We start from the raw sequence: 209,349 nt of genomic DNA, 5'->3' as shown, positions 1-209,349 counted from the left end.
AGCTGATTTCTAAATTACTCCATTTGACTTGCAGGGCTTTAAATGAGTGAGCTCCCCACTACATCTCCAATCTTGTGATGTAGGCTACCTACACACCTACAGTATATGCCACAATGCTGGTTATTCAACTGTTCCTGTATTACAGAAAAACGTAGCTTTCTATGTTATGAACCTTATAGTAAACATTCAGTAGATTTCAACTTTGACATAGAAGCTTAAAGCAGTAGTTCAACATTTTTAGAAAATTAGAAATTTAGAAAATGCTTTCTTGCCACGTTAGTTGAAAAGAAAAGACAGTTAGCTTAGCTAAGCAGTAAGACTGGAAACAAGGAGAAACCGTTAGCCTGGTTTTGTCCAAAAATAACAAAACCCACTCACTTATTAACATGTTGAATCTTGTTTGTTCAATTCTTACAAAAGACGAAGTGTAAAAACGACCAGTTGCAGTTTATTGGCGTTATGTGCGGGACTTTTTCTTGACTGGGAGCTGTGACTTCCTCAAGTTTTCACTGCTTGACACCCTGTAAATCACATAAACCACAACTTGTCATTTTTACGCTTTTTTTTTTGTTGGTACTATTATACAAACCACATGCACGTATGTTAATTAATGAGCTTCAGAGGTGCTGGTAGGCGGATGTTTTTACCTTCAAACAGAGCCAGGCCGTTCTAGTCTGAGCTGACCAGCTTTTATAGTTGGAGCCAGTCTGCATTAACACAGCCTGCGTCGGCCACCAGACGGTGTGGCAAAAACGAAGGTATTTCCATTAATTTTGAATGGGGGTAGTGCGTTTAGGCAGCGGCGGGGGTTGTCGCAGGGGGGAAACGTTATCCCCACATTTAAACAATGTCTCTTCTCATCCTTCTCCGTTAAGACTGCTTTTTCACCCCACGTTTGAGTGTGGCCACTCAGTACAACCAGAGCCCGTCTACGGGTCTACTTACTAGAAATTCTCTGGTACAACTACAGTGGCACTCATGAGTTTATGAACCCATGCTAAAGTTGACTGAAAATAGGAATACAAAAATCATCTTTTGGAAATTGATCTTAATGCCTTAATTTAAAGAAAGAGGAAAAATCCAACCTTTAAGGACACCAATTTTCTTTGTGAATGAATAATGTATCATAAATAAATGTTCTTCCTTAAAATACAGGGGGCATAAGTAAGTACACCCCTATGTTAAATTCCCATAGAGGCAGGCAGATTTGTATTTTTAAAGGCCAGTTATTTCATGGATCCAGGATACTATGCATCCTGGTAAAGTTCACTTGGCCTTTGGAATTAAAATAGCCCCACATCATCACATACCCTTCACCATACCTAGAGATTGGCATGGTTTTATTTCAGTTAAACTAATAGCTGGTTTGATATGTATTCAGAGATGATTTTATGGAAAGTACCCCATACCAATCTCTAGGTATGGTGAAGGGTATGTGATGATGTGGCGCCATTTTAATTGGAAGGTTTCCAAAATTCCCCAGCTAAACTTTCCATGGAAAGTTCCTGGAAATTTACCAGAAAATTTCCACCCCTTTGCAACTCCGATGTTTATATTTTAAATCTGTAAAATGTACAGAGAATCTTTTGCGTGATGTGCACTATACAGTTGAAGTTGCTCTGCGCGTGGCTGAACTACCAACCAGACAAAGTGGGCAACTGCCCCAAAGCACCAGAAGCCCCACCTTCACTGTACTGTGTGGCAAGTAGTTTGTGGTAATTTGATTAAATTGTCATTTTCATTGGGGAGAAAACCTAAAGCACAGCTAAAGAGACCCTATGTAATTTCACCAGATAGTGTTATACAGTGCATAATCCATGTATTTAATGACATTATCACACAGTAAACCTAAGGCTATATAATGTATTCCAGCAAAAGAATACTGAACATATTGCACAGTGGGGGTTAATGAGGCTGCTCTTTTTTGTCTCAGGGCCCCCAACCAAGTTAATCTGACTATGTATGTACGATGAAACCTGGGTGGAAATATTCTGAAGTTCCCAATACCGATGTGTTGTACCTCTCTCATGGAACACTAGTTATATGCAAAACCTGCAGGTATCTTGCTCAAACATTTATTGCTGTATGTTCCACATAAAGTGCAGCAAAGCAAGTCAGACGGAGTCTCAATTATGCTCAGTCCACAAGGCCCAAGTGTTCATGTAAACAATACTGCGTCCAACTTTTTGTGCAAGTGCCACTTCCTGCTGTGAAACCAAGTGGCTGCAAGCTTAGGAACACACACACACCTTTTTACATGGTCCTTTAAAGAGCTTTTATTGGTGGTTTAACAAGTGATGTCTGAGGCCTGAAAAAATGGAGGAGATATGTTCAGTATAGAAAAGTGATGGTGTATTTTTACATGAGCTTAACACATTAGTACTGCTTACCAGATCATCATCATCTAAACCAACTTTAATCGTCTTCCATGTTGTAACTGAAAATGGATCAGTCTTGATAAATAATTCAAAACCCTCCTCATTACTAAATTATTGCCCTGCTGTCATGTGGAACTGCAGCTACTACTGGCTCTCAGGCTGTTTTCACTTGTAATGGGGCTTATTCATGGGTGTTTTCATTCTTCCAAAGTTCAAAACGGCGTGGTGTGATTTGAGAACAGAGTGCACTTTTTTCTTACCGTCACTGGCCAAAGCATCCCTCGACACAAGGCCCATCCTTTGGCGAGCAGATTTCAGTTGAACACATGAAGTAGATCTAAGAGGAAGGCAAAAGTAGAAGAGGGTTGGATGTAGTGTCCAGGCTCAAGAGTGTGCAGCGTACTATGAATAACAGCTGCTGCCAATTGAGATTTGGACAGAATTATCAGTATACAAAATGGCCTCTCCACAAGTCCTCGTAATGAATGCTGACTTAAGAGATTTATAGATACAGCTGTCAATGGTTTCATTTTCCATGGACTATATGCACATGTTAAATAAAATAAACTGTTTCGATTTCCACTAAGATAACAACATTTACATTACTTACTTTTTTTTTATATTTACAAAAAGTAAGACTGAGTCTAAAGAACAAAGTCCAATGCCAAGAGCCACTCTAAGATAAGACTTGATTATATTCCCGAGGGGCAAATTCACAGGCACTCTAGACAGACAGCTGCACGTTTTACATTTCTTTCCTTGCTGCAAAGCATAAAAACTAAAGGGGAAGCATGTTTAAAGCAACAGTGAGAGATTTTGAATTAGTTTTCTTGACAAAAGTTAGATGAGAAGATTGATACCGCTCTCAAATATGAGATTGGTACCAATCCTCTCATGTTACTGTCGGAATGTAAGCGAATAAACGTATTTCCTAAAATGTCGAACTATTCATTTAAATATTTCTTCCCCAAATTTCCCTAAGGGGATGAATAAAGTCATTTAAAGTAAATCTAAATATTGCCACAAATGGTTTTCAATGCCATGTCCTGATGCAACCCTTTAACTTGACTTCTAGTTCAGAGTCTGAACACCAAGATAGAAATTAATACTCCTACAAAATCTCAAAAAAGAAAAAAAATCATGAAAAATACACAATACAGTTAGATGTCTATAATGTCCCCCCATCGTTATTCATAAAACTCAAGGGTCTCTGCTTATCCTTACCTCCTCATCCGGGTCCTTCAACTCACTATCAGGAAGGAACTGGAAGGTGCTGATGGTGAAGCGGCGGGTCTGAGCCAGTGGAGAGGGCGGTCGAGGATCAGATAGCACAGCCTGCTGCAGGGCTGGGTCCAAGGGGTTGGGACATCTAGGGAGTAACTCTAAATTAGTAAGCAAATTAGATAACAGGACAATAGGTATAAAAAACTATACTTCCCTTCAATTTCCCTGTTATCTCCTCTCAGTGAAAATGTGATATTTATGTGAAGTAAAGCTCCATTTTAAAGCTTCCATCCTTCCGCAGTAACCCCCTCCTCAATATTTTTGTTGTTGACGTTCTCTTCACATAGGAGATGTTTCAACGTACCCGTTGTAAAGCAGCTGCCACACAGCCTTTCCAGAGCGGGGGTAGGCCACACAGAAGTGCACCAACAGCACCAAACTGGGATCCGGGGCGTTGAGCAGCCGCACTTCCAGGTAGAGGGGTTTCCCAAGCAACATCTGCAGGGGCTGGTGATACTGAGGGTAGTAGCTGCTGTACTGGGCGTCTGAGGTGTGTTGGAATAGAAAGAGGTTATTTCTTGAACCCATTTCACCCACTCAAAGCTAGTTCTCCTACAGCTGATCAGGATGTGTTTGAAGCATTCATACGGTGCTTAAACACTGGATATATTAAGATTTGTCATTAAATTATCATCAGTTTCCATCTTGATTGGCATACATTTGTGTCCAGAGACACAACAGCACAAAATTATAAGTTATTAATTATGCAAAGCAGTTGTTATTGTGTTCATTGAAATATCTACCTTTGGCAATCCTGAGCTGGACTCCAAACATCCCCTTGGTCTGAACTTCAGGTCCCAGGTTGGGAGTTTTAACCAAGTAGCTCACACTCAGAACATCACCTGGCAGAAACCTGCACTCCACCAACAACCTGAGAATGAGACAATGTTGTCATGCAAATCTATACAGGATGCTTTTGTTTTTTGTTGTTGCTTTATTCGATGGTTGAACAATAAAATGGGTAAAAGAAAGGCAGGTAGGATTCTCTGTGCTGGACTCAAACCAGGAACATTGCAATCATGGTACCATGGACCAGTGGAGTAGCTGGTGAACATAGAGCTTTTAGCAGCTAAAGAACCAGCATTCAGTCAAGATGAAACCCTTAAAGCTATAGTGCATAGTTTCTGTCTCCCCCATGAGGAATTCTAAGTAATAACACTGTCGGCACGTCCACATGATACAGCCTTCCGTGATCGCGCCTCCTCCATGCAGTTGCTAGTATGCAAGGACGACATGGATTAAAAAAAAACATGATGACTTTTCAGAAGAGGTAATTATGTTCACTCAAGCTTCTGCGCGGGAAAGTCACCAGACGACAATCTTCTGAGCATAGCCATACTGAGAAATACAGAGAGAGTTTTGTGGAGCTGATAGTCTTAATTAGCTTTGTAGCAACTCATTTGGCAATGGCTTGAATGTTCATTATCAAAAAGTTACGCAACAAAGCTTTAATCTGAACAGGTAGCTTTTTATCTGATAATAAAAAGCAACATGCTCTGACCTGACAGGAGAATCCCTTGTGATGGTGCCATAGTTGAGGCTGATTGACTGAACCTTGTTGATGACCTCCACCATGTAGATGACCGTTTTCCCCGCTGTCTGTCAGGACAGAATGCAACATACAATTTAGTATGTGGACACTAGTAAATACTAAATGGTCCAGGATCTGTGGTTGACTGGAACAGGTCAGTTGAGGCAACAAAAGGAAATACTCAGCCGATCAGTTCATTGTTTATTTTGGTATAACTTTAATATTTGTTTTCGTTCATTGCATTCATTGCAGTTTACCACTCTGTGTGTCCCACAGCCATCCATCGGGATCTTGAACAAGGCATAGTCGGAAGTCACTCTCTGAGGTTCGCAGGTGGAGTCGCCGGCAGTGACAAGCAGGGCAGGAAAAAGAGGGGGCTCCGTGAGGGAGGCCGGCACGGAGAAGACAAAGTGGCGGTCAATAGTGCACTCTGGAGTAGGACACAAACACACAGTTATGTAAAAGGTCAGATGAACAAAAGGTCAGACATATCAGGAGGAAATAATAGATAATGAGACCCAAGGTATTCTATACCCTTTTCTTGTTCTGTGAAACTGCTAGCTAGAATCATGCTGGTCCTGAATATGCCTCTTTACTCATCCAGTAGCTGTAGCGCTTACATTTCCGTAACCAAAACAGCTCAACTGTACTCAGCCAAGTGGCGTGAAAATGCCAATAGGGATGTAAACTGCAGCTCACCATCCATGGGGTAGTAGCAGGCAGGGGGTTGCTTGCTAAAGCAGCAACCCATGGAGAGGCACTGTGGCTGGGATACAGAGCCGGGTCTGCAGGGGAGACGCTGTTCGCTGGGAAGGTTGCACTCTGAGGGACAGCACGACAAATGTCAGCCACATCAGTTAAAATAACTCTGAATGGCCAGGAGAAAACACCCTTCAGCAAATTGAATAGTCTTTCAGAGGTGTAAACATAAAATCCATTTACCTTGTCCAGACCCTGGGATGACAACTGGACAGGATAACTGAGCCTCCCGTCCCCCACTTACTGTCATGTAGACGACAGTGATGATGTACATTTTACCCTTTTAGAAAAAAATTTTATACAAGAGTTAATGTGTACAGCAAATGGTCAATTATACAAAAGGTCATGTGCTCAGTGTGAAATCTAGGTCAATACTTGCCTGCACACTCATGTGGCAGCGCGAGTGCAACTGGAGCCGCAAACGAATTTTGCCCTCTTTGCCTTTTTTTGCAGAATACCCACAGTGCTCTGGGGCATCATGGAGGTTCATCTGGTTCCCTTTGATGTCTGAAAAAGTACATGTGGAAACATGCAACAAGTTATAGACTTTAATGGCACAATTTCAGCCCTCGGCATGGCAAGGCAGAGCTTAAGTGCGGCCCAGTAAAAAACCAATCCTACCTTTCCCCCACCCCCATTTAACTATATACCAGAACAGCCCCATGCGAAAATTCAACTTATGCAGAGCCACACACACACACACACACACACACACACACACACCTTTAACAACAATTCCAGAGATGGGACCAGAGGGGAGCTCCACAGTCATCTGATGGGAGGTACAGAAGACGTTAGGCTTTGGGACAACAGACAGGCTGACCTTGGCCTTAATGGTGCTGGGTGGGGTAGGGGACACTGATGGGTTAACTGGTGCAGGAGTTTCAGGGGTAGTTTGATACGGGCATTGCAGGTCCAGAGTCCTATACTGCGCCATGGAAAGGTCCCAAAACCTTAGAGCTAAGGAAATGGTCGTGGGAGTCTAAAGAGAAAGAGATCAATAAAGTCAGTATGAACCACCACGGATGGTTTCCAGCTAATGTGTTTAAAAATGAAGTCTGCAAGTTGAGCTCAACTCACAAAGACTCACCAGTTGGGTTGCACAGAACCTAAACTCCACCAGTACAGATGCATGCAGAGCAAATGCTGCATGTTGTCCATATGGGTTGAATCATAAAATATGAGCTGCTGACTGGGAAAAACTGCTCGTCTGTTCTATATACAAGCAGGACTGGTGTCAAATCGCTGTAGTGACAACCCAAGTGGTACAAATCACCAGCATCAGCAATCCAAAATAATTTTTTTTTACTTTGTGGTGGCATTGTATTGGACTGCATTAAGGCATATTGAGTATTTTATCAAACATAACACTTTACAATATAATGTAATCTAATAAAACTACAGACTCAAAAAATACCATACATCTCAAACACCATAAGTATCTATTTTTCTTCTTTATCATCATGAAAGTACTGATAAGTCACTGTAATGTAATGAGTCTATTGGTATTGACCATGTGTATATGTTTACATGGACCAAACTCCATAAACTTCAGTACTCAGACCCTCATTAAAAGGGCAGACACATCGTCAATAAAGTGATTACATGTGAAGGATCGTGTGGGGATTCCTTTTTCCTTCCAAGTCAAGCATTTTTGCTCATAAGTACCTGTCACTAAGACTTTACGGTGTCCTAGAACTTTTGTTGCTGTATATCCTGATATAAAAAGGCTCAGACAATGACCATTTCATGGGAACTTTAAATTTAAATGAGTGTTCCAACAAGTTCACCCTGTCATCGGATAACTAAACTACATCAAAGAAACACAATCTTATAATTTATTTAAGGGGGACACGATTAAAGTAAAGCAATTATATAAAGATGACACATTTGCAGGCAGTGACGAGGCATTATGGAGGATCTCACCCGTGACTGGCTGTGGCAGGCAGGCAGAGGAGAGTGAAGGATTACCCCAGAGCCCTCAGCCATCTGCAGCATGTACCCACACAGTGGAGACACACTGGGGATGAACAGCCATGTCATCATTTGGTCTGATGTTAGAAACAAGGATTGTTAGATCTTTGATATCTGCAACACAATTAATATCCTTTAATTTTAGAAGTAAAAGCTGATCTAGGCACAGTGAGAGACCTGGTACTTTGATCTGCTGTTGGAGGACCATGACTGTCTGTATAAAATTTCATCAGAATCCATCAATAGTTGAGATATGTATTTCAGTCTGGACCAAAGTGTTGGACAGACAGACTAACATTGCTCTCAGTAGAGCCATGCCGCAAATTATTTACATGGGGCGTTGAAGAGATGTTTTTGTCGAAGATGGATAATTGGCTCTCTTTGAAAATCATGAAGACACACATTTCTACACAAAGAGCCCTAATGTTTACCAAAACACTGACCTCTGACCTGGATGGAGTCTGGGTGAGCAAAAGGCAGAAAGACAACCATCTTCCCCATCAGACACTGGAGATGGGGAACCTGTGGAGTGGGTCCAGCTGTAGAACTTGTGGTGGTAGGTGGTGTAGTGGTTATTGTTGGTTGAGTCTCTGTATACTGGGGCACAGGGGGGTATGGTGGATGGTATTGTGGTAGGTGGAGAGAATGGTAATAGGGGTAAGGGTAGTAGCTACAAATGGTATGAGAGGGACAGGTGGCTGGTGAGGCCACTGGTTTCTGAGGTTCCTGGGGAGTAGTTTGAAATGTCTCTTTGGCAGGCAGTGGAGGGAAATAAATGGGTGTTTGGGGATAAAACTGGCTGAAGGGATAGATGGGACTGTGCAGCTGCTGGGGCCCAAAAGGACTGCCAGGAGTGGGCCAATAGGGCTGGTCAGGTTGTGAGCCAGGATAGGAGAACTGGGAAAGCTGGGGGTATTGGAATCCAGGATAGGGGTAGTCAGGAAGCTGAGCAATCTGCTCTTGGGATGGAGTTTGAGGAGGGAAAGGAAGGAATGTGGGTGCAGGGCTGACAGGATCTGAAGTATAGGGAAACTGGAGGTTACCAGGAGACAGAGGAGGAGAGGGGACGAAGGGAAACTGAGGATTGACTGGACAGGAGAGGATGTATTCCTGATCATCTAATTTAAGATGGAGAGGAAGATCATCCTGAAAAAAAGCATCACATGAAATATTATGGTACAAGCCAGCAGCCCACCATAGTAAGCCATTTAAGTTGGAAAACTTACGCCGCTAGTGATACAAGGAGCACCGTAGGAGATGAAGAAGGCAAGCTCCCCAGGATGTGAGGGGACGCGGGACGCACAGTCCTCAGATACAAACGCAGCCCAACCTCCATTCACTGTACAGCAGATTACACGTTTTTCTTAAGTCTCATTCAGTTGAAAAATTTGGGAATTTTAAGAACTTTAAGTGAGTTTACATACATTCTGCAGTTAAAAACATACATATTTTTATGCCGATTACATTAATTTTTTGGACTCAGGATTTTCAAATGTGACTACTTTTAGGCCAACAAAATAAATAAAGGATCAGGACCAATTTTATTCCTGGCAGTGTGGAGAGGGCTTTAAAACAGCATTCATGTTGGGAAATAAAAAGTAAATTTATTTTACCAGTTCATAATTTCCTAGAAGGTGCCCTGAAACAAACCGTATAATAGTACCACCTACAGGGAAAGAGTTTATAGTTCAGTTAAATGTTTTAGTAAACATTTCTTTAAATTAACTGCTCCGTTTAAATAAAACTTGCAGACAAAATAATTTAACTACTAACTGAATACAATTTAAAATATCAAATATTTATTTATGTTATAGACATTTGTGTGTATCCTGACATCATCTGGAAAAGGTACAAAATATAAACAATCTTAAAATGAAATAACTTCCTTTAGTACACATAGTATCAGATTACATACTATTTTCTTTCTAGGGAATGTCCTTAAAAAAAAAAAAAAAATGTATAAGGAAATCGTTCCACAATGTTTTTCCATAATGAAGATTCTAAGTGTTGTGCCAAAGCCCTCTCCATGCTGCCAGGAATATAATTCTGGTGGTGATATACTGAATTGTTTGTGTTGGCCTCAAAGTAGTCACATTTTAAAACACATATATATATTTTTTTTATTTAATTAAATAATTAATATATATATATATATATATTTAATTAAATAAATATATAAATATATATATATTTAATTAAATATATATATATATATATATATATATATATATATATATTTAATTAAATAAATATATATATATATATATATATATATATATATATATATATATATATATATATATATATATATATATTTTCAAAACAAACTGCAATAAAACTTCTTAAAAATTAAGATGCATCAATGAAGAAATGTATAACTGTAGAATTTGCATATTAGTTACACCCCTGGTATAATTTAAATCTAGACTTTAAATATTCTTCAGATAAATATGGATTTCCAAATACAAATGTATTTGGAACAAAATAATAAAAAGATTCATGTTGTGGATTCTATTACAAAAATTAAATATAGTACAAATAATTTTAGAAACAATTCGGCATTAATCCCCTAACAAAACAAAAGGTACCTATGACTCCCAGTATCTGCATGTCCTGCTCATGCCCATGTATCTGCACGGCCATGCCATAGGGGAGGCAGAAGACTGAGGGAACAGAGTGGGAATAAGAGGGGACAGGAGTGGACATCTGCACCGGACAGGAGAGATTCAGTGGGCTGCCCCACCACAAAAGGGACAGCACATACCTTCCATTCTGACAGAAAGAAAAAAAGGGGTGATGAACCGAGCAAACAGGAATAACTATGGGTGGGGATACAATGCAGGTGGCGCTGCTGCTGGTACCTCCCGTTTAATGTAACATGCATCATAAGGCATCATCATCTGAAGGTCACTCCATGACGTCCACACTGAGTAACCACAGTAAGGAGGTAACTGGAACAGGGAGATGGGAGAGGCTCCCTCTGTAAAGAGAAAATGTTCAGCTAATTTTAGTGCTGAGTCACATGATTAAAAAAAGGTCCCATGGCATGAAAATTTCACTTTATGGGAGGTTTTTTAACATTAATATGCATTCCCCCAGCCTGCCTATGGTCCCCCAGTGGCTAGAAATGGCGATAGGTGTAAACCGAGCCCTGGGTATCCTGCTCTGCCTTTGAGAAAATGAAAGCTCAGATGAGACGATCTGGAATCTTACCTCCCCTTTCTCTGCTTTGCCCGCCCAGAGAATTTGGCCCACCCATGAGAGAGAGAGAGAGACATCATGGCTTTCAAACAAGCAAAGTGGCAGTTGGTCAAGGCCACACCCCCACCCTCCACCTTGCTCCCCCCTCTCCTCCTCAATAGCTACAGACACAGAAATGGCACATACTAAGGAAAGCTCATTGTGGGACTGGCTCTATAGGCTGTAATTCTGCACCAAGGCTGAATTTCAGGAAAGAGACTTAAGATACAGTTTTAGGGGACCACTGAGGTCTATATAAACGCATCGAAAGAGCAGCATGTCGTGGGACCTTTAAACGATGAGTCAATCCACAGGACAATTTCAAACAATTTTGATAACTGATTGATGGTTTAAGCATTTATCAAGCTTAAATACCAAATATTATCTTCTAAAATGTGACGATTTGCTTATTTCTTAGTTTTAGATTACTGTATTTTGAATAATTGAGTTTTAGACTGCCAGATGCACAAAAACAGCAATTTTAGGGACTTTCATCTTGTGCTCTGGGAAATTGTGATGGGCATTTCTAATTTTCTGACATTTTACAGCATAAACAATCAATAAAAAATAAAAAAATTGGTTTAATAGAAAATAAGGGTTACTGCAGCCCAAGCTGATTTTTAAGAAAGTAAACTAAGTTTCCACCACAAAGTCTATTGTTTCAGGTACATTTTAAATTAACTGTATATAAAACCTTTTTCTGCTGCAGTAAACATGTTCTCCAGCATAAAATAGGGGGCAAAACAGGCTCATGCATGTTAAACCTTATGTACATATGCATGTCATTCACTCTCCTTGCCATGTAAAATGAAGGCCTTTAGTTTGCACTGAAACGGTGTGCTCATCACATATTTTTATTGCAAGAAAAAAAAGACACTGCAACAAGATGTCCTTCCCCTATTTGCATATTCCACCTGAGCCTGTTAAACAACATTCAAATAGCACCAGTTCAAACACTATTTCCAATAATAAGTATTACACATCTTACCTCTGTTCACAAACAGGTGTGTGAATCCTTCTCCAGAGGCAGTGAAGGTCATGACACTATCATCACACTGCACCAAGGGCCTCATAGCCAGCCACTCAGAGAAATGTGGACTGGAGTCAAATGATGGACCCATAATCTTTCCCTGGACTCCATGAAAACCTAAGGATATTTAAAAAAAAGCAAACAAAATAAGGTATTTGGTTGGTTAACCCTTTACTGTTCCATGTCAAAGCATTCCTGCACAGTGGTGAAAAAATATTAAAATAATTTACTTAAGTAAAATCAGCAATACCACAGTACAAAAATAGGCCTAACATTGCTCCAGAAAAGTACAGCTGTAGTTGGTCAGGTTGGAGCTAATTGTAACTACTTCATATACTTGTAGTTTAAGCTCTAACAATGGACTATATTTTATAAACTGATCATGTTTTGTATGTAAAATCTTATTCTGAAAAGTAACAATCTCTTAAAAAAAAAAAAAAGTCTAAATTGACCCACAATGCAACTCGACCACGGACAGTAGGGAGATTCTGGTGTGTTATGCTCTTCTTATATACGGCCTATGGTTATGCTAGTAAGCGGCTAATGTAGCCTCGAGCTGCTAGCCTCAACCAGAGATAACGCTACACAGAGGTCTTATAACGTCACTAATTTTTAACTCACACCAACAGATTATTTTTCATTTTCAGACTTTTAGTCTTCAGCTCCAACCGACGCTGACTCAAGTGACATCACTTGGGTAATTTATCAGCTTTCGCGCAGCTCCCTCTGGAGCCACAAAAGGTATTATAACGTACAAACAAACATAAGGTAGCCTAGCTCTAACCTGTAAAATCTGCTTGATATCCATCTTCAGAGTTTGAAGCCGAGTTACTTGATTCCGTTCTGATATTACCAACAGTCCAAGACAAGCTATCATCAAGTATCGGGGCACGATATGGTATTGGCTCGCCGGGAAAGGCAGCAGATTCCGGCCGAAGCTCCGCGAGCCCCCGCTGGGTAGATTTTCGCAGACTTGGGGCCTGGATAATCTGTTCAACGAGGCGCCAATGTACCTGCTGGGCGTCGTTGTCGTATTTAATCCTTTCCCACCCGGTAGCGGTTGCCTCTTGAACTTGATAGGCAGTTAAACCGTCCTCCCGTTGTCCTAAACTTACCGAATGGCTAACTTGAAACGTGTAATAATAAAAGGTTACAACTAATAAAAACAAAGTTATTTTATCTCTTCTCTGTTTGCAAGACATCGCTGGATTGTGCTCACATGCAGCACACGTGTCACCTGCAGATGAGGGCGATTAATTAGGAGTCATCAACAATTGACCAATGAAAAAGCTACACAGATGGTGAGTCTGAATGAAAAGTATTCAGATCCTTTACTTGAGTAAAAGTACTAATACTACACTGTGAAAATACTTTTACAAGTAAAAGTGAAAATTGTATGTTTATGTAAAAGTAAATGAACTTAAAGTATTCATGCATATTATATATTATATCATTAGATTGTTATTATTATTACTCATGCATTCTGCCAAATCTTGTGGGACCTATTGCTTTGTCAAGCTGGTATTGCTTACTTATACTGCTGTATGTTAATATGTCAGTAACACCATACTGTACATGCTCTGTAGTTTAGTCTAATGAACATATTCTATCATATATCTGATACCATGAATCCCAAGAAACAAACACAATTTTTTTTTATTTAAATCAGCATATACTTCTGAATCTGTCCTCTTTCATTCATAAACAATATCCGTTTGGTATTTTCCAAGTTGGTGAGAAGAGGTAAGATTATTCCAAATCCTTGACATCTTGGGGTTTGTACAAGGAGAAGGTGGCTGCTTGGATACAAAGTTTAGTCATAGGTCAATGGCTCCCAACCTTTGTAGCTTGTGACCCCTTAAACAAAGCAATGTCTACTTACGACCCCTCATCACCAGTCGCAGATGTCTACCAGTCGTGACTTGTGACCATTTCAATCAAAGAGTGAATCATTTTTAGGAGTCCTGATGAAATAAGATTATCGAGAAGTTCACACGAGAAAAGAAAAAAAGATTAGAGGTAAGTCTGAAAAATAAACATACATTTTTGTAGAAGAAAAACAAATTGTGCTTTCTTTTCCACATGCTTAAAACATTTAATAAAAGTGGCAGTTATAGACCAACATTTTGTATATGAGATAGAGGAATGAAAGGTGAAGGAATAGTTCATTCAGGTATGAGTCATGAGGTGGAGGGCAAATGTGACTGTGGTGTTTCTTAGTTATTGTGTCGCTGCATGCAGATTTGGAAAAGGCTGTATCAGGATGGACCGGCTGTAAGCCTGAGGGTCCAGAGGCAACAAGAGTCTCTGGAATTAATCTGAGAAGCTCAGACTTTTGGAACCTAAACCCTGCTGTGACGGCTGTGATAATTGATTGGATGTTATGGGAATGTGCACTGACAGTTCAAAAGGAATCGTGCAGAGGTGGGAGCTGGGGAGTGTAGGAGACAGGGATTTGTTGTGGGAAGATGTGTGCTGCGCAACAACTTCAGCACATAGGCTAGTTGCTGCATGTGGCCTCTGCAAGTGTACAGCCATGCTAGCGGCTTTGTGAAGCGGTTCTTTGAGCTAAATGCTATCATCATCGGTTTACATACTCACAATGACAATGTTGATGCCAAGCAGGTATACTTGTGTTTGAGCATGTTACCATTTGCTAATTAGCACTAACACCAAGTACAGCGGAGGCTGCTGCTGTCATTAAGTTTTGCAGGTCATGGTCATGAACCAAAGTATTGGACTAACTGAAATTTAGACAAGATGATGGCGCTCAGGGGCGTAGCACAAAATGTTGGACCCTGTAGAAAGGCATTCTCTACGGGCCCCTCCCCGCATCTTTTTGGGTACTCAGTCCCATTTCCACCCCCGGTCTGACACCCCTGATGGCACTAGATGAAAGTCAGAGGATCGGGAAAACATGAATGTCAGAACAAAATTTCATTGCAATCTGTCAGGTAGTTCATACATTATTCAGTACATTATTTAATCTGGACCAAAGTGGTGGACAAAAAAAACCTACATTGCCATCCCTAGAGCCAGGCCACTAGCATGGCAACAAATGTAATATAAGCCTCTTCAGGAAAGGTGTGAAAAATGTTGATTTTCATTTTACAGCCTGTAAAGAAACACAACAGTCAGAGTTATAAATGAGATTATTGTCAGCATTTATTCCTGAAAGATTTGACTAGTTTCAGGCCTTTGAAGCAGCAGCTACTTTTGTATAATGTCTTTCAAATGGACACCTACTGCACAATGGATGTTAGATTGTGCTTTCTGTGGAGGCCCACATGTTGTGATGGGAATAGAAAAACTCTAGTGACTCAGATGTGGCATATGAGGAGAACCAATACTATATAACAAGCACCCACTCACCATTCACTGTGAGGATATGACAAACCATCAGGGGTCAGATATAATGGTTTCAATTTTGATTTCTATTCAGAGTTACTGCCAGGAGAAAATACTTCCCCTCGTCCATTCCTACACCCAGAGACAATAATAGAGCTCTCAAAATGATTTCCATGTCAGCAATACTATAATAAAAACGGAGACTTACACTTATGGCTCAATCAGTGCCCAGTCAGAGAACTTGTGAGAAATGTATTCACTCTTAAAGAGATATTTGGTTTCAATGTTCTGATTCACAGATGCTAGACTTTAACTGAACCTAGCCACAGTTTGGGCCTCTCTCGTGTATTACAGCACCATTACATTCAAGTCACAAAGCTAAGCATCCAATTTTCTGAAAAATTATTACCAGGCAGTCTTTGAAACATGCACTGCTTTTCTGAAGGTATTTCCAGAATTCCAGAAGTCTTTTGACAAGTGGGGTAAAGAAATATTGTTTTTTTCCCCAAAAGTTGTGCCACTGTTGACCAATGGTGGAAAGTAGTGGATTTACTCAAGTGAAGTACATGCTCTTGAGTATTTCCATTTTGTGTTCTCATTTTGCTTCTATAGCAGATTAATCCATAATAAAAGTAATTATTAGTCACAGCTCTATATAAAGTAACTGGCTCCACCTTGAGCAGCTACAACAGTATAATTCTGCTTACACATTAATGCATCAGTATTAACAATCTAAAAATGTTATATATGTCAGTCACAAGGGACGTTTTACTGCATTTAGTACTTTTACTTTGATACATTTTGCTGATTATACTTACAAACTTTACTTAAGCAACATTTTGAATGCAGGACCTTTACTTTTAATAGAGTATTGCTACATTTACTTGAGTAAAGGATCTGAATACTTCTTCCACCATGGCTGTTACATAATCAAAAATCAAATATGGTAGCTGGAACTACATATCTCAACATGAACCATAATTTCAAAAAATATATATTATTAGTAATATTGTTATATATTGATGTCTTGTTCCAATATTAGATATGTTCATACACAATAATATGTTAATATTTTGCATGTGTTTTACAAAAAGAACAAAGACATTATGTTCTGGCTACCTGGATTAGAGTAGGAAGTTGAGGTAAAGGTTTAGTAGAGTGAGGATTCTGGAAATACCATCAGAACGGTGGTACGATGACCTGAGTGGGAACGTGTCAGTATAATTCCTAATCCTGATACGTTTCCAGGTTACTGAGTGAATATGTACTGTCAACAACTTAGGGAGTTGTTGGTAAAAGAGCAAATTAAGCTATTATGGTATCTATCCTCATCCACCACGAGGAGGATAAAGCAACCATTGTAGTACTGGGATCAGGAGTTCCTCCATCCATGTGGTCTTCACTGAGAGACCACAGTCTGAGGGAAGATAAGACAGAGGCAGACATGAGCTGAGGCCTTAAATGATACATAAAAATCTTTTACAGTTTTTATATACTGCGTCTTTGTAGAAATAAGAAGACCCATAACTGCTCGAGCTTTCTCCCATCTGAGGCTGGTGATAAAAGGCTTTCCTAGATATCCACTGCCAAGTCTGTCTGTCAAGTAACCCCCTAATAACATGGCATTATTTGACTGCAGCCAATAATAAAACCTATCTGACGGTATCTATTTAAAATATGACAGTTTGCGGATAAAATATGACTGTCTTTATCCATCCTGTTTCTGGTGACCACCATTGATAATGTAGATAATTTTTCTTATTCACTCCAACCCTTTTGTGTTCCCATTTAACAGAGGCCAGTCCACAGAGAAGAAACTAAATATCTTATAGTCACCTTATAAGTTTATAAATGACAGAAAAAGGTTCCTACATGTATTATATAAATTACTTTTCCAGTGGAAGCTCAGACCACTGGATGTGTTATTAAACCACTTGAAAAGTATTTCAATGTCAATACATATATATATTTTTGATATGTTGCCACCCAAAGTGTCACAGAATTGGATTATTAAGAGCTCATATAAAGGGCACAATGAATGGGTCTATCTACATTGGTATATACTGTAAATATGTATGTGTGTGCAATAAAAACAAAGTGGGGGAAAGACTAGTTTTAACATTTTACGGCACAGCAGATTTGCAAAACTTTTACTGAATATTTACATGTGATGCAACCACTTAATGTGAGTTAAAGTCCTTGATATCTGTTCATTTCCAACCTCTTTTGTGTGTGTATGTATTTTGTGTATGTCATTATATGTTTTGGATGTCTTGAACCCTGGGGGACTATTAGCTTTATCTGCAAAAATGGGTTTAAAAAAAAAAACTTGGCTGGACTTTGATTGTGAATGAGGTTTATTACTCTACAGTAGCTCAACATGGCTTTGGTTCAGAGTACCTCCACATTAGGCTGGTTACATTTGTAAACGCATATCTTTGTCCTCCATTTTAGCCCTCCTCTGGACTAAAATGGCATTTTTCTCCCCTGCAGAGTGGAGCTTTTCCAAAACAGCCTCCAAAGAGTGTGAATGTATAAACGTTGGCTTGGTGTTTCGGTGTGTAAATGGAGCTTTTCCAACATGGTGACGTAGGCCAGCCCAGTGAGGGTTTGAGGGATGGGTGGCAGTAAAGTAGGACAACGTCTTGTCACCTCTAACTTGTCTTTTTTTTTTTTTGTGAATTCAAAAGTTACATGTCTCAGTGACAATATTGTCCATGTCCTGTTGCATGATTTTGACTGTCATAGTATTGGACAGTTAAAACCACCTTGAATATCCCATCATGTTCCTGCACAGCTTCTTGTCGACTTAAATTATTATATTATATATCATGTGAAATCATATAAAATACAATTTCAGTGTCAGTTCCCTTCAATTACAATGTAATGCTGGTAACACCAATGACTGCGGTCTATGGGAAACACTCAACATGTGTCACTGCAATGAGAGCAGAATCAATATACTGTAGTCACAGTGAAAAATCTATTGAAGGTGTTTTTATTGGTTTTAATGTCACTCTCTGGCACCAATCGAAACTGCATCTACATGAGCCATTATTGAAATTCACATTTTTACTTGCTTCCAAACATGTTGCCATCAGAGTGTAACTGTTGGAAAGATGAAGACGTCCCTGGAGTCTGGGGCACTGCTGTCTATATCACTTCTTAATTTCCCATCTTTGAAAAAGTAATTTTATGAGCTTAATGAACCAGCAACTGTGTGAATGCATGTGTGTCCAAAATGTTATTGGAATTATATATAATATAGAATATATTGGAGTTATATTCAAAGGGAAAAAACACTGCAGCTGTAGTTGTGGCCAGTTTGTTACAGAGATAGGACACCCAGGTGAGAAGTTTCACTAAAATAAATCGGTTTGAAGCGGCATGTTTGGGAAGGAATTTGAGGAACAAAGGGAGGTGTTAAAAACCCCTTTGTAACAATGAATGATTTTGAAGACTCTACTCTTTACGCAGCGTTTGGAGTTGAAAGGGACAACCTGAAGCCGTTTGGTTCGTCTGGACATTTCATTGAGGGGACGAAAAAAACAAAAACTTTATGGGTGGGGCTTGGTGAGAGGAAAGCGAGGGAATTGAGAGCGAAAACAGGGTGATGTGTGTGCTGTGAATTCAAAGCTGGGTGGGTCTACACCGTTTCACATTCCCAAAAAAACTCCCGGTGCCGTGTGTTTTAAAGCACTTTCAGGTAACGTTTATTCACGTTGTTTACACTTTGTTAAGTTGTATTGTATGGACCATACGCTGTGGAACGCTCTTACGCATTTGTGTTTTTTTTGTTGTCGAGTAGAGAAAAAGAGAAAAGTTAACTCCAGGTTTCCACCAGCGCTTTGAAGAATTGTGCGGATATGACTGTGCGCATAAAAAGTATTTTAAAGAACACGCAACTCCACACTCTGTAGATGAGCATAGAGTGGAATAGTCAAGTGTTTATATTTATGTTTATGAGTTAGAGGTTTGTTTATTATTGGTTTCCGTATTCTCGCGCTCTTTCCAAAGTTGTTGACTATAGTGCCTGTGTGTGTAATGGAGCGGCCCCAATTTGGGAATGCCCTAACACCGCGGTCTAAACAAATGCGCCTTTCTTGTCGACGGAAACAGTGAAAATGAAAATGAGTCGTTAAGCAAACGGATAAGTGTTTCTGGGCGCAACAAATGGGTCGCAATTTATTTGAGCTGTCATAGAAAAAAAATGTTTTTAAAGAAAAACAAATGTTGAAACTGAAAGTGTGAAACTGGTTATGCGATGTGTGCGTGACAGCATATGTGTCATATTAAAAAATCTCTGCGAGACTTCTGGGGCGAGTTTGAGCTTGCATGCAACGGCTCTCTGTCAGTATTTCTTTGCGTTTGAGTAACAGTATTAATTTGGGACAGCTGTGGGAATTGATGCTTCCTAATGTACAAGCCTGTGTTTTCCGTGCGTGGAAAATAAATAATAGTGTGCATCCTTCCGCCTCTCCATTGTTATCAGTTTTCAGAAGGCCACGATGTTGATGCTGGCTGGAATCGTTGTTCTGCACATTGCCACCATCATCCTGCTTCTGGTGGCCGCCATTGATAATGTAAGTGGATGATTATTATCTTGTTTCTCATACGCCAAGTGATCAGTGTAAGAACATAAGGTTTTTTTATGAGCCAATAAATGCCAACCAAAAGTCTTATTCATGATTAGTTCAAACACCTAAAGCAATAGGTATTTCTGTATGGAAGCTCAGGGTAGCACATGTGTCATTAAACCACTTGGAATAGCCTGGATTCTAATGTTAAAAATTGTGTTTTTGGTATTTTGACACTTGCAGTGTTGCAAATCTACAGAGAAACGTTCACCAGCTCTTACAGAATATTAAAACAAGCAGCCAACTTAATAAGAGCTCATATAAAGGGACACTGAATAGGGAAAGACAAGTTTAAACATTTGACAGTAAATTTGCAAAAAGTGTACTAAATATTTCTTTGCATGTGTCGCAACCACTGTGTGTGCATTGATATTTTTTATATCTGTGTTTATTCTCATCTCCCTCTGTGTCTTCAGGCCTGGTGGATCAATGATACAGTGTCAACTGACTTATGGGGCAGGTGGGAGTTTACGAACTCAGCCTGGCATTACACCAACCTGAAAAACTATCCAGAGGGTAATGTTCATTCATTGACTTGATATGACTGGAGGTATAAAGTGTTAAGATGTACATTTCTACAGTATGTTCATACATGATCAGTAATTATTGTATGAATGTAAATAGTGGTAATGGAGCTGTTATAATGCACATAATTACACAGTGCTTCAAGGTGAACATTGCCTTCTATCTGTGTTGTGGATCCTTCACTGACTGTGTGTCTGTTTTGTCATCCTGCTGCTGCAGAATATCTCCAGGCGGTGCAGGCCACTTCAGTGCTGGCCTGTATTTTTGCCATTCTGGCCTTGTTTGTGTTTGTGGCTCAGCTGTTCACCCTGCCCAAAGGCCAGAGGTTCACCTTCACCGGCATTTTACAGTTAATCGCCTGTAAGTAACCCAGTCAAAATTCTGACCTGCAGCTGTAAGAAATAGATTTATTTTCTTGTATCCTGTAGCATATTAAAATGTGTTAACTTTCTCTCAGAGGAGGTGAGGAAGAGCAGAACAAAACAATAAGTGGATATGTTTTAATATAGATGCAATTGTGTGTTACAAGTAAAAGTCCTGCATTGAAAATGTTACTTAAGTAAAAGTATGTAAGCAGAGCTTAGCTGCAGAATGTACAGATGTGTTCAGTGTTAAAACAAACATGGATGCAGGTGCAGAAGGTCAGTGATTTTCACTCCTGTGTCATCCAGGTTCAAGAGTCTACATCAGCAGGTTTGACCTGTTAATCCGTAGAGTCTCAACGACACGATTGAAAATCACTGCAGTAGAGTACAACTGTACCAAAACAAAACAATATATTTTGAGGTGAGAGGCTGTTTGTAAAGTGGGGTGGAGAAGTGATTGTTCAAACATCTGTGAAGATAGAGGAGAGCAGAGATGTTCAACAGGGGGTCCGGGGCTCCAAGGGGGTCCTCAGAGTTACTGCAGGGGGGCCACCAAATTATTGTTAATTTTTGAAAGTTTTTTCAAAAATGAAAATGTCTTACCATGAATCTAACATATTATTAGCAAATATAAATCAGCCTATTTGTGAAAAAAAAAAAAAAACATTAATGATAGGCTAACTGTCCTATGGGTAAGGTAGTCACCAAGGTAGCCATCCACAGATCCAGTTCATCCAAAGGATTCACTCCGCCACATGTATGTTTAACAATAAAATAGTATAATTATAATTATATAATTTATTAAATGATGCCAACAATTATTTAATAGCTTAGTATTCTGTACACTAAAAAGGTATGTATAAAGGCTTTAAGCCGCCCACACGTTATTGTAGGCCCAGTTTAATATGTATTGTATTATTGTAATTTTATACAATATATGTAGTAGGGGGTCCCTGCTCTGTCTCTCTTTCAGTTAAGGGGTCCTTGCCTTAAAAAACATTGAAGACCCCTGGTCTGGAACTTAAATATACTAATAAGGGCTACAACTAACATTTTCACTATCAATAAATCTGATTATTTTCTTTTCATTTTACTCAACTAAACAAAACTATCAAATGTTCAGATTTCAGGAACTGGGACAAGGACATTTTTCCTTTCGATCAATTTCGGCAACAAGGGCAGAATATTGTGATAATTATCAAAGCCTTAAACTAGTCATTAAGTTATGATATTCACTTGAGTATTCAAAACCAAATGGTAAAGTTAAGCCACATTCATACCACTGAAATAGGTGTAGTAATCCTACATTTAAATTAAAGATCTCATGCTGTGACAGATTTTGGTAAAAGTGAACGTATTCATGTAGACAGACGTTCTGTGAACTACAGCAATCGCTGTCACGATACAATTAAGTAAAGATGGTCAATTATGGATTATCTTTAGCGCTGCTACTACATAAAAAAAACTTACAGAAAGTACAAAATGGGATTTTAACATGTACAGTATTGTCATGACTTGATATCATTGGGAAATTAACAAGGTGAAACTGTCATGTTTCTAATTTGATTGTGATTGCAGTGTAACCTTCTGCTACACCGTCCTCGTTAATGGGCCTTATCTCATAATAGGAGCAATAATTACTTCTTAATTGTGCCTCGTCTGGGTGTATGTGACAATATTCCCCTTTTCTCGCCTGCAGGCCTGTGTATAATGATAGCAGCCTCAATCTACACAGCCGAGCTTCACACCAATGAAACGGAGGGAGGATACGGACACTCCTATGTCCTGGCCTGGATCTCTTTTGTCTTCACCTTCATCTTAGCGATCACCTACCTCATCCTGCAAAAGAAGAGCGAGTGAGAGGATAAAAGGAATGAGGGCATGCCTAGGATTATGTTCCCAGTTTGAATTTGGGAAATTAAAGAATAGGAATAGTTTCAAAACTTTTGAGGGAAAAAAACTAGCTAGGAAAATGTGTATGTGTGTGTGTGTGTGTGTGTGTATACTTACAAGAGCCATTTGTTTATATTTTGAATATTATAAATTGAAATGGAAGTCATGCATGCAGTCATGAAGGGCTGAACTTAATCATTTTACTTGATAGATTTCTATTTAATTCAAGAGGTGTAGGGCAATACTTCATACTGTAAAGGAATAGACATTTTGAGAAATATATACGGTTTATTGCAGAGAGTTGGATGAGAGGATAGATGCCAGACTTATCTGTGCATAAGGTATGAAGCTACTGCCAGCAGACAGTTAGCTTAGCACAAAGACTGGAAACAGCTAGCCAAAAACTAAAGTGTAAAAATGACAAATCGTGGTTTAAGTTAGTGATCTCGAGAGTTGCTGGGTTGTGGATTTTCTTACCTTTTTGACAGAGCCAGGCTAGCGGTTTCCCTGATTCCAGTCTTTGTGCTAAGTTAACCGGAAGCTGGAGGTAGCTTCATGTTTACCATACATGACAGTGGTATCAATCTTTTCATCTAACTCTCTGCATGAAAGAAATTATTTTTTACCAAAATGTAAAATTATTTCTTTAGGAAGCTACCAAAGTTGATTATGTAGGAGGGAAAAAGCGTAAGCATAATAAGCCCTTTCTGAGATGACAGTACTTATCATCCTGTATAATCACGGCTGACAGTTACTACTGCAGGTTTCCAGAGTCGAGGAGTGAATAAATACTGTGTCTGTGAAGGTACGGCATGTTGGCAAAACTGCAACATTCCCGTTGCAGTACTTGAACAATCATGAAAGACAAGCCTTAATATACAGTACAAGTAGTTTTAATCATGTATCCTTATTTTACAACTGAAGTATAGTGTAGCCTTTTTAAATCTGTGTACATTGTAACCATTATATTTTTGTAACATTTTGTATTGAGTTCTTTTTTTAAAATCATGTTTGATTTTGTGTCTGTAGTTGGCTGCTATCATAAGAAAAGTACATGCAATTTGTACAAGTGAACATAAATTGAACCAGGGATGAACCAGACAGTGTTTCATTTCACCATAATTCCAAACTATGCAATAGGATTTGCTCGTAATTACATTGGAATTTAAGCCATATCATTTATTAATAAACGCATTATTACGCAAAGCCTTCATCTTTTATCTATTAAACTGCTGTAAATGCAACTAAAGTCACTGTTACATAATAAATATGTATGAATTGGTCCAGTTCTGTAGCCATCACTCGAGCACACAAGATTTCATTAAAATTAATAAAATTGTTGTCTTAAGTTAGCATCCTGACAAAAACAAGGACAACACAGTACTAGAAAATACTACTGAAATTTTCACTAATTTTTAAATCTGTGTGACTTTGCTTAATAAGGGCAAAGTTTTGTATTGCGAGCATTTCACTGAGTGCAAGTTACAACATTTAACACTTTTTTAGGTCTTACAACAGACCTAGTCAGAAACAGGAATGTTCCATTATATAAAGTATTGTTCCCAGAGGAAGGGAGTAAAAACTTGACTGAACTAAATGCCTTGGCCAGACGGTGTGATGCGCTCCTGAACCACCAGGTGGAGAAGATGATTCTGCTCTGCAGTCAGAAACGGCCTGACGGGAGAAAAACAAAAAACAAACACATAATCAATATGGAAAATTAGGATTGAGAAGCAATACAAATGCCATTCAGTTCCCATCACATGATGGAAATTATCACTTTTGAATGCTCACCATAGCTCAGTCTGAAGAGACTTGAGGGACTCTGTGTCCTTCTCCTGACATGCCATCTGCAAAACAGATTTGCTGTTATAGGCTGCACAAATAAAAAACATAACTGCAGATTCCGATGACCTTGACAAGTTCTCAGAGTCTTGTCAATGTTTATGCTCATTTATAACTATCTGTGGATATAGTCTGTTCATCCAGAACAAGTTGCTTTAAAGAATCTTTTATTTAAGTCATGAATAAACATTAATCAAGAACTGTGAATATTGATTGCCTCATATTAAGACAGGTAAAAGTCTACCAACACTGCAAATAAAAAAACAAATTCCATTGTCAAAGGAAGACAAACTCTAGCACATTTATCTCTGTCACGTGAAGGCCGTGAAGCCCATCCTGCCCCACGCAGGAAGGATCAGGAAATCCTGTGAACCCCAAATATGTGGATGATAAAACTCACAACTATGGACTGCAGGAGCAGGAAAACATTCTCAGGCAGGAAGGTCACTGAAAGAGAATACAAGATCCATGTTTACACTTCAAATAAATGTCACTCATAGGATTCATGATCTGCATTACTAGTGAAAAGACAGTGTCTATAATTCATAGATAATAGATAAATATTGAGGTGCATTTACCTTGGCTGTGAGGGTCAAAAGATTCCCATGCGTATCTCTCCAGGGTCTGGGCATGTTCTGGCAACAACTTCTGAGGTGGAGGCTGCACAGAAAACAGCAACATTAGACCAACAAAGTGCTGCTGCACCAGTACATAATGTAAAGATGTGGGATAAATAATTAATATAGTGTCATACAATATCAATACTCTTGGCATCAATAATGCAATATTTTTTGTTGTGTTGCTGATGTGGCGGTGTTTACTTCTTTTAATTCTAAAAATGTAACAGTTCTGTTTTCTGACAGTTCGCCCTTTGGCTAGTTTATGGCTATTTGACAAAGAATTGGCAAATGTACATCTTGCTGTGTATCTGGTAAATAAAAAAATGCTTTGCACTGGGTACACAGTGTTTCATTACAACTACTTTAAGTTACTTTATTGTCACATACACATACATGTAGTGAAATTCATTCTCTGCATTTAACCCATCCCTCAAGGGAGCAGTGGGCAGCCATTTACAGTGCCCGTGGACCAACTCCAGATCTGAGCCAGTGCCTTGATCAAGGGCACTGACTGGAGAACCTAGTGCATGTTTTTCGATGGTGGGGGAAACCCACGCAAACATGGGGAGAACATACAAACTCCACACAGAAAGGCCCGGAACGACCTGGATTCGAACCCAGAACCTTCTTGCTGTGAGGCCACAGTGCTAACAATTGGGCCACCATGCTGCCAAACTACTACTTATACTAGTATAAGTATTAGTTTAGTAAACTACTTTGTAAGTAGTATACTATACTACTTATAAAAACCCTGTTAAAATATAGCTTTCCATATGTTCAGTGAATTGCAGAACTGGATTGATTCATACATTCTAAAAATGATTTTCCCTCATTAAGGCAGTATTTTCCACTTCGGTTACACAGATATTGTGATATAGATGGTTTTCTTGCAATGTCTTGTCTTTTTATATAAAATAAACATGCCTACCTCAAGAAACATCAGCAGTAATACTCTGGAGATCTCACATTTTGCCACAATGTCCAGAAATGCACCTTTTTTCAGGAAAATGAAGATACACAAAAGAAATGAAGAGAGTTCAATATTTCACCACTTTCCAGTCAGTGTAATCACATAAAATGCAATGATATTAAAGCAGAAAGTGAGACACTGCCTTTGAAAACTGATCCTGGTGTCTTTGTTTAAACATCCAGCTGTTGATCTCAGCAATTCAACTTCTGTCACTGGGGATTCATTCATACCAGGTAGAGCCTGTAGATAAACGCAAAAGTCTCACCAACAGGGGTGTTGATGCCTGGTAGCTGCAGTCCTCTTTCCTGGCATATCAGCTGCATCTCAGTGAACACTGACAAAGCACCGTCGTAGTCACCTGCAAAAACGCAAGAGCTTAAACTGCAGAAAAATCATATGTGCACATAAAACACACACCAGCTACATATCAGATGTATCAGACGGTCTGACTGAACTCACGGGTGAGAATTTTACACGTGGCCATTTCTCCCATCGACAGCAGAACTTCAATTGGCGTCTGTGTCTGCAACTCAGCAGCCCTCTGGTAATGAACAATAGCCTCTCCTGGTCTGTTCATCTCCTATTGAAACCAGAGGAGTTGAGATTAACATGTCATTTGAATAACAGTATATCAAGTTAAAATCCAAGCAGGAAAATGTATCTTTTAGGACAGCTTGAAGATCTGATCCAAAGTTTAACCTTCAGCGCGTTGCCAAGTTCTAGACACAGGCTGGCTGCCATCACAGGCTGGTTCATCTCAATGTGCACCTGTAAGCCATTTGTACATCAGCATTATTATACAGTCTCTACAGAAATTTACTCTGTAATATATTCTGCAAACCCTTAATCTATATATATATATATATATATTCCACAAAAATTGCATACAGTATATATACTATAAATATTTGTGTATTTTGAAAAATATTTCACAGATGTGTTTAGAACTGTTGCTTTAACCACAAAAAAAACTAGGAATCATAATGTACCTTGATGGCAAAACTGTAGCAGTTGAGTGCAGCCTGAAGGTGCTCATCAAAGCCCGGGGCCTGCAGTGCCCGGTTCTCCTTCTCAGATGAGAGAAAGAGGCGGGCAGCATCGGTTAACGCCAGAGCCTCTCCGGGAGCGTTAAAAAGAGTCTGCTCACACCTGCAGTCAAGACATTCAGGATGTGTAAAAACAACAGTAAACATATAATCACTATGAATACATACAGGCTCTCTCTGGGCCAGACCAACATCTCTGTCACCCTGTGGTGGTTTATTGTATGGGACATGAATAACTAGAGAGGAGTCATCACTCACTGTACCTTTATGAGATGATCTGACTATTTAAAACATAATAGCAGAAATTCCAAAAGTTCCTAACAAACATGGTATGATTTGTATAACGTGGGTGGAGAACGGTAACGGTAATTAATGCACAGACAATGTAGTACATTTTTGATGGTTCCGTTCAAGCGTGTCACAAATGATTACATTTACATGCTTTTCAAAAAACAGCAGTTGCTTGAAGAATCTTTTATGATGTGAAGGGAGGACTTTAGGTACAGTACATGGCTGAAACTAACACCTGAACAATACACCCATATGTGACTGCTGAACATTTCTTTTCTACAGCCATAGGCATTAATAAGTTGCTATAACAGCCTCCACACGTCTGGGAAAGCTTTGCACAAAATTTGAAGCTTGGCTTGAGGGATTTTGCTCCTTATTAGCCAGAAGAACATTAACAAGGTCGCCCACTGATCTTGGGTAATAACGTCTGGCTCGCAGTTGGCACTGTCGCAAAGATGTTGGATGGGGCTAAGGTCAGTGCTCTGTTCAAGATACATTTACTAAAGCTCTTCCACACCAAACTGGAAAGCCATTTCTTTATGAACCTTGCTTTGTGCATGAGGGCAAACACAACAAAGGGCCTTTTCCAAATTGTTGCCACAAAGTTAGAAGTGGGCTATTGTGTAAAATATCACTTAATGTTGTCTATTGTGTTGTGTTAGACACTGAGGTGGTTCAGGTCAAGCTGGTGCAAAAGGTGTGAGAATACATAAGTGTCAACTCACCTAGCCATGGCCAGGTTACAGAAGGCAGCATACTGAAGGCAGTCCTGCTGCTTCAGCTCCTTGGCTAACTGACCTAACAGGTGAAAACAGCAAAATACATGCGAGGCAAACTGTGAAGAAACCGTTTGATGAAACATGTTCTCTACAACATGGAGGATAACAAGGAGAAAGGTTGAAGGTGGTGTCATGTCGTGCATACTGAAAAAATACTGTAATTTTGGCATTAACAGTGTAAAGGTAACGTTAGGTTACAACAGTTGTGCAGAGACTAGCTGGCACTTACCAAACTGCTCACTTGCCTCCGCTACATTGGGCTTCCGAAGAAAACGTCTGCGACAAAGACACAAGCATTTCAATTGTCTAAAATATCTCTATAGTAGCAAGCTATAGTAAAAGCACCTCAGTTAACTGTTCCGGTGCTAAACAGAAGAATGAATGCGCTAATGGATCTTTAAGGTCATTCAGAGGCTGTAGTGGGTTCCCTTTTAAAGCTATTTGTACAAATCGGGTTAAATTGTACTAATGGTACTATATGACACTAGACAACCTAAGTCCAGTGGTATCAACCATGTCATTCTAGCTTGTTGGGAAGGGTGATAAATAACACTCCAGATTTAGGCAAAATTTTGGCGAGGGAAACACTGGCTTGGCCCTTTTCAAAAGGGATCCCTTGACCTCTCACTTCAAGATATCTGAATTAAAATCTGTCTATGGGTACCCACAAGTCTCCCCTTTACAGACATGTCCACTTTATGATAATCCCATGCAGTTCGGGGCAGTACAGTATAAATGTGTTATATTTGCCTATTCTAAAGTTGTGTCTTTGAATATTTCTGCATACTGGGGTCCCTAAACAGTCTTGGAATTGCATAAATTGAGTATGACTGGAAAGGTGAGACTCTTGTGGATTCAATGAGCCCAATTGTACTGTCACTGTATCAAATGACCTGTTGTGATCTGTAGGATAATCACAGCCTTATGAAACTCCTGAAACTAGAGACCTAGGGCATTCAGAGGATGTATGGCTTTCCTAAGTGTATTGCAGTTAAAGCAGCCCAGAATATTATTGGATGGATTCAAATGTAGCAGATTTGTCAGCTAAACATTCATTGAGTGAACACTACTGCAGCATATTATAACAAAAATAGGTTTCAAGATTAGTAATAGCCAAATTGCTACCCTACCTATTCTATGCAACTTAAAAATAGTAAACACCAAACTAGTAAATGTCTCTCTTAAGGTGGCAGGAGTGAAACTCAACCAGTCATTCTCAACCTTTGTTGTGGTCTGGTTTCAGAATGATGAAGACAGCTGGGGTCCGTTTCAGAAAGCAGAGGCCTGTACTACGAATCAAGATCAGCCCTGGATTTCTTTCAGTTACCCGGCTTCACCTAACCTAACCACCGCGGTCCCGCATAACCTGTGTCACGACGGTGGTTAACAACTAGTTCAATCAACCCAGGGTTTCCCAATCCAGCGACGTGCACGTTCACATAAAAGGAGGCGGTGTTTGCACAACATGACCAATCACAAACATCTACCAGAGCCGCATATTTTACATAAGAAGAGCAAACTATAATTCTACATAAATATGAAGAACACAGACACGGTTTTACAGGCAAAACGCAATACAGTCGCTGCTTCCTAAAACAGGAAGGAAAGCCGGCAAAAAAATAGCCGACGCTTATCAATATCACTTCCCCATCAGTCAGGCACAAGATCACTTGTCCTTTCCATAAACTGCTGTTGCTTTAGCCTATTATTTCAGTTGCAACCCTGGCAGTGGGAAGTGAACTTGAGAGCAAATAAAAAAATATAATTCAAACCGATTTGCGCATTGGCTCAAGAAGCCGACAAATAGCCTATACGTAATTCCCTCCGCTGAAAATCTAGCCTATATCTTTCATAAAATTAACGGGGTTCTCTCTCTCTCTCTCTCTCTCTCTCTCTCTCTCTCTCTCTCTCTCTCTCTCTCTCCCCCTCCCCCCGCCAGTATAAGTAACCACGGCGATTGAACCCAGTAACAAGTGATCCACCGTCGTGATACAAAAAACCCTGGGTTGAACCTGAAGTTACCTCGTTAATGCCAAATCTTGCTTCGTAGTACAGGCCTCAGGTTTAGTGAAAACTCTGAGTTTGTTAACACTGAGATGAGGGAAACTCTGGGTTTTCTGTTTCAGAAAGGGAGGTTAATCAAACATGAGAGAGAGGGGTAACTCCAGCCCCTTTCAGAAAGAGAGGTAACTTAACCTCAGTCAGTTACTATGGTAACTGAGCCTGTGAACCTAACCTGGTCGGGAGCAGGTTTTCTTCAAGAAACCTTGAGTTTCTCTCAGTCTCCTCCCTCTGACACAGCGCTCTCTCATTTCCTCATTCATTCATTCAGTCTGTATCAGGTGCATTTTAGCGCAGTTTGTTATCTGCATGAATAAAAAACAGGGTTGATTTATTAACTGTGTAAGGCAGACAATAAAACGGTTTTTTTTCTTCTCAAAACATGGCATTTCCTTTTTTTGTTGACGATCCCGTTGATGAAGAAGCTGTATTACTTTTCAGGGAGTAAACATACGTCTGGAGACGATATTGAGGCCCAGAATATAGATAGATCATTTCATGACATAGATTATAGGTTGAATGCCATTTCACCAGTAATATTGTACTTATGATTAAATATAATATTAATACACTATATTGGAACTTACGCATTTACTCTAGCAGCAATTTTCTCCCACGCAAATTCTCTCTCTTTTGCAGCGGCCACTTTTTTAACGTAATACATGTTCAAACTGGCTCTATGTGCACGAGTATTTCCGCCGACCAGTTTGAAACTCAGAGTTTCCCATCTCAGGGTAAATCAACTCAGAGTTCAGGGTTAGACTCAGAGTTTGTTAAACCTCCTTCCTGAAACGGGCCCCTGGAGAATATTAGATACAAAATACAATGTAGGCTCTACAGGATTACTTGATGTCCTTGGCAACTAACGTGTTTTTACCAAATTATGTACAGATTTTCTGGCATTGTTTTATCAAATGGCTTGAAAAAAAGTGCATATAGCTGCCATTAATGACGATTAAAAAAAATCTGAAAAAAAGCTGTATGTTTACAACATCTAGCTCCGCACCTGGACAGGAGCTAGTTAAATTAACCAGTTAATTACTACTATTCATGAACCTAACTAAACCAATGAAATCTACCAACATGATATTGCATTAGAAACAGCATCACATGCACATACATTTAGGTTAGATAACGTAATATGACACGGACAGTAATGGCAATGGGCTACATATTAGCTTAACCTAGCTTACTAGCGCTAGCTGTATCACTTATCTTTAGCATTATTGTCAAGTAACGTTACGCTAATCCTGATATTCAGTTATCTTTCTATTTGAACTTATGTAACTCAACACCTTACTTTTTCAGTTTGTTTGACACGGCACGATATCTCGCCAGAAAATCGCCCTCTGCAGCCATGGTCAATGCAGAAAAACACAACAACCCAAACCAGGAAGTCAAACTGACAGGAGCGATGAGATTGGCTCGTAGAATCGAAACCTAGCAATTCCATTGGTCAGGGTGGCGCTTATCTGGAGAAGGAAATGCCCAAATAGATAGATAGATAGATAGATAGATAGATAGATAGATAGATAGATAGATAGATAGATAGATAGATAGATAGATAGGTAGATAGGTAGATAGATAGATAGGTAGATAGGTAGATAGGTAGGTAGGTAGGTAGGTAGGGAGGTACTTTATTGATATGTTACAGAAACACAGAACTCAGACGGAGACAGGTTTTTTTTTTCAATGTCATTTACTTATGCAGTTTTAAAATGTTACCCCGCTACACACTGTACTTTTTTGTTTGTTTTATTGTACATTTTACTCCTCTACATTTATTTGACAACCATAGTTTGCCTACTAGTTAATTTCAAATTCATATTTTGAACTCAAAATGCATTTTTATACAGTAAATTTGACTTCCCAACAGTAAATAAAATAGTAAATATTAGCTCCACTGCAGCCAGCTACAACATTACAATGTTAATGCATCCGTATGAATAATATAATACATTATAATGTAACACTAATAGAGGCCGTTGTGCCCGCGCAATGAGTAGGCCTACTTTTGTTCTTTGAGTATATTTTGCTGATAATACTTTGGTATTTAACAAATACAAAATAAAATAACAAATTTAGAAGATTCTTCACCTTGAAAGGGGTGATAGAATGATTATATAGGGTATTTCACACTGTTCCTTAAGGTCTCCTAATAGGGTATGTAACATTGGTTGGGCTGAAAATGGCCCGTGTGCTGTTCTATGCTGCCTAAAGCAACACTGTGAATTAGCTTTAGAATGAACGCGAGGTTTTCTGCCATATAAGGTATGCTCATGAATATTTAGATGAGCTGCATGCTGATTGGTTGAGCGAAGCACATACACATATAGAGCTCAACGGTGACCTCCCACTTTTTTTCGGCTCTGTCTCCGGAAGTGTTTTTCCCCATTCATTTGTTTCCTTGATGTTTGAAAATTGCTTATATATAGAGTTTTAAGTCTGGAACCAAGCCAACCAGCTATAACATGAATAGTGAGCATAACACATTTGATTTGGCGCAAAAAAACATTTTGAAAACGGCAAAAAAGGCAAAGGTACAAGACCGTGTACAGAAACTATCATAGACTTCAATGGCAGAAACTCGCTCTAGCCGTTTGCGGTTTCGCAGGTATGGTAAATGTTTCTATGGTAACAGCGAGTTGGACCAATCAGAGACGTTGCTGTTACACTTAGGATTGTGGGTAGCGTAGTTTTTCTCCATTAAATCGCGGATAAAACATGTTTTTCTTAAAACAAGGTTGATTTCATATGGACTTCTAAGCTTCTACAGGAGCAGAAACCTTCGTTTCACAACCCGTAGCTCGGGGTCAGTCTACCTCGGATGGTTTAGACATTATTATAATGACTGATATTCTAAATCCTTATGGAGAAAATCAATGGGATTTTTACTTCCGGAGTTGGCTGAGACTGAGACTTTTTTATGCGAGAAATCAACTATGTAGCGGGCAAATATGGGCCGTTTTACAAAAATGCATGTCTAATTGCAAATTTGTGTAACTGTGTGTCGGAGTTTAGTAGCTGCACAGGCTAACGTGACTGTGGCCAGTGCTGCCTGGGTTGCTGCCTCGTCGCTCAGCCTGTCCTTTCACAGACCCCGGGTACACTTTTGGCATAACTATAGTATATTTACACTTTGAATTTCATCACGGCATTCATATTACAGCTACCCTAAGGTGTTACAAAGCTAACACTTTTGTCCGATTTCAATTTAATGCATTTTTGTGAATTTAAGGGGTCTCTTTAGGAGGAGCTGCTAGCTAGCTGTTTCCCATTCAATCCTATGGGAAAAGATCGCTGCTACACTTTCGTCACAACTATAGTATATTTACTCATTAGGATTAGCTGCTAGCTCTCATTGATAGAGCTCCATCCAGCTCACCGCGGGCTCTATCAATGAGACTCGCGGACAAGAGGCGTTTATTTCCCCGACCGTTTGTTTAAATAACTCAACACACATATCCATTATAAGATTAACTGGAACCTGTGGTTTTTCAAAGTTATAATGCTCCACAAGAGATTGCGGGCGTAACAAGCTCGCTGACTGCGCTCTCACTCACACACACCGGCCATTTAGCAGGAAGAGGGGAGCTGCAGGCCCTGGAGCTCCGTCAGAGCATCGGCATTTGGTAGTCCAGTAACCCAGAAATGGTGACTTTGCGAGGGTATGGAGCGCAGCGGGCTGCCGGCCGTGACGGAGCTCCATCTAGCTCACAGCGAGCCAGGGTCTGTGAAGAAGGACAGGCTGGGCTGCAAGGCAGCAAACCAGGCAGCACTGGCCACTTTCACGTTAGCCTGCGGAGCTACTGAACTCCGACACGCTGTTGGACAAAATTTGCAATTAGCCATCAACTTTCGTAAAACTGCCCATATTTGACCTCTACATAGTTGATTTCTTGCATAAAAAAGTCTCAAAAGTGAATTTAGTGATGAAATAGCAGACGAATAATGTATACAATTTCTGAGATCTGCGTGACCTAGATTCACAAGACAAACTGGTCCCAGATCAGTCTGTGGCCTATGTAAATTTTGGGGCGTTACAAAGATAGAAGGTAGAGCCAAATAAGGTAGGAGTTGAGGAGTTGACGTCAACTTTTAGCTTTGTTGAGATTCGCCCGTTTTCAGCAGCAGTTTCAAATTGTGAGATTTGCAGAGGAAAGAGGTGTCAATGGGACTTTGAGGTTCTCTGTCTTTTTTACCCACCGAACTGTCGTAATTCAACTATGACAAGGTAAACTCAGTTTTGCATTCTATCACCCCTTTAAAGAATCTAAATACTTTCTCTACCACTGTTAACAGGTGACAACGACACAGCAAAGCAAGCTGAGATCATCTCAGCCACTGATCAAGATCACAAACTGGTGAAACAAGTTTATTTCAGATTCAAAAATTTTCATAGACAGACTCAAATACGCCTTCATGCTGGTCTTGTGTGGGTTGTGCCATCTGTGGAGGAAGTAAAAGACAGGTCACCAACTGATTTATTGTTTTCCATGATAACAAAATGTGACAAAGCACCTAAAGTTTACACTGACCATTTCTTTGAGTTCCCTTTTCTTGGGTTTAGCTTTGCTTTGGTCTGGCTCTATGTTGGCAGCTGAGTGATCCAGCACATCATAAATGGACCTGGGTCGAGTCTCTAGACTCTGAGAGAATTTCTCATATCAGTTTCCAACAATTATAAAAAATTAACACAGCAGGGAAGGTGGAGGACAAAATTAACGTGGTGCAATTTAATTTAAGTGAGATGTGTCTGTCTGTATATTTATGAGTAGAAAGATGCTTACAGCATAAAAAGACGTAGATGGAGCTGTTATTACATCCATGTTGTCTTCCTCCATCTCTGTCTCCATTTCTTCTCTGTTCTGCTTTCGTTTTCTATCGGTGCTGCCGCGTTCAGTTGGACATTTTTTCTAAATAATGTCAATTGAAATGCATTAAAGGGAAAATTAATAACAAAAACTGGATAACAAACAAACTAGACTAAAGCAGCTCCCTCTCTAGTTTTGTCTTTATTGTCAGTTAAGTATTTATTAACATCTTTCCATACACATTCAATCACAGTCTTTACACAGTATTCTTTTTAACAATAAAAGTGGCTGGACTCAGAGTTAATTAAATGCTTGAATTTAATTATTTGTACCCAATGATCTAGCTTTAGAACAGGATAGGTCAGTATTTAGACTTGAGCTATGAAACCCACACAGTCACTGACAGGATGAGGCAACAGTGAGTGTGTTTTTGTGTAAGAGTAAGTATTTTCTGTTCTGCAGATAGGACTCCAGTCCAGCCCAGATTTTAAGAAGTTACTTAGTTGCTGATACACTACAGTTTGTAAGTATGACTTTGGTTTATGGTTGCTTATCACACATGTATCTGCTCTATTTTAAAAAGTTGCTTGATGACAACTATCAAATAGTTGCCGATTTATTTTGTGTCGATCGACTAAATATAATTTGAACGTTAAAAAGACTCAACTTCCTCTGGAGCTTCTGAAACTCATATACATCACTGCCTGTTACAACAAAGCAACATTCTTCCATTGCAAAATGCTTTTTCTTAACATCTGCCATGAGCAGGACACATCTTACCCCATGTCCTCTGAAGACACACACTGAGCCAACCACACTGAAAACCAGCAGCACACCAGTGAAGACAGCGACTATGATGAATTCTGTGTAATCCAACATTACGAGATCCCTGTAGCCATCACCTGGAAAACACCACAATTCAATGTCAGTCTGTGCAGGAATGTTTCATAACTGGCTGAAGGATTCCTCATCTATCGAGCAAATAATCCACAGTCTAAAAATATTTAAGATCTATGGACTTTTGCATATTTCAATATAAACTGAATTCATTGTCAGCAGTATTTGTCAACTAATGGCTTTTGACATCCATACAGTGATTCCCAATCTGGGGGTCGGGACCCTCCAAGGGGTCCCAAGATAAATCTGAAGGGACACAAAACTCTAAATGTCCTTCAAATGAACCATCAGTTGGTTGAACTGTTCACAGCTCAAGTGCAATCAAACTACTTATTGGAAACAAACAAATCACACAACATTGCTAGCAAGTAGCTAGCTTTTTAGCAAACACTGTGTAAATAAGTGACCCCAACAAATGATGCGACTTTGTGCCAAACAGAACTTTGTTTTTGCCTGAATCTGTTGACACCTGAATAAATACATCTGCTAAAGACTGAACTTCCTGTCCCGCCACTACATTACTTTTTCTTTGTTGTTTTTCCAACAAATCACTACATATTCAACGGTTCTTCCTGAGGCACTGTCATTGAGTCCAGTGCTTAGCGCCGGCCAAGGCGATTGTGATTGGTTTAAAGAAATGGCAATAAACCAGAGCACGTTTTTCTCCCATCCCAGAATGCTGTGTGGACTAGCCAGACCCTCCCTCGCAGCGCTGTGGAGGAAGGTCTGGCAATGCGAGCCTGGGTTAAACTTGTCCGTTTGCTATTGTTTTGGTTACAACTGGTTGGCTTTACAGCAGTAGCGGCTGTTTGCTAATCTACAACCTAACATGAGCTAATATCGACTCTGCCATCATTAATCAGCAGAGACACTAGCAGAAGTGGCCGCTATGGCAATGCACGTCCATTAATCTGGGTGGCAGAGATTCTGAAGAGGGGGTTGAATTTGTTTGGCAGTTGAGTTCAATTACCAACAATTTTCGCGCAGCATCGCTTACTGCACCTTTAAGGCCATTAATGGAGTGACTACAAAGCTATCAGTGGGTGTAACCATTTTGGAATAATGCGCTCCCAAATTGGAATGTTGTTGAATGAACGTAGCAGGAGTTTCCAGGCAAATTTCTTTTCATTTGTACTAAGTTAAATATTTTCAACTGTCACCCCTACCCTATTGTTATGCCAATTCTCAGTCTCATATTGAGTCCTGTGCTATCCCACAGTGCTTTGAGACAGAAAATGAAGAGGAGCAAACTTGCGCCACATCCACTGGGTCTTCATCATTAGGCGAAGGAAAAGATTGAGGACAGTCTTTTACAGAGAGCTCACACCTTGTTATAACCTCCAGTTTAAAAATCTCATACAAAGACAGAACTGAAGAAATTTAATAAAATCTGGTAACTGCTTCTTTACTTCCCTAAACATCCATTTCATTTCACATCCACTTCTTTTCCTACTCACCTCTCACTCGAAGAAACCAGTACACCTTGGCTGTTTGATATTGGCAACTGTATTCTCCTGACATGTTCAGGTTTTTCAGCTCCAATATCAGTGTCCGGCCAGTTGTCTCAGAGATGTGACAGCTATAAATCACATTTTGGAGAGGATCGGAGCACGTCAAGCTGTCTCTGGTTTGGTTTGCTGGTATTGCCAACTTATAGGTAATGGTAATCTCTTCGCCTGCGAAGGCCACAAAGACTGTGCTTTCCAGGCTGAGTTCTGTGAGGGGACATAACATAGAGGTTAATATTTAAGCTGAAATGATTGGTCTATTAAGTCAATTATTAAGCAAAATGCTAAACACATCTAAACATCATTTGATCAAAATATAGTTTGGATGGCTTACTTAGTGTGTCCATTCCTGAGCATACAGAAAGGAAGAAAAAGACAAATATCCAGGTCGACATGAAAGAAAGATGCCAAACTTGTTGAGCTTCCATGTTGTGATCTTTAGAGATATTTCTAGTCTACTTCGTTGAGGTTATTTCACATATCTATTCAGTGTTTCAGTTTGTCTTGGTACATAAACTGCAGCGTTGGGTTTCCTGTTTCTGCCAAAAACTACTTCCTTAAAATGTCTATTTTTCTTGACACTGACTCATTTGGGACAATAAAGGGACCAGAGCACTGATTAAAAGAGCCTTTACAACTCTGTTTGATACATGATATTTAACATTAAAGCCTGAAAGCATTATACACCACGAGGATACATACAAAGAAATAAAAGTGGAAAGGTGGCCCCTAACTGGCTTTGTATGTGTTCTGGTTGCATTATTCTGTTACGTCAGCCTCTGTATGTGAAGTGAAGTGTAATGTTGGATTTCCTCCACAGTGAGACAGTGTTGGAGGAACAAAACTGTGAGCGCACACAAGGGAAGTTAGTAACTTAGTAACTTTGTAACTTAGGGTTCAACATTGAAGGGGTTGAGATCTCCACTTTTGAGCAAAATTGAAATTTGAAGTGTCAAACACTTCATTTTCTGAAAATTAATGGATTTTTCTGCACAAATTTATGGTTCAAATGTATTTTTTGAAGTTGGGGGGGGGTGTACTGGCTAGTTTGAATTATTGGGGTAAATTACTGTAAATTACGCGCACACCTCGTCATGTGTTTTTTAAAAGACAGATGAAGCAAAAGACTCAAGCAGTGAGAGTATAGTGTGTGTGTGTGTGTGTGTGTGTGTGTGTGTGTGTGTGTGTGTGTGTGTGTGAGGCTGGAATTCCTCTGAAGGTGACAAACTGCCTGTTGGTAATGCGAACCAGCTGTGGCTGATGGAAGTGACTTCTCCACAGCAGTAACTCTGTCAAAACGCTCTCTGAGGCTGCCAGAAGAGGCATGGAGATTTTCAAGTGCAGCGGTTATTATTATCATTTAACCCCATTTGTTTGTCTTTTTTTTCTTCCACCCCTGATACGCCTCTCCTCTCCTTCTCTCTTCTCTCTAAACATTTTTCACCATTTTCTCTCTTGGCGGCATTAGTGGCCAACTCTGACCTCATCTCAGCCACAGCATGAAAACAGACACAGAGAGCTAGAATAACATCTGGGTGCCAGTCAATAAAGAATAATTCATTCCATTTCATATCACGTCTCATAGACTCCTTATCTGCCCTATTACCTGGGGAGTTAAGCATACAAATCCTTTATACATTTAAAAAAACAAACATTGTAAGAACAGCACTTAAAGAAGCACAACATAGAAGAATAGTCCTCCTAAATGCACATACATATTTTAACATATTTCAACTCCACCACATTTCAGTGGGAAACATTGTACTTTTTACTCAACTACATTTATTTTACAGCTATAGTTCCTTGTTACTAAAAAAATATTATATACATGCATTGATATAAATTAAACTACACCAAAGTATATGAAGTAATTAAAAGTAGCATCACCTAAACCTGGTACAACATTGGGCTACAATTAATGATTATTTAATCAGCAATAATCTGCTGATTATTTTCTTGATTAATCAGTTGGACTAAAAAACAATCTTCAAATTTCTTGTTTTGTCAGACCAACAGTCCAACTCAATCTTATTTCATTCCTTTCAAAGTTTTGTGTGATCTGTGCAGAGAGGCATAGTAGCTTTTACATGCTAGGAGGAGCTCTTTTCACTGGGCTTTTTTTTAAATACATTTTTATTTTACTGCACATCCCATTGCCAAGTGTTTCTTAGAGAGCCTCTGAAGAGGCTGCATTATCAGTGACAAAGGATTAAGTATTTACGGGGCTTGACTTGAAGACAACCAACACAAAAGACTGTGTTTTTTCTTTGATTCTTTCTCTTCATCTTCTCCTCCATGTCACTTTATATCCCTCTGTTCTCTTTCTATTGCGTGTTCCATCTTTCTCCTCCACTTCTTGACTTTCATCTTTGCCCTTCCCCAATGAATTCCACCATCTCTTTTTCCTCTTGTCGTCCTCTGTCTTGTACTTGAGTCTAATCATTTTACTATGTTGTAAGAACATGGCCAGTCTAAAATTCCTACATTTGAGAACCTGAAACCATCAAATATTTGTCATTTTTGCTTGAAAAAAGGCATTAAAGGATTAATCAATGATCAAAACAGTCGGTCAACCAATCGATTAATCGACTAATTGTTTCAGCTCTATATATTTAAATTCAGCTTGTTAATGCATAAAAAATAATGATCCATCAAGAAAATTATAGCTCAGCGCTGGCTCCCCCCACCCAACTCGCTTTGTATAAAACAGTGGTTGGCGTATTTTCTGGACATAGTTATGCTTGAGCTCTCTACAGCAAGGATTAACAAAGCCAAATCATCGCCTATAGACCTGTGGAAAGGTGCAGCAGCACAAGTATCAGTCCTAATGACCTGTGGTTATAATGCTCCACAAGAGATTGCGGGCGTAACAAGCTCGCTGACTGCGCTCTCACTCACACACACCGGCCATTTAGCAGGAAGAGGGGAGCTGCAGGCCCTGGAGCTCCGTCAGAGCATCGGCATTTGGTAGTCCAGTAACCCAGAAACGGTGACTTTGCGCGGGTATGGAGCGCAGCGGGCTGCCGGCCGTGACGGAGCTCCATCTAGCTCACAGCGAGCCAGGGTCTGTGAAGAAGGACAGGCTGGGCGGCGAGGCAGCAAACCAGGCAGCACCGGCCACTTTCACGTTAGCCTGTGGAGCTACTGAACTCCAACACACTGTTGGACAAAATTTGCAATTAGCCATCAACTTTCGTAAAACCGCCCATATTTGACCTCTACATAGTTGATTTCTTGCATAAAAAAGTCTCAAAAGTGAATTTAGTGATGAAATAGCAGACGAATAATGTATAAAATTTCGGAGATCTGCGTGACCTAGATTCACAAGACAAACTGGTCCCAGATCAGTCAGTGGCCTATGTAAATTTTGGGGCGTTACAAAAATAGAAGGTAGAGCCAAATAAGGTAGGAATTGACGTCAACTTTTAGCTTTGTTGAGATTCGCCCGTTTTCAGCAGCAGTTTCAAATTGTGAGATTTGCAGAGGAAAGAGGTGTCAATGGGACTTTGAGGTTCTCTGTCTTTTTTACCCACCGAACTGTTGTAATTCAACTATGACAAGGTAATAGTTGAATTACAACTTGCTTTGTATAAAACAGTGGTTAGCGTATTTTCTAGACATAGTTATGCTTGAGCGCTCTACAGCAAGGATTAACAAAGCCAAATCATCGACTATAGACCTATGGAAAAGTGCAGCAGCACAAGTATCAGTCCTAATGACCTCAGCATCACAAGAAGTAGAGGAGAGTGATTAGGCAAGGTGTGATTTCTGTTTTTGTTTTTGTTTATCTGTTTGTTTTTTCTTTCTTTTCCTCGAGACCGCAGAGGGTGGGGGGGTGGGAGAGGGAGGTTGTTCTTGTTCAAGTGTGTTTGTCTGTTCTGTTGTTGTTGTTTGGAATGAAAAAATAAATAAAAAATTGATCTCAAAAAAAATAATGATCCACCAACATAATACTATAACACTGACAGATTGTGCATACTGACTACTTTACTTCTGATACTGTAAATACATTTTGTTGTCAATAATTCTGTACTTTCACCTAAGGAAGAATTTGAATCAGGACTTTTACTTGTAATGGAGTATATTATAATGTGTTACAGCAATGCTACTTTACTTGAATAGAGGATCTAAAAATGTCTTAAAGTCTTGAAAATGAAATACTCAAAAGCCCTTTTCAGGGTGTATATACTGTATATTTTGGCTCTGAGGTGTGTTAAGCCTGTGAGCTGCTTTTGTGAGGGTAAAGGGCAGACGGTGGGAAGCAGAGAGATGAAAAAGGTCTATAACTCTTGTTTTGAGGAGGAACTAGCAGCAGCAGAGTCAAATTACAGCGTCGGACACATATACCTGTCTGTTCCACAAAGGGGTGAAGAAGAGGAGACCAAAACGGGGTAAATAATGAGAGTTATCTGAAAGAAGAGGACGTGCCACACATCTGGCAGTAGCTGGATGTCATGGTGTGTGCCAGAGAAAGAGTAGGAGTTGGGCGTGTGTTGGGGTGTAAAGAGCTCTCCACAAATAAGGAGTTTTTAAACTCAGGACTGAACCTGCCACACTCTCCTCCTAATCATATTACAGCTGCGAGACGAGGGTGGAGAGAGCATAAGAGAAGAGAAGAGAGAGAGAGAGAGAGAGAGAGAGAGAGAGAGAGAGAGAGGGAAAGAGGGGAAGAAATAAGGAGAAAAGACTGGGGCAGTGGCAGAGTGGAGAGACGAGAGAAGCATCTGGTATTCAAGCTAGATCGGAGGACTTCCTGCTGAGAATTGACGCATCAACATAATTTTAAAGTTGTGAGTATTGGCTCATTGGCTCCTTTTTCCAGCCTGTGATGCTTATATCAGTGAACTGTTAGTCTGCAAAGTTAGGAAATGTAGTTATTTCAACACAAACCACATTCATGACAGTAAAGGGACACTGGTTTGAGGCTTGATTGTTGTGTTGTTGATGTGTTTGTCTAGATGTGACACAAGCTGTATCAGATTATAGTTCGGCTAATTTTCAATGCGCCTTTGATCGGCCTCCAAATTCATATTCCCTGAAAGCATTTATAGGGTAATACCTCAACAATGAGTCATCGGCTTATTATTGTCCGGTGTGATTCATAGACTTTGTCATATGGATGCAATCCTGATTTTTTTTTTTTCTCCTTGTCTCTGGGTCGCCTGCTTTCACCTTCTCCTTTGTTTTTCCTCTCACACCTGGAGTCATGGGATTAGGCCATTCTGCTCTCATAACAGACACACAGAACTGACTGCCACACAACAAAAAGGCTGCTTTCTTTAGGCTTCTTTTATGAATGGCTTTAAAATTGAAAGACTTGAAGGCACCTCACTGTGCATGGACAATCCAACAGAAGTAAAAGAAGAAAAAATACCAGAGTGTAAAATATACTTAAAGTATAGAAGTAATAGCAGCGAAATTTAGTATCAAAAATAAAAGTATTCACCATGAAGAATGGCCCCTGAGTGCCCCTGGCTCTAGAGTGTTATGTTATTGTATTTATTATATTATTGTATTAATTTACAAAGTTACAAAGTAACTGAAGTTGGCTCTAAATGTAAAAAGTAGAAGTAGGCCTATATCAAAACAGTACTGTAGCCTACTTACGTTATTTTCCACCACTGGATAGGACGTGTGCACATGAAAACGGTCTGTGTTTCACTTATTTTAGACCTAGCCTATTTATTTTCTTTAGTCTCTTCTGCATAAAAAAGAAATGTGTTTATCTGTTTATTTTCAACAGGCAACACATAAGGCTTGTTTTTCTCTTTAATTCTTATCTTTTTTTCTAAAGGGTGAAGTGTCTGTTTGTAATGGCCCCTCCTTCTTTGTTGATGCTGCTGATGGTGGTTGCCATGGCAACTGGGGCGGATTCAGTCAGCGAGGAGAATGAACTGGATTATGGATACTGGAATTACAGAGAGGGAGGTAAATCACGAGCCTCCGTTTGATCATTTGACGTTCTAGAGATACGAGGCTTGGAAATCACTGAGTGACTAGATGTTTGCAGTTGTAATTATAAAGTGAACTGAATGAAAAGCAGCAACTTAAGAAGAGATGAGAGGAACATTTGGATCTTAAAGTAATTAGAACATACGTGCCTATAATATTCATGAGTCCTTCAGGCAGTTTTTCTTTAAATCGAAGCCTGATGGTGTGATGGATGTTTTGGTTTCAGCTGATAGTGTCAATGTGGCCTCAGTGCGCAGTGTGACCAGAGTTTTAGACGCCTGGGGAAAACGCATCTTCCGTGAAATCAAGACTATGCTGCACTCTCAGCCCAGCACACTGCTGCCTGACTACTCCAGGTAACTTTAACACTCTCTCACTCCTAATATAGGCTGTCTGACTCTGAGCAGTTAGATTGGTTTATTCTTCTCCGTCACTTCTTCAGTAGGGTACATTAACTACGACTATCACCTGTCCCCATGTAGCCTACTACCAGAGCCTGTAGTCCCTTATGAGCAGCTTCTGTCAGCACAATCGTTTATGTTTTATTTCCATTCATTGACATCTTTTTTCCATTTATCCCTCCACATTGCCATATTTTATATCTGTCGCTGTATTGTTGTTTTATTTAGCCTAAAACATTTAGGCTACTTGGAACAAACAGTGGTCTTTCATGTTTTAGCATTTGTATTGTAAGTGATTTTATTTATAACATCCGGGGCTGCAGTTGCTACTGACAACACCAAAGTCATGTTCTTGGTATTTCAATTCAATTCAATTTATTTCAATTCAATTCAAATAGGCTACTTAATCGACCCTCATGCATGGGGCAATTTGAGGCAAGCAGGTATGCAAACATTAAAACACAGAAACAATTCACTCACACGCATAAAACAATCTAAAACACAAAATGTCATTACCTGAGGAATTGATCCCAATCTACAATTAATTACACAAACATTACACAACAATGGGTTATTGAAGGCTATTTCTGATTATTTTACATTTTAGTTTCTTTTTGGATTAAATATATTTAACTGTGAACAAAAGTATTATTTTTCCATCCAGAATTATATTCCTGGCAGCATATGGAGAAGTCTTTTGTGTAAATTTGATCTCCCTATCTGAGATACAAGTTCCTTCTTGACCGTGGAAACAGCAGTTGACAAAAAAATCTAAAAATCAATATATCACATTAGTTTTCATCAGCAGTTGTCATAGCATTGCATATTTTCAAATAAAAGTAGGCTATATATGATATTTTTGAAAGTATTAGAGGTTTCTCATTGTGTCTGGCAATCCTAGGTTTCTCATCGCGTCTGGCTATCCTAGGTTTCTTTATCACGTCTGGCCATCCTAGCATTCTCATCGAGTCTGGCCATCCTAGGTTTGTGATTGCTTCTGACCATCCTAGGTTTCTCATCACGTCGGGCCATCCCAGGTTTATCAAAGCGTCTGGCCATCCTAGGTTTCTCATCACATCTCTCTCTCTCTATCCTAGGTTTCTCATCGTGTCTGAACGTCCTAGGTATCTCATCACGTCTGGCCAGCCTAGGTTTCTCATCGCATCTAGCAATCCTAGGTTTCTCATCGTGTCTGGCCATCCTAGCTTTCTCATAGCGTCTCTCTATCCTAGGTTTCTCGTCGCATCTCTCTCTCCTAGGTTTCTCATCGCGTCTGGCCAGGTATCTCATTGCGTCTGGCCATCCTAGGTTTTTCATAGCGTCTGGCCATTCTAGGTTTCTCATCGCGTCTGGATATCCTAGGTTTCTCATCGCGTCTGGCCATCCTAAGTTTCTCATCGCGTCTGGCCATCCTAGGTTTCTCATCACGTCTGACCATCCTAGGTTTCTCATCACATCTGGCTATCCTAGGTTTCTCATCGCGTCTGGCTATGTTTCGCATCACGTCTGGCCATCCTAGATTTCTTATCACATCTCTCTATCCTACGATTCTCATCATGACTGGCCATCCTAGGTCTCTCATCGCGTCTGGCCATCCTAGGTTTCTCATCGCGTCTGGCCATCCTAGTTTCTCATTGCGTCTGGCAATCCTAGATTTCTCATTGTGTCTGGCCATCCTAGGTTTCTCATCGCGTCTGGCCATCCTACGTTTCTCATCGCGTCTGGCCAAACTATGTTTCTCATAATGTCTGGCTATCCTAGGTTTCTCATCATGTCTGGCCATCCTAGGTTTCTCATCACGTCTGTCCATCTTAGGTTTGTGATCACGTCTGGCCATCCTAGGTTTCTCATCGCGTCTGGCCATCCAAGGTTTCTCATTGCGTCTGGCTATCCTAGGTTTCGCATCGCGTCTGGCCATCCTAGGTTTCTCATCACGTCTGGCCATCCTAGGTTTTTCATCGCGTCTGGCCATCCTAGGTTTCTCGTCGCGTCTGGTCATCCTAGGAATCTCATCGCGTCTGGCTATTGTAGGCTTCTCATCGCGTCTGGCTATCCTAGGTTTCTCATTGCGTCTGGCCATCCTAGGTTTCTCATCGCGTCTGGCTATCCTAGGATTCTCATCACAGCTGGATGTCCTAGGTTTGTGATCGCGTCTGGCTATCCTAGGTTTCTCATCACGTCTGGCCATCCTAAGTTTCTCATCGTTTCTGGCCATCCTAGGTTTCTCATCGTGTCTCTCTATTCTAGGTTTCTCATCGCGTCTGGTCATCCTAAGTTTCTCATTGTGTCTCTCTAGCCTAGGTTTCTAATCGCGTCTGGCTATCCTAGGTTTCTCATCGCGTCTATCCATCCTAGAATTCTCATCGCGTCTGGCCATCCTAGGTTTCTCATCACGTCTGACGATCCTAGGTTTCTCATCGCATCTGGCCATCCTAGATTTCTCATCGCGTCTGGCCATTATAGGTTTGTGATCACATCTGGCCATCCTAGGTTTCTCATCACGTCTGGCCATCCTAGGTTTCTCATCACGTCAGGCCATCCTAAGTTTCTCATCGCGCATGGCCATCCTAGGTTTCTTATCGCGTCCGTCCATCCTAGGTTTCTCATCGCATCTGACCATCCTAGGTTTCTCATCACGTCAGGCCATCCTAGGTTTCTCATCACGTCTGGCCATCCTAGGTTTCTCATTATGTCTCTCTATCCTACGTTTCTCATTGCAACTAAAGGTTATCTGCTACTGTAGCAGAGCTGCAAGTTAACACTGAACTGAGCTGTGTGTTTTCAGTGTTAAACACTGCTGCAGGTATTCATGCACGACCGTTGTTGGTGATTTACAGAGGTGGAAGATTTCACGTATTGCAGTAAAAGTAGAAAAAACAGTGTTGTAGAGTTACAAATTACTTGTCAGTTACAAGTCCTGCATTCAACATCTTCCTTAAGTAATAGTACAAATGTATTATCAAAATATACTTAAAGTACCAAAAGTAAAAGTGCTCATTATGCAGTGTAATATATCTTATTTTATTGGATTATATTATAATCCAATAAATTGTATTAAATATGACTGATAATTTAAATAAAATGTTTTATTTAATTCAAGTAGCCTACTTGTACATCATTATTTTCTAGGGTTTAAAATGTATACAGATTGGACATTTTCCCCTCATACTTCTGTCGGAATGGGTACAAAGTTGGCATTGAATTTCCTTTAAAATGGTATTAAAACGGTCTTAAAAATGAATGAGAGTGCAGGTGTAGCACATGAGCATGCTGTAATTGATTAATTCTCTCATTATGATCAGCCACCCTGTCACAACAATTGTTGAGATATATTTTTGTATTGTATTTTATTCTGTCATTATATATTAGCCTATAGGCTATATTATATTTCATTATCTGTGAAGCCTCCTCTGTTCGTCCTGCAGGGTGCGCCCTCTGTCCGAGTCCGTCAACGACCTGTTCAGAGAAGTGTCCCTGTTGCGCAGGCGCATCACCGAACTCTCTCATCGCCTAGCAACCCTGGAACCGTTCCTCCGTCACCACGGCTACTGGGAGGTGGGGGAGGAGGAGGGAGACGGCCTGAGAGGAGAGGTGGCGAGCCTGGCTCGGTACAGCCCGAGGACCCCGGGGGGGGCGGGTCCACCGAGGGGGAGCCGGGTGGTGAGGAGGAGACGGGTGAGAGTCCTGAAGAAAGGGGGAGTAAAGCTGCTTCAGAGAGAGAGCTAGACAGTGACACACTGATGGAGGGAGGTGAAGTGTGGTGTGTGTGTGTGTGTGTGTGTGTGTGTGTGTGTGTGTGTGTGTGTGTGTGTGTGTGCGTGCTTTTGCAAATATTATATAATGTAAGAAATCCATTTTGTATAGATTTCATTTTTAAAAATAACAGCCTAGACATGACAATAAAATATAGACACTGCTTGAGATCAGAGATGGTGATTATGTTTTGTATATCTTTAATAAACTCTTTTTATGATTAGCACATTTTATTGTCTTAATGTAAGGACACACAGATAACACAGATCACAAACCTCCTTCCTCAACACTATAAATCTATATTATCATTATTAGGCCATATTACATCTTTAATCCATTTCAGTTCTGTTGTTATCACATGATGCTTTTTTACTTTTCACTTATAGGCACATGAACAAATAACTGTTAAGTAGCCTATTAAGCCGTTGAAACGTGACTTTATGAAATAAATGGTCATTTGGGAAAACAGCCACATTAAATAAAGAAAAATTTTAGAATTTTATTGTTTCACAACTGTATGGTTATATTATATATTTTGCCTGTATTAATTAATGATAATTTCATTATGTGCTATTTATTTAGTTAATATTGCACTTTGGTTCTCCATGACAGGAGATGTCAAGAGGCATGTACCTTAAAGGGGCACCCCACCTATTTTTTGCCTGAAGTTCAGGTTACTCGTCATGAGGACTACCCAGCCTGTAGAAACAGTTAATCCAAAGTAACTATAAACCACAAAACAAAAGAGGGAGAGAGAGATGAGAAAGAGAGAGGGAGGGGAAGAGAAGGTGGACTATTTATGCAATATTTCTGTAAGTTATAAATAACTTTGGCTACTCAAAACCCTGCTTTGTCACTTTTTGACCCGCCTGTGGGTCGACTCCTGCATGTAGTCTCGTCCAGTGTTTTTGAAGCTTGAACCACACACTACAAACTAAAAGACAGCAGTCAATGTATGCCTTAGCTTTACATTTGATTTCCCAGTAGCATCTCTCACCACCGTGCTTTGTTACTTTAACTCTACCTTAAACTCCAGTCATGAATGAAATGTACCTGTGCTACATACGGTATCCGGAGGGTGCCATGTTGTTGCCACATGGTGTTGGCGCTCTCCTGCTGCTGTAACCAGAATGTGACATTACAATTGATTCATGGAGGCATGATCTTTTGTGTTTTGCTCAGCTGAAGTCAGAATGGTCCTCATGGGCCCAGCAGGGGGTGCCTAGTATCTGCTAACATTATTATACTGTTTGTTTGCGGATGATCTCGTGTGTGTGTGTGTGTGTGTGTGTGTGTATGTATGTGTGTGTGTGTTGTGGGCACAGGCATCAAACTTTATGCCTTCATTAAAACTTTGCCAAGTGTTTCTACAGCAACCAGTTTCTCTCCTCTTCTTCTACAACTCCACTTGTCATCCACACCACATGCTGCAGCATGTTTCTCACTCTCTCATTTTCAACCTGCATCTGCACACTCACTGCTTGTCAGTTCCTCTTTTGTTTTCCTCTGCATGGGTTTCATCCCTCTATTTTTTCTCCAAACTGTAATCTGTACATCAACCACCCCTCCTCCTCTCCCTCCGTCTCTTCTTCTCTACACTGCTATGTGTGGGCGTTAAGCTCAGGCTGTACTTTCCATTTTGGTATTGTATTGTCAATGCATTGTTGCATGCAATCCAGTTAAGATGCTGTGGGAATACTATATAAATCTCTCTCTCTGTTTCTCTTTCCACACCTCCCTCCCCATCTCTGGAAAAAGATCCAGTTGCTAGGTAACAGTTAATTGTCAAGAAGTAGTTACATGTGTTGCAATACATCCTGAGGTTGTTGGGTTGGTGTAAGGAGTGAACAAGTAAGCAAGAATCGACAGAAAATAGAAAATATTTTTTTTAAGAAGCAGGAGATAAAAACTGATTAAAGGATTATTTCAAATGCCTCAGCATCCAGGGCCACAGATGTTAAAATTCTCCCACCAAATCTATACACACAAGGCATCGGTACATTTTCAAACCTGCAGGTTTCTTTAAATAACTCCTGTTGCTGGACAAGGCTTTCAGAGTAAAGAAAGCGTCTGAGGAGTGAGGGGGAGTGAGGTTTTTGGCGGGCTTTGATCTCCGCTGCTCGTTCAGTTTGCATCACTTCTTCCTTCCCTCAATATCTCTTGTTTTTCTTCTTCTGCCTCTCGCTCCACCTTTTTATTCCCAAACCTCATTTAGTTTCTCTTTGGTCTACAAAAAAAAAAAACGTATCCAACACGAGTAACATTAATCTCACATGATGAGAGTCCTGTTTTTGAGAAACAATAAAAGTAGGAAGGGGAGGAGCAGAAGATGACACTCAGCTGCAGCCATTATCTCAGGTCCACTGTGAACCGACAGTATGGGACATAATAACATGTACACAGCACATTTGATGGTTAAATATAAATAGGACCCAAATAAGACGTCCTGTTGCTCGCTGCCAACCTGTGGACACAACAAATGATGAAATACAAAGAAGACAAATACGTTTGAGATTTCTTTTTTTTAATACTCAACACTTTTATTCCAAAGAGACAGAAGAATAATATTTCTCAGCACTTATTTTCACATTGACTGTGTTTAATCTCATTTTCAATATTACTAAATATTCAATCAAATTTGAAATACTCTCTTCACACAAGTAATTTCTCTCCATACAAAAAATGCAAGGGTGAACTAGATTTTTGTACTATGTACATTTTTCACAATCTGTACAGCTCAGGGGTGGAGTTGTTTGATTCTTCTGTGGCAAAAACAAAAACAGAAGATTAGTTCAAGAGGAAAGAAAAGAGACTACCTCTGTAAAAATGCAATAAATAATCTATTGTGCTTTCTGTGTACCAATTAATGATGGTGCTTTGAGAACACAACCTTCTTAGCTGGTCTTTGACCAAAGCAAACAAGAAAATAAAAACACATCAACAAACCATGACTCATTAAATGTGCACACTGTGTAATAATAAACGATTACACATATCCTGGCCTGAAGTCGTTACAAAAGCAATTTTGCAAGGGGACCTACGAATCAAAGATTTATCCCAAATAGATCTATTCTCCGGTGTTTTTGCACAGTTTTTTCTTATCAAAAGTCCATGAGCGTGAGGTAAAGTATTTACATACAGTTTTATAGTACATGTACAATAAACAGTTATCTCTCACACACACTCTGTCTCTCTCCCATATGAGCACACAGAGGTAATCAAGCATATGGATTCAGGCACATACAATAACAGAAATAATGAAACGAGATATTCAAAAGGAAAATAATAGGAAAAGTAGTTGAAATGAAAAAAAAGGCTTCTTCAGTGACGATGAATGTATTAATCAAGACCTCAACCTTGTTTAAAAGCATTTACACAGAAAGAAAATTGATCTTTGTAGAAGACTAATAAAAGATGTTTTCTATCCTAGTAAAATCTTTAATCAATTTAGCCATATTTATTAAAGTATAACTGTAGTTTAGACTGTTAAGATTGGTGTCTTCTCTTGCAAAAACACACACACACACACACACACACCCCCCCCTCTACATGGATCAACAATGAAGTTAAGAAAATAATCCAAATATTGATCAAAAACACCCATTTATTCTGGGTGAAAAGTTAAGATTAAAAACAGAAATAAAGAAAAGTGTATACATGCAAGTCCTTACAAACAATAGAGATCCCCTATCATACATACTGACTTGTCAACCAAGAGAAGAAAAGTCTTCCAAAGTTTTGACTGGGATGTACAACAAACTAAATATATTCGACCCATTCAGTCTGCTTGTGCTTAGGTATCAACATTTGGTTTGGCAAAATGACTAAAAGTCAGGTTTAAGTGACAATAAATAACTGGAAATGGAAAATAGATGTCTTATAATAACATTTTAATGGTAGATAGCTGTAAATTATACTTCCGGACTTAAGGGAAAGTTGTTACCTTTATCAAAATCTCAGCATGTAAAACTGATTATAATCCAAAGTTTTGTTTTGTAAAAAAACTGATCTTGGGCAACATGGTGGGAGTAATGATGAATGGATTGTATTATCCAGGTTCTCTTGTTCCGAGTATAAGAAAATAGATTAAAGGAATAGTTTGGCATTTTGGGAATTACGCGAAATAGATGAGAAGATTGAAACCACTTTAACATCTGTATGTTAAATATGAAGCTAGAGCCAGTTAGTTTAACTTAGCACAAATACCAGAAATAGGTGGAAACAACAAGCCTGTCCAGAGGAAACTATATCCACCTTCCAGTACCTCTAAAAAGACACCAACACCTTATATCTCATTTGTTTTATTCTGGACAAGTGTAAAATAAGTTTTACAGTAACAACAAAAAAAGTCCTGTAGATAACCCTCCAACATGTATTTTACGCTTCGGTTTTTGTATTTACCAAAAGAATAATTACATGTTATTTAGTGAGCTTTAGCTTTTTGTACTCAAATGTGCCTAAGCTGCTGCTTCTGTCTGAGTGTGTGTGCAGGGGAGGGGGGGAGAGAGAGTTGAGTGGGCTGTTGGCGCTCCTGTTTTTTTGCTAGACTGCTTGTTTTTAATAACTATGGTCACCACGTCATCTGTAATCCTGTTAAATTTCTTTTTAAAATTATTATTTTTATAATCGTCATATTTGCCCAGGGACTACAGGTGGAAATTAGCAATTGTTGCTGTAACCTGACCCAAGACATTGTATTACAAGTTTAATGTTTATTTGTGCATTGTCCCTGTTTCAAATAAATACATTTCCATTCCATAGAGCAGTGGTTCCCAACCCGGAGTCTGGGGACCCCTCAAGGGGGCGGCAAAGATCACAGGGGGTGCGCAAGTCTTTATCTGGTTTGATGATGAGGTAAAAAAAAAAAAATATTTGCACGTTAAACAAATTATGATAATACACTAGAATATATAATGTATACAAAAGTCTGTATAAAAACTAAATATTTTTGTTCTCGCTTAAAATTGTAGGCAGGCTACTTAGTAGGCCAAACCCCCGGGACCTCTTAACCTGTGACCCTTGCTGTCATCAGGTCAGCTGCTAGCTGCTATCATCCTCGTTTCTCCTGCCGTCACGGCATCACTATTTTATGAATGAAACATAGCGGAGAAACGTAAAAGTGCTGATAACTCCTCTGTATCAAAAAAGAAAGTAAGGCTCTATCTCGAGAGTTACCTCAACTTCGGTTTCGGAGGGGGGGGGGGCTCAGCTTTTCTTAGACATAAGTAGGGGGGGCGCCAAGGAAAAAAGGTTGGGAACCACTGCCATAGAGGAGCTGGGAGGTGGATTTTGTTACTTTATACAGAGCCTGCTGTTTCCCTCTGTTTCAACCAAGTCTTTATGCTAAGCTAAGCTAAGCTTAATTACTGCTGGCTGTAGCTTCATATTCACCATACAAACCGTACAGAGTGGTATCAATCTTCTCATCTAAGGCTTGGCAAGGAAGCATTATATATTTCTCAAAATGTCAAACTATTCCTTTAAATCCCAGGGGAACACTTCAGTATCTGTATAGTGCCTTTTGTGAGCTAGAAACACTTGTCTTTTTAAGAAAAATAATGAAATTAAATGACATGCTATAAAGATGTAATTTATGAATAATTGCAAGACTAAGTAAAGAGATTATTTGGGATAGACTATGTATTAGAGCTTGCTGTGGTCCTTTAAACCAGCAGAGTGAAAATGTTCAACACTTGTTAACTGCACATCAGTCAAATGTGACCATCTAATACAGCAGGCAGGGCGTATAGCTGTAATCATGAAATAATGATCATTACTGCTGCTCATCACAGCAACAGAGGCCTCACTCTGTGAGTCCATTATGGCCCTGTCCTGAACAGCATAACTGTCACAGCCAATTGAGTCAGACCCAATGAAACATGATGAGAGCAACAAGCGGACATTAAATGGGATTTACATGTATTTAATGGATAGCTGGTTCCTGGGTCATCTGTAATGAACAGTGAGGTTTGAGGAGGTGAGGAGTGATAAAGCTTGTTAAACTTATTCATAAATGATTTCAAGGACTTGCAGTTAGAATAACTGTGGAGTTAATACCACAAGAAGCTGCTTCTATATTTTAGTTCTAAATGGTATTTCTTTACATACAGGGGCACGGCTCTGTCATAGCTGACTTTTGGGGGGGGAACAGGAATGTTTTGTTTATCATGGCACTGTGGTTTTAACCCTTGTTATCCTGCTATTGGTTCCTTTTTTTCTTGGGGATCTATGTAGGAATTTAAGCTTTCTCTATGGCAGGAAATGTTGCTGTGTAACATAATATCTGTTAAAAGCCTAAAAGTCTGTTATGCTCATGAAACTCTACCCTCGTATCAGACTTTGTCAGGTGTATTCTTAATCTCAAACCACTTAGACTAATTGTTTGCAGGTGATTGTGTGTGTAGAATATCAGTATTAATCCTTTAAGGCACATCCAGCTCAAAATGTGAGACTGCCACCATTTGGTACTGCGGAGCAGAAAAAAAGGAGAGGAAACGGAAAATCAGTATGATGATGTTGCTTCTGCAGCTGAAAAAAAGATACCTTTGCAAAAAAAGTACATAGAATGTACTCAGCAAGTCATGCCTTTCACATACACTTCACAGCACTCAAGAGTAAGAAAAGTAAAAAAAACAAAAAATCAAACATAAAGAATTAATAGCAAAGAAGAGTCCAAATTACAGGAACCCAAAAAAGATCTGACGACTGGTCTACCAGTCTCCTGTAATATTGGTAGGCTAAGAAAGAATTAACATCATACAAATATGTAACATGAACTATTTAAATCAATAAAATTGAAAAAACAATCCCAACCGATCATCAATAAACACTGGAATAATATTCAATAATATTATTAACATTATCAATACAATTATTATTAGTTTACCCTGTTACTTCAACAGAAGCGTTGATATCTCATTCATGATTGTATTTCCGTTGTTAAACAAAATGTTTGTTTTGGTGTTAAGGAACTGCAGGATGAAGGGAAAGACAATGAGCATGTGAAGAGAGCAGAGACTGGAGATTTTATTTCACTTCCCCCCCCCTCCCTTCCTTCCGATCTTTCTGAGCATCGGAGCAGCACCAGAATCCTCTCTTCTCATTAAAAACTTGTCTCCCGCCGGACTTCACAGCTTAGCCTGCAGTGGCCTCTGTGCATCGTCCAAATTCTTTCCATTCAGAGGAGTGAGAACAACACACACAGTATTGTGTCTCCGTATTCTCTTCACACAGAGAGGTCATCGGCATCTGTATGTTTTGCTCCCTCTTTTCTTCACCCACTTCATCTCCTCCCTCTCTTTCTTCCTCCGTCTTCCCCCTCAGACGTCTGACTCAATGCTGGAGAGCTTTTCATAGACGTGTCCATTGCTGGCCCCATTGAAGGGTCTCTGTCCCTGCCCCAAACCTAACGTGTCCCTGCCCACTGGCAGTAGCTTGCTGGCCCCGTGGTGGTTCCCCATGGGCCCTCCCACCCCGCCCAGACACAGCTCTTTGGGGAACCTGGGGGCCACATTGGACAGCACCCCAGCTGTGGCGGACGCGGGCAAATAGGAAGCTGCTCCCATGGAGCTGTGGAAGTCCCCTCCTCCTCGGCTGTTGTTGAGAAGTTGCTGCTGCTGCTGTTGCTGCGTCTGTGGCTTTTTGATGTAGTACGGTTTGGCGCCATGTAATAGACACTGGTCGTCGCCGAAGGTTGGGATGAAGGGGTTCTGGTTCACCTTATCTGGGTAGAGAGATTTAGACAAGGAGTAAGTCCCGGCCCCTCTGCTGCTACCACCACCACCACCGCCCCCACCTCCCATCATAGCTCTATCTCTGTCCCTCAGGTCTCTCTCCCCCACCGACCGCTGATGCAACCCACCTTCTCCTCCATGGAACACACTGAAGGAGGAGCCTCCCTTCACCCTATCCCCACCTATTCCTCCAAACATGGAAGACTCCCTTTCACCTGCATACCTCTCAAACATGTGTGCGTAAGGGCTGGGGCCCTCCATGAAGCGGTCTTTGTCTTTCAAGCTCACACTTCGGGGCTGGGGAAACTGCCCCCCAACGCCGCCGCCAGCCCCTCCCATGCGGCCTGCCCCCTCCCTCTGCAGATCCACAAATGTGTCATACGAGTGTTGCCTCCGTAACACCCTCCCACCTGGCCCTAGCTTCCTGCGCTGTGCCTGAGTTTGCATTTGGCTGGGTCCTATGCTACTCTTCACTCCAGCGAACACCATATCCTCGCTGATGTTGTAAAGGTTGCTTGGCGGGATCTTACAGGAGTCACAGCGTTTGCAGCTAGCGGAGCTGGGGCGACTGCTGCTACCCCCAACCCCGCTAGCTGGGCAAGCGCCGCCTCCTCCGTGGTGACACGCATTGTGGCTGTTACGACAATCCCAGTCACCCCCTGCTATGCCCCCCCCTCCTAGCCCAGAAACCCCCTTATCCCAGCAGGTGTGGGCCTGCTGCCCTGCCAACACTGAGCCAAGCCCACCTTTACACTCCGGCTTCTTGCCTTTACCTTTAAGGAAGTCTTCCACAGGTACTAAGCTTTTACAGATACCACCACCACTACCACCGCCCACACCACTTCCTCCATTTCCACCCTCTTGCTCCCACTTGGCCTTGCCCTCCTTGGAGCAGAACTGGTCCGCATAGAAATCCCTCAGGTTCTCTTTGTCTTTGCGGAATATGTAAGGTGAAGAATTACCCCCTCCTCCTCCCCTCTTCCGCTCCAGGGGAGGTGAGACCGTGCGGTGTGCCAGGGGCCCGTGGGGGAAGTGGTGGTGGACGGTGTGGTGGTGGGCTCTCCTCCTGAGGCCGCTCAGCTCTATCTCGTCCTGCTCCCGTCTGCACTTAGCCGAAGCTGGCCTCTTTTTCAGGCTGTCCCTGTACTGCTTACGCCGCTTGTTGTTGCCCTCCAGGTTGCCGTAGGTGACAGTGTGCGTAGAGATATCCGAAACATCCGAGCGAATGTTCCCATCATCCCCCCCTGAGCCTCCCCCGCCCCCACCACAGTACCTGTCATGACCCCCGATGAGCCCCGTGCTGGATGCGCCTCCTTTGAAAGAAAACCTCCCGTACACATTGTTTCCCTTGAACCCACCCTGGGTGGAATCCGCAGGGGTGTGGCCAGCAATCAGGTCAAATTTATTGGTATTCCTGTGAGTCATGGAGGGGCGGGGCTGGGTGGTGAAGATGGGCGCTACCCCTCCCCCTAAACTGTCGCAATCGAACATGCCGCCCTCCAACGAGCTAGTGCTGCCTAAGCTACGCGGCCTATTAGGCGGGGGGCCGGACATACCCAGAGCCGAAGCCGGGTGGTGGTGCAGGTAATGGTCCTGGTACAGGTTGTTGTCCTTCAGGGGCAAGTTGCCAAAAGTCCTCTCCACCTCACTAATGTAGTCACTGAACATGTTGTCCTCTGGCAGGTAGGGTGGCGCTGACTTGCAGTCGGCAGGGTGACCCACCAAGCTGCGCCGGTGCTCCTGGATGTCATAGATAGCCGAGTCACGGCCGCTGTGGCTGTACTCCAGGGCAGCGTGCGGAGAGCCGTTAATGCCCGGGACGGCAGTCATGTCCTTGGCAGTGCGAAGCAACCGCAGGATGTTGGAGTGGGTGTTGTTCATGTTCTTCTTCATGGTGGCCGAGGGTGAGTCTATGGTTGACTTGTTTTCCTCAATTTGTACCCCGTGGATGCAGCTGTAGATACCCTGGAGTGTGAAAATTAGAAGAAAAGGGAGGTGGAGAGAGAAAGAGAGGGTGAGACAGGCCATGGGACGAAGAATAAGAGTGAGAGTGGTAAGGTAGTAGCCCAAGTGAGAAGAAAAGAACAGTAAAATGTGTAAGGAATCAAGAACCAAAGGGGTTTAATGTTAAAGAGAGGGAGTCAAACAGAAGACACATAGAGAGAGAGAGAGAGAGAGAGAGAGACAGAGGCAGAGAGAGGTTAATGCATTGCCATGTTCTCTCTGACCACCCTCTTGTTTACACACTATTAAACAGTAACAGGGGCTGAGTTCATAAATGACTTTTCTCAGGGGAACAGCATGGACCCTCACAGCTGCTGCTCCGCCTCCGACACAAAGAACTGAGGGAGCAGATCAAAGCCTTGATTGATAACACACTGGGTGCACTAAGCTTATGGTTTTGACCACAAATCAATAGGTTTAATCAACGTCATTTAAATTTAGCTGACAGTGGTGATTGTTTTACTCTTTTTCCCTTTGTTTTGTCAAGGAAATGAATCCCTTTGTAAAAGTTTTTCTAACTTTCTATTACTATCAAGAGACACATGCATCAACAATCGTCTATTTAAAATGTTATCCATCAGTGTGTGTTTGGTTTGTGGGTAAGAGCAGGATCTTCAAGAGAGGGGAAAGCCTTTTGCGAGTGAAGTCAAACAAGCGTGTTAAATGGGGGGCTGAGGGAGTCTGTGGTCGAGGCAACAGCCAAATCCGAAAGGTCGAGGACACACTACCCACCAGCCAGCACGCGGGCCAGCATTCCTCAAAGGCGTCAACTTGTCAGAAACAGTTTCTGTCTGTCTCTTAGTCACTTTCCCGTCACAGAGCTACATTCATGACTCTGGATCGTCATCCCTCTTTTCTTTTATACCTCCATTCTCTCTTTGTGTCTGTTTTATCTCTGTTTACGGGCGCTCGGGTGAGCGGCAGCCGCTCCAATGGGATTGTCTGTCTTTATCGCTCTACATCTATAGCTACTACAGCTGCTGTGAAAGGTAATAGAACAGAGGTTCCTGGCACACTGCTGTGTCTATTCCTTTTTACTTTGCCTTTGTCCTGCTACCCGTTTTATTCTTTATCATTGACTCTCGCTAACTGATCTCTTTTTCCTCCTCTGTATTTTATTAGCCCTTTGTACTCTCATCACTTGTCCATTCTTACACTTTCTATATACTTTATATGAAATGCAGTTTTTTGAATGACGCACTTTCTTTAATATTTTTTCTTTCCTGGCCGCAACTTGAGTGTTAAACCAGGCATGGAAACGTAAAAAAGATATCTGGCTGTACAAGCACCTCTTAAAATGTGTATGCACTTAAAAGGGATGTTGTAATGCAACAAGTAAATTCAGTCTCGAGCATGTCAGAGCTCAGAGTAAATCATAAAGCTGTGCTTGTGTTTTGCATAAAAAATAGTAGTTTTGGAAGCTACAAAGACAGAAGGAGATTTCTGACAATTCAACAAAAAAAGAAAAGAGAGGGCTGTGTGTTTCTGAAGTGCTCAAGGCCAGATCTGTGTTTTAAGTTCTTTCAGGTTAGTCTGAGTAGGTGTAAACCAAATGACATTACAATTAGAAACACCAAACACATTAACACTGGTGTCCTTTTTTTCAGGAAAATAATAATTGAGACATTTGGCATGCAACAACAACCCCCACTTACATTTTTTTCTTAAAAGGTAACATTATGCAAATGAATTACACCTCGTGATTATTTATGCATCAATAACACTTAGACACCTTTTTAAGTGACCCATCTGAGCAGTCGTAACCACGCTGAGATGAGCTCTTCAACATCCACAAACACACCTTCAGGTCACCGGCTGAGGATGTGCAGCATAGTAAGTAGCTTTTATTTCAGCAACATTAAGGTGATAAACAGTGGCCTTTCTCAAAGACTACAGGCTTTGTTAATCCCTTCAGAGACTGAGGCTTCAGTGAAGATGCTGATGTTGGTTGGTCTCTCCAACAATTTTTTGCACTTTCCTAAATCAACAAAACCTGACAGCGATGCAGCAATTGGCCAGGTGTGAGGTGAGAAAGTTAGGAAAATAGGGTTAGACTCTTTTTTTTTCTTCTTCATTGTTAGCCAAATTACTTATTACTAACTCCATGTGTGAAAACGAGTGAACGCCTTTGAGGAAAGACTTTCTCAAAAATGCGTTTATAGCCCAAATTCAAACGATTATCACGTCTTGCATCCCTCTATCACTTGCCTCTTCATCCGGCCTTCGAGTGTGGCCGTTCGCAACAGCTATAAACACTAGGGTTGGGTGTTATCCAAATTTTGATACCGTCAAACCTCCTCCCTATTTTACCGCGGTATACGGTATTACAGTGACTAATTAAAAATGATGACGTAAGACTCCGACGGCGTCACCAAAATGTTGGCTTGTGCACCGTTCAGAAACTGAATACCAAACACTAATACTGAAACAATAATAACATAACAACTTACAAAAAACTACTTTCTCCGCCACACTGTCACGTGACCACACATAATTACATAAATTATATTTTGTGGAGTGCAAGCGGGGCAGACGTGTGCTGGGGGGGCAGCAGCGTGTGGACAAACTGCTACCGGTTGGCGAGGAAAATCCTGTCGGCCTCCACAGCCAGGAAACAGGAATGAGGGATCCGCCCAGCACAGCCAGCATCCTCTCCATTAACTCGGACGGCTTGCTGTCGCCAAGGCCGTTCAGAGACAGCAGGCGGTCTGCTTTCTCCAGCTCCGACAGTTCAAAGAGTTCCAACAGGAATGTTTTGAGTGCGTCGTACTCGCCATTAGCCGGAGGAGCCTCTAACAGCGCCATAGCCCTGGCTGTTGTTGAGGCATCTAAGGCCGATACCACGTGGAAATACTTTGTAACGTCCTGTGTTATTCCTCTCAGCTGGAACTGGGCCTCGATGTGCTGAAACTACGGCCATGGGTTGTGCTGCCAAAAGTCCGGTAACTTGATGGTGGCCGCGTAGATAGCACCGACATTAGCCGCGCCGCTAGCAGTGGCCGGCGCCGCTGCAGCAACAGCAGCATTTTCACCACCGTCGTTGTTTGACATAATTCAGCCGTTAACCCGGAACTCGTATATACCTTGGTGAATGTCTCTTTCAGTCTTACTTGTGGGTCACCACAATTTTATATTTGATCCTTGTCTCCTATATAAGTGCATTGCATTTTTTTTAATGATGGTATTGAAACTGATACCGTTGCTATTTTTAGACCCAGCGGTATACCGTATTACCGCCCAACCCTAATAAACACACTTTTTGATGTGGTCAGACAACACATTTTATGAACTTGTTTGTTTTGAGCATACTGACACCTTAAAGTACCAGTGTGTAGGATTTAGTGGCATCTTGCGATGGTTACAAATTGCAAACAACTGAAACTTCTCCTTTGTGCCAAGTGTGTTGGAGAACTATGGTGGCTGACGGGAAAATGCGAATGGCCCTATCTAGAGCCAGTGTTTGGTTTGTCCATTCTGGGCTACTGTAAAAACATGGAGATGCAACATGGAAGAGGACCCGCTCCGTATGTAGCTATAAACAGCTCATTCTAAGATAACGAAAATCCAACAATTCTTATTTTCAGGTAATTATACACTAATGGAAACATAGTACTAATATTATATTCCATTTTTGCCAATAGATTGACCTAAATCCTACTGTCTAGACCTTTAACTTTGAGTAAATGTTCAACTTTAACATTTATTTGTTATTAGTCTGCTGTAAGCCCGTACATGCAGTCAGTTACACCAAAAACCTCACAGATTTCACTGGTTATTTGTGTTAGTGTTCTGTAAAGAGCACTCATTTCAACACCTTCAGAATTCTGATGAAATAGATTTTGTTTTTTAGATTTTGTTTTTACATTAATGCAGTTTTTGGACTGGGTCTAATGAATTCTTATTTGTACTGCTAATGATATTACATTATTGTAATATTCTGCTCCCCTGATTTGCAGTGTGTTATAAAAACTGAAAATGTCGAATTGCAGTAGAATTAAGATAAGAGAAGCCCGCCTGGGCTAAAAAAGCCACAGGTTAAATCAGGTGAGTCATCATATCCCCCTGACTGACTCGATGCACCTCAACCACAGCCAGTGGTTGGAATACAACCACTCTTGTGATCTTTCTGTCAGGAGGACAAAGGTCAGACCTAAAATAAAACACAAGCACACTCACTCGGCTAATGGAGAAGGTGGCCCCGGGCTGTCCCGAGCACACGCCCATGAAGCAGAAGCGCAGCTGCCAGTAGAACCAATGTTCACAGATGAAGGTGATTAATGATAGAATCATGGCAGCCCCAAGCATGTAGAAGACCCCCGCCATGTTGTCTACGTCCAGCTGACTGCTCATCACCTCATTCTTTTCATTGTGGCAGATGCCTGTGAGCCACAGGGCCTCAAACTCCTCCATATCACCTGGAGGAAGGAGAGACACATATACACAGGTTACTGAATAGATGTGTTCGTGTTGATGTTCGTGTGCATGTTTGTGTGACCTGTGCACTTGGATGAGTTTGCCCATAGGTGTTTGAACATGTAAGTGTGAGTACAAAAAGAGAGGGCACACTTTTTGGATGGAGAGTTGATGCCAAAAACAGCTCAGGTCTCATGTACGTGCAACAAATGTCATGTTGCATTATTTTGACTAAACATCCCCCTGAGGATCATCCTAATTAAGGATTGCTTATACAAGGCTATCCCTTCCTTGTTGTGGGAAAAAAAAACTGCCTGCTGGGACTTGACAGTCCTTAAGGAGGAAGTGTGTGTGGTCATGTGACAAGCATTTCTGCTCGAAAATGTGTCCCCCTCAGTTCCATATCCCCGGAGGAAATGCTAAGGGGGGGAGGACACGTCCAGATAGATTTGTTTGATCTGCACCAATGGCCTGTTTTTGTGTGCGTCTGTGTGAGATCAAGGGGTATATAAATATTTTCCAATGCTTACATAACACTGTTTTGTGTGTGTGTGTGTGTGTGTGTGTGTGTGTGTGTGTGTACGTGTGTATATGTGTGTCCTGGGCAGCTGTTAACTAGTTTTCACAAAGATTTTTTTTACCTAAATGAACCTCAGTGAGAGAAAAGAAAGTGCAGTGTAAAGTGGCAGTCTTACGATGATCAGTTGCTATTATGCTGATGAGCACCAAACAGACAAAAACATATAAAATATTGAAGCAAGGGAAAAGTATGTAATTTGTTTAGTTCATGAAATAAATATTTCAACAATTTGCAAAATACACTCTTTCACTTTCTTTTTCTGAGTTGATTGAGAAGATCGATACCACTCTCCTGTCTGTGCATTAACTACAGAGTGGGAGCCAGGAGACAATTAGCTTAGCTTAGCATAAAAACTGGAAGCAGATGGAAACAACTAGCCTGGCTATGTCCACAGTTAAATCTCGTATAACTGTAAATTGTAAGCTAAAATATGTTTCTGAAAACATTCGAGGCAAGAAATAGGTAATGCAGAAACAGAATCTTGGTTAATATGTGATCAGCTCTGCCTAGTTTTACCATTTCACCTGAGTTTTTTATCCTCCGTTTTCGCAATACAGGAAACAGTATGGTACCCACTTCCTGTTAACAAAATCTTGTATTTCAGCCAAACAGTGCAACAAAATATGTTTCTGAAAACATATTAGGCGAGAAGTAGGCAATACAGCAACAGAATACTGATTGCCAAGTTTTACAGTTTAATCTGAGTTCGGTCTACGTTAGAGAGAGAGCGAGAGAGAGAGAGAGAGAGAGACACACACATAGAGAGGGGCAGCTCTCTCTCTCTCTCTATCGACATTTCAATTTGTAGTTCGAGCAGAAGGCCCTAGGTCCAGCGAAACTGGCAAGATTGAGGGAAGTTTACCATAGTTAATTTACACATACTACCCACATTGTTATGATACAAAGCCGGTTGAAAATCAGCAAAGTATCTCTTTAACATCTTTAGATCAGGGATAAAAACTGCAAATTGGTTCCTATTTAGAACTAGTGTCCTAACAGCAGATGACACTATTAATTCTTATCAGCCTGCATGTTTCAGACAATGACATAAGGGCAGGATAAATGCTCTCCTGGATTCACACTCTACACTCTATATGAGCCAAATTTGAATCACTATAGGAATTGATTAAGATCTGGATCAATAAGCAGACTCTATACTATAATTGAAATCTATATTATCATAATTATAATCCTCCCTCCATTCTTATCCATCATCTTTGCCATCCCTCTCCTCCCTCTTCCTCCTCCTCCTCTCTCCTTCCTCCTCCTCCTCCCTCTTCCTCCTCCTCCTCTGCTCTCCTTCCTCCTCCTCTTCCTCCTCCTCCCTTTTCCTCCTCCTCCTCCTCCAACATTTATTCCATTTCCCTCCTGATTTTGTATCTGTTCACATGAAGTGGCACTCATGTTAGTAGGCCATCGCTGAGCCTTTCCTTCTGCACATATGACTTATATCATGTTCATATCTGTACTCTAACAGGACGTGACAGATCTCTCTCAAAGCCTGATCTCTGAACCTGGACTAACATATGAGTGCTGACAGCAGAATAGTCTGCGTGAAGTAATGAGAGGTAATGTTTGACATAATGGCCTCGTGCACACAGTCGACACAACAATAAGACTTTACTTCCATTTGGTAAATTTGTGCATGATCTTTGGGGCACACAGACTCAAGCATACACACAGTCACATCCCATGTACACGTGCACAGACTGGCACTTTAGTGTACATCATTGAGCAGCGTATGTCGAGGTCTGAGTCAATTTGGCTCCTAAAGATCTGATCTGAGGTGAATGTTCTCTCTGCACTGACCCCTTCATCCATCACACAAACGGGGATGGAAATTGATTGCACATGGAAGACCACCATGTATGCGTGTGTGTCATTATGCTGTACAATGATGTGACAGGTGGTGAGGAGTATGGAGCACATACTATCTCTGGAGGTGGAGTGCAACTGTAGGTGTACTCTCCAGAGGCAACGATTCACATGAGGAACAATAATTTCTTTTACATAAAGCTTTTCAGTATCTTTTCATAAAGCACACACAAACACACTTCTGCGTCTGTTAAACTTGTGCGTCAGTTTGAGACGCAGGGGCAAATCGGTCGTTGCGAATGAGAACGCTGTTACACACCCACATGGGGCACCAAAGGCTCTTTGCTGACGCCCATAAACATCCCACACTCAAAAATAAGAAGAAAGGAGAAAATACAGGCCAAGGGCAGGGTCTTTGCAGATATAGAAACCACCACACATTTCTAGTGGGTCATACGTGATGATTGAGAGGGATTACTTTTGTATTAAATCAGATGGAGTTTGCACAGTTGTCATGGCAACAGTTTAGTTATTGTGGGATTTTAGTCACATAACAAATAAAGCTTTGGGAAAATTAAGGAAGTGTATCTTTTAATGAGAATTTCCAATATAAGTAAAACCTGCATCACAGATTCCGTTCCTCTCATCATGACAGAGTAGCAGCTCGAAACAGAGGTCCTCGTGGATCACTAAACTCGTCATTCTCTCTGAGTGACGCCAGACACCCTGCCATCTTCTTTCGGTCACTACCCAAAACACACAACAGCAGCTGGGGCTGAAAACAAACCCTGACCTCTAAATTTAGAGCATTGCTCTGTGGCACATACAGTATAGCAAGTGTTGCTTCCTACTTGATATACACTAATGGAATACAGACTCATGATTCAACCTCCTAACTGTATATAAATATTCACACGACATGGTGCTGGTGTAGTTAGCTGGTTTCACAGTGTTACAGTACTCATTTCTAAAAAGACACGTTCTGGTTATGATCACTATTCCTGTGCTCCTTGCACATCACTTATCAGCCACTGGAGGTGGTAAAGGATTACAATTATTTACGGAGTTTTTAAAATCGTAGACTGAGCTTTACAGCAAAAAACTATTTAAGAACATATTAAAATAACTATTAAAGAACATAATAGAATGCTACAGTAGTCTAAATCAGGGAGGGATTTTACTTCTAATATGTCAAGCTGGTACTGTAATTTGTGGACAAAGGGATTGTAAACATTAGCATATGGTTAATACCGGAAAGCTCTCAAACTCAAATCCTGTCATTGATAAATGTGAAAACCTTGTTAAGAGACTATAGTGTAGACGTAGCCAAAACAAATCAAAGTATATTTAAGGTTCCCCTGTTGAATGAATAAGTCCACCAGCCCATGTGACACTGAAGAAATATGTCAATTACAACAGTCCAACAACATCGACAGAGCTCCTTCTACCTATCTTCAGTTAAGGTCAATATTTCCCATCCCTGCCAAAACAGCCTTTGCAGTGTGCTGCCAAATCCTCCTAAGTTACCAAATAAACAAGCCACACTCAAACTTTCTCTTTTCCAACTGCAGCAGCCTTTCAGGCCTGATGGTACCTGACTGTTGATTAGAGACTGAACTGTGCCAGCCTAGCTCAGGAGGCCTCATCCTGCAGCTCAACAGCCTCATTGACTGCCAGGATCTACCAGCAGGTTCTTGGGTTATCAACAAAAAACAAACATTGACCACCTTCTGAGTCACAGCTCCTTTACAGCTACTTCGATGACTTCATGTCCCCAACCTACTGTGGCCGACAGGGGCAAACGCCCTGCAACTTCAGAAAACACACGCAAATAGACAAAACACAAGCAAATTAAGAAAATAACTTCATTAATTTGACAACACGTGCAGCATTCAGCAAACGCGCTGCAAATGCACACACCACAACCAAATACATAAACGCACTGCAAATACACACAACACAACCAAATACATAAACGCACTGCAAATATGAAACGATGCAAAAAGAAAAGCACACAAACCCAGAAAACAAATGCAACAAAAAAACGCAGCATCCAGATTACCCAACGGAAGTTCTCCAGACCTCTAGAGGGAGCAGCTAGTGGAACAGCTTGATTTTTGACCCCACGGGGAGAGAGAGAGAGAGAGAGAGAGAGAGAGAGAGAGAGAGAGAGAGAGAGAGAGCTGCAACGGCTGCATAGACTGTAAATATTAAGTCTATGTTTGAGATATGTTTTCTCTCGTTTGGTGGGTGTGTCTCGACTCAGGTCACAGGTGATACTCAATCAGCAGAGACGTCTGTAAACTTGTGGTAATAAAACATTTAAAACTGCATCAGTGTTTAATGTTGACGTTTGTTTAAGCCGTATTACATCAGAGGGTTTAATTTCCAGGTCCGAAAGGCGCATTACTGAAGTATAGGCCTCCTCAAGTGTAATATTGTGATTATACAACAACGGTTACCAACAAAATAAGTTGGTAACCGTTTATATGTATTCATATTGTGGAGCAATTCACTCTTGAAATACAAAAAAAAAGACAGGATTTACAGTCCGTCCTTGTTAAGTAAACCAGCCAATTTACCGTGGGATTTATCAATCTGAACTCTCTCTATTCTCTACTCCTTTAAATTATTTTATAACGATGGAGTCTAATCTCCAAAGACTCTGTACATGTTATATGATGCTTTTGTACAATAAATCTTTGCATATCTGCAACAAAGTAACTCCTGATTGAAATAGTGTTGTAACAACATTATACCTCCTAGACAGTGTAATGATATTAAGGCCCTATCTACGGGATATTCCCTGTCAGGATATTACAATACAAATAGGACACCATTTAAACCATTATCTCAAAAAACATATGCATATGATACTATTTGTGCGACTTCTACATTAAAGTGGCAAATAACAATAGTTAATTGCTTTTAGGAATATATATATATATAAACCTCTGATTTTCTGTTATTGAAATATTAAAAGCAACAGAGAAAAGCCATGATGACATTTCTAAGGCCTCTTCATTCAAATATTCATTCAAAAAAATTTTTTATTCAAGTTCCTTACCATCTCCAAAGAGCATGAGGATAGCCAGATCCACAGCTCGTTTCCAGCCGGAGTTTTTCTGGATGGCAATGCCGTAGCCGGTGGAGGCGAACACCTTGCCACTCCCGATCGTGACCAGCTTACAGCCCTCGTCTCTGCCCGCCATGTAGTTCAGCACTGCAGCGTCATAGATGAAGGCATCCAGTTTGCTACAGAGCGTGGAGTAAGGAAAGTTTGTTAAAAGAACATTTTTACATTGTGTTATGGAGCCTCTTGTACCTCCAATCATATAATGACGGTGAATGAATGTGTCCAAAATAACTCTCTCACCCACTCATTCATCACTACTCCCAATTAATATATATATATATATTTGTTTATAATAAATTGAGACTTTAGGATACTTATGACTCAACATAATTTGTGTCATTGCAGATTTAATTTACACATCTATTAACAGTGATGGATAACACTTCATTCTATTTGTTTGTTATTTCATTTCTGAAAGGTTTCCTGGAAATAACTACGTCATTTGGTACCATAGAGACAATTTAGACAGCTGTATTAGTTGGTTTAGGTAGCTATTAATCATTCATTTATTATTGGAGACTGCATTCTTCATTAATGTTGAATTGTATGCTCCCCTGTGCACGTGTGTGTTCAGACGACCTACTGTGCACTAAACTAAAACACTCTAGGAAACGCTGGCTTAGCATTTAATTGGAATTAATTGAAAATGTAACAATGGAACTCTCTCTCTATTTCAGCTATAATTAATGACAAATTGCACAGTTATTTCAGGGAAACTTACAAGGAAATTATTAGAAATGTATGGTCCATAAAATAAAGTGTTACCTGGTAAAGCATTGCATTCATGGATATTTAGGAAAAGGCAGTGTGCATGCTATGGACACTATGAGGGCACTAAATAGCACAGAGATATTCCAAATTTACTTTGTACACTATTTTATATATTATATGTCAGAAAGTAAATATAGGAAACCAGGAAGGGAGGGATTTGGATACAATCCCTGATCATTTAATTCTATTCTGTTTTATTCCTGGGTATCCCATAGTATTTTAAAGTGGACCACCTAGTCTGAAACAAAGATCTTTGCTAACATCTTAAAAACAAATGAACAAATTAACCTTCAAAGAGCAGCAGTGCTAATTCCCTATATACCTTATAACGTACACAAAACAATTCTCAATACAAGATCCAACCTGTTGTTTCTGAAGTTTTCAAACACATCTTGTGATCTTCCTCAGCAAATAGAGTTGCCCAGTTGTCATGGAGACAGTTCAGGTGTCATCATGTGGCCTTAGTATGGACTTTCGTAGTAAAACCTAAACCATCTCCATGACGGCTGAGTAAGGCCATGAGATGTGGTTGAAAGCTTTCGGAAACAACAAAGATCAAGAATTCATCTTTAATTAAGCTCAAGTATGACATTTCCCTGTGTTCTACTCTATTCTATCCAGACCAACCCTAACTGATTTGTTAGGTAAATTGACATGACAGTCTCCAGCCTGGTGACAAACTACCATCAAACGGTGCCTCTGGGCTCTACAGGCCTCTGTGGTCATTCAGCTCAAACTCTCACCAAACACCAGAGCTGTTTTGCATTCTTGATCCTTGAGCAGTGAATTAAAGAAAACAGAAGACAGGAAGAAGGAAAAGAGGGAAAGAGTGAATAGGAAAGGAAGAAATTAGCCTGTACTTCAGAGGCAGAGAGTGTGAATATTAGCTAGCTTTCACAACAACCACAGGCTGCTATTCTGGGTGCCAGTGGCAGGCTGATACACAGCTCCACTGGCTGCCCACCCACATTGCCCAGAATGCTCCCGCTTCCTCTGTCTCCCTTTTCTTATTCCTTCATCATCTTTTCTCTGTATTGCATCAGTACAGGACCTCACAGCTCCACCACATTGTCTCTTTTCTCCCTGCTGAGATTCTTTCAACTCCCTCCTTCCTCACATCCTCCCCTCTATGTCTCTCCTCCTCACCCGGTCTTCAGACTGTGCAGCGCTTCATCTACATTCTTCTGGTGGAAGCTGGTCATGTAAGTATGCATGTCCCGGTAGTTGTTGCGGATGTTGCGCTCTGTACTCCCATTGGGCACCGTGCCAAACCGGAATGGCGGCGAGAATTCGTTAGGCTTCTGGAACTGTGGCGGGTGTTTTCCGGAAAAGAAACCACACAGAGAAAGTGACAGAGGAGTGCTCGTTAGCATGGAAAAGGCACTGAGCTGCATCAGATTGCCTTTAATGCACTGTTGAGCAGGAGCACAGGACTATGCTTTTGGAAACTCAAAATTAACGAAATGCTTAGTGTTGTGCTCAATAGAAAGACATGGGAGAGTCCAGAACACACATTTAGACAAACATGTACTGTACACCAGATCAAGAAAAATATAAGAACCACCTTTCAGGTTGAGGGCAGCAACTGATGATTATTTTCATTACTGAATAATCAATTAAATTGCCTGATTAATCGATTGGTCTATTAAATATTAGAAAAATGTGACAAATGCCCATCATAATTTCCAAAACCCATTCAGTTTACGATCAGATAAGACAAAGAAAAGAAAAGCAGCAGATACTTACAATTAGTAACTGAGTAACATTTTGGCAAATCTGCTTGAAAATTATTTTAAATTGAATCTATAATCAAAATAGCAGCTGATAAATTTTCTGTTGACTAATTCTATAGACTAAATAGTTCAAATTAGTCTATAAATAAAGTTTAAGTTCAAATGTATTTATAGGGCCAAATTTTATAGAAAAACAATAAGTCAAGCTTAGTTTCCTTTGTTTTATATCTTTGTAAATTGAGGGCTTTGGCTTTTGGATTATCGTTTAGAAAAATGAAAACAATCGCCCTGGGCTTTAAGAACTTGGGAAGGGTATTTTTCACATTTTATTTTTTTACTTTTATGAACTAAACCAGTTATTCCCCACCTGTGGTACTTTTGCCCCAGGGGGTATATGAAAAGATTGTGGAATAGCTTACTTTAGTATATTATTGTCACAATAACCAATAAATTATGAGCTACAACAGGCCGACTGCACAGGACTTCCCAACCACCCCCCCAAAACCAGTTTGCTTTAGAAACACAAACAGTTGTCATACTGTACAAATTAATTTGTGACCAATCCTACCAAAACACTGATGATTTAACTATGATATAACATATTGTAACTTTTATATAACTAATACTGTTAAATAACACTTTCAAATCCATTTAAATGAACACATTTGAAACATGATGGGTGTTGTCACTCACAGGTCACTTAAGCTCATCTAATAGTGCTGTAGTGGTATGTCAGACAAAAAAGGTTGGGAACCACGGAACTAAACGATTAATCCCAAAAGTTATAGTTTTCTTTTCTGTTCTCTGTTAAACTCTTTACTCTGTAAAATAAAGGATACATGAAATAAAATAATAATCTTTAGTGGGAGCCCTTACCCCCTCATAGACTCTAATTTACTCACACAAACTACAAAAAGCCGTGTACACGTGGTCTGACAACACCCCACATTAAGTACTGCACACACCTGCTCCTCCGCCCCACAGCCCCTTACATTGCTTTGAATTCACACCTTTTTATCTGACAGGCCCGACACCTGGTCGACATACTCCTCCTGGATCATGAAGGCAGCCAGGTTGGCAGTGTAGGAGGCCAGGAAGATGACAGCGAAGAAGGCCCACACTGACACCATGATCTTACTGGTGGTACCTTTGGGATTCTGCACGGGGACAGAGTTGTTGAAAACCAGACCCCAAAGCAGCCAGATGGCCTTACCAATGGTGAAGGAGGGGCCGCCGGGCTCTGGGAGAAACAAAAGAGAAGGGTACAAAGAAAGATGATTGAGGGATGAGGAGGCAATAAATCAGTTTCACAGATCCCAGGTGCTACTTCACTTTATCTGCATTCACTCAAGACCGTTGTTGTGGGAGGCACTTGATGAATGGCAGCGACAAAGACTGGATTTATTCCCATCCTTTAGTTGGTCAGTGATCGCAGGATGTGCTGTACGGTCCACATCCGCTCTTCCAGACGCTGCAGTGACAACCCACTGTTACAGACTACCTCTGTTCCACCTACCTCTGTGGGAGTATGACAAGGTAGCAGGATGGAAACAATACCTACTGTAGCTCTGTGGCATCACAGACAGGGAGGAAGAGAGAGAAGGGGGAGGGGTAGATGGGCACACAGCAGGCTACAATTATGCTACAGCTGGAACACAGTATAGGACAACAGCTTCACATAACCTAGCGATTAAACCACACGCACCATATACTGTTGCTGTGACAGAAGACATTCAGAAAACCAACATAACTCCAAACCAAACACCATTACTCTTTTCCCCTCTGGTCCTTGATAAAAAAAAGAAGAAGCTGTGAGCAGCAATATGACAAGTCTCTGATTTTATCTGAGTGGCTGTCGTTGTGGCAGGCTAATGCAGTCCTGAGAGTTAAACAGAGATGGGTGTAAAAAACCTGGAGAAAAAAATAGATTGAATCTGAAACATTAATTTTGATAGGTAAATTGATTTGAATGGCCTGCTGGAACCAAATTTCATTCAACAGGGTGGTGTTGTTCCATACTGTCAGACACCATCAAACCTGACACACATTCTCAATGTATGGTAATAGATCTACTTAAGTGCACTCATCGGTTTTACAACCCTAGATGTGTCAGTGTAACAACGTTGTGTAATATTTGAGAATGGCAAAATAAAAAAAAGACGTAATGCAAGTCACAGTCTCACACAGTGATGCTAAGAATACTTAAGATTACCTATCTGGCTCTTGTCAATGATCCTTTTCATTAGTAAAAGAGCTTAAGTGACTGTAGATGGAGATAAGTACTCCACGATATCGAGCAGAAAGTCCCAGCGCTCAGGTCACACTCATTCAGAAGGGATTGTAATCAAAGTAATTTAGCACATGAGGAGCTCTCTTTGAATGGTGCATTCAAGGTAAAAAAACATACCAACTATGTCTTCATTTCAAGACATGAGATCACCTGAAAATGTACCTCATTGTCAACTTTTTGGAGCAAGCATTGACTGGGTCTGTCTGCTCTTGTGTGTGTCCGAGCATGTGTGTGTGTGTGTGTGTGTGTGTGTGTGTGCAATCCTCTCACCTCGCCCATCTGCCAGGCAGCGATTGTAACCCACCGGGCTGAAGTACTCAAACACAAACACAGCCACGGCTGACACCAACAGCAACATCACAAACATCATCACCCAGACATCAGCACTGAAGGGCTCTAAAACAGAGTGGGAGAGGGGGTGAGAGAGGGGAAAGGGGGGTTGGAAGGAGGAGAGGGTGCAGCAGAGGAAGTGGAAAGGGGAGGGAGGGAATGTTGTGGGAAGACAGAGAAAGGAAGTTAATTAAACCAAAATAAAGAAAATTATAAAAATCACCCTCTGGTATCAACATGATTATTTGTATTCAGACGTTATGTACTGTGTGCTCATTGTTATAAATTGATAGATTTTGTCTGCGTTTGTGTGAACACTAACAAGCACTTCTCAAGAGAGAAACTGAGACAAAGGTAGGTAGGTGTGAATGGACAGATGTACTCATTGAAATGGGCACATTTTCCACCACTTGCACTCTGCTTTGCAATTTCCACACACTGAACAATCTGTGATAAACACCATAGCACTGTAGTAAACAACAATCTCACTACAAGGTCCATTTAGTGCTCTGGAGCTTTTGATTGTATTACACAATCTTCATCAGCAGATGGTGTTGTTCTAAATGTTCCAATTTTAATAGTTAATAGTATCAATGCCAACTTTTGAAACAATTTATGATCAGCATTTTAATTATTTTATTTACAATTAGCTCTCTATATATTAGGTTTCATTGTTAGTGGCGGTGTTCGCGCTGGATTTAAATTGCCTTTACATGCACAAGGGATTCACAGGAAACAAAGCAGCATGTAATCCAGCATTACTGTTGGTAATTTCAGCTCTTTGGTAACTGTTCACTCACCTAGAGCCAGTAGGCAATTTGTAAATGTTTAACAGGGGAGACAGATTTGTTTCATTCACCCACGACTAGCGAACCGCCCCATGTACGAATCTTTTGGATCTGTATCTTTAAACTGACAGAAGGGCGGCACCACGGACAGCATCATGGATTTAATAATATAGAGTTAGGCTACTGATATTTCAGAGCCATGGTCAAGGCCATAGATTCTAACTTGCACAAACCAGGTCAGGTAAAGGATCAATGTATCAGGCAGATTAGATTTACATATTCAACTAAACAACCCCTCCACCTCTGCTAATAGAGAATGGAGCCCCCTCTCCATGGTGGCAGGTTAACAAGGGGCATGCATTTTAGTCATTTAGCTAAAAAGGGGGGTGGCAATCCCCCTCAAATCTACAGTCATATCAGAGCTCTATTAACTTACTACTAATGCAATTTTCAGCTGCATTTTATGTCACCATGTCACCAAACTGTTTTGTGCTGCTGGAACACATTGATCAACACAATTAAACAATGTCATTGTTTTGCAAAGAAACAGCTTGTACTCTATCAGTGATTGTGCATTTATTATGTGTGTGTGTGTGCGTGTGCATCTAAGTGCTCTCAATTGTGTTGTACATCTGCCAGAAGCACCAGGTGTGTTTCTCCTCACCAAGAAAGGCGGAGGGGGAAACGGTGCCGTTGCTACGAGAGACCATGACACTGATCCCCGTCTCGATGAAGGGCACAGAGAAGTCAATGACCTCTGACCTCTCCTCGTTGATGGTGAGGGAACCCACTGCCATGTGGGCATTCTTTAATACCACCTGAGGGACAACCACAGACAAACAGAGATACATGAGGGGAACATGGAAGGTCAGTGCTGAATATTCCCAGGATTGCGGTGAAAAGTTGAAAGTAATTCAGTGCTGCAGTTCATACACAAGCCACGTATTCAACACACTATTTCGGTTGAGTGGAAGCAGTAGGAGAAGGGGATCATTAGTACACTGGGTCAGTATTCGACTCCCCACCAACCCAGCGTTCCTCTGACTGTGTTCAGGTATATTTAGCCCTAAGTTTCTGAAGCCTCGGGCCATAAATAAAAATGGAGCGCAAAAAACTGTGTTAATAAGGCATATGCATGCCAGAGTGAGCAGGAATCCTACACACTCTTTTTTTCCTCTGTTTGTCACACTTTTTCATACTCTCTCTCTCTCTCTCGTCCTGTCCCTCCCCATTCAAATGAAATAATTAGCTACTTGCTTAGGCATTTCAGGGCATTGACTAAAGCATCAATTCATGCATGCACTGCACATTTGCATAGCCTTGCCCTAATGCTAATGTATATTTCAGGAATTGTATAAAAAGATCTACAGTAGGTGGGATACTTTGCCGATTTCCAATCAGCTTTGTATCGTAACAATGTGTGTAGTATGTGTAAATCAGCTATGGTAAACTTCCCTCCATCATGTCAGCGCCCAGATCTCTGTGCTCATCTCCCAGCTCAAAACCGCTGGATCACGCCTTTCATGTTATCCGGAGGGGGCTCGCTGGCTGTTGCTCGAGCTACAGATAGTTGTTACGCATACAGACACAAAGAGTATAGAAGTGGATCAAGAGAGAAACCCCTACAACCAGAATGCACTGGTCTGGTGAAGTGCAGTGCAGTCTGGTAGTTGTAGGTTTTCTACCTTTTGAGTGAAAGGGAATACCACAGCCCCTTTTCTCTGTTTTCTCTGGCCGTGTAGCACCAATTAAAAAGAACGTTGTGCCATTTTACTGCATAGACAGCCCAGTGTAATGAAAAGACCCTCTTTACAGTGGTAAAGTACTTCTTTAAGATACTGTAATTTTATATTATCCTGAAAATCTTAACTCAACTTTGTTCTTAAGATAATATTAAAGTCACTAGTTCTATGTCATAATCAATTAAGTTGGACATCACATTGATTTGTGCTGAATGTCTAATGTGTAATGTGTGCAGGAGAGAAGTGGTTCTTTCCCTAAGGCCGCTTTCTTCCTCTTGCCTTCTCTCTTCCAATTGCTTTCTCTTTCCTTTTCTTTCTCCATTTCTGATTAGGAGCTTCAGGAGGTTTTGTGGAGCTGATCACAGCTCCCCCTCAGGCAAGGTTGTGTGGAACAAGTAAAGCTTGATAACTGATAGAGACAGTGAGAAAGAGACATTCAGACAATATAATTAGCCCTATTATAAAAATAAAATCCTGTAGGTACATTTTTTTTTAAAGCAATTTAGTCTTTGCATTGTATTCATATTATTAAGAAAAGTGAATTACAAACTGCTGAAGAGCAGCAAAAGTGATGAGCAAAGAAAAAGAAAGTGAAATAACAAAATAAAAAACACATACATACATAGAATAAATAAGCATAAAGCATAATGACTAAATGGAAATGGATTTAATTTAAGACATATTGATCCATAGCTATTTTTCATCTAACAGTAGACTCAATTTTGGTGTGACCAAAAAACAAAGCACTGCATTTTAGTTTTAAATGCCACATTTGTGTAGCCTAATCACTAAGTGATTCATTTCACTTTCCAGTGTTACACATTTTAAAATGACCTCCATCAGGCTCCTTTAAACAAATGAAATGAGAAAGAGTAGCTTGGTAACCAAATTCTCAGCTATATGGAGAACTAAATTTAAACTTTTCTCACTCTACAAAATAGAGGATGTTAAATTCGCCACTTGAAGCAGATTTTTTCACTGTGTCATTATATTAGTGTTGCATGTCTTCAGGGAGGAATGCTGAATGCACTACGCTTTAAAGAAAATAGTGAAATAGCAGTAGGGATACTGTATGCCATCAGTGAAACACCACCCACAATGATGAGCTAAATGGATGCCAATTAATAAACAGACCTGCAGTCATAGCAAATGTACTGGTGAACTATACTTGGTTCTGATAGAAGTCAGATAAACACACTGAATATAATTAGATATTATGTACACTGCTGTTTAGTAACTTTGTAGGTTCAATAACGGTTGCATGGTGAGGTCTCCAGCATTGTGCTGCAGTGTTATGCCAGCTGTAAAATCCACAATCAGCTGATGTGCCAGCAGGTCTGTGTATTGTGGGTATTTTAAAGCTTTACAGTCGATGCAAAGCTGCTGCTTCCTTCTGATTTTCCTTATGCCAACAATATCCACCTTTCTTCTTCTGCACAACCGTATATGTAACTAAAAAAAAACGTTCAATAACAGATCAGTGAAACAGAATCAAAGCCAGAAACGTATCAAGAATGTGGAATAAACTGAGTGATTGTGTAAAATGCCCTCACCTCCCCAACCATGCCGTTCCATGTCCCATTAACCTTCTTGCCATGTTTGCCGTTGGTGACCAGGTAAAGGTCGTACGTGAACTTGACCGCCTTGGCGATCTTCTTTAGGATGTCAATACAAAAACCTTTGCAGCAGCGCTTGATGTAAATCCCTGAATCACCTGTCTGATTGCTGGTAGGTGGCACAGAGAGGAAGAGCAGGGAGAGAAAGTAAAGATAGGGCAACAGGAGTAAAAGTTTATTTGGGTTCATATACATAAATAGCAGCTTCAAAAGAGAGAGGACAGCAGCAAGGATGAGATGAAAGTAAAAACAACCAGATGACATGTGCACGCAGCTTTTCATTCCAGCCAAAAACTCCATCAGGTTGTTTCATTGATTAGCACACATTAAAAAAACAAGACACCAGGAACTGCTTAGTGAAACCACCTGCAGTCAGATGTATTAATGTTATACATTTTACATACATGCATGTTTTATTATAACATTGATTCATTTCTTTATTACCTTTGTATACATTCACAGTTTGCATAATATTCTGCTAAACTACCGATGCAGTTGTTGGTGTTTTATGTTTTTTTTACACTAGTGATTTGTTTGACTTGTTACACAGTATACCAGAAGTTTTAAATAAATCATTTTGCAGTCATATTGATGTATAAATCAATATGACTCACACTAAGTTTCATTAAGAAAACAGGGTTTTATTTTTAGCACTTGACTCCAAAATATTCATCCTGGATTCACACAGTAAAAACAAATCAGATTTTCTACCCCCATGAGACAAAGATGTATGTCTTTAGGAAAAAAGTAGCAAAAACCCCAACATTTTTCCTATGTCTAAATTCTCACCTCAGTTTGAGCTGTTTGCGGCACGGCACAGTGTTCCTCATGCAGGTCCCACTGAGCGGGTCCACGTCCTCTACAATGACAAACGGCGCCTCCTCCAGAGTCACGATGGACAGGTGGTCCTCCCGCTCCTCTGCTGCAGAGTACAGCTCAAAGCGAGGCCACACATGGTACCTCATCGTTAGAGAGCCTCTCTCCCACTTGCCAACCTGCATGAGTGAGTGGAAGGAGGGCTGTGTGATATACAGGCTAACTGTAACAGGTACTTCAAGTGGCAGGGAGACACTCCAAATGAAGAAGTGACAGACACATCACAGAGGGTGAAAAATACAAAGCAAGGAAAAAAGGCAGAAGATAGATTAGAGGAAAAGAGAAGGACAGCACAGGACACAGAAAGAGGTTGACAGCAGAAAAGGAAAAAAAAGAAGAGAGGAAAAGAAGAGAAAAGATAACAATAAAAGAACAGAAGAGAGGGGAAGAAGTGGACAGAGGAGAAGCAAGGAAGAGGAGAGAAAGATATTCACCCTGTCCCATTGTCTGTCCTTGTCTAGAAGAATGATGACCAGTTTGGGAAACATCTGGTGACCCTTTTCGCTAAATGACAGGTTTCGGCCTTCAAATGTCACATTCATGAGATACCTGAGAATGACAATTCAAGTCCGTGTCAGAAATATGATAGATCATGATCTGTCTTTTGGTCTGAAAGCAAAATGGGCAGAATTTAGACTTTAAACATTATTCTTACCCACAACCTTTTAAATACATAGAGGAAGTAAAACCCCCTCAACAAACTCATGATTGTGGTGAACCTGATACATGTTTTACAAAGGTGACATCAAGATGAACTGAAAATACTGTAGATTTCTTTACAACTGCATTAGTTGATTTTTCTTTGGTCTTGGGAGCAGCACACAGTACAACAATCTGTAAACATAACATTGACATTTTATAACTAAAGTTGAAGTGGCTATGTGTTAGCAAACAGCTGATTACACATCCAGCAGACACACATTAACATTCATATAGTCATCTTTCTGGTCACCTGGTGAATCGAAGTCCAATATTTACTCTCCTGTTAGCTCTGTTTTGCTCTCCACCAAGGCAAGGCAAGGCAGCTTTACTTGCATAGCACATTTCAGCAATAGGGCAATTCAAAGTGCTTTACATAAAACATTAAAGAGCATATAAAAACGATAAAAAAATAAATAAAAAACAGATAAAATAGGAGAATAAAAGTTACAGTGCAGTATACGGAATTATAATATATAGTATAAAACAATTATTTAAAGAAAGGCAACATAAAAAAGAAAGGTCTTCAGGCTTGATTTGAAAGAACTGAGAGTTGCGGCGGACCTGCAGTTTTCTGGGAGCTTGTTCCAGATATGTGGAGCATAAAAACTGAATGCTGCTTCCCCCTGTTTAGTTCTGACTCTGGGGACAGCAATCAGACCTGTCCCAGACGACCTGAGAGGTCTGGGGGGTTCATAGTGTAGTAGCAGATCAGGGGTCTCATTTATAAACGTGGCGTACGCACAAAACGGGGCTGAAAATGTGCGTACACCACTTCCCACGCAAAGGTTGTGATTTATAAAAAACTAACTTGACGGGAAAATGTGCGGTCTTCCACGCAAACTCTGACCCATGCGTACGCACATTTTGGAGACAAAATAGAAATTGGCGACGCAGATGGTGAGGTGGTGAACTGAAGTCAGACTGCAGAAAGTAAATGGGAATAACGATTACTCGTAATATTTTCAAGTAGTGATGCCTCACGGCACGCACATTTTTTCACTCCATATCATCCACGTTACCATGAATATTAAATCCAGCACTGTTATTTGTGCTTGTACTGAGTGATAATTGTTCCATAAACACCTCCAACTCAAATGTTAAATAAAAATTCGTTATTAACGTTTAATTGCCGCTGTCTCGCCGTCACATTGTCTGCTATGGAGCGCAAGAGGAGGAGATGGCCCGACTGCAGGAAATACAGGATAGCATCAAATACCATAGTATTAGATAACGGCAGAACACAGTGTAAATAACTAGATATATGTCTTTAATACTGTGCATATATCATCAAATGTCAAAGTCTGAAAATACAGCCGTTAAGCTCTCGCGCAATCGTTACACTTAATGTCCTCGTTATCAGTCCGAACTTTAATACTGTTTGTGACAAAACCTGCATGAAGAAAAGTGTGTTTGCCTATTAGACTTTCTTTCGTCTTCAAATTGTATCTCTTGTTGGCAAGGTGTTAACAATCAAAAATTGTTGTAAACATATAAATACTGCGGTGAACCCATGCGTAATGCTGCATGATGGCACTGCTGGCCCTGCAGGAGGACTACACTAATGGAAGAATCAGGATAAAAAGAGACTTCAAGGACCATGACGATGACTGGCTAATAGTGCCGATTTAGATTCCCTAAAGCTGAGCTCTTGGATCTATGTACTGAATTGGGTCTAGTAGAGAGGGCAACGCACCGGAACTGTGCTATCCCGGTCCAAATAGGCTACAGGTCCTCGCCACTCTGGGGGAAACCGGCTGTTTCCGGAGGGAAATGTCAGACAAGATGCCAAGACTTAGATGCTAAGTGTTTTTTTTTTTAATAAATATTATATATAATCTTCAATTTATCACTAAGGCTTGTTTGGATATAATATATAGTTCTGTTAAATCTTAATTATATACGTCTGGTATATCAAAGCTGTCCCTGAGTGCCGTAATGCCTGCCGTTTTGGACGTATAATTAGATCAGGTTTCCCTACACTGTGCAAGAATAGGCCGAAATTATAATTCAATTTGCAGCAACTCCTGAACGTCTGATGATTCGGTGTAACAACTGCCAGTGTCATTCATATACTGATCAGCATTCATGAGGTGCTTTGCATTGACTATTATGGTTAAAAATGGGCGTGTACAGGGCGGGATAAGAGGCTGATCCACGTACGCACACTTGTAGGTAATCTCTGATTTATAAAGGGAACATTGCTTACAGATGTGCTTACACATGGTTTTATAAATCTGACTTTTTTTTGCCGTACGCCATTTTGGGTTTTTGGGTGTACGTACACTTATAGTAAGGATCCTACACACAGTTTTATAAATGAGACCCCAGAAATGTATTTCGGCCCTAAACCGTTTAGTGATTTACCAGCAAAAATATTTTGAAATCAATTCTTTGAGGAACTGGAAGCCAGTGTAAAGACTTCAGAACTGGAGTGATGTGATCCATTTTCTTGGTCTTAGTGAGGACTCGAGCAGCAGCGTTCTGAATCAGCTGCAGCTGTCTGATTGATTTTTTAGGGAGACCTGTAAAGACACCATTACAGTAGTCAAGTCTACTGAACAGAAAAGCATGGACAAGTTTTTCCAAATCCTGCTGAGACATAAGTCCTTTAACCCTTGATATATTCTTAAAGCAACACTAGATAACTTTTCCTGCTTCGGTCCCCCTACAGGTTGGAAGCAGAATTGTCCATTACATTACATTGTCCAGTTCATTCAAACTACAGATCTGCTACCCAATCTGGCAAACTTGCATAATGTAATGTAATGGACAATTCTGCTTCCAACCTGTAGGGGGACCGAAGCGTGAAAAGTTCTCTAGTGTTGCTTTAATGTGATAATAGGCTGACTTTGTAAGTCTTAATGTGGCTGTTGAAATTCAGGTCTAAGTCCATGACTACACCAAGATTTTTGGCTTTGTCTGTTGTTTTTAACATTGTCGTTTGAAACTGAGCACTGACTATTAATCAACTCCTGAGGGAAATATCTTTAGCTGCTAAATGCTTCACTACAGTATGTTCACCAGCTAGTCGCTAACTGTGTCTGTCTGCTGTTTGGAGCAGAGCAGGTAGAGTTCAGTGCAGAGCTTTTCTGCTGCTGTGGTTCATGAGAGCCACAACAAGTATAATGCTGGTAACTTCTCTTGTCATAAGGCTAACATGCTCAGAGTTTAAACAGGGGTGGTGGGACAAAGCTCACACGTAAAATCAAGGACCCTATTTTATAAATATTCTCAAACTCTAGAACATTGAAATATTGAGCCAAAACATTTCAATCACAAAGCGCACACGGCTGGCAATTGTAATGACTCATTTGAGCTGTCAAATATTCAGCAGTGAAATACTCACAAAATGTTCTTTCGTGAAATGTGGTTCAGACCCACTGGTTTTACAGTATGCTTTTGTTCACATTTGCTTCGTTGATCTCTGATTATTCACACACACTGCTTCTAATGCTGCTGTTTTCCACCTAAATTGATTAAATATTGTAAAGGTTAAAGGTTGCTTAGTTAGCGTAAAATATGGCAAAGATGACCCAGTTTGAAGCTTGGTTAAACATATTGCACCTGATAGACAGAGAAAGATAAAGACGGAGTACAGGGAGGCTGTGAGAGTCAGTGAGAGCTGGGAGGGCGAACATAGCAACAAGAAACCATGAGTGAAAGGTGGAAGGGAGAGAAAGGAGTAGAGAGTGTATTAACTGCCTATATGAATACACATCAGCATATATGTGTGTCAACAAGTGTACAGCACTGGGAGATAAGCTGGAATCATCTCTCTCTTTCTCTGCCGTCTCCTTCCCTCACTCTTCCTCGTCCTGATCTGTGGGCTGCCATCACCATGGAGACGCTCTGTCTCTAAAACAATCCACCGGAGAAATAAATATCTTGTCTGAATGCAAGGAGTAAGGGGCTGTGTGTGTGTGTTTGTGTGTGTGTGTGTGTGTGTGAGCATGCAGACTTTTTAAAGGAGGTGCAGTGCACATTTTACCCACCATCATCTCCCAAGAAGTCAACAGTGTGAAAAAAGACAATAAATCTATTCACGAGTGAATAAAAAAGTACCTCCTACTAGAACATTCAGTACCTCTATCTGTAACGTCTTCGACTATATTTATATCCCACCTCTCTCTCACACACACACACACACGCACCTAAGTACGTAGGGTACATGCTTTGAGAAAGTCAATAATATGACTCAAGCCTCCATGAAATGCCTATTGCTGCATACTGGCTGGCTAGCATTGCTGTAATGTGCGTATAACATGGGATTAGCCTCCTAAACATAATCAGTTTGAATAGGCAACCAAAAAGATCAAAATGTTGTGGGGGAGGCTCAGGAGTTCCAACGTGTTGCCGCCCAGACACCATGGCGACCCATGAGACTAGTAGAGGCCTCTGTGTGTGTCATCATGACAGGGAGACATTGTAAGTGTGGTCAAAACCGCAAATAGGGATGCATGCAGGGAGGCTCTTAACGCCAGTATAATGTAATGTAATGTGTTGCCATGGCACCCACAACCACAGCAATTTTCATGCAATCAGCAAATGTGTTGCCATGGGAACAGTAATCTCACCCGAGAGAGGCTGGTTGAAAGAAGTATTTTTCAGTCTAAGTGTGTGTTTACCCACTTCCCCTCATGCTGTCTTTCACTATCAGATCAATCTCTCCATCTCACCTCTGAGCAGCGCATCGAATCACACATCAATAGGATTCATTTGCCCGTACATTAACCTGTGCCTTCACAAAGAGTGATGCATGCTGTGAATTTACAGCAGAGGAGGCTGCTATGTTTATCATTTTGTATCCCTGTACTATTGATGAAGCTTTAATGTGCCGTTTGATCCCTTCCCATGTCAGAATTCCCTTCTGTCTGCTGGAAGAAGATTCTTTTTTTTAAACTACTAGGATGAGCTACTAGCTGAGCCTCATGCGGTTACATCACAGCCATATGCAGCGCTTGTGTGCGCCTCGCTCGCCAACTGTTCCCCAACTAATCACTGGCTGTTAGAAGAATTTATCTTTTAGTTACAGAGACACTGAATCATCAATGGCATGGACACAATCCCCCTTTTTTTCCTCTAAAATGACTTAAAACTTATTTCAGAGCCATTTGATACAACTTCCCTTTATCTCTGAGTGAAGCTGTACACTGTATTATCTGAAATTTGTGACAATTTCTCTGTCGCTGCAATGCAGAGATGCAAAAATACATATCCCTGCTGTGCGCATGTGTGTAAGGAAGTCTGTGGTGCACATACACACACACACACACATGTACATACTGTATCAGGTTTGGGTGGATGACTCATATTGTAATCTGGGATGAATGCAGAAGACCCGCCTCTGAAGAGTTACCAGCTACTGATGAAATATACTGCACATTCCTGTTGGATATAGGCAGTGACTGTGTGAGGAGACTGCACAATGTACAACTATATATATATATATATATATATATATATATATATATATATATATATATATATATGTTAAACTATGGTAAGAGTATGGTGTAAAGGCTGTACCACTCAGGGTTTACTGCAGAACATATTAGAACGTTTTTCAATGGGGCCCTATGTGTGATTACATGCAATGAAAACCCATATCTTCAATTTACAGCAGGTACACATACGTGTTTAGCAGACAGTTATTTTACACAAAAGAAGAGAGCAAGGACATTGCCAACACAAAAATAACTTTACTAACAAACTACCACAGCAATTGTTAACTTCAGCTAAAACAAATGAATGTTGTCAAGTCATTAAAATCGCCCTACGATAAAAAAATAAAAAATGGTTTGTTTGTGCATCACTGTAACTGGGCATGACTTAGATCTTAATATTGGTAAATTCATTTGTATTTTATAATATTAAGTTCACATTTTTCAAAAATCTAGTTTTGTCCCCTAAAAAAGTTTTTTATTAATGACGGTTATCACGTGTGACTGCAGATATAATCAAACTGCAAATGAGCCCATCACAAAAGAGTCTTACAAGAAGAATATGAAGAATAATTTGCACAAGAAACCTATAGTTGTAAATAGTTTATTAACTTGAAATCCATCCATCCATCTTCGTCCGCTTATCGGGTCGCGGGGGGAGCACTTTAACTTTTAACTTGAAATAACTTGTCTTAATAACTTACATGATCAACATGATTGTGTCTCCAGCATGTGTCATAATTATTATTGTTTGGTAAGTATCTGCTTGTCTGCCAGCCAGTTTGATCAAATCTGCAGTCAACTGTCATTCCCAAGTGCTTCAAAGTTTACCTTACATAGCAGCTGGATTCTCGCAATATCATGAAATAACGCAAAATCCCATGAAAAACAACCATCTGGCTTGTCAGGTTAACTTGAAGTAGGCGCAAACCAAACTCTCTGCAAAATGAATTTGTGGCATTTACTTGAATTCCCCTTCCAATGCAACAATAACTTTAAAAATATTTTTATTGGGGCTGAAACTGAATTTTGATAAACTAAAAAAAAACTGGGGGGAAAAAAATCATTGTTTATTTATTGAGTCATTTATTGCTGGTGGCACCACTCTGACAGCAGAAATACAGAGTGATGTGGACTACACATAGGAAAGATGTAAGGCTCTGAGTCTCTTTGAGCTGCAGCCTTTAATAAGTGAGTCCACAGGAGCTTCATGTGATCTTGGTTCATGAGGACCCCTGCTGAGTGGGACACATCAGACAGCTACATGTGGAGTCTGGAGAGAGGGAGCACTGTATCAGAGGGAGCCCTCTCTCATTTAAAATGTGAGCAAGGGTTTAACAGGTGAGGACATTGACCTTTCACAGTCTGCAAACCACAAATACTGATTTTACTAGTGGTCGTCTCTAATCTCAGAAAGAATTTTCCCGATTTTAGTTTTTAAGGTAAAATGACATGAATATATCCTTAACAGTACTTTACTAAAATATATTTATAGAGCGAAGGTAATTTAGGACATGGTGAGACAAACACATCGTTCAAATAATGTATCTGATGATCTCATTTTATTTGTGGCAACTTGCAAAGGCATACTACTACACAAAAGATGGTAAAACTCCACACCTTCATTCCTTTACCCTCCTTTAATAACTCATTACAAGCGATAGTTTCTGATCACTACACCTGCTTTTCAATTCTCTTCTTTAGAACACAGTACATACATTTATATTGCTGTAAATACTGTATATATTGTTTTAATTTTGTCTGTTTTACTGCACTAGCTGCATCTATGTTTTAATGTATTGTATTGACTTACCTCCCGTCGCTGCCTCTTGGCCAGGTCATCAATAAAAGGTAAAATAAAATAAAATAAATACTTCAACTTGACAGGGAAACTCAAACTACATTTCTACTGATTGGCCATTGTTGATAGCCTGTTTAAGTCAGAATCAGGTTTATTGCCAAAGTTACACTAACAAGGAATTTGCCTTGGTGGTTGGTGCATACATAAACAAACATTCATTTTGAATCTGAAGAGCCACTTTTAATTATTTTTGTCAGTGTGTGGTCATCAATTTCTATAATGTTGGATTGTTTATCTCGGCTACACACCTGAAACCACCTCTTAAAAAAACCTGGATTCAAGAGAGCAAACCATTTCACGTTTGTCTAATTTCCAACAAGAGCCAAATGATTGACTGTTTGAAACTACTGTATGTGCCTTGTGGTACTACATAAGAAAGAACAAATACAAATTAGGGTTTGACTTAGCCTAAAAGGAGAAAATGTTGACTCAAAGTGGCTTAAAATGCGTAAATTAAATTAAGTTATTGGAAGTCCCTATCTTTTTTGTGAGTGTAACATAACACAATAAAACTAAGGCTATTATAAAAAAAGTTAATTTATATACATACAACTAATCAATGTAACACATATGTCACTGAACATGTAGTAACAGATGTGCATTCCAGTAAGTAAAAGGCTGTATGAAATATTGATTGGTTATATCTATGGCATTTAAATGTGCCTCACAGGAATTAGGGATAAGACACTGTTGGCAGAGTAAACGGAGCAAAATTGAATTAATTCATTCATATGCAAAAAAAAAAATAGGAACAACAGTTTTTGACAGAGGAAGAGAGAAAAGTAGTGGAGTTGGGGGGAGATGGGTGGGGGGGGATGGAAGAGAGCCATTGCATTGCTCTCTGATTCAGCGTTTTAGCTTCATTTGATTTTCAGTGAGAATGGACTTCTGTAGGAGCATCACAGAGCGAGAAAAGAAAAATAAAGAACAAAGGGGTGAAAAGCAGAGAATACTCAGGAACAAAAAGTCATGTATCCACGCAGTTCAGACAAGAGACCTCAGTGGAAATGAGGTTAACAAAAGAAAAGGAAAGGATCTATGAAAAGAGACGATCAGTTGTGCTCTAGGCCTGCTTGCCTTCTAATAAACAAAGCCAGAATTTATTAGAAAGCCACTTTTATTGAAAAGCAATAATACTGCTCTACTTTAAAGGTGAAATAGGATGAGAGTAACATGCTCGCCTTACATGCATGACAGGCAGCACGCGGGTCAATTGGCCTGCAGAAAAGGTTCTCCACTGAGCTCTACAAACGTCTCGTCAGATCACATAAAAGCAAACTCGCTACAAAATATTAATCATCTCTTACATCATATCTACCAGTGCGGCATTTCAATCAGCAGAGGGGAACATTTGCAGTCAAAAAAATATTAAAAAGCATCCCTTTCCCTGCAACATACACACACATACACAAATAAGCCCTTTAGCGCCTCATACAAAACCACTTGGTGCACATTTTCTCATTATCCAAGCATTCCTGTCCTTTCTGTCTGGCAGGAAAGAATGGATGGCCTCTAGAGCTCTGCGTGTGTGCTTCCTTATTTGTGTTGGAACTTGTGGGGTATGCATGTATTTATATGTGCGTGTTTGTGTGTGTCTGCCCCATAAGGTCAAGCAGCCCCTAAACAAATTTGAGAGCGTGACTCACTGGGGCCTCCCATCTCCGTCCATCAGTGCTGACAGGATGGCATGCCTATCCAGCATGCATGCAGCCCACTGTGGCCTGTAGATATATAGGACCACGCAGAGACATATGGTCTTAATTTTGCTTTTGTCTCTGGGGGTGAGGGGATGGAATAGGTGGAATTATGTGTGTGTGTAGTGTGTGTGTGTGTGTGTGTGTGTGTGTGTGTGTGTGTGTGTGGTTGTTTCTAGCCTCTGGGGTCCCCATCGAAATCCACAGATCCAAAGTCTCTACTTTTGCTCAGTCAAATGGAGAGAAATGGAATGGCTTGATGGAAAAAAAAAAAAAAAACACTCAACACACACACACACACACACACAGCATAGTAGCGTCCCAGGTGTGCGCCTTAAGGATGATTGAGAGCTAACCCTGTGTCTGATAGCGCCCTTTGGGGACTTAAATATTCATGGCTGTGGGGTTATTGTTATCTCAGTCGGTGGCGGAATCCTACACGGCAAGCATAAGTGCCTCTAATATTAAAAACAGAAACATGGGTGAAGGCAATACCAAAATTTACAGTAATACATCAACCTCAACCTGGAGATTAACGCAGCAGTGCCAGGGGAGGTTGCATAATGCTTCCCTAGTTCTTCACATTTCTCAAATTCAAACTGACAGTGAAACAAACTGACAAAATGTTAAATATTAGGAAAAAAAGGAGGATGAAAAGCAGACAGGCATGTGCATAGTTTTGTAAGGCTAAAATGCATCTAATAAGGAATGACATCAGTAATTCTAAGCTTTTATTAAGTAAGCCCTGAAGAGCAGTTAAATGTCATGCTATAACACGTGTGTGTGTGTGTGTTTATGTGTGCTAGTGCTAACCACAGTCTTGTTCTTTAGCTCTTTTTTCATTAATCCGGTTGTTCCCGAGCATTCAATTATCTGTGGAATCTCTGATCAATGTGAACTGTAAAAGCACGCCCTAACAAGTTAAATGAGGATTAATTATTGAACACCAATGCTTTTGTGTGTTCTGTAATGTGCCAAAAAGCAAAAACAAGGAGGTTCAGAGGAAGAGGAAAAGATCTTGTTAAAAGTCTGAGAGCTATCATCTTGTGTTTTAAGTTTTTCTTGGCTAATTAAACCAATTCTTGCTCTCCATAGGGAACGTGTCTTTATTTGTGTTTGTATTTGTAGTCCATGTTGTACTGCATGTGTGTCGTCGCACATTTGCTCAACCAGCTTCAGCAACAGAAAACCAAACCACTTTTTTTTTTTTTTCCCTGTGATTTTACCAGCCGGCTCCTTTGGCTTTGACTCATATAAATAAATAGTAAAAAATGTCATCTGTTTTTGCTCTGTGCATGACATCCTGCTCATTTTCTGTACCAAAATGCATTTCAAAGCTTATAAAAACTAGGTGAACATGGCTCATTGCTTTTTAATTTGCCATGTTTTTTTCAGCAAAGGATGATTGTCTCTCCTGGACCTGGGCTCAAACTCAAAACAATATTTAATCAGAAGCAAAGATTGTTTATTTGAAATTACAGCTCCCAAAGACAAATGATCTGTGTTGAAAATGTGATGTAAAATCAAACCTGTTCATTTTGAAGAGCAATTGGCAGCCAAAGCCTTGGACCCTTCCTTCACAAAGCCCACTTCACTTAGTTACTGTTGCTACATCTGGCAAGCTACCTGTTCTTGCACGCCACATAAGCAGTGTACAATAATTATGGCAGATTAACCATCAAAATTCCCAGTCATTTCTGAAACAATGGGTCCTTGATTTCACACTGTAGTGAACAAAAGCAGCTTCTCTGGAATTTGCTGGCTGAAATGACAACTGTCATGAGCAGATTTTATCAGATGTATTTAGATAGTGTAAGCTAATGCTAACACTTAAACCCTGTGGTTGGAAACTCAGTCGACAGCTGACTTTTTAATGTTTTGTTTTAAAAACAAGAACCCCGTAAAAGGGTCTTAAATATCACATGATGGCTACTTGATATCATACTAAAAGACAGAGGCTTTAACTACTTGTCCCAGACACAAATCTTGTCACCATATTATAATAAGGCACAGCATTGTTCACGTCTTGGAGGTTAGAGCCAGTAGTGCAGTATAAGAAATAAAGTGTAATTGAGATGTTATTTGTTCTAACATATTCTTGGGTGGTTTGGATGCTTATTATGTAAACATACTTGGAGATGAAGTAACACAGTGGATTTATGGCTTATTGTTCATATTTTCAAAACAGCAAGCTTCACTTTTACAAGAGAAAAGGATTTGAGGATGATGAATCACTAATGAGTTTGGCAAACACAACAATAGCTCAGGTGTAAAATCAAATAAAGAGCAGGACAGTGCTGTTATTGTTACACTAAACTCTCTCTCTATATATATATATATGGCTTCCGTGGCTCACACGGGGTGGATGTTCCAGCCCTGAACAGGTATTCCTCTAACGTAACATGTAACCTCACTAAATAACTCGGTTCCCTTTCCTTTGGAAATAACTCTACATTACTATCATAGATAGTAAGCTAGTTAGCAGGGCATGCTAACATTTGCAGCTCATGTTAGAGCAGATAAATACACAGTTTAATCCATTCCTTACACTTTTGCTCTTGTGTTTTTAGTTTTGTAAATGCTAAAAAGGCACCACTGTCCTAAAACCTGAGGATCACCTTTACTAGAGTACAACGCTTCAACATGTAGAGAAATCCAAAGTTTGACAGTCCTGCTGTGGCTAGTTACAGTTGGTAAACTATGACTGGACAAACCGGGCATGATTTTGCAAACACATTTTCAGTCTACATTACTAATATTTGTATTTGTGAGACAAATTTGTATTTGTGTATTTGCTTTCACCTGACCGCCCATCCCCCTAGCATTGACTCACTTCAGTATCTCCTTGGAGTGGCCGGTGTTGGAGCTCTTTTTGTCAGGTGTTCCGAGGCAGCTTGATTTTATTAGGGTATGTGGCCCCCGGTCCAGCATCATAGTGGAGGTCGCCGTGGCAATGACAGCCACTGCATCACGTACCCTGGCCTCGATGTTGTAGTCCCATTCATCATATGACACTGAGATAAGCCCTGGGAAAGAGAGAAAGATGGAGTTAGGTAAGAGGAAGGGATGTATGGAAAGTGGGAGGAAAAAGAAGAAGTAGAAAGAAATATGGAGAAAGATGAAAAGGAGGGGGAGAGAGACAGAAAAGTATGAAAAAGAGAGGGAGGAAAAGAAATACAAAAATGAAAACATTTTAGAAGAGATGCTGAAAAGTGGCAAAATCAAGACTGCAAATATACCTAAAATATCTTAATTTGGTACATGCCAGAGTACAGCTGTTTACTGTGTTACTCTGTATAAAAAATAAAAAAAAAAATAAAAAGCTACAGGTGGAAATCACAACCATGGTCATCCCTCAGCTCATTTTGTTATGCTTTGGCTTTCCAAGCATGAGGAACTGCTGGCTATCAGATGTCAGCATCTATTTCTTACACTAGTAAACTGCTCTTTCGGGTCATTTTCCATGGCTGGTTTGGGTAATGTGTTCACATTTGAAACCTGCATCGTAAATGTTTTGGAAAAAGGCAAACCTGCATTTTCAGGCAGCCTTGGTGTTGTTACTGGTTTCACACACATGAAAAATGTGGAACTACATGTCAATTCTTCAAGTAAACTGCTTCAAACAAGCTTGGTGACTAAGGGGAAAGGGGCAAGGGACAGCCACTGTAAAATCACAAAGGGGTGTCTTTCCTGCCTGACCCGATTCCATGGAGAAATATTTTCAAAACAACAACACTGGAAATTCTGTTAATGATGGACTCCATTGAGGTCAAAGCTCAGACTATTATTAGAACTGATGGCCACAATATAAAAGTAAAGCTAGTCAGTCCACATTTATCTCATATTTATGTGAGATATTGCACAATAAAATGACGCAAACTTAACAGATATGTCCAAATAAACTCCCAAACAAATTATAAACTGACTTACCTGAGGTAAACAGAAATCAGTATGCACCCTACAACTGACTGGCACAGTGTAGTGCAAATACACAGGAGAACATTTGCATATATGCAAACAAGCCCATCTGTCACTTGTGCCCACATTTTAACACAAAGCTTTTTTTAAACTTACCACATAATAATATAATACAGATTTCAGTGTTTTGCTCGCCAACACTAAAGCAGAGGAGTTGCTTAAATTAGTTTGAACCTGGCCCCTCAGGTTTTAACCCTCTGAGGTCTTAGCCATTTTTTCCAATCTTTGGTTCGCCTAGTTTCCTTAACCCTGTTATGCACAATCAAGTTAGATTTTGAGGACAACCTAGGCTATCAGAATATGTACAGTATGCTGCAGGGATGTTATATGAATGTATACATTGCTATATGACTATTAAATACAAAAGAAAAGCTAAAGCTGTTAGCTATCAAGCTTAAAACACAGAACCAGTCTGGGTTGAAGAGTCACGGAGATAATGGAGATTACGCAACTCGATTTCTGGATTCATATTTATTTATTTATTTTATAAAGATACTGTAATTCCATGATGGATTAAAAAGCTTCTGGATGGCCTACAATTGCATGGCGTATTTCACTTCTTCTAAAAGTAAGTCTGCACAGTATTTCCGTCGCCGCCTGGCAGGGTTTTAACGTCTGACCTATGAACCTCTGATTCCCTGTCTGTCAGTAAATTACATCAAGCAAAGGTGGGATACTTTATTAAGTTGTACATACTGTATATGCCTAAATTCAAAGTACCAACAAATTATATTCATATGAATCAATTATATAATATACTGATATGTTGACTGACAGTCTTATTGCACAATCAAGGCTACGGTATTCCCCAGGACTTCCAAAAATGTTATGATTCAGGAAGTGCGACAACATTTTTTAGGGATGCACTGATCCAACTTTTTCTCTCCCGATACTAAAACTCAGAGTCGACACCGAGTACTCGATACCAGCGCCCTTTTTTTAACCATATTCAAAATCTGTAAACCTGCTTGAAACTTTTTGGGATAACACTAAAAAATTAGTTGACAGCCCAAAGTGACTAAATGTGCACAACTGATAGCAGAAATACTGAATTTCATAACAACATTAAAGGTCCTGTGTGTAACGTGTTTAGTTGTTCATTATCAAAATCTGTGTTGCCCGTTCACAAACTTGTCCTTTTTCATGAATATTTACCACCACCATCAATTCCAAGTATTCCTTTTGGCTTGAAATTTTACATTTACATTTGCATGAACTGGGGTAGACACTCCATATTCATGCGCCATCTTGAAATACGTTAGCCGGTAAGGGACATGCTGGACATACTGCTCCGCCTTTCACGTTTTCGCTGTCACATGATAAACTCACAGGTGCTGCTAATGCTGCTAATGGGTATCGTAGCTTCCCGGTAGGGCTGGGCGATAGGGAGAAAATCAGATATCACGATATTCTTGACCAAATACCTCAATAACGATATTGCGGCGATATTCTAGGGTTGACTATTGGTGCTTTAACAAAATATCTTCACACTTAGATTTTAGATAAATAATCATCAGTAATGTGGACATGATGTCTAAGTGGGGAAAAGGCAAATAATAGAACAGCTAGAACAGTCTGGTAAGTTCAGAAAAGTCCATCACTTTACTGTAATGCAGCCTTTAAAACCAGGAAAAGACCACACTTATGTCATATCACGATATTACAATATCCAAAATCTAAGACGATATCTAGTCTCATATCACGATATTGATATAATATCGATATATTGCCCATCCCTACTTCCCGGCCCCGGCAAGTTTGAAGAAGGAAACATGGAGGACCACACGTATTCAAAATCCAAATTTCAGGAACATGAGTCTTTTTCTTTACCCAGAAAAATAAAAAGGATATTGAAAAGAGCAAGAAACTGGCTTTTTGAAGTGTTAAGGCTACCGTAGCTGTAATACGTACATTGAACTGCGTGGTGCGAGAGTGTTGATTGCGATATATGATTTCAACGCTAGATGGGAGAAATTCCTACACATTGGACCGTTAAGTGTCTTTCACTTGAGAAAGGACAGTAGGCGGTGAGATGAAATTAGGGCAGAGAGATTGGGAATCAAATGCAACAAAGGTCCCCAGCTGGAGTCCAACTGGTTGAGGTTCGTGAGATGTAATTCTGAGAGAAAAGTACTACTGTGAAAAAACAAGATCATCCCTGGCAGCATCTACATGACATTTTACATTGTTTGCCCTGGGTTGGACGTTAAATGGAACTGTTTGGATTGCTTTACAGTTAAAAAGAAAAATGCTTGATGGCACAAAGCTTCAAGAGTGCACCAAGGCTGCACATTATTAAAAGCTATACTGTATAACTGCAACTATAACAGCGCTCGAGACCTCGTCACTCCAGATAAGATCACTAAAGCTGTCAGGGTATGTTTATGGACAACGCCTGGACAAATCTGAGGATGTTGATCATTTCCAGTCAAGTGGTCTCAATTTTGAAAACTGTGATTAAGGGGAAGAGAGAGAGAGAGAGAGAGAGAGAGAGAGAGAGAGAGAGAGAGAGAGAGAGAGAGAGAGAGAGAGAGAGAGAGAGAGAGAGAGAGAGAGAGAGAGAGAGAGAGAGAGAGAGAGAGAGAGAGAGAGAGAGAGAGAGAGAGAGAGAGAGAGAGAGAGAGCGAGAGAGGTCTTTTGGTGTTATTGGTTTAGGTTATGATTAAAAACAAAGTATCATAACTAATTTGGCAATGGTGGCTTAATGTTTAAGATTTGACATGTGGCACTTAATGAGCTTTCTCTGCAAAACCTTAATTAGCTGCATTTTTATGTCAGCAACGGTATGATACTTTGAGCATGTGAGATCTCTATTTGAGCCCTGAAATGGTAAGACCACCATGTGTTTGGGTATACCTGTAGGGAAGACAGAGGGAACATGGTCTGCATCTCCAGCCACCAGTGAGGGCACGATCCAGGTGAAGCCATAACCTGTGAGGCCCACAGAATGGGCCACCTCGAAGATAGTGCTTGCCTCCTCCTTTGTGCAGTACAATAGAATTACAGGACTCTGCAGTTTCTTTAGCTGGTTTTGGATCTTGGAGTCTCCGTCGTCTACTGACATGTCCAGTAGGAAGACTTCTTCTAGCTCCCAGCCCACAAAGCTGTTATCGATGGTACTGCGGACCTAGATAGGAAAGGGAAATGTGATTTTCAAAAGGTGTAGGCTGCACACATACAGGTGTTAAGAAGAGACAAAGCTGTCTCCTCCTCCAGCTCCCATATTGCAAAACTGTTCAGTCTTTACACATCCCTTGGGAGTAGGATGCAGCAAGAGTGAGATTAGGTAATCTCTTTTCCCAAATCTTAAGGCTATATCCTCATACACACAGAGGAAACTCTCATGGAGATAGTGTCTATTTTATTTTTCCATGGGAACTTGTAAACCCAGAACACAACACCACAGGCTTAATTAGAGATTATGTGCAGCCAGCAATAAGTGATTTTAGGATTCTGGATTGTTAATTTATATGTAAGATATAAGATGAATGCATTTAGATGAAAGACATATTTTTGTTTTGTGTTCCAGAGGGAGAGAAGAAGTAATAGCCATATCTTAAGGGAATCAATCCAAAGGGAGTTATACCATACAGGTTGAGTAAAAGGCAGAACAAAGCATTTTGTGCGCAGCATATGCCATTACAACACTCATTTTCTTCTGTATTGAAAGAAGAAAAAGAAACCTTGAATCTTATAAGTGTGCTTGATATTTGCTTGCAAGAGACAGTAGGATTTAAAGCTTTAGTGCGTAGCTTTTTGGTATTAATGAACGTCCGTTACATTCAAGCCCTTGCCAAATGAGTTGCTACAAAACTAATTAAACACTCCACAAAACTCTCTCTGTATTTCTCAGTATGGCTATGTTCAGAAGATTGTGTCGTCCGGTGACTTTCCCGCTCAGAAGCTCGAGTGAAGATAATTACCTCTTCTGAAGAGTCCATCATGTTTTTTTGATCCTCTTGTCCTTGGCTACTAGCAACTGTGTGGAGGGGTGGGGGCGCGTGCGTGATCACGTAAGGCTTGTATCATGTGGATGTGCCACATTTTTGTTGTCATTACTTAGAATTCCTCATGGGGCGACAGAAACTATGCACTATAGCTTTATTATGCTGCTAATAACTGGTTTATGCTTTTCTAGCTGCTTAATTCATTAAGGCTTTGAGTAGTTTGTTTTCAAAATACCTTTAAACATTTTGCAGATATATAATAGGGACAGTACCAGCTGATATGAGACTCTTTACATTCAATATGAAGCTAATGGACCATAGGCACTAAATATTATTTTTCATGACCTCCATTTAGATGATTCATATATGATTTTAGTTATTTTAAACCAGATTGTTGCTTTAACTTTGTTCAAAAGGAAAGCCCCTGACATTGCTGCAATATTATTAAGAAATATGATTAGCTGACTTTCAATAATTTTTCAATCTTTTCAGATGTGTGTCTGAAGCCTCACTGAGTTGCTGCATTCAAAAGGAAAAAAAAAAAAGGAAGAAAAAAAAAAAGAAAGAAAGAAAAGTTTATTTAGGCTCTTTCACCAGAGGGGCAGCTAATCCAATCAGGGCAAACGGGCAGTTGTCCGGGCAACAATAACCCGTACCTGTGCACGTCCCTGGTTTGCACCTTGGTCAGTGAGGGCACTGACCTCGGAATCCGGTTGGTTTTATTCATGGATGTATTTTAAGACGGTTTTATTTCCTGTATGATGTGAAGAGATCCAGCCAAATAAATAAGATATGAACGAGTCTTACGCAGCCTGGCTGAGAACTAAACGACGCTGCGGAGAGAAATAGATGGCAACTATGATTTAAAAACGGGAATAATAAAAAGCAAACATATTCATTTTCACTTTTACCGGAGGCTGTATTACCGAGGGTCAGTGGCACTGCGCCCAGGCTCTGGAGCACCGGAGCCGCATTGGAAGCCGATGAAGGCTCCGCAGTGCCCCATATATATCTATGGCAACCAAACTTCACTTGTGAGACAAACGTATGACGGTCAGGAAGACATTTTGGCAGGGGGGAAAACTGATCAGAAAATGTAACGGAACGTTGTAGAAATGTAGTCTTGTAGAAAGTATAGATAATTGCTGCAAAATGTAATGAAGTAAAAGTCAAAAGTATGCACTATTGATTTTACTTAAGTAAAGTACAGATACGTGAAAAATGTACTTAAGTACAGTAACGAAGTATTTGTACTTCGTTACATTCCACCATTGCTTAAAACCAGACAATCAAGTCCTCAGAAATAGTGGCTTTTGTTAGGATCTTGTCATCAATTGTACATAGTCCTAGCTAAATAAACACCAAAATAAATGAAAACGTTAGATAAGACACACATCTCATCAAGGGATAAATAAAAAAATATGAAAATTACAGTATATAGGCCTCTTATAATGGGTTCCCGAAAGACAAAAGTAACAATACCTAATGTGCCTGGGACCCAGAGCAATAGTGAATCTCTCATTTGAATCCATGGTTGAAAAGATTTACGGCCTTTAGCTGTACACTATAATCAAAGGAATATATTTATCCTTGCAGATAATATTCTTTGTAATTTTAGTAGTAGTTTATACTGTATAAAGGTGCATACACACCTACTGGTATATGCTTATAAGCAGTAAACAATCTTTTACTGTATTAAAAAATACAGTACAAAAGAGTCGTTCATGGGGCGGTTCGCAAGTCACGGGTGAACGAACCATTCAACAAATTGTCTATTACATGTATGTCTTAATGTTTATGTTGTTTATTTACCTTGTTGACAAAGTCCTGATAGCCAGGGTAGTACGTCGTGACTATTGAGAAGATGTACCAGTCATACTCCTCCATGATGTTCAACATGACGGAGGCCTGCTGCTCGATGGACGGACCAAACTGGAAAAACATGGAGTGGTCGTCCTGAAAACCAGAGACAAGAAGCCAAACAGCAAACAAGGTCATGAGTCTCACAGCATGAGAGCAAAATGGAAGGTCGGGCACAGATGATTGTGGAGCGTTGTCCAGCTACTGCAAGCCTCAGGAAGTAATATAGTTCCGTTTATAGATAGGAGTTGTGCCTTTTCTGTGTATGCTCTTTAACTGGACTAAAGAATATGCAGCAATATGACATATTTATCTTCTGTATTTATGTTTAATCAGAGACTTTTACTTCTGTGCAAGGTCAAAGAAGGTTTTTCCACTAGTTATGAATATTCAAAACATAGACAAGGTGACTCATTTATTATCAAGGAGCCCTATCAAAGCTATGATAGCACATTTAGTATGCGGCAGAGAGCATGACAGGTAAGATGGCCACCTGGTTCAATGATATTTAATGTAGTGTACCAAATGTGTGGACCGACATCTCTGTCAAAACATTTGTCTCCAAGGAGAGAGAAAGAAGAGACAAAGTAAGAAGAGCTCTTGGCACTCCAGGACCTCGATGTCTGGTGCTATGGATTGTTCAAGGGCAGGTCGATCCCCCGTGTAAAACTGCCAAGCAACTCATCGGGAGAAGTCAAGACGGATTATTACGAGCGTTAGTGACCGGAGGCGACATGGCAGAGGCATCAACATCATGTCATGGGTTCTTTGTGTGTCCAGAGTGAAATATACTGTTGAAAGGTGACTGAGATGACTGGAGGTGTTGGTTCATGATTGAACATGGTCGTACTTCATTGTTAAATAGTCTAAATCGCTCAAGGAGTAAATGTTTACATTAACAGAATAGTTTACATTGACTGTACGCCTCCAGAATGCTGACGCGGGCAGGAAAGATTGTAGCCAATCCAGCTAATATTTACAACAAACTGTTTGAACATCTTCCCTCTGGCAGGAGGCTGCGGTCCATCAGGACCAAAACCTCACACCATAAAAATAGTTCCTTCCCCTCTGCAGTCAGCCTCATCTTCAGTTTCATCGACTTCAGTTTTGCTTTCATTAAAGCTTAAGAAATGTAATACCATCTAATGTCCTCGAGACATTTCAACAGTGGCTTTAAGGAGTTTGCATCTTTCCGTTTCAAAGGCAGGTAGATTTGAGTATCCAAAATGTGATGTGTGTCTAAAAAAAGACTGCAATTGTGTAAGAACAGCTTTTTCTAAAATGTTTGCAGAAACAGGAGTTTAAAAATAGGTTTAAAATTTGCAAGACCGATGTGTCCAGATTGGATTTTTTAATTAAAAAAAACAGACGTTGAGATATTTCAGTGTGGACCAAAGTGGTGGACCGACCGACCGAGCGACCGACCAACATTGCCATCCCTAGAGCCACGCCACTAGCATGACTAGAAATACACCTGATAACATCTCTAAAGTTTACCTATTTAAACAATGTATAATGTGTAAATATTAGAGGTGGCCAGCAGGCCTTCTCTGCTGGACTAGAGATTGTTGGAATCAAAAAAATAAATTTTCATAAATTATATACATATATGTTTTCATTAATGCTATATGTATTTTACAAAGTTGGTTCCCATTAGTCTATTAACATTATTTCATTGCTACTCTCTCCCTCAGGACCACATGACTTCAGACCCGTCGCCCTGACCTCTGTAGTTATGAAGTCCTTTGAGCGCCTTGTGCTTTCACACCTCAAAGACATCACCGACCCCCTCCTGACCCCCTGCAATTTGCCTACAGAGCCAATAGGTATGTAGACGATGCAGTCAACCTGGCCCTACACTACATCCTCCGGCACCTGGACTCCACAGGAACCTACGCCAGGATCCTGTTTGTGGACTTCAGCTCTGCCTTTAACACCATCATCCCAGCTCTGCTCCAGGAGAAACTCTCCCAGCTAGGCGTGCCTGACTCCACCTGCACGTGGATCACTGACTTCCTGTCTGACAGGAAGCAGCATGTGAAGCTGGGGAAACACGTCTCCGACTCACAGACCATCAGCACCGGATCGCCCCAGGGCTGTGTTCTTTCCCCCCTGCTCTTCTCCCTGTACACCAACACCTCCCTCATCGGACTCATCTCTGATGGTGACGAGTCCGCCTACAGGTGGGAGGCTGACCACCTGGTGACCTGGTGCAAGCTAAACAATCTAGAGCTCAAGGACAAGGGCAGACTGCAGCGTGTCATTCGGTCAGCAGAGAAGGTGATTGGCTACAATCTGCCGCCGCTCCAGGACCTATATACTACCAGAACTCTGAAGCGTGCTGGTAAGATTGTGGCCGACCCCTCCCACCCCAGACACAAACTCTTTGAGACACTCCCCTCTGGCAGGAGGCTGAGGTCCATCAGGACCAAAACCTCACGTCACATGAACAGCTTTTTCCATCCACCACTAGCCTTATTAACAAGGCCCGGAAACCACCCTGACACTCCACCTTCATGCCACTGTTCACTCTCTGCTGTAATGCTCTTTGCTCTTTATTTTTATTTATATCTTTATTTATTCTTTATTTTTAATTTAATACATACTGTGTACATATACTTATATTGTTTATACCTATACTTATATTGTTTAATATTCCATCTAGAGAATGTGTGACGTGCACCAACAACACCAAAACAAATTCCTTTGTATGTGTTAAAAAACGTACTTGGCAATAAAACCCTTTCTGATTCTGAGCTGCGCTGGTACCAGCGCAGCTCACTCTGTTGATGGACTTTGTCTTCAAATGATGAGCAGCTTTGGTAAGTTTAATGGATTTTTATGTAACTTTACCAGCTATTGATTATTGCTTGCTTTAGATCATTGCTGCTGGTGTAAATGATGTTCAGATGCAGTGGCCTGGCTGTGCCTTTGAGTGTGTGTGGTGGCATGTGCTTTTATGCCCAGCAGCTTGGCTACAATCTGTGGGGAAGCCTGTTGAATACTGATTGTGTTATTTGTGTTTTAAGGCATTTTTGCTTGCTTGGTGGTCGTACTGTATGAGTAAATGTGACTAGTTGTTGTGAGCTTGTCCTTGTTTCTTTGGTAATGACATTGATTTGGGCTATATGTGATATACTGTATATTTATGATGCAGCATCCTGTCATACTGCATAATAGTGGTACATCCTTGATTGTTAGGCCGGCCACAGACTGGATGCGTGGCGTGAGCGTGTCAGCTGCGTATCGTGTCCGTTTTTATTTCGGCTCCCATGTTAACAGGTTAGAGCGTGCAAACTGCCTGCGTGACATGCATGTCTCAGGGGCGGCTCAAGCCGCGCCGAAAACGCGTGCCTGCTAGAAATAGAACCGACGCCTATTTTTCACGCGACACGCAAGCGTGTTGGAAGCGTTTCCAGGTAAAATAGAATAGGAAAATATGTTTATATGTCATTTTGACACAAATACATATTAATTATTGACATTTTGATGTTTGATGTTTTTAAATTTTGACATAAATGCAGATATAAATGTAAAATAAAAAATTATCGATTTTCAAATGTCACACCTGTCAATACTGTAGCCTATTCGATGTCTTTGCTGTAATCAAATCAGTATATATTTATGTTTAACATGACGTATACTACTGCTTGAGTGCAGGGGGAATGGGAAACATACATGTGTACAGACAAGGCTAGCAGCAGCAGCACTGCGTCAGACACATTTCTGGTGTGCAAAGACAGAAAAATCCACGCAGCCACCACACAGCTGACACGCAACAGAAACGCCACGCTCACGCCACGCATCCAGTCTGTTGCCGGCCTTACAGTCATCATGTATTCATGTCTCTGCAATAAGTGTATTGTAACTCTCATAGGTTTTGAGCCTTGTGTTAAATCACTTTATTCCACTCGATAAAGGTTACTGTCACTGCTCATTATTTAATGCACTGACAGTATTATCAACATTCTCATCTAGCTCCCCTTTAAGTCCATCATCTTTGCTGTTTACGTACTCTGCAGTTTTGATACAGAATGTGATTCAAATCTAGGTGAAATCAAAACACGTCACAGCATGATTAGTGAGGACTACAGTACACGCTTTTTAATCAATTATTTCACTTCATTTGTCTTGAACTTAAATTAAAATTAAAGGCTAAAGTTTCTAGCATTCACTCTTCAGTGATTGTTTATATGTGCCCCCCAGAACATCTTACATTTGCATGCACTTCTACACTATATGTATACGTTTCATGTTCGTCTGCATTCATACACATGCAGACATACATAATCGGTCATGCACATTATTCATACAGGAGGCTGAGCACTCCTCGAGTTAGATGCGCTAACGCCACTCTAGATCAAAGCCCATCTCCCCCTTCCTCCACTTTTTTACCCACATGACAGAAATGGTAGGTTACCAACTTTTCACTGTAATGAGGTAATAACATCGCAGTGTCAAGTGAGGGTGGAGGGATTGGCAGTGGTGGAAACGAGGGGGGAAGGAGAGTGTGTGCGCACTCAGGCTGAAACCTGATGTTTTACCTACACTGACAGTAAATACACTCTGCTCTGTTCAAGAAGGTAATGAAGGTATTCTCACGCATGAACAACAGCTAATGCACTATTCAACCCTAACCTCACACTTCAACCATTGTTTGAGCATTTCAGCTTCAACGTGCTTTTAAATTAATTGCAAAGATGAGTGCTACATGTAATTTACACTGACATTATTAATCCATCTGTGGATCCAGTCATTTTCTATAACCATGTTCACAATCCTTCTGTTCACCATACAGACACATTTTCCTGTCTTTAAAGGATGAAGCTGGTGGTATTCTTCATTAGGGAAGGGGATTGTTATTTTTTTTATTGATATCATTTTCGAAATAATTTTTCTGGTTCGTGCACATATCTATTTTTTAGACATAACGTTATATGATCCACTAGTCTCGATAGCAGTATCGATAAGCTTGGACCTTATTGATTTTTGGGTTTTGAGAAATTTGGAACCGGGTCCTTAATAGAACCGGGTCTCAAGACCCATCCCTACTCTATACTTATTATCAACAAATCCCTTTAAAAGACCAAAACCAACAATGAGTTGATCTGAACAAGTATTGTGTAGTCAAAGCCTGACATAGCTTATTCCTCTGTGCCACAGACCTCAAAAGACATCAATGAGCCACACTGTTGAACTGGGTGACAAGCTCCTTCGTTATGATGAACATGGCCACTGTATCTTATTTTGAGTCAATCCCACATACCATTGTGTTGCTGTAAATACTCCGTAGAGCAGCCTGTGTATTAATCAGCAGCTGAGAATAGTCCCAAGAGTTGTGCTATTTATTTCTGCTTGAGTAACGTTTGCTAAAAACTACAGCGCCCAAATGTTTTGGGAAATTACTGAACCTTTTTAAAAAAAAAATAAACTAGATATTTATATTTATTTAAAGATTTGCATTCTCAGTGGGAACAAATTAGCTTTAGGATGGGTGCCACAGACAAGGTAGGTAAGAATAGACAAGTGGATGGTGGTTTTTGTCTTTTTATGGGATTTGTTAAAAGTATGAAAAATATAAAATAATGCCAGCCTCTCAGGACTAATTATAAAAAAATTCAACAGCAACATCTCTTCTCAGAAAAATGTCCTGGTTACTGTGAAAAGTTAGCATAAGAACTATTTTTTCTGCACAAGGCAATAGCCACAGTTGAAGACACTAAGGTAATTTCCTAAAAACCTATTTATTCATTTATTAATTTTGTGTGATTTTGTAGAGGTGACTTTACCATTTACAATTAAAAACTAACTCATGGTGGTTATTTTTATAAGCGTTTTTCTAGTATTCTTAGATTGAATATGTTTAACTTTAAAGACTTTAGGCATTTATTTATGCATTTAGCATTTTTCCACCAGTATTGCATTCCTGGTAATGAGGATGACGGACATCAAATACAACATTTAGACTATGTATATGATTGAACAGTTGGTTGATTGAATAAATAAAATCCAAGACAAAACATCCAAGTTATTTTGATAAAAGTTTAGACCTTTTTGGTTTCTGATCATTATTGTCTGAGGGAGGTTTTGTGCGTGTTGGGCCGATTCGTGACCTCAGTATTTCTGAAATCTTGGCTGCTTCTCTAAAAAGTACTTTCAATGAAAACTGTTCTGTGGATTATCCAGGCTAACCAGGACACTGTTTTTGGAAAGACCCATTGTTGATGAATTATGTTAATGCAATTTTCCAATGCTTTCCATCTCCCTTGTATTTGGGTGGCAGCAGAAATCTCAAAGACAAATATCGGATATTGGACAGATTTTAGACAACTAGAGGCAACTGATAAATACAATTTTTGTTATTTGGGTGAACTGAATTTTCTCAGCTTGACTTCATACTTTTTCTCTCCTCCTTTTTTATCACTGAGTTACTCTGTTGTTCTGATTTTGCTTTTTTCATTTCCTCTCGCTTACTTATTCACACAGTATCTATTTCTCATTCAACCCCCTAAACTCCCTCTTTGTCTTGTTATCACTCTCTCCTGATTCTTTCTTTCTAAAAGTAGGCTCAGACCGGTGTAATCACTTGTGAGACCAAACTTGCCATTCAGAGGGATCGTGAGGGCACTGCTTACTTAATTTTCTCCTCCTTAGATTACAGCTAATCATCATCTCATTCTACTTTCTCTTTCATATCACACCTATTTGGTTTCTGTCCTTTATTCACATGGCATTAGTGTCAGGCTTTTTCTCCCTCTCTCTTTCTCCTGACCCCCACCCTTGCCCGATATCTTTTTCCTCTCTGCCCTCTGTTTTTACATAATGTCCTGCAGCTCCATTAGTTCATATCACAGAGGTGTGAAGTGTACTGCAGGGCAAAGTCTGTGTGTGTGTCATTACCATAGCTGCCTGTTTCCCTTCCTGCTTGCTTTCTTGCTTGTCGTTTCACATCATACACTATGAGCCCAAGAAAGAGTTTTTTCACTTAATTTTCAAGCTCTGTTTTTGGGTCTTCTTGCTATAAGTTGCAAGTTACTGTCTGTGAGGTGGGATACATTTTGTAATTTGTGCTGTCAGGTTTGGTTAGGCAGTGTTGAAAATGACTGGAGGGACTGCAGGATAAACGGGTATGAGCGTGTCGCTCTAGTTGTTATATAAATAGAAAAGTGAATAACATCAAAAGCTAGACTCAGATGTGGTGAAGATGCATTTTACAATTCAAAACCTTTTGGTGTATTTAAGATTATGTCTGAGATCTAACTTTGTTAACTTGCTGTTCACTAAGCCCCTCCTTAGTTACTGTTGCTACCCTTCAGACTTTACATTCTAGCGTATGCCGTTAGCAATAATGGCGGCAGATTTCACAGTCAAAATGCTTAGTAATTTTTTTTAATAATGGGTCCTTGATTTGAGACAGTGGTAGACAAAAGCAGCTTTTGATTTTTTAATTAAGCTAACATTAGCTCCATAACAAGACTAAAAATGTCATCTTTGGCTTTTTGATGTTTCAAGCAGACTCGTTTTAGGACAAGAATCTTTTAAAAAGGTCTCAAACATGCACTTGATGGATACATACATAATATTATGCTTAAAGACGGTGTAAAGAGGGTAAAGCTGCATGTTCCAGTATTTAACATCCAAGTCAGGTCTCAAGTCATTTATCTTATGTCTAGTCAAGTTGCAAGTCATCAAAACAATGACTAGAGTCCACTTGAGTCCTAGTCACAGTGACTCGAGTCCACATCTCTGAAAAAATGTAAATATAAATATTTATAAGGTGCAAATCCAAATATGTACAATGCCAAAAAACATATAAACCTGACCAATACAAACCATCACCTGAGGCCCGCCCCCCCCACCTGCTCACCTGTACCAATTCTCCATCAGCCCAGTAGTACATATACTGGCCTATTTCCATTCACTGATCGCTAGATCGTCTGTTGAGCGTCTGCGTTATCGTTGTTTACCCAGGATAGCCTTTGCAGTCTGGAATAAATGTTTGAAGGGACCTTTTTTTTTTAAAGATAATTTTTTGGGGCATTTGAGGCCTTTAATTCCACAGGACAGATGAAGACATGAAAGGGGAGAGAGAAGGGGAATGAGCAGCAAAGGGCCGCAAGTCGGAGTTGAACCCGTGGCCGCTGCTTCGAGGAGTAAACCTCTATCTATGTGCACCTGCTCTACCAACTGAGCTAACCCAGCCACTAAAGGGACCTTTTTGACCTTGTGTTAAAGATATGCAGTTATGTTTGCTATCTGTCAATTTTTTATTTCATCAACAAACCCGTAGGCCTGTACCTCCGTCATAATTGGGTGGGTATTTTGATTGCTTTTTACCCCTTTTTTGCTTGATGCTTTGTTGCCTTTATTATATCAAGACAACAAGGTGCAGGTAAGTTACCCAAAGAGTTGTGTCGTGGGCATTTAAATAATAACGATGAAAAGAGTCTCATATTCCACTGATGTACTTTCAAATATTGTTTTTATTCAGTGGCAGGTCACAACCTAATAACATAGTATAGTATTTGTTGTCAGTTTAGTCTTTGTTTCTTTAATATCACTAATCACTCTTCCACTCCTGTATTTTCCCACTTTTTCGCCCTGAGTCACATCAAACACCACTTTGGTGTATGAGCCTCAACACAGGAATCTTAAAATAGTCTAGGTATACCGGCACTGAATCTGCAACAGTTAGTTGTGTGAATAACCCTCCTAAAATAGGCTGGTAGAGGAGTGAATCACTTGGGAGGCTTTATTCAACCCTTGTGCAGATATGACACCAGAGAGCTAGCTTAGTAACACAAACCTCTGTGTCTCATTCCCACTCCCTGAGGTACTGTTGTGCTGCCTATAACATGTGAGTACAACCTCCAGTTGAGATGGTGACTCCACACTCTCAGTGAACTCACTGGAGGCCCAGTGGATAACGGAAATACACAGTATGTTAATGCACACACTCATCTTTGTAAATAAAACCTTTTTCACAGATTGATCCCCACAGTGCTGACGTCTCTCTCTCTCAGTGTCATATTTAAATGACACATGTCTGCCAGCAAAGCATCAGGGGCGGCTGCATGATTTAAATCCATTAAGACAGGTAGTAATGGGTGTGTTTGATTTTGCTCAGATTATTACGGACACTTCCGTGGCCTGCCTCTGCGGCTGCAGCTGCTACGTCAGTGCGCAGTACTGTATGAGAGCTGAGGGGAGCGAGCCTAAAGCAGGAGGGCTGAAAGGATTTGGCAACTCATCTCTATGTCATGCCAATGAAAGCCTGTCTCCAATTAGATTTGCAGAGGAAGAGCGACATATCGGCCCACTGCTCAACAAGCCCTGGTGGGAGAGGATTGGAAGGAAGAGAGACCGAATGAGAGAGAGAGGCACACAAAGAAGGGGGCTGATAAGGGGGGGGCTGTTAAGGCTGAGAGATAGAGAGGAGTCTCGCTTGAGAAAACAGGCGACCCTCAGAACTCACAGCGACAGTGGTTCACAAACACACACATAAAAACACACACAAGAGTGGCAGTGTACACATTGTTCCCTCCAACACTCAGCTTTTTCCACTTCATCACACTCTTCTTTCTCCACCTTTCATCTACCGTCCTTCCTCTTTCTCTCCTGCTCACAGTCTAAGCGCCGCCACTGCTGCTGTCAATCCTCATCAGTTTGAGCCCAACATGCTTCATCATCATATTTCTAATCAAACACACACAGTTTGTTAATTCATCTCATATTCGGCTGTTTAATTATCAATGACCCTGTTTCGACGTCTCTCTCCCTGCTTCATTCAGTACACTGCATTTTAAACATCCCATAATGTTCTGATTGAATTACTCTTGCTAGTTTTGACGAGGAAATTATTTCAGACGCGCTAAAATATGATTCACTCCCACAGCAGCCAGTGGAGCGACGATGATGCCACTGCAACGCTTTCTATAAAGAACCGACTTTTGGATACAAGGGCGCTTTTGAAAACAAATATGGTGAGCAACAACAAAAACAGAATAGAAAGAAGATGTATTAAATAACAATCATTGACGATTGTTTTTAAATAGTATTATTTGTGGTAAAAATAATAGCAATACATAGGCCAGGAGGATAGGATGTCATTTACTAATTAAGTGATGTGTGTGTTAACATCCTAGATTAATTAAACCCAGCCAAGCAATACACATAATTGTAGTTGATGTTCTTGGTCTTTCATTAGTGCAGCCTGGATCTTTTTGAAATATTAGGGTCAAGATACAGAAGTAGCATTTAGATGTGAGTAAAGAAGGAAAATCTGTAAATAATTGTTCCAGCAATTTAGCTTCTAATTTCATCACAATTTCTATTTGTTTCAGTGATAAATCAACATTGCCAGTAAAGGTGACCTTAACATACAGACAAGCAATGTATTCAAGCAGAAATATCTTTGTTGCATTTACAGTATCTGTGCTTTTACCTCCAAACTGTTTGGGTACATTTACAGAAGAACCAGAAACTGCTTGGCAGCCACCCCGTGTGAGAAAACAATAGTCCAACCAAACAACCCAGGACACAAACTGCATCTCTGTATGATTTAACAGAGGCCACACAACACAGAGATTTCTAGGACTAGCTAAATCAGACACACATGCAAACGAGAAAAAAATCCAAAAGCAAATGCCTGTACACAGACGTCTACAGGAATATATTCATACAAAATGTATAATTTCAAATTTACAAATACGATCAAACACAGTCAGAACACACACACACACACAGTCGGGGGGAAGAAGTGAGTCCTCACGTCTGGGTCTGAGTCCTCAATGTCTGGGTCTGATTCTAAAAGTAATGGGACGATTTGGCCTAATTGATTATTGAAAAATTTAAAACATTATTTCTAGTGCCCTGCCTTTTCCACTTTGTCATTTCAGTAAAGTACTGTAAAACCTTTATTTACAATAATGGCCTGGAAAGCGTACCAAGACCTATACATATAATTATATGTTGATTCTCTGAGTAGTGACTGGAGGGCAGCTTTCTCACCTCCTCCCAACCTGGTGAGTAAAGCTCACAAATCAAATCATGTAATAGATGTCCTAGCTACTTATAGTAGGCTCACTACAACAGTTCACTCCAGAAAGCTGTTTAAAAACAGCATATTTCTGCCTAATGGTGCCAACTGCCTTAAAAATATTTGCACATTTACTTATATGACCATGTCTTAGTGGGATAAAGTGGAGACAAAACATGTTTAGGTTGGTGGTTTGGTGTTGGCCAGTCGGTCGGAGGTTCATATTACCCCACGATGATATTGACTGTCCTGAAACAGATGATTTAACGTCACCGCTCATTTTACACACAGTTTAGCAACAAAACTAAACGCTGAGGGAAGATTACTACGTTGCTATACATCCCCACTAACCTGGAAAGCGTGTCGGAGGAATACAGCGTCTCCTGCAGCGGGGATTCAGAGGCAGAGGGAGCGCAGCGTTCGCTAATGTTAGCTTCTTGTCTCATCTGGGGTCTGATAAACAGTAAATTTATCAAATTCAGTGTGCCCAACGCCTTTCCGATAAACTGTAGCTGTCATATTTTACGGGACCCGCGTAAGTGCGGTTTTCATGTTCCAGTTGTTCAGCCTCAGAGGGGAGAGAGAGAGCGGCTGACCGTTCGAACTGAGATCAGTAGAGCAGACGGCTCTGCCGTGTATAATTACGACTTAATGACATTTCATAAACAGCAGAAGGAGCGGCGGTGAGCCTCTGCTACATGCATATAGCGGAAACCCTGCGTGTGCATGTGTGATGCTTATGATGTAAATCATGCAGCGCCCGAGTGCATTTGACCAGCATAAAATCGGCATATGTAAGACTGACCGGCCGGTCGCAGGTCATGGCCGATCACGTGAAAATCGGCCAATTCCAGTCACCAGCCGGTCAATCGGTGCATCTCTATATAATAACAATACTTTTAATATGTTGTTCAACACACTTTCTTGTATTTCCATGATGTACAGTAGTAAATATTGCAACCTCTAGCAGGTCTTGTCTTGTTTAAATGTAAAATATCACTTTTTAAAATTTGGCTTTTTGACAACACTTAGCAGCAAGGCAGTTACAGTTTCTGTTACTCACAACCTATGTGACAGCTAGCAGCTAAGCCGCATGTTCACATGCTGTCTAGATGAGTCAACTTTATCCTGATAATCGAGTTGATCTGACACTTAGTAACCATGACATCATCTGCAAATCTCATACCAAGTAGGGAGAAATAGGCTCAGTCACTGGCTGAGGAAATGAACAAGGCAAAGTGCCACATAGCTTGGCCAAGCGAGCAATGTTAGCCCACTGCTGACAGACTCCGAGGAGGCGGCTTCATTCAGTCGTCACTCAGGGAATAAAAGTCCCTTGTGTTGCACTCTATCTTAATGTTTTACATTCTTGCTTCAAACTTCAAGTTGTCACTTCAAACACTAATTATTCAATCAATGCGTTCAATACCTCCATTTATTTTCTCCCTAATATGAAGTGCAAATATGTCTGGAGGCAGGCTGGAGCACTGAAAGGGACACCTGTGCTGTACATTTGTTTAATCACATTAATGCAGTCAAATACAATTGAAAAGTAACGCATGACAAACAGCTCTGGTAGGAATTTGTCACACACTAACAGGAACACATAACCATCCAACTACCAAAGACTTTTAATGATTTATTTTTAATCTCGTGAAATATTTCAGATATTAAGATTACAGATAATTTTATAATCCATGCATGCATATAAAGTTGCAACTATGTTCACTATCAGTTCATCTGTTCTGATCATTCTCTCAATTAATCACTCATGGTTGGGCGCCTGGTTAGCTCACCTGGTAGAGCAGGTGCCCATCTATAGAGGCTTACTCCTTGACACAATGGTTGCAAGTTCAACTCCAACCTGCAGCCCTTTGCTGCATGTCTTCCCCTTCTCTCTCCCATTTCAAGTCTAAACTAGCCTATACAAATAAATGCCTGAAAAAAGCCCAAAACAATAATTGTAATAAATAATAATCATTGGTTAAAAAATGTCCATCACAATTCACCAGACCCTAATGTATTCTTCAAATGTCCTGTTTTGTCTGACCAACAGTCAAAAACCCCCGAAATACTAAATTTACCATCATAGAAGACTAAGAAAATATTTACATTTAAGAAGCTGGAATCAGAGTTTTGGCCTATTTGCCTAAAAATATGATCCGTTACTGTAAGCCAGATGTGATGAAGCCAGCACTGTCACATCAGAATTCATTAAACCACCAGAGAGTTTCTATTATCTTCTCTAACAGACTCCATCATGTCTTCAATTCTGCACTGCTAGTTACTGAAATGTAATCATCAACTGAATGTCTAATCAGAACAAATGAATCTCTTTGTCTCACCAACACATTCTCACACACACACACACACACACACACACACACACACACACACACACACACACACAAAGCACAAGAAACTAGTGATTGCCTCAAGCTTTCTCCACCACTCCATTGCTATTGCCGCTGTGTGCACCACGAGGAAGATACAATTAATTGTCTAAATCAATCTCCCACTGTTACATCTGATGCTCCGGCAGCACTCACATCATGTCAGTCAAGCCCAAAGCCTTGTCCTAACACAGAGTGGCAGAGAGGAAGCAGATTAAATCAAGTTCGCAGAGCAACTGGTTAAGTTACAGATGTGAAACGGTTTAAAGTAATGAAAATAGCAGGAGAGGTAAGAATATAAATCTATTAAAAAACTAACACCAGAGGCCTGTAGCCTGTACTACGAATCAAGATCAACATGCCCTGGATTTATTTCAGTTACCCAGCTTCACCTAACATAACCACCGCGGTCCCACATAAGCTGTGTCACAACGGTGGTTAACAACTAGTTCAGTCAACCCAGGGTTTCCCAATCCAGCGACGCGCGCGTTCACATAAAGGAGGCGGTGTTTGCACAGCACGACCAATCACAAACATCTACCAGAGCCGCATGTTTTACATAAGAAGAGCAAACTATAATTCTACATAAATATGAAGAACACAGACACGGTTTTACAGGCAAAACGCAGGAAGGAAAGCTGGCAAAAAAACGCTTATCAATATAACTTTCCCATCAGTCAGGCACAAGATGTGACCATAATTACATTCAGTCATTGCTTTAGACTATTATATTATCAGTTGCAACCCTGGCAGTGGAAAGCGATCGTGAGAGAAAATAAAAAATATAAAAACATAATTTAAACTGATGTGTGCATTGGCACACACGGCTCAAGAAGCCGACAAATAGCCTATACGTGATTCCCTATATATTTTTCATAAAAATACCCATCGGGGAATGTTAACAGGGTTGTTGGTCTCTAAATGTTTTAACTTTTCTGAGCGCACCTTTCTCTCCGCGCACCACCTTAACCACCTTAACCTGCTCCCGAGCAGGTTAGGTGTTCAGCATAAGTTACCACGGCGATTTAACCCGGTAACAAGTGATCCACCGTCGTTATACACAAAACCCTGGGTTGAACCTGAAGTTAGCTCGTTAATGCCAAATATTGCTTCGTAGTACATGCCTAAGGAAACAGCAAGCCCGGTAAGACAATAAAGGAAGGTGGGGGGTAGAGAGGGAGTCAATTTAGTACCACCTTTGGCCCGGCAAGTTAATGGAAAGCTCCTTCACGAGGAGTTTATTAAGCTCGCTAGCACAGAAGAGAACACAGGTAATTAATCACTGACACATTGGAGCTTTGCATGCTGAGAGGGCCAGATCCCACCAATCCAAACGAGCCAGAGACCCAATTAGACCTGAGCACAGCTAACACATGGCCTGGCTAAACAACTGATGTGCTAACCTGTGTGTGTGTGTGTGTGTGTGTGTGTGTGTGTGTGTGTGTGTGTGTGTGTGTGTGTGTGTGTGGGGAGGTATAACCAAGTCTAGATATCGACAATTAGATTGAATATTGATGAAAACTCATTTTGCTTTCAGATTAATCCTTAAAGTAAACAAAGCTGCATTTTCTGTTGATTTTACACTTGGTTTAAATACTTCAATCTGTTTTCACCCTCTGGCCAGGGCCCTGTTATTGTACATGCTTGTTTACTGGAATGGCTAATTGGGATATGTAATGCAACTGTGACATTGTTATTGTTTTTAAAGTTGCACCTGTGCTTTTCCTGTAATGATGATTCAAAATGTCAGCAATGAAGAAAAGTCTAACACAATCTCGACCTCTACTTTGCTCTCACGACACTCGCACATTAAAGGTGAGGTTGTCAACAATGACCGGGCTGCAGTCACATGTGTTTGCTCCTCTCCAAGTGGTCTGATGATATTAAAATCAAACACATCTAAACTACTACTACTGAATAACAGTTACTCCCACAGAGTTAGCTAGCTAGTCTGCATGAAACACACACACACACACACACACACACACACACACACACACACACACCTTGCCCTGTAACTGTAGGTACTGTTAATTACCTGTATATAATAAACTTGTGCACTTTGATCATTTGGTGACGGATAAGTGCTCTGCCTTTGCATGCCGCCAGTGTTACACTGCATTCTGTGACCCATCAGATTCAGTGACCTGTAGCAGTGCAACAATGATTTCGCCTCCAGGTAACCTGCACAATGCATGCAGAAAAATCAGCCTTCTATTTAGTTGATATTTGCTGAATGATAAAGGTGAATTAATATCATTTCCACTGTGTTGTTTTAACTCTAGCTTCTGTAGCTTGAGCAGCTGTAGCACAGCCCTGCAGTGAGAAGCAAACACAATGAGTCAGGACAGGGTTAATAAATGTCACAGAGCAATGACACAATATGAGATCCTTTTAGTACAGTAGAATCTCTGTGGTTTAAGTATGATAATTATGATAGGTGGATTCAAAACTGCATTTGGATTAAATATAATGCTATCAAACCTCATACCTATTTGTAACGATCAGCGACTACCATACATTCTAAAAAAAACAAAAGCACTAATTTCAGCAACATAATGATGACTGTTACAAGGCTAAGCTTACAGGGCTCGTAACACAAAGGAGCACAGCTACTAAAGGCTAGCCGGTAAAATTAATGCCCCAGTCTCCTTTTTCCTGCGTGTTGCGTTAAACGTGAGAACGAGACTTAACTTGCCTGGATGAATGCATGTCTTTCCTACTTCTAGAGGGCTTGTGCTGTGTTAAACTGAGTGACCTAGACACTGCATGGTTTCGTGTCTGAAGATGGCTGCTTGCGCCGGTGACAACGCTGTCACTCATAACATGATATATTCACCACTCTGTTGTTCCAAGTTTCTCTTTTTAACCAATGTAAAGGTTTTCATTTCATCTCTAATTATTTCCAAGGTAGGTAGGTAGGTAGTCAACAAGGAAGGGGGTAAGACAACTTTCACCCACACTTTAGATTTTCTTTAGTACGTTTACATGCACACCAATATTCCACTATTATTCCAAATATGACAATATTCCGAATTTGACACGGGTCATGTAAACAGCATATTCCGGTTGGATATTCCAAATAAGGCCTTTTTCCAAATATAGCATTTTCCGATTAAGACGTGGGATATTCCGGTATTATTCTGGTTTTAAAGGCATTGTTTGGACATGTATACAGTGCATTCGGAATATGCTTCTCAATCGGGGTTTTCACCACAGGCTTGTGGTCAGCTCTGTGCGTTGCTATAGTTTCTGTACACAAACCAACCAGCCAACAGTTTGCAAGGCTGGAGACCCGATAAGAAGGAGAAACACAGCTACTTTTAAACGTTATCAAATACTTGGATATCAACAGGTTTTTGGATTTGCGCAAACATCGCTACGCCAAGCTTTTCAAGAAGCTGGTTGAAGGAATGAAAGGGGGATGCTGTGTTCACACGGTCCAACAAGTCTGCCGCCGCTGGTAAACTTTGCAAAAATCCTGTTTTGCACGGCTACATGTAAACGGGAATATTAGTGGAATACTCATTAGCCATGTAAACAGCTTAGTCGGAATATCATCTTTTACGGAATTAGGGCAAAAAACTAAATTTTATGTGCATGTAAACGTAGTCATTGTCAGTTAAAAAGGTAACTTTGTTTTTTTTTCAACCTGGACCATATTTTTTCTGTGTCGAAGTGACTAATGGGAACAACAATATCTGACATTGGTCCAGTATTGAGTAAGATCGCTTCAGTCGGCAGTCAGCGAAACAAGCTACAAGGTAAGTAAATGGGCAATTGCGCACCTTCAATTTACGTCAACAAAAGTGCTTGTTTTGCCACTGACATGCTCAGATTATTGTATGTGTCTGACAACATCATGGAAAGGATTCCTATGGAGGTCGACCTTTCTGTTAAAGAGTAAGATCCTTTCTTTAAAGGTCCAATGTGTAGGAATTTCTCCCATCTAGCGCTGAGATCATATATCGCAATCAACTCTCTCGCACCACGCCGTTCAAAGTACGTATTACAGCTACGGTAGCCTTCACGCTTCAAAAAGCCGGTCTCTTGCTCTTTTCAATATCCTTTTTGTTTTTCTGGGCGAAGACGAGGACTCCTGTTCCTGAAATTTGGATTTTGAATACGTGTGGTCCTCCATGTTTCCTTCTTCAAACTTGCCAGGGCCCGGAAGCTACGATACCCATTAGCAGCATTAGCAGCACCTATGAGTTTATCATGTGACAGCGAAAATGTGAAAGGCGGAGCAGTATGTCCAGTATATCCCTTACATATTTCAAGATGGCGCATGAATATGGAGCGTCTACCCCAGTTCATGCGAATGTAAATGTAAAATTTCAAAGCAAAAGGAATACTTGGAATTGATGGTGGTGGTAAATATTCATGAAAAAGGACAAGTTTGTGAATGGGCAACACAGATTTTGATAATGAACAACTACACACATTACACACTGGACCTTTAAACATAAAAACATTACCGAAGTTGCTATTGCTAAACTCACCACACTCCATGTAAATAAACAGTAATTTTAGCATCGTAAAATATACTATATTCAGAGTCGAAAGACACAAAATAAAACCATAAAAAGCTGCCTTGGTTTGGCTTTCTACTTTTCGTCTTCTACCATTCTAGTTTGGTCGAAATTAACACATACTTTGCCTCTATTGAATTTGCGGTGCATTGATGTGTGCCATGTGATCATTGTTGAAAATGTGAAGAAAGAAAAATAGGATTATGTATCAGCTCGGGCAGTAAAAGTGAATTAAGGATAAATGCTCTTCACTGTGTACTGCAGGACAGGACTATAGGAGCTTCATGTCTGCCTTTAACCGTGTCAAAATGCATGTTTGCCCTCTCTCCTCCCTCTTGCATCTACAGTATCTTCCCTACATCCATACACCCTGCCTTTTCAATTCTGCTTCTCTCTCTAACAAGCACACGGGGTGAGAGTGCAGGCTGGAGTCAAGCACAGCGTGGAATGAGAGACATGCGGTTCAAAACCTTGTCATGACGTGCTTTTCTTCTGCAAGTCTAGACTCTGTTTCCTTTTCTGTCTCCTCAGTCCCTCCACTTCCCTTGAAGCATTACTCTCATTCGCCCTCTTTTAGACATTCATCAGCACCTGGGGAATGAGAGTGATTTTCTCCATATTTTCATTTGTACACTCCATTCTCTTCTGGTTCTGTTTGCACTTTTTCTACCCTCTTTATCTCTGTATGCATGTATCTCTCTCTCTCTCTCTTTCCTTTATCGTGCATGCTGTTAAATCAGATAGGCTGGATAAGTGTGGCAGCATGGTTACACAGATACCAAAGGCATCAGAGAGCAAAAATCAATCACTTCTCCCCTTCCCTTTCATCAGCTAACTCTCTCGCTCTCTGTCTTTGCAGCCCTCCCTTTCCTTCTTCAATCTTCCCGCTCTTCTCTTCGCAGCATCCTCCTCGTCATCATTATCTTTTGAATGTCATTCAAAATTTCCTTCCTATTTCAATATGTTGCTTTTGATTAAAAACCAAGTCCCCCCCAATTTCTAAAAAAGATGCCCTCCCTCCTTATTTTTTTTTTCTTAGAGAGCACAGATTCCAACCCATCTTCCCTCCATTTCCTCCATTTGTGGTGCATGTCTCCTTCAACAGCACAACCCATTTCTGACTGACAGCAGCTGGCCTGTCAAAGTCGGGAAAGTCAGGAAGAAGACGACTAGGAAGCAGAAAGTGAAGGAGAGACACAGAGAAGGGAGGAGTGAAGGATAGAGAAAGACATTTCTAATTCAAAGAGACATGCAGTGTTTCCGTGGCAACTCGGTTCCCATAGAAACGGTCTTGCTAAAGATGCCATTAGTGTGAAAAAATATCCACTTACACTCTACTGCACTGCATGGACACAAATATAGGAACATGTGCATTCTTACGCGTTAAGAATGCATTTGAGGAGACGCATATGACCGCAGTCCTGCACAGAGTCGTAATCCGCTGACACACCTGAGGTCAATTATAATAGCTCAATTACAGGCCACTTATGTTGGAAGCTCAATTATAGGTCTGGCCCTTTGGGTAGAAGAAGTGACAAATTGTCTTGCTAATATTATTAACTGTACTTGTAGCTTTAGTGCTGAGGTTTGTTTTGACTTCACTCTTCAAATTACTTCCCTCAAATTAGGCTGCAGGGGCTAAATTCTCCATATATTGTCTCATTGACCATGACAGTCTTCAGGCTGGGACCGTCCACACACACACACACACACACACACACACACACACACACACACACACACAATATAACTATCATAAGCTAACAAGAGCTGACAGAAGTGAACTGTATATAAAGTCCTGCTTGCTGTATGTGCACATATGGGGGTTGGGGGATGGACTGATGAACTGTATGTGCGGGTCATGTGTGGATGTCCCTCTAATGTCTCTGCTGTTTTGTGGTACATGGCTGATGATTAAACATAATGAGGTCTCATCACAACAACAAACAGATATAGAGTTGTGTCGCTGCTTCATCATCAGAACAAAACGTTCCAGAACGCCACCACACCTTCCTCTTAGGCATAATAACATACTATGTAGGGCTGCAGCTAACGATCATTTTCATTAATCTGCCAATTGTTTTCTTGATTAATCATTTCAGTTTTGTCTATAAAATGTCAGAAAATAGTGGAAAATGCCTGTTACAGTTTCTTACAGTCCAAATAATTGACTAATCGTTACAGCTCTAAAATAAATATGTTGTCTTTTTGTAAGTCAACTAACAACAACCTGTGCTGCTGTGACGATCAAATCAACACTTTTCATGATTTTTGTGGTAATTTTTCTGTTTGTTTGCGTTCAATTTAAGATTTTTGCTTTTTAAATGTAAAAATATTCAGCTTCCACGTCTTCTGAAAAGCAATCTCCCTGTGATGTTTATCACCAACATTGCTGTTCAAATATTCAGCAGACATAAGCAGCCTCTTTTTTAATTTGCCAACCAATTGCACAGATCTACTTCCTATTTTGTAGTACTTGATGTAAAGGAGATCTGGCTTTGCAGAGCTACAGTTCAACTCTGAACTGTGTGTAAGATGAGAGAAAATGAAAGCATGCCGTATAATGGACAACAATTTCTTTTTTTAAACAATGTTTTTATATTTTTCATTCTAATACAATTTTCAACAACCCGACTGATTGGTTTTGCATAGAAGAAATAAAGTTTCTCACTTGAAAATATAAAAAAAAAAAAATGTTTCCTTGGAATGTCATACATCAGAGAGATTTCTTCGAAGGTCATTAGAATCCCTTCTTTAAAGAGGTCACCTACTTTACTTATTCCTTTCTTTGCCCATTTCTGGAATCCTGCATCTAGCTTGCCTGGTCAATTAAATATTGCCCCACACTGGGCTGTCAATTGTGACAGCGTCAGATATGTTCATATCTTTTACCTCATACCATACATTAACCATATTACGAGCTATAGGATGAGCAGTATGTGTTCTTAAGTACTTTAGCTTGGCTGAATACAGGTACAAATGCAATGGTACCTTAAAGGTGCTCTAAGCGATGTCACGTGTTTTTTAGGCTACAACATTTTTTGTCACATACAGCAAGCATCTCCTCACTATCCGCGAGCTGCCTGTCCCCTGACTGTAAAAAAACACGTTTTCTGTAGACAGCCCAGGCTCCACAAACGGCAACAAAAACAAACTGTGCCAACCTGCACCACCAAACATAAACAGTGTTCCAGCCAATAACCCGACAAGAGGATTAGGGGGTGGGGGTTGGGGGGTTAGTGCGCGGAAATGGAGGGGGAGGGGACGGGATAAGGAGAAGGGAGGGGCGAGTTAGCCTCGTTTTGTTTGACAATAGTCGAACGTCAACAAGAAGTGATGTTACCCAACATCGCTTAGAGCACCTTTAAAAAGGAGCCTGACTCTATGTCCATCCAAGACGGAGCATCTCCAGAAGAAAAATATAACATTATAGTTCTCAATTATGTTGCTAAATAGTACCAATAAAGATTTGGACATTTCAGCCCCCCAGCATCAAATGGAAGACACAGCAGAGATAAGCGGATTCGAGTAAATTTCTTAATCCATATAAATTTCCTGAAGAGTGCTGTGAGTTAAGGCCATTATATTGAGTTCTAAGTAGTAGCTGTTTGGAGATTTCATTTTCTCTACAGTTCCATTAAATATATTCAATTAAAATATGTCATTTTTTACAGCGGCTAACAATAGGAAAGCTGAAATAACCAAAATGATTTAAAAAAAAAAAAATGGTGACCCTCCTCTTTTAATTGTTTCATCATGTTTTGAGACTGCCAAGAAGGATAGAACAATAAGACATTAAGGTTAATGAATACAGTTGGTACCATAATAAACAGAGAGCGAATTCCCCTAACCCCAAACATGAACATGCCCAACTGGAACACACAGGCAGCCCTAACCCCTTCAAAATCTTCCTTTCACTGTTTGAAACAGGTCCACACCATAATGAGGAACCACTCTTCTGCATTTTCTTAAAATTCCTGTTCACGTTGCTCACTAAATTAAAATTAATCCACATCTTTACCTGAAATACCTAACGTTACAACTTGTGTCATACAGACAATATACGCCTTTTGTAACAGTTTTAAAAACTTTAACTAATGGCCTAAATCTTTCATTTTGCAGTATGGTGCAAACATAAAATACATTAAGTAACCTAAAATATGCCACGTGGCAGCTTTGAGTCCTTTTATGTATAAAGGCATCTTTAGTGGCTTTTTAACATTTCCTCCTGCTGTACTCCTGGTACCAGCTCCCCCGTCTCCCTGATGTACTTCTTCGCGTCCGCGGGTGTATTGAAGACAGCCGTGCGCTCCCTGTTGGTCAAAAGCAGTCTGGCGGAGAAGATGATCCGATGTTTCATGAGTCCCCTGTCACGCAGCTTCCTTCTCACGTCGTCATATTGCCTTTGCCGTTTATAAATATCTGCTGATAAGTCCGGGAGAAATCTTTAGTTTTTGTACATCACCACTTTCTTCGACCCATGCGGCTCTAAGGATGTGTTCTCTGTCTCTGTAGTTTAGGCACTTCACAATAAATGTTCTCAGAGCAGTATAGAGCTTTTGGCCCGTTGTGATTCGGTTGGCCCTCTCCAGAACAGGGGGTAATATTCCCAGAATGTCCGCCATCCACTTCTCCATGTAAGAGCAGAGGTTTGAGCCCTCCTCTCTCTCAGGCACACCCAGTATGCGAACGTTATTGCGCCAGCTTCTTCCCTCAGCTTTATCATTTAGGAGTTTTGCCATCCTTTCAAGTTTCTCCACAACTTGTTGCAACGTGTCAATCTTGTCCTCCGCCGTGGATATGCCTTGTTCAGCCTCAGCAATGCGGTTGCTACATTCTCTAATGTCGGTTTGAAAATTTGAATTGCTGTCAGTACACCATCCATCTCCGAGTGAAAATTTAGTTTGAATGACTGTGTAAGCCTTAATGTCCATTGTGGAGGGGTTCTCCATGATTTCAGTGCTGTCGGTACCTGACTCTGCAACGCATGCACCTCTTTCTTCGTCTGAATTCGGTCCCGCTGGCTCGTTTTTTTCATTATCCTCCAGTACTGCAGCTATTTTATATTTGTCATTGGTTACTTTTATATATATATATATATGCATATTAACATGCAGTACTGCTATTGTTTCAAATTGTGATGTTTTTACTCCAATTGGGAGTATTTGTATTAGGATTAGCAACAGAGCACGAGAATCCACGTCTGCTCACCGTGCCGCCATAACCGAAAGTCATCGGCCAACACAATTTTCAAGTATTGTGTCCACTAAGTCACATTCATATTATTCCCTTTTACATTTGCATTTTCTCTTAGCATGTGAAAAATGCAAAAAAATATCAAATGATTTCATTTGTCTTCACTTATACACAAGCAGTGGCTTTGAAGGGTGAGAATGTAAGCTTTGAGCCGGTGCTTGCCAAAGAGTGTTGGCTTACTTTGAAGCAGAACAGAAGAGGGGAAAAAAAGGGAAAGAGAGGTAGATTAGAGAGACAAGCCGAGAGAGAAAGATGTGGCATAAAGATAGAAAATAGATGGAGAGATGGTGAGGAATACACAGAAACACTAAGAAAATTAGAGAAAGACAGCTCAAAAGAAACAGGCACCCCCATATACATATACTGCACTGTAAAGCTAAACATGAGTCTGGCACTCCCCACCAGTGTGTGTTGGATAAACAGGACTTTGTGTGATGACACTCTGCAGGGGCTAACAGCTGCAGTGTCACATCACCTCTTGGCTTCGCCCTGGTATAATCAGCTTCAACTAGTGCACACTTAATGTGGGATTTATGGTTCCGCAGAGCTTTCACCGTAGGCTACGTAAGTGGCCTGAAGTTTATACTTGAGCGTTGGTGTCTGCGTCTTTTTAAGAGAATAGCAGGGCCGGCATGTGTGTATGCGTGGGGAGTGTGTGTAGAGCGAGTGAGAGAGTGACAGAGATTAGCTTCAGAGCGAGTACCGACTATAGAGGCACAGTGAGAGAAACAAAGTGTCTCCCCTGTGCTTTCTGACCACTGTCGGAAATCTGTAGCAGGAAAAGTTAACCTCCTCCTCTCCTTGATTTCATGTTGTTTATGGAGAAAAAGAACCCAGAAATTAGTAGGGGGAAATGCAACGCTACCGGGCCACAGCCAAGCGGACCAATCACAGTTACTGCTGTCTGCGTCGCCGCAGCGTGTAGTTACATTTTTTGAGAGGTGCACATCAGGCTATGACGTAGGGTCCTTATCTCCACGCACATACCCACGGCGTCGATTAAACGCAGAAGCATAAATTGGCCTTTATATGACAAGCTTCACAACTACAGCTCTCTCAAAAGGTGCTGTGTGATAAGATGTCAATTAAGATAAAATAAACACCATATTTCCTCTTTATCAGGTCCAAACAGGCACTAAACACTTAGTGTGTGTTAGCATACCTCTGCAGTAGCTGACACTAACTGTATTTCAGGCTTTCCGTGCACTTGCATTTCAAATCCCTTGTACTAAATATAGAAAGTAGCCCCCGGGGTTGAGAACCACTGATATTTAGTACATGAGGTATTAGGTGGGAAAATAATTTCATAACTCCATCACTGTTATTGTTTAGCTGTCTCAATGACAGTTTGGAGACTTAGTTCTCTGCACAGTGACAGCTTGATGGCTCCACGGCTGGCAACTGTGTATCAACAGTGTCCAGCTGAATGATGGAAGTTACCTCAAACACTCTCCACACACTATGTTTTACACCTTAGAGGAATCAAGCAAAGCGAAGTGTACACTCATGGTCGACGGATGTTAGTTGTAAACCACAGCAGGAGGCCTGAGTGTTGAGAATCAGGCCAAGGCTTATTAGAGAAGAGAGTGAGTGAATGCCAGTGAAGGTGCCACTCATTGGGTGTCATTTTCAACATAGATAAAAACCACTGAGGCGGATGTGTCATCCCTGCTATTGGAGGGACTTGCCAGCTGTCACCACCAACAGATATTACGTCCCGTTCTTCATCGCTGGGGCATACGATTACAAACACACATGGTCATTATGCACATTTCAAAAAATGTCGGCAAGATAAAATGAGAATCAGGGCATGTTTTCATCAACTACCTTTACATTCAAGATGTGACACAATTACATAATTATTAGGCGGTAGGCCGGTAGCTCAGGTGGTAGAGTTGGTTGGCCATTAATGGTTGGTAATTCAATCCCCGACATGTCCAAGTGTTCCAGAGAAAGACTTGAACACCAAATTTCCCCCAGAAAAGATTTCATTTTGGACAAAAGCATCTGCCAAATCAATGCAATGTAATGTTTTAGAACACTAGTAACTGGCATGTCATTGCTGCTTCCCAGCTAAGAATGAATTTCTTTCGGATCCACCTGTTAAGAGTTTTTAATAGCCACTATGGTAATAGAGGAGGGGGGGGGGGATGCAACATTGGCACCCATCTGAACATAAACAAAACATAAAAGAGACTGCAACAGAACTACTAAAGGACCAAACATGTATAACCGGATTAGCTTTGCAATAAACAACAACTCTTTTTTATCTACAAAATGGATCAACATGGCACTTTTTAACATAAGAGCACTGAGCAACAAATCTTTCTGTATAAATGACCTCATTATTGATTACAATCTGGACTGTCTATTCCTCACTAAGACTTGGCTGAGCACAGATGCACCTGCCACTTTGATTAAAGCCTGTCCACCCAGCTACACTTTCTCCTACTCACATAGAGAGGGGAGAAGGGTGGAGGCACCGCTGCAATATAATGCCACTTTTTTAAGCTCTCAGCCATGTTTCCTTGCAGTGACAGTATATAAATCACCAAAAATGATGATATGAATGATGATGATACTGAAGTAGCCACAACTCTCACATCACATATTGCAGGATACAATAAAAATGTTCTGCCGTTATCCTGTGAAGACTTAGTGAATGCTTTTAACCACAAAATGAAAACAGTGCTCAATACAGTCTCCTACTAAAATCAGGAAAATAACTTTGAAAAAGGCTGTGCCATGGAAAAATAATCAAACCACGGAACTAAAAAGAGAGTGCAGAACTGCTGAGTGCAGATGGCAGAAAACAAAACTAACTGTTCATCACAACATACTCGCTGAAAAACTCAAAATCTACAACAATGCTATTACAAAATCACAGCAATTCTCACACCTGATAAATACTAACATTCACAATTCCATAATTCTTTTTAGTACAATAAATTCACTTTATCATCCCACAACTAACTACAATATCAAGCTTCTTGGCTCTAAATGTGAAGCGTTGGCTGGCTACTTCAGGGACAAAATAACCAACATTAGAGCTGGTCTGTCAGCAGAACATGCACACTGCACACTTTTACCAGCAACCTGTTCACAATGTGATGTAAAGATGGAATGTTTTGACCTGGTTGATGCTGAAAGTCCTCCACGTGTTCCCTTGATCCAATTCCAACTTCCCTTTTTAGAACAATTTTTACTTCTGTATCTAAAGATATACTTGCCATAGTTAATGACTCCCTACGGCTTGGTGTCTTCCCCACTGATTTTAAAACTGCTTTAGTAAAACCCCTGCTAAAGAAAGGGAACATGGACATTTTAACACCAAACCATTATAGAACAATTTCAATCCTCCCATTTTTGTAAATGATGAGTAAATGATATTGGAACAAACCTAGACAAAAACAAGCATTCAGTTCTGATGCTACTTGACCCGAGTGCTGATTTTGATACTGTGGGCCACCAGATCTTGTTGGCCTGTCTGGAATAGTTTTTTTTGCATCATATCTTTGTGGAAGAAAAATCTTTGTATCCATTGATGATCACACTTCCCAACAATATGACGTTACCTGTGGGGTACCGCAAGGATCAATTTTAGGGCCATTACTTTTACCATTTGTACATGCTGTCCCTGGGCAGTGTCATTTCAGTGGCATTTTTTTTCACAGTTATGCTGATGATGCTTAGCTTTATGTTGCCGTCTCTGATGACTTTGGACCAACTGACTTACTTTTTAACTGTATTTTAGAAATTTGTTTATTTAAAATTTCCTTTTTTAAATGCCAACTTTTCACCTCAGTCAAGCACACAAAATGCTGTTTTTGATATTTTGCTTCTTTTTTCATTTCTGGCATTTCTACTTTCTGTCAGCTTTTTATTAAAGCTAGACTGATATATCAGACGGGCCAAGATATCAGTTCATATATGAGAGCTGATAAGTAACAACAAAATGTAGTACAGAAATGACAAAATATGTTTTAGGTAATTTAGAAACATCACTGTTACATAGTTAGTTCACCAGGGAGTACTGAGAAGTTAAAGTCCTGTTGAGTACATATCATGGTCACATTTTTTTTTAAACATAATTTAGGGGACCGTCATCAACATTTGTCAATGTTATGTGCTAATGTAAAAATTGACTATGGGCTAGAAACTCTAAAAAATGCAATATCAAAAACGTGCATGAGAACAGGTGGATAGAAACATAGACACATTCTAGAGGACTGGGATTGTGTTGATACAAGAACAAAACTTTACTTCTGCAACAAAATTTGTCTTTCCCTTGCTCCACAGTTGCACCTCTCTCTCTCTTTCCTTATCTCAGTCACAACAAATGGAGGCTCACTGATGAATGTAAATGACTGCCTTCCCCAGCTCCATGCAATTAGAACAAACTCAACCTTTCTGCCTGTTTGGGATTAAATACCCACAAGTCAGCCGGCTCTCTCCCAGATTTAAAATCCCTTCCTCACCCTGATGCAAAACCATGAAAACCACCACCGGCTCTTATCATTGTATCTTTTATCTCTCGCTGACTGTTTTTCCTCTCTGTATTCCCTAAACATAAAAACCACTACACAATGGTATAAGAGTTTCCTCTAATATGTACAGCTTCAGAAAAACTAAATTTAATACATTGAGAGTTTGTTTTCAAGTTTGAACCCCTAATGACACTGAATGGTGGGTCATCTTGAACTTTTTGAGGCACTGCCTTGAGGATGGGGCTTTGGAAGCTGTGACAAATTAAATAGCAGAAAGTATTATTAATGGTGTGTATTGTGTACTATGTATTAGCTATGGCCTTTAGTATACTGCTGCTTGGTATTAATACAAGATTCAGACTTTCTTTACTGTAAAACAGCTTTAATATTGAGCACCTAGGCTTCACTGGATAAATGCTCTATGATATCATAACTGAGACATCTGTCAGCGTTAATATGTTCAATCCCACTGGCAAACACAGACAGCTGCTGTGATTGGCACATAAACAGAATAACACAGAACACAACAATCCATTACTCAATCTGATCAATGCTTGTTTTTCAGAGGTTGTGGGAACAAATTCTTTTTCAGTCAACAAATCCTCTAAACTTAAGAACAAAATATGTTGTTTGTCATTGCCTTCCAAAACAACACATTTGAGCATTTCCTAATCTGAGCCCAATGGCATCATTTGAACGTACCTTACAAAAGAAATGAACGTTTAAAAAAAAAAAAAGATTTATGGGGCTAACTCTAGCTCACCCGGTAGAGTGTGCGCCCAATATAGGCTGAGTCCTTGGCAGCGGCCGGGTTTGAATCCAACCTGCAGCCCTTTGCTGCGTGTCATCCCCTCTCTCTCCCTCCTTTCCGGTCTGTCACTATCACTATCTAATAAAATAAAAAATTGAAAAAAGCCCAAAATGATTCATATAACCATTTTCTGATTTCCCACTTTTGACAGTGAGTCAACTATGTATAATGTGAAAGCTTGTGACAAACTTATCGCCAAACTCTTCAGTTTGATTCAGTTTCCCCTCATAGTGTTTTGAGACCTTGTTTTGGTTTTGCGGCCAGCAACTTACTGTTTGACTCAGTCTAACCGCTCTCATGAACTTTGTTTTTAGTGAAAAAGCTGCCAGACAAAGTGAGCGACTAGCTGGTGAACATAGAGGAGCATTTACTGTAGCAGCTAAAGAACCCGATATTTCTTTAGTGAATGGTCATGGTTAAAAGTAGGGGTGCACCGATCCGATATTAAGATTGGATATCGGCCCCGATATTGACAAACTAGCTGGATCGGGGATCGGAGAAATTAACAGATCCAGGTTTTTTTCTTTTTTGCCTCCGTCGCAGCACGTCCTACGTCATTCGCCAGCAGCATAATGCTGAGCGGTATACCGGGAGCCATGTTAACTGCGTACCCTTCTCACTCATGGTAGTAACTTTATAACACAACAATTAATAACCCACAACTAACTTTCTTTAACATGATAAAACACCATAGCACACAACAATTTGTGACTTAAACAATTTCTAACACTAATAAATTTTACAAATTTACACCGCCGGACGGCATGTTCGGTAACAGCTAGTAGCTGCTGGCTAGCCAGGTAGCATAACAGTCTGTTAAGCTGGGAGAGGCTCCGGTCGCTACTGCACATTCAAGAACAGAGAAGAAAGTTAGAGGTTGAAGAAAGACCAGAGATACACCAGAACAACGTATGCTCAAGAAAGGAGCCGTCTGTTGTTCCAAAGTTTTTTATTTCTAAAAAATCAGACATAATTTAGCCACTGTTGCCCGTCGCTCTAACATTACTTGGTTGCGCTAACGTTACTCGGCCGTACTAACGTTAAAGACATGTCACTTCAAGCATGCAGCGGAGCAACATTATGAACGCAATAACAATCCACCTACGGTCCTGCTACAGACCGTTGAGAAAGACGGGTTCAGAGCAATGATGCAAACACTGGATTTAAGATGTCTTGCCTCGCTACGTCCACCAACCTACTAACATTATTCAAACACCGAAGGAGGCTGACAGCGGAGCTACATTCAGTCACCCACTTTTCTACAACCTAACTCACCTGTGGCCAAGGTAGTGTTTATACAACTATCTTACAACTATTTTGTTGTGAAAGGGAAACAATGTTAAAGTTGTTTGTATGTGTATTCATTCGATTTAAGTTTATTTTACTACTTTGCAGTTTGCACAATACAAATAGTTTAGATTCTGTAACTGTTTCATGTATTCTCCTTCATATACCGTTATATAATGTTGATGAGCCAAGCAAACCCTTTAGTAATCAAAGCTTTTAGTAAACACAAAAAACACATTTTTGTGTTTATTAAAATGTACTCCTGACAGTAGAATAAGCCATTATAAACCTATATAAAGGCCCATTATTATTATTTATTTTAATTTATTTTAAGAAGTTTGACTACATTATATTTTCAATTTGAATGCACAATTGTTTTTTAAATAACAAATAAATAAGAATTCAATTTATGTTATTCTGTCTTAGTTAGGAAAGTAATGTTTAGTTAGGAAAGTCTGGTGCCTTTAGTCTCTTCCACATGGTGGAATGAAGGTATAAGGTGGAAGGTATACAGTTTATTATTAATTCAACAACGGTATCGGATCGGTATCGGGTATCGACAGATACACAAAGCCCAGGCATCGTTATTGGGACTGAAAAAGTCGGATCGGGTGCATCCCTAGTTAAAAGAAATCGATACTTACGAGGGAGCAGGATATGAAAAGCGGTCTTAGTCAGAGTGCTTTGATGAGCCAACTGTCCACCATACGCACGTGTGGTTGTTTTTTCTTTGCTCTATAACAACGTCCCTATTACTTTTTTGGTTCTGACAGACAAGAGCCACAGTTCAAATGGCCACTAAAAAGGAATTGTAAAGAAAACATAAGTTAGGCATTTGAACAGACACTTGCTGTTGTTTTTCTTGTAACGACCATTTTTATCCCAGTGATAAATAAAAGGGCACAGGGAGACAGGGGCGCGGGAAGTAGGGGTGCTGAAGGTGCTGCAGCACCCCGTGTTGGTGCTGCAGCACCATCTGTTAGCAAACTGCGATGACAATAAAATGATAGCTTCTGTTCCACGACATTTTGTATGTCATGTTTGGGGTGTGGGATGAAGACAGGGATAATTTTAGTAACAAGAGAGCTTTTCACCGGGGTGGAACAGCTGATCTCGTCACCGTGGAACAGCTGATCCACTTGTGCCTCTGTTTACCAGCGTCTACTGCTGGCTCCAAAAGGTCTTTCTCAACTCTTCGCTGCCTGAAAACCTGGCTCCGTAGCACTATCACTCAAAGTAGACTTTCACATACCGCAATGCTTCACGTCCACAAAGACATTTTGGATGATCTGATATTCAGGGTCTCGTGGCAGAGTTTATCAGCCGACCTTCAGAGCGCAAATCATTTTAGAATTTGTCACATACTTCGCTGTTCGTTGTTCTGAGTTTGCTGTGCAGTACGCATCATGAGCTCAGCTGTACTTCATGGAGGGGAGAGACAGTGGTAGAGTGGTCTGGTTCTTCCTTGGCCAAAGCTACACCTTTCCACCAAGTTTCATGAAAATTGGGCCAGTAGTTTTTCTGTAATCCTGCTGACAGACAAACAATCCAACAAACAAACAAACAGAACCAAACTGAAAAATAACCTCCTTGGCGGAAGTAAATATGTAAAAATTGCTGCTGAGGAATCTAAAATAAAGTAGCGCCCTACTGTCATTCGGTGTCACAAAAGTTTAATCTCATTTAATTTGAATAATATGCCATCTTCACAGTACATATTAAGATTAGCTGGGTAATTAGGCCCCATATGCTGGAATGTTAAAAGGCCAGATAGTTACTTCTGGAAGAAGGCAAGTGAGGCTTCCAAAGCCTTCTGACAACCTGTTGTAACCAAGTGCAATGCAAAGAAGTCTCCTGTGATCTCCAAATTACTCATCCTGTGCACACACAGCACAGCCCCTGATTAAACAAACTAATTATATGGAGAGAAAGACGAGGGGGAGAAGGAAAAAGGAAAGAGGAAAAGGGAGAGGATTTGCAGCCCACTTGAAGGGCACAATTAAAATTTTGAAATTCATCAGGAAAAATTGGAGAAAAAGCTCATTGTGTGAGTATAAACTGAATTCAGTTTAGGATTTTGTTTCAGAAAACAATGCAATAAAGAAGCGAAAGGAAAACAGAGGAAATAGCTGAAGAAAAAGTTGTGAGGAGGATGGAGAAGGAGTAACTGTGTGTGTGTGTGTGTGTGTGTGTGTGTGTGTGTGTGTGTGTGTAGGACAGTATGATGAGAAAATCTGTCTCATCCTGGGAGCACTCTGAAAACAATCTCACAGGCCCGCTCTGAGGATGGAGCACTGACATGAAACATTTAGTACCATAAACTTGCAACTTGCTGTACAGCAGTCTCTGTTGTTGTTGCATACATACAGTACTGTAAGATGAAAGAACTGTTTAGGCAATAATGAGCCAAGGTAAAAATGTATTCCTGTTGTGCTTGACTGTTTAATTTAGATTTAAAAATACAATGAGAATAAGTGTGATGTCAAATTACAACCGTCTCCTTGAAATTAATTATAGATAACTCATTTATTTTTCTAAGTTATGGTTTTAAAGAGTAAAAGTAATTGCTGCATGGATTATTTAACTGGCACATTTTTCCAGTGAAGGGAGTGCTACGTTTTTGTACTGTAGTCCTGCATATGGTTTGGTTTAAAGACTTTGATTAAGGTTAGGGAAGGTGATGTGTTTCGCTTAAATATTGTTTTTATAATGACTAAACACATCCTGTTTCAAATTATTTTAGTACTCTAGGGATGGCAATGTCTCGCAGTCGGTTAGTCCACCACCTTGGTTCACACTGCAATATCTCAATAACTATTGCATGGATTGCCATGACATTTTGTAAAGTGTCCCCAGAGGACATGTCCTACTAACATTGGTGATCCCCTTAATGTGATTAAGAGACATGGCTGATTAACTAATCACATTCCAAGAACACTATACTGGACATTGTCATAGCTTTCATTCACTGACAGAGGAGCAGTTCAAAGCTTTGTCATTTCATGACATCACAAATTAGTTTGCGCTCTTTTGATTTTACCTTCTAGAGATAGAAGGTCGTGTCCTCATACAGAATTTACATTTAGCTGTCATAATAGACCACAGGAATGACACAATAATGAAGGAATTTTATTTTAGGGCAGATTTTCTCCCTATTCCAGGCTCCATCTGTTGGACTTTTAAACAGTTACATTTACAGCAAAGCCAGGTAAATGGGAACATCAACTAAATTCAGACTGCCATAGCATCTCACAAAGATAGCAGAGGAGCTGCAGAAGAGTACACAGATGACAGTAAAGGCTCTGACACACCAACCCGACGGTCGACCGTCGGCCAAAAAGGCAGTCGGACTCATCAGTCTCCCCGAGTTGGTCAAAAAAGTGCCTCGGAACACACCGAAGCGACGCCGACTTGGGCATAGGTTCTGCACGTGCGCGAGACGTAATACGTCTCCATAACAGCAGGCGGTGCTAATCTGTATTGTGGCCCAAAAAATTAAAACAGGCAGCTGATTGGACGAACGCATCACGTGGGTCTGGCTTCTCCCAAATTTCAAAACCGACCATAATGGCGGCTCTTTCGGAATATGATCTCGTATTTTACGAAAATAGTTCACCGGAACGTGTTTCTGAAAACATTTTAAGCGAAAAATAGGCCATGCAGCTGCTGAATCTGTCTTCATTTCAGATTGACAAAGGTCAGTTTAAAAGATTTTCGTCAGATTTTGAGAGGCGTGCGTCACGCTCATCCCGCTCGTCATTTCCGGTAATTGGTCATTGAGTCCGACTGCCCACTGGCCGATTCAACATGTCAAATCGGCCCAAATGAACGCTGATGGCTCCTCCGACTGACGACGGCACAGAACACACCAAATAGACTCGGGTCACCGACCTCGCCAGACTGTCCGACGGCTGATAATCGAGTTGGTGTGTCAGCGCCTTAAGAGTTTGTCCGACGACCTACATTGTTAATTATGCCGTAAATCATGTCAAGCTGCTCTATAGGAGTCCTGAATCAAAAACTAAGGCCAGAAAAGTAGTATAATAGCTGCTCTTTAAAGCTGTAATAGGATGGGATTAGTTTTACAGGGAGAGGATGAGCAAAGTAATCATCACTAGAGTATGTCTGTTGTTTTAGTCCCGTCAAAATGGGTGATTTTATTCACTCACTCATGCCAACAAAGTAAATCTAACCTGTCCAATAAAATAATAAAAGTAAAAAAAGTAAAAAAGTCCTAAAAAAGTAGTCTTATCATAAATGAAGTCTGTGAGACTGATAACAACTGCTGTGTTATCTAGATTAGAGAAGGACCACCAGCGCAAACTAACAACTTGTTCAGACTTTTCTTTGCTCTTGTAAACATGCTAAATTGTTGTTGTTCAAGTGTACCAGCATCAGCTTTGAAAGTTATATTTGACATATGGAGCAGTTTTGTTGCAGTGACAACGCACAAATGGAGCAGACTCTCCCGTCAATGTAATTTCTAAAACTGATCACAGAGAGCTTGTGTGCAAATTGGCTTTTCACTTTTCACAGGCTTTTTCTTAAAAACTAATCCTGTCTAAATAGGACTGAAAAATGAGAGTGACAGAATACTAAAAAATAAAAGCTGCATGACGTGCAAATATGCACATGTGCAGTTTATTATTTTAGTTTGTTCTTAATTCTCGTCTTCTGAGATTGGTCCTAATTGCAAAAGGGGGCATTGCAGAGGCAGTCTATTATCCCCTCATGTACAACCAGCAAGCATAATGGGATACATGGTGCATGCAGGATAAAAAAAAGGGGACTCATAAAACCACAAATTGGGAATGGGAACAATAGGATGAGAAAATAGAGTGCACCCTTGGCTCAAACAATCATGTCAGCTGTGACAGATTAGCAAGGACCTAGCAACCTACGTATCGCTGTACAGCTACCAGCTGGTCTGGCTAATGTCAAATAATGTCGCCGACCAGAACCCTTTCCTAGAACTCGTTGACTCCCTGAGCTTATCTCCTGACTTGGAGGACTGAGCTCCTTCTGGACTGCTCCATCTTACGCCAGCTGCCCACCCTCCCCACACTCCTTTTTGTTTTCTCTCCTCTCTATCTCTTTTAATTTGTCTACCTTTTTTACTTTTATCTTTTGGATGTTGTGTGTGCTTACTGGTGTGCGTTTGTCAGTGTGCATGGGTCTATATAGTCTGTCCCCGTCTGTTTTGAACCTGAACTGGGTTGGTTTGTGGGTGGGTAGGGGATTTGAGGGGAAGTGACATACTGTTTTAACTGTGCTTTGTTCGCCTTGACCTTTGTTGTATGTCAGTTATTGTTAAAATTTAAATAAAAAAAGTTGGAAAAAAATAAAATAAATAATGTCAGCGACCAAACAAGTCCGCAAAATAATTTGCTTCCATGGCCATGTCTGTCTTACAAGAAGGCCTCACACACTCGCAAATTATGCCTATTTAAAGATAGAGAGGGTGTATAATTGTAGTAATCAATCAAAGGGTGGTGAATCAGTTTTCACCGACAGACTGAAAAGAATAAGGAGTCTTTACTAAGGCGTTACAATTACAGTTAGTTCTTCTTATACACAGGATTTTGCTTTTCTTCAACTGGAGAAATCATACCACAAGAGAGCCACGGCAGCACAACGGTCCATTCATCCATGAGTTTTTACTACTAACCCCCTGCATGGTAAAAAAGACCTGTAGGCAGTGTTGAATGGAATGACAAAATCCTGGAGGGAAAATAATCTACTTTAAGGAGACCGGACGGTTTATGAGAAATGGTATCAGGATGCCGCCTCTACCTTGTTTGCAGTGAAAACAACAGCTGTAATCTCCCCAAAAACAGGCAAAGAGGCTATTGCACACACACACACGGGCGCACACACACATGCACAAAAGCACGTACACACACAGCTTAAATCCCAACAATAGATCTGGAAGACCTCATTAGTCTCCAGAGCCGGAGTTGAGTGTGGGCCGGGGCCAACTCTGTCGTCCTATTATGCCAATACCAACACATGGCACGGAGTGAATTAATGGCTAAATGGAAGCGATCAAATTGTTAGGTGCATAATGGGCCTACCTGCATCTGTCACTGATTCATTTTAATGGGGTACTGGAAAGGAAAATAAAGCCAGTAGTGCTGCGAGGTATCAGGCAGGTTTATTTGGTCGCACCATCTCCTAGACTGGGAAATATGTTGAATAATGTGGTTTAAAGCTCAAAAGCCATAAAAAGGACGTGTTCAATGTTGTTCTAAATGAAAATCAAATTGTTTATTGACAAGATATGGGAAACCAGTTGGTTTGCCCTACATAGAAGGACTGCAGAAGGATTTGGAGCACAATCGATTATGCATAATTGTGGACTGATAAGGAATGGACTTGGCAACCTGAAGGGAATTGAGTTATTGATGCTGGAAAATCACTCACTCACTCTTTCCCAGACGTATGCACACTGCATGTTCATACAACTCCCTGTCATGACTCTATAGGCTTCATGTCTCAGTTTCACCTCTTCCACACAGCTCTTTGCCTCTCCATCGGCCTGTCACTCTTTACCACACTCTTTTGTCTCCCTTGTCTTTAGCTCAGAAGACATACAATCAGCACAAAAATTCCTGATCAAAGCATGGAGACCGTACCTGTAAATGCAATAAAAAGTGACTCCACACGGCTACTATTTACAGATAAAACACAGAATATTACCTTTATCTTGTGAGACGTCCCTAGATCACCTGCTTTGGCTTTGTCCCATAAACTACAAAAGTTGGTTGGTCAGAGGTATTCCAGTGCTAAACAAATTTACCCACACTCCTGAAATTGCAATCTTAGGTTGTTTAGAAATAGCAGAGTGTAATTCCTAAATTTACCAAAATTCCCATAGAGGGAGGCAGATTTTTATTTTTAAAGGCCAGTTATTTCATGGATCCAGGATACTACGCATCCTGATAAAGTTCCCTTGGCCTTTGGAATTAAAATAGCCCCACATCATCACATGCCCTTCATCATACCTAGAGACTGGCATGGGGTACTTTCCATAAAATCATCTCTCAATGCAAATAAAACCAGCTATTAGGCTAACCGACATAAAACCATGCCAATCTCTAGGTATGGTGAAGGGTATGTGATGATGTGGGGCTATTTTAATATATATATATATAATTTTTGTTTTGGCGTATGAATCCAGTTTCTACACAGTACTGTGACGGGGATAATGTTGATACCAAGCTCCATGCAAGTTCCATTAATCAGAGACATTGCTGTTACACTTAGGATTGTGGGTATTGCGTACTTCTCCATGACATCGGGAATAAAACATGTTTTTCTTAAAACAAGTTTGACTTCATACGGACTCATAAAACATTGTTCTCGTGGTAATTCTAACTTGGATGTTGAAGACATTATGGCTAATAATCAAAATCCTGGTTCAGAAAATGAATGGTATTTTTACTTACGGAACTGTACTGTTAAGCTCTATGTCCATGCCTGTGTGTGATAGGAATCTACATGGGATGACTTGTGATTTGATAACTTGCTTGTCATGAAGTAACTTTTTTTCCTACTTTTTTTATTTCATTGCCATTTCTTCCTTGTCTATATACTGTATATTATATAGAGGGGCAACTAATTATTATTTTCATTATTGAGTAGTTTGTCAGTTTTCTTGAATGAATCTTTGGTCCATAAAATGTCAGAAAATAGTGAAAATTAGAATGACCTAAGATGAAGTCTTAATAAAGCCCATGACTTCAAAATAGATAAAAATGTCCTAACATAGAAGACTAATAAAACAGCAAATATTTGCATTTGAAGAGCTTGAATTATTACCTAAGCTGTTGGTAATTTTTGGACTTATTGATCAAATAACCAATTGCTTTAGCTTTAGTTTTGTATATTAGTTTTTTTTCTATATTAGGTGTGGATATGGACGCATGGATATCAGGTGAAAGGTTTGTTATGTTTTGATGTTTTTCTTGGTGTGTGTGACTGAACAGTAGGGGTGCACGATATTGAAAAAATGTGATATTGTGATATCGATAATGAATATTGCGATATCGATATTAATTTCGATATTTTTAAACATGTAAAATTACCAAAGTTATGGGAAAACGCATAAAAATAGATTTATAACAAATAAAACAAGTTTTCTTACAACACAAGGTGTATTTCAACTGACAGTCATATTGGACTGGTACAACATGTGTCTACAGAACAGGACATGTTTTACTGGTTGGACAGTATAAAATAAATAAAAAAAGAGCATGTCTATAGAACAGGACATGTTGTACTGGTTGTATATGCAATGCACATCTGTTGGCTTAAAGCCAAAGTATTTCCAAGCTACCGAGGAGGAGGCATTACCCTACAGTCACATTAGCTACAAGAGACAGAGACAAAGCGACAGGCTACCATTCATTTTCAATGGGAGTGGCCAGAGCCATAGAGATATAAATGTCATAGAGATTATAAATATATAATGTCTTTCTCTATCACTCTGGGAGTGGCCGTTTGGCCACGAGCGACTGCCAATCAGAGTGAAGGCAGCGTGAGGGCAGCGTGACGTATGTCAGTCATACTGTCTATGATGTCAGTGGCTGGAGCGAGTCGAAGAAAATAATTCAAGATGGCGGAAAACGCTTCAGGACATCGTATTTATGTATATATCTGATATGTTTGGCATTTAATCTCATATATTGTGTTACTTTTATCGAGAATTAAATACTTTTAAATCCAAAAACATAATTCTTGTGACTTAACAATATCTCTGAAGTAACTTTTAAGACGTGGTTTAAGGTAGCACCGGAGAATTTCTGTTTACTGTTGCCAAGCAACCAGGGGTAGGCTAGGCACGCCCAGGAGCGCCCACAAGCGAGTGCATGTCGCTCTTCTCGCTATTCTTTTGTAGCTAATGTGACTGTATGGTTACTTTTGGCCTCTAAAGTTTCCTTTCAATCTCTGTTATTTCGTCGTCTCCCAGAGCAACACTCATTTTCTTACTTTTGTGTTCTTTTTGCTCCACTCTTCGTTCTCTCTTTAGCTCCTCTTTTCTTTCGCTTCGTTTTATGGTTCTGCGGAGGCTCCACGCAGCTGATGTTTATACGTGCTCTGGTGTGTGCGTCGAGCCGGTATCTGTGTGTGTGTGTGTGTGTGTGTGTGTGTGGTAGAGCGAGGAAGAAGTGAGAGAGTGACGGCGATTTTCTTCGGAGTGAGTAGCGACTCTAGAGTCATAGTGAGAGAAACAAAGTGTCTCCCCTGTTCTTTCTGACCACGGTGGGAAATCTGGAGCAGGAAAAGTTAACCCTCTCCTTGATTTCATGTTGTTTATGGAGAAGGAGAACCAGGAAATGAGTCGGGGGAAATACAACGCTACCAAGTGATTGGTAGCGTAGATTGGTAGATTTTTCGAGAGGTGCATCAAAGAGTATAGACGTAACAAGAGGCGAAATTCAATTGAACTGCAACTCCGCCATCTTGGACTGAATGTAACACAACGTTCTATTGAGTTTCGCCTCTTGTTGCTTCTATACTCTTTGGGTACATGTTGGGCGGGATGCAACGCAAACAAAATATCGCGTAATTATCGCGAGACTTTCAGTATAATATCGCGCAACGTGATATTGCGATAACGATATCGAGTCGATATATCGTGCACCCCTACTGAACAGCTATTAATAAAACATTCAAAAACAAAAAAAATCACTACTTCGCTACAGTGAAATACAATTCACTTCTCCATCCACACTTTTCTCGTGCAGCACTGCTTTTGTCAGAATAAGAAATAATCATTACTTTACTCTCTCCCTCTGAAACTGATTTTATACAGTATGTGGAGAGAAATAAGCAAGTGGTTGCCATGCCAACCGTGTCCACAGCAGAGTGTGTGTGTGTGTGTGTGTGTGTGTGTGTGTGTGTGTGTGTGAGTGTGAGAAATAATCATTCAATCAGAAGAACAGGTGGGATACAGATTTCCTCAAAAACTGTTAACCATCAAATGATGTCTAATGCAGGTCGCCTCCCCATCCACATATACACACATCTTTTCTTTTATGTGTTGTACTCCCCGAGCTTTTACATGTCTGTTACACTCTTATCTACAGTCTTCTTCTTGTCACTCTCAGTTTGTGCCCTCTGTCCCTCTGTAAAATGTGGTAATATGTTTAGAAAAATCCTCTTCCTCATTTACACCCTCACAAGTTGTGTTTTTTCATAAGAAGAAAAGGCCCTGTAGGCGTTATGAGGCTTTCTGACACACAACCTTAAGACCACTGGAGGGATCACCTTGCTGTGGGTACATTGACAAAATTCTACTTGAATTGGAGCTTTAATATTCTTTTTTTATTTATTCAAGTTGAGAAATAACCTTGATTTTTAATGTTCTGTGAAGCAACAAATAAAGCCGGTAGACCAGATTTCCAGATTATAACTGTTTTCAGGAAAGTTGCTTATTATGCACCATAATTGCTACAATTTATCAAACATAACCAGTTTTTCTAATTAGGGTTTTGTTATGGTTTTGGTGTTTTGTCTTGTCTTATTGTAGTCTGTTTTCTTGTCATTTTTGTAGCCTGGTTTTCTGTCATGTCTTGTTGTTGTGTGATTATTGGTCTTGTTTTTTGTTCTGTTTCCTGTTTTATTTTGAAAGTCTGTTCTCTGTCTTGTCTTGTCTAGTTTTACTCCCTGTGTTTTCCCGCTCCTGCGATTGCCTGATGTTTTCCACCTGTTTCCCAGCCCTTGTGTCACCTGCCTCTTGTTACCTCGTTACCCTCTGTATTTAGTCTTTGTGTTCCCCTTGTTCTGTGTCAGATCATTGTATGTGTGTGTTCCTGTTGTGTTTCTCTGTGTCAGCTATTCGCTGAACTCCTTTGGTTTAATAAATCTTCAACTTTCTCCTGCATGCCTGCTCTCTGCCGTTGGGTCCTCAACTTCCCGGAACTTAACAGAATGATCTGACCAACTGGACCCAGCAGAGAGGCTTCTTTTTTCCCGGTGGGTTCCCAGTTTTTGTTCCTACTGTTTGCTGCTCCAAGCTACCTGGAATATGGCTCCTGCATCCTCCATGACTCATGAGCTCTACGAGGTAATTTGTGACCTAATTGAGCTTAAAACCATGTGGAAGGAAGCTGACAGTGATTATCAGAAGGAGGCTATTCTGTCCTTTGCTCGTGTGAAAGTGTCAGAAAAGCCTTGGCTAGAGGACTCTATTCCAGACTGGGTTAACCGCTTCTTGTCAACTCCAGCTCATTCCTCTAAGGGTTTGTGTGCTTCCAAGCCAGCTAAATCCACCAACGCTCCTCTTCTCACTCCCGCCCTACCCCAGTGCCAGCAAACACCCACCAGCCTGTCTGTTGCTCAGCCCACTAGGACTTTGACTTCTGGATTTCTGTCAGTCACCCAGCCTGCTCCTTTGCCTAGTACTCCTAGCCCTGTCGGTTCGCCACCTGGAGGAGAGCCAGAGACTCTGACTATTTTTCAATATTTTGCGAAGTGTGCAAGATGGACTGAGGAGGCCAAAGCAGCCAGCCTTCAAGCTGGAAAACCAGGGTCCAGTACGCTTTCTAGCGGCTCCCCTGAACTCCTGTCTATCAGCTCAGCAGCTGTCTGTTTAGCAGATACCCTTGACTGCAAGCAATCTTTTGAGGGTACTCACCTAGCCATATTCCCTGGGAACCTTGGAAGCCGGAGACGGGGAAGAAGACAACATGGCTCCCGACGCCATGCCCTGATTCACCCTCTCTTCAGCCCAGAAGCCTCGAGCCCGTGCTGACCGGTGTTCCAGAGCTGACCAATGTTACCTGTGTTCATGAGCCCGTGCTGTCCAGCGGTCCCGAGCCCGCGCTGTCCAGTGTTACTGTTCCTGAGTCTATCAGTGTTCCCGAGTCCGAGTTGACCATTGTTCCTGAGCTGACATGCAGCCTTCCAGAACCTCCGCTGACGTGCAGCCTTCCAGCTGACGTCCAGCCGCCCAGAACCGCCGCTGATGTCAAGAGTCTCCGATGACAGCTCTTCAAGAGTCTTCCAGTCGTCCAGAGCCCACGTCGACCGCTCTCCCAGAGTGTTCACTTACGGGCAAGCCAGTGATTGTTTTTTTTTTTTTTTTTTTTGCTGACCCGTCGCCTGTCTTCAGCCCAGCTCCAGAGGGGATTCGCCTTCGCCACTGACCTCCAGAAGGGATTTCACCTTCATGGATGACCTCCAGAGGGGTTTCACCTTCGCAGACAGCCTCTGAGTCCTCGACGTCCTGCTTGGCCGCCTGAGGGGCTCTACCTTCGTCCACCTGTTGGGCCGCCTGAGGATCTTCACCGTCCTGCTCGACCTCCTGAAGATCCTCAATGGCCTGTTCAGCCGCCCAAAGGGTTCTGTCTTTGCTGCAGTCCGCAGCCCTGGACTAGCTGGCCGCAGCACCTTGGTGCTCAGGCCCCTCTGTCTCGAGTGGCCCCTCTCTGCTCTGTGGCCCCTCTCTGCTCTGTGTTCCCAGTGCCCTCTGTCCTCTTTCCCTTGCCCCATGTGACTCTGGTGCCTTCCCTCGCCCCTCTGGGGTTGATTTATTATATATAGGACAGGGGTCCTGTTATGGTTTTGGGGTCTTGTCTTATTGTAGGTTGTGTGTTTTTTTTTGTTTTTTTTTCCCCATTTTTTGTAGCCTGGTTTTCTGTCATGTTTCCTTCTGTTGTGTAATTATTGGTCTTGTTTTATGTTCTGTTTCCTGTTTTATTTTGATTGTCTAGTTTTACTCCGTGTTTTTCCACTCTTGCGATTGCACGATGTTTCCCAGCCCTTGTGTCACCTGCCTCGTGTTACCCTCTGTATTTAGTCTTTGTGTTCCTCTTGTCCTGTATCAGATGTGTGTTCCTGTCATGTTTCTCTGTCAGCTATTCTCTGAACTCCCTTGGTTATTTTTTTGTTTAATCAATCCTCAACTTTCACCTGCCTGCTCTCTGCCTTTGGGTCCTCAACTTCCCAAAACTTAACAGGTTTTTAATGGCCGATGACAACATTGGTAAATGTTTAAGATCCATGTAACACAAATGGTCATGTTTTTAACTGTTTGCTCATTCATCATTTTTACAAGTTTTGTTTATACCGTGTTCTAACTCTGTAGATTCACTTCACCTGCTCCTCCTCCCCACTCGCCTGTTCTCCATTCCCTCATCAGCTCTTTTCCAGACACTTCCACTAGCCTCAGATTGTCTTTGTGCTTTATGCCTTAGCTTTCCAGCATTAAGTTTATTGTTCGACCACTTTTCGATCTTGCCCAAGTTTTGACCCAGTTTGCATATTTCGGATTTTGCCTCAGCCTGACCCCTCTGTACTGTTGCCTGCTTGGAATTTTGCATCCTTAAGTAAAGACTCTTTGCTTCTGCCTCCTGCCTCCTAGGTCGTGCTCTTGGGTTCTTTTGTCTCTGAATTGTGACAAATATAAATGTGAAAGCTTTACCTAGTGATTTCAAGAAATCACTTTGTCTAATCATGCAGATTTACGCATTTAAAAAAAAAAAAAATTTAATATCAGGTTCTCTACAGGAGGAAACTGCAGTGTGAGAATGAAGCTATCATGTTATAGTCTGCTTGATCTAGAATGCCTTCATACATAAACAAATCATGACAAAGTCCTCTACATGTACCAGGTTGACTGGACAAAGTGAAGCCCATCGTCCTACACGGTTTCAATTATAAAAAGCAAGGAGTTTGTACTCTGTAAAATCATTTAGGTTTTTTTTTTTTGTTAAATGCCAGCAGTCCACTATATTTTTCAAAATTATACATTAATTCCAACTGTCACAAGCAGTGATAAAGCATGCATGTTTTGTCACTAACACTAGCACACATTTGTACTTTGCTTCTTCAATTCAGTAAATATTTACATTTGTATCCTATGTTTTCACTCTGTTAAGTGTGTTTGTACAGGTTTTTCTGAATCTGCATTACTTTTTACTCTTGAGTCACTGTAATTTAAAAGTTTTAATTTGGGGATCAAGATGTTGGGGAACATTAGGGCTGGGTATCAAGAGTACTTTATTTGATACTTTTGAACAGTTTGATGGCATCTTGGCCCGCTGAACTGCCAACTCCATTAAATACCCTGCGCTTGACTTCATCACACCACAGACTGTATGGTTTGTAGCTGGCCAATCACCTGTCACATTAAATCGAAGACTTAACACACACGAAACCATACAGAATCTTTTTCTAGATCTGGGTACAAAAAGGATAGAATGTAGGTATCGTTAGATTGGAGACGTTTCGATACTACTTGGTACTGGGTTATTTCAGTCGATACAGTGTACCAATACCCAGCCCTAGAGTACATTGAAGTGTTTCCACTGTTCCATCTCTTTAACTCTTCAACAGCAGAACATTTGACAAAAAACACTTTCTAGCTTTAAAAAAACGCTTAAGATTTAATTTGCAAAACTATTTCAAAAGGTCAAGAAAGAACTTCCAAACTCATACTGTATATTTGACCTGCACAACCTACGTACATCAAACTAAACTAAATAAACCTTGAAAACCCAACATACAGACAACTGCATGGGACATACAACTTGTATGTCCCATTTTCTCCAAGAGGTAGGCTGCATCAAACGGCAAATAAAAACCCAACCTCAGCGTAATATCGGATTCTGTCATTCTTCTATGAGGGACTTCAACATTGCTAAGCCTATTAACATGACATTATTTAAGGATACATTTCAAAGCTATTGTTCCATTTCTGGATCATACATTCTCCTTGTGTGGCCTGGTTTGTGCCAAATCTTTTGTATCCAGATCCCACAGAGATGGTTTTTTGACTTGTCATGTACTCTTTTGTTTCACGCTGCGAGTTCTTTCAGAGTTGAGTTGACTCGCTGTCAGGAGCTTCAATCTGACGTCAGGCTCACAGAGGAGGTCAATTAACAGAAAAGTCAATCAGCAGAGAGGCTGGGTTAGAATGAGAAGCAGCAGTGTGTGGTGGGAGGCTGATGCAGTGTGAGAGAAAGTTCTCAATCTTTCTCTCCATTTCCGTATTATCTAAAATTCACCAAAAAAAACTTCACATGTCCTTAATAAAACTCCTATAATCACTTTTATGGATGAGTCACCCAAAAAACAAGCAGATAATCTTAGAATTAAATGATTCAGCTAATTGTTTTCTGTCGGTGAATCGTGATTAAAACTGCTGCAGTTAACCTGATTTTGCAGGATCTTCAAAGTGGCTGTTAAATTGAATCCAGAGACCCGCCCAGGTGCTATTTTCTCAGTGCTAAGAATTTTATATAGAAATCACATACAAGAAACATTATTGTAATTGTTGCTGGATGAAGAAGCAACACCTTAAAAAATGATCTTCTGCTTCACTATTCACTATCAATATTTGGCACTATGTGTAGTATGGTTGAATTATTGATGGACAGTTCACAATTCAATGTTTTTCTTTCCTACCTTGGCAGCCATGACCATGGAGGAGCCTCCCCTGATGCCCAGGATGGGGATGTGTGTCTGGGCAGAGATGAAGTCCAGGATCTGAGCAATGGCCTCCTGGTCCGTGTCATCACCGAACACTACGCCTTGCAGGGAGTTCCTCGTCATTTGTGCGCAAATCCGATTGATGATACTCTTGGGGTCGGTCTCATTCATGGTGACCACCTCGACTTTGGGAGGGTAAGGGATGTGGAGGAAGTCCTCTTTCTCAAGTCCAACCCCCAGGGTTACTTCACTAGAGTTGCCCACCAGGATGACTGCTATACTGAGCGAGTTGATCAGTTTGGGATTGATTGGCGGAAGAGCCGGTAAGGCAGGAGAGTATTGAGGAGGGATGACAACGCCCCGCTGGGTGCCGCCTCCCCTCTGGCCCCCTTGTCCCCCTGGGGCACCTCCAGGCCCTGTGCCTGGACCTCCACCCCTGCGAGACTCGCAGACGGGTAAGAGGAGCATGGAGAGGAGGAGCAGAGAGAAGGACAGGGAGAGGAAGGGCAGGGTGAGCCGAGGATGATGCGAGGACTGGTCCCGGGGGGGAGAATGGGGGGAGGAGGAGGGGGAGACGAAGCGCTTGTCCTGAAGACGGGAGGGAGAAGGGTGGAGGCTGACAAGCATTGTGGAGGAGTGTAAATGCCGTCCCTGGAGGGAGAGAGAGGAGACAAGAGACAGAGAGATGAGGAACAAAAATAAAGTGTAAAAATACAAGCTTTAAAATTGCTGGGTCGGTCTATATCTGCCGACATTAGCATACCAGAGATAAATCCATGTAGGATCGTATTATATGTCGGCTGAAAAATAAAGAATTGTGGTACAGAAAGGCCAAACGACATGTTTATTGTGATTTAGAAAGAGTATTTGTCCACCAGAAAACACTGACAACTTTCAGCAGTAAAATGTCCTGCTCGGTACACATGTTGTTTACAGTTTAATAACAACCAAATTCAAGGTTTAACCAGAGATGACAGGACGGCAGCCGGCATCAGCAGCGCCATGTTGAAACTACTGGGGATCTGTATCAAATGTTTTGTTTATATTAACGCATTACATTAAAACACAAGTTGACTTGACTCAAAACTTTTCTGTTTTGTGTTGTTTTATTGCTTCATCTGCTAGTATTGTACTTACCATGAAGTGTCTTTGAGTACTTAAAGTGCTATATAAATATAATGTATTATTATTATTATTATTATTATTATTATTAATAATACATATTAATATAGGTACTGTATGTGCCTCAAAACTCCAGTACATGCATGGAAGATATAGCTATCTCATACTCAATTTCATCTAAATTGTGGAAGGACTGTGGAAATGGAGCATACCATTCAATTTCTGTTCTGTATTAACCATCATTTAGTAATGTTGAGAGAATGAGGATCTGTTGAGTATATTCATTTGAGTGAGTGGCTGCAATTGTCAAAGTGGGCAAACACAACCTGTGAACAAAAATGAAGAGCTAACCTTTGTATAAAAAAGCTGCATGAAATGGTTGAACTATGTTAAACCAATCTCATAATAAACTGATCATCAGAGCTTGCTCTATTTTTAATATTAATGTAATATTTATTCATTCATTCTTTAATTTCTTTTTCTTTGCTTCTTCTCATCTGAAGGATTGGGTAGAGCACATTTCAAAAGCTATTCTGTAATTATACCATCGCTGTCGTCTCCATGTTATGGAAGACATTAATAAAAAGTATTTTCCCGTATTGGTCAGGATCTTAAAAAATACAGATTACTCAACCCTTTAATTGTCAAACCAAGTGACCCACATAGCAAGGTAACAAATCACACATTGAGAGACACCTGTAAGCTCTCATAGAGCATCAAGTTGCAACGCCACATCCATTATACTGTGCTGTGACTTCCTTGGAGGAACCCTGTGGCACATATCAAAGACAGAGGAGGAGAGAGAGAGAGAGAGAGAGAGAGAGAGAGAGAGAGCGAGCGAGCGAGCGAGTGTGTGTGTGTGTGTGTGTGTGTTTTGAGATAGTCAGGAGAGCACAGGGTGCATTTTGACAGATTGACAGCCTCACTGCTTCATGGACTAGCTGCCAGGCTAAGTGACCATTAGACCCTGAGACTGGGCTCGGCGGAGTCTCTCGGTCTCCTTTTTGTCTCACCATCTCTCTCCCCCTCTCTCTCCCACAGTACTGCCATTGCTTTTCTTCCTTTTACCCTCCAAACCTGTTCTTTCAGTTGCTCCCTCCAACCCTCTGAGATCCCTTCGCTGCTCTTTGAAGTCAACTGCAGACCTATTATTTACTATTATTGCTATTATTTACTGCTCCTCTATTAGCAGCTGTACAAAAAAAGAGTAGAGTACAGAGGAGAAATGATGGAGGAAAAAAAGGAAGTGAGAGAGAAAGAGAGAGGCGGCGTGAAACATGTAAGCAGGGAGGTGACAGGCAGGGGAAACACAATTAGTCATAGCCTGATGTGAAAATTGTGGTTTCTTACTGTGTGTATGTGTGTGAGTGTGTAGGGAGGACAAATGTGGGCATATTTTCTGCATATATAAAGACGTGGAATCTTAATGAGTATATGTTCATGCTCATTTTCTACATTAAGCATGGAGGAGCACTTTAGGAGAGGGATAAATGAAGGGCAGAGTAAAAGGGTTGCTCCTCTTCTTCGCTCACGCAACACCTTTGCTAATCCTTTATTTATCAAGCACTCCGCGTGTCGAGGACCTGATCCAGGCAGCACCATAACAAAAGTCCAAAGAAAACAAAAGAGAAAGAGAGAAGTTATGAGGAGAACTGAAACATGAAAGAGGTAGAAAACAGTGACAGAAAACAAGCAGTAATCTGTAAAATAGGGCGGGCAGAAAGAGAAGAGGCCCAAACACTGTGGAAAATTCAGAAGAGGAGGAAATGTGATCTCCACATAAAAACAGTTTGTCTAAAAGGTCTAATTACCAAAGGTTTGTCGGGCTTAATTGCAGGTGCACATGCTAATTGTAAACGAGCTGAATTTTCCATGGGGGCGCCAGTGAAGCCGAGAGACAGAGAGAGCGAGAGAGAGAGAGAGAGAGAGAGAGAGAGAGGAGGAGGAAGAGGAAAAGAGTGGGAAGAAGACAGCAGAGAGAAGAGAAGAGGAGAGAGAATAAATAGAGACATACACAAAAGAGCTGGAGGTAGAGGAAGGAACAGCAATAAGAAACCCAGAGGAGGGAGGGAGTGAAGGAGGGAGGGAGGTGTGGAAGGGCAACACAGCTGAAGAAAGAAAGATGAAAAGAGGAAATGATTAGCACAGGATGATAAAAGAAGATTCAAGGGTGGGGAGGAGGTTAATTGTGTTGTCTTAACACAATGTGTTAAGAGAAAAAAGGAAATTTTGCTAAAGGGCTGTTGAATCCGCTGACAAGAGACCGGAGGGTAAAAAAAACCATTTTAAAATAATGCAAGAAGTGTGACAGTGAACAAGGGAGCAGCGAGAGACAGAGACCCATTTGGATATGTGTTTTCTGTGTGCGGTTTCCATAGTAACAATTCAAATATGCCTCCACATAACACCCTGATGGACAGGAAGATTCACACAACTCGCATAAGGGCACTAATTCATGCAGTACACTACATGCAGTGCTTGCCCTCTCCTAATAATACACAATTTACTTCTATCTGGCGCACATTGCTGCGCCGACTCTTACTGACAAAAATAACGCTTGTAACATAAAATAAATAGCACGGTGCCTTCGCACAAACGTGTGCATGCACTCCCACATACACTCATATGAGGTAAGTTAATGCAGCTAGAGAAGACCTCACATTAAAAATGAATCTCCAAAAAGGGCTACAGGCAAATAAACAGAAATAACAAGATGGAGGGAGCATCCAGCCAGAAAACTGGCTGTGCAGGACCTGCTATCAGACCTACATACAACATCTCCACTGTCCCCAATTAATAACATTTAAATGGGGGGGGCGAGAGTGGATCATATACTCACAGCATAATAAAACAAAAGTAAACCTCCTAACACTGCGTCAACGAATCAACGTTGACATTAGAATTGACGTGTTCTTGTGTGCCCATTACAGCACTTACACAGCAATAACAATAGCATATGCTTGAGGGAAAACATGGATAAGTGGCACTGAACAGCTACACAAAACACCCACATGTGAGAATGCTTGTATCTAGTAATTTACTGCAGACGTGACTAACCTTCTACCCGGTGCTCACTTAAAGACACACATGCATGAACACCGAGCAGACAGTGCAAATGGTTTGAACGCATGCACTCTAGGTCAAGCAGTTTGGGTCAGACATCTGAGCCCTCCTGATGCGTATATGGCTTCTGTTTTTCCGATATGACAGGACGTGTCTGCCCTTACATGCACATATACACATACACACACACACCCAGGTTCATGTGCATACATCAGGCTCTGGGTCGAGCCAGATTATGCCAATAAGACAGAGAGAGGCATCAATCATATCAAACTTAACATTTACAGAGAGCATTGACCACAGAAGTCTGTCAAATGGCACAAGCCACCAACAGAATAACCACAGCTGCTTGAGATGTGTGACTGCACACGCTCACACTAGTGGACTTCCAATCTGCCAATAAAGATTCCACATAATCAATCAAGCCATGGACCATGTGCCTCGATCAACTCGTCCCCCACCGTAATGAATATGTATAGACTTTAGCGATTAGATGTTTTTTCCTGAATATTGCCAGGGACTACAGACTATAGTGTTTTTACTGCAGAGGCTCGAAGCAACAGCCTGAGAGACATTAAAACTGAATCTGCCACGCTATTTAACACACAAGTAGGCCATCATTATCAGGCTCTACTATATCCCTGAAGACTTGATGTGGTGGGCTGCGCTGTATAGCATTTGAAAGGCATTGTGGATAACACAAGCTGACAGGCATATCTATTAAGGAGTCCATTTACATTCAGTGGGTGGTCAGTTACAGGTAAGAGTGGTACTTTTGTTATCTACACTAGAACACACACTGCATCAGACATGATTTATAAATTTAAAAGGTCATACTAAACAGTGTGCTTTAATAAATTATAAAAAAAAAAATAAATAAATAAAAAAAATGGCATTTCAACACTACTATAGCTTCAAGATTTGCATACAACTTGACCTGACAACCGTGTTACATGTTTTCATTTGATTTAAAAGGTCTAAATATCCACTGGAGAGATGCCAGAGCAGGCGACAATGTTTGACATTTCCATTTACTGTTACAACTCACAAAATATCATCAATAGTTCAAAATTTTACTATTTTAGAAACACATACACCCAATGTGTTTGACGAATGCTTTGTATGTATAAGACTCCAACTATTTCTATTCTTTATTTAAACGTTACCTAGGCATTACCTGTTGTTAGCACGTGATTTAATAATTCTAAAGTAAAATGGTGTGTGGTCTTTTCATTCAACATCTGTCCAGCTGAAGGGCCCTTCACTTGGCACTGAACCAATTTGGAGTATTGTAAATATTAGTTTAAGCAATCATAATGTACAAATAAGCATATAAAAACTAAGGTGCGACCTATTGGCAGTAACACCATCTTTAAATAGACTACAGTAAATACAGTATTTGTCTATTGCCCCCAAACCTGAGTGGTCTTTCTCAGGGCCTTTTGCTTGATCTGGTTTGTTAAAATAAGCTAGACTTTATTAATCCCACACTGATGCATATTTTAGTGTTATGTTCTCATTAGAAAGGGCTGAAACTCACCGTTCTTAATGTGTAAGATGTCTTGAATGTATGAATGTAGTAAGGATATGACACAACCAAAAATATATGATGCGCAAGTCAACCATATGGTGAAGAACATACATTTATTACAAATAACTAATAATATTGTGCAAAGTCTGTGCTTGTACTGGCTGGTTTTCCAGTATCTACTCTACTGACAAATGTAAGCATAGCACCTGCAAATTATAGATATACAGTATATATTATAGACAATACTATTATTATTTTCAGCAGCATCAGGTCCATTCAAACTGGCTCCCCCATATTTCCCTTTATACATTTTCAAATATAAAAGGTGTATTTTATACCATGGCTTGGCTGAAAACTTAATAGTTATTATTTACTGAGAGATTTCTCTGCATCTATACTGCCCAGTATGCCCAGCTAATCAACATTTTAAATTCAATATTTAATCAATAGTCAATGTCAATTCATTGCTTTCCATCTTGCATTAGTCAAAAGTCTGGTGAGGTTTTTTGGGAATGGTGTTCTGATCTGTCATTCAGAGCTGCGTGACGTTGTGTTCAATCAGGTAATCAGACATCACGCAGCTATAATGACTCCCCTGCTGGGGGTGATGGAAGTCAACACAAGTTTTATTTACATCCTCTGTAATTATTCAATTCACTCTCACAAAGTCAACTGTCACTGTGAGTTGGATGTGCATTTGACTTCTGAGGAGACTTACTGCTAGACAGCTAGATATTAAGATAAGTACTTACTTTATTAGGCTTCTCTGCCTACTGTCATTGGATCTGCTGCCTTAAGGTGAAACTGACTGTTTGTTCTGTTGATTTTGCTCATTCTGCTGCCTTTTGCTGTTGCTACTTGGTTTTTGCTGCTTTTGTTGTTTGCCTCTTATCTTTGCTGCTTTTACTGTGGGTTCAGCTGCTTCTTCTACTTCTGCTGTGTGTTTTGCTGAATTTGCGGTGTTTTTTGGCCAGAATTTTGTGGTCTTACTAAATGTGACTGAAACTGTTTAGGGTAATCACACTAGCTTAGTGTGACATGTGGAGTTGGGGAGTGGTGCTTAACGACTGTCCAGGTGCTTTGTTGAGTGATTAGCTAGGGTGGGGCCTCCTCACCTATAGACAGTTACATAAGCCAGCTCAAATCAGACCAGAGGCCTGTACTACGAATCAAGATCAACATGCCCTGGATTTATTTCAGTTTCACCTAACCTAACACCTGCGGTTCCGCATAACCTGTGTCACGACACTGGTTAACAACTAGTTTAATCAACCCAGGGTTTCCCAATCCAGCGTTCACATAAAAGAGGCGGTGTTTGCACAGCACGACCAATCGTAAACTTATACCAGAGCCGCATATTTTACATAAGAGCAAACTATAATTTTACATAAATATGAAGAACACAGACACAGTTTTACAGGCAAAACGCAATACAGTCGCTGCTTCAACGCAATACAGTCGCTACAGCGTCTGCTTTTTTTTGCCAGCTTTCCTTCCATCATTCCTTCATCAACACTTATCAATATCACTTCCCCATCAGTCAGGCACAAGATCTGACCATAATTACACTTGTCCTTTCCATAAACTATCTGTGCTTTAGCATATTATTTCAGTTGCAACCCTGGCAGTGGTAAGCGATCGTGAGAGCAAATAAAAAATATAAAAACATAATCAAACCGATGTGTGCATTGGCAACACACGGCTCAAGAAGCCAACAAATAGCCTATACGTAATTCCCTCATAAAAATACCCATCAGAGAATGTTAACGGGGTTGTCAGTTTCTAAATGTTTTAAACTTTTCTGAGCGCACCTCTCTCTCTCTCCGCGCACCGAGCTCCACTGGATCTTCTAAGAACGGTGACGCCGTTATCAATCGAGTATTGATTGGTCAGCAGGTGGTGCTTTTACACCGGTTGATCTCTAATCTCCAAAAGAACCTGCTCCCGACCAGGCATAAGATACCACGGCGATTGAACCCAGTAACAAGTGATCCACCGTTGTGGTACAGAAAACCCTGGGTTGAACCTGAAGTTACCTCGTTAATGCCAAATCTTGCTTCGTAGTACAAGCTAGAGCTGAAGATCTCTGCCCGAACCCGACGGGACCCGACAGTTTCGGTCTTAATTTCTATCATTTTAAACAGGCTCAGGCCGGGCTCGGGCTTGCGCTCCAGGTTGCGTGGTAAATGATCGGTCAGGTGATGCATTTCGATTAGCGTGTAAATGGATGCTGAGGAGGTGAAACAGAGGCTGGCCTCTGCAGGACTTCTTTTATTTCTTTGTTCCAACTTCCAAGTGGCCTATAGCCTACGTTAGTCATGAATAAATTATGTTAGAAAATGTATAAATGACTCATTCTTGACGAAAGACAAAAGAGCTGTGTGCGTGCGGCGCAGTCTCTTTTTTCTTTCTCTCCCTTTTGGTGTGGTGCGTGTGCCCGCTCGCGGTGTGAAGTGCATGTCCGCGCTATTCTCCGACATGCACTCTAATCACTGCTGATGGACAGCCTTTAGTACAGTCGGGCTGGAAACGGGTTCGGGCTTTTAAAAAGCTGTCAATCAAAATGTACCTGTCAGGCTCTGTCCTTTTCGGGCCAAACTTTTAAGGCCCGATTACAGCTCTAGTACAGGCCTCAGGCTTATTTAAAGCTAATGTACTTGCACTTAATACCTGTTGTCTGGAGTTTGTACCTTCAATGTTGAAAACACTTAATTGGAAGTCGCTTTGGAAAAAAGCGTCAGCTAAATGACATGTAATGTAAATATACTGACTCTATACTGTCATAGTGAGAATTAAATACAAATATATTATCTTGCTGTTGAACACACAATCACACTTTTGTTATTATTAACAAATCCTATGAAAAGACTGAAACAAACAATGTGTTAGTAGCAGCCCTGAAACACATCCATCCAGACAGATTTGAGTAACACATCCTTGAATTTCAAAGGCTTATCAGAGCCAAAACACAGAGTGATTAGTAAAACTCTTAGAAAGAAGAAGAAAAGAGAGCAAAAGAGCAATTATTTTATCATTCATCGGATGATGTTGCGTCACTGAACTGTCCACATTCACATGAACTAGTGCAGTGCCCATTTGGAGCGCGTGCCTGTTCTAAACAGGCCAATTGCTTGGTTCCCAGTATTTTCACCGGGGTCAGCCCTATGTTCCCACAGCTCAATGGTCCCACAGCCCTATGTTCCCACATTTCTAGGACATTTTCAAAATTAGGTCTTGTGTGCCTACATTTCCCTTCAATTTAAGCCCTATCCTCCCACAAAATTGTTTAGGGTTAGGGGGATAAAATCTGATACAAATTTATGAAAAAGGAAATGTGGGAACATAGGGCCTAATTTTCAGTGAAAAAAAAAAAAATTCTTAGAAATGTGGGAACATAGGGCTGCTGGAGAAGCCGCTACAGCGCATAGCAATGTGTCCCGGCCCAGGGAAGGAGACAGGCTTAACCCTTTCGGAGATCTGCATCGGGGTTGAACGTGTTTCTTTGCATCGCGGTGCATTTCACCGCCAGAACACTAGGGGTGGGGGTGTGGTTTCCAGAGGGTCAATCGCGAAACTCTTAGTTTACTCGTGCATTGGTGTGTGCCTCGAGCCGGCGTGTGTGTGTGTGTGTGTGTGTGGAGTGGGTGAGTTGGAGCAAGTTGTGACTCTAGAGTCATAGTGAGAGAAACAAAGTGTCTCCCCTGTTCTTTCTGACCACGGTGGGAAATCTGGAGCAGGAAAAGTTAACCCTCTCCTTGATTTCATGTTTGTTATGGAGAAGGAGAACCAGGAAATGAGTCAGGGGAAATGCAACGCTACCAAGCCGTGGCCGCGACGCGTAGTTAAATTTTTTGAGAGGTGCACGTCAGGCTATGTCGTAGGGTCCGGCGTAGACGCCGAGGGGTCTGCGGAGGTACGCCGTCGATTCTACGCAGAACCATAAAACGGCCTTTAGCCTGCTGGTGAAGCCGCTCTTAAACAGCTTGCAGAACAGCCGAAGAAATGTACGCACCGCTGGCAACAAAACAACGTGCTGTAGAGCCCAGGAGCCCTGGCGTTTATCTAATGTTTCATTGTATTTGCATAAAGGCTAGACAGCAATCAGTTTTTGTCGGATGACCACTTTTTGGCATATGAAACCGGTAGCCGGTGAACTGCAATCAATGAGCCTTCTAGTTCTCGGGATGCAGCAACTCCCCGCCCCCGCTGCTGTACTGCGCATGCGGGGAGACACACACACACACTCACTCACTCACAGAGATTCCTCAAATTTATAGAGAAATTAAGGGGGTTCTTTTTTTTATGCAGGGTTTAAAGTCAATCCGAACGAGGACTTCTTTCAATACTTTTTAACTTTCCCGTCTTGTCCGTGGCTCTCAGCAAGGAGTTCATTTGTTCCTACTGAGAAGGAAATTCTCATAAGTATCTAGTTTCATTTCCAAAATAAACAGATGGGTATTGAGGTTTTTAGCACGTTACTCAAACAGTGGTAAATACAGCATTTGTTGGAGACTATTTTCAGCTGTAAATTAGCAAACATTTGGTGGCCTTGTGAGTATTAACGTCAGCAGGACGGTTATTTTGAGATTGACTAGAAATAAACTCCTATTCATTGTGATGAAGGAACACGTCACCCACTGCAACAGTGGAGCTATATGTTTTTAATAGTTTTTTGAACAACAATTGAGGTCTGTGGCACAGTGAAATAAACTATATCAGGCTTTGGCTACACAAATAATACTTCTGTTTTGGTCTTTTCATGGGATTTACTGCTAAAGAGAAACATAGAATATCACCCACTTTATCCTTTAAATCATGCTGGTTCTTTTGGACGCTTAAAGATTTTTAATTTAGTAGCAGGGTGGGAAGAGAGGCTGAAAGAAAAAGATGAAGATACTGTTACAGAATTAGCAGTGTAGGCAAGAGAAAACCGATGGTCAGGGGAATAAAACATATAAGGAACAGGAACAAACAAGTGTGTATCATGATAGTATTATTGGAGTCTTTGAGTAATCCTCTAATACAATGTTTTGTATTTAATGATCTGTCACCTCCATGCTGTCTTGTTGAAGGGCCAGAATGGCAGAAAAGAAATCACTAGTTTATTGAAGAGGGTCTTGGGTGTTTCATTAAGTGCACTTTAGTCTGGTCAAGAATCCTCTCTGCAAATTGCACTTATAATGAGACGCACTATGGATCTCTACTGTCGTATTGACGCTGGCCCAGCTCTCTAAATAACATTATATGGTCTCTTCATCAGAAACAAATAAACTGACACACACACACACACACACACACACAAATATATTAACAACTAAATATAGAAAGCTCATATATAGGCACAGCGATGAAGAAAACGCAGGATTGAGGCAGGGTCCATCTATCCCCTAGGGTCTTCGTTACCTCATTGAAGCCATTTATTCCACTGAGGCTATATCTCCTGCTCTGGAGTTAATTTAGCAGCAAAGTGACGTGTTCCTCGCAGCAGTAATACAGGGGTCTTTACAGCCTGGACCACCACTACAGTGCATGTAGACCTACTGTATGTCTCATGTACAATATGTCACAAGAGTCATTGCCGGATACTACGGGTTTCCAGCCTGTTTTTTCTTTTCTAAGGGGTATTTTAACTCACTCTGATATAAAAATGTTATCCCTTTTTATCTGAAGCAAACACAGTATGAGTTGTCCAACGTTCTGTTCAGCCTCAGTTGGTAATGTATTTTCTCAGGTTTCTTTCTTTCTTTCTTTCTTTCTTTCACTGGCCTTTCTGAAAAGCTGAAACATGATACTGGAGTTTTCCTCATTCTAAGCCAATTTGGTATTTACTACTTCACTGGTGGCAAAATCTGAGCATTCAACAGCTACAGCTCTCTTGGGGTTTTGATAGCACGCCTGTGGCGCCTTGGACTCATGAGACTAGTTGTAATAAATGACAGACTATCTACTTTGTCTGTTTTATAATTCCTCTTAATTTCCTGAGGCCTAACACTGGCTCAATACCTCTATTGTCCCCCACCAGGCATCCTTTTTTTATTTTGTTCTACATTGCACAGATTCCAGAGAAGCCTGCACTGAGTTAATAAATTATTTTTACCAGTATTTGTGCAACATCAACAACAACAACACACAAACTATGTATCATTATGTAAAACATGTGACCAACATAACCTGGCTTTAGCTGCATATTTGTGGCGCTGTATGTTCACATCTTTTAACTTTAAATCTGCCTGATAACTACATTATTTACCTACTCAGAGAACCTGGTTTGCACTCTCCTCTCCATTGGGTGAGCCAAGCATACAAGCATCTTTTGTAATCCACATAGCTGTTACAAAGTAATGTGACTGGCTGAACATTAATTATTAATAATTACCCCACCTTTCTATTTATATTCCATTTAACCAACTTTACGGTTTTGTGCACAGCTTGATATATTTGAACAAAAATAGCAAATAGTTATGCTCTTATTGGCCGTGCACATGTGACCATTGCTGATTTCTGTAATTGCAAGGTTGAAAAATTGTGTGTGTGTGTGTGTGTGTGTGTGTGTGTGTGTGTATGTAAACAAAAAAAATTGTATATACAAATTGTGTTATTTATTACTTATTTAATTTAAATAGATATGCTGTGCCATTGCTCATGTCTATAAGACAAACTCAATAAAACACATTCAACTGAGCATGCAAAGAGTTGTTCATCTGGACTGGACCAACGTCTCTACACAGCTGGCCCTGGTTCTCCACTCTTCATCAAGTGTCTCAGAATATTAGGCCTAGCTGATATCACTGACCATCTCATTCATTATCATCACGACCTTACAAGATTACATAAGCAGTGAATTATGCTACGATTTTCATTTAAATCTAAGTGGATCTACTTGTACGTTATCAACTGCCTCTCTATCTAAAAGAGCTTTTAGATGTTTAAAAAAAAAAAAAATTAAGATTCATTGCTGATAATCTCAGATGTACATCTGATTACATCCTCGACTTGCTACTTATAATAAGACATAGTTTATTAATGACAGTGTCAATCTAGACTGATAATTATTCTCTTTTTATACCATGAAAACTCAATTCTGATTGGCTGCAAGCCGTCTATGTAAAAATGATATAGGACACTTACTAATGAGTTCCGGTGAAACCGTTTACCATTCTAAAGTAGTGCGCTACATTAAATGAATAAGAAAATCTGTATATTATATTTCCAAAACTGAGTGTAGTCTTTCAGTGCCTTGTCCTCTGAACACCACAGGATGGCTCTAATACACAAGCTGCAATAAGTAAGTTAAACTGCCCCTCTGAACTTGCCTCAGCGATCGTCTCACATCCCGTTCAGAGCGCTACTTCATGCTGTGGCTGACAGTACACATGGCGTATCATTTGTTCGTTAAAAAGTCTTGATATTCTTTGGGGACAAAGCTAACTTAACTTATGTTACCCAGGGCCAATAACAGCGTGCAGGTTATGCAGCCCGTTCTCATTCCCAGGTACTGCTGCTTTGTCACACCCCTCGGCTTTTGATACTGACACACAGACAAGATGAAGCTCTGCATTCGCACGAAATGCGGTATGAAACAATCAGAAAATTATGTTTTGTTCCTCTGATTCCCTGCTACGTTCGGCGCTCCCTCTCTTTATTCACTCTCTTTCTCTCTCTGACTCGTTCAGCCGGGGAGGAAGGGCCAACTTTGAACGCTGTGTGTTTCCAAACAGTAAGCCATACCTCCCTCCTACATATTAATACCTTAAAGCCCGATGTGACATCTTCAAATATTTGCTTTTGTTCGACCAGTAGTCCAAAACCAAAAGACAGGGTTTGTCCTGCATTGAGAATTTATTGGCACCCTCAAAGAAGTTTTAGCCAGCACCAAAGGAAAATCACCAGCGCCAAAACGTCTTTACTTCCAGCAGTCAACTTTAAGATGATAAGCTGATAAGCCAACTAAGCTGCATTGTTTTGACTGGAGCTAAACACTCTGTTGTGAAGCTAATTGGATCTCAGTTTTACCGTGCAGAGTCGGGCTGTACCGGACTCTCCCGGTGACCATGTTGCCCTGGGGAAACATATCAACAAGACACCTTCTGATTTTAGAATTCTATTATTATTCTAATTTCTAATGGCTTTCTTACAAAAGATGGAAATAAAAAATACTTTTACCCTTACTTCCAACAGGTATTAGTATTGGTGTATGGCTGTTTACACCAATGAATTACAAGATCTGAACCTGTCAAGATTTCCTCCTCCTTAAAGTAAACCTACTGTTGATAAGTAGCATCACACAGACCAATTTCTCCTTCTGATTCAATTAAATATTTTTGTTCTCAACATTCTTTCATCATGTCTCTCTCCCTATTTGAAAACATGATTATCATCGTATCATCCCCTCTAAGCAAAGCCATCTGCATGACATGATTTCTTTTGAGTCCTGATGTCTATTTCTTGTGCGCCTTTTGAGAACAGGATCATCAAATATTATTATTCAGTCTCGTTCAGCTATCAAACCCTCCATCAGTTCCTCTCATCTCCACACCTCGACCCTTTTCTCATCCAGTAGATCTTGTCTTTTGTTCTATCGGTCTCTACCATCCGTCTGAAATATTATATGAAAGGAAAAAAAACTATGTCTCTCTTCCCTGTCTGTCAGTGGAAGAGCTTCAAAAAGCCTCCCTTTGGCATGACATGAAAAAGTGACAGTTTCTGATTACATTTTTGCATGTGCCAACCAAGACATTTTGATCATGTTAAGAGTGAACATATACAGGGTGCAAGACAGATCTTTAGCTCCATTTCTGCATCACTGTAAAATAAAATGACTTATATAGCAATAGCTACAGTTTGTGATGTGTTCAGTTTAAGCAAAGCCTGCACAAACAGATATCAACGAAAACTGGTTGAATGCCTGCTGTCTTCAGTTACAGAACGGCACAACAAGAAGCTGAGCAACGTGGGTAGAGGCGGCATCACAGCATTGGGCCCCCTTTTCTCTATTCTTAGCTCTTCCTCCTTCTCTCACAGTCACACATGACTAGGTATAGAAAAGGAGAGGTAGAAGAGGCATCTTAAGATTATGTCTCTAACAAAAATGGGATGGCATCTATACTCAGTTTCTAGTTTAATTAACATTAAGTGTAACTGTCTGTTTGAATTCAAAATTCACAATGTACAGTGTAAGTGCAACAGGCTGTTTCTTGTACTCTAGCAGGGGGCGCTCACAGAAATGAATTATCCATGTGTCAGTGTGACCCACTGGCTATAGTTGCACACAACCGCACGTCAAGCAAGCTGACTGGCTGATCCAACTCCTGTCAAGAGGCAGGTTCGCAACAGAGAAATAAAAAATAAAAACATTACAAAAATTGGACCTACAAGTATAAAAAAAAGCCATGTGCCCTTCGCCTACGTGTAGTCCAGAGAAGCATGTTTCAGCCTTTAGATTACATTCGTTTTAGCTACAAAAACTGACACCTCAGTTCATATTATATTCTTATTTTTTTTAAGATTGTGTTGCATGGATCATTTCTTGAAAAAGAATTGAAAACTCATGGATGATAGAGGCTTTTCTGAGGCGTTGTGTAACTGCTTTAAACTTCTCTCCCTCTCTCCCTGGCTCTGAGTAAACAATAAACACCAGGCTGCTCAGCACCTGTAATCCTTCAACGGCTCAATCAACATTTGTAAAGCTGGTCACATGAGGCTTGCATCCAAAACTGAGTCAGCCGGCTGTCTGAGTCCCAGCGTCAACAGCTCGACACCCATATATTCATGGCACCTCACTGCCGCCACTCCGTTCACGGTCCACCGATCCAAACAGGGACCATGCTGCCTGCCTGACAAGAGAGCCAATGCTCAGATCCAGTAATCCCCTCTACCCAACCCACTTTCCAAAAACATGCAGCATCACTACGCTGCAACAACACACCCCTCCTAGGCCTTGTTGCTTACGCACCCAGAGCTACATCTATCTACAAAGCTTTCTCCTTCATCCACTGTCAGTGAAGCTTCCTCTGGATTTACCGCCTGCGTCTGGGTCTTTGCATGTCTGTCTCTTTTGCTGTCTGCCACGCCTTAACCCCTTGCTCACTCTGTCATGATTCCCCCCCACCTTTTTTTTTTGATGGAAAATCTGCCCTAGAAACACAGATCACAAGCAGCCATTTCAAGCCTGCAGTGTCAGCCAATACACAACTGTCGAGACGGAGGGTGAAGTTTAGATTAAAAAAATGAAATATTGTGGTGAGAAATTTGGGAGCTGTAGAATGGATGGTCTGTGCAGCATATGTGAGTAAAGAGTAGAATACAGTAGGTCTGCTCAGTGTTGAAGCTGTTGTGAAGGAGGGCCATAACCAGCTGTCACACACCTCCTCTAAGTCACGCTTCAACAAAGAGGCGCATCATAATTAGATAGTTACATCAGATCCTATGAGTGGGTGAATGCAAATGTGGAGAAGCTCAGTTTAGATTTGTGAGCATTAACTTGTGTCACCCAAAGCTAAAAACAATCCAGCCAAGAATTTAATCTACAATGCCACCAAGAGACAAATCCTGGACGTGCTCCATAGGCAGCAGACGGACACTGACAGAACGTTGTACTTTGAGCATTTTCTGTTGCAAAAATGTTTACACACACACACACACAGACTGTAAACTGGTCTAAAAGTTCATTCTGTGCACTTGAATGTCATGTGTAAACTCTCCTTTTGAGCTGATTTTACCTCATCTCGTCTCTTGTACTTGTTGTCACATTTCCTCGTAGACATCTACGTCTAGGCCATTATCTCTATACATGCCCCTCCAAGTTTTAAATGTGCCTTTTATCAGTCAAACTCCCGAGTTGCTGCTGAAAGGAGCACAAGCTCAGCAATAACATTGGCTCCAGCTTCCCCATTCTCCTGCTTTATACAGTTACTATTGTCTGGACCTGCTTTCACTCGTGAAGCAGCGCAACGCGTCGTTTTGATGGGCTTATTGAAGCTAGTGCCTCGTTATCCGTTATCTCAACACTGGGCTCCCTCACACAGCACTGTAAAAAAATAAAAAGGATGTTTGACTAAAAAAAAAAAAAAAGACAATTTGTCCTTTCTTCTTTTGGACTACGGATGTTCTTCTTCATCCTTCTCCTCCCTGTCCTCGGTTTGTCTTGCTCAAAATCAAGAGTTGCCATAAGCTTTTACACATACATTTAAACACAAAGATTTGTGAACATATTGGGCTTTATTTGTCAAACTATTAACTGATGAATTTTTACCAACTTTGGAAAAAAATGAATATATGATTATGAAATGAGCTGCAGGATCACTGTGACACAATTGTACAGCCTATTTTTTTTTGTAATTTGACCAAAACAAACCATAAGGCAGAACCTTGAGGCTATTATCTCAAGAAGCACCAAGTATGTCATTCATTACAAATCACAAAATACTGTATGATCTAATCTCTAACTTGAAACATCTGTAGATGTGTTTGGACCAATTTATTCCACCTCCTCTGATGTTTTTCATGATCTGTAACTATCACGAGCGAGGACAATTTCTGCAGTTACATAAGGGTCGAATTAAAGGACAATACAGGAAAAAAAACTGTTGATATTTTGAATATTTTAGATTCTAGGACACAGGACTACAGCTGAAATGATTAGTAGTTTAATCAATTAGTTAATTGTCAGAAAAATATTAGGCAATTTTGATAATCTATTATCAAGCGAAAATGCCACTAATTCTCCAACAAGCAATTTGCAGTCCTCCAGAAAAATTGAGTTTTTTGTGATTGTTGCGGGCAAAAATCCTTGATTATGCGGCACGTTTTCTTAAAAAATGCGATGGAATATGCGGGATATTTATGCAATTTTATGCGATGAAATTGCGTGAACTTGCAAAAACTGCGGTTTCATCATGGCTTCATCGGGGGGTTTGTAGCTTTTCGATGATGTTCACGTCGCATAATTACGTCACTTCATAATGTTCCCATGGCAACAGGGGAAAATGGCTGCTCTGTGAAGTAAACACAACATTTTTCAACTTTCTACTAAGATATATGTGACTTTTTTTGCAACGAAAATGCAGGGATTATGAAATCATGCAAGCCCCGCATATTTTGCGCAGAAATCGGCAATTTATGCGGCGAAAGTGCGGCGTATTTCAAAAAATGCGGCCCCCGCATAAATATGCAGACTTTGACTGATTATGCATTGAATTATGAGATTGCATAATCGCGTTTTTCTGGCGGGACTGAATTTGAAAATGTCACCTTGGACTCTTGGCAATCAATCAAAAAAAAGCCTATATCATCAATAATGAAAATAATAGCCCAAGTTAGGACCATTTTCAATACAAGAAGTTTGAAGCAAAAAGTTCAGCTGAAATTCACCTCAGCAAATAAACAGCAAGTGTGTGTGTGTGTGTGTGTGTGTGTGTGTGTGTGTGTGTGTGTGTGTGTGTGTGTGTGTGTGTGTGTGTGTGTGTGTGTGTGTGTGTGTGTGTGTGTGTGTGTGTGTGTGTGGACATGCAGATCCAATTACTGGAATCACTGGCCTACCTTTAACATTGCCAGCCCGGATCTCCTCTCTACTCTTCAGAACTGGCATGATGGAGTGATCTGGGATTCGACTCCTCCTCTCATAGCCTCGGATGAAGGGATGGTAGACAGATGAAGTCACGCAGAGAAGACTGAGGTGGGGTCTTGCAGGGCGAGAGGTGAGTGTTGGGTTGACCCAGGGCGGAGGTGGGCGATGCTGGGGCGTTGTCAGTGTGAAGAAGTGGCAGGAGGGAAGAGGACCGTTTTTAAAGTGTAATGATATGTACAAAGGACACTTAATTCTTTAGAAACAAGGATTTTTACATATAAAAAGGCCCAAAAAGATCAATCTGCTGATCTAACCTGGTTGAAATATGCTTTTGACTCAGATCTTAGAAGACTTTAAAAGTTGACCATCAACTCAAAATGGCAGCCTGCTTATGAATTAAATTAACTAAACTAAAAGATAATAGATGGTATAATAGAGGGGTGAAGGGGCGCTCTTTCATTCGTCTCTTTTTCCTTTTCCTCCAACGCTGGTGATGCAGCTCGCCAAGGTCTCCCCCCAAAAGTCTACAAGCATGTGAACGCAGTTGCCGCGGAGATGAGGAGATGAGCAGCAGTGGGTGTGTACGTACTCCTCTTCTTCTTCCCTCCCTTCCTTCTTCTTCTTCTTTGGCTTTCTTGCCTTGGCTTTGCTTTAGCCAGTCATGATGATCAGTTGTCCAGCCCGCTCTGTGCTCTCCTTGTTCTCAGTCTGAAGGGGACAAGAAGAGAAGGACAGAGTCAGATGGCAGAGAACAGCTGTGGATGGATGTGTTGTTGGTGAAGGCTGAATGCCACTGTGTACACAAGTCAATTGCCTCTGAGGTCAAGGCTTAACTCAGTGAAGCCGCTGTGTCTACATGCCCCCTTTCACTGCAATCTCAATGTGTTGAACGCTGTTGCCTAGCAATATTACTGTGCTATTTTCTTCGTGGAAGATGCTGACAGCGCTTCTGTTTTATTCTTGCTTTAATCCAGTACTTCTACGAGTCCTGACTCAAAGTGATAGTTTGCCATATTGGTCATATCAAGATAATCCTTTAATATATCTGTTTATATCAAGGCAATTTAATGAGAAGAACTGGCTTTGGCTTAATTGGCTTTTTTTATGATTGCTGCATCAGTGTGATAAAGTACCTTGATTTGTTGATACTTAATTTGCCCAAAATGGACATTCTTGTCTGGTTATTTTATCATTAAACTGTTTCTCAATTTCATTTCCCAGATAATTTACTGTATTAAGATAAATATATATACCAATACCAGGATATAAAATCACATACACTGTGATAGATTTTATCCAGAGCACCTACTCCTGTTTGTCTGTAATTATTTCAGACTTTTTATTTATTCTCACAGATTTTAAAATATGGCCCTCTCTTGCACTGGTATGAGCTCATATAATGCATTACTGGGACAAATTTTCCCATGACTTTTTCCCATCTCACAAGGTTTGATATGCCAGATGTTTAATCAATATTTGTGTCTTTATTGATGGTAGGTGAATATTAGGTGGTTCATCTGGGACAGTCATCTTCAGTGTGCCCCACAGAAAGTTTCAGTTCCCTTGATTAAAAAAGGGAAATAATCCCCTGCTTTAACCCAATATGAAAATACAACTCCACGGTAAAAGAAATTGTAGCATTTGTGATGATTCTCTTTAGGTTTAATGCTACTAAAATATCAATAGATTTCATAATTTAACAGAGGTGGGGAGTAGAAATAGGCAACTCTTTATTTGCTATGTTATTAAACATTTCAAGACTTCCTGGTCTGGCACTGTAATATCCCTAATAGAGCTGAAATTATGGTAATCAATCAATTATTAAAGAAATATTTTGATAATGTATTATTTAAAGCTGTGGTAGGCACTTTTTTTTGCATCGTCGGGCAAAAATTCCATTATTAATCTTTCAGCATATTGTAATTCAAGTGATCTGAGAGAAAACTAGACTTCTGCATCTCCTCTTGGCTCTGTTTTCAAGGTTCGGAAAATCTAGCCATCACAGGGGACTTTGGCCAATCACAGGTCACTTCAGAGAGAGCGAGCGATCCTATTGGCTGTTCTGCGCATGCATTGCCCATGCGAACAAAAAGGGGAGGGGGAGGCCTGCAGGGAAAAAGGTCTCACTCTACTTCAAATTCTGCCGTTTTTTTGCATCCAACGAAGGCTTTAATATTTTTTTCTTCATAACTCTCTGGTTCCATCGTCTCAAAAGGTGGATATTTGCTGGTGTTCTTAGGCCCCGATCAGTTTTATTGTTATTCTTGCTAAGCAACCTCCAAATCGGCTGTCCTCAACCAACAGTTATTTTGCTGTATGAAATTAAATGACGTTGGGCGCTTTCCCGCTATGAGTCGAAGGTTTTTCAACTCAAAAATGTGAGGCGCTCAACAACGTAAAAGCAGCGAGCAAAATGCTTCACTCTGTTTCAGCAGCCTGGGGCTTCACGCCCCAGGCTGCTGAAACACGCTCTGTCTAATGTGCCTTAATCTTCTACAATAGTCAGTTCAGTTTTCAGGTTTTGGACTTTTGGTCGGACAAAAGAAAACATCTTAAGACGTCACCTTAGATACTGTGACAGATACTGTTCTTTTCTCATCTGTTATGGACCAAACGATTAATTAATCGAGAGGATAATCGAGAGATTAATGAAGAGTGAAAATGATTGGTAGTTGCAGCGACAGTAATGTCTGTTCTGTCTAATGTTTCATCATTTCATCGCCTTTAACAGATCAAGGGAGTTGTCTTTTTTACCGTGTATATGCTCACAGGGATCTGTCGGTATCTGGAAACGTGTGTTTATCCGTGTATTTTAAGGAAGTCGGATATGTAGGTATACACAATTTAGCCTAAGGAAAATTGTCTAGTCGAGTATATCTGCATGTGAAGGATTTTAATCCTGCCTGGCAGTATAATGAATTATTCATTCAAGAAATTTTATTTACAAAAATCGACTCTGGTACACACACTGTACTATTAAAATGACACTGATAGCTTGACTCTGATGCAGAATAATACAGTATTTCCTAAAATAAACCTTTGCAGAACACAACTGAATATGGTTTGTGTGTTTGTTTAGTTCCCACGCTAGGTTATGAATCAACAGCTTCTCAAAATGTGGAATGTTATTTGGTGTGAGTTATTCCAGAAAGACATTTTTACTGAAGCAAAGGCTTTAATGTGTATGTTACTTTCGTACTTCATCAAAACGCCAAAATGTGTCAAAATACATTTTGCGGTTTCAGTACGTTTCATTTGCTTTATGGACACCAGTGTTTTGATGAAATCAACTAACACGTGCGTTCTTGATGTGCTTGGTATCTCTAAAGATCTAAAGTCTTTTGAACATAACTCCTTCATTAGCCTGAAACCCAGTGAGAGAGGTGAGCATGCCCTTTAAAGCCTTGATATTTTAAACTACTGTGTGCTCACAGTGAGGCAACATCACACCACTGTTTCGAAAGACGCCCTAAATCATTTGTACTGTTTTGCTTAAAGACGTTTAGTTAAAATCAACTTGAAACTTTTAGAACAGGGGCCCACTCTTTTACAGCCTGGTCCTACCAGACTCTCGTACATTTCATTTGTACAGAGAGTCTGGCCACTCTCCATTGAGAAGTGTTAACTTCCTTGAAGGCGGGTACTCTGTTGAAGTTTAAAACTATTGGATCTGCCCAGAGCCACTCTGGGTCTGCCATAACCAATCGCTAACGTTTGGTCGTGACGTCGGCTTAGCATCGCTAGCGTTCGCCTTAGCCAACTCCTTCACCACTAACGGAGCGAGCTGGAAAATCTAACTTTTCCCGAACCCCGTGGGGAGGAGGGCCACAACATCATGGCCACCAACAAAACTCAGCAAAGATTGTTCTTGCTCGGGCTTGAACTTCTGGATATTCGGCAGCGTTGCCACAACAGACCGAATGGCTTCGCTCGCATCTTTCTCCGCTTACAACTCAAACTAGCGCACAACCTCAACGTCATTGTTCTCAGCCACTCACTCTTTTCGCTGATTGGACCACCAAATATTTGGCCGGAGAAAACCCAAGAATATACCGCAAACCCAGACGGTGTACTGAAGGAAAATGAAAACTGAGCGAAAGTACGTAGGAGGGCGGAGCCAGGCTAACTCTTTTACTCTGTTAATGAAAAATATTTAAGAGGAACCCGCCATAAGACCCTTATGTTTTATTATTTTTACTATACTATGTGACAGCTAAATGTCTAATGACTCTTGAGTATTTTGTGTTGTTAACATCAGTTCCTGACTGGCAGGAATCACCTTATTTACAAGGCTTTTAGTGCAGGCACAAGATACTTTTCATAATTCAGTTTGGGGAATGTGATGATGATGATTTGCTTTTTTATGTGTAAACAATTAAGAGTTTGCTCTTGTTTGTCGAATCATCTTTAGGATAATTATGCCATCAGTAATTTGCTATTTCGTTGCTAGTTAATTACCATAATAAGACATCTGGTTGCAGAAAAGCTAACACAGCATTGGATCACCTATCCAATATATAATGCGCTCTGAGCCATACATGAGCCCAGTATGTCACCGACAATGACAGTGTACTCATTAAGGTCATGCTGAAGAGCCTGATCCAGTAACACTGGTGAATAAGTCACATTAGATCTGTGGTTCATTTCCAGAGATCTAGTCATGTTTAGAGATATTTATCATTAAGCCATTCTAAATATTATATATTTATTTAGAATGGCTTTTAATACATAGTAGCGGTGTGACATTTTCCCTTTCTTCCTCCTGCTTTTATGTAACTTTTTCTGATTTTACTGTATTCTATGTTTTATTCTTTTTATTGTATGTTACGTTGTTTTATTCTTGGTCCTTGATGTAAAGCACTTTGGATACCTGCTGGTTGCTGTAAAGCGTTATATAAATAAATGATTGATTGATTGATTGATTGATATGTTGCAGATCCATCAAGCAGAAAACAAGAAGAAATGTAATGGAGAAGGAGGAGGAAGAGGAGGAGGGCATCAACAAAGCACCGGTTAACAAACCTCAACCAACTGAAATGCACAATAAGGAGGAGAAGAGGGCTAAAATGGATGCATGTAAATGCATGCACCTGCACACTGCACTGGAGTCATTGAGTGAGTCAACTGATGTAAGCTGATGGGGAGAGATTTGACCAAATGAACAGAGTATCTTGAGCTGGTTTCTGCCGTGAATTAGAAATGGTCCTCGAGTAAGAAATCTCTGTTGCTCAAAATCCCCGCTGAGAGAAGTGATGAGAATGCGTCAAATTCTTAGATCTACCAGTACATCTATGGATAAAGATCAAAAGGCATGGTCTGATAAACATCCTATTAGTCACAGCAGGGTGAAGAAGGGTTTAGCAGTACAAGCAAATGTGGTGGAAAATATAATAATACCCTTCACAGTGAACCTGCTGATTAAAGTTCATGCAGAATACGTTTCCATCAGTGTCATGCACAAAAACATGCACGCTCGATTAGCTGTAGTCTTGCACAGACACGCACACATTCAGTGCACACACCTACTGTTCATGCATGTGCATACACTCAGTTGCGAAGAAGAAGTGAATGCTATATTAATTCACTACTCACCTAATTAACTCTTTTCTGTAACACATAATTTATAGACTGTAGTGGAGATGTTTTACAGAGGAGCAGAGTTGAGACACAAAAGCAAAGACAGAGCAAAACGAGTGGTCCTTCATATTCCTTCATGACGACATCCCACTCTCAGAACAATCAAGAAAGAGGTATGTATTAAGCCCCTTAATCAGTCCATAAGAAAGGGGGAAAAAGGAGACTAACGTGGCTGGTATGGGCCTACGCTACTGGGCGTAATTTTTCACCTTAAGGTTGAGTGCACAGGTAGATGTCCGTGGATACATAGGTTAAAAACTTACAGTCTAGCAGTGGTAATGCTTTAAAACAGGGCTCCCAAAAAGGTGTGGCAGTGAAAAGTAGAGACAAAGCATCAAACACAACGTAAAGAAGGGAAATGTGACAGAGGGAAAGAGAAAGGTAGTGATGAGATGGGATATTAAGTCCTATCTATTTTTAATCTGTCTATCAGTCTGTCTCTATCTAACAACCTGCACACCGTCTATTACACCTCAAATCTACCGCACGGCATTACCCACTTAATCCACTGTTCAACATCCAACTAATGCCAAGCGGTCTCTCTTGCCTGACAGAGGATGAGTATGAAGACAAGCGGAGGGGGGAAGAGCTTCAGGAATGAAAAATGGCCAGTTCTTGATTAAAACCAATTGAAGCGAGGGAAGGGGAAATTGAAAACATGCAGAAGCACAAGGATTCCATTCTGGAAATTATTTTGATGATAATAAAGAGCGTATCCAAGGTTTTAGGATTGTGTGTGTGTGTGTGTGTGTGTGTGTGTGTGTGTGTGTGTGTGTGTGTGTGTGTGTGTGTGTTTGTTGGGAGGGTTGTCTAAGAACTAATGGCTGCTGATGGACTGGCAGAATGACAATAAGCACAAATCAAGAATGAAATGGGATACTTAATGACTTGAGATGGGCATTAGCTCCGGACTTTGAATGCAGCTAAATAAATAACACAAAGAGAGTATCATTTAGTTTGCCAACTTTGCCAAATTATAATCAAACGGACGCCAACGTGCCAAGAAATTAATCTCATTCTCCCTCAAGACTAAACTTAATTTGTCTTCCCTTGTTATTTCACAAAAGGTTGCAAAACAAATTGATATATTTATTAAATGGAAAAGGGGACATGACATGTGGACACATAAAAAGAGATTTCTTAAAGACAACAATTAAAAATGGGCGCACTTTGTAATGGTGAGAAGAACAGATGAGGAGGAGGGTGTGAAAACAGTGCGAGACCAGACCGATATCGACTCACTGAACACTGTTGTTTTAGGCATAATTTAGTGTGCGAGTGCATGTGTGTGTTAATGTGTGTTTTATGTATACGTAAAGCACACACAAATACACACAGACAAACAGATGGACAGACACTAAACGATAGTTAACCTACCTAGAGTAACATTTAAGAATCCCGCAAGAGTGTGATGCAAAGAAAATGGGTGTGGAGGGACCAAAAGAGAAGGAAAAGGGAAAAAAAAATAGTCATTCATGAAGAGTTTTTTTAGTTGTCTTTGAAGAAAATTCATCCAAGTTCATATAACATCAGACTTTAGAGACAGAAAGAGGCATAGGATGGGGAATAATGAATTGATGGCAGCAGATAGAAATGAAATGGTAAGGAGGAACTGACAGGTATGATATGGTTTGGTGAAAGGGAGGGAAGAGTGGAAAGGAGGAAGGAAAGGACAAAAATTAAAAGAAACTCCTTCTTCCTTCCTCTTTTCTCTCACTCATAAATACATAAAATTATACACCAGGTAGATGGAGAAATAGATGAGGAGGCAAATGACAGAGAGAGAGACTATATGAAAAGATGAAGCACCTCCCAGCACCGCGATGAGGAATAAGAAAAATATAAAACGAAAGAAAAAATTGAATACTCCAAAGCCTTCCGTTTTTGCTCAGTTTAGTAAGGTGAGGGGGGGGGGGTTGTCAGTTATATCCCCCCTCTCTCTGCAACTGGTCAGTCTTCTTTTATCTTCCGTCCTCCTCAAAGCAAGGTGCTACCTTCCCCCTTCAGATGAGCTGTAACCCTTTGCCAAGAAAGCTGTTAGACATGGCACTCAGGCTGGCTGCACGATGGGGTGCTGCTACCCAGAGATACAGAGAGTGGAGCCGAAACACACCTCTGGCTGGCATAGAGCGCAGAGCACAACTCAAACTGCACTCACTTTCTCTCCTCCCCCTCCTCTAGAGAGAGAGAGAGAGAGAGAGAGAGAGAGAGAGAGAGAGAGAGAGATGTGGAGGTGGGTCCCTCTATAGGATTGTGAATTAGAGAGATGCTACAGTGAAGGAGGGCTGTTGCAACAATTGTCAAGAAAATAGTTTTTACAAATGAAAGCAATAGCTCCCTCTGTTGTTGTGCTCGGAGATGGAAATAAAATTGGCAACAATGAGGTTTAATTAGAGAGGATATATTTTTCTAAATTCTTTCCAATTTTGGTTTTGTGTCACTGTTGTGTGTACTGACAATTTGTTTATTGAGGCTCATATTGGCTTGATAGTGATGAAATTGATTCAACCTGGTTGAAGACATTTTTACTTCCAAAATCCATGTAGCTAGAGAATGCTTGAAGTTCAGAAATGTACATAGGCATTTTATTATACAAGTATTATTTGTCAAATTGGGATCCTAAGACCTACAACGGTACTCCAGAATAGGTTTTCCAGCAACATTTCAGTAAAAGTAAAATGTAGGCTATTTTACACAGGATTATCTCACTATCTCTATGATGGGTTTCCATTTCCATCATAATCTGAAACTTGTCAAATTATGTGACGTTTGGAGCAAACTATGGAAAAAAATAACATTTACACTTAATGGAATAAATTCCTACAAAAGGCAATTAAGTACATTTACTCAAATGCAGTACTTAAGTGAAGTATTGAGGTAACGTCAAAACTTGCAATTTGCTTAAGTATGTATGACAGGTATATTACTAGCGTTAGTAATCTTACATAGGCCTATACAATTTATAATCAGCCTTTAAAATATGATTTTGTGACACATTAAGCTACCCAACAGTAACATTATTTAAAGTATTCTGCAACACCATGACTAGCTACAGCATCAAAATGCTGCTTAACGTTACATGTCGATACTAATTTTACAAAAATATGATACCTATATATATTTACTCTGAAGGGACAATTCGGCATAATAAATATACTTTTTATACTTTCAAAATTTGAGCGCAGAAGTTGTATTCCTAAGTTTGTTTTCATCGTGGTATTAGTAGTTTTATTAAGTATAAACTGCCCTGAACACTTCCTTCTTCACCACTTAGCTTACCTAACATCACTATCGGTAACGTTAACGTTAGCTAGCTACCATAAAGTGTTTTTAAAACAACGTTACGACATATTTAATGAACCTTTCGCAATGACAATATAACATTAGTTGAAATGCCTAAATGGCTTATTCTTTACTTAAATAAAATGCCTAACTTGAGGTGAAATAATTTTATGGGTTTGTTAAACCGAAATACAACTAACGTTAACGTCAAACGCTGAGTTTGTACAAGCTAAGAGTTAGCTAACGCTACCAACTTTTCACAAGTAACGTTAACGTTATAGACAGACATGCAAAAACAGACTTACCATGATGTTAATGCGCAGGTCAAGAAAGAGGGAGCATTTCTGTGGGACACTCGTGATCCAAATTTCCACGTAAACAACACGTGGAATGATGAAAATAAGCCAACTACTCCCGTTAACTTGTTGCTGCTGTTGAAAACGCTAGCGACGTGACGCATCGCTAGTTATAGCTATCAGAGGCGGAGCGAATATTCGCGTCGCAAGTTTGATTTTGATAGCTGGATGTGTAGTTCGAAAACGCCTCGGTGTGATCCTGAACGCACCATTACAATCAAATACATTTACACTTTAAAAAAGCTATTATCACTTGGTTAGTTAAATCAGATTTAGAAAGGTTAAAAGCACCGTACATTGTATTTGCCAAATAATAATTCAAGGTCATTTTCGTTATTATTATTAACACATTTCAAAAAAGGCTTTCAAATATTACATTATTTTTTTTATTTAATTTGTGTCTAATAATTAAATCAAGACCAATAAAACTAGCAGGCCAATACATAGCTATATCGCATCGGTATTGGTGTATGTCTCAGCTGATAAGTATCAAGAAATTGCGCTACAGAAAAGCCAAACAAGATTTGAGGCAATGTAGAAACAGCAAGTGTCATCCCTTCATAGTTTTGTCAACCAGAGAGCACTGACAAGTTGATTTTTCAACTGTCAAATGTCCAACTTGGAATTGGTCACAATTTAAAAAAAAAAAAATACAAAGTATAATAACATAATATTTGCTGTGCACATTTACGACACCAAGATGAATGGTCCTTTTAATTTTGGTGACCCAATGATCGCTGTAGATCCATCCATTATCTGTAACCACTTACCATAATCCTACTGTTAATTTATTGTCAACAATTAAAGAACAGCATACAGCAGGTATTGTAATCCCAGCATTGCTTCATTTAAGTTTAGCAGCTTGCAGGATTCTTCCGTCTTTGCTGGCACATTGCAGCATATTTTGGCATGTTACCGCCAACTGTTAATGGAATAGTGTGACACCATTGGTGGGACTGTGTATCATGTCACCCACATGCATGCACTAGATAAACAAACTGGGGACCCACTCATAGAAAAAAACAGCTACAAAGCACCACTAGAGGTCTAAAACTCCAAAGGGACTTTTAATTGTAAATACTAATGTTGGCAGTTCTGTGGTTCATCATTGGCTGCCAGATATGTAGAGCAGCTGTGAGATTCCTGAGAAAAACAAAGCAGCAGCAGATAAGCCCAATTATCTGGATCCCTATACAAGGGAAATAAAAAGCCTTTGGTTCTTCTGTGCAAAGCACTGCATATCCATTTGGAACTGGAACTGGTAAAACATGAGACATTTGTCACAGACATCGCTGTATACTGTTACCAAAGCACCAATTTCTCTGTGGGGTACTACTGTATTCAAGGTGGTAGATTGCTGGTTCTGTAATTACAGTGAAGAGCTATGAACTGAAAAAAAAGAAAAAAAAAGAAAAGAAAGATGAAGTGTATCACAAAATTAGTAAGCCAAGACTTTAATAAAACCTTTTATTGTGTTTGTCAAAGTCTGGTTGCCAGACAAAACTTACAAAAGTTATTCAGTTTCTACCACACATTTATACATTTCTGTGCAAATCTGAGTTTACACTGATAATCACCTATTCTCAAGTAAAGCAAAAATACATCCGGATCAGAGTAACAGGAGACAACAACATAAATATCTTACTTGGTAGAGGGGCAAAGTAATTCAATTATATACAACAGCTTGAGTCACAAAAACTACATTACGTACATTAGCCAGACCAACCATTTTCCGCTTCAATTCTCCAACTCAGTCAGAAGTCCAGTTGTTATGCAGAGAGAGATATTTACAGATACTGTATGTGTTCAATGCACAATATTTGAGTTCCCAACATAAAAAGAAGTAAAAGAAGTCTCAAAACTTTCAAATGCAAAAACTTGTTTCCATTCTTTAACTGTTCAGCTAGAGCTGGAATTGATGACATTTGTGCACTGAGGTTCACAGAAGGAGCCAAAGCGCCCGTAGATGTCTTTGGCTCGAACAGCAAAATGATAAGTGGAGCCAGACTGGAACTGGGTCAGCGTACAGGCCATAGGCAGAGGAAGGGCCTTTACCTCCCCAATCTTCTTCCAGTGCTGCTGTGCTGCACTGCTGTTGGAGTTGTCTTGATGAAAGGCATAGAGGTGATAGCTGTCTACAGCTGCACAGGTCCGATCCGTTTCTGCCACACACCACGACAGCACTATACCGGTCTGACTTGGCACCAGCTTCAGCTGAGGTTGCTGAGGAGGTGAGGTCCGCTCAGCCTCCGGGGGTAAGCGTGGAGGTGCGGGTGCAGCGGGGAGAGGGGGCAGTACTCGGGTTGGTGTACTAGTGGTTACAGTGCGGGATTTCATTGGAGAGTCCTAAAAAAAGACAACACTGTTAATGTTGTGACATGAATTGTTCCTCTAGCAAAATGACCACTAACTCTTTAATATAAAAGCACAAGCAGTACTCATGCATATAGTAAGTGGGTCTAGAAAGGTGATGGAGAAAGTTTTTCATATGCCGAGATAAAAAAAAGAATTCTCAACTTTCAAACAGTCAATTGACGCTTTTACAGTCAGAAATCTGTTTTTGAGGGCAAAGACAACATAACTACTGGTAGCTTTTTAAGCAGCCCGTCAGGATAAGATCCACATATTTCACATTTCATAACATATGTAAATAACAATTACTCAAGACTTAAATAAAATCATAGAATGAAATGCAGTTCTAAATCCTCACCAGTGGGGGGCGGTGGTGGACTGTCAATTGAGGATTGCCGGTAGAGTTCTGATTGCTTTGCGGGGACGACCTTGGTCCTGCACCTGAGGGCAGAACACACGCAAAAATTACAGATTTATAATTTAGATGTTAACATACACAATATATACATGTTATCGCTTTTATTCTGTTAGTTTTTTTGTTTTTTTAAACTAGATAACGATTTTATCATGATAGCTTCCCATAGCCAGGATGAGCACTGGTTTATGCGTTAGTCCCAATATCACATGCATGCACAGAATCACCCTTTCATGTCCTCAACATAATGTGGTGGACTTACTGTTGGGAATGCTGATGACAGGGTTAGGACGCAGGGTAGGTGAGGGAGCTGCAACAGTGGCATTCTTTACTCCTGTCACTGGAGAACATGGAAGAACAAAATATTTAGACTAAGGGCTGCTTTTCATTACAGTGCGTGTTAAGGTATAGACAACAAATTATAACATGACCTATTTTATTGTACGGGGGGGAAAGAGGTTCCCTTCAACCTTACCTTGTACGTCATCATCGTCCTCGGTGAGATCAATGACAGAGCCTTTGGGTCGTGCCGCTGGAGCAGTTGCTTTGGATGGAGTGGATCCTGTAGCTTGGTTGTCTGAGAAAAGGGACAAAAGATAGAGATAAATGTTGAACCAACTTCAAAAACAAAAAATGAAAAAGCCAGCAACACCTCACTATTCTTTGGCCAAGACAGGGCACAAGGCACACTGCTCTTTAAACAATAATAATATAAACTTAGCACAAAAAGTAAGGAAATTTGTGTTTGGTAGGTTATTTCTCTGTGGTAACAATGCTTTTTGGCAATACATATTATACCATTGGAAAGCCTGTTTAGTTCCCTTACAAATGGTGCCCCATTTGTAAGGAACATGCATTTGTGGGATGAGCAGCAGCGCTGAGTATGTGGGTTGCACCCATGAAAAATTTGCCAAATCTTCTCTGCCAATGCCAAACAGCTTATTGACTGCCATTGACTCGTTTGGTGGATTGGATGATTGAAGTATGACGAAACAAGACATATTGGCAATTGAACAATTTATTCATTTCACAAACAGGAGCCTCAGTAGCGAGTGGAAGAACCATACACAGCCACAAACAGCCTGGCACCTCCTCATGCTGGTCACCAGCCTGGTCACACACTGCTGTGGGATGGCATCCCATTCTGTCGCAAGTCAGCCAACGTGGTTGTGCTGGTCACTCTGGCACAAACAGCACGCCCAAGCTGATCCCACAAGTGTTCAATGGGGTTGAGGTCAGGACTGCTGGTTGAAGAATGGGATGCCATTCCACAGCAGTGTGTGACCAGGCTGGTGACCAGAATGAGGAGGAGGTGCCAGGCTGTTGTGGCTGTCTATGGTTCTTCCACACGCTACTGAGGCTCCTGTTTGTGAAATGAATAAATTGTTAAATTGCCAATATGTCTTGTTTCGTCATACTTCAATCATCCAATCCACCAAACGAGTCAATGGCAGTCAATAAGCTGTTTGGCATTGGCAGAGAAGATTTGGCAAATTTTTCATGGGTGCAACCCACATACTCAGCGCTGCTGCTCATCCCACAAATGCATGTTCCTTACAAATGGGGCACCATTTGAAAGGGAACTAAACAGGCTTTCCAACGGTATAAGATCTATTGCCAAAAAGCATGGTTACCACAGAGAAATAATCTACCAGACACAGATTTCCTTACTTTTTGTGCTAAGTGTTTTATGAAACAAGGAAAGCCAAGTGTCATACCTTTACATCCCATTCTGACATTAATTTGACTGGCCGAATGACCGACAACTTGATTTTTACAAGCTGCTGATTGCAGCAGCAGAAGCATTTTAGATACCTCTAAAGACAACAGCATTGTTAAACAAAGTAGTACCCCACCTGTCTTTGATGTCAGAGACGTCCCTTGTGGCGGTCCTGGAGCGGTGGAACCTGTTGCTGCCGGCCCAGAGGTTGCAGGTGAAGAGGCAGAAGACATAGCTCCTGCTACAGACACAGACTGAGCCGGCGTCCTGGCTGTGGTCACAGATACCCCTGCGTTGGGTGTCGTTATCCCGCCAGCACCCCCCTGGTACACAGCACGGGCAAGAGAGAGCTGAGCAGAGGACATCTGGCCAGTGGAGGCCTGGAGCGCTGGGACAGTAGCAACAGCTGGGGCAGAGGCTGGTGAAGTGGTAATAGCGGGAGCAGGCTTGAGTATAAAAGTGGCGGTGGAAGTAGTGGTTTTGGACTTGCCGAGTGAGCTGGCTGCAGATAAAGAAGAGACAGGGATGTTGACCAGCGTTCCTGCCTGGCCATTAGCCATTGATAAAGGCAGCTGGATGAGGAGCGGCTGGCCCGCAGCCATAAGGCTGCTCCCGGAGGCCGTCTTCAGTAGCAGGGTGCCTGTGTGACTCTGAGTGGTGATGCCAGTGGCCAAGGTGGAGCCAGCATTAGAGGTGGTGGTGGTGATCAGCTGGAGGATGGGGGCCTGTGAAACCATGGCAGTGGAGGTGGGTGTATGGGCCAGACCTGTGGCCGGAGCTGGCAGAGCTAGCGTATGTGGATTTGCTGAGGGAAAACAGGAAAAATGGCTTATTTCAGAATGTGACAGGAAGTGTCACTGAGACTTTCAAATGAACTGCATTTTGTTCTCCTTTACTCATCTGCTTCTTATACTTATAAGTCAAGTAAAGGGTGCGAAACCAGGAGCAGACTAGTTTATTGCTAGCAACGGTCATGGCAGTTAAAACATATCCTGGCATGCAATGGGCAAAAGACAGGTAACACCTATTGCAGCACCAACACGCAGACAAATTCTTCACACGGCTACAGGACACTGAAAGGATAAGGCTGGCAATTTTCTACATGTCTGTCATTGTCAATGAATCCCAGACCAAAATCAACAATGCGTTAGTCCATCTCTCAATACGTTCTGCCTTCCTCAGCCTGTCTGTGACATCCAGCTCCATGCCACTCATTCCAACTGAAAATATTAGCTTTTAAAAATATACAATTTAATACAAAACAAAGGCTAAACTATTTCTTATGACAGCTGGGCACTGTCGTTTTTTGCAAAAATAACTCAAACAGGCGTAAACAGCGATGGGGACTATTTTCAGTCACAGATTCCGTATGCTAGTGAGTATTTACTGCAGCAGGACATATGTTGAATTGACTCAAACTACACTACGAAGCCTGTGTTAATGGTAATGAAGAAACATTTTGTGTTTGGCTACACTATAAAATTCTAGTTAGTAGGATGAATTCATAGTTGGTTTTGGTCTTTTAAAGAACACACGTGAACTCACATGAACACATGGAGAACATGCAAAATCCTCATGGAAAGAAACAGGACCAAATATTTAAAAATCCACAGCTTTGTTATTGGGAGGTGACTCAGCTAACTATTGTGCCTCTGGTTATTCTATTTAAAAAGGAAAAGACCAACACAACATCCAGCATAAAGGAAATCCTGCTACTCACCAGCTGTGCTGCACGTAGAAACCGTTGTTGGAATCTGCTTAAACTCCATTGAAGTACGGACAGGCCTGTTTAGAAAGATTGCTTATGCTTAGAGCTGTTTATGTCCACAAAAGGAAGATGACTGAATGTGGTAACAGGGGCTGACATTTCCTTTTATTCAACTTCATACAGTCACATTTGAACAAGGCGAGATTCCACCTCATACTGTAATTGAAGTACATGTCCAAGTTTTCATTAAAGCATTTATCAGTATGTTAAGTATAGTTCAACATTTTCAAGTGCGGTGCTAATTTTTGTGCACAAGTCACCAGAAATTCATATCCCTTTCAATATGAAATGAATTTTTTTATGAACGCTGACGAGAATCGTACTGCAATGAGAATGATATTTAGAGTAAATGTTTTAAAAATTCCAATAATGCATAATGACAATTGTCCCAGTATGCTTCTGTTCCCGTAACATAAGACTGCCAAATACTTTCAAAAGCATTTCTTTCTTTCATCACATTCTCGAAAAAATTCCGGCCTTCTCTTCACTCGCAGTATTTCATTGATAACGTCACGTATCTCCCTCCAGCTGTCACAAGATAGTACAGGGAATCGATGCTCAATGTACATCCTCATTGTCCTCCTCAAGTTCGCGGGCAGTGCCTCCTTGCCCAATAATCCAACATAATTGACCTTTGCGACCCAGTCACAGTAGACGTCGTATGGGACTAGGTAGCGGAATACATAAGATGCGTAGCGGTCAGGTCTGGGTTTCCCTGAGCTTCTCTTGCAGTTGTGGAACAGCACTTTCTCCAAGTGGGAAGTGATTGTGCGGAGTTTAATGTCTGCTCTGCATTTTCCTTCATTGTATTCTGTCAGCTTTTTTGCCATGGCAATATGACCTGACATAACTTTGTCCTCTTCCTCCTCCATTTCCTCTTCTTCCTTCGCCTTCATGACAGACAGTACAGCAGTTTTACCAACAGAGGGCGCCACTCCCTCCCTGGGCACCTCACGCTGCGGCACTACTGTCTGCCGACGGAGCACGCTGTTGGGAGGAGAGGTGCAGTTTTAACTACACTCTGCACTGCCTGAGGAAACGCTCAGGCTTCACATTGTAGAACGTCACAAGACTCAGGACCTGGACCCACGCAGGGTTACTTTGCAGGTGCAAAACACAGACCGAGACACGCGTTTGTTTATTCCAAACCAGTCTTTAGAACTACTTGGAAGTTAAGAGTACAAGAGACATGGAATCTTGATTTCCAAAACGGTATGGATTTGGAGGATGTAGGGATTCTTTATTCTGTCCATTAGTTTTAAATTCAGTCTCTAGTGACTACAGATAGCAACCCGGGACAATGTCAACTATTCACGCTGTAACCGGCTCCGTGTGTAGTACTGGCTTCAGTCCGGTATTGTCACGTTCATACAAAAGCCAAATTATAGTCACAAAAAATACCAAAGTGAACAGACTGCTGTATGATAACATGTTTTAATACATTTATGCTGTGAATTTTAACTTAAAAAAAAAAATTTGAGCATGTGAGCTTGCATAAATTTAAAAATCACTTCCAAAAACCAAGAACCTTATTACTAAATTCCCAAATTAACATATATAGTATGGTTGACAGGGATTTACAGGGGCATTGACACACGTACCGTTGAACTTGAGGGTTGTTTGCAACAGTTGCAGTCTTGGCGGTGGCGGCCGCAGCAGCAGCCGCAGCAGCCGCAGCAGCAGCAAGCGCCTGCGGAAATCAGACCGCATGCTGTCAGAACATTTTCAGTCACAATCACTTGAATACCAGGTACAAAGATTTTAGCATGTAACAAATGGAAAACCATTTCTTACCTCCTGTTTCCTTTTGTTCTCCGACGCCTGATTGGCCTCGCCAAACTTTTTTGTTAGTCGGCTTATCTTGGCCTAAACAAACGGTAGAGAGAGGGACTTTATATGTGGGCCTTGCTAACTGTGGGGAGTGAATTTTAGCAGCTCCGTAACTACATAGTACTAATCGGCAAAAGAGCATCTTGCAGTGCTGCATGTGTTATTCTATAAGAAAATGTACTTTACATTACAATGTTACCATCTACTTACTTGGAGTGTGGTAATGGCGGTTTGGTGTTTAGTGGCACAGTCAATCTTGTCTACTCTGTCCTTCAACTCTTGGAAATGTTTGTCAAAAATGGTCAACTCCAAGACCCTCAACCGTTCCTCTAGTAGCTGTTGCACCATCTGAGAAAGAATATCAAAGAAAGGGGGTAAAAAGGCAAGATTAAGTAATGAAATATCCATTGGCATCAAAGCAGCGTTCAGTTCGCTTAGACTTTGGGAAAATATTCTATGCTGCAGGATAGTTGCAAACAGACCTTTTCAAGTTTATGGTGAGCGCCAGCTTTTGCAGTAAATTTGAGTTCCAGTTGTGCCTCCAACTCCTCACGCTCCACCTTGGGTCTCTTCCCCTCCCTTTTAACGCTTTGGCAATCTTTTTCGGAACCCTCTGATAAAGTGCGCTTCAGTCCCGAGGTGGAGCCCTTCTCCTCTTGCACTACTTGAGAAACAAAGACAAACACTGACTAGAACCTTGTGTGCCATTCATTGCCCTAAATCTTTTATGCATATGTTTTCTGGCACTATTCTGTTTTAGGTCAGTCTCAGTTGAAGCAGGATGAAACAGAACGTGCACACCAATAGCTTTTCTGTGTCTAACTACACGTTCATGTTTAAAGTTGATAAATTGGGCCTCTACCAGAAACTCTGGCACTGCGAAATAAACATGAGTATAAACAAGATCTGTTTGTGGTGATCCTTTGCATTACCCCCAAAAGTTTGCCAATCTAAGACTAAGAATGGCAATTGCTAATTATATAGAAGAACAAGAATTAAAATGACTTTTTTTTTTGGGCTTTTCCGCCTTTATTTGATAGGACAGCTAGGTGAGAAAGGGGAGAGAGAGGGGGGAAGACATGCAGAAAATCGTCACAGGTCGGATTTGAACCCTGGACCTCTGCGTCGAGGCATAAACTCAGGATGTGTGTGCCTGCTCTACCAACTGAGCCAATCCGGCCACAATGAAAATTTTTTTGGCAGCAATGATGTAACGTAAAATATTTTCGTGAGGTAGTAAGGGTTTTGCCAATACAAATTGTGCCCAGGACTTTTTTTTTTTTTTTTTAACTAATACATTCTGCTTTACACCTAACGTATTACTCAGAATTTAAAAAGTTCCTAACAACCTACACTCAGAGATGTTCTGTTAATACTGTGGATCAAGAGATTCTATTGTATCAAAGCTTAGCTAGAATGTCATTTGTATATAAAACACATTAAATGCATACATTTTACTTTAAAAAGGAATTGAAACTCTAATTCAGCCTTACAAGTTCTAGTGCCTTGGGATGGTCTGGCCTGTATGAACCATAAAACGCAACATTATCGAGATAATAGCAAGATCATTTTTTGAAGATCAAGGTGCATTTTCTGGCTTCAAAGTGCCAGTAGTTATGTCTAGCTTGTCTTGCACTGCATACTACGGTGTGTTTTCAGTGTGTTTAAGTGTTTTTAATATCCTTACCATTTGATTTATTAAACTTACAGACGTGCAATATATGAGCTTTCGTCATAGAATCTTAAAGTGAAGCTGGATTTTAATTTTCAAAATCAATTTAGAAGACACAGGGAGTACAGCCCCAGCTTTGTCAAATCTGACAAAGTCAGTCAAGTGACATCACCCGGGCATCTCGGTTTTGGGTTCGGAGACTCCAAATCTTAGACAAAAAGCCTTTTAGACAGTGTGTGTGCATGGAGTTTAAAGGTCAAGAGTATTACCAGGCAAGGAGGATCTAACAAAAGACGTTTGAATACCAATTTAAATGAGATGTTATTAACGTCATTCAGCCTACAATTACAAGTGTCTTTATTATTTCCATAGCCTTCCATTTCGGGTCCACATTGGTTTAACTAGAGAACAAGAACATAAAGCTCTGCATGTATAAAATATTGAATGACATATCTAATTGTACTGCTTTTGGTTAATTTCCTTTGGATTTCTATTGAACTTTATCAATATGGAGCAATTATCTTGAAGCTTCCTGGCACAATGCCAACTCTCTCATACCTGTATTAGATGGTGGGGTGGAAGATGGCCGAGGTGGCTTTTTTGTTTGTCCAACTTCAATTTTTTCCTTTTTGGTCTCTACTTTTACTACCCCCTCAATCTTTTCCTCATTTGTTGATCCTTTCTTCACACCCTCTTTTTGATCCTCCTCGTCATTTATGTCCTCTTTGATTTCCTTTTCTTGTTTTAGATCTTTAGAAGAGGAAGCTGGATGAGACGAGGAAGGACAAGGGAGAGCGGAATCAGAAGAGGTAGATTTGAGGCAAGAAGTCTTTTCATCTTTTATTTTGGCTGTGGAGGCCCCGAGGTCCTCTGCCTTTGTAGTGTCACTATCAGTATCCATAGGTTCTGTGCAGTCAGATACTGGAGGTGGTACAGGCGAACATGGAGCCAAACCATTAACAGAATCCTTCAACAAATCCACTGCCGGGTCCTCTGTTGTAGTCTGGTCCTCCTGAAGAAGAGCACAAATAACCCTTGATTAATTAAACGTTTTTTGGACTCTCAATCTATCCACACTTCAACACTATTGAACAAATCCAGTATAAAGCCATATGAGAACAATTTCCTAAAAAACTCTAAGCATTTACCTTTTTCTTTTCCATCTCTTCTGGGGTCACCTCGGTGTCTTTTTCCTGGGTTTCCTTGGATTCGGTTGATGCTGGTGTAACGGACACTTTCGATGAGGATGATGACGAACCTTCCTTCTTCTCCTCCTGCTCGTCCTGCTCGTCCTCATCCATCTTTTTCAGTTCAAAGTTTAGAGAGTGGAATGGTGATGTGGGAGAAGCAGGAGTTTCCTCCTTTGATTTTGGACTTAGTGAAGACACCGGCGAAGGGGACAGATTGAGGGACAGGAAAGGAGCAGGAGAAGCAGGGGATGTAGCTTGGGATGAGTTGGAGTCCGAGATGTTTTGCTCTTTGTCGCCTGCTTTCAGTCCATCCTCTTTGTGCGTGCCGTTCATTAGAGGTGGCGGAGATAGGTCGGTCATACCTGGAGCTGCTGTCAACAAAGTGCTGTGCAGACTCTCCAGTTGCTGTCGATCACTGATCTTCATGGTTTTCCTAGCACGGAAAATCTTCTTCTTCTCCTCTGTCACAACAACTTCCATTGCTGCCCTGTGGAGTGACAAGGAGAGATTAAATGCTATCAAAAGGGCATGATGAATCTGGGAAAGATCTACAAAACCCTAGTGATAGCTGCAAGGGTAAGCAGCACAGTCTCTTCCGCTTATGAACCTGTCCTGGACTTTACGCACTGCATAGTAAAGAAATGGCTGCAGAGTTTCAGAGCAAACACTAGAGGTCACTGTAGAGCCCTGTGGCTTTCTTGTTTGTTCTTTTCTAGAGGGTTCTTTCACAGAGATCTGCATACCAAAGTGGCCGGTTCCCCAACAGCCCGTTTTCTTTACCAAAATTTGAATCAGTCATCCAAGCCAAATCAGACAGATCCCTACTGCCTGATTACACATTGCTGTATCTGTTCTACAGTGACAACAGTCAAAGTCCAGAAAGGCTTTTTTCATGTCAGTCTGAAAAGCTTTAACTGCTCTGACAAATTTCCCTTTCCATATTTTTCTGATTAACCTATGGATTTCATGTTTACCTAATCCCCGATCCAGAGAACAGAAATGACATTGAAGTTAACAGCAGCAACCCAACCTTACTCCCATCCCCCCACGTTCCTATTGGTTCAATCCTCAGCGAATCAGAACGGGCAAATGGAGGACGTGTTGCAGCAGTAGAGAGGTTATGCAAAAAAAAAAAGAAAAGAAAAAAACTGAAGGATTTCCCGTACAGCGTTCTGATTGTTGCACACATTGTAGTGTTGAGGCTAGTTGTCATATTGTATCTGTATTCATTTCATGTACAGTCATTTTATGTGCAAACATGTATGTGATGATTTAAACCTCTTTTTATGGTACTCAAACAAAATTAGAAATGCATTTAAGCTGTGTGCTGCAGTGAAATTCTCATTTTACAAGTAGTAGCAAACAAGAAATGTTCTGTGATATTAAAGAACCTGCGGCGCACACACTAATTAAATTATCTATGAAAAACTCACCTTCAACCCGAAAGGTTCCTGGTCATGGATTTACCACAGAATTCTTCCGACAACCTGAGGGGAAAAGGATGGATTTATTTTAGTATATTTTATATGATTGCTTCAAACTAGGAAGATAACATCAACTACGTATGAAATCCACAGACCATGCAAATTAAAGTGCAACCCTAAATTTAGCTGATCTGAATTAAGCAGCCTCCCATCCCCTGAGCTGCAACTGAGCCCTTGGCTTCAAAATGAGATATTTATTTGAAGGGTCACTTTGAATTTCATCAAACTGGAAGTACAATTATGTTGATGACAATGAAGTATATCCACATTTATTAAGAACTGATTGACCACCTATCTGGACACAAAATGCTAGTCTGTCGGACGATGATACGATTCCTGAGAATGTTGATACATCTCAATGTTGCTATAGTCATAAAATGTTTTTGTTTTTTTCAGTTTCAGCCAACTTTATGTTCATTTTGGCAAAACAAATGCTTATATTTTGGATATTTTATACAAAAATGAAAACCTTTGATGCCCATTCTTATTCAGCATTAGTATTAGGACAAAGCTTAATTGAAAACTAAAATCGATGTACAGAAAACGTATCCGCTGACTAATAAGCTAAGCTAATAAGAACCCATTCAAAGACGTGACAAGCAAACAAATCGCACAAAAAGGTTCGATTCGAGACAGTCCGATGGCTTATTAGTTGTTAAAGTACTTCATCCGTTTGCTCCATGGTATTTTTCTCTTTTTTTCCCCATTTCGTTTTTTTTGGTCTGTTTTGCCCCTTTTTTTACTCCATGGTTTGTCTTGTGTTGTTAGCCATCTAAATTGAGGCATGATGTCCACTCCAGAGAAGTCTGTATTACTGCTATACACATGCTTCACAGCACTAAGAGAAGATATTTCAGCATTCAATTTAACCGAGAAAAGCAGCATGCAAAAACTCAGCATAAACGAATAATAAATAAATAAAGAGCGATGTAAGTTGTGAGCATGGTTACTGGTACACTTGGTACACATTCCAATCTTATTGCACACTGCGCAGAGAACAATATCCCCCTCCCCCATCCTACGGCCTCATTTACTGCGCCTGGATTCAGTGCAGAAACTCAAAATGGCCGTCAGCTCTGCTTTTTGCTGCCAGACTGAGCTCTCAGTAGCTAGCTGAACTGGATTCTCTATCAGAGATATCAGGTTGCACCACCACCCTGCTTAAAAACATTTTTTGATTCAGCCTGATGCTTTAGAAAGTTGGCAAAGTAAACAAAATCTAGAATATATCAATTTCATTTCATTAAACAAAAATGTTACCTAAGCCAAAGTTAAACATTATAACTATAAAATCACTGTGGTGAGTACAAGAACTCATTCTTTTTTCAAGCTTATAGAAAGCTCATCAGCCAATGTTCACAAATAGGGCTATCTGCAGCTGCGTCAGTGAGTGCACTGCTGAACCTCATTCGGAGAAATGCAGAAAACAATCATAACACGTCTCAGATAAGTATGCACAGGGTGGCTTATACTGCGCACAGCAAGTTAGGTCATCAAAAAGCTACATCCTTTTTAAAAAACACACACCTACTTAATTCACGTAAACAGCATATATAGATTCAGACTTGAGCTTAAAGCTAGATAAACTCATAGGAATATTCATTTCCAAATTGTATTACTAGCCCAGACAAACCAATCTGAGGTAATAGTGAATTGGTCTGGACTTACACTCCATAACGCGGTTTCAGGCAAGTCACGCTTGTTTATATTGTTTTAATACCATCCACTGACTGCCGACACCAAACATTAAGTAGACTTTCATTATTTCTCTGTCACTCTTGTTTTTTTGTTTTTTTAAATCATGCATCTTCTGTCAAATGTATGTCTTGCAGGATTGCGTGTAATTGGAGCAAACAAACATGCTCCGATGTCAATGCACAGAAGAGAGGGCTTACACAACTTCCAGCTCATTTTAATAAGTCATTTTCAAATCTTTAAATAATTTTGACTAGATGTCTTTGATAACTACGCTACAATGCATTAGGACTTTTTCACGTATACCTTCATGTGACGCTGCAGGCATAAACAACAGAAGATGAGGAGAGATCATCCATCGTCTTTCCCTGGGTTTGACAACTATTTTTCTTTCAAGTTGCAACATCGGTGCATGTTGTTGTTTCAGAACTTTACCTTTACAACCCATTGTTTCAACACCAGGTGACTAGCCGGTGAGTTATTGGACAAATGTCACAAAGTTGCAGTAACTCTGCCAAACTATACATGCAAGTCTCTCTAACTCCAAATAATTGGAGAACAGGGTGACTAGGGAGTCAGTCCTGCAGCAGACGACTCAAGTTTAAGCCTGTGTTGCCAAGCAAACGACAAAAACTTGGCATTCCTACTTCGCTTTCTCTTTCAGGACAAAGTATCACATTAGTTGGTTCAAATGTGGAAGCTGCAACCATAGTTCAGCAGTATGTATGACATTGTGCTCATCAAATCTTGCCCAACATGATTCAAGCCGTTTTAAAGACAATGGGAAAGTACAAGTCACTTCTGGTTGAGGACATGGACATCCATGTGCAAATTGCCAAATATGTTGGCCTCCCAAGAACAGAATCCAGACTTACATAGATACTTAGAATATGTTTTAAATGGCATATAATTCATCCCTGGTACCAGTCATTCCTAAGTATATCCCTGGTTGACAAACTGGTACAAATGAAAGCACTTTGGATCATTATCCGACACATAGCTACCAAACCTTGTTTATTGTATCCCGCTGTGCTCGGGCTACACCAGTTTTAAAAAATACAGAATTATGCTCTATTAAAACAGTGCAACGTATTCCTCAACACACAGAACTGTATGCGAGTGATCCACAGTGCAGCATGAACAAATACACAGCAATAAGGGCAATGACAGTATCCACTTCGACAGTGTGCGTCAGCAACCAGAAAAAGGAGGGCCACTTTAGACATAAAAAATGTTAAACAGTATTTTGGTTTTGTTGCACTATGACTAACATGTTGTTGTTTGAAAACTGTACACATGCTTCTACAATTAGCTTGTGACAGGGATGTGATCTTGTGGGTTGGCCACCATAATGATCGTTAGCGATGAAGATGCTTTACACCTGTGGGATATTTGTGATATTCACATACAGACAAAATATCGCACAACTCCAAATGTGAGGACAGTGCTACAAATACATACATGTACAGTCACTTGTCTGTAAGGACACAGAACATACATGCCTTAAGTAAACAGCTTCCATTACTGAGCCCAAAGATGTGAGTGCGACCAGAAACAATGTTTTAAAAGCATGCATACTACTGGTGTCACGCACAGTGTTGCAGGCATAGAAATAGAATGAGAGTAGAAGGGACATTCCCCATTCAAATCAATATAGCAGGATGGTCAGAGTGGCGGCAATTTGAATGTGTACCGTTGCTACTGCAAAGAGCTGCGACTGTTGCAGCGGGCTAACTTCAGCATCTTAACTTCCGTATAAGCCGAAGGGTAGCAAGTCACAGATGTACTCTGAGGTGAAGTTTAGCGACAAACGAGCAGTGAAGTAGTACGACGCCTGCAGTATGGCCGTTGCCTTGCTGTTAGAGCAAAATTGAGGATGGCTGAATTTGCTTCAATAAGAGACAGACAAAAGGGAAACACTAGCTTAGTGTGGGCGATAGGCCAAAACGGAGTTCTCACACCAGTGAGGGTGGCACACTTCTGATGTGTGTTGTCACCATAACAACAATCCCCATTTTCTCTTGAACTAGTCAAATGACCACGGCAAACCGTTGTCAAACCAATGTCTGTTCTACTCTCATTCTATTTCTATGGTTGCAGGTAACAAAATGTCTACTGATGTCAGCTACATTAGTAAAAATGTACAGCAAACTCCCTGACATAAATTATATCTGAAAGTGTTGTTTCCTGGTAAAAAAACAAAACAAAAAACACAACAAACAAACCGCAAGCCAAAACTCTACCTTCTTATATATATATATATATATATATATATACACACACACACACACACACTTCAACTAGCATAGCACCCTCTACAACTAGACTATCGAAAGCTAACCCTGAGAAGAGTGTGAAGCTACAATGACAAAAACTGAGTTAGAACTAAACTTAGTTAGATTTAAATGACAGAGAGACATGTTAAACATGCTTTAAAAACAAAGAAATGTCAACCTTTAGCAGGATGTGTGGGATTGAGACCTTCCATGTATTTGTTGATTTGATTGTGGGAGCAGGCTGAGAGGCCAGCAGGAGAACATAAAAGAAAGGAGGAGGGGCTCACTTAGGACTAGTCCATCTTGTTCTTTGCGGGGGTATGCACTATAATGGATGTTTGGCCTACATTAGTCTATAAAAAACATATTTAAACCCTTTAAAAAGGGGAAGAAAGTTCAAAGCTCCTAACACAGCATACTGCCATAATGCATAATATAAAACACAGAAAATGAAAAAAAACATTTGTTCTTTCTGATGACACCTATTAAAGTGCATGATATATTTGCCAGGTACCACAAATGCATACAAATCAAATATTGTGTCTACAACATTTTAAAGTACAGCGTGGTGATTCTCAACACCAACCCTAGCTAGCAGCGCACAGACTGAGGGGAAGTACACTGCACAGACCGTTGCTTAGCAACACCCATCCCCCAACTCTAGCACAAACTCGTCCACAGTATGGAAATCTACAGCCAGCACGGACTAAACCATTCTGACAAAGGGCAGGGGGGACTCTCCTTTCTAAAATAACACCATAGGCAAAGAAAGGTTAATGATACAAAAAAAAGGTCAAGGACAACACTACAATACAAAAATACTGCTGGAGTGCAGTAATTGACCTTTATTGTCATCCTGTGTTTGTTGAGTGTTTCACACCTCCTGGGTTGAAATGTAAAACCAACATTTACATGTCATTGTTTTAAGATGGCTTCTGGTGCTAAAAATAGTTTATATTCAACGTGGTCAAACAAAAAGACAAAATTAGATAACCCTGACATAACTGTTAATAACCTCTTTCAGTGAAATGTGTATTGACTCCCCTGGCATCTGAATCTCAGATCTTGTCTGAACTGCATACATAGAACATGGACACTCTGGGTACTATGTGCAATAAACCGAGCACTTGCTGCCGCTATGCTTTGATCTCACACATCAGCTATCTTGCTAAAGGCTAAGGCTAAGATTCTGCTGTTGGTGAAACTGCAGAAATACAATTAAAAAACCTAATAAGGGAGGCTAAATAACATTAGTAAAGGTTTTGTCTGACAAAAGCTCGGCTATCAGGCCTTGATAGAATACATTTGACAGTTACCATATATTGAAACACTAGCTAACTATAACTAGTTAACTCATTTATTTTAAACACTGGAAATACTAATAAGATCTCATTCTGCCTGTGATGGCTTTTTCCAATGGTGAGGTAAGCCGCTGTATCTCAGCAGTTTCCATAAAGAACTTCAGAAAATCAGTGGCATTGATGGTTTTACAGTTTGCTTTAATGTTCTGTTTGTTAAAACAGAACCACATCCTCCTTTATCCTCAACTATCCCGCTAATCATCCTAGCTTCTAGTTCTTCCATGAATGTCTCTTGCTATTAGGCCTATCGTAACAACAAAAAAAACAAATAGTAGCAAACCCCTTATTATATATGCGAACAAACAACCAGTAAAACACAAATAAAGCCACTTTTACATGACACAGCAGCACAACATGTACTTTAGTCAGAGCCTAGCTAGCAGCGCACAGCCAGCGCTAAATTGAACACCCACAGCACAGGCAGCTGCACCCACCCTCCCCCATCTCTCTATCCCCTCTCTCTCTCTCTCTCTCTCTCACACACACACACACACACACACACACACACACACACCTTTTTTCTCTCAGCCTCTCCAAGTCAAACATGGACTGAACCATTCTGATGGGGGGGGAGTGGGGGTGGGGCATTCAAAACAAAATAGATAAGGATAAAGGGATAAAGTATTCAAGTAATCGAACAGTCAAAGTACAGTTACAGATTTGCTAAATAAGGGCAAGCAGTTTTATTTTCTCTGGTTTTCACACAAAAAGTGAACACACTAGTTTTTAGCTGATATGTTTTATCTAATTCCTCAAAACAAGTCAAATACATAAGCCAAAACACTTTTCATTGAATAGAATACCACTACTTGTCATGGTTAACTATAATGACTGCATTGAAGAAATTGAAAGATTATCTCATAAAAAACTGTACCAGTTATTTTTTTGTAAGCATTCTTTATTCGCAAGCAAGAAATATCGCTTTTTAGCCACACAGTCCCATGCTAGCTGCGCACAGCAAGAAATTAGAGCACAGCTTGACACACTAAGCAGCCTCTACCCGCCCAGCCTCTCCTACCGCAGAGAGGGCTGCTGTTAAATAGACTGAACCATTCCAACACAGGGGTGGTTCTTTACTCAAGAGGAACAAAGAACACCCACTTAAAAACTAAAAAACAAACTTTGTGCATTATTTCTCCTGTTATTGAAGTTTTCACCAGTGGAATTTTCACAAAATAGTTTATTTAAAGTAAATTCCTGATTTGTCTTTGAGACTCAAAACAGAGACATATATTGTTGAAGAACAAAGTAATTACTTTAATTTGCAAACCACCTATTTTCATCAAAAGCCCTTTTGGGGAAGCCAATAAAACCTTGCTGTGCGTTATTTTACCAGCCCCCCTTTCTGCTACTGCAGAAACACAAAATGGCCACCAGCGCTGCTGCGAGCAGCATGCTGGGCACAGGCTTGATCAGATCCTATGACAAACTCCGCCTACTAAACCAAAGTACAATATCTGCAGAAATCTCCATACTCGTACATGCATCTTGAGAGCTTCACCGTTGTTTCAAAGAGCCCGGACGTGTCTTGTACTCACTGTTCAGCAACACACTAAGCTATGACTAAAGAGTTATTAGTAGTGAGTTTTCACCTCACAAGTTCTGAGCTCTACCGCTAAATGTTTTATGATCCTAGGTCTAGTTAACTGGATTATAAAATAATGTTTGTTCTACTTCCGGCTGCAGTTAGTGCTACAACCAATATGCCAAACAGTATAAACCTGGCTGTCTCTAACTGTCAGTCACAGAAGATTCTGTTGGTCTTAATTTAAAAAAAAACAAAAAAAAACAGTTATCTAATATCAGACATAGTGAGGCTAAATACTGAGTGGAAAAAACGCTGTCAGCCAGTGAGAGCTGAGCCTGCATTCCAACATTACTGCGCACAGTGCGCAGTCTTCCCTTCCCCCACCCTCACTGCCTGCATCTGGATTCACTGAAACTCAAAATGGCCACCTGGTCTGCTGTGCGCAGCCACAAAGAGCCCTTAGAGCCTGCTATATCTAGCACAACATCCACGGCATTAAAAGTAATTCTTATGTGCATCATTTTCACCAAGACATTTTTTTCCCCAGTTAAATGGACCTACTAGAATATTATGCTATATGAAACAAAAGCAAATTTCACACTATTCTACTAAAGTAGGTAGCCTGCTTATGAGGTTGTTACACCAATATAGGCTTCAATCTATTTGAACTGTTTGCACAGAGCTGAAGCAACTCATACATCATCACATTCACTTGCTGTGTAAGCCGATAAAATGTTTGTATTTCCTATTCGGAACATTGTATTAAATAGATATACTGTATACAGTGCGGTATCGTATCTTAATGATATAATAACAAGCAGGAATCCAGATGAGCCAAGAGTTATTCTAAGCAGTAGCTGATTATTGATCTTTCCGGTGATATTGCTTCATGTATGTCCATTTGTATCCTGTTCTCCATCCATACAAGGTGGGCATTTTTCAAATGGTAAACTAGCTTAAAATTTTATTTTCTTCTACATTGATGATTCCAATAAAAGACGCACCAATTAATCATAGCGGCTATGAGTTAAGCAGTTGCCTTTACTGTAGGGCACTGTTAGATTCTGTGAAATCTAATAGTGGTTTAAGTAGCGAAATGTAAAATGGACAGAATGTAAGGGAGAACAGTTCAAACATGCCAATATTTTACTGTCAAAGGAATATTATTCTCAAAACAGGGTTAACCTATTAACTAAACACAATAGTGTAAAAGCACTGCTTCTTAGCCTACCATTGCCCAAAGATTGTACGCGTGATTTCTTTGGGTTTTTTCTTTTCTTTTGAATAAGTAGAGACTAGCAGGAGCTGGGCAGAAGGAAAAGAGGGAAGAAAAAAGGGAGGGGTGGGCAAAACCAGGAGTTTCAGAATCAAGCAAGCACATGGTGATTATTCTTTAGCCATGCGCTGCTGAGGGAGGCTCCTGTCATGGCTACAAAAAAAGCCAATGAATGTTGATTGGCATACAGCAGAATAAACAAAAAACACCAAGTGCAAAATAAGAGTAACCTAGGTTCCCTGAAGACATAGTAATGATAATACTTCTGATTAATTGCAGAACTAAAATATCTGCATATCTGATCTGTCAGATCTGTCGTGCCCCCTTTTTTCTGGTAAAATTCTACAGTAAAAATCAGATCGCATCAGCTTTAGCTAGCACCACATAGTCAGAGCTTCCAGTCCACAGCCTTACACAGAGCGCCAACACCCCTCCCCCACCCCAGCCGTCTGCTCCGGTCTGGGGTTTTACAGCCAAGCATGGACTAAACCATTGCAGCAAAAGGGTGTATTCACAAACAAAGGAGGGAGCTAGAGAGGTGAATAACAAATTAAAAGCTCCCTAAACAATTCGAACTTTGTGGTTAGAAGTTCAAAATTAAATTTGCCTATGTTGAACAGAAAAACAATCTTAGTGAATTCTAGTTCTAAATTTGTAAAAAACCCTGTCACTGAAAGCGCAGCTCATTCTCCTTAAGCTACTCTCAAATGTTATTTCTGTCTCTGTAGCAACAACTCATCTTCACTATGTCTAAATATGGCACATTTCTCTAATGTTTTTACATGAAAATCAAGGCAAAAATCATGATGTTATGAGGAAGGATAAATCCAATGCTATAAGCTGTTTTTTTTTTTTCCCTCTCTGCCAATAATACACATTTTGGAATGAGTAGAAAGTAGCTATGAAAAAAAGAAAGATTGTTTTCTATGGAAAAACTGGCATAACAAACAGCTAACATTTCCTCAGCATAATGATTTGAATTACTTAACAAGCTAGCTACTCGACACTTTCCCCTCCCCCACTCCTTTTCCTTTGATAGATTGCTTGCAGTGAATGCTACAGCACAAAATGGCTGCTACTGCTGTACGCAGTTAAAGCAGAAAGAGTCCCATTTATCATGAACATGGCTTACTTTAACAGCTTATGAATGTACCGTGTTACTCTTCAGTTAAAAATACTGCTGCTTTTCTCCCTACTTGTTTGTTCTCTTGAGGGTTTGATGTAATTTGATCCACAAGGGGCAACATATTTTTGTATCTTGTATTTACTGTAAGCTGCAATGCTCAATCCTATCATATTATTTTACATTTCTGCATATTTTGGGACTACCATGTTCTACATAATAACAATAATCATTGTTAAAAATGTGTTTAATAAATTCTAGATATTTATAAAACAACTTTAGTGTGACCTTTTAGTTACATTTGTGACCATTGTTATGTTACACCTATATTACGCTAGGCTACACCAGAACATCAGTCTGCAATCATTTTAGACACCACTGACCAAACATATCCAAAAACTGGAATTAGTATTACTGTATTTCTTTTTTTTTTTTTTCGTATCTTATTTTTAAATGTACCTTTAAGAAAGTTTCTCGAAGCAGAGAGTTTCATTTCATGGTGGTTTAATGGTGCGTTCCATTTACCTGGGAATTCGGAAGTCTTGTGGAGATAGCTCTAGCCAGGGTAGCCATTGTTATCAATACCAGTAGTTAACAACGCATTACGCCTTTTTTGTGCATACAAACATGTCCAGAGATAGAAGTTGGACAGGACTGTGTGTATGACTGATTTAGTGAGACACTAATAAGACAGAAGTGCTAATAACTGTATGTTACTACAGCTTTCACAACTTGCAACTTGGTAGCTAATGTTGGTTGCTTGGCATGGGTAAATCAGAACCAAGTGATTTATAGTGTGGCAACAGAGTTGCAAATTGAAAATGAGCTGCTGGTTCCACGAGTTATTTTTTACTACTGTAAATTCCCCATTGGAGCTTCTCTTCTCACTGCTATGCTGACGATGCCTAGCTATTCTTCTCATTACGCCTACATCAAGATGTTGGGTCTGGGAACTCACCATTGACAGGGCTCAATCCGAGAGGCGGGATAAACGGTTGTTTTTCAAATTCCCTCTGCATGCAATAGGATAGCGCTACAACCAACCAGAGCAACAAAGAAGGTAGCGGAGCTAGTTGATAGATTAAACTTTTGCCGTATCCGGTCGGCAAAACTCCGAAAATATCTTCCTTTTTTAAGAATTACTTCAGTGCCGTTCCTTGTTCTTTTCTCAAAGAAAAGCTTAACTCCAAGTCTCCCGGAGTTGCGGCCAAAGCCGATTCGAAGACCACTTTTCACCAGCAGCAGCCATCTCCTTTGTTTTCAAGTAGCAGGGAATTCACACAGAACCGTCGTAACTCTGCCGTTATTATGTTAAGCCCACCCACCAACTCTATGCACGATGTGATTGGCCCGGCTAGAGTTTGGCTTTTCCAGCTCGCAAGCCAACGGAGAGTTGCTAGACCCCCTGGCTGCAAATTACATTTGCTGCCGATAGGGTGTGTCTAGATTTCTAGGCTAACTACCACTACCACGGCTCTTTATTCTATGTCATCTTACTTCCTTGCAGCTTTCTCGGAGTGAACCTGAACCAAACAGAGCTTGTGTTTCTTCTGGACAAAAGAATGCCTGCCGAGATCCATCTATCACCATAAACAATATCGTGGTGATGCCAATTTGGAAAGCAATCTGGGTGTGGCCAAAACACAAATGACTGATCGCAGCACAAGCCTGCTCTTGTAAATGCCTAATGCACAACATCAGGAGAATTCACTCCTCTTCATTACTGATGTGGCCTCGGTACAGGTGCATGTCAGACCTCGCCTGTATGACTGCAACTCCCTCCTTATCCCACTGCTTCTGACACCTGAGCTACCACCTAGAGCAAGTACTCCCCTTCTAACGCAGAAGGCGGCTCAGGTTCTGGTTCAGGCTCTAGTCATCTCATGTCTAGACTACTGCAACTCCCTGCTGATTGGCCTGCCTGCATGTGCCGTCTGGCCCCTGCAGCTCATTCAGAACGCAGCAGCTCGACTTGTCTTCAACCTCCCCAAGTTCTCTCACACTACACCGCTCCTCCGCTCTCTTCACTGGTTACCAATTGCTGCCTGCATCCGCTTCAAGACACTAGTACTTGCATACAGGGCCACGAACGGATCAGCCCCAGCATACATCTAGGACATAGTCAAACCCTATACCCTAACCCGCCCGCTCCGCATTAGCCAACCTGCTTGCTGCCCCCTCACAGCGAGGGAGAACTAATCACTCAACGAAATCCTGACTGTTTGCTGTCCTGGCTCCTAAATGGTGGAATGAGCTCCCTATTGACATCAGGATGGCCGAAAACCTGTGCATCTTCCGCCCAAGGCTAAAAACACATCTCTTCCGACTGCACCTCGGATAATACAGAAAAATGGCTTCATATGGCTCTTTGTAGCATTACCCATTTAAAGCTAATGTACTTGCACTTACTACTTGTTGTCTGGAGTTTGCACCTTCAAGGTTGAACGCACTTAATTGTAAGTTGCTTTGGATAAAAGCGTCAGCTAAATGACATGTAATGTAAAGTACAGATTGCTGCCGCCCATCTGGAGTTCAACCTCCCCAATTTTTCCCACACGACTCCACATCTCTGTTTACAAAACTGGATCCCTGTTGCAGCTCACATCCAGTTGGATACTGGTGCTAGCCTACAGGGAAGTTAAGGAAACTGCTCCTTCCTACCTCCAAGCCATGTTCAAACCCTCCACTCCAACGTGACAACTGCATTCCTCTACCTTTGGGCAATTGGCTGCATCATCCCTCAGAGGGCCGTGTGGTCTAGCTCTTGTTCCCATCCTACCTGTGAACACAGCGGAGTGCTCCAGTCCTCATTAGCATTTATTTTGCTTTGCCAAAAGGATGCATCTTTCTACTGGTCAAACAGAGGCAGCGTGACCACAAGAGGGCCAATGAACCAGGCCCCTCACTTGCAAGCTCTTTCTACTGTGGCCATATCTTGCTATGCTAACATTTGCTCATCAACCTACTGAAGTGTGACCAGTTTGTGGAAGCTGACTAGTAACTTTAAGCAACAATGACAATGAATGAAGATCATGCTTATTACGTTCTTCCTCATGAGTCAGCCTCTGCTTTGTCCATAGCAGAGGTTTTAATTTGGCTCTGGGGAGTCACACTGCTTGCAATACCTGACCAACGCACATACATCCACTCTTCACACACAGACAGGGCAGTCAGTACATTTGTGTTTGGGACAGATAAACATTGCAGTGAACAAATTCGACCAAACAATGCAAGACAAAACTTCCTGATCAAAGAAAGCTTTTGTATCACGTCTACACTTCTGTCCATATTCGCTCACACGATGCTTTTGAGATCAGAGTACACATGCCTAGTCAGGAACACAGACTGGTCGAAAGACTCAACCCAAGGTAAGGGATTGACAGTGAACAACAACGTTTTCAACCCAGAAAAAATAGATAAATAATCACAGAAGACATTCAGTGTTGGATTTATCATTATGGATTTATTTAACAAAATCTCCAAAACGACAATGCAGTTCAAGGCTGGATTAGAAAGCTCTTGAAAGGGGTCGCACCGAAGCCAACGTTGTTATGGCACAACGGTATTGTTAGCCTTTCCTAAACTTCCAGACCCTTACTTCGTGGCTAACCCCCTTCACTTCTCCAGAAGTTAGGAAATAACAGAAAAGACTTTTCTTGGTCTTGAGAAACAGCGTTTGTTAACTCACACACTATAATAGGGCTGGGCATTGGCAAGGACCACGCGGTTCGATTTAGAGACTTTGGGTCACAATTCAATTCGATATTAATTCAGTACTTCACATTAAATCAATATTCATACACACAGGTGACTGAAATACCCCGAGAATTCATAGAGAGTACCTTTTGATATTTGTAATATAATATGTGCTTCATTGATATGGTTTAGAACAAATTGTACCTAGGGGTGTCACAATTTCAATTTTAAATCGAAAATTGCAATTTCGACTATAGAACAGTCCCTCCAGGATTTCGCGATCGCGCCAATTCACGCAAATTCAACCAATCACCGCGAATTTGATGCGACTCGCAATTTTGACCAATCACCGCAACTTTTCCGCACATTTGACCAATAACCTGAAGTTTCCCGCGACTTCAACCAATCACAGCAGTCCCACGTGCACTCTGAGAGCCAATGACCAAGCGGGAGTGAGAACAGGGTTGATCATTTCCTTGTTTTTGATATGAAGACAAGACGTGTGTGTGACACATTTACCAACAAAACGTACAGCGAAAGACCGTGCAAAAAATTTCAGACCGTCCTGCCAACCTGTATACATTTTAACATCAATGTAGACAGTAACGATTTAAAAGTCGCTGAAGTTGCTGCCGTTTCAATCCTGGCTGTCGGCTGTCTGCAGCGGGTGGGGCTGCTGCTCCGTACCCCCCACGACTGACGCTTGCACACACACAAACAAAACACACATGGTGGATGCAGGAGAAAAAGGAGATGAGACAACACGATGACCTCAATTGAGGACAGCTGTGCTCGTTATTGTAAGTGCAATGACAAGTTAGAGTCAGTACTTTATCAAACCGTATGAATGTGTGTCCCAGGCCAGGATAGGAAATTAACTAACAATGTAAAGATCAACAAGCCACTGACAGACATGTTCAAATTTGATTCATTCAATAAATTATTATTTTTTTTGTCTTAAATCCACCAGCCATTTTAATATTATACCAACATTTACAGTATCCTGAATCTTTTTGGTAAGGTTACTAGGAAAACTCAGCCCAGGATAGTTTTATACTAAAAAAATCAACTTTTTTGCAACTTTCACTGTCTCCCGCAACTTCATTGCAACAAACAGACAAAGACATCGCAACTTTTATCGCTTGCAGCACAATGTAGCCTAAACAATGCACAACTCTAGCACTAGATCTCAATACACACACACACACACACACACACACACCTGGCCGGTGCGTTGCAGAGAAAGGTGCAGTGACGGCAGTCCGCTAACTTGTTGCTATCGCTACCAATATTAGCTGCTCTGTTTCAACAATGTGAGTCTAAAAAAACATGCATGCAGGCTGAAATTCTCCGTGGTGTTTTGTAGGGATTAAGCCGCTAGCTAAATGTCCACAAGACACTTGCTAATTTATGCAGTGCGATTGAAACACTGCAGTGCTATGCTGTCCATCTCAGCTGAGAAAGGAGAAATGTTGAGTTATAACTGACCCACTGACGGCGGCAACGTTATTGTTCATATTTTGGTTTAGTAATGACAAAGTAGTGGTCACAGTGAGTGAAATGTGATCGGAGATGCACACTGCAACACTGTGTTACATATCTGGAATTGTTCATTAGCTATGTGTGATATCTGTAAAGAGTATTTAGCACATGGTACACTGTGGTGAGTTGTAAATAAATCATATGAAGGAGAAGAGTGTTTTCCGTTCTTTCTCAGGCTGCATCAGTTATGAATATTAAATCTTATTTTGTTGTTGAAGTCTGAACTAATCACCATCGTGAGCATGAGGCACACTCGCCCCTTCTCTTCTTACAGTGAATCCGAATAATACATTTTCTCATCAATTTCATCATTTATTTTCTAGAGAAATGTGTCCCCTATTTTATAAAGACCGACAGCACACATGCGTCTACATGCGAATGACAATATGGTAACTCTTGTTAATTTCGTATTTGCTCAAATGCTGTATGAAAAGCATTGTGCTGGATCATCCATGCAGTTTGCATAAGTAGAAACTTAAAATATTAGGAAGAAGTCTCCTGATAAATGTTGTGGTTGTACATGGATTTATTTTCTTCTTTTTCCTCACACTGCCGGAGGGAAAAAAAAAAAACACTTTTTAAAGGCTGAGCCGAGATTAGAAGAATCTCTTCAACTTACAGAGTTTTGTGGTTTATGAAAGATTTTATTCCCCTTATGCAAAAAGGAGATGAGTGATAATCTATAAAGTGCTCTTGGTAAGGCGAACAAGATGTGCGTTAATGTAACGGCATTTAACTAGATCAAATCTAGTAAGATTGCTGCCATGACTTGGGCACTTATTCAGACATGTGAGCAACATGTTAAATTGCCATCTCATTTACATAACGTGACTGTCTGAATGGGGCTAAATAGTGATAAATGGGGCAATATTGCGCAGAGGGGATTGCTTAGCACTGAATATTCAGGGAGTCGGCTTCCACAACTAAAGCAGACACACTGAAACATAAGGCAACGGGAGTGGGAGGAGACATGGTGTATGAAGGTGCAAGCCTTAACATATGTGAGACATCTACTCCTGTACGAATCTCACACTAAAACCATAATCGCTGAAAAATCTAAATCTTTTAAAGTGGCAAATAAGTATAACATTTTTTTAGTAGCGTTTTATTGAAGTAAATACATTTGAATTTGACATGATTGAATTTTCGTTGTGTTGCATGTACGCATATGCACTAAGTGTACTCCTTAAAAATCGCAACAATAATATTTGTAATAGGGGCCCCTTAAAAAAGACGCAAGTATTTCGACCTGACTCATTTATTATGGCCTATGTGTAAAATGCACAAAACAAATTAAAAACAAGCCAGTCTTTTTAATTATCAGCATGGCAAGATATAAATGATGAATAATAAACACGGGTATTTTGAGACTGAACCAAGATCATATTTCTTATCACTCGCATTTACAGCCTGAAGCAAAGAAACCGACTGTAGCTGGTTGAAACTGGTTCTTATGGTCTTGGTATGGTGAGAAAAAGTTCACAGCTTTTAGGTATGGAGTTTTCCAAATTTTTGCTCAAATCTATGTGGTCAAAAACTAAGGGATTGGGTTGACATTTTAATCAATATATGCTGATGGAAACATTTATTATTTATTACTCACACCATTATGGATTTTAATTAATTATCATCTTGAAAGGGCACTGCTAAATAAATAGTTTAAGTTGCATTGTGTACACCCTTTGAAATTCATAAATAACTACTATTACAGAATGAGCCTGAATACCTGCAGTGGCATGTTCACAGATGTTGGCGCATACATAGCTCTCTCTATTCGTAATATGAAATGGCTGATTTCACATCCATGGTGTTGGATTATTTTTGAATAGTAAAAGTTAGAGTTACAGAACATCCGGCAAGATAACCATTTGCTAACATCTAGAAATGATCGAATGTGACTACTGACATGAAAGGTATTGTACTCCCTTTTTAAATACTGCCTTATGTTAGCAAATGTAACAGTAACTTGCATTTCATTCATGTGGTTGAATTCACTGACATGTATAAGCGATAACAAAACGAGTCATATAGGTAGGATTTCCGTGGACCTGCTGCACAGCACTGACTTAAATTTGGCACCAAACCTGTAGGAAAGAGAAAGGTGCCACTGCCAAGCAGATACACTCCTTTTTCTCCACATTGAAGACATTTGGTGCTCTTATTTTTTAAAATAAAGCCAAGCAGAACCTGAAATGTTCCTATATTTTCATTTAGTATCAATTTCAATGTAGCTAGCCCTGCAAATTGGTGTGGCATTTGTGCGATCAATAGGAAATTCTCATTAGTTGTATTGGATGATAATGTAAGGTAAACAAATGTAGCCTTTTAACATCCACAGGAAAGCTTTTGAAAAATGTAGGAGGAGCCTTTCAAGGGTACTTCCTCTTCAGCGGAAAAAGCACACCGTGTAATGAATTACAAGTGCACCATGTGAGCACTGCCACCCGGTGAAGTGGGGGAGGTGAAACTAGAGAAAGGGATTTACCATGTTCGCAAAAGCTAAAAGCAAACCTGAAAACAGCTCACTTTATAGTCACTTTTGTTTATACAAACATCATGAATATGATAAAACAGTTTAATCATGCAGACTGCCAAATTCTCCAAACTGTGGCTGACTTATGGTTCACAGAGCAAACACTTAGTTGGTCACTTATCTGTACATCACTTCACCTTAATCAAAAATTATGCATTTTTTCTCTCTATTGAAAACCCACAGGAAGGGGCAAAGAGGAAAAACTGCTAAACTCTTGTATTACCATTGACATTAAGCCACACCCACATCCTAGGACAGTGTGGCGCATGGAAAATTACTGGGCTGTACCACTTTAGACCAAGAGGGGGGTTTAATTGCACAATGTAGGAAATGCAGAAGTATCCTCTTCACTTTAGCCCAGTTTTCTGTGCTATTTAGGCTTCTATCTAGTACTGATTTTCAATTTGGGGATACTCTCTAATAATCAGCATTAAGTCATAGGAGTTTTTAAAAGAGGCCACAAACTCCTCATTGAAGCTCTACCAAAGGCAATTATTAAAGTGCCAAAGCTAAAACATTATTTTTCTATTACACACAATACTAATTATCTCAGGGTAGACAACTTATTATCAAAATCTGTCTTCCTTTTTGCCCCTCCTTCAAACGGTCACCTCTGGAATATGCTGTACGCTTGCTGCTGGTTTAGCACCAATACACCATAGTCGCTTCGCTTGGTAGGGTTTACGACTTTAGTGAGGTACAAATACATCCAAGACACAAATGTATATTTCCAGTTGCTAAATGGGAGAGTCAATGAATTATATTAAAAAGTAATTTGATTACTTTTATCAGACAGTGGTGTGAGGGCATATCATACTTCAATCAACAGAGAACCAACTGGGTCACTTGTTTTCTTTTCGTTCATATAATTATGTGTGAATTTGTGTACAAGCTTCAACCAAGTTACCACTGCTTAGCGGCAGGGAAAGTTTCACCATTTAAGTGCAACCATGTGAAAAAGAGAGTTCATTTTTTAAATGTAAAAAAAAAAACAAAGGACACAAACCTGTGTAATTGGAAAAAGTCCCCTTAATGTAATATTTAATGTAATATCAATCAGAATTCAGTAATTTTATAAAAGCAATTTACACGATTGCTAAAGTCGCGAGACAACTTTCACAAAAATGAAAACTTCAGGGAGACGCCAGTTACAATGTTTTTAAATAAAACATTTTACTGTTAAAAGTTCAAACAAAAAACGTTGTAGTAATTACAATTTAATCGGTGTATTATCTAGGAAGCTAATATATTTCCAACGCCCGCTACAATCTCAACATGTAGCTAGCTATGGTTCACTGTAAACTGTGCCACCCACAGAGAAAAAAATATTTTTTTGTAATTCATGACCAAATGTTTATATTCATAAGCCCAAGTTTCAATGAGTATATTATGTATCGGCGTTAAATATAAAAGGCTTGGCCAGCATGCTAACCATAGATGCTAACTAGTTGCAATACCACCACGACTCACCGACTCTTCGCGTCGCCTAGCGATGTTCCCGCGATTTCCTGTCTCGGTCTGTAGGGTTGTCTGTAGACTGTCTCCTCCTCCTGCCGCTGTCGAAATCTTCCAGACCCTGTTGTGTAAGTTACAACCCGTTGCGGTCAGGATGTGAGTCCACCGGTTTGAGCATTCACCGGTTAAACTACCGTTAGTGAGCTATGCCACAACAACTGAGTAGTTGTGCTTTTGCGGACTCTACCGACTGCTCTCCCCTTTCGCTTACAAATAGACTCCTCCTCTTTTCGTGCACAAGAAATCCTCCATTACAATACGTCACCGTCGGTGGCGGTTGGTCGACAGATTCGGTTGCGTTGACCAACCTGAACGTTAGTTTCATTCGTTCTCCGTTTTTTTTTAAGTCGCTCTTCTGGCGGCGGTGTTTAAGTCGGTAGCTAAAGCCGGCAAGGTAGGTATGATCAGCTCCAGAACGTGATAGAACGGTTTGTATGGATGGTCTGGCAGGACTGACACAAGTGTGTTTTAGAGCAGTAGCTAGTACATCTGCTTTGAGGAACTGCAGTGGGGTTCAAGCAAGCTCTCAGAGCCGACAGTTGGAACAAGGGACAACAGGGAGCAGACCATTCGCACGGAGAGGGAGGGGTTTGTGATTTGACCAGAGGGGGAGGGATTATATGGTGAAGGAAGGAGGAGTCAGTTAAACAACAGTCTGGAAAAATGTCTGTAAACTTAACTACAGACCATAGTGTCATTGTAGTTTATACATCACAGTAATGTAGGGTGTGTTTAGTTGTACTGTATGTGCTCAAGTAGCCTACCCAGCATTTCAGTGAACCTGAGTGTTTGCACTATGATTTTTTTGGATTCTCACAAGAAGACAAGAAAACAAGGGACACATCTTTTTATTTATAGCTTCCAAAAAATGTAATCCATTACATTAACATGTCTCCAGTTTTGAGCTCTCCTCTGACATTATACAGCACCATAGGCTATCCACTGTCAGCCATTTTGTCGACTCACTGGTTAACTTGTAGTACCCCAGAAGGCCCACAGGGGGCGAGTTATAGTGATGTTCTAATCATTGCGTTGAGATGTTCCTGTCCTCATGGATAAACCCTTGCTCCTGTAGGTTGTATATCCATACTCCAAAATCCACGTGATGTGGAGTATGAGTTGGTAGCTGTGCTGTTCTCTCACACACTCTTGCACATCAGAGAAGGACTGCAGTGCTAGTCTAAAAGAAAGAAGCCTTCAGGTTAGGCAAGTCTCTTTTTCATCTACATGTACAAATCCAGCTAGGCTATACTGTAACATAGGGTACCTTCAGACTGCAGGCAAAAGTGGCCCAAATCAGATTTTTTTCTAACTTTAGTGCAACAGCGTGCTGCGTCTGATGTCATCGTTATTGTTCTTTTGCGCATGCGGGTCAGTTCGAATCCGCAAACAGTTCCCACTGGAATCTGATATAGGCCACATTTTAAAAGGTACCAGCCAAACAAAAAATCCGAAGTAAGAATTAAGACTTGCGGTGTGAACGTAGCCATAGAGGCACTACATTGACATGGGAGTATTAAATGAATTGACATATTTAAATATGACTGATCCGTTATATTTAGGGAACACTGTATGCAGAGGATCCATAATACAACTGGAATGGCTATAATACCCTGTGTGTTTAAACCTAGCAGTAAACAATGCTAAACAAACAAATAAATACAGATGTCGCAATGATTGAAGAATTTGCACATACATTTCTGCGCAAAAAGGGAAATAAATCCACACAAAATTGGATTACTAAGATTTTATTGTTTAATACTTTTAAAAATGAAAGTATTTCTGTGCATTTTCAAATGTTACATAAACACAATGCAGTCTTATTATTGCAGGTTTAAGCAACTGTTGAGCACATGAGCTACATAAGCTCCTTATTGTTGTTTTGTTTGAATTTTTGCCTTTATTTAAAAGCTCAAAGTAGAAATAGACATGAAAAATGTGGCGAGAACAAGGTAGTGTTGCATTTTGCTTAGCATTTGCTTTTTGTTGGCCTTTTAACTGTGGAAGAAGAAAAAAGCGAAAGTGAAGAATAAGGATAAACTTTACATAAAAAATTCCATGCACAATTGCCTTTAACCCCAACATGATGAATCTGCCAAAAGGGCAGACTAGTACCAAATGAGCCAGACAAACCACAAAACACTAGCAGGTGCTAGTCAGCCACAGCTACTCACAGTGTGTCATTGAGTAAAAGCAGATTTAAGAAAAAACAAAGAGTTCCCCATCAAGGCACCTGAGGGCGCAATAGTTCAATAATTTGAACAAGGACAATGATGGGACGATAGTGACGGCTAAGAAAGAGAAACACTTCTATGAATGTTGTCTGGCTCATTTCAAGTAGGGCCAGCCACCTCCACTGCATAGCTGTAAAATAGCTGCTGAAAAATTAGGTGGCACAGTTATATTACATTACAACAAACAAAAGTGACATTAGCTCTGCCCGCTAACACTGACTGACTGTACAAGGTGTAAACATATGTTTTACATTTTGCAGTTTAATTTGCAGATTTCTATTCACAGTTTTAAAAAAGAAATCTCAATAAAGAGCATACCTTTGTACAATATAGTAAAACACCAATTTTTGATTTTCCACATAAAGGTACTGATCAGACAGCGTGTCTTAGCAGCCTGGGGCGGCTTTTTGTAATTGTTTACAATGAGAGTGAAGAGTTTTGCTTGCTGCTTTTGCGTTTTTGAATGTCTCGCGTTTTTCAGCTCTATCGGCCTTGTGTTTTTTCAGGAACGCCCTAAATGCCTCAAACTGAAAAAACTTCAACTCAAGAGCAGAAAAGTGCCCAAGGTCATTTACTTCACATAACGGAGGATGGGTGATTCGGTGGTTGCCTAGCAAGAATAACAAAAATATGCAACTGGCATGGCTCTCTCGGTGCGCCTCGTGTTTTGCCACCTGCAAATGTGATCTATCTGATTGTGAAAATCAGTGACGGCTCTCTACATCTACATTTGCATCAAACCATCATCATCTAATCGTCAAACCATGGATCAGGCAGGCAGAATGCTGGAAAGCTAGTGTGGATGCAAACTAGACAACCTGGCTGGGAATGAGTGTATATGGGCTGATTAGGGAAATTGGAAGCAGGTGAGTAAGTGGAGGGGGAAGATCAGGTGATGTGAATGTGGGAAAGGGTCGTTATTATGGATCCCACGTAACTTCTAAGTCCCGCCCTACGAAGCAGCTCGATTGGTTGGGGTTAGGCACTGACCTCGAGTGGTTAAGGTTAGGATAGCTGATTGGTCAGGGGATAGGACCTGAACAAATTGGGTTACGTTACCTTGCGTAAGCATGGACCCCTGGCCAATAGTAGTGTGTGAATGGGTGAATGGGTGAACGGGTCTTGCCTAGAAGTTGCGTGGGTTCCATAATAACGCGGGAAAGGGGCTTACGGCAGAGCAGAAGGGACTTGCTGGATCCGAAATAACAGGGAAAGTTGTATGGCAGAGTAAACAGAGTAACTGAATAAATAGGAGTTGGCAAGAGCCGTGACATAAACATGGATTGTAGGTCTTACTTAAGTTGATTTGTGTGTAGTTGTGCCACCTTCTGAGCAGTAAGTGTAATTTTTCTTTAGTAAGTAATCACGTGAGGGTTAAACTAGTGATGGGAATTACGGTGTCATGACCAGTGCAACATACAAAATGCTCCCCTTAATGTTATTAGTAATAACAGTGTCTCACTTTGGTAATAACTTATTACCAAAGTGAGACATTTCTGAATCGTATTTAACAAACATGTTTGTGTAAATTTGACTGCTAAATGTAAAAAAAAAAAAACACTTTGCAAAGAATGTGTGTCATTGCTCTGTTTAGGGCATATTAAAATTACGTTTAATTATTGAGTGGTATGCATAGGAGGGAGCTACATTGTTTAATTATTTAGTTTAATAGTCTGTACGCCACATAAAACTTCAGGTTATCAGCTTTAACTAACAACAATTTTGTAATTAAGTTTGTTTTCATTGTTCATAATAAAAATAATAAACTAAGATGCATAACCCAAGCCAGAGACATCTGAGATATCCAGTTATTTGACACCTTTCTTTTGGCACAAAGACCATTGCTTAAAGGAACGATGTTTGTTTGAGAACCATGCAGAGGTTTGATATCCTACTGTGGAGCATCTCCAGAGACACATAACATGTAATGCAGCCAGCACCAGGGCACAGTACATCAACAAGTACACATTGAATATCAATCATATTTAATTAATCATAACAGGCTTACAGTGGTACTACCTCCTGGTCCTGGTGAACCATTGTTGCACAGCTCGTTAGCTGGATCAGCTAAAAGCAGTGCTGAGTGATTGAGGAGAAAATGACTCCTTGGTGAATGTGTCTATCAAATCTTGAGGTAAGCTTTTTTATTTCGCCAGAGCAAATAAAATGCCATACAGAACAACGCAACGTAAACAATAGTGATGTTGGATTCACAAACAAATTATTCTTTTTGAACGAGTTAACTGGATCTGCAAGCAGGAGTAAATCCAAAATCCTGTATGGTGCATGGGCAGTTGTGCATGAGAGCCTAGTTAACTTCTCTCATTTAGCACGTCTTATTCAGTGTGACTCTCATTCAGCGTGACTCTTGTTCAGTGTGAATCGCCTGAGCCAAAGAACGAGTCATTTATGAGTACAAACTCACACTGAGGCATAAAGACTGAGAGACACAGAGTCAAACACACAGAGCCAAACTTCCGCGTCAGGTTTTTGCTCTCTCAGATTGCGCTAAAATATTCTCCAATTCTTTCTGGTTTTCATATCTCTGTAGCATGAATTCGTTTTTGGTCATTCCTACATTTTGTCTATGCTTTGCTTGTTTGTTAAATAATGTAGCTTAGTGATCAGCATCATCAGCAACATTTCAGGACTGAAATCGCAAAAGGTACATTTGGGACAGGTATTTAGCTTGTATGATTGTTGCACGTAACAGAGTTGTTTATTCATTAGACTTAAAAAGACAGGGATTTAGTTCACTAGTGGCGGCAAAGGGTTACTTAAAGGAACCGGTCTTCTCATCACTAGTAAATAACTGTAGGGGAAAGTCCGTGTTGGTTCAAATGCAGACTATACAACCTTTAAGCTACAAGACTTAACACCTCTGGAATGTTGAACAACAAGGCATCACAGATTTACAACATCCTGCAAACAGCAACGATCAAGATAAGGAGACTCTTTTTCTCACTGACCCAATCAATCAATCAATTTATTATTTGCCACGTGAAGTCATATTAAAATACAATTTCAGTGAAATGCAATCTTTAAGCTCTCCAAGACCAATCAAGATCTCACAACCCAGTATGAACTGTGAGTCCCACTTGGAACATCCCCCCACCATTGGACATCATAACTCACCTCTATGGAGGCCATCACCCACAGAGACTAGCTGGCACTAACGTTAATCCCACTGTGAACTCTGATAAAATCTACTAAAATGTAGTTTGGATTTTGTCTAAGGACAAATAATATAGTGTATCAGCATGTGAGTGTGTGTGTGTGTGTGTGTGTGTGTGTGTGTGTGTAAACAGTGTTTGCCTTATATGTAGACTTTTATTTAAAGGTCCAATATGTAATATATATATATACTGTAATAAATCCAAAAATTACCACAATTTGTCATCAGATATTAAGGAAACATGCTAAGTTGAAATACTATCTTTTCATTGGTAATGCCAGTATTTTCTCCTTTTGAAATTTCCGTTCCGTGACGGAATATCTGTTTGTGTTTTGGCCTGCCCAGTTTGACAGCCAGGTTGGGTTGCCAGATATACCTGTAAAAACGTAAACCCAGCGCGTTACAGCTGTAACGTTAGTACAGCCATGAAAGCAGCAAACAAACTAACAAGATCAACGGAGATAGATTAATTTCCTTTAAGCTAGGAAGTGTACAGCAGTACCAGCATAAATCCAGCATCTATGTTAATGCTAACATCGTTCTGCGTATTTTGCAAGGGGGTAAGCCAGTTCCACAAAGCGTACCTCCTATGGCACCATTTTGATGCTACCTCGCACTCACCCGTCGTTAGCATTCCATTGACTGCCATTCATTTTGATGTCACTTTGACAGTGAATAACTTTACATCTGAAGCATTTAAAGACTTTATTTGTCTATTGTTTATTTCTAAAGAAACACAAAAATGTATAAAAGGCTCACATTATGGCTCCGTAGCAGACGTTTTTGTAAAAATAGGCTAACGATTGTGTCATAACCATGTGACTTACCTAGGAATTACCATATAGTACAGGAGAAGCGTGCAGGCAGTTTCGACTTACATTAGCTGTTTAAGTTTAATTACTAATGTTAACTAGCATTTTAGTTAGCAATAATTAGCCTGTGCCTATGTTATCTCCTTACATATACCTACGCTCTCCGTCTCTGCAAGATTCGGAATGATTGAGATTTCTCTTGGCACAGCTACCAGAAGGCTTACAACTTCCAGACAGGTTGCTCAAGTCTATGTAGTCAAGCTCAGTTGGAGGCTGCGCAGTAACGCTCAGCCCTCACCAGAAAAGTGCTTCTAATAGACTTAACTGGTCTCTGATGAAAACAACGGCGTCACTGTGTCCATTTATTTTAATGTCTTTGGTATTTCGCTCTTAAACCGCTAAAGCTACTATCAAGCATGCAAAATTAGAAATCATGCAATTGTTAAATTGTAACAATTTTGATTAAAAGAGTAACAGAATTCAGGTGTTGAACCAGCCTCTCCATGGACAGGAGGAGAACTGGGCAAGCAGACCAAAACTTTAAAATAATCCTTTATCTATGAAAGCTCTGTGGCTCTTTTGTTTGCTTTTTTAACTTATGTCTTCTTGCCCTTTTGCCATGATGGGTGGAAGTTTGCTCTTTGCTAGTTTGAAAATGTAATTAGGAACAACAAGAGATGAGACCTCAAAATCTAGAGTCAATTAAAGTTAAGAATCAAAAGTATTAGAGTCTAATTCATTTTAATTCATTCATTTTTGTCATTTATAGCCATAGCCTTGTGTGCCAGTTTCCCCTTTTCCTCTTGTGTCTTGTTTGTGAAACGTTGTAATTGTTGTGTTTGCAGCTGTAGTATACTGTATGTAATAAATGTGTATGTAACTTGGTGGTGTTTTTGTTTTCTTGCATCTCAGTCACTTAACCTTAAAGGGCCTATGCCCTTGCAAAATCATAATTAGGATTAATAACAATCATAATTCTAATTGAAGGACTATTTCCCTATTACAGTACATACGCTAATATGAGTTAAGTAGCTGGACGAATAATTTCATGTTGGAAATTTTGCACAGTAATAATTCATAATTCCCACTAACATCAACTATTTAAGTACATACATTTCTACATGACGTTGCAGACTGTTTAAAGCTACCTTCCTGATATGTGACGTTACTAGGCTAGCTAACAAAAGCTAGTTTCATGGCATTTTTCAACTCAGTTACCAGTGGTGGAAAGTAACTAATACATTTACTCAACTACTGTACTTAAGTACAAATTTTAGGTAGGCTATACTTGTAGCATACTTTACTTGATTATTTCTATTTTCTGCTACTATATTTAACTTAATCTCAGAAGCAAATATTTTACTTTTTACTCCACTACATTTATCTGACAGCTTTAGTTAAAAGTTATATTGCAGATTCAAGTTAACAATGCAAAATCCAATCAATAAATAAATTGGGATAATAATATATCAATGGATCATATCATATCAAGGATGTATTAGTCCCAGGGGGGAAATTCCCAAGATACTCAGATAAATAAATAAAAATTAGCTCCACAGTTACCAGCCGCAACATCAAAGCGATGAACACATTAAAGCATCAATAATTATAATCCAATTATATAATATATAAATATATATAAAATGCATTTCTTTATCAAAACAAGATTATCATCTATTACTACTCTAGAATTTGCAGGTCTGATTAAAAGTCGAATAAGCTGCCAAAAGAGAAGCTTGAACTTCTAGACAAATGTATAGCACCTAATATGGAACCCTGTGGCACACCTTTAGACAGAAAAGCAGTTAACAGATACAGAAAAAGTCCACTCAGACAGATATAAAACCCACTGGAGGGCCTTTTCAGAAAAACTCCACTGCCTATGCTTCTTTATTAGAATGTATTGATCAACTGCATAGGAAACTGTACTAAGGTCAAGGAGTTGTCACCAGCATTTCCTGCAAAAGCACATATCATAATGTGATTGCAGCCATGACAGATGGTTGTTTTATAGGACTGCATTCAAGGAGTTTTCTTTCATCCAGGTATTTTGTTTTTTATAGATATCAAAAGTCATTTTCTTGACTGGCATTCCCACTGAGCTCTACAATTTTGGTGAAAGGTGATCAGCCTGCCACACACA

At 40.5% G+C, this 209,349-nt stretch overlaps 6 protein-coding genes across 12 annotated transcripts; 2 read left to right on the top strand and 4 right to left on the bottom strand.

Moving 5' to 3' along the window:
• Positions 1-19,118: 19,118 nt before the first annotated feature.
• On the top strand, positions 19,119-24,060 carry emp1a (epithelial membrane protein 1a). 2 transcript variants are annotated; one of them, XM_078281567.1, is made up of 6 exons: positions 19,119-19,250; positions 20,037-20,127; positions 20,598-20,697; positions 20,926-21,066; positions 21,378-21,492; positions 22,771-22,857. In XM_078281567.1, exons 2-6 carry the CDS (start codon positions 20,053-20,055, stop codon positions 22,823-22,825), a joined length of 486 nt encoding a protein of 161 aa, XP_078137693.1. In that variant the 5' UTR covers positions 19,119-19,250; positions 20,037-20,052; the 3' UTR covers positions 22,826-22,857. The 2 variants fall into 2 exon arrangements, with proteins under 2 accessions (XP_078137693.1, XP_078137700.1); XM_078281574.1 differs by lacking the exon at positions 21,378-21,492 and having other exon boundaries at positions 19,125-19,250; positions 22,771-24,060.
• f8a (coagulation factor VIII associated) lies at positions 23,842-31,977 on the bottom strand. 2 transcript variants are annotated; one of them, XM_078281553.1, is made up of 13 exons: positions 31,877-31,962; positions 30,752-30,881; positions 28,745-28,791; positions 28,462-28,534; positions 27,389-27,548; positions 27,099-27,167; positions 26,859-26,979; positions 26,665-26,757; positions 26,358-26,422; positions 25,388-25,469; positions 25,210-25,256; positions 24,759-24,814; positions 23,842-24,638 (listed from the first exon to the last, which is right to left on the bottom strand). In XM_078281553.1, exons 4-13 carry the CDS (start codon positions 28,467-28,469, stop codon positions 24,557-24,559), a joined length of 783 nt encoding a protein of 260 aa, XP_078137679.1. In that variant the 5' UTR covers positions 28,470-28,534; positions 28,745-28,791; positions 30,752-30,881; positions 31,877-31,962; the 3' UTR covers positions 23,842-24,556. The 2 variants fall into 2 exon arrangements, with proteins under 2 accessions (XP_078137679.1, XP_078137671.1); XM_078281545.1 differs by lacking the exon at positions 30,752-30,881 and having other exon boundaries at positions 31,877-31,977.
• Positions 31,978-34,937: 2,960 nt separating this feature from the next.
• Positions 34,938-38,354, bottom strand: nfam1 (NFAT activating protein with ITAM motif 1). 2 transcript variants are annotated; one of them, XR_013503873.1, is made up of 6 exons: positions 38,130-38,354; positions 37,745-38,002; positions 36,171-36,292; positions 35,367-35,492; positions 35,115-35,218; positions 34,938-35,025 (listed from the first exon to the last, which is right to left on the bottom strand). XR_013503873.1 is itself a non-coding variant. In XM_078281526.1 (6 exons), exons 1-6 carry the CDS (start codon positions 38,221-38,223, stop codon positions 34,963-34,965), a joined length of 774 nt encoding a protein of 257 aa, XP_078137652.1. In that variant the 5' UTR covers positions 38,224-38,351; the 3' UTR covers positions 34,938-34,962. The 2 variants fall into 2 exon arrangements, 1 of the variants encoding a protein (XP_078137652.1); XM_078281526.1 differs by having other exon boundaries at positions 35,115-35,225; positions 38,130-38,351.
• Positions 38,355-42,350: 3,996 nt separating this feature from the next.
• On the top strand, positions 42,351-48,121 carry LOC144529743 (uncharacterized). Its single transcript, XM_078269010.1, has 4 exons — positions 42,351-42,585; positions 43,590-43,723; positions 43,974-44,103; positions 47,574-48,121. The coding sequence occupies exons 2-4, from the start codon at positions 43,609-43,611 to the stop codon at positions 47,872-47,874; spliced, it is 546 nt and encodes a 181-aa protein (XP_078125136.1). The 5' UTR covers positions 42,351-42,585; positions 43,590-43,608; the 3' UTR covers positions 47,875-48,121.
• A 4,478-nt stretch (positions 48,122-52,599) lies between these two features.
• Positions 52,600-170,099, bottom strand: grin2bb (glutamate receptor, ionotropic, N-methyl D-aspartate 2B, genome duplicate b). Its single transcript, XM_078281514.1, has 16 exons — positions 169,959-170,099; positions 160,707-161,442; positions 142,430-143,104; positions 97,164-97,307; positions 94,261-94,531; positions 90,260-90,452; positions 78,163-78,277; positions 77,642-77,847; positions 76,790-76,961; positions 74,159-74,312; positions 72,647-72,772; positions 71,097-71,326; positions 69,500-69,660; positions 67,514-67,701; positions 61,815-62,053; positions 52,600-57,599 (listed from the first exon to the last, which is right to left on the bottom strand). The coding sequence occupies exons 2-16, from the start codon at positions 160,713-160,715 to the stop codon at positions 55,221-55,223; spliced, it is 5,262 nt and encodes a 1,753-aa protein (XP_078137640.1). The 5' UTR covers positions 160,716-161,442; positions 169,959-170,099; the 3' UTR covers positions 52,600-55,220.
• A 1,363-nt stretch (positions 170,100-171,462) lies between these two features.
• atf7ip (activating transcription factor 7 interacting protein) lies at positions 171,463-201,514 on the bottom strand. Of its 4 annotated transcripts, none has more exons than XM_078281493.1 (14): positions 200,941-201,514; positions 182,390-182,443; positions 180,915-181,443; positions 180,325-180,778; positions 178,577-178,758; positions 178,305-178,442; positions 178,059-178,130; positions 177,866-177,954; positions 176,217-176,281; positions 174,633-175,301; positions 173,252-173,353; positions 173,039-173,116; positions 172,720-172,802; positions 171,463-172,355 (listed from the first exon to the last, which is right to left on the bottom strand). In XM_078281493.1, the coding sequence occupies exons 3-14, from the start codon at positions 181,434-181,436 to the stop codon at positions 171,909-171,911; spliced, it is 2,901 nt and encodes a 966-aa protein (XP_078137619.1). In that variant the 5' UTR covers positions 181,437-181,443; positions 182,390-182,443; positions 200,941-201,514; the 3' UTR covers positions 171,463-171,908. The 4 variants fall into 4 exon arrangements, with proteins under 4 accessions (XP_078137619.1, XP_078137628.1, XP_078137610.1 ...); XM_078281502.1 differs by lacking the exon at positions 200,941-201,514 and adding an exon at positions 186,590-186,645; XM_078281484.1 differs by lacking the exons at positions 182,390-182,443; positions 200,941-201,514 and adding an exon at positions 181,931-182,008 and having other exon boundaries at positions 178,577-178,755.
• Between the last annotated feature and the right edge of the window lie 7,835 nt (positions 201,515-209,349).

This window comes from Sander vitreus, chromosome 2, assembly GCF_031162955.1.
Source record: "Sander vitreus isolate 19-12246 chromosome 2, sanVit1, whole genome shotgun sequence".
In the NCBI taxonomy this organism is placed as follows: Eukaryota; Metazoa; Chordata; class Actinopteri; order Perciformes; family Percidae; genus Sander; species Sander vitreus.
The sequence above is the reverse complement of the archived record's forward strand: the minus strand, read 5'-3'. Positions and strand labels throughout refer to the sequence as shown.

Excerpts from the sequence above, each read along its gene's own strand:
- f8a (XM_078281545.1), bottom strand. The coding sequence starts at position 31,935 with ATGGCTGCAGAGGGCGATTTTCTGGCGAGATATCGTGCCGTGTCAAAC. Across the intron at positions 25,470-26,357 it reads TACTGCTGATGTTTCTTGAG|CCTCCACCTCAGAAGTTGTT; the intron begins GTAGGCATGTTT and ends TTTTCTGTGCAG. Across the intron at positions 25,257-25,387 it reads TTTTGACCCTCACAGCCAAG|TGACCTTCCTGCCTGAGAAT; the intron begins GTAAATGCACCT and ends ATTCTCTTTCAG.
- emp1a (XM_078281567.1), top strand. The coding sequence starts at position 20,053 with ATGTTGATGCTGGCTGGAATCGTTGTTCTGCACATTGCCACCATCATC. Across the intron at positions 20,698-20,925 it reads CCTGAAAAACTATCCAGAGG|AATATCTCCAGGCGGTGCAG; the intron begins GTAATGTTCATT and ends CTGCTGCTGCAG. Across the intron at positions 21,493-22,770 it reads ACAAAACAATATATTTTGAG|GCCTGTGTATAATGATAGCA; the intron begins GTGAGAGGCTGT and ends TCTCGCCTGCAG.
- nfam1 (XM_078281526.1), bottom strand. The coding sequence starts at position 38,223 with ATGGAAGCTCAACAAGTTTGGCATCTTTCTTTCATGTCGACCTGGATA. Across the intron at positions 35,226-35,366 it reads CATCTACGTCTTTTTATGCT|AGTCTAGAGACTCGACCCAG; the intron begins GTAAGCATCTTT and ends AAATTCTCTCAG. Across the intron at positions 35,026-35,114 it reads AAAGGGAACTCAAAGAAATG|ATGGCACAACCCACACAAGA; the intron begins GTCAGTGTAAAC and ends CTTCCTCCACAG.
- LOC144529743 (XM_078269010.1), top strand. The coding sequence starts at position 43,609 with ATGGCCCCTCCTTCTTTGTTGATGCTGCTGATGGTGGTTGCCATGGCA. Across the intron at positions 43,724-43,973 it reads CTGGAATTACAGAGAGGGAG|CTGATAGTGTCAATGTGGCC; the intron begins GTAAATCACGAG and ends TTTTGGTTTCAG. Across the intron at positions 44,104-47,573 it reads CTGCTGCCTGACTACTCCAG|GGTGCGCCCTCTGTCCGAGT; the intron begins GTAACTTTAACA and ends TTCGTCCTGCAG.
- grin2bb (XM_078281514.1), bottom strand. Across the intron at positions 69,661-71,096 it reads CGGGCCTGTCAGATAAAAAG|TTCCAGAAGCCTAACGAATT; the intron begins GTGTGAATTCAA and ends CACCCGCCACAG. Across the intron at positions 62,054-67,513 it reads CCTCATGCTCTTTGGAGATG|GTGATATGGAGGAGTTTGAG; the intron begins GTAAGGAACTTG and ends TCCTTCCTCCAG.
- atf7ip (XM_078281474.1), bottom strand. The coding sequence starts at position 181,962 with ATGTCATTTCTGTTCTCTGGATCGGGGATTAG. Across the intron at positions 176,282-177,865 it reads AACAACCCTCAAGTTCAACG|GCCTGTCCGTACTTCAATGG; the intron begins GTACGTGTGTCA and ends CTTTCTAAACAG. Across the intron at positions 175,302-176,216 it reads TTCTACGTGCAGCACAGCTG|CAAATCCACATACGCTAGCT; the intron begins GTGAGTAGCAGG and ends GTTTTCCCTCAG.